The 220,852-nt window shown below is 54.4% G+C and overlaps 88 protein-coding genes across 88 annotated transcripts; 47 read left to right on the top strand and 41 right to left on the bottom strand.

Annotated features, from left to right (window-relative positions):
- The first annotated feature begins 1,566 nt into the window (after positions 1-1,566).
- Positions 1,567-4,048, top strand: EV422DRAFT_539026 (adenylate cyclase associated N terminal-domain-containing protein). Its single transcript, XM_053071022.1, has 8 exons — positions 1,567-2,208; positions 2,377-2,462; positions 2,535-2,665; positions 2,743-2,907; positions 2,981-3,070; positions 3,142-3,218; positions 3,292-3,415; positions 3,490-4,048. The coding sequence occupies exons 1-8, from the start codon at positions 1,741-1,743 to the stop codon at positions 3,813-3,815; spliced, it is 1,467 nt and encodes a 488-aa protein (XP_052923164.1). The 5' UTR covers positions 1,567-1,740; the 3' UTR covers positions 3,816-4,048.
- Positions 4,049-4,116: 68 nt separating this feature from the next.
- On the top strand, positions 4,117-5,478 carry EV422DRAFT_193877 (histone-fold-containing protein). Its single transcript, XM_053065228.1, has 4 exons — positions 4,117-4,573; positions 4,647-4,752; positions 4,834-4,930; positions 5,037-5,478. Exons 1-4 carry the CDS (start codon positions 4,263-4,265, stop codon positions 5,165-5,167), a joined length of 645 nt encoding a protein of 214 aa, XP_052923163.1. The 5' UTR covers positions 4,117-4,262; the 3' UTR covers positions 5,168-5,478.
- Positions 5,479-5,637: 159 nt separating this feature from the next.
- Positions 5,638-7,628, top strand: EV422DRAFT_551311 (Oxoglutarate and iron-dependent oxygenase degradation C-term-domain-containing protein; the record flags this gene model as incomplete). Its single annotated transcript, XM_053071829.1, has 2 exons — positions 5,638-5,916; positions 6,204-7,628. The coding sequence occupies 2 exons, from the start codon at positions 5,638-5,640 to the stop codon at positions 7,626-7,628; spliced, it is 1,704 nt and encodes a 567-aa protein (XP_052923162.1).
- Positions 7,629-7,693: 65 nt separating this feature from the next.
- On the bottom strand, positions 7,694-8,962 carry EV422DRAFT_193901 (B9 domain-containing protein 1). The gene is made up of 5 exons (XM_053065229.1): positions 8,626-8,962; positions 8,348-8,543; positions 8,159-8,258; positions 7,950-8,080; positions 7,694-7,862 (listed from the first exon to the last, which is right to left on the bottom strand). The coding sequence occupies exons 1-5, from the start codon at positions 8,677-8,679 to the stop codon at positions 7,759-7,761; spliced, it is 585 nt and encodes a 194-aa protein (XP_052923161.1). The 5' UTR covers positions 8,680-8,962; the 3' UTR covers positions 7,694-7,758.
- On the top strand, positions 8,951-12,176 carry EV422DRAFT_539010 (uncharacterized protein). Its single transcript, XM_053071021.1, has 2 exons — positions 8,951-9,432; positions 9,843-12,176. Exons 1-2 carry the CDS (start codon positions 9,224-9,226, stop codon positions 11,773-11,775), a joined length of 2,142 nt encoding a protein of 713 aa, XP_052923160.1. The 5' UTR covers positions 8,951-9,223; the 3' UTR covers positions 11,776-12,176.
- A 21-nt stretch (positions 12,177-12,197) lies between these two features.
- On the top strand, positions 12,198-13,320 carry EV422DRAFT_539009 (phosphoribosylglycinamide formyltransferase). Its single transcript, XM_053071020.1, has one exon. The coding sequence runs from the start codon at positions 12,349-12,351 to the stop codon at positions 13,024-13,026; it is 678 nt and encodes a 225-aa protein (XP_052923159.1). The 5' UTR covers positions 12,198-12,348; the 3' UTR covers positions 13,027-13,320.
- Positions 13,321-13,809: 489 nt separating this feature from the next.
- EV422DRAFT_499321 (uncharacterized protein) lies at positions 13,810-15,219 on the top strand (the record flags this gene model as incomplete). The annotated part of the gene is made up of 4 exons (XM_053068073.1): positions 13,810-14,170; positions 14,272-14,486; positions 14,694-14,819; positions 14,947-15,219. The coding sequence occupies 4 exons, from the start codon at positions 13,810-13,812 to the stop codon at positions 15,217-15,219; spliced, it is 975 nt and encodes a 324-aa protein (XP_052923158.1).
- Positions 15,220-16,143: 924 nt separating this feature from the next.
- Positions 16,144-17,860, bottom strand: EV422DRAFT_569971 (uncharacterized protein; the record flags this gene model as incomplete). The annotated part of the gene is made up of 2 exons (XM_053072826.1): positions 16,144-17,600; positions 17,680-17,860. The coding sequence occupies 2 exons, from the start codon at positions 17,858-17,860 to the stop codon at positions 16,144-16,146; spliced, it is 1,638 nt and encodes a 545-aa protein (XP_052923157.1).
- A 1,089-nt stretch (positions 17,861-18,949) lies between these two features.
- Positions 18,950-21,038, bottom strand: EV422DRAFT_193509 (uncharacterized protein). The gene is made up of 3 exons (XM_053065227.1): positions 20,588-21,038; positions 19,838-20,108; positions 18,950-19,753 (listed from the first exon to the last, which is right to left on the bottom strand). The coding sequence occupies exons 1-3, from the start codon at positions 20,941-20,943 to the stop codon at positions 19,283-19,285; spliced, it is 1,098 nt and encodes a 365-aa protein (XP_052923156.1). The 5' UTR covers positions 20,944-21,038; the 3' UTR covers positions 18,950-19,282.
- A 3,669-nt stretch (positions 21,039-24,707) lies between these two features.
- On the bottom strand, positions 24,708-25,447 carry EV422DRAFT_538992 (uncharacterized protein). The gene is made up of 3 exons (XM_053071019.1): positions 25,215-25,447; positions 24,986-25,092; positions 24,708-24,906 (listed from the first exon to the last, which is right to left on the bottom strand). Exons 1-3 carry the CDS (start codon positions 25,352-25,354, stop codon positions 24,809-24,811), a joined length of 345 nt encoding a protein of 114 aa, XP_052923155.1. The 5' UTR covers positions 25,355-25,447; the 3' UTR covers positions 24,708-24,808.
- A 1,722-nt stretch (positions 25,448-27,169) lies between these two features.
- Positions 27,170-28,246, top strand: EV422DRAFT_538988 (uncharacterized protein). The gene is made up of 2 exons (XM_053071018.1): positions 27,170-27,488; positions 27,570-28,246. Exons 1-2 carry the CDS (start codon positions 27,289-27,291, stop codon positions 28,150-28,152), a joined length of 783 nt encoding a protein of 260 aa, XP_052923154.1. The 5' UTR covers positions 27,170-27,288; the 3' UTR covers positions 28,153-28,246.
- A 1,494-nt stretch (positions 28,247-29,740) lies between these two features.
- Positions 29,741-30,793, bottom strand: EV422DRAFT_538986 (uncharacterized protein). The gene has a single exon (XM_053071017.1). It carries the CDS (start codon positions 30,716-30,718, stop codon positions 30,098-30,100), a length of 621 nt encoding a protein of 206 aa, XP_052923153.1. The 5' UTR covers positions 30,719-30,793; the 3' UTR covers positions 29,741-30,097.
- Positions 30,794-31,421: 628 nt separating this feature from the next.
- EV422DRAFT_538984 (uncharacterized protein) lies at positions 31,422-33,540 on the top strand. The gene is made up of 3 exons (XM_053071016.1): positions 31,422-31,868; positions 31,950-32,991; positions 33,072-33,540. Exons 1-3 carry the CDS (start codon positions 31,791-31,793, stop codon positions 33,485-33,487), a joined length of 1,536 nt encoding a protein of 511 aa, XP_052923152.1. The 5' UTR covers positions 31,422-31,790; the 3' UTR covers positions 33,488-33,540.
- A 101-nt stretch (positions 33,541-33,641) lies between these two features.
- On the bottom strand, positions 33,642-34,779 carry EV422DRAFT_193387 (uncharacterized protein). The gene has a single exon (XM_053065226.1). The coding sequence runs from the start codon at positions 34,515-34,517 to the stop codon at positions 33,681-33,683; it is 837 nt and encodes a 278-aa protein (XP_052923151.1). The 5' UTR covers positions 34,518-34,779; the 3' UTR covers positions 33,642-33,680.
- Positions 34,780-34,853: 74 nt separating this feature from the next.
- EV422DRAFT_508395 (uncharacterized protein) lies at positions 34,854-38,365 on the top strand (the record flags this gene model as incomplete). Its single annotated transcript, XM_053068743.1, has 9 exons — positions 34,854-35,025; positions 35,249-35,702; positions 35,794-35,939; positions 36,031-36,056; positions 36,201-36,336; positions 36,357-36,833; positions 37,172-37,315; positions 37,825-37,926; positions 38,178-38,365. The coding sequence occupies 9 exons, from the start codon at positions 34,854-34,856 to the stop codon at positions 38,363-38,365; spliced, it is 1,845 nt and encodes a 614-aa protein (XP_052923150.1).
- Positions 38,366-38,749: 384 nt separating this feature from the next.
- EV422DRAFT_508394 (uncharacterized protein) lies at positions 38,750-41,590 on the bottom strand (the record flags this gene model as incomplete). Its single annotated transcript, XM_053068742.1, has 10 exons — positions 38,750-38,809; positions 38,859-38,952; positions 39,003-39,229; positions 39,401-39,433; positions 39,561-39,675; positions 39,701-39,833; positions 40,178-40,268; positions 40,351-40,441; positions 40,807-40,866; positions 41,247-41,590. The coding sequence occupies 10 exons, from the start codon at positions 41,588-41,590 to the stop codon at positions 38,750-38,752; spliced, it is 1,248 nt and encodes a 415-aa protein (XP_052923149.1).
- Positions 41,591-43,342: 1,752 nt separating this feature from the next.
- Positions 43,343-43,567, top strand: EV422DRAFT_483560 (uncharacterized protein; the record flags this gene model as incomplete). The annotated part of the gene is made up of 1 exon (XM_053067345.1): positions 43,343-43,567. A coding segment is annotated over one exon (225 nt), but the record flags the coding sequence as incomplete, so codon positions are not given.
- A 1,581-nt stretch (positions 43,568-45,148) lies between these two features.
- On the top strand, positions 45,149-49,715 carry EV422DRAFT_538974 (uncharacterized protein). The gene is made up of 5 exons (XM_053071015.1): positions 45,149-45,475; positions 45,542-45,767; positions 45,844-45,950; positions 46,013-46,209; positions 46,282-49,715. Exons 1-5 carry the CDS (start codon positions 45,292-45,294, stop codon positions 49,477-49,479), a joined length of 3,912 nt encoding a protein of 1,303 aa, XP_052923147.1. The 5' UTR covers positions 45,149-45,291; the 3' UTR covers positions 49,480-49,715.
- Positions 49,716-50,881: 1,166 nt separating this feature from the next.
- Positions 50,882-54,431, bottom strand: EV422DRAFT_538970 (uncharacterized protein). Its single transcript, XM_053071014.1, has 5 exons — positions 53,761-54,431; positions 53,157-53,693; positions 52,392-53,094; positions 51,323-52,328; positions 50,882-51,248 (listed from the first exon to the last, which is right to left on the bottom strand). The coding sequence occupies exons 1-5, from the start codon at positions 54,004-54,006 to the stop codon at positions 51,155-51,157; spliced, it is 2,586 nt and encodes an 861-aa protein (XP_052923146.1). The 5' UTR covers positions 54,007-54,431; the 3' UTR covers positions 50,882-51,154.
- Positions 54,106-55,040, bottom strand: EV422DRAFT_193268 (uncharacterized protein). Its single transcript, XM_053065224.1, has 2 exons — positions 54,493-55,040; positions 54,106-54,414 (listed from the first exon to the last, which is right to left on the bottom strand). The coding sequence occupies exons 1-2, from the start codon at positions 54,949-54,951 to the stop codon at positions 54,205-54,207; spliced, it is 669 nt and encodes a 222-aa protein (XP_052923145.1). The 5' UTR covers positions 54,952-55,040; the 3' UTR covers positions 54,106-54,204.
- On the top strand, positions 54,991-56,085 carry EV422DRAFT_193305 (uncharacterized protein). The gene is made up of 3 exons (XM_053065225.1): positions 54,991-55,560; positions 55,629-55,928; positions 56,017-56,085. Exons 1-2 carry the CDS (start codon positions 55,131-55,133, stop codon positions 55,742-55,744), a joined length of 546 nt encoding a protein of 181 aa, XP_052923144.1. The 5' UTR covers positions 54,991-55,130; the 3' UTR covers positions 55,745-55,928; positions 56,017-56,085.
- A 670-nt stretch (positions 56,086-56,755) lies between these two features.
- EV422DRAFT_602847 (kinase-like domain-containing protein) lies at positions 56,756-58,100 on the bottom strand (the record flags this gene model as incomplete). The annotated part of the gene is made up of 2 exons (XM_053073730.1): positions 57,778-58,100; positions 56,756-57,728 (listed from the first exon to the last, which is right to left on the bottom strand). Exons 1-2 carry the CDS (start codon positions 57,807-57,809, stop codon positions 56,756-56,758), a joined length of 1,005 nt encoding a protein of 334 aa, XP_052923143.1. The 5' UTR covers positions 57,810-58,100.
- Positions 58,101-59,150: 1,050 nt separating this feature from the next.
- On the top strand, positions 59,151-61,161 carry EV422DRAFT_538959 (uncharacterized protein). Its single transcript, XM_053071013.1, has 5 exons — positions 59,151-59,673; positions 59,739-60,389; positions 60,466-60,520; positions 60,611-60,625; positions 60,699-61,161. The coding sequence occupies exons 1-5, from the start codon at positions 59,566-59,568 to the stop codon at positions 61,034-61,036; spliced, it is 1,167 nt and encodes a 388-aa protein (XP_052923142.1). The 5' UTR covers positions 59,151-59,565; the 3' UTR covers positions 61,037-61,161.
- Positions 61,162-61,858: 697 nt separating this feature from the next.
- On the bottom strand, positions 61,859-62,938 carry EV422DRAFT_193094 (uncharacterized protein). The gene has a single exon (XM_053065223.1). It carries the CDS (start codon positions 62,582-62,584, stop codon positions 62,060-62,062), a length of 525 nt encoding a protein of 174 aa, XP_052923141.1. The 5' UTR covers positions 62,585-62,938; the 3' UTR covers positions 61,859-62,059.
- Positions 62,931-63,541, top strand: EV422DRAFT_569955 (uncharacterized protein; the record flags this gene model as incomplete). The annotated part of the gene is made up of 3 exons (XM_053072825.1): positions 62,931-62,969; positions 63,029-63,165; positions 63,241-63,541. 3 exons carry the CDS (start codon positions 62,931-62,933, stop codon positions 63,539-63,541), a joined length of 477 nt encoding a protein of 158 aa, XP_052923140.1.
- Positions 63,542-65,084: 1,543 nt separating this feature from the next.
- Positions 65,085-66,368, bottom strand: EV422DRAFT_574419 (uncharacterized protein; the record flags this gene model as incomplete). Its single annotated transcript, XM_053073189.1, has 2 exons — positions 65,946-66,368; positions 65,085-65,699 (listed from the first exon to the last, which is right to left on the bottom strand). Exons 1-2 carry the CDS (start codon positions 66,186-66,188, stop codon positions 65,085-65,087), a joined length of 858 nt encoding a protein of 285 aa, XP_052923139.1. The 5' UTR covers positions 66,189-66,368.
- Positions 66,369-66,455: 87 nt separating this feature from the next.
- On the bottom strand, positions 66,456-68,111 carry EV422DRAFT_538950 (uncharacterized protein). Its single transcript, XM_053071012.1, has 4 exons — positions 67,739-68,111; positions 67,449-67,571; positions 67,084-67,342; positions 66,456-66,985 (listed from the first exon to the last, which is right to left on the bottom strand). Exons 1-4 carry the CDS (start codon positions 67,936-67,938, stop codon positions 66,689-66,691), a joined length of 879 nt encoding a protein of 292 aa, XP_052923138.1. The 5' UTR covers positions 67,939-68,111; the 3' UTR covers positions 66,456-66,688.
- A 186-nt stretch (positions 68,112-68,297) lies between these two features.
- EV422DRAFT_569952 (uncharacterized protein) lies at positions 68,298-69,146 on the top strand (the record flags this gene model as incomplete). Its single annotated transcript, XM_053072824.1, has 1 exon — positions 68,298-69,146. The coding sequence occupies one exon, from the start codon at positions 68,298-68,300 to the stop codon at positions 69,144-69,146; it is 849 nt and encodes a 282-aa protein (XP_052923137.1).
- Positions 69,147-71,983: 2,837 nt separating this feature from the next.
- Positions 71,984-72,430, top strand: EV422DRAFT_508383 (uncharacterized protein; the record flags this gene model as incomplete). Its single annotated transcript, XM_053068741.1, has 1 exon — positions 71,984-72,430. The coding sequence occupies one exon, from the start codon at positions 71,984-71,986 to the stop codon at positions 72,428-72,430; it is 447 nt and encodes a 148-aa protein (XP_052923136.1).
- Positions 72,431-72,646: 216 nt separating this feature from the next.
- On the bottom strand, positions 72,647-73,830 carry EV422DRAFT_538944 (uncharacterized protein). Its single transcript, XM_053071011.1, has 2 exons — positions 73,332-73,830; positions 72,647-73,094 (listed from the first exon to the last, which is right to left on the bottom strand). The coding sequence occupies exons 1-2, from the start codon at positions 73,749-73,751 to the stop codon at positions 72,717-72,719; spliced, it is 798 nt and encodes a 265-aa protein (XP_052923135.1). The 5' UTR covers positions 73,752-73,830; the 3' UTR covers positions 72,647-72,716.
- A 562-nt stretch (positions 73,831-74,392) lies between these two features.
- Positions 74,393-78,084, top strand: EV422DRAFT_192807 (uncharacterized protein). The gene is made up of 12 exons (XM_053065219.1): positions 74,393-74,688; positions 74,756-74,902; positions 74,974-75,048; positions 75,108-75,187; positions 75,264-75,351; positions 75,435-75,575; positions 75,654-76,044; positions 76,114-76,814; positions 76,885-77,265; positions 77,334-77,391; positions 77,449-77,745; positions 77,816-78,084. Exons 1-12 carry the CDS (start codon positions 74,574-74,576, stop codon positions 77,952-77,954), a joined length of 2,613 nt encoding a protein of 870 aa, XP_052923134.1. The 5' UTR covers positions 74,393-74,573; the 3' UTR covers positions 77,955-78,084.
- Positions 78,052-78,827, top strand: EV422DRAFT_192941 (uncharacterized protein). The gene is made up of 3 exons (XM_053065221.1): positions 78,052-78,270; positions 78,359-78,557; positions 78,621-78,827. Exons 1-3 carry the CDS (start codon positions 78,149-78,151, stop codon positions 78,624-78,626), a joined length of 327 nt encoding a protein of 108 aa, XP_052923133.1. The 5' UTR covers positions 78,052-78,148; the 3' UTR covers positions 78,627-78,827.
- A 374-nt stretch (positions 78,828-79,201) lies between these two features.
- Positions 79,202-81,031, bottom strand: EV422DRAFT_508380 (uncharacterized protein; the record flags this gene model as incomplete). Its single annotated transcript, XM_053068740.1, has 3 exons — positions 79,202-79,759; positions 79,906-80,495; positions 80,527-81,031. The coding sequence occupies 3 exons, from the start codon at positions 81,029-81,031 to the stop codon at positions 79,202-79,204; spliced, it is 1,653 nt and encodes a 550-aa protein (XP_052923132.1).
- Positions 81,032-81,367: 336 nt separating this feature from the next.
- On the bottom strand, positions 81,368-82,809 carry EV422DRAFT_192846 (uncharacterized protein). The gene is made up of 4 exons (XM_053065220.1): positions 82,337-82,809; positions 81,971-82,258; positions 81,815-81,905; positions 81,368-81,730 (listed from the first exon to the last, which is right to left on the bottom strand). Exons 1-4 carry the CDS (start codon positions 82,682-82,684, stop codon positions 81,597-81,599), a joined length of 861 nt encoding a protein of 286 aa, XP_052923131.1. The 5' UTR covers positions 82,685-82,809; the 3' UTR covers positions 81,368-81,596.
- Positions 82,810-82,934: 125 nt separating this feature from the next.
- On the top strand, positions 82,935-84,224 carry EV422DRAFT_580231 (uncharacterized protein; the record flags this gene model as incomplete). Its single annotated transcript, XM_053073335.1, has 5 exons — positions 82,935-83,364; positions 83,387-83,517; positions 83,601-83,884; positions 83,952-84,071; positions 84,092-84,224. The coding sequence occupies 5 exons, from the start codon at positions 82,935-82,937 to the stop codon at positions 84,174-84,176; spliced, it is 1,050 nt and encodes a 349-aa protein (XP_052923130.1). The 3' UTR covers positions 84,177-84,224.
- EV422DRAFT_538928 (uncharacterized protein) lies at positions 84,225-87,646 on the bottom strand. Its single transcript, XM_053071010.1, has 12 exons — positions 87,356-87,646; positions 87,018-87,294; positions 86,907-86,949; positions 86,744-86,843; positions 86,556-86,688; positions 86,298-86,481; positions 86,051-86,230; positions 85,822-85,986; positions 85,651-85,759; positions 85,349-85,583; positions 85,152-85,265; positions 84,225-85,052 (listed from the first exon to the last, which is right to left on the bottom strand). The coding sequence occupies exons 1-12, from the start codon at positions 87,568-87,570 to the stop codon at positions 84,570-84,572; spliced, it is 2,238 nt and encodes a 745-aa protein (XP_052923129.1). The 5' UTR covers positions 87,571-87,646; the 3' UTR covers positions 84,225-84,569.
- Positions 87,647-87,824: 178 nt separating this feature from the next.
- Positions 87,825-91,241, top strand: EV422DRAFT_602813 (uncharacterized protein; the record flags this gene model as incomplete). Its single annotated transcript, XM_053073729.1, has 10 exons — positions 87,825-87,944; positions 88,085-88,276; positions 88,381-88,471; positions 88,534-88,641; positions 88,699-89,348; positions 89,416-89,697; positions 89,789-90,091; positions 90,171-90,293; positions 90,351-90,609; positions 90,677-91,241. 10 exons carry the CDS (start codon positions 87,825-87,827, stop codon positions 91,060-91,062), a joined length of 2,514 nt encoding a protein of 837 aa, XP_052923128.1. The 3' UTR covers positions 91,063-91,241.
- A 4,209-nt stretch (positions 91,242-95,450) lies between these two features.
- EV422DRAFT_192614 (histidine phosphatase superfamily) lies at positions 95,451-97,106 on the top strand. Its single transcript, XM_053065218.1, has 3 exons — positions 95,451-95,758; positions 95,824-95,933; positions 96,011-97,106. Exons 1-3 carry the CDS (start codon positions 95,728-95,730, stop codon positions 97,022-97,024), a joined length of 1,155 nt encoding a protein of 384 aa, XP_052923127.1. The 5' UTR covers positions 95,451-95,727; the 3' UTR covers positions 97,025-97,106.
- Positions 97,107-97,140: 34 nt separating this feature from the next.
- On the top strand, positions 97,141-100,219 carry EV422DRAFT_192422 (uncharacterized protein). Its single transcript, XM_053065215.1, has 9 exons — positions 97,141-98,179; positions 98,252-98,349; positions 98,411-98,522; positions 98,584-98,823; positions 98,899-99,035; positions 99,099-99,141; positions 99,204-99,423; positions 99,491-99,588; positions 99,677-100,219. Exons 1-9 carry the CDS (start codon positions 97,265-97,267, stop codon positions 100,013-100,015), a joined length of 2,202 nt encoding a protein of 733 aa, XP_052923126.1. The 5' UTR covers positions 97,141-97,264; the 3' UTR covers positions 100,016-100,219.
- A 1-nt stretch (position 100,220) lies between these two features.
- EV422DRAFT_192377 (uncharacterized protein) lies at positions 100,221-101,849 on the bottom strand. The gene is made up of 7 exons (XM_053065213.1): positions 101,778-101,849; positions 101,577-101,702; positions 101,180-101,512; positions 100,803-101,109; positions 100,667-100,718; positions 100,466-100,588; positions 100,221-100,396 (listed from the first exon to the last, which is right to left on the bottom strand). Exons 2-7 carry the CDS (start codon positions 101,685-101,687, stop codon positions 100,333-100,335), a joined length of 990 nt encoding a protein of 329 aa, XP_052923125.1. The 5' UTR covers positions 101,688-101,702; positions 101,778-101,849; the 3' UTR covers positions 100,221-100,332.
- On the bottom strand, positions 101,810-102,553 carry EV422DRAFT_538906 (uncharacterized protein). The gene has a single exon (XM_053071009.1). The coding sequence runs from the start codon at positions 102,269-102,271 to the stop codon at positions 101,852-101,854; it is 420 nt and encodes a 139-aa protein (XP_052923124.1). The 5' UTR covers positions 102,272-102,553; the 3' UTR covers positions 101,810-101,851.
- A 248-nt stretch (positions 102,554-102,801) lies between these two features.
- Positions 102,802-105,067, top strand: EV422DRAFT_192392 (kinase-like domain-containing protein). The gene is made up of 8 exons (XM_053065214.1): positions 102,802-103,275; positions 103,380-103,503; positions 103,575-103,650; positions 103,722-103,816; positions 103,879-103,975; positions 104,044-104,110; positions 104,188-104,371; positions 104,434-105,067. Exons 1-8 carry the CDS (start codon positions 102,902-102,904, stop codon positions 104,608-104,610), a joined length of 1,194 nt encoding a protein of 397 aa, XP_052923123.1. The 5' UTR covers positions 102,802-102,901; the 3' UTR covers positions 104,611-105,067.
- On the bottom strand, positions 104,769-108,896 carry EV422DRAFT_192449 (uncharacterized protein). Its single transcript, XM_053065217.1, has 7 exons — positions 106,269-108,896; positions 106,083-106,205; positions 105,843-106,019; positions 105,693-105,779; positions 105,423-105,625; positions 105,130-105,353; positions 104,769-105,052 (listed from the first exon to the last, which is right to left on the bottom strand). The coding sequence occupies exons 1-7, from the start codon at positions 108,837-108,839 to the stop codon at positions 104,928-104,930; spliced, it is 3,510 nt and encodes a 1,169-aa protein (XP_052923122.1). The 5' UTR covers positions 108,840-108,896; the 3' UTR covers positions 104,769-104,927.
- A 164-nt stretch (positions 108,897-109,060) lies between these two features.
- Positions 109,061-111,733, bottom strand: EV422DRAFT_538898 (uncharacterized protein). The gene is made up of 7 exons (XM_053071008.1): positions 111,378-111,733; positions 110,923-111,309; positions 110,548-110,853; positions 110,376-110,491; positions 110,155-110,311; positions 109,995-110,099; positions 109,061-109,926 (listed from the first exon to the last, which is right to left on the bottom strand). Exons 1-7 carry the CDS (start codon positions 111,564-111,566, stop codon positions 109,159-109,161), a joined length of 2,028 nt encoding a protein of 675 aa, XP_052923121.1. The 5' UTR covers positions 111,567-111,733; the 3' UTR covers positions 109,061-109,158.
- A 7-nt stretch (positions 111,734-111,740) lies between these two features.
- EV422DRAFT_538894 (CRM1 C terminal-domain-containing protein) lies at positions 111,741-116,941 on the top strand. Its single transcript, XM_053071007.1, has 21 exons — positions 111,741-112,239; positions 112,319-112,420; positions 112,478-112,550; positions 112,614-112,720; positions 112,789-112,904; positions 112,966-113,200; positions 113,280-113,433; positions 113,497-113,594; positions 113,648-113,779; positions 113,845-114,177; positions 114,242-114,527; positions 114,590-114,741; positions 114,806-114,910; positions 114,979-115,192; positions 115,256-115,488; positions 115,554-115,701; positions 115,759-115,989; positions 116,047-116,224; positions 116,313-116,409; positions 116,484-116,608; positions 116,677-116,941. The coding sequence occupies exons 1-21, from the start codon at positions 112,153-112,155 to the stop codon at positions 116,699-116,701; spliced, it is 3,231 nt and encodes a 1,076-aa protein (XP_052923120.1). The 5' UTR covers positions 111,741-112,152; the 3' UTR covers positions 116,702-116,941.
- Positions 116,942-117,641: 700 nt separating this feature from the next.
- EV422DRAFT_192034 (phosphate transporter) lies at positions 117,642-120,091 on the top strand. Its single transcript, XM_053065211.1, has 8 exons — positions 117,642-118,113; positions 118,200-118,507; positions 118,616-118,797; positions 118,875-119,165; positions 119,253-119,397; positions 119,469-119,560; positions 119,634-119,820; positions 119,891-120,091. Exons 1-8 carry the CDS (start codon positions 117,980-117,982, stop codon positions 120,064-120,066), a joined length of 1,515 nt encoding a protein of 504 aa, XP_052923119.1. The 5' UTR covers positions 117,642-117,979; the 3' UTR covers positions 120,067-120,091.
- Positions 120,092-120,593: 502 nt separating this feature from the next.
- Positions 120,594-121,895, top strand: EV422DRAFT_569936 (uncharacterized protein; the record flags this gene model as incomplete). The annotated part of the gene is made up of 3 exons (XM_053072823.1): positions 120,594-120,756; positions 120,828-121,179; positions 121,238-121,895. 3 exons carry the CDS (start codon positions 120,594-120,596, stop codon positions 121,893-121,895), a joined length of 1,173 nt encoding a protein of 390 aa, XP_052923118.1.
- A 3,129-nt stretch (positions 121,896-125,024) lies between these two features.
- On the bottom strand, positions 125,025-126,623 carry EV422DRAFT_192000 (kinase-like domain-containing protein). The gene has a single exon (XM_053065210.1). It carries the CDS (start codon positions 126,293-126,295, stop codon positions 125,219-125,221), a length of 1,077 nt encoding a protein of 358 aa, XP_052923117.1. The 5' UTR covers positions 126,296-126,623; the 3' UTR covers positions 125,025-125,218.
- Positions 126,624-131,992: 5,369 nt separating this feature from the next.
- Positions 131,993-133,521, top strand: EV422DRAFT_191927 (FAD/NAD-P-binding domain-containing protein). Its single transcript, XM_053065209.1, has one exon. The coding sequence runs from the start codon at positions 132,099-132,101 to the stop codon at positions 133,272-133,274; it is 1,176 nt and encodes a 391-aa protein (XP_052923116.1). The 5' UTR covers positions 131,993-132,098; the 3' UTR covers positions 133,275-133,521.
- On the bottom strand, positions 133,522-134,988 carry EV422DRAFT_602764 (inositol phospholipid synthesis and fat-storage-inducing TM-domain-containing protein; the record flags this gene model as incomplete). Its single annotated transcript, XM_053073728.1, has 3 exons — positions 133,522-134,282; positions 134,360-134,610; positions 134,707-134,988. 3 exons carry the CDS (start codon positions 134,986-134,988, stop codon positions 133,769-133,771), a joined length of 1,047 nt encoding a protein of 348 aa, XP_052923115.1. The 3' UTR covers positions 133,522-133,768.
- Positions 134,989-135,230: 242 nt separating this feature from the next.
- EV422DRAFT_191887 (uncharacterized protein) lies at positions 135,231-136,564 on the top strand. Its single transcript, XM_053065208.1, has 3 exons — positions 135,231-135,887; positions 135,954-136,241; positions 136,339-136,564. Exons 1-3 carry the CDS (start codon positions 135,353-135,355, stop codon positions 136,521-136,523), a joined length of 1,008 nt encoding a protein of 335 aa, XP_052923114.1. The 5' UTR covers positions 135,231-135,352; the 3' UTR covers positions 136,524-136,564.
- Positions 136,565-138,554: 1,990 nt separating this feature from the next.
- Positions 138,555-139,496, bottom strand: EV422DRAFT_569930 (Pre-mRNA-splicing factor SPF27; the record flags this gene model as incomplete). The annotated part of the gene is made up of 5 exons (XM_053072822.1): positions 138,555-138,701; positions 138,774-139,100; positions 139,183-139,277; positions 139,347-139,381; positions 139,456-139,496. 5 exons carry the CDS (start codon positions 139,494-139,496, stop codon positions 138,555-138,557), a joined length of 645 nt encoding a protein of 214 aa, XP_052923113.1.
- Positions 139,497-141,102: 1,606 nt separating this feature from the next.
- On the top strand, positions 141,103-141,738 carry EV422DRAFT_499367 (uncharacterized protein; the record flags this gene model as incomplete). The annotated part of the gene is made up of 1 exon (XM_053068078.1): positions 141,103-141,738. One exon carries the CDS (start codon positions 141,103-141,105, stop codon positions 141,736-141,738), a length of 636 nt encoding a protein of 211 aa, XP_052923112.1.
- A 172-nt stretch (positions 141,739-141,910) lies between these two features.
- Positions 141,911-143,741, bottom strand: EV422DRAFT_191710 (uncharacterized protein). The gene is made up of 9 exons (XM_053065207.1): positions 143,551-143,741; positions 143,332-143,487; positions 143,126-143,240; positions 142,935-143,047; positions 142,813-142,867; positions 142,608-142,751; positions 142,394-142,541; positions 142,160-142,329; positions 141,911-142,092 (listed from the first exon to the last, which is right to left on the bottom strand). Exons 1-9 carry the CDS (start codon positions 143,562-143,564, stop codon positions 142,084-142,086), a joined length of 924 nt encoding a protein of 307 aa, XP_052923111.1. The 5' UTR covers positions 143,565-143,741; the 3' UTR covers positions 141,911-142,083.
- Positions 143,742-143,859: 118 nt separating this feature from the next.
- EV422DRAFT_508360 (uncharacterized protein) lies at positions 143,860-144,870 on the top strand (the record flags this gene model as incomplete). Its single annotated transcript, XM_053068739.1, has 1 exon — positions 143,860-144,870. The coding sequence occupies one exon, from the start codon at positions 143,860-143,862 to the stop codon at positions 144,868-144,870; it is 1,011 nt and encodes a 336-aa protein (XP_052923110.1).
- Positions 144,871-145,100: 230 nt separating this feature from the next.
- Positions 145,101-146,018, bottom strand: EV422DRAFT_191497 (uncharacterized protein). Its single transcript, XM_053065205.1, has 3 exons — positions 145,850-146,018; positions 145,486-145,729; positions 145,101-145,396 (listed from the first exon to the last, which is right to left on the bottom strand). Exons 1-3 carry the CDS (start codon positions 145,912-145,914, stop codon positions 145,331-145,333), a joined length of 375 nt encoding a protein of 124 aa, XP_052923109.1. The 5' UTR covers positions 145,915-146,018; the 3' UTR covers positions 145,101-145,330.
- A 1-nt stretch (position 146,019) lies between these two features.
- EV422DRAFT_191671 (uncharacterized protein) lies at positions 146,020-147,937 on the top strand. Its single transcript, XM_053065206.1, has one exon. It carries the CDS (start codon positions 146,243-146,245, stop codon positions 147,710-147,712), a length of 1,470 nt encoding a protein of 489 aa, XP_052923108.1. The 5' UTR covers positions 146,020-146,242; the 3' UTR covers positions 147,713-147,937.
- A 224-nt stretch (positions 147,938-148,161) lies between these two features.
- EV422DRAFT_569924 (uncharacterized protein) lies at positions 148,162-149,899 on the bottom strand (the record flags this gene model as incomplete). Its single annotated transcript, XM_053072821.1, has 2 exons — positions 148,162-149,362; positions 149,490-149,899. 2 exons carry the CDS (start codon positions 149,897-149,899, stop codon positions 148,162-148,164), a joined length of 1,611 nt encoding a protein of 536 aa, XP_052923107.1.
- A 1,330-nt stretch (positions 149,900-151,229) lies between these two features.
- Positions 151,230-154,242, bottom strand: EV422DRAFT_538859 (glutamine synthetase type III N terminal-domain-containing protein). Its single transcript, XM_053071006.1, has 4 exons — positions 153,813-154,242; positions 153,654-153,724; positions 153,230-153,466; positions 151,230-153,154 (listed from the first exon to the last, which is right to left on the bottom strand). The coding sequence occupies exons 1-4, from the start codon at positions 154,233-154,235 to the stop codon at positions 151,405-151,407; spliced, it is 2,481 nt and encodes an 826-aa protein (XP_052923106.1). The 5' UTR covers positions 154,236-154,242; the 3' UTR covers positions 151,230-151,404.
- A 707-nt stretch (positions 154,243-154,949) lies between these two features.
- On the top strand, positions 154,950-156,957 carry EV422DRAFT_190700 (uncharacterized protein). The gene is made up of 4 exons (XM_053065202.1): positions 154,950-156,031; positions 156,092-156,221; positions 156,288-156,379; positions 156,453-156,957. The coding sequence occupies exons 1-4, from the start codon at positions 155,026-155,028 to the stop codon at positions 156,785-156,787; spliced, it is 1,563 nt and encodes a 520-aa protein (XP_052923105.1). The 5' UTR covers positions 154,950-155,025; the 3' UTR covers positions 156,788-156,957.
- Positions 156,958-157,043: 86 nt separating this feature from the next.
- On the bottom strand, positions 157,044-158,112 carry EV422DRAFT_508354 (uncharacterized protein; the record flags this gene model as incomplete). Its single annotated transcript, XM_053068738.1, has 6 exons — positions 157,044-157,140; positions 157,200-157,634; positions 157,690-157,787; positions 157,855-157,885; positions 157,927-157,952; positions 158,041-158,112. 6 exons carry the CDS (start codon positions 158,110-158,112, stop codon positions 157,044-157,046), a joined length of 759 nt encoding a protein of 252 aa, XP_052923104.1.
- A 3,709-nt stretch (positions 158,113-161,821) lies between these two features.
- On the top strand, positions 161,822-162,947 carry EV422DRAFT_190708 (integral membrane protein S linking to the trans Golgi network-domain-containing protein). The gene is made up of 3 exons (XM_053065203.1): positions 161,822-162,117; positions 162,186-162,357; positions 162,438-162,947. Exons 1-3 carry the CDS (start codon positions 162,060-162,062, stop codon positions 162,766-162,768), a joined length of 561 nt encoding a protein of 186 aa, XP_052923103.1. The 5' UTR covers positions 161,822-162,059; the 3' UTR covers positions 162,769-162,947.
- On the bottom strand, positions 162,875-164,625 carry EV422DRAFT_538840 (uncharacterized protein). Its single transcript, XM_053071005.1, has 8 exons — positions 164,514-164,625; positions 164,301-164,448; positions 164,129-164,226; positions 163,970-164,061; positions 163,652-163,896; positions 163,435-163,582; positions 163,211-163,373; positions 162,875-163,137 (listed from the first exon to the last, which is right to left on the bottom strand). The coding sequence occupies exons 1-8, from the start codon at positions 164,574-164,576 to the stop codon at positions 162,958-162,960; spliced, it is 1,137 nt and encodes a 378-aa protein (XP_052923102.1). The 5' UTR covers positions 164,577-164,625; the 3' UTR covers positions 162,875-162,957.
- A 204-nt stretch (positions 164,626-164,829) lies between these two features.
- Positions 164,830-166,052, top strand: EV422DRAFT_538839 (40S ribosomal protein S29). Its single transcript, XM_053071004.1, has 3 exons — positions 164,830-164,897; positions 165,165-165,264; positions 165,569-166,052. Exons 1-3 carry the CDS (start codon positions 164,836-164,838, stop codon positions 165,575-165,577), a joined length of 171 nt encoding a protein of 56 aa, XP_052923101.1. The 5' UTR covers positions 164,830-164,835; the 3' UTR covers positions 165,578-166,052.
- EV422DRAFT_538836 (uncharacterized protein) lies at positions 166,053-167,652 on the bottom strand. The gene is made up of 2 exons (XM_053071003.1): positions 166,434-167,652; positions 166,053-166,355 (listed from the first exon to the last, which is right to left on the bottom strand). Exons 1-2 carry the CDS (start codon positions 167,279-167,281, stop codon positions 166,148-166,150), a joined length of 1,056 nt encoding a protein of 351 aa, XP_052923100.1. The 5' UTR covers positions 167,282-167,652; the 3' UTR covers positions 166,053-166,147.
- A 201-nt stretch (positions 167,653-167,853) lies between these two features.
- On the top strand, positions 167,854-172,302 carry EV422DRAFT_190528 (uncharacterized protein). Its single transcript, XM_053065201.1, has 6 exons — positions 167,854-167,985; positions 168,058-168,573; positions 168,638-168,769; positions 168,836-169,211; positions 169,278-171,823; positions 171,893-172,302. Exons 2-6 carry the CDS (start codon positions 168,076-168,078, stop codon positions 171,977-171,979), a joined length of 3,639 nt encoding a protein of 1,212 aa, XP_052923099.1. The 5' UTR covers positions 167,854-167,985; positions 168,058-168,075; the 3' UTR covers positions 171,980-172,302.
- On the bottom strand, positions 172,101-174,380 carry EV422DRAFT_190501 (uncharacterized protein). Its single transcript, XM_053065200.1, has 4 exons — positions 174,185-174,380; positions 173,730-174,089; positions 173,016-173,434; positions 172,101-172,935 (listed from the first exon to the last, which is right to left on the bottom strand). Exons 2-4 carry the CDS (start codon positions 174,017-174,019, stop codon positions 172,370-172,372), a joined length of 1,275 nt encoding a protein of 424 aa, XP_052923098.1. The 5' UTR covers positions 174,020-174,089; positions 174,185-174,380; the 3' UTR covers positions 172,101-172,369.
- Positions 174,381-175,191: 811 nt separating this feature from the next.
- Positions 175,192-177,502, bottom strand: EV422DRAFT_190499 (Fungalysin metallopeptidase-domain-containing protein). Its single transcript, XM_053065199.1, has 3 exons — positions 176,945-177,502; positions 176,072-176,875; positions 175,192-175,979 (listed from the first exon to the last, which is right to left on the bottom strand). The coding sequence occupies exons 1-3, from the start codon at positions 177,272-177,274 to the stop codon at positions 175,305-175,307; spliced, it is 1,809 nt and encodes a 602-aa protein (XP_052923097.1). The 5' UTR covers positions 177,275-177,502; the 3' UTR covers positions 175,192-175,304.
- Positions 177,503-178,753: 1,251 nt separating this feature from the next.
- Positions 178,754-180,034, top strand: EV422DRAFT_559888 (trypsin-like cysteine/serine peptidase domain-containing protein). The gene is made up of 2 exons (XM_053071941.1): positions 178,754-179,736; positions 179,818-180,034. The coding sequence occupies exons 1-2, from the start codon at positions 178,810-178,812 to the stop codon at positions 179,881-179,883; spliced, it is 993 nt and encodes a 330-aa protein (XP_052923096.1). The 5' UTR covers positions 178,754-178,809; the 3' UTR covers positions 179,884-180,034.
- A 780-nt stretch (positions 180,035-180,814) lies between these two features.
- Positions 180,815-182,462, bottom strand: EV422DRAFT_538820 (uncharacterized protein). Its single transcript, XM_053071002.1, has 2 exons — positions 181,626-182,462; positions 180,815-181,342 (listed from the first exon to the last, which is right to left on the bottom strand). Exons 1-2 carry the CDS (start codon positions 182,364-182,366, stop codon positions 181,010-181,012), a joined length of 1,074 nt encoding a protein of 357 aa, XP_052923095.1. The 5' UTR covers positions 182,367-182,462; the 3' UTR covers positions 180,815-181,009.
- A 290-nt stretch (positions 182,463-182,752) lies between these two features.
- On the bottom strand, positions 182,753-183,511 carry EV422DRAFT_569913 (uncharacterized protein; the record flags this gene model as incomplete). The annotated part of the gene is made up of 2 exons (XM_053072820.1): positions 182,753-183,158; positions 183,261-183,511. 2 exons carry the CDS (start codon positions 183,509-183,511, stop codon positions 182,753-182,755), a joined length of 657 nt encoding a protein of 218 aa, XP_052923094.1.
- Positions 183,512-184,100: 589 nt separating this feature from the next.
- EV422DRAFT_569912 (uncharacterized protein) lies at positions 184,101-184,738 on the top strand (the record flags this gene model as incomplete). The annotated part of the gene is made up of 3 exons (XM_053072819.1): positions 184,101-184,163; positions 184,235-184,481; positions 184,590-184,738. 3 exons carry the CDS (start codon positions 184,101-184,103, stop codon positions 184,736-184,738), a joined length of 459 nt encoding a protein of 152 aa, XP_052923093.1.
- Positions 184,739-185,056: 318 nt separating this feature from the next.
- On the bottom strand, positions 185,057-186,167 carry EV422DRAFT_190464 (uncharacterized protein). The gene is made up of 3 exons (XM_053065198.1): positions 185,513-186,167; positions 185,282-185,444; positions 185,057-185,202 (listed from the first exon to the last, which is right to left on the bottom strand). The coding sequence occupies exons 1-3, from the start codon at positions 185,977-185,979 to the stop codon at positions 185,194-185,196; spliced, it is 639 nt and encodes a 212-aa protein (XP_052923092.1). The 5' UTR covers positions 185,980-186,167; the 3' UTR covers positions 185,057-185,193.
- Positions 186,168-187,149: 982 nt separating this feature from the next.
- Positions 187,150-189,536, top strand: EV422DRAFT_190280 (uncharacterized protein). The gene is made up of 7 exons (XM_053065196.1): positions 187,150-187,281; positions 187,349-187,613; positions 187,720-187,964; positions 188,061-188,183; positions 188,261-188,358; positions 188,441-188,675; positions 188,747-189,536. The coding sequence occupies exons 1-7, from the start codon at positions 187,213-187,215 to the stop codon at positions 189,293-189,295; spliced, it is 1,584 nt and encodes a 527-aa protein (XP_052923091.1). The 5' UTR covers positions 187,150-187,212; the 3' UTR covers positions 189,296-189,536.
- Position 189,537: 1 nt separating this feature from the next.
- Positions 189,538-191,496, top strand: EV422DRAFT_190266 (WD40-repeat-containing domain protein). The gene is made up of 2 exons (XM_053065194.1): positions 189,538-191,010; positions 191,078-191,496. Exons 1-2 carry the CDS (start codon positions 189,709-189,711, stop codon positions 191,342-191,344), a joined length of 1,569 nt encoding a protein of 522 aa, XP_052923090.1. The 5' UTR covers positions 189,538-189,708; the 3' UTR covers positions 191,345-191,496.
- Positions 191,497-192,087: 591 nt separating this feature from the next.
- EV422DRAFT_538804 (uncharacterized protein) lies at positions 192,088-193,620 on the bottom strand. The gene has a single exon (XM_053071001.1). It carries the CDS (start codon positions 193,547-193,549, stop codon positions 192,293-192,295), a length of 1,257 nt encoding a protein of 418 aa, XP_052923089.1. The 5' UTR covers positions 193,550-193,620; the 3' UTR covers positions 192,088-192,292.
- A 41-nt stretch (positions 193,621-193,661) lies between these two features.
- EV422DRAFT_190269 (Sybindin-like protein) lies at positions 193,662-194,694 on the top strand. The gene is made up of 3 exons (XM_053065195.1): positions 193,662-193,779; positions 193,851-194,101; positions 194,324-194,694. The coding sequence occupies exons 1-3, from the start codon at positions 193,774-193,776 to the stop codon at positions 194,598-194,600; spliced, it is 534 nt and encodes a 177-aa protein (XP_052923088.1). The 5' UTR covers positions 193,662-193,773; the 3' UTR covers positions 194,601-194,694.
- On the bottom strand, positions 194,641-198,080 carry EV422DRAFT_538800 (uncharacterized protein). Its single transcript, XM_053071000.1, has 2 exons — positions 196,800-198,080; positions 194,641-196,734 (listed from the first exon to the last, which is right to left on the bottom strand). The coding sequence occupies exons 1-2, from the start codon at positions 197,668-197,670 to the stop codon at positions 194,789-194,791; spliced, it is 2,817 nt and encodes a 938-aa protein (XP_052923087.1). The 5' UTR covers positions 197,671-198,080; the 3' UTR covers positions 194,641-194,788.
- A 296-nt stretch (positions 198,081-198,376) lies between these two features.
- Positions 198,377-198,772, top strand: EV422DRAFT_569905 (uncharacterized protein; the record flags this gene model as incomplete). Its single annotated transcript, XM_053072818.1, has 1 exon — positions 198,377-198,772. The coding sequence occupies one exon, from the start codon at positions 198,377-198,379 to the stop codon at positions 198,770-198,772; it is 396 nt and encodes a 131-aa protein (XP_052923086.1).
- Positions 198,773-199,068: 296 nt separating this feature from the next.
- EV422DRAFT_190298 (uncharacterized protein) lies at positions 199,069-200,608 on the bottom strand. Its single transcript, XM_053065197.1, has 3 exons — positions 200,130-200,608; positions 199,923-200,041; positions 199,069-199,851 (listed from the first exon to the last, which is right to left on the bottom strand). Exons 1-3 carry the CDS (start codon positions 200,356-200,358, stop codon positions 199,366-199,368), a joined length of 834 nt encoding a protein of 277 aa, XP_052923085.1. The 5' UTR covers positions 200,359-200,608; the 3' UTR covers positions 199,069-199,365.
- A 27-nt stretch (positions 200,609-200,635) lies between these two features.
- Positions 200,636-203,255, top strand: EV422DRAFT_538797 (ferric reductase like transmembrane component-domain-containing protein). Its single transcript, XM_053070999.1, has 6 exons — positions 200,636-200,778; positions 200,888-201,045; positions 201,125-201,612; positions 201,694-202,427; positions 202,510-202,683; positions 202,768-203,255. Exons 1-6 carry the CDS (start codon positions 200,700-200,702, stop codon positions 202,920-202,922), a joined length of 1,788 nt encoding a protein of 595 aa, XP_052923084.1. The 5' UTR covers positions 200,636-200,699; the 3' UTR covers positions 202,923-203,255.
- A 13-nt stretch (positions 203,256-203,268) lies between these two features.
- EV422DRAFT_190167 (GPN-loop GTPase) lies at positions 203,269-204,519 on the bottom strand. The gene is made up of 3 exons (XM_053065193.1): positions 204,334-204,519; positions 203,994-204,265; positions 203,269-203,899 (listed from the first exon to the last, which is right to left on the bottom strand). Coding segments are annotated over exons 1-3 (825 nt in total). The 5' UTR covers positions 204,336-204,519; the 3' UTR covers positions 203,269-203,348.
- Positions 204,520-204,898: 379 nt separating this feature from the next.
- On the top strand, positions 204,899-206,847 carry EV422DRAFT_538792 (uncharacterized protein). Its single transcript, XM_053070998.1, has one exon. The coding sequence runs from the start codon at positions 205,177-205,179 to the stop codon at positions 206,665-206,667; it is 1,491 nt and encodes a 496-aa protein (XP_052923082.1). The 5' UTR covers positions 204,899-205,176; the 3' UTR covers positions 206,668-206,847.
- A 151-nt stretch (positions 206,848-206,998) lies between these two features.
- EV422DRAFT_621988 (parkin co-regulated protein-domain-containing protein) lies at positions 206,999-209,039 on the top strand. The gene is made up of 4 exons (XM_053074158.1): positions 206,999-207,813; positions 207,890-208,141; positions 208,225-208,374; positions 208,515-209,039. Exons 1-4 carry the CDS (start codon positions 207,483-207,485, stop codon positions 208,676-208,678), a joined length of 897 nt encoding a protein of 298 aa, XP_052923081.1. The 5' UTR covers positions 206,999-207,482; the 3' UTR covers positions 208,679-209,039.
- A 42-nt stretch (positions 209,040-209,081) lies between these two features.
- EV422DRAFT_538787 (Aspartate/glutamate/uridylate kinase) lies at positions 209,082-211,327 on the top strand. Its single transcript, XM_053070997.1, has 3 exons — positions 209,082-209,443; positions 209,515-209,595; positions 209,863-211,327. Exons 1-3 carry the CDS (start codon positions 209,346-209,348, stop codon positions 211,085-211,087), a joined length of 1,404 nt encoding a protein of 467 aa, XP_052923080.1. The 5' UTR covers positions 209,082-209,345; the 3' UTR covers positions 211,088-211,327.
- A 413-nt stretch (positions 211,328-211,740) lies between these two features.
- On the top strand, positions 211,741-213,834 carry EV422DRAFT_602718 (succinate-semialdehyde dehydrogenase [NADP+] GabD; the record flags this gene model as incomplete). The annotated part of the gene is made up of 6 exons (XM_053073727.1): positions 211,741-211,798; positions 211,915-212,552; positions 212,624-212,717; positions 212,787-213,197; positions 213,266-213,385; positions 213,469-213,834. 6 exons carry the CDS (start codon positions 211,741-211,743, stop codon positions 213,609-213,611), a joined length of 1,464 nt encoding a protein of 487 aa, XP_052923079.1. The 3' UTR covers positions 213,612-213,834.
- On the bottom strand, positions 213,792-215,414 carry EV422DRAFT_190087 (putative aspartate aminotransferase mitochondrial precursor). The gene has a single exon (XM_053065192.1). It carries the CDS (start codon positions 215,358-215,360, stop codon positions 213,972-213,974), a length of 1,389 nt encoding a protein of 462 aa, XP_052923078.1. The 5' UTR covers positions 215,361-215,414; the 3' UTR covers positions 213,792-213,971.
- Positions 215,415-215,840: 426 nt separating this feature from the next.
- Positions 215,841-216,374, top strand: EV422DRAFT_190020 (SPX domain-containing protein). Its single transcript, XM_053065191.1, has 2 exons — positions 215,841-215,987; positions 216,059-216,374. The coding sequence occupies exons 1-2, from the start codon at positions 215,948-215,950 to the stop codon at positions 216,316-216,318; spliced, it is 300 nt and encodes a 99-aa protein (XP_052923077.1). The 5' UTR covers positions 215,841-215,947; the 3' UTR covers positions 216,319-216,374.
- The last annotated feature ends 4,478 nt before the right edge of the window (positions 216,375-220,852 follow it).

Here is a 220,852-nt window from a genome sequence, read left to right as displayed (position 1 = left end):
TCCGTCCATCGGAGCACCTTGTTTCTGACCGCGGCGTCGGCTAGCGGGACTTGATCAGGACGGGATCCGACGATGGCGGCTTGTTGGACTTTGGACTTGGGACAAAATTTCCAGATTCGACAGGATCCCGCTGCCCACACTAATCTGCCTTTGATCGCCACCCCGGAAATTGCGTATATAAAGTTTGATAACTTGATAACGAAGGGCGACTCGGCAGAGCCCTCCGTGAAGCCGCCGCCTAAACACCTTTTTTTTTTCTGACGCTTGAAAAAACAGGGTGCTGTGATCTTGTGTGATGCAAAGATGCCTTTTCATGCCTCCTTGCATGTGCGGAGTTGGGACGCAGTGCTTTGCGCAATAAGCAGCGGCCGTGATTCCGGCTTTCCATGATGGTTGACAAGGCGGGTACTGCGAATCCGCACACCAATGACGGGCCTGGGATGCCAAATTGGTATGCCCGCAGCACAAACGTGGAGGAGAGGCTGGAGACCGACAAAATACATCTTATAAAACGTGCCGACGGATATCGTCCGCCGACGGATATCGTCCCCATCGTTGGGAGTGTACGGTAGATATCATACATAGACGAGCCTTCAAGCTAGTTCGGACGGCCTGAAACCCCCACTGGCAAACGTTTCGGAGTGGCAGTAGGACTGCAAAGGTTGTGAAATTGTCGGCCCCCCGCGGCCTCCGCGGCTCCGCACTCTCGCCGGGTATGCATGCGTTCATACGCCGTCAGAACCCTGGACGGCGCAAAGATCCGCTAAGCCAGTGAAGGATCGAGCAATTGCACATCAAGTCTCGAGAGCACCATAGCTCCCGACAGTTTTGAGTGCGACAGACTGCCTCTGCGAGAGCACCTCCGCCACCGTCGACCGCTCCCAACGCTACATCTTACTCACCTTCTGTTTTCGAAACCAGCGTAACAACAGCCAGAGGACCTGCTTGTTTTGAAGCGGCTGCAGATATACTTACGTCGGTAGCAAAGTGTAAGGCCCAAGCATCTTCGGATCATCGGGAGGCGAAGTAGCAGATGAGCACACATCGTCTCCTCGGGCTGCTTGCAGTGCTCAACTCTCGCAGGTCGGTTTATCATTTGCCGACACTGAGCTTGTCAGAATCCCGAAGGCGATGTGCAATCTCATCTCGCAAGGCCGGCTTCGTACCTCCGATTGGGACCAAAGCGGGAAAGTGGGGAGAGCAGAAGACCAAATCCATTCGCGCAGCCCACACACACAACCAAGGCACAGTCCAGCGATGAGTGATTCCGCCCTTGTGAGCGAATCAATCGGATAATTCTGAACGACTGGACAGACCGTCGAGATAGCAATACAGCTGCCGATACAGAAATGCAGGAGGTTGGTGTATGACATACCCGAGGGATATTGTTCAAGGCCTCCTGATGTGACTATTACAAGCACGTCCATAACATAAACCAGGCGGTTGCTTTCGGTCCGATTGTTAGCCAAGGCCGAGGACTTATTTCTCAGAGTCCAAGACAAGTCCCGAGGGCTGATTTCGCTAGCCAAGCTGTGGTGTGCGATAGGACGCCTTACAGGTTGTTGACGCCGATAGAAGAGCGCGCGCAACCCTAACCGGCCCAACCTTCCAAACCTTCCATGTGGCGGAGGATGGTGTGCGCTTTCCACCTGCAACTTCAACTCGGGCACCATCTTACCCATCAGCAGCGTCTTCCGCCATAACCCCAGAGCCCAGCAACAAACCCTTCATCCCTTCACCATGTCGACAGAAGTTACGCTCGCTTCTCTCATCAAGCGTCTCGAAACTGCCACCCAGCGTCTCGAGGAGGTCGCCGCACGCCCTCCAAAAGCCCATCCAACAACCTCATCTTCCACCGATTCCTCTTCGGGTGCCCCAGCAGGTGGCAGCCATGCCGCCATCACCGCCTTCGACGACCTCGTCTCCGGTCCCTTCGCCGCCTACCTCACCGCCAGCAACGCCCTTGGCGATCTCGTTCAGCAGCAGGCGGGTCATGTGAAGGAAGCACTGGCGGCTCAGCGCGCACTCATCCAGGTCGCGGTGCTGTCGAAGAAGCCGGACTTGCCGACGTTGCAGGACCTGTTGAAGCCGACGCAGGGGGCGATTATGAAGATTACGGAGTTGAGGGAGAAGAATAGAGCTAGTCAGCAGTATAACCATTTGTCGACGGTTAGCGAGGGGATCCCGGCTCTTGGTTGGGTTGTTGTGGTGAGTTAACGCGAGGGATAGTAAAGGGGATAGATAGCTCGAGCGCTGCTTTGCGATGGGAGGCCAAGCGATAGCGAGCGCGGGAGGGGCGCAATACTCTCCCCACCATGGCTCTTAGCGACAGTTCCAAGCGATATCCACTGATATGTCTATTGACTTGCCATCCAGGAACCTACACCCGGCCCCTTCGTCGGAGAGATGAAAGAGTCCTCGCAATTTTGGGGCAACCGGGTCATCAAGGAATTCAAGGACAAGTAAGTTGACGAAGCAAGTCTTCATATTCCCACGACTCCCGTTCTCACTGATTTCGGGATTTCATCATCCAGGGACAAGAACCAGGCAGACTGGGCAAGCACCTTCGTCAACTTTCTTGCCGAACTGCAGGCTTACGTTAAGAAGCACCACACGACCGGTCTGGCCTGGAACCCTCGTGGTGGAGACGCCAAGTCTGCCAATGGTAGGAAACGATGCACAAAACTGATTCCTTCGGCTGTCCATTTCGCGTTCTAATAATTTTCATGCGATCTCTTTTAGGCAGCGCAGCCCCCGCCGCACCCGCAGCAGCGCCATCAGCGGGCGGACCGCCCCCACCACCTCCCGCGCCTGCAGTCGGCATTGAGCCCACCTCGTCGTCTAAGAGCCCCGCGCCTGATGCCTCGGCATTGTTCAGCGCGTTGAACAAGGATGGGTTGACAAGCGGTGAGTTCTAACAAGCAACGCAGTCCGGATGTGCGGTGGACGGCCCATCTGAATCCATCATGTCTCTTTCTAGGCTTGCGGAAGGTGGACAAATCGGAGATGACGCATAAGAATCCGGAACTCAGGGCTGGAAGTGTTGTTAAGGCCCCTACGCCCGCTGCTGGTAAGGGGGTGGTGGCGGTGTTCTCGCCTCGATGACAATCTCTGAATTCGCCTTCCTCTTTTTGGCTATAGGCTCTGCACCTAAGGCGTCCGCAGCAGCACCCAAGGCGCCCCCGAAGACTTCGTTGGAGGGTAGTAAATGGGTCGTTGTACGTACCTCGGTGATCCTTTACGGTACTTGCAACGAAACGAGGGTGCTCATTTTCTTCTGTGAAACCACAGGAAAACCACAACAACAACAACGATATCGTGATTGAGCAAACCGAGCTGCGACACGTTGTCTATATTTACAACTGCCAGAACTCGACTATCCACATCAAGGGCAAGATCAACGCTGTGACTTTGGGTATGTGACGTCTCTCCATTATCGTTATTGCATCGTCATTTCCCGTCTCACACACTTTCTCCTCAATCCCACAGACAACTGCAAAAAAACCGGCCTGGTCCTAGACAGCGCCGTCTCAACCGTGGACATCGTCAACTCCAAATCCGTCCAAGTGCAAGTCACCGGCACCGTCCCGACCGTCGCAATCGACAAAACCGACGGTCTGCAACTGTACCTCTCCGCCGAGTGCGCCGACAGCGTCGAGATCCTCACTGGCAAGAGTGGCGAGGTGAATGTGTGTGTGCAGCAGACCAGTGGGGAGCATAAGGGGGAGTTTAGTGAGCTTCCCGTGTCGGAGCAGTTTAAGACGGTGGTTAGGGAGGGGAAGTTGAATACTACTTGTGTGGAGCATAAGGGGTAGACAAGGGGGGTTGGGAGAGCGAACTTCTTCTGTGGGCCGTTGAGAACTACATACGACTACATGTTTCATGAATGTGAAGAGCACAGTATCATTTTGTGAACCTCGTTGATACCCTTCCAAACCACCTGAAATCACCCATTCCACCCATGAATCACAGCCGATGGTGAGGTTACGATTAAGGCAGCGTACTGAGAAGGAGCTCGTTAGCGTCATTTTTGAATCTGTGCGGACTAGTACTGTTCTGTACGTAGTGTAGGTCTACGTAGGTGGAGATTGGGGAAAACGCGCTTTCTGAGGTTCGCGCGAACTTCTCACTCCGGGGAGGAACTCTCAGAGGACTGCAATCTTCGACTCTTCGCAAATCACACAAACACAGGCCTGTCCAGGTTCAGTAACGAGAGATAAACAGTCGAAAGAACCTCCACCCTCCTCACGTCTCTCCTCAGAATGGACGACCCAACCCCCAAAAAGCGGCGCAAAACAACCGCCACGCCCCGTGCCAAAGCCGGCCGGGGGGTGACACCCATCCCAGACAACGCCAATCCCATTCCCAGCTCCACCTCCGCCGTAGCACCAGCATCGATATCCACAGGGCAAAACGATATAGTAACAGCTAAAGGCGAGGCGACGGGGGTGGCGGAGGGGGAGGGAGAGAAGGGGCAGAAGAAGGATGCAGGGGCGGAGGAAGAGGAGGAGGAAGAGGATTCGTTTGAGGAATTTACGTTCACACGGAGTTTGGTGAATAAGGTTGCTGAGCGGTATGTTCTGGCTTTCACATTCCCTGTGGATGGGAAGGGGGGGACTCTGGGAGAAAGTTGGAATGTTGATTAGGGGGATCTTTTTTTTCAGCGCGCTGTTTGCGACATTCACACCGGAAGAACAAGCACGGTACGAGGTGTTTCGGAGGGCGAAGATCCAGAAGGGGAGTATGCGGAAGGTAAGCCCCACACCCCTCTGATCTCAGTCTGTCCCGTGAATCACATTGGGACTCATGGGACTCGTGTGCGATGATGTTCAGCACATCTCAACCCTCTGCGGCCACACCATCCCCGAATCCTCCGCCACCGTCGTCGCGGGCGTTGCGAAGTTGTTCGTGGGGGAAATGACTGAGCGTGGTAAGCATTCTACCCCATCCCTCTTCCGTCTCCCCTTTGGGGTCTCTGATACTATGTAACCCTCTCGCCTTCATCCCCCACTGATACATACGATGATGGTTGGCAGCACGAGAAGTAATGGAAGACTGGAACGACACGGGTGCGATCCGGCCAGACCATATCCGCGAGGCGTATCGGCGGTATAAACGGGATCCGGCGGCGCTTGGGCCGAAGGGGGTTGCGGGGAGGTTGTTTTGATGTGTGGTGGGTTTGTTAGGTGTGTATAGCATTTTTGGAAACGTGCAAGTTCTGATTGTGGGACGTTGGGGGGTGGGATTAGTTGGGGGCAAGGGGGATGATGACAGGATGAAGGCGTATGGGCTTGCGGGGAGTATGTGGGAAAGCTGCATCTTTGAAAACGGCCGGAATGGATATATACCCGAGTAGAAGCATGCACCTGCAAGAGCCAGTGAGATACGGCGTACATCTTCATACTGGACGTAAACTCATAGCGCCTCCGGCCCCCCCGTCGCTTGTTTGTTGTTGGCGCACTCTGACGAGGGTCCGTGGTTGTTTGGCCGTCCGAGTCTCCTTGACAGCGTTTTCAACACGCGCGTCCGTTCGCCCCGGCTGCCCTTTTTTTTCCCACACGGAAAACCGTCCTCGCAAAAAGGCTCCCCATTTCACAAAAAGCACACCTCGCTAACTACATAGGTCAACTCCCAACCATGGTCCGTCGCTCTCTAGAAGACACCGCCACCTCCTCGCCCTCAAAGCGACCCCGCACCACTCCCACCACCCCCACCACCGCCGACCATGTCGCCGCCTTCCGCCCCGGTCTCCTATCCGAGTCCACCCGCACGACTCTTGCTGAGCAATTCAAGACGTCCACGCCGTATTTGCACTGCGCCATCAATGAGCTGTGTGATGAGGAATTGTTGAGGAGGGTTAGGAAGGAGATTATGGCGAGTTTGCATTTTACGGTTAAGGAGACGGATATTTATAAGGTGAGGAGGTGGGGCGGGGCGGAGCGGGAGGGAAGCGAGGGATGGTGGTGTACTGCGGCGACGTGCGGCAAGACCGAGCGATGCGAGGCAGGCGAGCGGCCCCGCCAGCCGCAATACCGGTGGCGACTGCGAACGGTCGTTCTTATTATGACGTGGGGCCTCCCCTGGCCCCTTTTGGTTAGCGACGGCGAACGGGAGTTCTTATTGCTTTTTCCTTGTTTATCGCTGGTTGATGGTTGATGATCGAAGGTCGATGATGATTAATCGTTGACTGTTGGTGTATGCAGGTCCACCAAACAGGCGATCTCGCCAACCTCGACGGCCTCCCCGCCCACGAACTCCAACAGCTCTCCTCCCTCTTCCAACTCCGCAACGCCCTCTACTCGCCCACCTTCCGCCAATTCATCCGCGACGTCACGGGCTGCGGCCCTCTCTCGGGCACCAAAACAGACATGAGCATTAACAACTACCTCAATGGCTGCCACCTCCTCAACCACGACGACGTCATCGGCACACGCAGGGTGAGCTACATCCTGTACCTACCCAGCCCCGACGAGGCCTGGCTGCCTAGTTACGGCGGCGCCCTGGAACTCTATCCCGTGGTGACGAAGGGGACACCTGATGTCGCGCCGACGGTGTCCATCCCGCCGAAATGGAACCAGTTTGTTATGTTCACGGTGCAGCCGGGCCACTCGTTCCATTCCGTGGAGGAGGTAGTGGTGGATAAGTCGCGGTTGAGCATCTCCGGGTGGTTCCATGTGCCGCAGGAAGGCGAGGAAGGGTACAGCGAGAATGCGGAGGAGGACGCAGCTGCTGCACCGTCGTTGGACCAATTGCAGCAGGGGCTGTCGGAACCGTTTGTGGAGTTTGAGGGCGAGGTAGACCCCGACGCCATGGAGGGGTTGAGCGAGGAGGATATCACGGAACTGGCGAAATGGCTGAACCCGCGCTACCTCAACATGAGCGTCCTCGCGCAGGTGTCGGAACGGTTCCTGGAGGAGTCGAGCATCCAGCTCGCGGAATTCCTAAACGACGAGCTGGCGGAACAAATCAGAGTCGCGACAACTGCCGACGATGCTGCGTGCGGGTTCGATAAACCGGTGATGCCGAAACATGGCACGGGCGTTGCAGGGGATTGGAAAGTCGATGGCCCACCTCACAAACTGCGATACCTCGCCCTTCGCCCTTCCCAACCCTCCTCATCCACCACCACCACCACCCAAACCCAACCAACACCAACAACCGTCTTCCACACCCTAACAACCCACCTCTTCCCCACCCCCGCCTTCCGCCGCTGGCTCGCCCTCCTCACCCAACTCCCGCCCACCCACCACCGCGGCCTCGCCCGCCGCTTCCGCCCGGGGCTCGACTACACCCTCGCCTGGTCCTCCCCCACGCGTCTCCTCGATGCCACCCTCTGCCTCACCCCCTCAAACCCCACCCTCTGGGAATCGGATGAAATGGGCGGGTATGAAGCTTACATGGCCCCTGATGACGGCGATATGGACGCGGCGGTGTACCGCACCGTGCAGGATGAAGGCGCGCTGTTGACGGTCAGTGCGGGGTGGAATGTGTTGACGATTGTGGTGAGGGATGAGGGGTTGATGCGGTTTGTAAAGTATGTGAGTGCCGCGGCGCCCGGCAGTCGGTGGGATGTTAGTTGGGAGTATCAGGTGCCGGTGGATGAGAGTGACGAGGAGGAAGACAAGTGAGCTAGCCCCCGTTGCGAGCGTCTTGTTTGTAGATAGGTAGGAGGATAGACGCCCCCATTCTTTTTCATTCTGTATGTACACACTCTTACAACCCACACGACACGTTACAATCCCCCCGAACAGTATCACTTCACTTCCCGGTCAAACTCCGCACGACATACCCAAACCTTTCCATATCCTTCGTCCCCACATTCAACGTCACCTTCACGATCCCCTGGCTGCGTACCGTCGTCACTACCAAAAAAACACAAGTGCGTTCATCAATAACGTGCGACTCAAAAAAGACCCTCGCATATGATGTTTGCGTTTTTTTTTGCCAACCTTCCCGCCCCTCATTCCCGGCAATAAACCGCACATCCCGAAACTCAGGCAGCCGGCCGCTCGCCCACGACAGGAATCCGTTTAGGGTTGTTGAGGCGAGGGGGACGAACATTGGGACCTCCAATGTATGTCTATCAACCAACGAGAGGGTGTTACTGCAAAAGAGGATTGGGGCTGAATGCGGAGGGGGCGAAGAGTGCAGGACTTACATCCCAGGAACCCTCGGCACCCTCACCACCCCATAGCCCCTAACCACATCCCTCCCCAACAAATCCGGGCCGTATACCGTCATCAGCATCTGCGGCCACCCTAAGCCCGTTCATCACCGATCAGTATCACGCCCCCTTTTTCCATCCCAACTGGCGACATGCGTGGACCATGATGTTGCACAGGCATACCGTAAGCGTTGGTAGATTTGAACGCGAGGTCGATGGGGAAGTTCCACACACAGCCGGCCTTGCGCGGGTCGCCGCGGGAGAAGAAGAGGTTGGAGAGCGATTGTTGGGTGATGCCTTCCTCGACGCCCGCGACGACGGCCCAGTCCGGACCGTGCACGAAGGAGAATTTGAGGTAGATGTTGTCGTACGATGCGAACTAAACGGAGACGAGATGTTCGTGAGAGGCGGATTATGGCGTTCTCTCGGGATATGCAGGTGCAGGGAACAAACACACATACGTGACCGGACTCGATTTGACCGTTGATGAGGACGGAGAAGAAGGATGTTGCCATTTTGAGAGGGGTGGGAGGTGTGGTGCTGCTGAGTAACCTGTGAGTTCGTCCGGGTGTGGTTCGGTCTGCGTTTTCCGTCCAGATCGAGGAAACGAGCGGGACGACGCGTTACGGACGTGTTTTTGCGGCGACGCGTGGAAGAGCCCGCGACGACCGGTTTTGCACTGAAAGGGGAGGATTGGAGGGTGTTCACGCAGACCCCCCTCGGAATTCACAGCCGAGTTTGCAGAGAGGGTAGGGGATGCATGCGAAGTTTGCCGTCGCATGCACTCTAAACAACTCTGCCCTTTTACCAGTTGAGCGCCTGTCCGAAGAAGGAATGAATGCGGCACCGTTCACGTGACCTTCCGAGTAACGCGTGTGGGGAGTTTATCTCACTTGCCCTGTCGCACCCGCAAAACTCGAACAGGCTGCTCACCCCACACCCAGCGCCCGCATAGAGGCCTATCTGCTTATCAGCAACCACGGCGCCTTGGAAACGGCAAAGGTACATCATTCGCAAGGCCAGCACCAGCCGGGGGCCCCTCACTCCAGCTCTTTTGTCATGTACACCGACTCCCGCCGTCCCCGTGGCAGCGGCCCCCACCGACGAGGCGGCCGAGCCCCGCGCACCACCATCGACAAGGAGTTTCTAATCTTCGGCTACGGCTGCCGCCTGTTCCGCGATGACGCGCTCGCGGGCAGCATCGAGCGCGGCGATATGCTGCAGGCGTGGCGCGGGACGGTTGGGGAGGGGAGGGTGATGATTGATAGGTATAGTATTTGAAGGGACTGCACTGAGTGTTCGATATCAAGATTTGTGTAGATATTATGGTTGAGCAGCGCCGGCCCGTCGAGAGTGAACGCAATTTGGAGATAATGCTGTTCGGCGTACGCACCTGCCGCGCACGGTCTGTCGGTCTGAGATGTATGCCAGATTTTCTGTTTCGGGAGACGGGGACCCGAGAGTTCCGCCATCCGCCAATTCCCTTACTTACTGCCGTAGGTAAATGAGCTCGGAGCGCCTTCAGCGCGTGGAACTCCTCTGCTGTCAACCCTCCGATTCATTATTGGCGGTTGGCAGCGGGGCGACATCTGTGCTGCAGGAGATATGTCCCATCCCGGACAGGCGAACGTTATACCTTGCTTGATCGTCCGCTTATCGAGCATCTTCTGCTCCGTAGGTATGATGTACGAAATCTGCTCGATGATCTATCATCGTTTCCAGACGACGACCTTGACATCACGGGCCAGTTCCAAAGTCCTCGGGAACCGAGTCCTCCCATCGTCATCGAGGTTCATGATGACAGTGATGACGAAAACACAGACACCGTCGATCCCCAGACCGGCACCGACAAGGAGCTAGATCACGAGCGATACCAAGACCTCGACTCCGAGGAAGAAACCCTCTTCGACATGTCCGAAGACGAGCGTGACCTCTACGTGCAAAACAAACGCCGAATGCGCCGTATGGAAGCCGATGGGAAACGATGGGCGCATCGATACGGGTCCTCCTCCCCCTCCTCCGAAGAAGGCGTAGGCTACGAAAAACCCCACCCTGATACCCACCCACCCGAGGAAGACACCGTCCAACCCTCCGACCTCCCCTACCCACCACTCGCAGGCATGCGCGCCCCCTCAACACTACGACTCGCGTCGATCATCGAGAAGACGGCGAAATTCATCGCGGAGAGCACCAACCCGCAAACGGAGTTTATGGTGAAAGCGAAGCAGGCGAGCAATCCCGAATTTGATTTTTTGCAAGTGGGGCATGAGCTAAACGCGTATTATGTGCATGTGAGGGGGGTTATGAAGAGTGGGCTCGTGGGGCTGTTTGCTGGGTATGGGAGTGGGAGTGGGAGCGAAAGCGAAGGTGGCGAGGAGGATGTGGCGACGGCGCCCGATCCCATCATACCGGCAGGAGAGGGGCCGGCTAAGGGGTTAGTGCCCACTGGGGAAGTGGGAGATACCGCTCATACCACCGCCACACTAAAATCCTTCCCCACCCCCGCCGCGCCTGAACCACCACCGCCGACACCAATCGACCCAACTTCACCACCCCCCGACCTGCAAACAGTGATCCAAAAGCTCGCCACCTTCGTCGCCCGCGCCGGCCCGGACCTCGAACAAAAAGTCAAAGCCAAACACCGCGGCGACCCGCGGTTCGCGTTCCTGGTGCCTTGGAACCCGTGGCATGCATATTATGTTGCTGTGAGGGATCAGGCGAGGGATAGGGTTGCCGGGAATACGGTTGATGGTGGTGGGGCTGGGGAGATTGGGGGTGGAGTGGGGGCTGCCGCGGTTCTTGGACCACCTGCTGAGACCGCGGATACGTCGGTGACGATACAAATGGCGGACACCGACGCGGGATCGACCGACGAAGAGCGGAAGGCGGCGAAACGTGCGCAGGCGAGGGCGGCGCTGGATAAAGTCCGCGGGCTGAAATTGCAGGGACGCAAAGGCCCTCCTCCGGAGGCGAGAGCTCAACTCAAATCGCCAGGAGGGGAAGTAAAAGGTGTATCTTTGTCGTCGGACGCTGGAGGGGATGTGAGGGGGGCGAGTGGGGGTGAGGACTATGCTGTTGAGGCGGGGACTGAGATACGGATGAAGAGCAGCAAGCCCGACCAGAGTCGCAGTCCTCGCCGCATGCGTGATCGGAGTCAAAGTCCCACCCCAACCGAGAGTTCGAAACCGCGGAAATCTCGTCACCATACCCGGAGCCCCAACCCCACACAATCCTCAAGACCACCCAAATCCCGCCACCGTACCCGAAGCCCCACCCCGACCCAACGCTCGAACTCAAACTCACGCAGATCCCGTCACCCTAACCGGAACCCCAGCCGCGACTCTCGCACATCCCGCCACCATCACCACACTCGGAGTCCCAGCCCAACTCGCCCCGCCAAACGACGACGCCGCAGTCGCAGTCGCAGCCGTAGTCGTGATGCAACTACCACGGACCGTACCCGGCACCGTCACCGTCACCGTCATGCATCTGACCATGGTCGGCACCACCGCGACAAAAGACGGCGCAGCAGGTCTAGATCTTCATCGTCGTCCGCGGCCAAAGACCGGCGACGCTCACAATCACGATCGCGGTCAAGACGGCATGCATGATGCCCACGCGGCGGCCACGCGAACACCGAACGGCGGGGGGAGGAGTGAGGAAGCGGCGAGAACGGCGTGGTGAAGAGCGAGGGTGGGGTTCGGCGTATTCACGGCAGGGCGGGAGACGGAGGATGGGTTGGGATATGACTTTTTAGGTATTTGTAAATGCAATGGGATGGAATGGAAATGTAGACTGGAACGATGATTGTTTAGGTCTTGCGTTGTGAGGAAAAGGGCCGTCACACCAACTCCTGGTGTGGGATGTCTTCTGGTTGAAAGGGTCTCCACACCACCCCGTCGAGTGTGAAGTCGAAGTCCACATGAAGAAGAACGGGCTGTTTAAACCGCATTGCTCCCACGTGACCGCACCCTCCATTTATATTCTGGCCTCTTCTCTTCCAACGAAACCCTCAAGCTCTCCAGCTCAGCATCACCTACCACCCACCACCAAATACTGTCCTTTCAAAGCCGTCCTCTCTCTCCGCAGCAGCGGCGAAAGGAAGAGACCCAGTAAACTACCGAACGAAAGCCAGTCCCCGTGATCTCTCGGTCGCAAAACCGGCCGGCGAAAAGAAAGCAACCATGGGCGACTCAACAACGCCATTACGGAATCTCCGCATCGTCGTCCTGATATCCGGTAATGGCTCAAACCTGCAGGCCATAATAGACGCCACACAGAACGGACAGTTGAACGGCGAAGTTGCCCTCGTCATCTCGAACCGCAAAGCCGCTTTCGGGCTCTCCCGCGCCGAAAAGGCCGGCATACCCACCGCAACCCTCTCCCTCAAAAAGTTCAAAGACGCCGGCAAAACCCGCGTCGATTTTGATCTCGCCCTCGCAGAAACCATCAAAACAAAACTCGCCGAAGGACGGCCAACGGCCGACAACGAGCCCTACCTGATCGTGCTCGCCGGCTTCATGCACATCCTCTCCTCCGACTTCATCAACCAGTTCCCACCACCCCGCCACGCCATCATCAACCTCCACCCAGCGCTCCCCGGCACATTCGACGGCATAGACGCCGTAGAACGCGCGTTCCATGCTTTTCAAGCGAAATCCATCACCCACACGGGCGTCATGATCCATAAAGTCATCCCGGAGGTGGATAGGGGGGATGTCGTCTTGCAGGAGACGGTGAAGATCTTGGACACGGACACGTTGGAGACGCTAGAGGAGAGGATCCATGAGGTTGAACATCGGTTGATTGTGGAGGGTGCTAGGGTAACGCTGAAGAGGCTTGTTGAGGGGAAGGGGCTTTGAGGGGAGGATCGTACAAACCCTGTGCTGCCGATGTCTGCACACGCCAGCCTGCATCCCACATTTAGCCCCTTCTCTAGCCACATAGCAAATGCATCCCACATTTGCAAACATATGCCCCAGCTGCAGGACCATTACCACACCATCCCATGTATGTAGAAAAAGCTCAATATACCCTCACACCTCCATTTAGTATACATACATTCGCTGCCCGTTACATCACCAATGCTACATACACCGTCCGCTAGTCCTTCGTTAAACATAACTCAAAATACATAAAGGACGCTCAATGACGGGACACGAAAAATGTCCGAGTTCACGTTTTAAGCTTACAATTTCTGGTTCGGCTTACAGCATCCATGCCCCTTTGGATCTCCCCTTCCCGACGATTTCTGTGCAGACGCCTCGTCTGACAAGGAAGACTCTCCAAAAATCTCTCATCACCCTTCTCTGTGACTTCTCCTACGTTCGTTTCGCGGCAGAAGGTTGGAGACCCGATAGATACACCTTTGAACAGATAGATATACGATCGCATAGTTGGCTACGTTCGTCACATCGCCCGGTTCCGAACATCCCATCGAGCGTTGACGAGGTGGGTTCTTATTGTGTTGATGGGTGGGTTGCGATGTCTTCGTCGGGGGTTGTGTTGTCGCACTCCCCGTGTTCTGAATCTGCTGATTGCCAGAGAAGTGACGGATAATTCGACAGCGCGGCGCCACGCCCATTCTCCGCCCAAACACCGTAGAATACTCCTGCACAGCACATTTTTCGAATAAAACGGTAAAGATGTCGACAATCGACACCGTCATCGGCGGGACCACCATCATCGCCACCCCCGCTTACGCCGGATTCGTGCCTAACCTCAAGCACCAGTACGGGCAGACGTACGGGAACGCCACGCGGCATATACTGAGGATGGATCCGACGATCAAGGCGGGCGTGTTGCAGAGGGAGGTTGCGAGGAGGAGGGGGGAGGGCAGGGAGACGGCGGGGGTGGGTGGGCACAGGGGTGGGGTGGCGGGGCCTGGGGGAGATGGAGGCAATGGGAGGGGAGGGGAGAGGGGGAAGGAAGGGGAGAGAGCGGTGGGGTTGAAGAGGGCGACGGGCGATGATCGGTTTTCGTTCCCGCCGGTGCCGGGGTACACTGGTGAGTTTCAACTGAGTTTGCCAAATCAGCCCCATGGCATTGGCCAAGAAGCTGTAACATAACACAATGCTCAACATCACATCTCCCACGTTATGGACTAGGCTACATCCCGCGCGCCCAAGAACACTTCGGCCACCCGTACGTCGAAACCACGCAATCCTCGCTCTCCGACTTCCACTCCATGCTGGACGCCAAAAAACAGCTTCCGGTCCGCATCAAGGCCATCGTCGCCGACCGCGCCAACGGGACCTACAAACGCCACCCCACAACCACATCTACATCGCAGAACAATCTAGCAAACTCACCCTACCGCCCCGTCCTGGCCTCCACAAAACGCGGTACACCCGCCCCACCCGGCGGCTTTGCGTGCGGGAACGCTTCGGGGGCCTCCGACTACGCCCCCGTCTCGGGCGTCCGGAAAGTCGCCGCGACAACAGCCCGCGGCGGCCCGCACCCGTCCTTCACGTACTCGGCGGACATGCTGGGCGTGGGCCCGAGGTGCGCGGTCGTCGAGGGCCGCGAGGTGGTGGTGCCGCCGAGCCCGATGGACGACGCGAGTCCGTATAAGATGCCGAGGGGTCATCCCAGTAAGACCTTTGTCGGCGGGTATACCGGGTTTGTGCCGAGGTTGCAGAATCATTTTGGGGAGGTAAATGTCTCTCTTTTACTTCCGGGGGAGGGGGAGCGGGTTCTGTGGATTCCTCCAGTTTGGCATTGCTGATGAAAATCCTTGCGTTTTCTCCCCATCTTCCTCTCTGACATCTACACGCCCACAGACGTACCCCGACAACGTCCGCAAAGCCCTCGACGACTTCACCGCCGACACCTCCCGCGCCGCGTCCGCCTCCAGCCACCCGTACACCCACCAAGCATACACAACAACGACAACAACGCCAACCCCGCACTCCGTCCGCCCCATCCCGGGCTTCACCGGCTTCATCCCCGGCAGCCGCAGCCAGTACGCGCAGACGTTCGGGCAGACCGCCGAGGTCGCCTATGCCGTCTTCAACGCCGATAAGGAGGGGTCAGTAGTCTCAGAGTTCCGGTAACATGTTCGAGAAATGCCTTTTTTTGATTTGTGTTTTTTTTTTCTTTTTCGGAAAAACAAAAAGCAGACGAGGAACCAAGCCCTCGGCCTCGGCAGCGAAACTAGCCCTCGGCACCACGGACCATCTGGCGTTGGTCGAGAGCAGGCCCATCGCGGGGTACCGGGGCCACAGTACGTGCTTCCTCTTCCCCGTCTTCCCCCTTTTCTTCCCGCCGTTAACCACCACCCTCCCTCATATCTCGTTGTCCCCCGTGTGTATCTCACAGTTCCCAGGTAAGGCCGTTTACTCTCATCGCCCCGCACGATCATAGCGACGCCCTTCATTAACCTTTTTCTGCTTTTTTTGGATGCCAGTTACCTCTTCCACGGCGACCGGCCCTACGCGATCGACACGCGCGCCTGTCTGGAAGACTTTGACCGCGTGCAGCGCGGGGGACGCGCTGCGATGGGGTTCATCTAGCCTCATGGTTCTAGTGAAGTGGAATTCAGCTGGAGTAGGGTAGAGTTGCTGACGGGTATTGCAGTTGGGCGGGAGGGGTTTAGAGGTGGGGGGGTAGTGTAGCGAGTGTTGTAGCGTGGACAGTTAGCGAGGGACAGACATGGGGGGGTGGGATATGCGTGCGAGCTGTTTTTTTTTTCCCTAATGAGATACGAATTGAACCGAATTTCGTGTGCGAGACTGTCCAAATCGACAGAACATTCGAACACCGTTTTCAGAGGTCCATCCACGGTATGATTGATAGCGTACGCCGTATCACTTCACATTTCTCAAAAACACAAACAGGAAAAAAAAAAAATGCCTATCTCCTACGCCAAAAGTCGGGACGGGTGTGGTAATCTACAAAAACATCTAAAGAAAAAAGAAAACGTATATATGTGGGATATATATCCACGAGGCCGCTATACGTACTCTACAAAAAAGAATCTAAAAGAACGCCGCAACGGCCGCGATGAGGGCGGCCGCGACACCTGCGGAGCGCACGGTGGTGGCGGAGGAGACGGGCTCGTCGGTTGGGGTTGAGGTTGGGGTTGAGGTGTACGTGTACGTGACGGGGTCGGCGATGGGGATGTCTGTGGTGAAGACGTCGGTGGGTTCCGCGGTGGGTTCGTCCGTGCATGTCTCTGTCTCGGTAGGCTCCGGCTCATCGGTGCACGTCTCGGTCTCGGTAGGAGGGGCCTCAACGGTACTGGTCTCCTCCACGGTGGTCGTGGTCGTCTCCTCGTCATCGCAGGCCTCGGTGGAGGTGGTTTCCGTAGGTTCGGCAACGGGGGTAGTAGGGTTCGAGGGGACGTCGGTAGGCTCGCTGGTGGGCTTCGAAGGGGTGGTGATGGTGGTAGGCGGGTCGAGGGTGACAGTCTCAACGGCTGAGGTAGTGGTTGAGGAAGTGGTGATGGTCGGCGGGTCGCTGGTGACAGTCTCGATGGCTGAGGTGGTCGTCTTGACGGTGGAGGTCGCGCGTGTGGAGGTCGTGCGAGTAGATGAGGTGGTAGCCGCCTTGGTGGAGGAAGTGGTAACCGCCTTGGTCGAGGATGTGCCACCAACAGGCTCCACGCCCTTCTTCCTATAAACCTCCGTCCCCAAACACTGGCCTACGGGCTTCACAGTCAACCCCAACGTTCCCGCCTTCATCCTCTTCCCAATCGTCTCAATCGTCTTCAAATTCGCATTCATGCTCTGCGGGCCATGGTCATGCATCAAGCTAATGAACCCAGCCTGTTTCTTCATCCAGCTCTCCTCGGTCTTGACCAATTTCGCCACCTTCTGATCAAACGTCAAACTGCCATCCCCAACCACTTCCGACTCGTGCGCGTCCATGTCCGGCGTGTCCGTCCACACGATCGCGGTGTATCCCAACGCTTCGGCGATGTAGCGCACACGGTCGTCCATGACACCGTACGGCGGCCGCCAGAACTTGGGGACCAGACCCGTGTGTTTGAAGATGATGGCTTCAGTGTACTTGAGCTCGGCAACGATCTGCTCGTTGCTCAGGGACGTCATGGGGTGGTGGTTGTAGGTATGGATCGCCAACTCGTTTCCGTCTTTCACGGCAGCGTTCAGCGGGTCAGGGTTGAACACCGCCGGTCCACCCTTGATGAAGAACGTAGCTTTGATCCCCGTCTTCTTGAGCGCGTTGTACACGTCGAGGGAGGAGAGGGTGTCCTTGGCGTCGGCGGTGGGGTCCGGCGTGTACGGCCCGTCGTCAAAGGTGAGACCCCAGGTGTTGGCGCCGGGGCACCGGTCGACATCTTTGCTCTGGATGACGTGCGTGGTGGCCCAGAAGTGGGCTTTGACGGGGTCTTCGCGGTATTGCAGGGATGCGGGGTCGTTGCCGATCGAGGGTTTGAGATTGAGGAACTTTGCGGGGACGACTTCGTTGACCCCTGCGAAGCGATATCAATGTACACCAGTTTAGCGCAACGTCCGTAGTATGCGGGTGGGAGGGAAGTTACTACAACTTACAAGCAACAGCCTCAGTAACAAGCTTCTCCTTCAAGAACTTGGCAGGGATAACGTTTGCCTCGTCCCAGTCCGGGAACTCCGCCGGCACAGGCGGCGGGAACGAGGGGGGCGTGGCGGCATCGACGACGACACTGGAGACCGCGAGCAGCGCCGCGAAGGCGAGGGTGGTCTTTCCGTACATAGGAGGGGTAACGAAAAAACGAGTAAGAGGGGGGGGTATGGGGTATGGAAGCGGCGAGCGGGCGGGGTGGTGGTACTGACGAGCCTTTATGAAGATAATCTTACGAGGGGGGCGGGCGGGGCGAGGCATTGCTCTCATATCACCGCCCGTTATGGTTATCACCGCCCACATGTTGTAGCCGGAGTTTGATATGGGAAAAGCAACGATACCACGCGCCCCCTCGACATGGGTGGTGCCCATTCGCTCGGGCAGAGACATGGCCCGCCGCCCGGGGCACAGGAAAGTCTGCGAAAAACGTTCCCAAACGCAACGCCGCCGCTGAACCCTGATGTTGATCAAAAAATTTCCATCTCATTTGACCGCGTGAAGTTTTTCGCCACTTAAACTAAAACGGTGTGCGGCTGGAATGATTGTTGGTACCGCTGGGGACGGGGCGTGCGCAAGTTCGTGGACGGTACAATAGAACCCGGCATAATCGCCACGCCGAAAAGCCGGACAACGTTTCATTTCAAACTCACCACAGGAACGAGTGTTGGCAAGCAGCGCTATTGGTGCATTCCGACTGCTAAAAAAGCCCCTCCGAACAATGAGGGAGTGACGGTCGTTGTTTGTTGTCGCCAACCTGTCAATTTGGCACCTGTCTGAATTCAGCTCGGATGGACGATGAGTGACCCAACGACGCTTTACGTAGTACGTACCAGTCCCGAAAAAGACAACGATTGACAGTCTCCAACAGCCATCATCCCTACACTTCATTGAACCTCACCCCCTCTCAACATGACAATCGGTCGGGTCCGTGATATTATTTTCAAGGACGTACGCGTACACTGATCGAGTCTCGTCAACGAAAGACCGCCCAGTGAATCCCCCGCAAAATGTGCGAATGATAGCATCTGAATCCGCGTAGATGCCGGACGGGTTGGGCAAGGTGATGGATGCCGCCGAGGAAGGGCCTTAGGAATTGTGTGGCCTTGCTTGCCTTCCGGATGCTTGGAAGTGAGTCGACGACAAAAACATATGCGCTCCCTCCCTACGTGCGTCGACTTCATACTTCAACGACATGGATGAAGTGTGAATGTCCATGCCCTCCGGTCCCGATATTCCCCAACCAACCCCGTCGCCCGACACTCAGATATGGCAAGATTTCACATAGCAAAGAGGGATGTGTTTGTTGCCATGACCAATGTTTTATATTTTTGTACGTGAGGCACGGAACGAGAGAGAGTATAAGCGAGAAGAGATCATGTTTTGATCCGAGCGTGCGTTGTTGGGGGATGTTTTGGAATCGGGTGTGACATAGTACAGGGGGATTCGCGGGGGGATAAACAAAAATGGGATACGGGACAGAGACTGCGAGCGGCACACACCACACAGCGGAAAGAGAGATTTGCAAACGGTTCATCAACCTCGCCTGCGCTCGCCCTATTCCTGCTCCGCTTCCTCCTTAACCTCCTCCTCCTTGCTCGGCGGGGTCTGGTACGCCATAGCAACCTTGATAACCAACTCCCTCCCATCCACCACAATATTCTTCAACTCCTGCAACACCTTGTGCTGCTCCGCTTCATTCGCGAGCTCGACGAATCCAAAACCCTTCGAGCGGCCGTTACGGAGCTTGACGACGTGGACGGACGCGACGGAGTAGCCCTTGAAGATCGAGGCCAGGTCTTCGTCGTCGACTTTGAAGGGGAGGTTTGCGACAAAGATTGTCGTCTTGCTGGTTTCGCCTGTGGTGTCGCGGGGGGATCGGGGGGTGCGGCTGGCTCCGCGGCCTCGGCCTCCTCGGCTGCCGCGACCACGGCCCCGGCTGCGTGAGCCAGCTTCGCCGTCGTGGCCTTCGGTACCCTCTGTGTATTCGTGCTCTTCTTGGTCGACCCGAGCACCTCCTTCCTCGCTCTGCGGGGATTGTCATGGAAAATTTAGTGCATATTCCAGGAGCGTGGATCGAGTAAAGATCCCTCTCCAGCGTCCAAAACTTACAAAGCTTCCACGTCCCCTCCCACGGAACGCGCCCCGTCCGCCCCTTCCACGTCCACGTCCAACCCCACGCCCACGACCCCTGAACCCGCCTCTTCGTCGGCGAGGTTCGTTGGGATCCTTGTCCTGAGCCCGTTCCACACTGATCGTTCGGCCACCGATGTCTGTCGCGTTCAAGAGCTGGACAGCCTTGTCAGCGTCTTCGTCCCGCTCAAAGGAGATGAAGCCGAAGCCCATGGAGCGGTCGCCCCGGGTGATGACGTTCACTTCAGCGCTGTAAGGAGGAAACCGTAAAAAGTGGTTAGAGATCCTTTCATGTCAGACGGGCGAAGCGATGGTTGGATGGCTGGTCGATCGTTGACCCGACACCCTGCTCTCTCCGCTCGCGACGAGGATGTTGGGGGCGGTGGGCGGAGCGTAGCTCGCTTCGGCTCGCTAAGAACCGTGGTTGGGGGAAGCATTGCGCCTCTGGCACAAGGTAGGCTCGCTCTGGTCGCGCTCGCTGTCGCTCGCAAAGGCGTTCAGTCTGGGCGACCTCGCTGACGCTCGATCTCGCCTAGGGCTCGCCTGCCTCAAGCATTTCTGCTCTTCGCTTCGCTCGGCCCAGTCCGCATTCGCTCCAGGTCACAGGCTCCTTCCGCGAATCAACCGCTCGCTGACGCCTCGCGTCCCTTGCAAAAATCATCCGCTCGCTGACGCTCGCGTCGCCCAAATCACACTCCTCTGTCAAAATCGTCCCTTTTCAAAACCTACATTGCACCAGCATTACCGAAAGCCACCTCCAACTCCTCCTTCGTAACCTGGAACGGCAAGTTCCCGACAAAAACCTTGGCAGTGTTATCATATTTCGGTGCCGTGGAAGCCGGGGACGTCACATCTCCATCGCCATTCTCATCTCCATTGGTGGTCGCAGTCGCAGTAACACCCTCCTCAGCTTCGGTCTTTACATCGGTGTTTGTTGTCTTTTTCTTGTTGGTCCTCTTTCTGGGCTTCTTTGTCTTTTCGCCACCTTCGGCGCCAGTCGCTGGCGAGTCGTTGACGGAGAGGTTTTGGAGTCCGTCGACGAGATCGTCCTGGGTGGGCTTTTTGACTTCGGTTTCGTTGGCCATTTTTGCGGGGCTGATCTTCTGTAATGAGGGTCGTTGAGAGTCAGTACGGGTATGCGAATCGTGCGTTGCGAGTGGGGATATTTCGTGTGGTGGGAGTAATCTCTACCACAGGTGGATGATCTCCCTACAATGCTTCAAGATCACTGTCAAGATGCACTCCGCGTGCCGGATCGCATTCCGCCGGAAGAAGCCCATAGTCCAACATGTCCCTATAACTGTCTTGCTCCAGGCACTCTCGCTAGCCTCTCCATTTCCAGTATGATGCTCGCCCGTGATCTCCGCGATCTTGCGCCTCGAAATGACCCCAACTTGTCCACCGCTCCATCCATCCATCCATCCATCCATCCATCCATACTCGTGAATCCAAACATTCATCCATCCATCGGTTGCATCCAAACGCACCTCTTCTCAGTGGGCGGGTGGTAGGGGACGGGCGAGAGGGGTCGGTTAATCCTCCTTTGATGGTCGAGGTTGGTCTTGACGTTCTGTTCTGGTCTTTGTTGCTGCTGAGCTGGTGGTGCCTGCGGTCGACTATAGATTGTTTAGACAGAGTGCGGCTAATCAGTGGAGGTTGGCAAGTGCCGTGTTGCTAATCAGAGACGATTAGAGACTTGGAAGTTTTGGTTTGACATAAAGTGACGGGTCCCACAGTCATCATATCATCTGACGAGAACAAGCCCGCGTTCCTGTGAGTACTAATAAAGGGGTTGCGTCATCCAAACGTGGCTGTTTGTTGACGTTCGCAACAGCTTACAAACAAATGAACCTCCCTAGTTAAATAGGTACCTGTTCTTCCGTCTGAATCAGAAACCTCCAAAGGCCCTCATCATCATGCAGCACAACAAGAGCACACTCATCCGCCGCACGTACAGTACCAGGTCAGAGGACCCTCCTCGAGCACGGCAGAAGCCTCTGTTTCTGCTCCAGTTCAAAGCTCGACGTCGAAGCGACCCATTCCCGAAACCCGGTCCACCCATCTTCAAAAGAACACACTTCCGAAAACACGCACAGCGACAACGAAAGAACATAAAGTGAGCAGTAACGCTCTAAACCTCGGGCCTCATACCGCAGCAACTACTGTGCAACTTGTACGAGCCCTCTTCCGTCGTCACCAAACGCAACGCGTCCCCAACCACATCTTGGAAGATGGAACCTACCGCAAACATACAGTAGCTGGTTCACGGAGTGGACCGCCCAACAGCGAAAGCCGGCAATAGCACCATAGATCACGTAGGCATCACAGCTTGTACGGGGGGGCGCTTTTGTCCTCACGCGGACGATGCATGCAACACGAGCGCTTTATCGAATGGTTGAAGCGTCAAGGTGGGCACGTCGACGCATCGAAAGCTGCCCTATAAGCGATTCCACCCCTCTCTTACCGTTGGATTGTGCACCGCCGTCTGCCATGCGGTCGTTTTACTTCACTGCCTGATGGCAGGAAAGGATGCGGAAGCAGTGTTTCCGCTCCCCAAACGGTCAGAGCTCTTACGTCGATTTTTTCGTTGCGCTGATGGTGACCGTTGCGCGGGACGTACATGACGGTGGTGGCTCTGCTCTCTTCGAGACGCCGACGGCTTGAGCAATATTGATGGAACGGGATTCGCAGAGAAAGTCAACCCTTTGGGCAGGGATCTCAAGATCCAAATGCCAGCCTGAGGCTTCCCCTTCCTCGGCTGCCGATGCCCTCGTCCGCTTAAAATCCGAGGCGGACGACGTTACGGAAAGATTAGAGCGAACGTAGGGTATTCCGGAGTGGTCGTCTGAAAAGCATCGAGTCCTGCGAAAGCTTCGGATATCCACATTTTGCAGGACGACCCACACCGCCAGATGCAGCGACAGTTTCATAGATCCATAGGATGAACAGTGAAGCCAACCAAGAGTCCGTTTCCTCTTTAGTCACTCGCAAAGCCGAGCAGCGTGATTAAACTCACGACGCAGAAGGGACCGGTCACGCACGGCTTTGGCTCATCACGCACTTTTGGATTCCTCGCTTAATCTCAATTGTCTGGCTCACGTTTCGTCTCCTCTCGTTGAGTTCGATTGACTAATGCGATTCCGAATGGGCCCGGCGTTGAGGCCAGCGATGCTGGGGTTAGGGCAAACTATGAGAATGGCGGGGAGTTTGCATTTCAGAGTGTTTGACGTTCTGCTACCGAGGTGGCCCCAACGAGCCGTACCCTACTCCGTGACGGTAAGTTTCGGCGAAGTTGGGTCGCGCAGAAATCTGAGCTCGCCAAGCTTGACTCATTGATGCCTGGGGAGTGGAACCTCTGGCGTTTGGGAATTGGTTCATACGGAGAGATTCTTGCTTGCCACCGATGCATGAAGCGCGGCAAGGGGGACGATGTGGTAGGGCCGCGCTCTTTTGTCCGTCATCGGCCTAGGACATGGGCAACAATGTATCACCGAATGAGTGCCGCAACAGCGATTCGTCTCTTCAGATGGATGATCTTTCCGGACACAGCAGCGGAAGCCTAGGGTTAAGACCGAATAGGTAACAAGCGCTGCAATGCGGATGTCATAATCTATTCCATGGGATGCCGCGATATGGGAAGAACTCCCGAGCCAAGAAGCGACACGCGACAGGAAGGGATCTCATATTGGAGGTGGAATGCCACATGGGTGTGGGCTGTCCCAACCTCGAAGCGCCATAAATCTGAAAATCTTCAATCCCCCGCAACGTGCTCACGCCTCCGCAGCCGATGATGGCTACGAGCAGGTCATGGAAGGAAAGCACCAAGCCAATGGCGGGTTATCCTGGAACGAGGAAAAGAAGAACGGGACATCTCACCAACAATTGAGATCGAACAAACTGCAACATCAAGTCTGAACATGAAGAAAGCAGCTAGACAGGATGGCATGTAAAACACCATGTCCCAAGAGGGAGGAAAAACGCCTCCAAAACGGCAAAGAGATTTGGAGTCATTTGGCCATCTTTCGAGTGCTTAACATTGCGCGAACTTGGAACTTGCCACCTGGACGTCGAGACATATCAAAATACACGGCTTGGATGATATTATGAAGCGCTGGAGGGCGGGCACCGACTGCGCGGAGGAACCGGATGTGGTCTATGTGTTTGTGTCCGTACTGGAGGAACACGAACGCGGACGGCCGAGTTCTTCGCGATGTGTGCGATGTTCTTTACACCGCGCGGGTGCGAAAAGCATAGGAAGTCCTCGGCACTGGGTGAAATATGTGGAACGTGTGGTGAAGGGAAAGGAAGCGCTTTTTCAAAGATGATGAAGACATGGGGAATGAACTTGGAAGAGATAATGTTACATCATGGCCATTGCCAGCCGTCGAATCCGAAAAGCACTGAAGCTCGACGCCACTGCGTGTGCGACGTGTCCTGGAAGGACGCCTTGGCTTGGGGTTCGGAATCTCACCGCGCTGGTGTAGGATCGTTGATGAAAAAACCCCTCCTGTGCCAGGACATGCTCTGTTTCGGGTGGAACACATTCGATTCGCTGTGTATCGACTAGGGTCTCCCGGGCAAGCTGACGCTGATATTCGCGGGCGTTCCCAGCGCTTGGTCTCGTTGGCCCCGCGCATGTTCACCACGCTCTCTGTCTCGCCGTCATTTCGAAGACCACGGACGTTTCGCCAAGAATAACAGATGCACCGTCGACATCGCAGCCATATGGAGAGGTGGATATGAATGCAGAGCATCGAGTGCTCGGTTTCTAGAATGCATCGATGACGGTGGCTGCATACGGCCACGAATCGACGAGGCTCATCCCAGAACCCCGTATACCCATTTCATCCCTCAGAATCACTTTCATTCTTCTATTCCATAAATTACACCCCACCTATATATATACATCTACCATCCTCCCCTGCGCCCACATCTCTCGGTATGCTCCTACTACGCCACCGGCTCCCCAACCTCCACCAAGATCCGCTTATACATCGACCCAGCCGACGTGCACTGCCGCAAATCCAGCGTTACGGGGTCCTTGCCCGCTACAAAAAGACCAATTGCATTGGTGAGTCAGACTGAAATCAACGGGGCGGTCCCAACGGGGAAACGAAACCAACGTACAGGACATGAGCTCTATAGAGCAGTGATCAGCTTCCTCCTCGGCGGTCGTGAATGTGATGTGCGGGTTGGCGGCGTGCAGGCGGGGGAGCTCGTTCACGTAGAGCGAACTATTGAGCGAGGGAGCGAGGTCAGTACATGGAGTGAATGACACTCCTAGCTCGCTCCGGTCACCAGTGCACATCCATCCACTGCCACCACATTTCCCCCCAGAAGGCATGTCAAAACGCACCTCAACCCCCCCTTTGCGGGACATGCGTCGTTCCCGAATGTGACGGCGATTGTCTGGAGCGTGGGCAGTTTGGTCTGCGACCCGTTGCCGACAGCGAGGTTGCGGGTTAGCGAGCGGACGGAGAATGACTTTATTAGCATCTTTGGGGTAGGGTGGAAGGATGTGGGTGGGTATGAGATGTGCCGAATGTCAGAATGCTAAGAGTTGGGACTTTTGCTCAGCGTCTGCTGGGACGTCTGGGTTGGGACTCGTCGGGAATCACGCGGGATGAGCGTTTGCTCGCACAGGTGAGGCTCGGGCGCAACAACATACATATATATACAGTCCATCGCACAGATACAGTACGAAGCTCCTCGTTTGGCACCGTCAGCACTCTCTCACACCAGCGATTCCGCCCAGCGGGCCTGCCGAGCGCCTGATTCCGCGTATAAAGGCGGAGTCGGCACTCTAACGACGGTCCCACACCCGCCCCCACGGCACCCGCAACAGGGACGAAAGGGGTTGCGAATGCTCCGAAAGAAACCTTCACTGCGGAACACTTCCCACGCTGTCTGATTGGGACCCCGGTGCAGTTCTCTGGACTCCAGCTGGGGACGATACAGTGAAGTCTCCCGGACGGCAGTCGTCTGGAGTAATTCAAGAGTATTCGGTATGTAGTAATCCCAATGTAAAAGATGGGTAGGTCCTAGCCAAAACCCCAAATAAGCCATAAACAGCTTGAGCATTTACCTCCCTGAACTGGAAGCCTGCAGGCAAGTGACGCTGAGGAGGCCTGCTGTGGGAGGAGGATTGAACACTATTTGTCCCGGGATACGATGGGTCCGGTCTGGGGGTTTGCGCAGGTACGAGACACGTTCGACCCCACAATAGGAAGCGCTTTGCGGGAGTAGGAGAGGGGATCACATCTGTGGTGAGTTATCAGAGGTAACGGTGGCGGTCTTTGGGTGACGATCCATGCATTGCAGTAGATATCAGACGTACACACACGGGTTGATGGACGTTGCGGGCTTCGACAGCGACCCTATCACCCTACGCGGGGGGGGGCGGGGGGGGGGGGGGGGGGGGGCAAGAAGCCGGCGTCAGCATCTCCTCTCGAGACGCAAGCACGTTAAGCGAAAAGGAAGAGGGAGAGTTGAGTGATTAGCACGATACCCTGAAAATTACCAACGAAGGGCGTATCTGTGTGGGATCACTAGCAGATGATGATTTGAGCGACATTGGGGAAAGAACCAAGCAAGCCAGCCTTGGGCACTGCACCATATTCCACTCTTCCTCGTTAGTGAATGGAGTCTCTGCTTTGTTCACGGAAGGAGACTGAGGAGGGATACGGTTTGGCATCAGTACCACTGGGACTGGCGGCAGAAGAAGACCGTGAGGGCATACAGCGGTCCAAACGCTCGGATTGCCGTCGGCGCACGTATCCAGCTGCCGAATTCGAAGGACTGACTGCATACGGAGTGTCACATACTGTCTTTTGATTGCAATCTCTCGAGAAGCGTCCCAAGCGGTCCGCTGGTATGATTCGAGGTCGAAACATCACGCAGCCTTGCCGTTGTAGTAGCCCATTGAATTTCATGGATCGCTCAAGTTGGAGCGTTCGTTTATGAGGTTCCAGTGATGATCGGATTCACCTTGGTGTAAAAGTCGGCTGAGTGGTACAGGCACGTGATCAGTAGGAGGTTTATTAGAGGATTAGATATGTCCTTCCCATCGCCTCTTCTCTTTCCCCTTTTCTTTCATCTTTCACCGTCGTCGTTGTAAGTACATCTATTTGAAACCCACCCACCCACACCTTTAAGGCAGGGGAACGTGAGGTCTTCAACCCAATACACGTCTGATCCAACACATGTGTATTCATTGCAGGGTGGGAGTGCACGAGAACGGAAGCCGGCGTTGGGACACTGGGGAGGGTTGGCACGAACGAGCGCGTCGCTTGTCAAACGCGTTTCCAAATGCTTGCGGCTGACTTACGTACTCAATAATGCCCGCATGAAACGCGTTTCTCCCCCAAGAGAAGCCTCCCACCGTTCATTCCCCTTTCCTCCCGTCAATCTCACATCCATCTACGCACTCTATGCATGTATGCAGGGAATCGCAATGTGGGTTAGGGTCCGGTATAAAACGACTTGGTGGTGGCTACTCCCCCCCTTCACACTCACACACATCTTCCAAATCCACCCACAACGACGATCAAAAAATGCACATCTCCTTCCTCGCATCGCTTCTTTTTGCTACTTCCGCACTCGCGGCTCCCGCTACTCTATGCGGTGCTGGGTATGTAATCAGCGCTCAACAAACCATCATCATATTCAAGTCCGGTACTTGTTACTAAATCACTGTTGATATTTCATCCAGTCTGACACCTTGCGGCCCAGACTGCTTCAAACCATCGGAAGGACTGTACCACTGCGTCAACAACAGGATTCAACAAGGGCCTGGCGCCAATAATGCACCAGCACCTCCGGCAAGTGCACCTCCTGCTGCCCCAGCGCCGGCCCCGCAAGCTCCTCCTCCCGCGACTGGCGGGGCGCCCTCATCTCTCATTCCCGCAACAAACGTCGTTCCCGGCAACCCTGCATGCCAGGGTGACTCCGTCGGCCCAGTCAACGGCGTCCGAATCCCCTGTCGATGCCCAGTCACAGACGCCCAACTCTCCGCCGCCGTCTTCCAACAAAACCCCAATCTCCCCACCGGCCCCGACCTCGACTCGACCCTCATCCGGTTCCAGCAGACCCTCGCCACCCTGCAGACGTTCAAATGTCCCGCGGCTAGTACCCAGATCAAGGGCAAATTGGACAAGCTGGGCGCGTTGAAGGCGAGCGGGAGGGCGGTCTCGGTTGAGGAGGTGAATGCGGCTATCGCCATCACGACGGGCGTGTTCAGACCGGTTCTGGTTGGGGCGGCTGGGCCGGGGTTTGAGGGGCAGCCGAGGCAGTAGGTTGTCATAGTTGTCATAATTGTAGATATTGTACATATCATATATAGCTGGGAATTTCTGCAAGTGGAATAAACTGAATCTTGGGTACTCTTACATTGCTCTGATTACATTGATTGCGTGCTTCTTGCTCTGTTGAATGATGATAGGAGACGGTGGATGTGGAATCGACGGGTTGCGAGCACTGTACCGGGCTTCTCATGTGCGGACAGAAACGCACTCGGCCTTCCTCACCCCAATCCTACTCCTCCTACAGAAGCACCGTCCAGCCTCCTTGAACATGACGGCGTATATGTACGTAGCTGACAGCAAGCAGTGGCCGTTGGGGGTCATGCGGTGCGCCCCCTGTCCTGTGCATGGCCCATGCTCGCCAGCCTCGGATTACGCCGATGGCATTGAACACGTTGGAGGGGAAGATGTTGGGGGTGATCGCGCCGAGCGACAACGCGCTCACGTCGCCACAAGTCCATACGAATGAGTATGCACTCTTCGAGTAGTCGTGGTTGCGGTGGTTGCGACCGGAGCACTCTCCGTGCTGGTGCCCTCCACTTGCTTGTGGTGGGCTCCTTAGAAAGGCCTGGAGACTTTTGATTTGAAGTTCTACTCACCCGTAGTACATCTGAAAGCGCTGGAAAAATGAACTTCACTTAGTCTCGTTCTTACTTGTTGTTTCACTTAAAGGTTGATGGCAAACGGCTGGCTATAAGCCACTAATAAAACGGCTCCGGCTCCAGCCGGGCTCAAGTATGACGGCTCGCGGCTCGGCTCAGTACGCATCGTCTGCACCTAGGTAACCTCTGGAAGCATGTCAAATCCCATGAATCCACGGGCACTATCCAAATCCTGCTGTCTTTCCAAGGACCAAATGTGGGAGGCGTCAATCTTGCACCCGCACAGCTGAAGCAGCTTCAGAAGCTTACTTTGAAGTGGATTGTATCAGACGCATTGCCACTGTCAGCCGTGGAGTCCACTGGCTTTCTGGCCATTTTTCGTTTCCTGAACGCTTCTGTGTCTCTGCCAGTTCGAAATACTGTCAAGAACCAGCTACTGAATGCATTTCAAGCTGGCCGTCAGGGGGTGAAGGCGATTTTTGCACAACACAGTGGGAAGATGTCGATAACACTGGATGGCTGGACATCCTCAGCTAACATCCCTTTCCATGGAGTCACTGCCCACTGCCCTTAGAGACCTAAAATACTCGACGTCGGATCCGTTCTTTGTGAGAACGATCATCTCAGAGCCATCGGCTTCATTTCCAGAACGGAAATGAAGTTCGTTGTCTCTGACGTCTTTGGCGCTAATCAGATCTCGCCTGGCTTTTGGAGCATACATACATTCCGAAATGCGTAGCTTGGTTCCATTAGGGAGCTTAATAGAAGCCTCTCCATACTCAAGGCAGTTGCGCTCGATTGTTCTAGACATTGACCGTCTTTTGCACCCGCACACGGGAGCCAGAATCTGTGATGCAACCGTGCAGACGTTCGAGGATATCGCTCAATGATCGCGAAAGTTAGAGCAATCGTGAAGAAGTCACGCAAGTCAAGCTTGCTATCCAGCATTTACAAGAGATTGGAGCTGCATTGAATGAACCTGTGGGAAGAATTCCTAAGGATGTATCTACGCGCTGGAACAGCACGTACTGTACCTTATGTTGGACAGTTCGAGGGTACCGATCATGAGTTGCACTGCTGACTATCGTAGTGTGTGAAGACCTTGAACGCTACGATGGAGCGTTACCCAACTCACCTACCGTTTGAACAGATCTCTGAACAAGAAAAAGATCAGATGCTCGCGTTCACATTGCTGCTCACATGGCCGCTCATATTGTCATTCATATTGCTGTTCATATTGCACCTCACATTCTCACTATCCTCACATTGCACCTCACAGGGCCACAAACGTTGTTGGCTTTATGGGCTCCTATGCATCACCTCAAGGAATGTCTTCATCATGTCATTCCACCCTTCATCGGCAATATCGTCTTCCGCCCTGTTGCCCGTCTGCACGACCCGCAGATCCTCCTCACGCCCACTGTTGCCAGCTCTCGCTCCACAGCCCTAGCCGTCTCGACGTCATTCGTCGCCCACGTGAACGGCGCGCGAGTCTCCGGGCCGCCCAAGCCGGAATTGAAGCCCTTGAGCAGCATCGGCACGATCACGGCTGCACGAGCGTCCGGATCGAGAGACGAGATAAATGTTGGGGTCGTGGGGCGCTCGATGTGCATGTAGCGGGATGGGGGCGATACGAGTAGCAGTACGTCCGACGCCGGGGGAAGGGTGATGCGTCGAATAGAGAAGTGCCAATGGTTGGGAACCAAACCCGACGGAGCCAGAGGATGTCGTCCAAGAGAGTTGAAGCGGCGGACTGCGGGCGTCAAGGCGGCGACGAAAGGTGGTGGTGGAGGGTGGGTCTGAGTTCGGGCGGCTGCCGGACAGGTGAGTTTATGCGTCTTCCAGTGTTGCCTTTGGTGGTCTTTGGAGCAATAGAGTGTGGGGCAAGCACCGCATTTTGCGGTTGAAGGCACGCCGCAAAGGGCACCCGGAGTGGGACGGGGACGAGGAGATTGCATGGGTGAATGGTGTGTGTGATGAGTGGTGAGTGATTGATTGATTGATGTATTATTCCTTGAGCAACCTAAAGCCGAGACGCAGCTACTTAAAGGCCCCAAGGATCCAACAAACACGTACATATGTAAAGTCTACTCTATTGCGCGCACTGCAAAGCCATGGCGATGGAGAACTTGTCCTTCATCGTCTCCGATCGAAATCCTGTTTCGCGAATTCGGAATTCATGGTAGCCCGATGCTTGGGCTCTCAGAACCCACCCGCCCTGAGCAGGACGATCAGCAATTCGTTTATAAATGAGGGACGTACCTGTTCGTGGGTACGTCCCACTCATGTACCCGCGGAATGATGAGGTAACTCCTCATGCCCACTGCAGTTCGATTATGTACAACGGGAATGGCCTCCCCAAAAAGAAAACTGCTCTCGTTTGCGCCGGCCCCTCCCCCCAGATCAGGCAAAAAAAAAGAAATTACAAAAACGTATATCGTCCCTCACAGCCCATTCTCCTTGACCAGATTTGGCGTCAACGTGCCCTCCGCACCCTTTCTGATCCCCGCCTGCTGATTCTTCTCGGCGTCCCGCTTGGCAGGGTCGTGTTCCGCGTACGCGGCGAGGGTGGCGTCCCAGGCTGCGGCGATGGTTGTGGTGTCGAAGGCGATGGCGGGTGGGGTGGAGGTTATGGGTTGGGTTGCGAGGGGGTTGGTGGGTTGTTGGGTGGTGGTGGGATGGGTGGACAGTTTGGTGGGATGTGGGCGTGCGAGATGCGGGGTGGGTTGTTCTTTTGTGCTTTTGGGTGGTGGCCTTTTGAGGGGAGAGTGGAGTCTGGAAGGGTCCGTCTGTGCATCCATGGCAGTCACGGAGGACGCGTGCATACGAGGGTCAACGAACGCGTCGCCCAGTCTTCCCCAACGCAGACGGCCTCAGCAGCAAACGCATATTCCCACGCACAGATACTCCCGGCGCTATCACAGAACCCTATAGCCAAGTAGCAGGGTCGCCGGCTTCTGTCTGGCTGCGGGCCACCACTACCCACTCCATCACGCACACGCCGCACTCCGCCCAGGCATCTTCGCAAGCATGTTGGGCAAGAAAAAGGACAAACCCGGCTCCCAGCCCTCGGGAAAGGCAGCAAAGGCAAAGAAATCTATCAACGCTGTGGGTTTGCTTCTTCTTTTTCGCCAATATGCAACTCAATTCGTGAATTGACCTCGGAATCGTGTTTCTTCTCCCACACAGCTCATCCTAGCGTCCGGAACGCTAGCAACCCCCTCCTTCCCCTCCTTCTTCCAAACCATCAAAATGCACCTCCGGCCTCGCACCAAAGCCGACAGTCAGCCCGTGGTGTTTAATCCGACCAGTATATCCCAACACCAGCATCAACAGCAACAGCAGCAGCAGCAAAGGGGAACGAATGTACAGCCGCTGGGAGCGAATAGGAGAGCGCATAGCATGAGTGTGCTGGCGACGGAGAAGGCCGTCATGGATGTGGGCAGGAGTGTTCCGGACGGGGCGAGAGGGCTGCCTGCGCCGGGAAGGAGTGGGATTGCAGACGAAATCAAGGCGAAGCCTAACGTCGTGGGGACGGAGACCATATCAAATGCCGAGACAACGCACGCGTCAAATCCATCCATACCCGCTGCTGCGACGTCCAGCGATTCACCGCATAATGCACCACCGTCGCGGATGCTAGCCATCGCCAAATCCGGAGACCCACCCCACCCCACCCCCACAACCTCAGACTCAGACGACCTCGACTTCGACGCCGAATTCGGCTTCACAGACATCTCCACCCCCACCCCTCTCAAATTCGCCGACCCTCCCATGCTCCTCACACCCCCACTTACCCCCCACCCACCCCTCGAGATGCGTACCCCAAAGAATCCCTCACAACCAAAAGCAGCCGACCGCAAAATCTCTCCCCGCCGTCGCATCCAATCCGCCCCAACCGCCTCCTTAGCCTTACAGGACGACTCCCTCCTCCTCGACACGAACGATGAGGACGACGACTGGGACGAGGACAGATGGTTCGTGGCCTCTGTCAAAGCCAAAGCGTCGCGACAACTTGGGTCGGCTGCGGGACGAGGTGGGGGAATGGTCGGCGCGAATGACGAGGAGGATGAGGAGAAACAGGGGAATCTAGAAAGCTGGGACGCGGATTTTGATAACACCGACGCAGACGCAGAAACCGCGTTGAGGATCCCAGACACCGTCCGCGATCTCCAATCCCACCTCAAATCCGACGCCATCAACCTCAAAAAATTCGCCCTACACATCGAAGGTAAACCCATATCCCCCATCGTGTTCCCAATCTTCCCCGCACACATTCACTGTTAACCCCCCCGCCTCACACAAAAATAGACCTAAAACTCCTCCTCAACGACGCCCTCGACATCTCCTCCGCCCTCCCTGCCCGCACCCTCTCCCACCTCCAAAAGCCGTACGCCCCCACCTTCGCCCGCGCGCACCTCCTCATCGCCCTCGGATCCTACGCCGACGACGGGGTGGACAAACTCACGCCCACCGACCACGACATGTCGCTCCTTTGCGAGATGTTGGTCACCGGTCCGGCGGGCGATAAACGGGGCGGTGATGGCCGGTTAAGCGAGGAAGCGGAGAGGGATGTGAAACGGATGATGGTTGGCAATGGGGACGTGTTGCAGTTTGGCGTGGAGCTGATGCCGGCGTTGATGAGGCATATGGGCCCTGTGAAGGAGGGGTTGAGGCGGTTTGTGGACGAGGTCAGGGGGGAGGTTGTGAGGGGTGCCGGGGTCTGATGTGGGAGGTGGACTTTTCGAGCAGTGTTGACGGAAGATGAAAGGAGGGACTGTCCATTTTTTTTTTTTTTGGGGGGGGGGGGGGGGGGGGGGCGGGGGGGGGGGAATTAGAGACTGCACCTGAGCTCAGAGCGGGTTTGGAACTGGGGAATCGGTCCAAAGCAAGAGAATAGATGGGTACTACTGTAGACACTCAACGGCCAAACCACCCCATGTGTTTGATGAATACATGCCCGATTGAGACATCAACACTACGCTGTGAACCATCCGTCGAGGCGCTTTGAGTTGCGGGCATAGAATCTGATGACCCAGCCGGGGGATCAAGATGGATGTCGGGCGTTGATGCCCCACGGCGTGCAACCTTCTCCTGTATTGTGAGCATACCGCCAACAGCTGTAACGCCAGCTAGCCTGAAGCGGATGGACACCCACGACCGCGGACCACATCCAACGTGGTCGAGGGCACAGGAAGAAAACGACAGATCTGGGTGTATGTCTCCCAAATGTGATGTTGGACGGAGATGGCTACATGTTTCCGTCTGTGTGCTGTGGAACACCCGTTCGATATTCCTTGGATGCTTGTAAAACAACGATGGGCATTCGTGTCCGAACCACCTGCATCGGATACGAAGACCTCCGTGTGAAATCCTTCCACCCCTCTCAAAGGGTTTGCCAGGCGAGAACCTTTCTTCAAGGTCGTCCATCCGGCCATGGTGGTGTTCACCCAATGGCTTCGGCTGCCCGGCTAATCGTTCCGTCATCTTCCCCAGGTTCGGAGATTTCGCGGAACATATGGAGAATGCCAGCGATGCCATAATCATAACCCTCCCGCCAACACCCCCATCCCGGAGAGCAACCTGGGTTCTCTGACCTCCGTAAAAAGTGGCACCAAATGTCCTCGTTCCGGAATACAGGTGGGGCGAGCAGAACGGGGCCCTACATCCCTGTCCCACATCCCTGCGCGATGGAAATCTGAAAAAAGCGAAGCGTTTTTCAAACCTTGTATACGTGGACGATGAGTCCCGGCACATCCCGATGGCTCCATGGACGCACCTAATGCCTCCTCGACCTATTCGTTTTCCCGCAGATCATTTTCCGAATCCCAGATGGCGTCGGCGGGTATGAGCCCGTCTTTCCACAGCGTGTATCGCTTCAGATCGATCGTAAACGAAGGGAAATTCGGATCCTGATGAATTGGCTTGTCGCCTGACGTCTTGTCGGTCACTTTTATTGGGCAACTGATGCGCTTGCTCCGGAATACATAGGCTGGTGAGCGGAAGGGGCAGCGTATCTCAACGGAATGGAAAAGCGGATGGAAAGCAGGTTGCGGAGGGTATTGGACCCAACCTTGTGTGTGTTCGATTGTGATGAGAGAAAGAGAAAAAGGATGTGACGATGAGATGGATCCGACATTGAATGCCTTTCCGTTGAGGGTCTCGATGTTCTGTCTCGTCTACCTGACGGTAGCCGCCTTCCATCGATTTTGGGGTGTTCCAACAACTGAAAACGAACAACGATCGAGGAAAAGTGGGGAGAGAGGTGTGCTGGTTCCCCATGTCGCGACTTGTCCTCTGTCGTTGTCGTTTCGTTGTTCAAATACGTGCCCGTATGAGGCCGTTTGGTCCCTTCTTGTCCACCTGCGGTTATCCCGCCTGCTTCCTGTGCGATCCGAGTTGCAGTCATTATGATACGCCAGTGACCTGCGCGTGCAGGTGTTCCCAAGTTGCCGTGTGCGGTAGCTACTGTACGACGGTCACCTCAGCTTCGTCAGTGAAACGCATCGGCTACTTTTGGTCAACGCAAATGGTGTTCCCAACGACCATTTCCCCTGCACACACAAAACCAAGTTCTGCCTCGGGCCATCCTCTGAACATTGAGAGGCAGTCGGTCGGAACGATGCTGATGATCGTGACCGTCTTCTCGATGCCTTCGAACCCAATCAACAGAAACGATGCCTACTGCGCCCCTGGCATTTGGGTGGTCGGGACCACTGCCGCTGTGGGGGTTTTCTGCAGGATTCTCCATCCCAAAAACGAGGTCCTCAAGTTTTTGCGGGATTCTCCATCCCAAAAACGAGTGTCAAACGAACTGCGAATGACACTGGCTTCTTCTTCGAGTTCGCGGGGGAGTTTGGCGAATCGCAACGAACTTCGCCCTGTTCGCGGCGGGCACGGCGGACTTCGACCGGATAATATCGGGTTGTGCTCGATATGGGGGTGATGATGTCAATCTCCCCGGGTGCATACCATCATTAACCCAGCACCCTCGCCCAGCGTGCCGCTACCTTTACTTCTGCGGTCATTGCAGCTCTCGCACCCTTGCTGTGCTGCTTCGCCGCACCTTGATGAAATGGACGGGAACATCGAGTTTCTTCGGTGGTGCTCGACGCCAGGCCCTTGCCCACCAAAAAAAGCGTCGTACAAAGCAGTGGGAGAAGTCTCGACTATCTTTAGGTGTGATTGGTAGTTGTTCGACAGCCGGATCTGTATATCTGTCATCCCGTACCCCGACAATTACAGACACGCCCATCCTTTGCCATTGTAGGCCATAATCTGGATGAAGCTCGCGCGGTACGTCTAGGCATACGCAACGACAATCGCAACAACTTTTGGCGTTCACGTCCTCGGCGAGGCCGTTCAGTAAATCGCGTCAGGGAGAACGACGTTGATCTCTTGGCGCTGTGGGTTGAACTACATCGTGATGGCGATGCACAGTGCAGCCGTGAGACGGGTCTACAACTAGTGTGCGCATATGCGCCTCGTCCACCACGATTGCGGCATATTCGACAGAAGCGGGTCTTCCTGTGCCTCATTTATGAGGACTTGCTCTGTCGCAAAGCAGAGCATGGTGGTAATTGTTGTATTTGGTAGACATCCGCCTACATGCGATCTACGGTGTATCCCTGATCGGTGTGGATAGCGACGTCTCGCGATCGATACTTGAATTCGCACCAACGCCAATTGACAAGCTTCGTGAATCGCAAAGGGGAGAACCAGCCAACGACGTGATCAACCCACGCCGACCGCTCGTGGTTGTCTGCGGTTACCTGCGTTCGTGGCATAAGCTTCTCCCAAGCTTGCCACAGGCTCCCTCGAATCATCTTGTAGAACAAGCGTTCAGGCTCACTGGCATCTGCAGGAACACCGGGTGGCTGAAAAGCAGGTCGTCCCACACGTCCCAATCCTCCTTGCCGCCAAGAAGCTCCACCAGAATTCTTTTGCAGGGGGGAAGACAAGGATCCCACCAGGAAGAGCTTGCGGGGCTTGTGGTGCTGCCGTGTTATCTTCATACCGAACTGCTTTCAAGACATTTGCAAGTACCCGGCCATAATAGGATCTTCAGATCAAGTGAGTGGTCTCAGGTTTCGGATATCGGCTCCCAGCTCGAGCACGCGGGACCCAGCGCTTGTTGCGTTCATAGAAGATGTGAACGATCCCATCCCGACGGACGGCGGGTAGCGACTGTACAGCGTGGGAGATTTCCTTTGACGCAAATTTGCGTTCAGAACACACAAGTCCGGTAAGGTGGTTCCTCGGAAGTTCCTCGATTCTTCTGCAGGTCCTTAGCGTTGATGGGACTTGTCCAAGGTTTTGGAAAGCCGCTTAATCATCATACGCCTCCATAGCTAGTCCAGTCGCGAACGCTGTGCCCAGTTGCGGCGATGCTTCCTAAATCTCCTTCATAGGGTGTTCGGTGATGAACAGCCTTAGTGTAGCTTCCGCGCCGGAAGGAGCGGGGGAGGCACCCAAGCACGGCGAACCATTCTCCACCATAGTTTCGTCGATGGCCGCCCTTTCCGGCAACGGGCTCAACGCGATGCTTCCAAAATGTGCTCGGCGCAGCTTATGCATGTGCATACAGCTCAGACGGCTTGGGAAGCCTGGTCTAAGCTAGCTGCGGTGCACCAACGAAAGGGGCTCGCGCTCTGACGGCATTCTCGCCCAAGGAAGCGCATCGATGGCGCAGTTCAAATGCTCCTCGGAGAGCTCAGTTATCTTCTTGCGATCCTGATGGAACTTGTTCCCCTGTCCGATGGCTTGGAGCCTGAGCACCCGAACCTTTTTTCAAGGTGCTCTCGCATCTTATTGATCATATCAAGGGTCTCACGTGATGCCGCTTTATGTACTCTCGAGGCACCCGGATCTCGTCCATCGCAAGGCTGCGCTGTCGCTTGGCGACCGTTTGAACTGGGTCGTCGATGTTTTGCTTGGCCAATAACCATCGATTGTGGGTTTCCCGCCATACGTCAACCAACCTCACGACTTCAGGCCCTTTAAGTCAACAACCCCACCTCGGCAGTCGGACATCCAACGCTACCGATATGAATGCCTTGTACAGATTGTACTGCGTCCCGGCTCACTATGGGGTCTGTGACACGAAGTCCGTCGGCGCCAGAAGAGAAGGGGGTGAGGTCCGGTAACCGCTCAGTTGCCAGCGAAGGTTAGGCTCCTCAAGGAAGATTTCCGCTGTGTTCTGTAGATAGCTAGTTCGTCATATCTGTGGAGTGTTGTTGTCGCCTTCTTATCCGTAGGAATCGTGGGAATCCTCTGAAACCCCAGAAACGAGTCCGCCCTATATCGAAGGAACCGTCAATCAGTGAAACTCATTCAACGACCCGGCAGTCGCACCCCAGAAGATAATACCCACGTAGTTCCTTTCTGAACCATCGTTGATGCTTACTTTGCGAATAGATCTCGTCTCTTCTGAGATGTGGAGAGCTCATCACGTGATTCGGAATAAAATCAACTGTATAGTCTCCATAAACAGTTGCGTGCGACTCGTTCGTAACTTGCCTGCACCAATGGAACGATTGGAACGTCGGATTTCGGAGCAACAGGCTGAGGAAGCGCAGGTCGACGCCCAGCACTTTGTGAGGTAGTATGGTATGGTGCGACGCATACTGTTCAATGATTCCAGCAACGCGGGATCTTGATCTCAACTGTCCCAGTCGTACTAGAGCGGGCTTTCGTCAGTGTGAGGTGATGCACAAGTTAACTCCAGCCCCCACCAGCATCCCAATCCTCCGACGTGGCATTGCGGTTTCGGGCTCGCGAAATGCTGCACGAAACACATGCAACTTGCACAAGCTCTGTCACATACAGTCAGGCACAATAAAGCTCGTTATCCACGGCTGGGCCGGCGGCGCGACGCGTGTGCACTGACTTAGTACGGGGATAACCAGCTTTATTGTGCCTGACTGTACATTGCGATTTTGAAGTGTGCCTCTGCCACAGAGCCATTGCAGACGGGGTGTTCTGAGAAGTCAGTGATGACCGTCAGCCTCAATCTTCCTCGTCCAACGTTCAGATTCAGGGTGACTTATCTGTCGATGACACATACAGGCCACAGAAATGTAACATGAAGGCTTGTACTATTGAGTCATCCTCCGAGATGTCGCAACGTCGTTCGGGTCCTTTGGATGCTTCACGAATCACCACCACTTGATCAGGAGTTAAATACTTAATCCTGTCATCCAGACGACTCCGACGAGGAGTTTTTGATCCTGCCCTACGTACTGTATACACCAGCCCTGGGCGCAACTCTGCAAGCACCGAGCGGAGTTGGTGACTCGGGCGCTGTCGATCAGAGATTCAGAGGTGACAAAATCCAAGTCGCGCGCTACGCGTCGTAGCTGCTGCATGATCAACAATACCGCAAGCTCCTGACATGCGCATGATGCTATCACATTCGCAGTCACAGCCAAATATGCGAGGGAAAACCGTCGGCCGACGCCCTGTGTAATCTTGATGGATGATCGCAAAGCCCTGTGCTTTGTACAGTACATGTACTACAGTACAGAGGGTCTCGAGTCCTTGGAGGCGGTTGCGTCAGTTGGACGGATGCGCCGGGTGGATTCAACGTCGTCCGGGTCATGGTGGCTGCAACTTGGCAACCTCTCATTTGCTACACGTACCGACAACTTGACAACCATCGATATGAGTTTCCACTAAAAGTAGCGGCCGCATTGCCTCATGTGATAGAACGCCCACCATCGTCGAGGCTTAGCTCTGTTTCCCAGATCGGCGATCAGTCTCTAATCCACGGTCACGGTAATGACATTATATGGCTCCAACCTGCCGCCGTCTCCCATTGTGGCATTGTTTTAATTTCACAGTTTCCCGCGCGCGCGGCTGCAAGGTTACACGACCCTGACGCTTCTGCTTGGTGCATCGCAAATTGTGGAAATTTCTAAAATATCGCATTGTGTCTTAACCTGTTCGTAACAGCAGTGTCCTTTTTGTCCTCGAAGGATGGAGCCCTGCAGTGTCGAGTGGTTTGCAAAGTTTGAATATGATGAGATGCCGTCGAGGTCGCCATGGCAGTCAGTTCTGCGAGGATCTCTTCATCTATAGCACATCCAAGCATGCTCCCTCAACTTTTTAATCACAGCATCGTCGGTAGAACGGCAGAATGCGCGCGCTATGGTATGCGTGTGAACTGCGCCCCGAACAGAATCACGTACTGTACAGTACAGTACATCGTTATCGTATCTCTGCCGTGTCAAATTTGAAGAACGCGAAGAGCGTTGAGTCCTAACATCGTTTCAAGGTTAGCGAACGTCGTGGACGTGTTCAGGGGTGCAGGTCAATATTCGAACGAATGGAGGCTTCGGAGGCATCTCAAATTGATATCAGGGCCATTTGCGCATATTTGCAAGGAACGCGGCGATTGCGTTGCTGCTCGCGCTGACCGTACGTAGCGAAAGCCTCATCTCCTTTGACAACGCCCGCACGAGCCGCACCGCACGCAGCCCCACTTCTCGAGGCCCATACGCGATGCCCCTGGTTGGTTAACATGGTTCCGCCGGTGCACGTTCACATGTCCATGATAATTTAGCCTGCGAGACTTTTGTCCATGACATACCGTTCGTGCCAAGAACCCTGAGTTTTTTCCGAACGTGAATCTCGCATCAATTTGACAGATCCTTTCTTCGTCGCCGTGGATGCTGGGTAATCTACGCGCAGAAAAGCAGCGTAACAGTGGGGTTCGCAGGTCGACCGTTCTGGTCTATCGCTGCAATGGGGTTTGTTGAAATGGAATCTGCAACGCAAATGGTTCAACGCGTTGCTTCCGTGGTTTATGTATTTTCACACCCTCCGTGGATTTTGCCAGGCCGCAAGGCATACAACCCACCCCCGATAGCCCCAAAACGTCCAATAATACGTTCTTTATTTTACATGCACAACCAGCTCCAAAACCAATACGAACTACTATAGAGCGATCTTCGCAGGGATCCGTCGCACCGACGGCGCATGTCGTAATCACACCAACTCGGTCCTAACTTCGTACCTGGAAACCGAGTCGCTGGGTCACACACACCGTCGATTTACGGTTTGGTTCTGTGGTCGCTGATGCTGAGGCAGGGCGTCCCATGAACGACTGTATGTGACGGAGGTGTGCGGTATTGATATCGTATCGCGCTCTCGACAGAGGCTATGCAGAGATCCGCTCTCGCGGAAGCGGGGCCCGGGTATGGGAGTCTCTTAGCGGCGTATGTGCCTGGAACAACCCGGCTTTGCGATGGAATGCGCAAAAAGTGTAGGATTTCCGCGAAAAAACCATCGCTTCACATGGGCCAGTGGGCGATGTCGATAAGCTGGTGAACCAATACCCGGCGCAAGCCTCGGCAGAAGACGTTTAGGCAAACGGAGGATACTTTGGGGCGATGCTCGATAAGCAGACGTGATTTAGGCGACCGGCGCGACAGGTCGTAGGACCACTACTCCGAGGTGTATGGCAACGTACACCGTATTGCTCACTCGTTCATGGGCCATTGCTTTTGGACGCTAGAAGAATCCCCACGATATTCAAAATTTGAAAGAAGCGAAGGATCTTTCAATTTTGGACCAAGGAGGGTGAAGAGCGATATCGGTGCGACCCTCGTCTTTTCCCGTTGCTCTCGTCTCCCGGAGAAGTTTCCATACAACCCCTCGCTATCCCTTTTTTTGCGAGGTAAATTGTGCGTCAATCCGACGACACCCACGGCACCAAGAGTTACAAACCTGCCGTCCTTGCCGATCCAACCGACCGCCGGAAAGTTGAGCTTGAGATCCGGCGTCTGTCCCCCCTCAAACTTGTCCAACCCTTTTGCCGTCTTGTACATATCTACCCTCGTCTCAGCCCGAGCGCCCCGGAAAAGTTTTGGTGTTGAACCTCTTGTACCGCCCCGAAGGAATAAAGTTCATCAAGTTCCTCGTTCCACCAACAACGCATCAACCGATTCTGGTCCTCTGATATCACACTTCTCAGCACAGATCTTGATTCGGAGCTGCTCCTTCGGAAAGGAAAAAAAAAGGTCTTCGCAGCCTACGTTGGCCGGAAAATGCTTGCATCTGAAGCCTTGCGTCGACCTTACAGCATTCTCGTCGACACACCGTTATCTCCTAGCTGCTACATACGGGATTACTCTCGCCAACGAAGGCCCTAGAGCCGAAACCCCTCGCACATTCTTCCATTCAATTTCCACATCAACTTCCTCAACATGTACCGCTCACGCTCACACACTACGCTCTCCCTCTCTAACCTCGACTCCACCACACGATTACCTCCAGAGTTTGCCCCAAGGCCCAAACCGAAGGAGACCACCGCCAAACAACAAGTGAAACAGGCAAGTGGGCATCCAGCACCCCTTTTCCTGCATTTCCCGGTCGTACCGCAGTTCGGCCTACCGCAATTCGGCGCACCTCATCAGTATGGCACGCCAACGATCGAACGCCAGATCAATCCCCTCGTCAAGCACCGAAGCGCTCCGTCGGACCTCCAATCCGCCAGGGCGCCGGTCCCCAACCTGACGCAGACGATCAAACCTAGATTATTCGGCCATGTCGATGCGTCGTTCGTACCCTCCCAGTCTGCCCCTCCGAAGCCTCCCACACCTCGATGTGGCGGCTCACACTCCAATGGACAACACTGTTGGGAATGTGCTTCCCATACTCATTCGCCTCATTCCGCCGAATCAACTCACCTACCTCCCAGACAGTTCTCATCGCATGTGCAGCTCTATGCCCCCGTCAACGCAACCCCACTCCCCCAGCCTCCTCAAGCAGCACAACAACGACAATCGAGTATCATCGCCGCCCCAGAGTGCATTCCGCCGGTACTTCCCTCAATGCCCGCCAACCCAGGTGACGACGCTATTGTCGCCGGCATGTCCAATCCCCAGTACTACGTCGATCTCATGCAAACCCCAGCGTCATTCAGGCCCGGCAACAACGATTCGATGGGCGACCTCATGGACTTCAACGGCCTCGCAGTGGCGGCCGAACCTAACCAGATGGCCGCCAGAGCTCCGAACGCGCACATCAACCCCGCCTACCCCTACAACACGTATACTCAGCTCATCGACATGGCCCTACCGCCGGGAGACGATCTCATGGGAACGGAGACACCGGTGCTTGCCGACACCAACCCCGTCTACGGCAACCCGCTGATGTATTTGGAGAACCCATTCAATAGCTACCAGGAAGCGCTACAGAACCCGTTTGGAGACGAGTTTGTCTCCATGCACGATACAGCAAGTGTTTACAGTGATCGCGGTGCACCTTCAGTCGCCAGCAGCTATTCGTTGGACAACATGTCGACGCATACCGCGGATGGGTATGGCGACTATACCATGGGATATGACTCGCAGGACCCGTTTGCGAGCCCGCGGCTTCCGCCGCACATGACGTATCAGCATCCTGCGATGTCGGAGGATGGGTCGTTAGCGAACTCGCGGGATATGACCCTCGAATGGGACGAGCAGCAGTCATCTACTTGGGAGAACGGCTCCTACAACAGGCTGGAAGGAGAGGAGGAGAGCGGAGGTGTAGGTGGTGGTGGTGGTGGTACTGTAGGGATATCAACACGCCTGACGTGCCCGTTCTCCGGCTGCATCGAGTCCTTCGCCAGCAAAGCCGACCAGGAAGCGCACATCGCCGGCCACAACGCAGGCAAACCACACCCGTGCCCAGACTGCCACCTCTGTTTTCGCCGTAATCACGACCTGAAGCGACACATGCGCCTGCACAACAACGAGCGGCCGTACGTGTGCCCATTATGCGGTAAAGGCTTCGCGAGAAGCGACGCGCTGAAGAGACATACCAGCCACGGAGACGAATGCATCACCGGCGAGCTGCAGGCCCGCGCGAAAGCCAAGGCTGGCATGCGGGTTCTCAACGGGACGCTTCCGCGGAAGCGGAGTAGATTGGCTATGGGGCCGGTGGGAGGGATACCCCCAGGAGAGCCCGGCGGCGGCGGATGCTCCCTCGGTGCAAAGCTGGCGGAAACGGCCCGTCAGAGCGCGAATCTGATCAGCAAGGCGAGGTCGGCTATCCCGCCTGTGCTAGACACTTTCGCGCAGTTTGATATGGCGCAACATCCCCAGTTGGCTCCAGAGCCGGGACAACAGAGAGGCGGGGCATGGGCGCTTTCGTATCACCATTGAAACTCCCGCAACACCCGACATTACGACTCCGATCCGTTTTCGACATTTCCTCTTGTGTACCTACTTTCGTCCACTCTGTCTCCACCATTTCCGCCATCTGTATGGCGATTTAAGACCGCTGCCCAGCACCCGCCAGCACAAGTTGTTTGGGTCTGTAGATCCACCTACCTGCACATAGTTTTTTTGTACACACACCCACTTCGCCCAATCCCCTCCCACCCCCGCACACTGATTCAGCATATCAGTTCTATTTCCCTCCTCTGCTTTTTGTATCACGGCGTATTCGACATGGAGCACTTCTCCCTCCCCTTTTTGTAGGTTTTGATCTCAATCCGCCCTCCCAACATCTTTGTGTTTTTGATGACTTTCGTCCCATCCCTCGAATTCTATTTGAATCGAGGCTCAGCTCTCTTCGTCAATCTTTGCCTCATGCTGCTTGATGTCTTCAAATTGCTTCATATCCCCGCTTGCTCGAACCAGATCTCTCCTTTTTGTATCATCCGCACCCCTCTCCCAAAGTTCTCGAGAATGAACTGTCCGCTCTGTCTATTATGATCACAGCGTGTGCCATGGTAGTCACAGCATCCTGAATTTCTGTTTCTTCGGAGCTAAATAGCGGGTAGTTCTTTGTTCGATCCTTTGCGAGCGGCCGAAGGGATGATGCGGCTAGCATGCAGGACCGCTGCGGAAGAGCGGCAGGAAAGGAGGTGATAGGAAAGCACTGTCATGCCAACTGGCAGGAAAACAATGACGGGTAGGCGCGCTGTCGAAATGTATCCACGTGTGGCTTGAAGAAACCCCGCCTCCGCTCCATTGGCAAAGCACATCACTGAAAGAAGACGAACAAAACCCTTCCCATACCGGATTTAGCAGGTTGCGGAACCACGCGGGTGCGGCCGACATGAACGACGGACACGCCTGCCGAAGGGTAATATGCGATGAACACAATCTACAATCCGATGAAAAAAGTCGTGGCTTTGCACGAACCCAGCAAACAAAGCTCGATCGCATCGGCAAAATGCTACAAGCAACTCCATATTACAATCGAGCTGCGACACTGAGGATAGAGGGACACAATCTGGCGGTTATGTCATTTGTTTACGCTCATCAACCGGACAGGCAGGTCTCTAAATTTGGCACGTTTTCCGGCAAAGGAATGTTGACCAAACGAGTATGGCTCAAACTCTGAGCCAGGGATGCATCCTGCCTGCATTCCGGCTCAACAGGATATATGTTGGAAAACTGTCCAGCGGCGCCCTGGCCTTCACACTATAGACGAAACACTTTGCCCGAAACTTTTCTCCAGAGTAGAGTTCTTTGTCAACTTCCGTTGAGTTCGTCGAAAGTTGTCAATACCCCAGATACCCAAGCAGTTCAGCATGAGGTCCCCGTTGAAATTGGCGATGGCGATGGCCTCGCTGTTGCTCGCACCTGTGTATGCCGCCATTACTCGTACTTTCAATGCCCCGGCGGGATACGATTGGGACACACTGCATAGCTCAATCCATATGGATGTCACCAAGAATAACGTGCCGCAATATACCAATACGCTCAAGGCAGGAGGTAAGTTGGGAGTATTTGGCCCAACGCCTCACTGAGACTACTTGTAATACGACGTTCCATTCGCAGTGACCTATAAGCTTATCGGAACTGGGTTGTACGATCACTACGGAAATTCGGTCGATCCTATTTGCATTTACACCTCATCCACCGCGGACGGCGGGACAGGGTGTGATGCAAACGGATGGGGTCCAAATGCGGGATTCTTCTCCACCGCCCTCGGCGTTACTTGCGCGGCCACCAAGCCTCTGGCTTTCTGGACGAACGGAAATAGCTACTGCCCAACGGGTGGCCTGTAAGTTCCCCGCTTCAAGCACTCCGGAGTTATCGAGCGCCTCCCGGCTAATGGCTTCCTTTCCGTGGCAATGTAGCGCTACACGCGAGTACATCGTTTATATCACCTCCACCGCCGATACCACCGTAGACTTCTACTTGCTGGACTCGAATGTTTCTGGCAATAAAGATATCTCGGGAGGAGGTGAGTTTGTCTTGCTGCGTTTCGATGGCGGATGTATGGGCTAACTCCTCTCCCTCGAAAAGTTTACTTCAAGGTGTACTCTCCCACGCCTGCTGGCGGAACGACTACGACATCCATTTCCACACAGCGCACGACGTCCACGGTTACGACCACGCAGCGCACGACGGCGACAGCCACCGCCACCTCGACCACCACGGCCACCGCTACGAGCGTTTCCACGCAGCGGACGACCGCCACGGCCACTTCCACAACGACTGCAACAGCTACTAGTGTGTCGACCTATCGCACAACGGCCACTGCAACATCGACGACAACGGCGATTTCACTCTCGACAGCTACTAGTGTGTCCACTTACCGCACAACCGCAACCGCCACTTCCACAACAACGGCGATTTCACTTTCAACGGCTACTAGTGTGTCCACTTACCGCACAACCGCAACCGCCACTTCCACAACGACGGCGATTTCACTTTCGACGGCTACGAGTGTGTCCACTTACCGCACTACTGCAACCGCCACTTCCACGACAACGGCGATTTCACTTTCGACGGCTACAACGGTATCCACTTACCGCACAACGGCGACGGCAACATCCACGGCAACAGCCACGGCCACTTCGACCACTACAGCGACGGCGATTTCTACTAAAATTTCTACAGCAACGGCTACTGCGACCTCCCTGAGCACAGTAGTTTCAGTATCAACTTCCCGCATCACAAGCGTCACAACTGCCACGGCTACTTCTACTGCCACTTCGACCACAACGGCGGTTTCTACTACGATCTCCACTGCGACAGCCACAACTACTGCGACGTCGCTTAGTACAGTACTTTCGGTATCAACTTCCCGCATCACGAGCATTTCCACAGCTACCCAAATGTCTACGGTTACCAGTGTCTCCACAGCTCCAGGGACGACTGTGGTTTCCACGCTTGCCGGAACTACTAAAACCACCACAGCGACCGCCACTTCAACATCTACGGCAACGGCGACATCTACTTCTACCGTTACGAGCGTTTCGACTGCGAGTGTGCTAGTAAAAGGTACGGCAACGGTGACTTCCACGCTTGCCGGAACCACGACGACTACTACCGCCACGGCCATTTCTACTGCCACGGCCACGTCCACTGCCACTCAGACGTCCACCGTTGTCTCGACTGCGCCTGGGACGACCGTGGTGTCAACCTCGAGCGTCCTGAGTACTCAGACGGTTGTAACGACGCAACCAGCTTCGACCACGACCACCACGGCAACTCAGCCTGCATCTACGTCTACCGTTACAAGTGTTTCGACTGCGCCCGGGACGACAGTGACATCAACCTCCAGCGTTCTGAGTACTCAGACCACCACGGCCACGGCCACGGCCACGGCCACCAGTACTCTGATCTCGAGCGTTCTTAGTACTAAAACGGTCGTAACAACACAGCCTGCGTTGACCACAACCACTACGACAACACAGCCTGCATCTACTTCTACCGTTACAACTGTTTCGACTGCGCCCGGGACGACAGTTGTGTCAACCACCAGCGTTCTGAGTACCCAGACCACCACGACGACGGCCACGGCGACCAGCACTCTAAGTGTGCTCAGCACCAAGACTGATACGGCCACTGTCACCTCTAGTATCTACAGCACCCGAACGGCCACGGCGACGGCCACACAGACCAACACGGAAACCCAGACCACTACGGCCACGGCCACGGCCACCAGCACTCTGATTTCTAGCGTGCTTAGCACGAAGACCGATACGGCTACCGTGATTTCCAGCGTGCTAAGCACCAAGACGGATACGGCTACCGTCACCTCGAGTGTGGTCAGCACCAAAACCAATACATTGAGTCAAACCGTGACGACAACGGAAGCTGCGGTCACAATTGTCTCCTTGTCGACCACGACGAATACGCAGACGACGACTGCCACTGATACCCAAACAAGAAGTTTCACTGAGACGGCCACGGCAACTCAGACGCAGACGCAGACATCGATTCAAACTCAGACGGCCACCGCGACGGCGACTAGTACGGCTACTCAGACCCAGACGCAGACATCGATACAAACTCAGACGGCCACCGAAACTGAAACAACTACGGCTCTGTCGACCACCACGACTGTCTCGACCGAGGTGGATAACTTCTACTACACAAGCTATTCAACCCTCACGTCCATCAGCGTGCGTCCCGCTAGCACGGTTACGAGCACCACGACCGAGGTCTCGACTGAAGTCGACACGGAGACAGCGACCATCACTGCGGAGGGAAAAACGGTCACCGCTACAGCCACCACCACGGCTGTCTCGACTGAGGTGGATAACGTTTACTACACGAGCTACTCGACGGTCACGTCTGTCAGCGTGCGTCCCGCTAGCACTGTTACGAGCACCACGACCGAGGTCTCAACTGAAATCGACACGGAGACAGCGACCACCACTGCGGAGGGAAAAACGGTCACCGCTACAGCCACCACCACGGCTGTCTCGACTGAAGTGGATAACTTTTACTACACGAGCTACTCGACGGTCACGTCTGTCAGCGTCGGGGCTGCGAGCACGGTTACAAGCACCACAACTGCGATCTCCACCGAGATCGACACGGAGACTGCGACCACTACCGCGACGACAACTCAGACTGGAAGTGTTTCTACCGTGACGGAGACGACTACGGCCTCTGCGGCTACTCAAACCGAGACGGTGACGGTTACTGCATCTGCTAGTACGCAGACTCAGACGGTGACGGTTACGGCCTCTGCGGCGACTCAAACCGAGACGGTAACGGTTACTGCGTCAGCTAGTACGCAGACCCAGACGGTGACTGTAACTCAGTCCACCGCAGCACCCGCTACAACAACGACGGCCACGACCACGGCCACGGAAACCGTAACTGAACATGCCCCGGTTTCTTGGATGACAGTCACCGAATCGGCATCAACTTCGTACATTACCAGCACAGCTACCGAGCGGGAGACCGTAGTTTCCACCACAACTGCCGCCAAGGCCACCGTAACGCAAACTACGACCGAAACAACGACAGTGGTTTCTACGGCAGCGCCAGAGACAGTCACCCAGCATCAGACAGCCTTTGTGACGGAGACGCAGGTGAAGACCACGACGGTCTCGGTATCCCCGGCCACGGTGACCTCGTTCAGCACCACCACGGCCACCACCACCCGCACCAAAACCGACACTAGCACATCCACCACCACCGAAACCACCACTCGCACGAAAACCACCACGGAAACCAGCACGTCCACCACAACGACAACAGTCACCGCTACACCCAGCGGCACTGGCACCGGCTCCTCGTCCACCACCGCCGCAGCTGCTAGCATAGGTGGCGGGATCGCGGCATTAGGAGCCGTTTCGGCCGCGGTTTTCGTCGGCCGCCGTCGTCGCGGAGCCCAATTGCGTGAACGGGCCGCACTGCAGCACCAGACGCGGGACCGGGCGTTCAACTATGTGAATCCACTCTATACCGCCCCGGAAGGCATGCATGAGAACCCGCTGTACGAAGACACTGGGATGATAGAGTATTAGAGACGTGTTGGGGACATGCTTTTGTACTGATACCTTCTTTTGGTAATTGGGTGCGCCCGAAATCGTACTTAGGTAGTTTTTAGGGGTAGCTTGCGCATAGGTAGATTAGGGATAGCGTTTGACATTTTTGGCATCAGAGCGGAGACACTTCTCGTGTTCTTTCATAATTCAGTACACATAGCATACACTTTGCAAATAATACCCACAAAAACGGGCCCATCGGCCCAGCATACTGCTAGCATCCTCGTAAATTTGAAAGGATGGTGAGGCTACATCCTACTAGTCGAAAGATCGATTGTTTCACTCAAAGCTGCAGAGACAGCAAATTCCTCTTCCGGACAGCAGTTATAGTTGGCTGGTTCTGATGTCGATCGACAGCGCGCAAACTGTCAATAGGTAAAAATGTCAGAGAGGTTTCTGACAGGTCGTGAACGGTGGTTGACAGCACGCCGGGATCTTTGTCCAGAGGCAAAAATTCGAGGCTTGACCGCAAGCGGCTGCATGACCGGCACGATCGAACATTTCCAGGGCTACTATACTGGTACTGTACAGTAGTTGATTTCCGGTCACCTCGCTAACTCCGAGTCGGTTGTGTTCTCTCCTCATTTACAGGTTTCAAAACCGATCGTGCTACGACGTCCGTCTTCGTCCGCTCTACTTCAACCGCATTCTGCCTGGAAATCTTCCTCACATCACAATGCCCTACATCCAAATCCTTGAACACCATAACCAAGAACTCGTCTTCATCCGTTGCGCACCACACATGCTCACTTTCCTCCCGCCCGCCTGGACCGTCCAGGAGCCCACCCTGTCCTGCCAGATCCGGACCGGCTGGCACCGCCTGCTCGTTAGAGGCGACAGACCGCAAAGCTACCAACCATACGAGTCCCCCAAGATCATGGATTTGCTCGGATTCTTTGAGCGGAATGGGGCTGTTTTGACTAGCACCTATGCGCTTAAGACAAAGGACTATAAGGGGCCTTGTTATGTGTATTTGGTGGAGGAGCCGGCGAGGGCGAGGGGGGAAGCGAGTGGGGAGGCCTTGCCGCCGTATGTGGGGTGAGCGGAGAGAGCATCGGAGTGCTCACTCGTCTTGCTAGCATTGCACATTTAGCTTTGTACATAGATGGCTCCCGCAGATTAGACTCCGTAAAAATGCGACTCTGCTTTGCTCCATCCTTGCACTCGTTTGACAACGTTGCCGTTCGAACTTGAATGTTCAGAGTTTCACACTTCACCACCAATCAATGCCTTCACATTCTCCAACGGCCGGCCAACAACAGCCTTCCCGTTAGTCCAATCGACCACCAACGGCCTCTGCAGCCTCCAGCGATGAGGCTACTCTCCGAATGCAACTGGATAAAGTCGTAGGTGCATGTAGTGCACAACTCGAGAAACCGTTGTCGTCTGCGGTAGACCGTCCGCAGCAAACGTATGCCGCCATGTTTATTCAACCCACCGGTACGCCGCTGGGAAACAATATAACTTTCCTCCCAAAAAAAGGCCCAAAGACCCAGAACAAGCTTCTAATTATATCCCTACCCAAAATCTAAGGGACTTACAGTCCGGGGACATGATCGGGTACCAGCCCCGAGTACTCTGCACAAAAGAACGTAGGTACAGACAGAAAGTCACGCATTCCGACGAACTTGGTCGATTCGTAGGACTTGGGCTGTTATCGATGTCGCCCGTTGGACCGCTCTCGTTGTTCAAGTACCAGGGCAATTACGACTTTGAGGTCCGATTCGGCGACCGGCTTTGTCAAGACCCTGACAGGAAAGATAAACAAAATGATGGATAAATAACAAATGAAGCAAGCGAAAATGAGCGGAACAATACCAACCGATCAACGCCGGCGTCCTTGAACTCATTCTGATCCTCTTTCATCGCGTTCCCCGTTACCCCACATGCCCACACACTATTCCCTTCTTCCCGTATCCGCTGAATGCACTCGATACCAGTCATCACAGGCATCTGATTGTCCAAAAAAAGCAAATCATACGTGCTCTCCTTCATGAGGGACAGCGCCATGCTCCCGTCCGATGCCGAAGTTACTTTGTGGCCTAGACGGCTCAGTATCCGTGACATGAGGAGACGGGTGATTTTGTCGTCGTCCACGACAAGAATGCTGAGTGTCTGGCGGCTGATTGCTAACGTTGGCGTAACCGAGATTGGCGGGGTTGGGTATAGGAGTTGAATAGAGGCGGGTGGGATTGGGATGGACATTGGCGGGTGCGATCCTGGACAGTCTCGAGAGGTACTGGCGCCTCCTGACAGGGTGCTGTCGCTCGTTTGCAATGGTAATGGCCGTCCTGGTGGCTGATCCTGCGGGACTACTTGTGTTTTCGCCATGTTTTTTGCTTCGGCGACTGCACTGACTCCGGGTCTCGGTCGGTCATGTTGCGCATTTCGTACCCGGCCAGTTGCCTCTTCTGGGGTTCTATCGTCATGTATATCACTGGTATCCGTCTCGACATCCGAGTCCGCACGCCTATTCATCCCAGCCAAGGCAGGTAGATATGGCTCAGGCATCGAATTGGTAGACGATCGCACGCTGACGGGCGTCATCATGTCCTGACGCTCCTTTGAAAAATCCTCTGAGACATCCTCTCTGTTCTGTAATGCGAATGGCAGTTCGATCCAGAATGTGCTACCGACACCCGGTTTGCTGCGCACACCCACTCTCCCGCCAGATAATTGCACAATATGCCGGACAATGGCCAGTCCCAGTCCCGTGCCCTTTCCACCTTGTCGGCGCCCTTCATCGGTTTGTACGTAAGGAGAGAAAAGTCGATTCTCCAGCAGGTCGGAAGGGTGAATTCCAATTCCCGAGTCTTCGACTTCTATGCCTAAACCAAAAAGATGTTGAGGGTGCGACCGAGAAGTGACAAGGTAGAAAACAAGCCACTTACGAATGAGGGCAACATTCGGGTCGTGTGACGGTTCTGGACATTGTATGTCGATGACGTGAATGTCCATACATTGGTCACCGCTTTTTGCCATCGTCCGCGTTTTGCCTTGATCCGAGGGAACAACGAGAAATTCCCCATCGGTAGGACGTATGAGCCGGGTGGACACTTTAATTGTGCCTTCCGAGGTAAACTTGCAAGCGTTCGAAATCAAATTGGACATCACTTGACGCAACCGCATTGGATCGCCTGTCATGATCTTACGCTCAGATACTCTGTCTATCTGTTCATCCAGATCCATCTGAAGCTCGATGCCTTTGTTTGCTGCCAACGCACGAGCCGAGACCAAAAGCGACCGAATCACAGCGTGGAAGTCGAGCGGATCGTTGGCGCATACGAATTTTCCTTCCTCCATGCGATTGAAATCAAGGACATCATTCAAGACTGTCCCCATCATTCCCAAACCCCCCGACAGCGCTTCGACAATTTCCTTTTGGCTGCTGTCGCAGTTATTGAACACACCCTCTCCGGCTAGCGCTTGAACGGCGAGCAATGCAGTGTTCAGTGGGACGCGAACTTCGTGGAAGATATATGCTATAAAGCGTTTTTTGCTGGCCGCGGCTTCGCGTTCGAGATGTTGTGCCCTTTCCGTAGCGCGGATTTGTACTTTCAATTGTTCACCGATAAGAAAAGTTTTCCTGTCAGCCTGAGTAAAAAAGAAGAATGAAATCGACATCTACGACACAAATGTGAATGAGCTCAACGCACCATTTCTTGTGTGTAGCTCAAAAGATTGCTCAACAAGCTGAACGTAGCAAATACGAGAAAGTTCCGTATCCAACTGATTCTTCGTGGGAGAACAAACACTGCGAGAAGCGCGCAGAAGGCCGTAGAAGAGACAAGAGCCCATAATCTCGTTTGCCTCATGACGAAGAGACCGAGAACGGGATATGCGGCTGCATAGAAAAGCAGAGATGCAAAGTCTCTGTTCCCACAAGCGCCGCCTCCAAAACCGCCGAGCGAAGGCCTGGTGTACCAACCACAGTCATACATTTGATACAAAAAGGAGATGGGCGTACTCCATATGGCACCGATCAAGGATATTTGCCACAGAAAGTGATGGCGCATGGGATAATTCAAGGTAGCGAGAATAGGGATGGCGATGGAGAAAGGCCCGATGACGCCAAAGATGGTCCAACTTTCGTAGATGCCCCAGGGACGAGGTAGACAAATAACCACGAGCACCCATGTGATCAACATAAATATAGCGGCCATCTGCATCTGCTTCTTGCGATAGAACCACATCTTTTGACTTTATTCAGAAAAACGTACCCGAAAAACTCGAGAACGACAGTCAAACGGATGGACGCACCTGCTGTAGGTATTTATCCTCTACCTCCTCATCTGCGAAGGAAGGATTGAAGTAATGTTGGATAGACTTCATCGCATTGGGTGTCCGTGCTGTCCTGCTGGTGGAGAATCGAAAGCTCCGACTTGACATGCCGAATCCTGCTTCTCTACCCCGGCTTGCTGAAGTGCCAGAATAGGAGCGAGGCATGCCGTGTCCTACGCAGTTTTCACGGCTCATAGATGACATCTCCGTCTGCCGAAGGAACATGTGAGCGTCGTGCAACAACAGAGGACAACAACAGAGGAACTAACCGAGAGCCAAGGGGCTTCTGCAAGGAAGCCGTCCTTGCCCGACTGCATTATCAGTGTTCCTCGCAAGCTTAGCCGTCTCGGACACGAAAGGAAGCAGTGGCTTTGGATAACTCCGTCCGTAGAAGGGGAATGAATCTACTAACTTCCTGTATACTCATATCTCCTGGTACACACAGTAGGTCTGTGAGTAAAAACGTGGATAATCCCGCTGCGGCCTCCCGTTCGTCTGTCTGTCTGTGTGACTCGAAAATTGGCGCTCTCGACCAGTCTCGACCGCGGCCGCCCGGAAGTCCGTACGAAAAGTGTCTCCCGCACAACATATCCTGCACGACCGGCATCGGGCTGCATCGGGACTCGCGGCGAACTGAAGGATGATAGGGTAAGCGGAATTCTGCAAAGGGACTTCCAAGTTTTGCCAGGAGGTAGCGTGAAGCACGCTTACATAATGGTGGCGGTTTCGACTTGATAAGCTTTTTGGGAAGACGCACTGTGTGCGCACTTGTGGCTCCGACGGTTGCAGAATGCTTTCCAACTGCGGCGACAGCAGAACATGGCACCGGTGTACATGTACAGCACAGGAAAGGGCGCACCGCTTCTCAGCCTCGATCCGCCCTGAATGCAATAGCACGATTGCCAATCCAACAGTCAAAACATAGCTCATTGGCTCCCGCCCGCAAGAGCGCAAAAGTACCGGGATTTCAATTGATGAATTAGCCCTAATAGCATCGGCCCCACGCGTGCTGCCGGAGGTGTTTGGCCGGTCCGTCGGACGGACGGAGAGCGCTCGAGGGCACCGGATTCTAATATCTCTCACTAACGCGATTATGTTGTTGTATTCCGGGCAGATCGAGGCTGAGAGTTCCTTCGCAACCGTTTCGCGGGTGCTCGCAAGTGTAGTCATGGGGGCGAAGCAGTGGGTAGAGACAGACGAGGTTAGCGAGAGGAATTGCTCCCCTCGAAATGTTGGAATAGACGACTGCCGTCGCTTTGTAGTCAATCAGAGACGCATGCCGGATCTCGGGTTGGTCGATATCATCATGGCCTGCTCGCACAGCGGCTGCTACTTGAAGCAAGCGGAAGATGCTCTTCTCAGTGCTTTGGGCCGGCGATGTTTACTGGAGCTTCCCGACGACACTTCATTTGGAACCTCTTTCGCATCTTCGCGCGGTGGAACAAAGGCGTATTCGATTCTCGGCCAAATCACAATCGATTTGGTTAGCGCTCGCCAGGTTCGTCATTGAAAATGTCGTCGTTCAAAGAATTGGTTCAAGAAGTGGGCGAGCGAAACAAACTCCCTTTGCGCGATGGCCTGGATTGCTATCGGCCCACAATGACCACATACTGGCCTTGCAAGACAAGTTTGCCACCGAGAAGTCGGCCAAGATGGATGTTCTCCTGAAGGAAATGGCCGTGCTGAAGCAGCAGCATGATGCGGAGAAGGCTGAATGGCAGACCAAGGCCGCCAGGATGAGATTCAAGCTGGCAATCTCCAGTTGCCGGGCGCTCCTTGGTAAGAATCCCTAAAATCCATTTCACGTTACTTGCGTCCATTCTTTCTCAAATCATTCCCGCATTCAGAGCGCCTAGCGAGGGAGGTTGACGATAGGCACTCAAAGGGCGGGGCCCGTCCCCCATCATGTCTAGGCGTCAACTTGGGAACCACCACCCAAAAGCTGAACCATTTGTTGGCTTGAAACCCTATCTGGCACAATTCACAAGGAGGTGACCATAGAGAACGACATCCTCCACATCCCTGCGACGCTCCTGAAGGCGGAACGCCATTTGGCGATTGCGATTGCCCTTTACTGGGGCCTGAATTTCGACTACGTGGACGAGGACGGAGTCGACGTGGTGGAGCCACAGGAGCCCGGAATGAAGGCACGTTTCTCGCCTAACATTAACGATGGTGTGAACCCGCGGGAACAAGAAGTGAACCTTGACCGTTGAATTCCTACTTTCCCATAAGTACTGACTGCTCTTAAACCTCATTCTGGAAAGCCGTCCCGACAACCACCACCACCATGTGTCTACTAGCGGATTATAATCCGGTCACCAAAGGAAGCATTCGTCTTCCTTTGCACCTCCTCGCCGCAAAGGACACACCGGTTCATAGCACAACACCCTTCCCAAATACGGCCCGACCAACAAGGTCCCACTTTGAGAGTAGAACCTGACGGCGCCTTTCCGGTCGGCCATCAGAACTACACACCCCCTCAGGATCACCCTGCCCACAAACTCGCCAAACCTGCCTCGCGTTGTCACTAGGGTCCTCGGTCGGAGAAACAACAATGTCACTTGATACGCGCAACATCACCGGTCTGCCCTCCAGGCTCATCGCCTACGCCGAGAGATGCACAGTTCTACCCACATTGGACACATACTTGGCGGAACAGCTGATCGATGAGGAAAAGCATTTGTACACGACCTTGATGCAGGCTCGCTTCGTTGAAAGCGACAGCCATCCCGTCGATTTGAAGGATCTCATGGAGGTGCGGGGGGCTCTTGCGCTAATGATTGTGGCGATGTTGGCGAGGATTTGGCGATTCTCAAGGCTATTAAGAAAGTGATTTGCCCTCCTCCGAGCTGCCATCCGCCATAGGGGCTTGCCAAACAGATGCAAACAAGCATACACAGTACCCTGACAAAAGTTTCCGGAACGCAAGCGTTTCAATTATAAACAATTAGAAAATCCGTCTTCCTGCCCTCTACCAAGACTTTGTGTTACTACTTTGCCTCTCCAGCTTAAGCCTTGCCAGCACTGTAGTGGTATCCAGTATATCGTCACCGCCAACGGATCTCTCAGGGGATTCGTGCGAAGTTTTGGGCGTACGCGGCAAAGCAGAACAGTGCGGTCTAAATCCCGACTCTTCCATGATCCCTTTCAACGCCGTCCAAACATTTCTTGCAGTAGGCCTCTCGGAGGGCGTCGACGCAAGCATCTCTTTTACAAGATACCACGCAGATTTGCTATCATCCGACGTTTTCGACACGTCATCGATGTATGGCACTACGAACTCGTCAAGCTTTGCGGCAAACCCCGATGCCGGTATGGTTTCCCCTCGCAATGCTGCAATGATCGTCTCCGTAGTGTTCCCATGTCCTAAAGCCAGCAAGAGCAAGAATATCCCGCCTAACGCAAACACGTCCGCAGCTCGTCCCGCCGGCTCACTCCGCATATGTTCCGGGGCTTGCCAGAAGAAAGTCCCAGACTGTCCTCTACTATCACTGCCCTGCGAGAGGGAGAACTTCTTAGAGATGCCAAAGTCGGTAAGAACGGGTAACGGGTAGTTTTCGTGGTGGCAGTGGTCGCAGTCGATGAGAATATTGTCAGGTTTGATGTCTTTGTGTTTCATTTCCGCATCGTGGAGATAGACTAAAGCTGATGACATGCAAGACATCCAACCAAGGGTCATCTCCCGGCGTTGAGGCGAAGTTTGCGCTACGTACCAAGCGCAGGCGTCGGGGTTCTTCATGAACGATAGCAAGGTGAGTGGGGCGTAGGGCGACATAATGATATAGGCTTTGTGGTTTTGGGTGTAAGAGCATCTGAGCTTGACGAGATGGGGATGGTCTAGACCACCAAGATTCTCCAACTCCGCTGCATAACCCCATGCACCTTCGGTCTGCTCCTTCAAGTCCAAGCGTAGCTCCTTGCACGCATACACGATAGATGGATCTCTGGAAGAGGAGGATTTGGCACCGTCGTCAAAGTACAATTTGTCAGAACGGTGCCAAATCCTCCTCTTCCAAAGGGGCCATCTTTGACGGGTTGATAAGGCACAAACTCCCCTGGACTAAAGTCACGGTGGGTGCCCATACGGATATCGTCCACTAAAAACCGAGTCTGAGCGGCGAGGTATTTGGATTGGTCGAGTGGAAGGGCAAGGATGTCTTTGACAGCGTCAGCAGTGTGGGGAAGGCCCGCATCGCTGCAGTTAATTTCGATAAAGGCGGTAAGGATTCGTCGCAATAGGGTTGGCGGTGGAATCAGTGCGATGATTTGGACGGTTCGGGGGAGGTGTTTATCAGCGTATTGCGCATATGTCAGGGGGGGGGGGGGGGGGGGGGGTCGGAGTCCGGCACCTCTTTCGACGAGTCTCTCGTCTTTAGGTTATGAGCGAGGAAAAGCTCGATATCTAGCTTAACGGACCCCATTATGACTGGAATACCTAATTATGAGCTGGGGTGCAAGAGTATAGTCGAGAAAAACACAGGTGGGTAGAGAATTTGAGAAGGCGAGGAAGGCCGATTCTCTGGAGGTATTTTAAATCTACTGTCTGTGGAAAACAACTGGCGGGCCCCGCAATTAATAATAACCTGCCGCGGAAGCGTACAGTCACCCCGCAAAAAGCTGTGCCCCCCTGTAATTGAATCAATATTGGTCACTCACGTGAATTTGGCGTCGCGGCGGTCGCTGATTTATTTCAGGGGGGACACATCCGCTCCTCCGCTCGATTCCCTTTCATCTCTATAACATACCAGGATAGCTGCACACAGAAGCTCGATGCAGCTTGATCCGAGAGCATCTGCGTTTCCTTTTTAGCCTCGGAGATTATACCTACTTCCTGATGGCGCTGTTGGGGAAAGTTGGCGTATCATGGTTGTGTTGCTTGTAGATTGTTGACGGGAGCACTGGCAGAAACACTCTCCTGGAATGTAAACCATATACCATTGACACATAAGCTGGAATTGCCACTTTCTCGGTTGCAGCCTTCAGAAGCATCCGCCTTGTGTTGTGCTTTCTCCTCGCATGTCACGCTTCGAAGTTGGCTACGAGAATCGAAAGCGTCTTGAAGCTGTTTGTGCCGGTACCGTGGGTCCACCGAAAACCTTGCAACCTTCTTTTCAGAAAATCCATTATAGAACAATGCCTTTCTTTTCATCTGCCAACTCGAAACTCGTAACTCGAACAAACATTCGGCAGCCGCGTTTCCTTTTGTTTACGGCCTCGGTACCCCCGCCCGTATGAGTATAAGCGCCGTCGGTATCGCCTAGAGAATGGGATCCCGGATACAGCCACAGCAATAGCCTTGCGAAACGGGAGGGTGGCGACCGGCCGGGTGGCGCTACTCGAGAACTTATAAATATTTCCGCAGGGGAGAAAAACTACATAAAGCGACCATGGTCGGAGTCGGCACCTCAAGCGTGGTTGGGACAATTCGGCCTTTGTTCTTTGAACAATTTGGTCGTTGTGCACCGACAATCGCCTTTCTTTTTAGGTTCTTGGCTTCTTGGAATACTGATGGGAATACCAGCGAACAACATTTACATTTGACCGTTGTGAAACAGGAGGGGTACTCACGGCGGTTCCTCCAAAAACTTGAAACTCCGCTGGGAAGAAAGTCGCCCGAACGAAATCGACATAAAGGCTAAACATGGCCGACATCGTCGCCCGCCCGCCTGGCAGTTATAACCTTGGTGGTCAGAACTTCAACCTATCCCGCAATCCTGACCTTCACGCTCGCCGCTGGCACGAAAACAACTTCAACTTCATACCCGGACAAGTCAAGTCATCATGAGTGCCCAAACTCCAGTTCCGCCGACATTCGACTCCATAGGCATCACGCCGTTGCAATGTTCGGCCATTGTGAAGACCTTCTTGCCTGTTCAGCTGGCAAAGACGGTGAGGATCTGATCAAATCCTTTCTACATGATTCGTCCGCTCACATTCTGTCTATCCTCATAAAGGCCACAGCGGGAATAGCCGTCCCGCTCATCATGATCGGGCTCACGCAAATCCTCTTCATAGCCATCCCAACGCTATGGGACCACCGTAAACAGTACCGGAAGTTCGTCTGGTCGGCTTGCACGGTCTCCTGCCTCTTCGCCATCGCCTCCATGGTGTACAACCTGCAGATCGGGGTCATGTTCTTCACAGATTTCCGGCAGTCGTTCGCGATTGATCTGACCCAGCTTTATGGGCTGGCTTTCGTACGAAACCCCGCCGTGGCTTCTTTCATTTGGGTGTGTCTGTTCGTTATTGCCCAGTGCGCGTTTGAGGTCGTCGCGGCGGTCAGGGCACGGATCATGCTCCCCCGGCAGAACAAGATGGCGCTGGCGTTCTGTGTCGTTACGGGCCTGGCGTGTTTGTTCCACGTTGTTGCGGAGATCTTGCCTAGCGCATTGTGGTTGGCGGGTGTGCGCATCTCGCCACGGGTGGACAACATCTTCAATGTTATGCTTATGGTGGATGCTGTGGTCGCGTTCTCTGTCGAGAGTGAGTGGACTGTGTGGTTTCCCAGGAAAAAAGAGGAGTTGTTTGATCAACGTTCTTTTTCGTGTAGCGGCCGGAGACGTCCTCTTCATTTGGTACCTCCTTCACAAGATGGATTTCAACCGGTAAGCATGCCAGCATCTCAAAGTACAGAGTCAATGCGGGATGTGTGAGATTGACCCGTGTCGACTGTTTTCCCAGATCCATCGTCGCACGCATGTTCCAGTCCAGCATTGTTCTTCGCTTCATCGTAAACGTGAGTCCTTCCTTTCTCTATCTGTTTCGAAACCGGCGAGTCTAATGAATCCGATTTCTTACCTTTACCTACTTCCGTCGCCCATTTCAGATCCTCTTGGCAATCGTAAGTTATCCCACACGCCGTGCATGATCATTCCGAATCTGGGATTCACTCTCTTTTCTTTCCTCAATCACAGCTGACAGTCGCCCAGATCAACAAGCCAATGTTCTGGACGTCCCTAACCTACACCGGCGCGCGCAGCATGTGGCTCGGATGGCAACTCACCACCTTTGTGCAATTCTCGTTCGTGCACACCAAGGCTATGGTGACGGCCTACTCCTCCCACATCCAGAACGGCACCCGCGACAAGGGTCCGTCGTCGCTCTGGCGACCGACCAGGAGCATCGACGCGCCGACGACGCCATTCGACACCGTGTCGGACCGGACGCTCGCGATGGGCAGCGAGACGGGCACTCCCTTGGGGACGGGCGAACGCCCGGAATCGGACTCGCAAGTGTAAGAGTCCTATTATAGGTAGTGGGGGACGGTCGCACCGTGTATATATCCCGCCGTTATCGGCAAGCGGCCGTCCCCCGTCCTATTACATTGTACATCCAGTATCTTTTGGTGTATATTTGTTTTAAGTTCAATCAGATGTGGTTCCCGATTGGGATTACAGCAGACACTGAGATGCCACTCGTTTTGGTGTTCTTGAGGTGCTGTAATCAACGTGAAGTTACCTTTCCTTACGTACTTCCTTCAGCAGCAAGAGGATTTTTGCGATGCACTATCCCAGCTCGGGTACAGCTCGTTTGCCGAGTTCGCGGAAGCTTGCGGCTCAAAGCCGCCTCCGTCTCGCCCTTTCAATTCGATATTTTGCCGAGGACATGAGATGACAACACGATCACATCTCACGAACGTTGAGCTCATAGGCTATTGATGTGGAACCGGTAAAAGTACAGTACATATGGATTAGGGAGGCAATTTCCTGGCTCCATGTTCTTTGCCACGTCTCGCCCTATGCGGTCGGAATGCTAATCTAAATGCTAAGGTTCTCCTGTCAGACCCGGGCCAAAACAGCATACTTGCCATTGAATGCAACGCCGCACATGCACTCATTACGCTCCCTTGGAACAGCGCTCGTTCTTCTTGCATACATAGATTCTTCCAAACTTCTCGTCTGAAGGGTCAGGCTGGACTGCAAGCAAGCGACTTGGGTCCCGAGTCATTCAAGAGTCTCATCAGAGAAGCTGTTGTTGCTGGGCGAGGGTGGCCAGAGAAATGAGCGCTATCAACCACAGAAGCGCCCGGTTTTCGCGCAGTCCTAAGCGCTGGATTCAAATGACCTAGATGCCCTTGTGCGCATATACAGGCTCCTGCACGGCACTCCAATCATTCCGCTATCAAATCGTTCCGACTTTGAACTATCGTGGCTTGGCTAAGTGCTGCCGGGATTCTATAAAAGGAGGAGGGACGGATGTTAGCTATCGAGCCACAGGATAATGAAGTCCAATGGGGGAGAAGACGCACTTGTACCAACCCCCGTCCTCCAAGCAATCACAGCTTCTTGGAATTCGACCGATCGACCGCCTTGACAGCCAAAGCTGCACCCACAGCACCCACCGTGGAGGTCACAGCAGTCGTGGAAGCTGCCAAGCCCGCCGCCCCAACGGACTGCAACACTGCGCACGCACTCCCAGTGGCGACAGCACCCCCATACGACGCCATAAACCCCGCTGCCCAGCTTCCAGCCACGATCCCGGCGCCACCGAACCCGGCTGCTGCGACTGCACCCGTGACGAGAAACGGCGCACCGACGGCTCCGACAACGGCAACGCCCGTGTACGTTGCATACTTCCAGATTTTATTGGCTGGTCCGTTGCGCTGAGGCGCTTCTGAGGAGTCGGCGGTTCGACTTTTTTGTTCCTCCGCGGGTGTAGCAACCTCTTTCTCCGGACAGGGCGTGTTCGAATCAGTTGATTTCTCTTTCTCCGGCTCGGGTTGCGAAGGTGTCGTTGGGCGTTCCTCATGTTTGAGGTCGGTAGCCTGTGGACGTGGACGTTCGTTGCTTTGGAAGTCCATTGCTTCTCACGAAAAGCGTACACAGAGCGAGAAGGGCTGGCGGTTTCGAAGGCACACCTGCGATAGGCTGTGTTGGAGGGCGAGACCGCCTGCCTGTCCCTGTCCCTGTCCGTGTATATGTGACCCTGCTTCCGAGGACAGGATAGGTTCACAGCGGCTTCTCTCTCTCGTGTGAATTGAGCTCACGAGTGACGGCGGAGAAGCGAGACTGGAAGCGAGAGAAGCTCCGCAGCCGTTCAACACACTTTCAACATTGGAACAAGACGCTGTTGCCGAGCCTGTTGCGCTCACTGTCCCCCCTGCCAGCATCCACCAACCCACCCACCCGCACTCCACATCTCCCAACATGCCGCCCAAACGAGCAGCCCCTTCCGAAGGCTCAGAAGTAAGTCACCTCCACATCCCGTCCTTTCCCACTATGTCACGCTCACCCCCCGCCTCTAGGAAAAATGGAAACAAATGACCTACGGGATAACACTCGCCGCCGACGCCCTCGACTCAGCTGCGGGAGAGCTGGTCGGGAAGAAGCCGAGAGCGTTCCAGAAGGAGCGGGAGGCTATATTGGAGGAATTTCGATTGAGGTGTGACAACCCTCGACTTCGTAAACTGCAGTGGCGAAAGTAGCAGGAAAGCTGATATCTCCATTTTCCGTATAGGAAACAACTCCTTACCCCCGACACTGTGCATGTAGCCGCCCCGGAAGCCATCTCAGAACCTGAAGAAGAAGAAGCGACCCAAGAATTCGAAGAGGAAGAAGAAGTCGCACACGCGCCGGCAGAATACCACTATCCGATGGCCATGACCGAGGAAGAGGCGCTTGATTTTGGGGAGGACGATGAGGAGGACAGTTTGCAGCATGATGTGAACAATGTGGTTGGGGAGGATGAGGATGAGGATGAGGATGCGCATGCGGACTTTGATGAGGATGATGTGGAGAATTTGGTTTCGTATTTGTAGAGATTGGGAGGTTGAGGAGGATTGGCCGGATGGTGGCGGCGACTGGGAAGGAGCTCCCACTGCAGGAATCGGCTGTGAAAACTTGGCCCTATGGGGAAGGGACTTGCGGGATAACAATCGCATACCACCGGGTTGCGTCGACGCATCACCAACGCCCCCGACATCAACACACCCATCAGCTCTTCTCATACAACAAAGTACAAAGTGAGGCAGAAAAGCAACCACCCACTCCCGGCCCACAACCCACAAGAGTCTTTCAGACTCCACCCAGGACATATTGCACACACGACCGCATCTTCCCCGTAAATATATGTAGATGCACCACTTTTTACAATCCGGGACTATTCCGTAATTTATGTATATGATTTTTCTTTTGAACATGATGATTTGTAATGACAACATGAGAATGCAGCTGGCGATGCAGGTTTCGTTTGGCGGTATTTTGGTGCTTTGGTATCCGTCAAAGCGAGGCTCTGGCTTGCGGGTGCCGGAACACGGCGCGCCGTTGGGGAAGTCCTTGTCGTTCATGTTTGGTCGCAAAAGATATGTAGGCCGCGTTGTCCATATCATTGAAACAACAACGACAAGGGCCTCCATACCATGTACCGGTCCTGATCGGTTGGGGGAACTTGTCCGGCCATCTTGACTGTCACCCCTGTTCATGGGTTCACTGCACAAGAAGGCACAGGTTCAATAACCGTGTCCTGTCCCAGTAGCCTCAAGCAAAACGACAGACAATCCACACAACACTCATTCGTCAACACGTCAACTCCCCGCTTGCCGCATGAAAACGCGAGGTTTGGAGCTGCAGTGGACGGTTATTGAAACACGGAAGTCAAAACCGAAGGAAGTGTGGACGTCAACAAAAAAGTCAGCACCAGCAGCCGAGTGACCTTTTCCGAGAGTTTAACAGAACCGAGAGGTCAGAGAAACAGACATCGGACGGGTTGGCCTTGGAGCGGGACCATAGAATCAGAGGTTGCCATAGGGCGGGACCAAAGTCAAGACCGAAGTCAAACCGGACCGTCAAAGACCGCCCAGCCATAGGGCGGAACCTTAGGGTCAGTGCGCCATAGAGCGGGGACCATACGGTCAAGTTGCCATAGGGCGGGCCATAGGTCAAGACCGAAGTCAAAGTGAAACCGAGAGGTCAAAAACAAACTGACATCGGGCACGCCAGAGGGCGGGATATTGGGTCATACAGTCATAGAGCTGGCCATCGGGCAGGACTGGGCAGGACGTTTGTGTGATACAGTATTTGCAGTGTGCCATCGAGCCTTGTCCGAACGTGGCTGGCTTCGAGCGTGGCTGGCTTGTCGAAGTTCGCGGTGATCTGGGTCACAACCGGCTTCGATGGACATTGGACACGGACAGCGCAAGGACGCTCAATGACGGCCGTTCCATCTGCCGTGACAACTGTTACGTGCATGAAGCTGAGAGTGGCAGAACATTCATATTCGAATGCATCGTCTAGCTATACAGCCACATGTGGCACAAGTCCAATACAATAACTACCGCATTTCCTACAATCCAGACCTACTCCCTACTTGAACAAATCCTCCGGCACAGGTGCCGTAAAAGGCAACACCTTCCCATCCTGATACAACCTCCCATTCTCAAACTCATGAAACACCGGCCATGTCACACTCTCCCCTCCCTGCGCCGCCGACCGTGGCCCCGAGAACCCATTCAGCTCCGTCGCGCAGTAGCCGGGGCACACCAACGCCACCTTCAACTCCGGATGCTGCCGTGCGAACGCACGCACCCACGCCGTCTGCAGCATCTTGCTGATGCAGTAGTTGGATACAAACCGGGACGTCGCGGGCCAGTTTTCCTTGGCGGGTTGACTGGTCGCATGAGCCTGAAAATCGTCCGCGAGGTGCTGGATGTAATCCCAGGTGACGCGGGAGGGGTCGTCAAGGGTGTCGGTGATGGGTTTGGCGATTTTGGACACGGCGCCCATCATCCACGTGCCAACCTCGGAGGAGACGACGATGATCTGGCCGGTGGTGGGGATGAGCGGGAGGAAGGCGTCGACGACTGTTTTGGTCCCGGTTACGTTGACGTCAAAGACTCCTTTGGCGTACGCGTCACCACCGACGTTCGCGATTCCACTGTTGTGTAGAAGAACATCGAGTTTGCCATAGTCCGCCTTGACCTGGGGAACGAGAGAGAGGTCCAGTCAGTTTGTGCGAGGGAAGCTATGGTTGGTTTGTTAATAGTTGGATGGTTGATTGATGGTTGAACAATAACCTGCACGCTCCGCTCGCGAGGAGGAGGCCTGGGCTGGTGTGCTATCCGCCATCCGGGGCCTCCGAAAAAGTCCAGTCCGGGGTCGCTATCGCTCGCAATCTTGTCGCTACGCTCGGAACCCTCAAGCAATTGCTCGCTCTCCCTCGCTCACCTTCTTCACCGCGTTCTCCACCGACTCCCTGCTATCAACGTCCAGTTGAATAGATGTAACATTCTCAAACCCCTTCCCTCCGCTCGCCTCCCTCATCTTCCTGATCGCATTCTGACCATTCTCCACCGATCGTGTTCCAAGAAGGATAGTGCTGGTGGGAAGCTTCTGGGACAGCAGGTTGACAGCCTCGTAGCCTATTCCTTTGTTGGCGCCTGTGACGAGGATGGTTTTCGGGGTGGACATTGTGGTGGTGGTGGTGAGTACGAGGACGGAAGTTGTCGAGGATAGTTCGGAAGGCGGGAAGCGGGGGGGAGCTGCGTTGGTTGTAGCAGGGGGCTGGCGGGTGCGTCCTATTTATATGCACGGGGACCCTTTGCAAGCTTGCGATGGGGTGGGGCGGGAGTGTGCTGGATGAGCGGGGAGGGAGTGCAGAGGACGGGAAGGCTGCCACGTCACCCGACAGCACGATCGGGCTCTATTACAAACGCGTCGCCCTTCTCCGTCCTCGGACTCCGATCGCACTCACCACCACTTGTCCACAGCCAAATCCATATCTACTACGTACTGTACAGTACTATCTAACACAGCTTCACAACCTCCGAACGGTGTCCCAATATCCGCATTACTAAGAACCAGTAAATCATGTTATCGAGCATCACCGCATCGATTCCCATCTCCCCCCAAAAAAATGGGTCCTGTATATATACATACATCCACCCTCTACCTAACGCATCTAACCCCTACTACTCGCCATCTTTCGTCGGAGCCGCTGGTGCCGCGCTATACGGCGGCGGCAGCGCACTCGGTCCCTCCCCATAGTCTCTATCGCCGCCTAGAAGAGCTGATGAGGACGTCCCCGGCGTTGGAGATTGAACGACATCGACGACATGAAAGGTTGGCGCCGCGGCGGTGTCGTCGGTGGTCGGATGTACGGCGCGGATGTTGGGTGTGGGCGTAGGGTAGGGCGGATAGAACGGGGGTTGCGATTGCGTGGTCATTGTGGGTACATTTGACGGTTGGACGTGTTCGAGTTCTACCGTCTACATATACAGACAGGTTCCAAAGAATGGCGATGAGGATTTGCGTCGTCATTTTTTTTTTGGGCAAACTCGATTTCCCCGACTCGCCCCCGACTCACCAATCTCATCCTCGTCCCCGTCCGCGTGCTACTCATCCCATTATCACTGCTAGCCGAATACGTGTATTCCTCCTGCACCATCCGCACCATCCAATTCAGTCCTTTTGGGTTATCACTCCGGTTATGCGCCGCAGCGACTCGGCGGCATGATTCTTCCATTTGGAGTGAGAGACGCTCGTGTTTACGGGCGGCGGCGCGTGTGGCCCAGATGACGGCGATGACGAGAGTGACCATGCTCACGACGGCGATTATTACGTGGCTGGGGGGCGGGGATATGACGGTATAGACAGAGTGGGGGTGAGAAGAAGGTTGCTGGTGAATGGAGACGGCATGAGGGGAACATCGATTTGCTGAAAGGAACTCACCTGACAGTCTCCTTATGACCACACTCCCGAAAGTTGTCGAAATCGGAAAAGGGGCTGGATGATCCAGAGTCTTTGCATGTGTCCGGGAGGACGGCTTTCGGGAGAAGGATGTTGACCGGCAACCTATCCGAAACCGAAGAACACTTAATGAGAAATTGATAAGCGAAGCAGCGGATGGTCGAATGGTTCAACTCATAACAAAACCAGCCATCCGCTGCAGCGCAGCATATGTACTGCTCGCGCGTCGTGCTCCCATCACCCCCTCTTAGGACAGTTCTCGCGATACATACCAAGCAGCAATCAAAAGCAAGGGCACCACCCATCTCACCGAACACGTCCTCGCATCCCTCACAGACGGCTCAATCGCCGCATTGAACGCCTTTACACGCTCATCAAACACCTGCCGCGACATTAGATTGTTGAGTTGGAGGGAGTAGGTGGCGTCGAAGCGGCCGGGGGGTTGGAGGGGGAGGGTTGAGAGGATTGGCATTTTTTTTGACGGTGAGGTTGAAGTTTGGGTTGTATGGTCGTGGGTTGGGCGGGTAGGAGGAGTTCCTTGAGCTGATATATATATATATATATAGACAGTACAGTACAGTACGTGGGGAGTTTGGAGAGTCGTTGAGGGGCAGCGGGGTTTGAGCGACCAAGACCACAGGGGACTTGGCACTGTAAAAACTACAAACTGAATACGCGCTGTCGAGTTTCCTGAGCTCTTTAAGTTTGAAGGTTTGACCTGCCCACGGGAGAGAGCTGGAGCCAATGGATAACGGCACACCCCCCCAACAGTCGGTCGGTCGTGGTGTCGACATCTCTCGACATCCCCCCCCCCCCACCAAGCCGAAAATAATGCCCACGAAAACCCCCCTCCTATGGGCTACCCTCGCCCTCCACCTGCTCTGTCTCACACACCACTCCCTCACCGCCACCTCTCTCTCCGGCAACCCGCTCATCGGCGCAATCAACCTCTTCTCCTCGCTCCTCTTCTCCTTCACCCACCACACCCATGCCTCCAGCTCCATCGCGCTGCCCACGCTTTTGCTGGTCATGCAAGCCGTGGGGTGGGGTCTGACGACTTACATGGATGTGGTACTGCAACGCGGCTGGTTCTTCGGCGTGCATGCATTCGGAGACGCGTTAGCGGAACATGCGGTTCTGGGCGTGCCCATGGGAGTACTAATCGGGATGTACCCCGTCATGTATGCCTCGACGGGGGTGACCAACCTCCTCCTCCTCCCCGGGAAACGCACCTCTCGAAAAGCATCACGGGTGATCACCGCCCTCGCATCGGCTGCAATCGACACACTTATCTTCACAGCCTACGACCTGTGCATCGACCCCCTCGGACCGGCGGACGGGATGTGGAAATGGGATCGGTCGGCGTTTGTGCATGGCGCGTATTTCGGCGTTCCTGTGAAGAACTACTACGGGTGGTTGATTGTCAATTTCCCGACGTTTTTCGTCGTGCGGTTGTTGGGTGGGGTGGGACGAGCCCGTGGGGGATGGGTCTTTGAGGCTGCGCCGGTGGTCGCGTATGCGATGAATGCGGTATGGTTGTGCAGGATTGCGCCGTTTGAGGAGTTGCGGTTGGTTACGGTGGGGGTTATGGGGGTTCCTGTTGTGGTAGCGTTGGCCAATTTGGTACTCGCTCGCTGGGAGGAGGATGAGCGTATTGGGCTTGGGAAGAAGAATAGATGATGGTGTTGGAAGGGGGTGCCACTGCGTAGGGCGGGGAAGAGTTTACGCAATCATCGAGGCCGGTGGGATCCATGAATATGCACAATAGGGCGATGCACAGGGGAAAGTTCATCACAACTGATTCCTGATTCGGCGAGGGTTGAATGGGCTTCTTCAAGTTGATAATGAGACTTCTGAATGCAACGTGCATGAGCTTGATGCAAGAGCATTCGAGAGAGTCAAATTTCCTGGGCCTTTCGGGATGCTCGGGCAAAAGGTCATCGAAAGATGAGCGCAAAAACTCATGCATACTGCGGCGGGCGGGGGGCGTTGAGGGCAGCGTGAGATGCATGCAAGTGTTACGCAGGAGGTCAGAGATTCCTCGCAAATGTCTCGCCAATCCCATCCTTTTGCTGGGGTCCACCCTGCGGCCCTAGGCAACCCACGGGCGGATTTAGCGCTGGAGGCAGGAGACCACGCGCATATCCTTGCCTATCGCAGACAGCAGGACAAAGCAGACACCAACGAGCCCACGGCAACACGGACAGCAGCAGTAAGCGTGCACGCATGACGGCAGGAACAGGAATCTTCCATGTGCTGCTCATCCGACAATTGCACAACGTACACCTCAGTGCGGTCCTTTGGGAATTCCACTGTGCGGTAGTTGGAGTTGATGCCCTTACACGCGGTGCATCATACCAACAGCAGAGAGTCCGCGGATTTTGGTCAAGAAGGAGTTGGCAAGGCCGGCAAGGTTGAAAAGTGACATGAGTGGAGCGGCTACCCCGTGAGCCCATGGTCAAGTGTCTTTGATGTAATCAGCAGCGGCAAAGGTTTAGCTCCCAGCGTTTGACTGGGTCTCGTCTTCAGCGTACGTCCACGTGTCCCACCTGCTACGGCATGGCGGCACTCATCAGGGGGAGAAGTTGGAGGAAGCTGGGCAGGGCCCGGATGATGTGTGAGGGGAGGTTGGTGGGCTGGATAGCTGGATGGGATGCTAGGTAGAGATTTAGGACTTTTTGTGTAGGGTTTGTAGTTTCCGGTTAGAGTCGGGGTAGGTTGTCATCCCCAGTGCATGAGCGACCTCGGTTTACACGACTTTCCGTAGCATGTCCGCATAGCAGTAGCAGGGCAGGTAAGACATACTTTCGCACATGCGCATTCAATCATTCTATAGTCACTTTCCAGGTGGGGAAGAGCGCTCAAATGGGACACTTCGCTCATCATATTGGGAAAGTGGGACACACTGAGATTCCGGTCGTTCCGAATGAAGAATGGGGTGCCATCTCGGCAAGGGCATGGATGCGGCTGCGAGGAGTGTTCGGGCAATCAGGCAAGCAGTACAGCTGGGCAAATGCGACCAAATGCGAATTTGATGCATGTTGGATGGTATTATATCATGGCCAATGGATGAGCCCCGTCTGTTTGGAGACCCCATCCAAATAACGCACGGTATATGTACGCTACGACGTAGGCCTGATCAACCTGTCCGATCACGGGCGTCGTGGCGGACCTACCTACCGTAATAAGCTTTCCAAGTTCCAAACCTCTAACCGTCGCAGAGTTTTTCACAGGGTGCATGTTGCATATTGCCCTCCCCGCCCGCGTCAACATACGAATGCTTCAGAATACATAGCCACGGTGTACGGAGGGTGAACCTAACCGACCACGGGCGTCGTCGCGGACCCATGCACTGTACCTCCGTAATGGACTCCTACTGTAGGGGTTCCAGTCCCCGCCAACCTTCACCTCGGTTCAACGGACTCGTCGACGGCACATCGCCTGCGCCAACATACATACAACAGTCCTCGGATCCACAACCGTCACAAACGGCCGTCACTGCAGTCAAACATTTCTGAATTCAGATGTCTTGCACGGAAAACATTCGGGTGACCACCGATCAAATTATTTGTATGGGGCACGCGAATGACTAAGGGCAACTCCGCTTGCAGCCTTGGATCGTTGGGCAGGGCGTTTGTTCTTGGGCAATAGTGTACAGTCAACGGACATAAACCTGTGCACCCCCTCTAATTGAAATCAAAGTCGGTCACTCACGTGAATTTGGCGCTGCGGCAGTCGCTGATTTATTTCAGGGGGATGCACAGCATTTTGTCCGTTCACTGTACACTGACTGTACACACACCAGATCTCTCCAAGAGCTCAGAGACCGTTGACAGACTAGACCGACGTTTGGTGAATGCGTCAAAAACATTGTGGTACGCCTGATCACCCGAGGGCTGTGGGGGCGTTGTGGGGGGATGTTTGTTGTGTTCAAATAGACTCTGCTTGCTCTGTCTCGCGGTCGTTGCCATCCGTTTGTGTTCAGTAGTGCACACCCACCACACAGTACAGTAGGAATCTCTCCGAGGGGCCATTGGGACCCGACCGATATTGGATGTGAATGTCGTTGGTCATGAACTCATGCACCCAAACAGCACCACCCGGTAGTGTACACAGACCAGCCTGATATCTGCGAGAGACCATTGAACGAAGGGGATGTTGGATGAATGACGCCGAGAACCATGTATTGCCACTCTCAATTGCGAGGTTTACAACAGCATCATCCGAACGTCCAAATTGTCTTAACCGAACAGGCGCTTGATCCCATCCTCTGGGCAATGTGCGCCCTCAAAACCCGCCCATTGGACGATGCATAGAGTTGTTTTGATAGGGGTCGACGACGCCCAGAATGGACATTGATGATCGGGCGAAATGGGCTGCGGACGAGCTCTCTGAAGGACGACGCCCGTTGGACGATGCACAGAAGTGTTTCAATAGAGGTCTACGACGCCCAACCTGGTATTGCTGATCGGGCGAAATGGGCTGCGGACGGGTCTTTGAGGACCCGGGCATGATCAATGCGGGCGGAACGGGCATGGTGGGAGAAAGACGAGGACTGTGGGGGATGGACTGTTCTCAGGAAGGTCGGCGAGCGGGGCACCTCGGCCATGGAGTATTTAAGGACCGAGTGCGAGCCCCCATCCGTCTCTCCTCATCCTCCTCTCACCAACCGCACACACATCGCCCCAAAACCCGCATCCGAAACCTGCCACAAAACACCCTCCGCCGCCAAAATGAAGTTCACAGCCATCATCGCCCTCACCGTCCTCGCGACGCTCCAAATGGTCGCGGCCGCTCCCGCCGCCGCTCCCGCCGCCACTCCCGCCAAGGCTAAAGACATGCACGGCGTCCGCGCGCCTGAGGGCGCCACGATCCAAGGCTGCAGGCGATACGGCTATTGCTGGACTTGCTGCCACTGGAATGCAGCGCAGGGAAAACAGGAGTGCGAGTCGGATTGCTTGTGAATGATGTAGACTGCTCTGGGGTATGCACAAAAGCGCCAACGTGTCGTTGTCTCGAGAATGATGACCTGTGTCGGAATCTGACTTCTCTCGTCTTGCCGTTCACAGTCTCCCCCGACCCAAGACTTCATAACAATGTGGCAACGTTGCGTGCACCACCATCGTTCGACCGCATGAAGGATGTAGATGACTAGTAGATCATGAACGATTGTATAGCAGCCTCCCTCTGTATCATTCTGCTTCGAAATATATGGCATATCCCAAAAACCCCGTCACATAATACCGCAGCTCACGAGATTGCAACGTATCTTGCGGAGTCTAGGGAGTGAAACCGTAAACTCCCGCTGCGTACTAATCTAGAACAACACACAGCATAAATGCACGCCGTCAATTCAGTACTTAGGTATCGACATCGCCGGCAATCATGCGGTGGCAGCTTCATTGCAAGAGCGGCGCTTGGAACGGCTTCATACGGAGAAATCCCGAAGATGGACGAAGACGAGGCGGGTATCAGCGATGGCCGCGGTGGGCGGCGGGGATTACTTGCGTGATGGAAGACCCCGTTGTGGCGAGGTAGGCGAGGGGGCTCTTTTCGTGCGATCTGGCGGCGTGTCAGTGTTGGGGAGTGCTGGGGGCTTGATGACCGCTGAGCGGGAAGCGTGAAATGCTGTCAAAACACTGTCAGTGGCGCAGCACTCCATGCCTTTCCTCCGCGCTCGTTGTCGGTCGAGCACAATTCTCTGACACACTTTGTCACTACCAACTGCTCCGAGGGCATGGACGATATGCCGGACCGCTTGTTGAGCTATTCCATCAACACCGGCTATCGCACCATCCCATACAAACCGTCCGCTAAGGGCACCGCTATTCCGCTCGAGCATCACGTCTTCCTCTCGGAACTCACCACTTGAGTGCACACCGAGCATGCGGGACGCCAGCAGGCAGAGGCAGAGCGAGCTCGGCAGACGTGGAAGAGGAAGCGCGAGGAGGAAAGAGTACTACCTGGCAAAACAAGGAGGGCATCGAAGAGGAGAGGAGAATTGCGCGCTAGAAAGCACTCGAGAAAGCAGAGCAAGAGCCCCGCGAGAGGGAGGAAAGGCAGCGTCAAATGCGAAAGCAACAAGAAGAGATACTTCGAGCAAAGATCGAAACAAAGGCCGCTCGACTCGCGGTATGCAGGCGGCCTGTGCCTGGCGTTTCCCGCGAGCGTGTCGGGGCACAGAGCTCGGGTCCAGGTCGGTGGACAGCGTTGGTATGGTAGGGTTAGGGTTAGGGTTAGGGTAACCCAGTCGGGGTAACCGCTCCACACGGCGGCGAGATCCATCCTGGTTAACCGAATAACCAGGAAAGCGATCGCATCCGATGGGGGACTGACGGTGTGTTGTAGTGAGGGTGGCGGGGTGGCGGGCGGGGGGGCGGGGGGGGGGGGGGGGGACTGGCAGCTGCCAGGCTCCAAGAGGAAGTCGGGGGGCGGCGGTTGATTGCCGTCATGTTGAGATACACTGTTAACTCAGATTTGTGGCGTCAAGTTGGAGCATGCCGTAAGCAATCGGAGTTCGGCTTTGAGAGACGCGAATTTACTGTAAATCGAACTTCTTCTGGAAGTTGGGAGACAATCCCGATAACGGATGAGGACGCAATGCCCGGCATTCTGGCCATTGAAAAACACAGCCACCGTCGATATTTGAAGTTATATTTGGCATCGCTCGCGAGCTGAGCAGACAGGAGGGTTCTCGAATGTTGTTTGTCACTCGGAGTCGGACTTTTTGAGTACGGAAAAGCTTCTTGAATGGGGATTGTCCGATCCTCTCAGCTAATAACATAAGGACCCTCCTAGATTCAAAGTTGGAATCGCTGCAGCCTGAGCAGAAAGCGTATCGCCAACGACAGAGCTTCTAGAATGTTTCCGGGCATTCGTCTGCGGAAGCTTCTCATTAGAGTTTGTCCATTTTCAGCTACCACAATTCGCCGATGGTTCGCCTCTTCCATATGGCGCCGCAGGACGGGCTCTGGCCTCTTGTGACAAGCGTTTAAAAGGCGCTGGTGTGGCTTTCACTTCCTTCACTTATTCGTTCAATACCCCCGGTTTTGTCAACACAAAATCGAGTGCTCTGACCTGCGTCATATATCCCTAAGTTCTTGTTTGATGCACAACTGGTCAATGATGAACCGTGTGCGATTCAGCTGGTTGCTTTCAATTGTGTTTTGCTGTGTCAATGCCCATGCATTGCGAATCCTGGTGATAGGAGATGGAGATAAATGTTTGTATCGCCTTGCTTGCATCCACGGGTGTGATCAATTAATACTCACTTCATGAACAATGTATAGCAACGCAGCCGTATGTCGAACTCGCGTGGAGCGGATGTCCATCGGCCATCGCGGCATACGGAAACCCAGCAACCGATAGCTGTACTTACGATTACAAGAGTGCCAGCAGTGATGCTGGCTTTCTCAACAATTTGCGAGGCTACTTGAGTGCGAACGTTTGCGCTTGAGATCTCCACTAAGAACGTTTGCGCTTACGATTATATTGAATAAACAATCAGATGGCACGTACGGCGGTGGTACTTACGATCATTACGTTCTCATCTCGTCAAAGTACGCCAAGCAACTTCCCGGCTGTAAGTGCGGCATTGCTATCTTGCGCGGAGCGGGCACAAGTATAACCTTAATACAATAGGCATCAAGGAGTTCCCGAATGTTAAGATCTCGACCTCGTCAGTCAGCTACCCAGCCACCTCCGACTATGCGAATGTGCAGGTACGCCGGGAAGAGTCTCATGAACTCGTGCATACCCTATACTCAAGGGCTGACTTACGAAACTCGCTTCCTGTAGGGCGCAATCTTCTCCGAAGATGAGTCCGGCTTCTTGGCTGGAGCCCTTGCAGGACTCAGCAGCACATCCAGGATCGTTGGAGTCATTGGTATGGCATGCACTTCTTCCCACTTCACATCATTTAAACCATATTTCGTGCTGACAATGACTCGATTCATTTGGTATCCTAAGGTGGACAGCCCAATACCGCAGTGCTAAAGTATACCAACGGCTATGTGATGGGTGTGGGGATCACATGCCCTAGCTGCCGTGTTCTCCGCAAATATGCCACGTCGTTTACGAGCACCTCTGAGGGACAAGCAATCGCTGCAGGTAGGATTACTCTAATGCATTCAACGATTTGCCAAGCAGTGAAGTGTTCAGCGTATTGATCTCATTGCACCTCTCCAGAGTTCATAGCGTTGGGAGCAGACATCATTTTCGGCGCCGGTGGCAGTACTGGCTCTGCGGGCATCCAGTATGCCGCCCGGAAAGGTGTCTTCGTAATCGGAGTTGACAGTGATGAAGGGCTAGCCTTACCGTTTACCAACACCAGCGACATTGCCAGCCGATACATCCTCAGTTCCGCAATGAAGCGGGTTGACCAGTCGGTATTGCTTAGCCTGAAGGACCGCTTCGCCGGCAACTTTGCTCAGACCAATCGCATCATGGATGCTACTGCCGGCGGCGTGAGCTTAGCTGCATGGAGATCGGCCGAAGCTTCGGCATTGATGGCACGCACTGTCCCTTTGATCATGCGTGGCAGCAATAATTCATGCCCTATCACGACCTATCGAACCTGGTCAGTACTTCGTGTTGTCAATGCTGCCCGTAGTTGACGGATGCTCATGCTTCTTCTCCTTCCTTCCAGTGCGGACCATCTTGCGTCAATCAAACAACAATTGCAAGGGAAAGCAATTTCCACCAAGATCAGCTCGACAGGCCTTTTCACGGCTACATCCTCCGCGACGTTGTCACAAACACCCGGAACCTGGGTTGAATTAAGTGGCGTATTCGGCATGTCCCCGCCGGACCTGGAAGGTGCCACCTTCATCAGGCTTCCCGGAACGAACAAAGCTGTTTTGTACGGCGGAGCGGACGGCACAGGAGCCCTAAACGCTTTCACGTATCTCTTTGACTTTGACTACCGGCAGTGGAGCGTGATTTCAGATGCTACTGTGGCCAGCAGCACCAAACCCGTACCTCGAATCCAACACGTTACCGCTGCGTTGGATTCGAAAACCATTTTCGTACAAGGTGGCAGGGCTGGCTTAGGATCGAACGCTACCCTGGGCGACATGTGGACTCTTGATATAGTCACAAAAACTTGGACCAAATTGTCGATGGATCTCCGTCTCTCCGGCCATGCTGGTGCCCTTGTCGAAAACAAGCTGTACATGTTCGGTGGTGTGACGGCAGATCAGAAGCTGTCCTCCGACCTCTACCAGCACAGCTTCGCCGACGGATCTCTCACTACTGTCTTGCCGGCTTCCGCTAAGGTTTTGTGGCCCGAGGGTCGGCAACAGGCGACATTGACAGCTATCAATAGCACTCACATGGCGCTGTTTGGGGGTATGAAAAGTCTTAGTAATGCGTATCATGTCTTGACTTGCGGCACATCCTGACATTATGTTCGCGCTAGGTGGTATAGCGAGCGGCCTAACCAACAGTTTACACATCTACGCAATCGAAGGGAAGGAGTGGATCCCCGTCAATCCGGCTGGTGTAGCCCCCGCTATCGAAGGACATGCTGCAGTCCTTGTGGATCCCCACCGTATCCTGTACATCGGCGGTCGCACGGCCAACTCGGCGAGTCCCGACACGTTCTTTTACAACACTGTCCAAGGAAAATGGGTCTTCACCGAGTCCGGGAAACTACCGCTGGGCACCAACTCACCAGCCGCTATGACGCTTGTACAAGCCGAAGCGGCAAATGCGTGCGTTGCCAGTGAACTACCCGATGCGTTACTATGCAAGCCAAGCACCAAGCCGTTGGTGTTTGTGTTCGGCGGGTCCCAACAAGGTGAGGGAGGCTGTGTCTCAGCGCCAAGGTTTCGTTGAATGATAGTCTTACTGCGGCTTTGATCGCAGGATACGGTGCCACAAACGCATTCTACTTGTCCCAGCCTTTGGACGAAGTGCCGCCAAGGTAACATTTAAGGAGTTCCCTTGGTACAGCGCGCATAAACTAATCATAGTATACCAGGCCCATTGTCAAACTGAACGTTGCAATGGTTGCCGTTCTGAACCTTTTAGCATCTTTCGGAAGTTTAGCCACGGTTGCGTCGATGATCGGGCTTATCATGTTTAGAAAACATCCAGTCGTTGCCTCGGCGTCGCCTGCCTTTGCTGTCCTTACGACATTGGGTATCCTCTTGGGCCACCTGTCCGTTTTCACTCACGTAAATATCGGCGCAACCAAGACCGGTCTCACCGCAACCATCTGGTTGATGTCCACAGGGTTTATTATGTCTTTCGCGGCCATGTTCGTGAAGACCCACAGGTTCGTTGCATCTTGGGCATCAAAACCCTTCTCAGAGGACTGCAGGCCTCAACTAACGAATGTTACGCAGAATCTACCGGATCTTCAACTCGAAAATCCGCATCAACCTTCCGCAAAGTGTTTTACTTCTTCGCGCGACTGCCATCTGTGCCGTGGTTTGGGTAAGTGCACCGCGCTTTGCCTGGATCATGCAAAGCTCTGCACAATGATCAGGTATCGATAACATCTTGCCCATCATCGTTTGCAGATTTATATCATAGTCTGGACAACGGTGTGGCCCATCCGAGAAGAACTTGTAGCTGACGGGGCCAGCGACTGGATTCGAGGAACGGGCGACCACTTTCAGTCGCTCGGCTTTGGCCTCATCGGCATCATCCTGGTCTTCCTCGTTGCGCTATCGTACATGTCCTTCAAGACTCGCAACGTGTGGCAGAAATACAACGAGACGATCTACATCGGGTACTCCGCTTACGCTGTGACCGTCTCGGCCATTATCATCTTGCCGCTGCTTGCGTTCCTCTCCAGGTATGGATCATGCAGTTCGCATCCAAGGCTTACCATGTGCGGACTTTAGGACGAACTATGAACTCACTGACACCCGTTATCTTCGCAGCCCGCCAGTCGTTGATACGCTATCCTGCCTGGTTGTGGAGATGTCTCTGTACACGATGTTGATAGCTGTTATTGGAACGAAGTTTTGGATGATTCGACATGCCAGCGCGGCAGGGACTGACACCCAGCACACCGAAAGCGTTAGCGGTCCTGGAGGCGAATCTGGGGAGGAGTCTTGCCTGCGGTGCAAGACATGCAAGGTATGTTCGGGGAGGTCGAACGCCGTTATTGGCTTAGCCTTATGCGTTCCAACCTACAGCAAGCTTTGAATTCTAATGCATCGAAGGGAACGGCTTCGAAAATGCTTGAGGGAACCGTGGCTCGCAGGGTAGGCAAAGGTAGTGCGAATGCGCCGGCCGGAACCCCCTCGCCTCTGAAGACCGCCGCAATGCAGCGCGGGGTCTGACACACCGGGAAAGAGCTTGTGGATAACATGTGGACCCGCACGCCAGACAGATTCCTAGAGGCTTGAAGGTAATGCAGCCTTGTCTGATACGCCTGGAACGGGCTTGGGGACAACATGTAGGCCCGCATCGGATGTTCGCGGACTTGCTCTTATAGCGATACGTAGACCATGTCCTGTCTTGGAAAAATTCCACATAGTCTTGCGACGTCTCTTTCTACGTACGCAGTCATCTGGTCATGGATCAGCAATATCTTTGGCCCCGCTCTGCTGCATGAAACCCCCGAGTGTAAGGGCTGTTTTAGCTGCGACACGAGCTCGCGCTCCCGAACCGCCGGTGCCTTGCTATCGGTACGCTTTTTCCCTCATGCCCATCGCAACGTACAGTATGTGAGTAGGGATGTACTGGCTTCTGGATCTTTGTACAGTATATTTTCCCAATTACTCCGCATCAGATGGGTGCGAACTTTCGTAAACTTTGTGCGAACTGCGGATTCCGACGCTGTGTAATCTCGCTGACAACTTGGGGAGAGGTAATGTCCGGAATCTGATTTCCGTATTTCTCAACCGCTCGAATGAAGTTTCTCTCAACAGATGCATCTTGCGGGTCGTAGAATCGCTTGACGTAGGATTGAAGGACGTTATCCATGCAACGGGGACCTTTGCTCCCTTGTCAATCAGAAAGTAGATCAGCTCTTCATTCCCGCGGACGAGAGCTCTGCAAAGAGATTTCAGAACCGCCTGTTGCCATGAAGGTCCTTCCTGCGGTATCTTTGCCAATAGCATTGCCAGAAAGGGATCGTCCATTGATTGGCATGTTGACTCTTGCGATGCGGGTGCCAATACGCCGACGAGCGCTGGAGACACATCACATTTGTTATCGATGAGAAATCGAATGATCCCCGAGTCCCTTCGCTCTCCAGCCAGTTCGGCGAGGCGTTCGATAAAATATTCCTTGTCTTCGTGAACGGTGAGGATACCGCTAAGAAGGGTCAATCTCTCCGGATGTGATATCACTTTACGATGATCGATGAAGGTAATAGTAGCATGCAACACGCGTGAAAAGCGTGAAATCAAAGAGTAAGTTCACCGTCGAGGGGTGGAGGCCGGGGCCACTTCCCACTGCGTGAAATTGCAGCTCATACCTCCTTGACGAGAATGTCAAATATCTTCCAATCATTATCATTCCGCATTTCCAGTACGCTTGGGTTGAAAAAGGTATCCGCCCTTGTTTCCATGCCAGTAGTCAGCACGTACTCAACGGTGGACACGCTGCGAGATCTGAGAGCACAATCCAATGCGTTTCCGGGTGGCCGGTCCATCACCGTACATGCATGACTAAGGTTGACACCTCTGCCCCACAGGTACTGTACAGTGGGCAGAAGACCATGCAAAAGAGCCGAAACGAGGATCCATCTGGCGCTGGAGGAATCGGGGACGAGGTCCGGGTCGGCTTTTTCTCGGAGTTGATTGATGACACACTTAAAATAATGCGAGCCCTTCCCTTCATGCCCATCATCCGCGCCGTTCCCCTCAGAATCCTTATGCAAGTCCAGTGGGAGCACGGGGCGCGGTCGCAAACATGAGAAGCCCGTCAGGGCGTAAATGTAAGCACCGAAATTGACGGTGGGAGGCGTTGGAGTGGGATTGCCAAAGTCTTCAGCAATGATAATCTCCGTTCTGTAGAAGTCGTTGTCCCCTTGCGGGCGGGCGGCGGTGAGGGCTGTGATGCACGCTGTGTAAAAGGATGGGGAGCTTGCAATGACCCTCCGTAGAGTGGGATGCGCGGACCAGAACGCGTGGAAATCGGCGAGCGAGGGCAGGTGCAGCGCAATCGTCTGCAACACGTGCGGGGGCAGGCTGAAGAGCTGCTGGAGTGCCGGCATTGCGTTGTGGGGGGAGAAGGCCACCTGCCCAGTGCTTGCAGACGAGTGGACAGCCCTGGACGGTGTGGACTTGTGGGAATGCAATGGCTGCGACTTCCGACGCCTTGCGCCTCTTCCTACCTGCTTTCCCAACTGCTTTCCCACCATCTGCTGGACGCGGAGGACCTGGAAGTGGAGGGCTGTGGAGGGACCTTGGAACTTCTCGCCCCTTCGCGTGCGACTTCGCCGGCTGCAGGGCAGGAGCAGTCATGACACCCATGCCAACAAAAGACGGCGCACAAAAGGCAGAGTCTTGAAGGGGTAGGCGCCGACACCGCATGAAGAGACGCTTGCATCCTGCTTTGTGAAGGACAGAAGGTCTCTGTCGAGAACCAGAGGTAGACATTCGAAGCTTATTTCAAGCGGCAGAATTCTAACATAGCCTCTAGAAGCACAGAGTAAGCAGCAGACAGGGTTACTCAAAATCTAATCCAAGAGTGGAGGCGGGGCAGGAGGCGGGGTCGAAAAAAGGTTTGAACGTGAAAGAGGAGCGTGATCTGAACGGAGAGCCATGGTTATTTGGATCGTACGCACCGATATGAAACACACCTCAAACAGTGTTTATGTGTTATTTATTATACATAGATATCTATTTCCGATGTCGTTCTCTCGAGCTACTTCGTCTTTCCCTCTCCTTTCCTTCTAGAAGAAAAGGACACTGTGTATATAAAGAGGGTGTCCACGAGGGAGGGAACTATCAATCAATCAACTGAGTTCGCGACATCATATTTGAAGTTGTCTACGCATATTTTGTAATGCTCGTCAAAGCCGGGTAGGACGGCAGGTAGATTTTTGTTGTTCATACTGGGGGAAGCACTACTTCCATAACACAATTGGCTATGTAAGGCCAAATAATAGTAATAGATGCCCCACGACCATTTCGATAGCGCGAGTTGCACAAAGAAACGGATCTAGGTTTTCATGCCAGCCTTGTGATGACCTTCGTCATCCTGATCGTCGACTAATCTCCCTTTCATATAAGCTTCGGTCGCGAGAGACATGGATTCGCCCAGACCCGAGCGGGCAAGGGGCAACACCGAATAGTCTGAGAGTGAGCATTAGATATATCAGCGCATGAACGGTGAATGAAGATTGAAAGGAGCTGAAGATTGACAAGAGAACCACCCACCGAAATTTAGTATCTTCTCAACGACGTCTGCACCCACTCTCCAGTATTTCTTTAACTCTGGGCGTTGAATGTACAACGCGAAGGTTTTCTCCTGTATTGATTGTTAGCCGTCCGGTGTGATATGAAAGGATCCCTTGACCAACACAATACATATACCAGAAGTTTCAAGTGTCCACCCAGCCTGTCTTCTAAAAACCACCCCCTTTCCCCTGTTACGTATCCTTCCGGACTTGTGCCCTGGTATTGCCTTAGGACTCTTTCCTCATGAACAAAGCCAGTCGCTGTTGATGGCGTTGAGGAACTGGTGATCTTTCCGTCGCGCTCCAAAACCGAAACCAGAGCATGAGCCATCTCATGGACTAGAAACCAGACCAGCAACATCACGAACGCTCTTTCTTCGTGTGTCCACTGGTGGATGGCCGTGGTCGGCAGAACTTTTACATCCTGAGTTTAGTGAAAAAGAAACGGTGAGATCTAAGAGTGAGATTACCGGTTGGGTAAAGAGCTCAAATCCCTACATACCAATTCGTTTAGGAAAACGTTGCCGCACGCCACGCCGGGCGGGCAATGCTCGCGGTCAATGTGGAGTCCATGCAGTGTGTTCTTCGCCCACAGACAAACGTATACCTCGATCTCCCCAACGGCTTTGGTGATGTCGTCGTAGGAGATGTCATCTACAAACGAATCGGCAATCGTCTGCATAGCCAGTTCGGTGGAGTAAATTCCGAGGGCAACCTGTAGAGAGTGACGCAATGCTGGGACGTTGGGTTGTAGGTCGACGTCAGGGGAGTCGGTGACCTGCAGGCCGGCGTGATCGTTTTCTCTGTACTTGCTCGCGAGCTTCGCCCACTTGATCGACATAGTGGTCATCGTAGCTATACTCGGTGTGTCCGTGGGCAAAGGTCGGAAGCCTGGGTTTGGAACGACATTAACCCTCTGTGCTTCTCTGTAAAACTCAGTTTTAAGGGGGGTGTGAGAGAAGCACGTCCCGCTACATGTCGGAGCTGTAGCTTCCTTTCTTCCTTCCTTATCCGGGGATAGAGCTTTGATAGACGTTGAATATACACACTATCGAGCATTCTCTTACAAGAGCCCTCTCAGCCTGTCGAGCGTTGCATGTATGAAGGCCCTCGATAAGATCATGCAGTTCAAGGCCGTTGAACAATTTCGGCAGTCCAACAACGTCACCGCCGGGGACAGTCGACCGACTTTCTACTACTTTACCAGCGAGGGGGAGGAGATCGAAACGGACGCTCACCTCGTCAGCCTTCCCGACAACTCTACCATCTACTATGCGACTTTCCCAAGCTTGGACCTATATTTTGCCAAGGAACTTCGCAAGTTTCCCCTCCCGCCGCCCTTCACCGACACTTCGCAAACGAACTGGTTCGTGGAGTTGGAAGAATTGAATTGCCGCTGGCGGGTTCTCTTAGAAAAGTGGGACGGGCCGTTTTGGAAGCTTCCCACCGAAGTTCAGGCGGCAACGGCCATCCTATTGGAAGAGTTATTGAAACCCCTCTCCGGCAGCGTCACTTGCACACATCGAATCTGTAAGCAAATTGACCGGCGCAGTGGAGGCGTTCCATAGCAAGACGCAGAACAAACCCGACATCGGTAGCTGGGTCCCGCAGGACATACTTTGGACGCTGTTGATGATCATGAAAAGTGTAGCTGATCTGGGAACCGTGGACGGGGAGAGTACTGTATGTCAGAAATGTCATATACCCGTCAACTGTACAGTCGATTTGTTGACTCGTTCTTCGGTGGGGATGTAAGGTTCAGGCAGAAATCAAACCAACGCCTTGCCACGGAGAGGTCGTTGCCCGAGGTTGCAACGACCTCTCCGAGGCAAGGCTTTGATTTGATATCTGCCGGAAGGGGTGATCACCTCCGGAGTGGTGATCACCAGGTGTACTTCATCAGTACTGCGTATCTCCGAGCAAACGTAGTCCCCATACTATGCACTGAGAATTCGAAAGTCCCCATGCAAACGCCTACGGACGCGCGTGCGTTTCCTACACACCGACCCGTGGCGGGTGTCGGGGGTCGCCCGTCGGGTGTCGGGGGTCGGTACGGGGGTAGATACCTACACACCGACCCCTCACCCGATGTGATTCTGTGTTGATACCCGTATCAGTGGCGGGTATGGGGACGCCACGACTTTAGTGGAAAATGGGCGGTCCACAAGGTCCCAGGCGAAGGAGGGGATCTGGTCTCGGCGGCGGTCCACTCTGGAAAGGGTCCGGACAGCCGTGATGTGTGTATATATATATATAGCGCAATGAAAAAAGGAGTCCGCAGTGGGCCGGTGTCTCCAACTAGGGATGCCGGCTGTACTGTCCCTAGCGGCGTATTTTCGTGATACGCTTTGTCGATACTGAAGCGGCATCAAAGTATGTTATAGAGAATACAGACACGTTCTTTTTTTGGAAATCATATGTTTTCGTGTATAGCTGGGGAGCCTATATATACCAAAAAAAAGCGCTGCGCCCAGACACTCGCCTAGTAGTAACATGGGATCACATACGCCGAGGATGAACAATCGTGACGTTCTACGCAGTTTCGTCATTCGCTTGTGCTCGTTTGACACTAGACCTTCTGTTATTTGAAGGACTGGTTACGGGCGAAGTTGTTCGCCGGCGCTCTCGTATCGTATTGCTTGCTTGTGCTGGCTCCGCCTTCAGGCAGAACAGCTTCCCCAGCGCCAGAATATATAGTCTTAGCAGCAACTTGCGGGTTACTGATAGCTGCCAAATCACCGCGCATCATCGACAGCAGGCGAACTCGACCAAGACCCAGTTCTCGATCCCATCCTACTCGTCCTCGCACTCTGCGGCCCGCCACCAACAGAGGACGACCCCGACGAACTATTGACTTCCCTCCCCTGTCGCGCCGACGGTAGCGCCGACCCCGGCAAAAGACGACCCGCCGCATTATCCCCCGGTGTCGAATGGATCGACGACTCTTCCGAGGTATACCAAGGCGACGCAATTGGCAGGCGATGCCCAACGAGTGATTCACGTGTGGACCCGAATTGCGAGGGTGTACCCATGATGCCGCTGGACCGCCCGCTGCTCATTTGAGATGTCGTGTCGTGGCCGGTCATCCCGCTGCCTTCCCGCATGGGGGTCGTGTCGGTCCAGGATGGTGGCAGGTATTGGTGCGCTCCGTTCCGATCTGCGTATATTGACTTATGGGTGCGCAAACGTCGGATTTCGCGGAGAAGCGACTTTCCTCGCTGAAAATTATCGTAGGAAAAGGCAGTAGGGAAATATGAGTGTGTCAGATGCACACAGTCCGGGTCACCTACGCGTCGAATATAGAAAGATATGCGTACCTCCGTATGTTGTATCTGGTTTGCAAACAGCTCCGAATTGGCATAGTCGCCTTTCGCGCAGTAGTAGTCCGCCAGATACGTTATCGCATGCTCGTGTCTCTCCTCGTTCGCGCGCTATTTTGAAAGGAAGGCATCAGTCAGATGAATTTGTACGAATCTTTCCCCGGGCGTGCGTTTCCAATAGAACACGGGCATACCTTATCCACAGCACCTTTATGGTACTCCTCTATCCAGCATTTATAGTAGAACGCCGCTTGAGCAGGGTCGTCCATCTCCGGCGCCCTTTCAAATATGTGGGCAATATAGTAAAACAAAGCACTGCCCCTTTCGGGGCATAGTAACGCACGTCGGTAGCATTGAAGGGCTTGGTGGTTCTTGTTGACGCCTTCGTATGCTTGGCCCATGCATGTCCATGTTAGCGCGTGGTCTGGCCTGCAGCATTTAGATATGTGTCAACATGGGAGTTAGGGAGACAGCCGTGAAGGCTAGATTGGCTTACTTGCACGTAGCCGCCTTGCTGAAGTATGTAATGGCATGATCTGGAAGAGCGAGCATATCGAATGCTTTCCCGACCCCAAACCATGTCCGGAAATCGGTTGGCGCCACGTCTGCAAGGTATCCATCAACAATGCGAAAGATTGGAAAAGATGGTATCGCGTGACCAGCTCACCAGCTGCCCGACGATATGCCTCCAAGGCAGCATTTGAGTTCTTGAGCTCCACATATTCGTCTCCCATCATGATTAGAGCCTCCACGTGGCCAGGTTGCAGTTTCAACGCTCTACCAAAATAGTCGATTGCTTGCCCGTGTTCTCGACGGAGACTGAAGAAATTGCCTACAAGCGGGTTTCAGGTCAAACCCCGTCAGATGGGAAGGCTATACGGAATCGCGCAACCTACCTGCAACAATGCAGGTTTCGAGGCGGTATTTGTCGATGCTCAGCGCATTTCGCGTCAAAACAGACAGTTTGACCTCATCATTCATAGTGAACAGGATATGAGAGTGGATGTCTATCTGCTCTACCGAGTAGGGCTCCAGCTCTCGGTATTCCTCGAAATAGTCCAGCGCTCTTCGATACTCTGGGGAAATGATGTCAGCTTTTCCGTGCGTGACGGAAACCGCTGATGATCCTGGCTGGCAACCTACTCCCTTGTTGGTAGTGAGCCAAGGCATCTTGCAGTCTCAGGTAAGAGCTATTGGGAAAGACCACTGAGAGGTCTGCAGAAGCTTGGGAATATAGATCCGCCCCAATGCCATGCTGCGCCACCATGTGAAGAACGAAGAATCGTCGCATGTACCCATCGGGTAACTCGGTGAGCAGCGTATTCAGCTTTACAGATTGCGATGTTGTCAGTCGTCCGTTCACCCACGTCAATATGGAGAGTTTCGAAGCGTTATTCATACCTCCTCTGGATTCGCCACAAGCTCGGCGGCCTCCTCCCAGGCATTCCAGTTGTATGGATTTAAGGTTATCGCTTGTACCAAAGCCTCTTTTGCCAGATCGTAGCGCTTCACTTTCCGGTATACCAAACCACGGCTAATGGGTCCAACGTTAGTGTGTGTTAAAAGGAGTGCAAAGCGGTTTAACGTACAGCCAAAGACAGAAACTATCCAGATGGCCATCATTTCGTTTCAGTTCCAGTTGAATCTCGTGCAGGTAGGGGTTGGGCGCCTTTGTGCTTTCCACGATGACTAAAAAGGGAGCAATGTCAGAGATTGCCTGCGTTTGCCTTTGCTTGCTGATCCATGACGAACTCTCAGTTTCCAGTTGTTGCAACGCTTGACGGTTTTCACCGGCCTACAGGACGGTTTGTGGTCAAACTTCACTTCGTTGAGCGACTTCCTCCCTCAGAGACCCATACTCACGAGGTATTTCGCATACAGCCTCAGGAACAACGCCCTTGGAGCCTGTCGCTTCGTTTCCATGGCCAGACCAGCCACAGTGCTTGGCGGTCGCAAACACCACGCTGTACGTTCGTAGTCTCGCAGGTTGATGAAAGACAAAGCAAGTGAGCAAGCTTCCTCCTCAGTTTCCGAGACGATCGGCTCCTCCTCCGTCGCGATTGCCGCTGAAGCCACAGTCTCGTCCATAGAGTCGGTCGAGGTGGGGTTCGGTACAAGGCATCGTAGCTGATCTGCCGACCTGTTGCGGACGACGCGTTACTTGGGAAGGGCGTCAACGCTGCCGCAGAAGACGGGCATACCATTTGGCTGCGAAGTGCAGTCCGCGCTCTCTGCATTGTTTGACATTATTCCTCAGACCACTCCGGAGTTCTGGGATGTCCTGAGTTGAAGGTTGCAAGGGAATTACTTCCCTAGCTATTGGGCTCACATTTCCTGGAGTTTCTACCGAGGGCGTAGGCTGTTGCCTTGCTCCTGAAGGTGTTTCTGCAGAGGGCGTTGCTGCTGGGCGAGCCATGGGGTTATTTACGTATGGGTTTTCGAGTGAAGAAACCAAGCAATGGGGGCGCCCGGGAGTCTGCCCGGGAGTGGGAAGCAAGTGGGAAGTGAGAGAATCGCAGAGACTTGACTCACGCACGGTCCCCACGCGTCAGGAAGAGGAACATCCTAACGCGTCCTCGAAGTTTTTTTGGTTTTCCGTCCGTGACATACTACGGAGGGATTTGTCCTGTGGTCGGCGATATCCAAAGGCTAGATGCAACGGAAAAAAACATGTCCCGAGTATCACAGGCTTTGCCGGCGGGATTGCCTGCCGCCCCAAAGCCTTTGAACGTCCCTAATGAGTTGAATCAAACCAAAAATCAAATCACAAATGCCAGGACCGGCGTCGAGGTATGTCATCCTCGCTGCTGCTCCAAGTCATCTATGATACATGAAGCGATGCACATGTGTACGTCTCGTCTGCATGTCCTGTGTGTCAGCTATCTAAGCTCGTTACTTATTTGTGGCTTTCCATTCTCCCGAATGTTCAGACGTACGAGAAAGCCTTTCGGGAGAGCTTGACCTTCAAGCGAGCCCAGTTCCAACCGTATGCGATATTCTCCGCAGAAGTGCCCACCACATCCATGACGAGCGACGAGGACTATGCCAATGAAATGATCTTGAGAGCTAAGGATGCATTGTTGCGGCAGAGTGGCCAAAAAAAGAAGCTGGAGGAGGAGCATGTACGCTATCTACAAGGGGAACTCTCGCAAAACGGCCAATGCACCGCAACGATAGGGCCGGTGATGCTAGATACCTATCTGAATTGATGATCTATTGACTGTAGGCCAATCAAAAGCTGGACTCGGAGGAACAGCTCAGGCTCAAGGTCGCCACTACCCGGAGAAAGTTTCAGGCAAAGAAATCGCTGCTCGAAGGTAACATCTGCAAGTGAGATTTCATCCAAGCGTATCAGGAAGAGCTGATGAAACATCTCTAGCGGGCCCAAAGTTTGTCCATCACTTTTGCTGCACATATGGTCCAGTCCTTCACGTGCACGGTCTCACTTCCCGGCTGTATGTGGCCTTCGCATCCAATACATGGCTCGGTACGTAGAGTTTGATTCGGCCTTGATGTCAAATCAAGAGTCTAAACGTCTTTATAGAGTTCTGGGAATTCGCACCCGGCTCCACGCAGCCGACGCTCCGCAACGTCATCCAAGACCTTCCTACGGATGCCATCACCTCCGTCTTGCATCTCTTCACTCACGAGAAATCGGCGCAAACAGCGGAAGAGCTAGACATTTCTGGCTCAAGTAGCGGAGATGCTGATTCAATCGACGTCAACGACGATGAACCCATTCGGCTCTCAGTGTCGTCGCAGAGGGCATCTCGTGTCGTTTCCCCACCTCCGCCACCATTAAAAATGACGATCAAGTCCTTACGTGAGTCACAGAAACCATCTCAACCAGCGCCCACAGGCGGCGCCGTGGCAAAAGAAGATAAGGGAAGCAAAACCCGACTTTGGGGACCCTCAACCGCCGCCTCGCGAGCACCTTCCGCTAGGCGACGAGTGATCGGAAACGTTCTTGAGGAGGATGAAGAAGAAGACGACGAGGAAAACTCCGATGACAAAGCTGAAGACGCAAATCTGGGCTCCGGGACCGAACTCGCACAGGAAGAGCCAGAGACGCTTGAGCCTGCCGAGTCAATGCCGTTCACTTTGTCAAAGCATGTCTTCTTTTTGGGATGTGCAACGGGTGCAGGGGTTTTATTGACCATCGAGGTCGTGTTCGACCGAGCAGCGGATACTCTGGTAAGCTAAGCAATTCCCAACGGCGTTGCGCGATCGTTCATTTCAAAGCTGATCTGGGACAGCGCAGACGTATACCTGCAATGTTCACAATCAACGTCGCCTCTCGAGGGCAGCGATCCGAAGTTGCTGCTTTGTGGATTACGACGATGTTGTCGTCTGCCTCGTGTCGCACACCGGAAGCGATCAGATCCTCGCGGCGTACAACCTTGATCTGGAGGATGAGTGGCAATGCAAAGGCGATGTGCTGAAGTATATCGCTAAAGACAAGCAACTCAAAGTCATTGCGCAGACGCGGTTGGAGTCCGTGAGAGAGAGTCTGGGGCTGGAGGACGACCGGCCGACGGCAAATGTAAGCGCTGGCTTGGGATGTGTGGATGGGGCGAGTCCCATATGTGGTTTATGGTCTCTGGCTTATCCATCATTGTCCCTTGCTTGTACAGCTGGATGATTCCTTCATCACAGCCTTTTGCGCCGACAGCGTGCAACGATACCTGCTGATAGCCATGAAATCCGGAGCACTCCTGCGTCTTAATTGTGAAACAGTCATCGGCGGCGTAACAGGCCGAGACCGGGAAAAAGACACCACTACCTTAGAGCCCGAGAAGCCTCCCATGGGAATAGGGAGTCGGAGGTCAAGCTTCAGCGGTGAACCACCTTCCCTGGCCGGGCGACGAGCGAGTGTGACGATGGAGTACGTGCCTCCGCCAGCGCGGAAGGATCTCTTTGTCGCTTGGTGTTTAGATGTGAGTTGACAACTCCGATCCCTTCCTAACGCTTGCTTCATCGCAAATGTGCAATTTATTGATAGTCCTTGTTCTATAGATTCAACCGCTGCCAACAACATCTCTCAGCCCCGTGCGCCCACCAGGCAAGTCCGACGAGGAAGGCCAGCAGCGTAGCCCGGGAAAAGCATTCTATTCTTTCCGCACCGGCCCAGAGATCTTGGTGATGACAACTCCTGCCTTATTCGCATTTTTATATCACCTTCTCACATTTTTGCAGGCCAAACACATCAGAACCTTCCTCCACACGGAAACCAAGAAGCCATATCTCCTTCTCTGCTGCACCGACGGATCCCTTCGCATGTATGCCATGGAAGGCGGCCTTGCCACGGCCACGCCCGTCGTTTACACCTACGCCGACCAAGACAAGGATTCACATGGCCTCGCCACCGAGCCGGTGTTGGTCTGGGCGGACGTGGCGAATCTGAGGATCGATGGGGCGCCGTTCAGGCAGTATTTGATGGCATATACATCCGATGGTAAACAATTCCCATCGTCATCGATCTTACGTCGGATGATTGCTAATGCATGGATACATTCGCCCAGGCATCTTCCTCGTGTACGCTGTCTCCACACCAATCCCATTAATGGAACACCGTATCCTCTCCAACCGAGTCTCTCAACTCTCGCGAGACACGCCATCAAGTTCATCCAACTCGCACCTCGACAGAGACTCATCCGACCCCGCTGCGAGCGCTGGCGCACGCGGCGCGGTGCAATCGTACGGGGCTCCATTCACCCCAGGTGGCAATGGACTGTCAACCAAACGAAGTTGTAGGATGCTGGATCCCAAGACGGGAACATGTATTATTACGGCGGGGAGGGATTGGGGGTTAGTGGATATGAGGAGGTTGACCAGCTGGGATGCAAACACTCTGTCGTTGGCCGTGGGGAAACCGACGACATCGGGGAGGGGACAGAGTGGGGTATAGATCAGGAAACTGCGTAGATTTGACGATGTTTCGCGGACAGGGAAACCATTTATGCGGTGGGCTCAACGTCCCGGTGTTCACCAGAATGTTCATTGCGGTTCCAAGACACTATTCTACATGTACACTTTACTGTAAGCTAGCTGGCTAGCCATGCGTAAACTGCCCACATCAATAAGTACACCGGAGTCTCTCGTTGTCCTCCCTCAGTCTCCGGTTTTCTTGTAACAGCGTCTCGTTCGGTGAGTAGCGACGGAAGAGGTCCTCCACTTCGGTCTGTAACAAACAAGGGGTGCCAGTTGAGCTTCTTGGTGATATCGGACAAGCTTTGAAATGTGGTGCCGCTCACCTTCTGTATCCAAAACTGTCTCAACAAATCCACATGCATGTTTCGCACATCTGCTCGCAGCTGCTCCCGGAAGTCCTCCAAACAGTCATTGACAATGCTCTGCAGCATCTGATGTTGAAAGCTGGGAGGTGCCGACACCGCCGGCGGTTGCCTAACGGGCGATTTTGTTGTGGGCGTCAGGCTTGAACTTCCCCGTTTCGCTATAGCATCCTCCACTCTATGCGGGTGGTAGTTACCGAGGGGAACGGAGCGATAAGGGACTGCGGCTGGAGGGCTCTTTGAGCGTAGGGCTGCATCTGAGTTGGACAATATTCGTACACTGTCCAGCGCTTCTCGTTGAACCCAACCGCAGAAGTCTGCTGTAGTGGTCGTCCGCGCGTCAGGCAGGTGTTCATCAGATGAGCCAGAATGTGGCCGGCCCTTTGTTGAGCCTGCAAATTTGGCGACCTCAGGGTTGTTTCCTACCGGCGGACTCCCAGTTGCTCGCCTGAGATCCCTATCCTGATGGCGGCCAGTGCTCGGCTCCCCTACCGATGTCGGACGCCTGGGTTGGTCTCGCAAACTGTCTTTGGCTATCCTACCATCCTCAAAGACATCCGACGTCGGGAACCGAGCAGCAGGACCTTCCCGATTCGGTTGATTCCTGCCTAAAGGGACCTGCGGCTCTGGACTTGGTTCGACTCTCTTTGCATTCGACATTTCCCGGAATTCGTCCGGAATCTCCGGGCGGTTATGAACCGGCCGACCCTCATTGTTACTCGGAAACCGTTGCAAGTCATACTGGGAAATCGACGCTGGGTCGACCTTCAGTTCTGCCCATTTCGCCCCAGTCTCTCCTCGGAGTAGCGTCGCGCTTCTCCGCGCTTCTGAAGAACCGTTTGAATCGTGGCCGACTGCAAAGGGGTCTTGTACGTGTCCTGGCTGAGGGACGGTCGTCGATGCCAAGGGCAATCGTTGAGTATCCTTCTCCGCAAGACTGCCTGAGATATGAGAATTTGGATGCAAACTCGACGCTGGTGGCGATCGGCTGGTTGATTCCGGAGTAGCTCTCCGAGATGTAGAATGTTGAGACTTTGCAGCGATAGGAGAGAACATGTTCATGACTACAAGTGAAGTAGGAATCAGTGGACAGCGACCTATCATAAAGCTTCTTACGAAGGTTTACCTTCGTCATTTTGTCCCGGAGTCATACTCGCCTGAAGCCTTGCCAGCTTGCTCTCCAAGTCTTCGTTCTTTGATGAACTAGTCCCAGCAGAGAACCTCGAACCCGTTCCAGTTGATGTCACACGCGGGGGGGATTTCTCCGATGGTGGAGATGGACCTCTGTTACTGTTCGTTTGCGAAGGTGGCGCCCGACGCTGTGGGGACGTGCTTTGCTTATTCTCCAGGTTTCTGCTGTCCTGCAACTGCTCATTCTTCGTGGTCCGAGCGCTTTGAACCTTTGAACGAGCCTCCGCGAGGAGCGCCTCAGCTGTTGCGGAGACCGCCCGCCTTGCAGGTTTTTCCGAGCCCGTGGTGCCTGTGGTGGATCGATTTGTCAAAGCCGATATGGCTCGCGAGGCTTGAAGCTTGTCTGTTGAGTCAACCGGATGTGAACGCGTAGGCTCTGCCGAACGCAGTGGGATTAAGTTTCCCGCCCTATATACTGCCGTTCATAAAGTAGCCCACCCACCATTTCGCGTCACGCTTTTAACAGGACTGAACATGCTCATTAGTTCGTTGGTCTTGAGGTTGCTAACCGGAGGTGGGTTTTCTGCATCTCTTGTAGAGAGGGCCCGCCGAGTCCTATCCGTTGATACTGTGGTCTTCGGATTTCCTCCAGTCGTTGACGCAGCGTCCTTAGAGCGGGAGCCAAAAATGGACTCTTTGGACGGCTTGGATTCTCCGTCCTGGATAGCGGATTCGTTATCATATACCATCCGACAACAAATCAAGGATGCGAACTTACGAGGGACGGCTGAAAGGCCAGGGCTTCTATTGGGCTCTGCTCGGAGGAGCTTTGCAGTGTGTCGATGTGTTTTCGGAGCCTAATATCGTATATCACAATCACCCCTATCCACCCAACTTACATTAGACACGCACTTTGCATAGGCACAACAGTAGATGACTCACCATTCGCCAACCCGAAGGCAAATATATGGCCTCCCAGACTTGTGCAGGACATTACCGGCGCCTTCAAATTGACGGAATGGACAATTCTGGAGTAACGTGTAAGACTGATGTTGCCTCGCGCGTGCGACGATAAGCATCTAAAATACCTCTTTAGGGCGATGTCATAGAACTGCGCCATCTTGTCTAGCCCCACGGTGCACATGATATTCGCTCTCGTCAGCTCAAGCCCACGCACAGGACCTGCATGAGCTGGCTTGTGAATTTGTAACGGCTCCGCCTTCCTGTCAACATCCCACAGGACCACGAATCCTTCGTCGCCGACAGCAAAGAGCATAGATTTTCGAATTGGCGAGAAGGCAACCTTGTTCACACTCTGGAGGCGGTCCAAGTTTAGCCACATATTTAACTAATGGCATTAGAACGTTCCGACGGTTTACCTCCTTGAAAGGGCTCGCAAGAGACGTGTAGACACCATCCTTCATAGAGTACACCCCAACACCGCCCGAAGATGTTCCAACAGCACACCGGCGGTCATCCCCAGATATGTCGATCGAGTTAACAGTCCCGCTGTGACCCTACAAACAACCGGATCCATCAGGGCTCGTGGTTTTGCAACCGGCCTTTGGTTGTCACTGGGGACCAACCTTCAACATCCGAATCGCTTCATCCTTCTTTGCGTCCCAAAATCTGACCGACTTCTCCGTCCCACCAAAAGTCAAGTACCGAGGGCTCGCTTTCAGAAACGCTGCAGTCCGAATTTGATGCTCGTTGCCACTCGGTATCGACTTCAGAATCTCGCCTTTCGCACTGACAAGGAACAGCCCCTTGGAGGTAATCACAGCTAGCAACAATCCCTCTGCACTCCAGCATAAAGACGTTATCTTCGTATCCTTGGAAGGTACAAAAAGTGAGGATTGGTGGTGGGAAATCGTTGTGGCGGCCTTTGCGGAAGCGAGGGTTGTGGGGAGCTCTATGTGCCAGCCACGGGCCAAGGCTCCTCCGGAAACAAGCAGTGGAGGATTTTGAGCCATCTCGTTCCAAGGATGTGCCGACGTCGTCGGCGTTCTCGCGTTCCTTTTTCAAATTCAGCCCGAGATGTACTGTAAGCAAGATGGCTCGCTTTTTCAACGCGACCGAGTGTCCGGAAGCAGTTAGTCTACGTTATCAGAATTGGTACTGCTGTCGTGACTAGTAAGGAGTCCGCAATATTATATTGTACCGGTAGTAGCTATGCGGCAATGCCCTATGTTACAGGTCGACTCTTTGGTGCATAGAGCAGAAAAGGCTCCCAGCATTTTGCGGATATTTCAAGACTTTTGCATGGCTCATGCGCCGAAGCGCCCCTCCGACGAGTAGCGCGATGTGCAGTCCTGGGCACTATATATATATATATATAGAACCAGATATCGGAGAAGCGTATATGCTTCCATTCCCCGAAATTTTAAGAAAGACGCAGAAATGGGGAGATCCAGAAACGAAGAGCTTCGACTGATGTACTGTATGTGAGCGGTGTGTACCGCCTTCCTGTCACCCTCGCCCCCTGACTCTCCCATACTACAACCACTCCGAACTGGCCCATTCCCTTCCCTCCTATCAACTGCCCTAAAAGCTCCTGTCGCTCGCCATGCATCGGATAGATAATGATGTGGCATCCAGACATACTGTAGAATAGGATGGCGGAGGGGGAACCGAGGCCGAACCGGCAGAAGGAAGAAGGAAGGAACGCGTTAGTCACCAAAAAATCCCACTTACCGCCACCTTCGAAGTCGTCGCCCATTTCCACCAGCCAGCACCTCTCCCATCTGCCTGCAAACCAGAGCTCCGTTATAGTCAAGCAGTAGTCCAAGCTAGGCTGGATACAGGAACTTGTCGGCCCGCATATCCTTCCTACAGGTGCCTCTTGCTCGAAGAACTATGTCGCGTCGAAACATTTGTCTGGAAGTGACCGTAGTGCGCCAGTACGTGCAAACAATTGGTATAGCAAGGATGAGAGTCAGGCACGAGGGTTTCCACTGGAAGCTGGGTTTTGGTGGTGGTATATGCAAAAAAAATGCGTCCACCGCGGGTGAACGGAAGGAGAACGACGCATGCAGGAGGCGTGTTTCAGCCAAAAGAAATACTACTCTGATATCCGTGGAGAACGTCGCAGACCCAGGTCACATTGCTGAGCGGTGTTTGTTTGTAGTGCGGAAACGGATCAGAACGCCATGGTGCCTCGTGTACTCCAGGGACAGTCAGGTAAGAGTCTCCGCCTGTTCAACGAGTCGGTGCTCAGAATCTTACTGACTTTCGATGGTTTGCAGAATCCGCCATAAACGTCGTGGGAATGAAGCAGGCAGAATCTTTGTCTTGGAGACTCAAGAAGGAGACCTTCGACCACATATATACCAGCGACTTGCTACGGGCAAAGCAGGTAGGGACACTCGTGGGTCTGTCGCGCATTGTGAATGTGGGAACTGGAAACCAACCTTGACCTCTTGATACCTTCAGACATCCTACGAGGTTGCAAAGCATCATTCCGAAACTCCGCTGAGCAAAGATAAACGCCTGCGAGAGCAAGATCTTGGAGATCTCACAGGGCTCTCGTGGCCCGACGCGAAGCAGATATTGAAGGAAGAAGATCGCTCGTTCGACGATCACATTGCGGAGAAGGGCGAAAGCAATCGTGCATTCAAAGAGCGTGTCATCGACTTTTACACGGATTTGATCGAGACGCATCTTTTGCAACCACACACGCAAATGTTGCGCGCGACGTCAACCGACTCCCTATTGCAAGGCGCCGCCTCCCAGCGAACTGGGCTGGGGTCGATTGATACAGTTGAGGCATCGGGTATCGCCACGCAAGAGCGAAGGCCCGAGCAAACGCAAAGTCAGGGTGATGCATCGAACAGCACGCAACAGCCGTCAGGACAACCGAGCGAAACGAAAGAAGCATCCGCAAATCAAGCAGCAACATCAGGCGCAACGGGCCCCGGAACCGTAGTGACGAAAACGCGACAAACCTTTGCCCCACGACCACCCCGAATGCGACAAATCAATATCCTTGTCATCACACATGGCGGGTGGATTCAACGCCTCATGGAGCATCTTCTCGATGACCTCAACTTCCGTGTAGACTGCGCTTTGCTCCCGGGCTTCCCCAAGAACACAGCCGTGTATCGGTTCGTGATCAGCAAAGTGTTCGCAGTTGATCTCGATTACGAGTGGGAAGGACGATTGAAATTGATGAATTGCGTTGCTCATCTGGCCGGGGCGAGCAGGCGAGATGTTTCGGCAACAGCTGGAGCTCTGAATTCTGCATCTCGAACATCTTCTGGGAGGGGCTCTGCCTCGAATAGCCCTGCGATGTTACGCAGAGGAGTAGGGATGAAGGGATCTAATGCTTCGGGATTGGTGTTCAATCCAACAGCGAAGGAGGGCGGGAGTCAGATACCGGGGTCGAAGGGGATGCAAAACGCTCATCAACCTTCGCCCGCGGCACGGGTGAAGTCGTTGGGATGGTGAATTAGCTACATTTTTGGGACTTTCTTACAATACATTAATCGAAACCTTAGAACGCAAAAGTATCTTGACGGTCCAACGCGGGGCCTGTCACAAATTACATACCTGGTTGTCTCTAACGCGTCTGGGGAATTTCTCAAACAAGTTACATACAGTACCATAGAAACTGCGTCCCTCAGCAGGCCAGGCCAGCGCACATTCCGGCCAGCCGAACCATCCTCAGTTCTACAGTATCAATACGCCATGAAGCCGGTCCTGCTGGAGGAGGCCTTCGGGGACTCCCCTGTTTTCCGTGCATCGCTACAGGAGAGCGAGACCTCTCTTAACTTCGTGGACGGGTCCATTCGCAAGATGGCTACGATTGCTGAGAAAATCACTGACATGACAAAGGACTACTCTGCAAAATATCAAGCGCTTGCGGAGGAGATTCAGAGCCTAGCTGGGTTCGAGGACGACCCTTCCTATGAGCTTATCGGACTGCAGCTCTTGAAGTTCGCGCAGGTTTTCAAAGACATCGAAAGGAGCCGGATGATAGCCGCCAGCCAATACAAAGATGTCTTCATAGAACCGCTGAACAATTTTGGCACCACCGAAATTGCGCCCGCCAAAAGAGCTGGGAAAGACTTCTTGCAATCGCAGGACCACTTCCTCAATGCTATGGGAAAGTACATGGGGAAGCGTCCGCAAGACAAGGGCATCGAGGAGAGCGCACGCGACGCTGCTGAATCGCGGAGACACTTCCACATGAAGACAGTGGAATACGGCATCAAGCTGAATGAAGTCAATGTGAAAAGAAAGTTCGAGCTCGTTGAGAACGTTGTGGCTCTCGTGTATACGAATTTCTCGTTCTTCCACCAAGCTTATGATGCCCTGAAGGATCTTGAGCCGTCTATGCGGGAGCTCACAGGCCTTCTGCAAAAGAGCCGGATGGAGCATGCCCGTCAACCGGCGCCACAGGCGAACTCCCTCCTCCTGCCGCCGGAATACTACGACCCAGCGTCATCCGTGTCGGAAACGAAATCAACGCGGACGTCCTCTACCATTTACAAGGCTGGCTATCTTTACAAGAAGAGCTCAAGCAAGATGCGGACAGTGTGGCATCGGAGGTTCTTCGAGTTGGGGAACTGGTACCTGGGGTACTTTTCGATAGAGGGCAAGGTCGGTAGTGAGCATTGCAGCCGGTGAAATGGAGTGTACAGTACGTACGAAGCTGACATAGAAGAACCGCAGGATGAGGCGAAGACGACCGTTGATCTAAGGATATGCATGGTCAAAGAGACGCCCACACCTGAACGGCGGTTCTGCTTCGACTTGGTGTCTCCCACAAAGTGAGCCTGCAGCCGGGTCTCGCACCCGAAGTCTGATAATCAGCTGATAGGTGCATTCCAGAACTCTCACGCTTCAAGCGCAGAACGAAGCCCAGCTGAAGGATTGGATTAGCGCGTTGCAGGCCGCCATCTCGCGTTCTATCTCCGATGAAGGTGCTGGCAATCCCGGGGTGGTATGTCCGCCTGAAAGCTGAGGGGAGTGTCTTTGCAGCAGCCTAACATTCTCGATCGCAGAAACCGTCCTTCGCGGACCCCACAAACACCACATCACACCTGCAGGGCGGGACCTCTGCATTAAATGCTCCTCAAAAGGCAGCAGACCTACTCGAGCGTGTACGCTCGGTACCCGGCAATGATACCTGTGCTGACTGCGGGTCGGATCAGGACGTGGAATGGGCGAGTTGTAACTTGGGCATCATAGTGTGTATCACTTGCTCTGGAATACATCGGGGTTTAGGGAGGCACGTCTCCAAGGTGAGCTACACGTCGTCTTTGCGGCTGAATATGTACAAACGCGGTACCGAATACTCAATCCTTTCTCTCTTCCAGGTCAAATCACTGTCCCTCGATCGTTGGGATCAGCTGGAGGGAGATATCCTCCTTACTTTGGGGAACAAACGAGTCAACGAGCTATTCGAAGGCAATCTCAAAGATGAAGACGGCAAGCCAAAGCCAGATGACGATAGGCGAGAACTTCCAATACCTCTTCTGTTTACTTGGAACCCCATACTTACTGTTGATGTCAATAGGGCGAAGAAGCAGAAGTACTCGGTACAGAAGTACAATGCGAAGGTACGCTCGGCCAGCCAAACCGCAACCGGTGCAACTCCACTTACGCGTCATTGCTTAACCAGGCATTCCTACGACCCGCCACTACACCCTTCTCTACTCCGCCATTAACACATGATTACCTCCTTGAGCTGCTTGCCAGTATCGCGCATGGCTCTAATGTCAACGAAAAAGATCTCAATGGGCAGACCTTGCTGCATAAAGCGGCGAGCGTTGATGCAAGCGTTGTGGAGTTCCTGCTGCTGTGGAATGCCGACTTTGATGCTGTGGACGAGAAAGGATGGAGTATGTTCAAAGGGTTGAAGACACTCAGGAAGTAGATGGGCTCGGCTAATCAGATCATCATTTGTAGCTCCCTTACACTGCGCCGCAGATGCAGGGAATGCAAAAGCCGTCACGGCCATTCTTCGCAGAACCCCGCGCACAGATGTGACGGACAAGGATGGGAAGGTAAGGCACTGCCGGTTTATGGTTACGGTCGTGTTTCCGTACGTCCATGAATACGAATGTGCTCACTTGGCGTCTTCCCTCACCCCAGTTGCCGATTGACCTAGCCATCGCTAAATCCACTGAATCCTCCGACTACGTGCACATCGTCACAACACTGCGGCTAACACATCTGGACAAACAAGATTCCGCATCCTGGCGATCCACGGGATGGGAAGACGGCGGCACAAACCGATCTCAGGCGTCCGCCGAGCAGCCCAGAAAGCACAGCGGTTTCTCGGCGACGGCTGGCTCTATCCCGACGCCGGATATACTGAGCACGCCCACAAAAGATTTGCCGGTGCTCCCCGGGCAGGGGAGTACGCTCCCTCCGCCGCCAGCTGGCGCCATAAGCGATCCGTGGGCGGAAGAGAAGAATGCATGGGAGTAGATAGACATCTCGAGGGGACATCTTGGATTCGCGGACAATTTTGTGTGTTATTGTTTTGTTTTTTGGATTTTAGGAATTTTCAATGATGGACAGTTTAGGCAAAGTTTGTCGTACCCCCAAGAGTTTGTTGTTTTACGTCTCTCTTCTTGTAACAAAGTTACGGAATACATGGGAACGCCGCTCAGTCACATTATGCAGAGAGGACTCCCGTGGAGCGGTCTTAGATCCAGAAGGCAATCGATTTCACATATGTACATGTCCAACGTACATGCAAATGTTCCATTTCCACTCTAAGTGAACGTACGTACTTCATTCAGCTACGCTGCTTTCTGCCGCCTACGCTTATCCTTGATGCAACACTGAGCGACCGCAGCTACCAATCTATGGGACAACTGAAAGTGTCAGGTCAAGGGCATGTAGGTTGATGCGTCACTGATTGGTGGTACCTACACGACGCCACACATACAGATCCCCACAATCTGGGCAATGCTTAGCGCAGGACTTTCCTTTGTCGGCGCATAGAAGTTAGAGGAACGTGGTTTGGGGGACGTGAAATCTATGAAGCCCAGGATGCTTGCGGGAGGGTCAGGGTCAGGGTCACAAGCGATTGCGTCTGGAGATATCAACATATCAGGGTGATGTCTCCCTTACCTCTTATTTCCGGAGATACCCGGGACGGATGCGTAACCTGGATTGTACAGAGCTGGCGACCGGATTGAGCAGGCATTTTAGCGATCGTCACCTTCAAAAACTCCGAGGGCTGATCCCCTCATCATTGCCAACGTACCACCCTCAAAATACAGCCTTCCTCCAGCAGCGAACTGGCCAGCGCTGGCTGATGCACTGCTAGTGGCACTAGCCTCAGGTGACGAGGCAGTCGTTGCGCGTCCTCCAAGACCTTCCTGACCATCCCGGCCGTCCAGCACCAATGACAAATTGACTCTGATGCTCAAGGTCGTGTTCCCCACGAATGCGTCGGGAATAGGCGTTATGGGCGCATAATAGGATTGCGCTGCGTTGGGGGATAGTCGGAATAAATTGGCGAACTTGAGGCGAAAGAGAAAATTTGACGAAAGGGCTTGCGTGTATGCAAACTGCAAACAGGCATTTAGTCAAGGGTCTAACTCGAGAAAGCGGAGATGCTTTATGAGGGATGGGCATCACCTTATCGCCGTTGCCGATTGTATACATGAACTCCCCATCAGTGTAGGTCGTTGTGCTGGTGCGATTCAACTTCACGTTTAGCGGTGAGTCCTGCTCACACGCTAATGTAAATCTGAAATCCACAACATTCGATACATTGAAGACTTGTGGACAAGGCACGATCGTCGCGGCTGTGCTGCCGTCTGCCTGTGCGACGGAGATGGTTGTGCTCGGCTGTCCATCGCAAGATGCTTTTGTTAGCTTAGGTGACAGGAGGGTGGGCGTACAATGAAATGTGTTCCAAAGAGTGCATGTCGGTCCTATGATGTCGACAGGGCATACGCAGTGATTCCCCTGAGAGCCGCAACATGAGATGGAGGATACTCGTCAGATCCACGCCGAGGCAGCTTGAACTTACGAAGGTAATCTCCGTGCAACATGTCGCAGTGCACTCGAGGTCGGTCGATACGCACGCTGAACAAAGGCTATTTGCAGGTCGGGAGTGGTATTGGGCATTACTCAAAGTCATTTTAGGACAGTTGTACTAGTGATATTGGGAAGTCTCAGTGTGCGTAAGATGGAAGGTCATATGCAAGCAACTTTGAAGTGCATTCTATACCTACCAAAGGCAACGAAGGTGTTGCCATCTTGCTGACACCCCAGTTACAAGTACCTAGAGGCGAACTTCAGTTTTCACATCGCAAATGTACGTCCTGTGAATCGTGTCCGTCCAATTGATCGAACATCATCCATACCATCTCGCTTCTCCAGTTTTGCCAGGTCCATTCTCTTTGCTAGATCCCACTCCTTCGGTTGTTGGATAAACTCCCTTGCGCGTAATGCCGCGATCCAACCACCTCTTGCATTTCTCAAGCTACTTTCGTCTTCCTCCCTCCTTTCATCCTTCTCCCTCCTGCCTGTGAAACCCTGTACGATGCCCTCATAAGCCGCGACCAAATTTTGCAATTGGTCATTTAGACGGGCTGTTGCAGCCATGGCAATCTCCGTTTGATGATCTTGCGTGATATGTGAATCGCATTGTGGCGTTTGCAACGTGAATATGACAAAAGTGAGAAATGTCCGCGCTTTCCCAACGTATTGAAAAATGCGCATAGCTCAGCTGGAACTAATTCGAAAACTGCTCCTCCTGTCCAGCATGAGTAGCCCAAAAGCGTAGGACCGTGTTGTTATGTCCAGCGAACAACACGCGTGAATTTGAAGTTGTGATGACGTTTTTTGTGATGGCGTTTTGAAGGCGTAGGTCCAGATTAACCCTGTGAGAGATGACCCAAGGAATTTGGTTGTACGGAGCCCAGGCGTATTGTTTGGGTTATCTGGATGATAGAAAAACCTGAGCTACCTTAAATACTTCATATCTGAGACACAAGAGTGGAGGGAAGGCGATTTTACCATTTTGCAATGACCTGTAGACTGCCTGTGCTTGTTCTGTGCGCTGAAGAACACGTCCCCCTGATGTCCGGATTGGCACAAAGTGATGACTTCCAGCGCGATGCAAATTGATGTCCGGAAACACCTTAGCATAAAACTCAAACAAAAAGCTCAATTGGTTCCTATCCATCTTGGCCCCCATCTTGCCCCTATCTTGGCTTGCACCATCTGCCGCCTATACACTTCCTTCGCCTTGCGTCGTCCTCTTGGCTGCTGTATAGAATACCATCCATTTCCTTCATATCAGTTTTTCTTTCCTTACCCTCCCCTCTGTTCCTTTGTCATTGAGTAGCCATGTCCGTTTCGCAGAATTCGTATCAAGATATGTTTGAATACAAGTCGAGGTCTGCCGAACCTGCGTACTCAGTATGGGATAGGTACGAGCGACTGGGGCATCTCGGCAGCGGAGCCTATGGCGACGTCTACAAAGCGCAACGTCGAAGCGACGGGTTCCTGGTCGCTATCAAAACCGTCAAGTCCCCGCCCTCAATTCCACCCGGCCTCAAGTCTTATCCCGACGACGACAAGGAAAATCACCGGCCCTTGACGGCTCAGAACAGAATGCTGTCAGCGTACCGAACCATGCCGTCTGTATGTGAAGGCTACGCACTGGATGTTATAAGAGAGCTCACCCTATTGAAAAGTCTGCGACACGTCAATCTTATCAGGTAAGAACACCGCGCATAGTATGGCACTTGGTGCCTCCAACGACAGCAGAATAGCAAGTAGAGGTCTCTTAATACATCCTCCTGTTCATATCATGCGACTGTAGTCTTGTGGATGTGTTTCACGATATGGGAAAGTCGAAAGCATATATGGTTATGGAATATTGTCCGACAACATTACAAAGAGCTCTGAGGGAGGAGCCACAGGGATTCGAGGTCGAAAGGACCAGGGTATGTCTTGCACGTCTGATTGCCGGATCAAGAAATATTGTCTCAACCTACCATGCCGAAACCATCTCTAGAGGTATATCTATCAAATTTTGGAAGGACTGAGATATTGCCATGGGAACAAAGTTGCACATCGGGATCTGAAACCTGGTGAGATGCGGTGTGCATGTCGTCCTCAGACGGTCATCATCCATCTAACCGCTCTGACTCCCGGACTCCAGAAAACATCCTCATCACAGACGACGATACCATCAAGGTAGCCGACTTTGGCCTCGGCCGAGTCATTACCTGTCCCGCCAAAGCTCTGAGTCCGGTGGTTCGTTGGTGCTTGCTTGAGAGCCACGCTACGGTTGGACGAGCTCATAACACTCTCTTCAGACTACAACCATATCATACCGTGCTCCGGAGATCTTCACGAATTATCGGCATTACACAGTGGCAGTCGACATGTGGAGTGCGGGATGCGTGTTTGCAGGTAAAAACCTCACCTTGTTGCGCATATCCTAACGTCTTCGGTGCTGACCTTTGAGATGTACCCAACAGAGATGGTGAGAGGGAGGCCGATGTTCCAAGGAGGAAGTGAAGCGTCGATCATGATGGACATAAGACGGTAACTGCACAGTCACGAAACGTGGGGGCATGGCGAGGCTTGCATTGGTGACCGTCGACTGTTTTTTTGTCTCCCAGAAAACTCGGCGACCCGCGCCCAACAGACTTTCCAGAAAACTTCGCCTTCCCCGGCGTCTACAAAACATCAAAATCCGCAACCAACCTGCCTGCCCCACGCAGATCCCTGGCTCCCTATGTGAGCAATGCCGGAGCGCATCAGTTCCGCAGCCCTTTGCCCGATGACGGGATCAATCTGCTGGAGGTAGGTGAAATCCTCGGATATTGGTTTAGATCTAGTTACTCACCTTTTGAATCTATGACCAGGCAATGCTCTGTTACGACATGCACAAGCGCATCGGAGCCACGACAGCGCTTACACATCCCTTCTTCAAACATCTCCAGCCACCACCTGCCCCACCATCAACTAGATCGGACTCTGACCCTCTGACGCTTGACGACCTCTCGCCGGAGAATGTAGATCTTGAGAGTGTGTCTCGATAGCGGAGGAGTCATAGGGGAACCCTGGACTCCCTTCTGTTCGGCGCCGCGTGTACATACTTCTCGTGTAGCTGCCCCCACGGATATTGTAGATAATGCATGTGGGGCGGAATGAATATCAGCTTTTTGGTCAGACTCCTGCGGGTCGCCTTTCTTCGGGGTTCGTCCTGTTCGCCAAAACTCGGTCAAAGCTTCGCCAAAAATTGCCAAAACTTTTGATTGCAATATTATATTAGACGGTGTTGCAATTGGCAATCGGCGGCATTTAATTGCATACGAAGCTACAGAATGAACCGGCTCGCGTTCCCTACGCAGAGACTTCAGAGATAACCCATCGACTTTTTATACTCCATATCCTCCGACGCAGTAAGCACGTCCTGCCCCGTCCAGGCCGAACTGGCGCGAGCACGAAACGGTTTCCGCTTCATGCCCTCCTTGAAGACATCTGCGACGATGGATAAAGATTAGTGGTCATAACATGGTCTGGGAGCAGTGTACGCTCAATGCGGTGACGGTTCATACCTTCCAAAGGAGGGCGGGCACCTCCAAACACTGCATCCGGATCTGTTCGCTCGTGCGCGTGTATCAGCTTCATTAGCTCCGGGGTGTTCACCCATTCCGGTTCGTCCGCCTTGCGTTTCTTGGGGTTCGGCGTTGAGCTCTCCGGCGTGCCGACAACATTGCCGCTTTTGCTACTGCCACTGTATACTTCGTCATCGCTACTTTGTAGGTCTTCCGAGTCGTAACTTTGGAGGATGGAGGTGGACGATTAATTTCTTTCCTCTTGCAGCAGATGACACGTAATCCGAACTTACTCTGAGGGAGGCTCTGGTAGGTTTCCATTCTCGTCAACGATCGTGGTTGGCCCTGTCTGATATTGTGACACCCTTTGCTGCATAGTCATCCTTTCGGTGTGCGTAACCGTTTCGCGCACAAGCTCGTTGCTTGATGAAGATTGTGCCTGCGTGTGCGAAGACGCTGCGGCCCCTTTTGCGGGAAGCTTCAGCATCACTTTGACCTAGATGCAGCCGTGAATGAGTGGACTGTCATGCAATGGTTACAGGACCGGAATCTGGACGACGTACCTGCTTCTTCTCTTTGCTGTCCATGGCACGTTTTTCGGCAGCAGCTTGTTGGCGCTCGGCTGCTTTTCGTTTTATGGCTTCTTGCTCCTGTCATGGCAGTCCTGGTCAGCTAAAGTAATGACAATCCTTGCAAGCTCTGCGCCGCATTACCCTGAGTTTCTCCAACTTCTTTTCTTCAGCCTTCCGCGTCTTCTCTTCCTCTCGTCGCGCAAGCTCTTCTATCCGCTTCGCCTCCTCCTCTTGAAGTCGCTGCTGCTTCTGTTTAGCGTTTTCCAAGCGGGAGTCTACGGTGGATTGAATGGGGCGGCGGTCCCGGTCCGCTTGCAGCTGTCAAATCAATGCGGCTGAGTGACTGTCATGAGCGACAAAGCGCCCAATTGCAGTGCATACCTTCTTCACGGCAGCAGCAGCGTTCAAGCTTTTCATGTCGGGGTTCGCTTTGTTTGTAGCCGTCCTGATAGCTTGCGGTTGCGGAATAAAGGTCGTTCCAGCAACCTTGTTCAATGATGATCTCTGCAATGTCGTGAAAAGAATCAGTGAATGCGTCAGGCCGATAGTCACAAAAACGGCACTTACGATAGCTCCCAAGATACTGGCGGCAAACCTAGGTCTCGCTGGTGGTGGTGATTCGACAAGCTTTATAATCTCATGCTCAGCGGCTCCAGCAACGCTGTCACGCGCATTGTCCAGAAGTTCCTGCTCCTGACTACCGAAGGAGCGTCTGTCGCTGGGCAACCCCGAACTCCTCTCCGTGTCGATATCCCCATCTACGGAGTTGGCCATGCTTTGCCGCGTATCATCGTCTCTCCGCTCATTGTTTGCGACGGTAACTGTTACGTCTTCAACATCGCTATCCCCTTCCACCATCCTACTCTGGCTTTCCTCATCGCTATCGGATTGCTCCGGAAGCTGGAAAGTGACACTCTTCTCCCCACTAATGCGCCCGTTATCTTCGTCAGCCGAACCCTGAGTGTCCGAGTCCTTTGATTCTCCCGAAATGCTGCGCTGAAAGGCAGTGGGCAGCCGGACATTCTGTGGAGATCGGGATTCGGCGGATTTATCAGCCACATCTTGAGAAGGCCGAGGTTCTTGTGCCTCGAACCACTCTTGTTGACTTCCAAGTTCAGACGGAGCAAGTGAATTGGTCCGAGATGGGAATTTGGTCTGAGAGACCTCCGACGATCGCTTCTTCAATATCGACCGCGGTGTGCTGACTTTGTGAGCGGGTCGCGTGACAGGACTTCGAAGCGTCGAAGTTGAAGTTGCAGCAGTGTCACCAGCCGCCGCACGGGCAGCGGATAACCGACGACGCTTCTCCTCTAGCCCTTGCTTCACTTTCTTGAATTCTTCGGATTGGAATATTGTCTTACCCCAGAGTTGCTCCCTCGAACGGCGATCCTGATCTGCCTGTGTGGCGATGCGGGCATACAGGGAGGCGGGTCTGTCATTGGGAGAGGCTGGATGTGTGCTTTCAGCCACCAGCGCCGGTCGGATGGGACTCGGGTCCGATCTGCGAACCAGCTCTGTTGGCACGGCAAGCGTCGAGGGTGGACGAGGAGTTTCGGAGGCGTCTATTGACATATCCGTTACATCGCCGGTGTCCTCTTCGGTCGGGTTGACGTTCGGAGTATCTAAAAGCATGTCGTCCATGCTTCTTTGCCGAGGCCCAGAACCTTGCGTTTTGTTCCCAGGCTTTGGTGGCCGAGGCGTTTCCTCACACAGCTGCACGGTGACGTCTTCCCAAACGCTTTCCTCCGCGGCAGCGGAATCTGCGCCTGCTTTCGAACCAGCAGGACTTGACATAGCAAAGCCAGACCTGGTCTGTCCCGCGGGGAAAATGGCGGAGAACGACGCATCCTCTTCATCGGAGCTGTCAGCAAATTGGGATGCAGCGACGAGCCTGTTCAGGGTGGGAACGCGAACTTGTCGACCTGCAAGCGATGCTGAGGAGCTGCGGAGTCCCAGGCTCCTTTTGGGAACAGTCGATGCTGTGGCATCCGCATCGCTTTTACGAGACTCAACCTGTTGAATCTCACGGCGACGCATTTCCTCACTTTCAATCTTGCGGATCTGATCAGATACTTTCCCTGGCCTGACAACCTTCAATCGAGTGCTCCCGGATGATTTTTCAGAACCGGCGCTGTTGGTTCGTCGCAACGATCCGGCTCGCTGCGCTCCCGCGCTGCCACCAGCTTCAGTTGACTCCGAAATGTCCTCTACACCGGCCTCGTTGCACTGACTAGCGCTGTTCCCATTGGAGATATTCTTCTCTTTCGCAAATCGAGAATCGTCAACTTCCGCGGCCTCCGGCTTTCTCTGCTCAAGGCGTTTGCTAGCGCGGACCGGGGGAACTTGGGCCTCAGGCACTGCTTCCACCACGCGGGTACGACCAGCAGGTTTTGTAGCCGGCTCGAGAATCGTCGTTACCATCGAAGAATCTGCAATATTCTCCGCATCCCCATTCACACTCTCCTCAATGGCATCGTCAACAGACCGGCTCGTGAAACTCAGATCAAGGTTCTCCCTAGTGTCGTTGCCTGCCTCGGCCAGCGAAGCACCCGCATTCGGCTCTTCCCCGGCTTCGCTTCGATTATTTCCCACATGAACGCCCTTTTCGAACGAACCAACTCCTCTCACGCGCGGTCGCTTTGAGTTGCTATGCCCTCCGTTATCCATCAACTCCGTACTTTGCCTTTCCCCCTTCGTCATTGGAATCTCCACCCGGACTTTGCCGTGCTTCCTCTTCTCCGGTTTGTTAAGCTTCAGTATCGGCCTGTCATCCAGGTCGACTTGCCCAGTCGGCTTATCGCGTCCGCTGATCTTCCTTGCCGTTCCCGATGGCGACGCGGCATAGTTCTTGAACCGTCGTCCTTTGCCAGGTGTCTTCAGCATTTGCTGGGGATTTTCGTGCACATCACCGTGGAGGATATCCTTCCAGTAGTCGAACAGAAACTGGACATGGGTGTTGATATCGGATTGGGAAGCTGCGATGCCTGAGTTGAAGACTTGAGTGAAATGCGATTGGTTGTGCGCGAACAGTGGCAGTAGCTTGGCTTGTGCTAGATCGTCGGAGGAGGCTGAGGCGCCTGCTGACTGGGCGGAGGTCGCTGGCGCTTTCTTCTTTCGGGTCGCTCGTTTTGGTGGCATGATGGTGTGGTAGTGGGCGAGCAAACTTGCGCAAGATTCCGGGAGGGTCTCTTCGTGGAGACTCGAGAGCGCGTCAGAGGGGCATTTCGGACGCGGAAGGGTCTGAAGCCTTCTCGGACGCGCTTTCCCATGTCAACCACATGCTGTACACTACGTATGGTTCAACTTATGAGTACCGACATCGAACCAGGGCCGTTTTATAGCATCGAGCACAGCATGGTGTCAGGCCCAAAATGCCATCGCATGTCCAAGAAATGTGTATGATTCATGTACAAAAATGACCATGGAAACGACCCATAGGCTCTATCTCCCATCTACTTCAATCCCAGATGAACATCAACTTGTTCGACAAGCCCGGTATCCCTCTCGCTTTCCACTCCTTATTCGTAAGCCACAAATCACTGATCATGTCCAACCTCCCAAACACCGCGCCCCCCGTCCACACCAGTACTCGCGAATCAATCTCCCTTGGGTTCTGCATCACTTGTGGCGCGATGGCCAAGGTCGATGCTCCCGGTAACGCTTCTCGGAACCAAGGTTCTTGACACTTCTTGGCAAGGCGCTCCTCAAGAAGTGGGCCGAGCCCAGGTATCAGGCTTCCCCCGCCGATCAGGAGTATAGCGGATGCGACCTTCCGGAGCCGCGTTTCCAGCTCGGTTACTCGAAGATCGGAGCAGGTGCTAGCAAAATGCGCCATTGATTGAGCGATAGCTGTGTCTAGCGGAGACGTGATTTGTGAGATCGTTCCCAATAGCTGGCTCTCTCGTAGTTTTTGTTCCATATTTGACGATGGTGTTGATGTTTCGACAGCATCCGTTGACGGCGGATCGAGGTCCGAGTGACCATCCTCTGTGACATCGCTGCCAACGCCCAAGGGAGCCTTGAACGCCTTGAAGTTTGACTCTTCCTTCGGCACTCCATCCCTTGTCCGTTTGAGACCACCGGTTTGTATCGGCGCTGTGGTTTTGGCGGCACCCCCTTCTTCTTCATGAGTTTCATCTTCAGCATTAACATCCAGATAGTTTTGACCGAGGGCCATGGACTTCAGCTTCTCCTCGAAGTCAATCGCTTGCGGGTTCAGCAGAAGCTAGGACATTCAATATCGTAAGCTTCAGAGCCGTGTAAGCGTACACGTTGAAGCTGTGTCGCGCTTACCAAGGGAGCGACCCCTACTTCATCATACACTTTCATCCTATATGACAGTGTCGGCTGATTCGGGGCCCGGACATAGAAGTCACACAGATTTACAATAAGCTGGGACTAGAAGGCCTTCAGTTTTGGCGAGCATTTGCAACAAAGTATGAGTGCGACTCACTTCTTCGAAGGTGCAAAGCTTTTCCTTTAACTCGTCCGCCAAAACCCAGTCATGGGCATGCTGTCCAGCATCAAAACTCTTGTACGGAAATCCGCTCCCCAATAGGAGCTTCATGAGTAACGCGGATACATCGTCACTTCCATACATCAACTGGAGTCTGAAACATGTCTCGAGTTCAACAAACGAAACTCGTACTCTCCAGTTGATCCCGCTATCCTCACCTCGTTTTGCCGACACACATGCCATCCTCAACGCATGCAATGCTTATCTTTTGTGCCCCAATGTCCACCACGCACGCTGAGGTGATTCCTGCTCCATACGACGCAGCTACGGATTCCTGGGCCATTTCGTTAGCCGACGCTCAGAACCGGCATACGTTTGGGCACGTGTTACCTGTAGAAGGGCAACAGCCATGAAACCCATGTCATTCAACAGCATCTCAATGGTTTCTCGGACATGGACTTTGTTGAACAGATTCGGAACGATCCAAACTACGTTGAAGCTTCCAAATGCATCCCGGGAAATGTCCAGCTCCTTCTCAATGCTCTCTGTCCATATCACTCTCATGTCCGCCAGGCACTGCCTCGCGGATGAGTAATCTGATATATTGAGTATCCCATGCTGGATGGGATACAATCGTCGATAGGACCGGTCTCCATCTTCATGGTTGAGCTTTGGCAGGGTTGCTACATGTAGAGCCTATCCCGCAAAATGGACTCGTTAAGCACCGGCCAACAGCTCAGAGTGAATAGCAACCTAGCTACTGACCTTGAGACCCACGGCGTGGCCGATGCCGTCCGGTACTTGCGACCACTCAATCCTATATGGATCATTATGGTCTGCAATCGCCTGAGGCTCCGCCTGCGCGTTGAATGCAAGCACCTGCGCTCGTGCATTCGTCACAACGCGAACCTTTTTCTCTCGTAACCGCTCGTTCAGATCATCCTGGAGCTGTGAATACGGCTCCGCTTGTTCTTTCAGAGGGCTCCCGAACCGTCCACGGGAGGAGGAAGTTGAAAGTTTTCCCTGCTCAGCATCCACCTTCCGGAGTATGACGTGCGGCACTTCCTTCGGAAATGTATCGGATGCACGGCCGATACGCAGATACCGAGAGCCTGCGTGTATTATGAGGGTATTTGCATATTCCGCTTGCGACTGCGAAAGGGGGGTACTGTGAGCTTCCGGGAAGTTTTCGACTTGAAAGACAGCTCATGGCTTCGTACAGCTGCTTCGTCCTCGTCTGTAGAAACTCTGGCGGCTAGTTGAGCGCCATACCTCTGGAAAGTAGATTGGAGGGTCTTTGGGTTTGTGGGTAGAGCCTGCAGAACAGGGATGGAGCTGAAGCTAAAAGGGCAGAACTGATCTTGTAACGAAGACTGAGCTTCCGAGACGGCTTTCGAGCGAGCAGCCATTTCAGAACTTCGAAAGAGGACCTTTTAGCGCTCGACACACTGCTGTGCCCTCGTTCCCAGGCCTATCAGCAGCTGGAAAAGCCGCTGCTGTGGGGAGTGGAAGGAGTGGATGGAATGGTTGACGCTCGTTAACCCTAACTCGCAGCGCGTCCACATCACGCTTTGCGCTGGCTTTGCGTCGAGTTGATCCCCGCCTTTTGCTTTCGGACAGTGGCTTTTGCATAGATCAGCTGCTTACCCCACCCCCATTTCCCCATCAACTCGACCTTCTTGCCAGCTGGTGTCGTAGGGGAAACGCTTCGCAAGTAAGTCTCCAAGTGGTCGCCGGGCAAGAAGTGCCGATTGGGGCTTGGTCATTCTCACCATGCCATAGCGCTTAACATTTCGCTGCACAACCGTCGAGCAGGAACCTACTCGAACACATTCTGATAAGCCTCGACGGCGTAGGACATCGAATACGCATAGTGCTCGCGAAGCTGTAGGGTCAATACCATAGGAGGATAATAGTTGCTCTCTATAGAGGCTGCATTTCGAAAAGAACTCTTTACGCGCCGTGCGAAATTCGCCATCGTTGCCGAGAGTCACAATGGAGGGCATCCTGGACTTCAGCGGAGACTTGGATATAGGTCTCTTCGACCGCGTGGTCAATGCCATGTTTGTTTATGGGCCTGAGGTTGGATATTTTCGAGTCGCTTCGCACGAGCATTGCGACCTTTGCGCGTTGGCTCACTTTTATTGACCGCCGTATCCAGCAAACTGTCGCCAACACGGTGCTAGAGCAATTTAGGCAGCATCCGGACGCATGGAAGAGAGTTGACGCGATTTTGGAGCGCTCCCAAGTCCTGCAATCGAAGGTTTGTTTGAGCAATGGCGAACATAACCGGAAAACACTGCTGACCGATCTTTCGCAGTACATAGCCTTGTCCATACTTGAGACCTTGATAAAGAGCATGTGGAGGATTCTGCCAGAAGACCAAAGAGCAGGTATGCCAGTCAACTCACTCGGTGAGATCATCATTATCCATCTCTTTACGCGAAGTTTTGCAGGGATAAAGAACTTTGTCGTTGCCTTCATCATCAAAAACTCGTCCGATGATGAAACTCTTGAAAAGAATCGGCTGCTACTTGGAAAGCTCAACATCGTCTTGGTGCAAGTACGTTGCATTTACTCAACCTTCGTATTTCTCAACGAACCACTAGGAAGGTCTAACTGCACCTGCAGATACTGAAACAAGAATGGCCGCACAACTGGCCTACGTTCATCCCGGAACTTGTTAGCTCAAGCAAAACGAACCTTTCTCTGTGCGAGAACAATATGAACATCTTGAAGCTGCTGAGGTGAGACCCTACGCAAACTTGGATGGGATACAGTAAGACTCATCAATCTCTCCCACCTTAGCGAGGAAATTTTCGACTTCTCGGCGGAACAGATGACCTCTACGAAAGCCAAGAACTTGAAGGACACCATGGGAGCAGAGTTTTCGGAGATTTTTCAGATCTGCCTTGAGGTTCTCGAGAAGGCACGAAAGCCCAGCTTGATCAATGCAACATTAGAAACATTGCTGAGGTTTCTCAACTGGATCCCCTTGGGCTACATTTTCGAGACGAACCTAGTCGACATTCTCATGAAGCGCGTAAGCATATTTCGTGTGCGATGTACGGAGCGTATTCCATTTGACGCTGACCCATCTGTGTTGGAATCATCTTCCAAAGTTCTTCATCATGCCCGAATTCCGGAATGTGTCATTGAAGTGCTTGACCGAAGTAGCCTCGTTGACAGTTCAGGAATCCAATTACCAAGCAAAGTTTGTTGAACTTTACACAGTCACAATTGACAGCATACCCGCCATGCTACCTGTTGAGACTGGTGAGTGATAATCTCAAGAACGAAATGAATCGCATTTCGGTGACTGAGTTTCCCTCCATGCAGATTTGAAGGGCACCTGGGACCTGTTAGCGGACAATGACCAGCAGTTCGTGCAAAACCTCGCACTTTTCTTTACAACTTTTTTCAGTATCCATGGCAAGGTAGTGTTCCTTTGATTGTCTCGTCCCCGCACGTCATGCTAACGTATTTGCAGGAAGTTGAGGTTCTGTGCGTAGATCCGAGTCGAAAGGCCCGTCTGTACCTTGGCCATCAATATTTGCTCGCAATCACAGCTGTGGATGACAGAGAGCTTTTCAAAATCTGCCTGGAATATTGGACCAAGCTGGTTGGTGGCTACGTTGTTCTGATATTCACGCCCATTTCCCGTGTTGATCACTTCACGATATGTAGGTGGGAGAACTGTTCCAGGAGTCCCTCAGAACGTACGATCCTCCGCTTCTCAATCTTTCCGGTATTCGCACCCCTTTCGGCAACAACAACCCACTACGCAAGCACTTGTATGCCGATGCCTTGTCTCGCCTGCGTACGATCATGATTGAGCAAATGGTGAAGCCTGAGGAGGTCATCGTGGTGGAAAACGATGAAGGGGAAGTCGTCCGTGAATCCTTGAAAGAGAGCGACACCATCGTGCTGTACAAAAGCATGCGCGAAACACTAGTCTACTCCACTCACCTCGACTGCGAGGATATGGAGAGGATTATGTCAGGGAAATTGCGACGACAGGTAACTTGGTTGTTATGCCTTGGAAACAGAGGGGGACATGCTCTGACCACTCAATCCAACACAGTCCGACGGCTCCGAATGGTCGTGGGGAAACCTGAACAAACTATGCTGGGCTATCGGATCCATCAGTGGGGCGATGGAGGAAGACATGGAAAAGAGGTTCTTAGTGACGGTCATCAAAGAATTGCTCAGTCTTGTCGAACTCAAGAAGGGCAAAGACAACAAGGCGATCGTGGCATCAAACATCATGTACATTGTTGGGCAGTATCCACGCTTCTTGAAAGCGCATTGGAAGTTCCTCAAAACTGTGGTCAACAAACTCTTTGAATTTATGCATGAAAGACATGAAGGTAGGCTTCTTTCTTTGGTCTGTCGCTCATAATCGATCTGTTAAACATCTTTTCGATTACAGGTGTTCAGGAAATGGCGTGTGATACGTTCATCAAGATCGCCCAAAAGTGCAAACGTCTTTTTGTTATCACACAGCATCAAGAGCCTCGCCCATACATCGACGACATCCTGGAAGGGATGGGACAGATAACCATGGATTTGGCAACGCCTCAGGTACGTTTAAATCGGACATGCACAGACGCAAGGCCCATGCCGGAAAGAACTGACTTGCGCTTAGCTCCACACGTTCTACGAAGCCGTTGGTTACATTATTTCCGCGCAAACAAGACGACCAGATCAGGAAAGGCTGATCAATACTTTCATGGATGCGGCAAATAAAGCAGTATGTATTCATGGCAGACACTCTCTTTGCGGCCGGTTATCATCAGTAACCTCGAAAATGTCGTCTAGTGGGACGACTATATCGCGCAAGCACGGCAAAATCCGACATGCCTTGAAACACCAGAGACAGTGAAGCTGCTTTCTAATATTATCAAGACAAATATCTCCGCGTGCACATCGATAGGGCCCTCGTTCTACGTTCAGATTGCACGAAACTACCTTGACCTATTGGCCTTATACGTCGCCGTAGGCGAGTTGATTGGGCAGCATGTGCAGACTAAGGGTATGTTGTACGCAGTCCTGCCTCTGGTTGCATGCTTCAGACTCTAACCTTCCCTCCCTGCAGGATTGATCGCGACGGTTACACCGACTGTTCGAGCCCTGAGAACCATCAAGAAGGATGTCCTGCGACTGATCGAAACGTACATTCACAAAGCAGACGATCCACAGACCGTTGTGCAAACTTTGATACCGCCATTGCTTGACACGGTCCTTGGTGATTATGCGCGCAGCGTTGAGCCCGCCAAGGATGCAGTTGTTTTGCATGTGTTGTCGCGCATCATGGACGATCGAGTTGGGGTACGTCCTGCCGCGTTATCTCCGAAGACGTGGTTTGTTCCTTACATCAGAGCCCCCGTCTGCAGCCCCTGATGAATGACCAAGTGCCCGCTATTCTGGACGCCGTCTTTGAATGCACTCTGAATATGGTCAACAAGAACTTCGAGGACTATCCCGAACATCGTGTGGGATTCTTCAACCTGATGCGAACTATCAACAAGAACTCTTTCCAAGGTATTTTCTACATTTCTGAATGAAAAGCAGATTTATTGGCCTAACCGCTTTGTACAGCTCTCCTGCGTTTGCCACCACCACAGTTCCGATTATTCCTCGACAGCATTGTCTGGGCCTTCAAACACACGATGCGAGATATCAATGACACGGGGCTCTCGATTATCCTCGAGATGCTCACAAACTTCAGCGAGGTGGATCGGGCCATCGCCAATCAATTCTACCAGACATACTTCCTCAGTCTCCTCCAAGATATATTCTTTGTCCTGACAAACCCGTTCCACAAGTCTGGTGAGTGTCACATCAATATGCACATCGAGTCCTGCGCTCATACCTTCGCGTTGCCAGGGTTCAAACTCCAATCCATGATCTTGAGAGATATGTTCACACTCGTACGCACGCCTGGAAAACTTACTGTACCGCTCTTTGACCCGTCGCAAGTACCAGATATGACCATGACGAACGAGGGCTTCGTCAGCCAGTATGTCATGGACTTGTTACAAAGGGCTTTCCCTCATTTGCAAAGGTTTGTGTCCGCGAGCGGTGACTATCTCAGAGGGATCACATTTCTAAACGCTCCTTTTTGCACATTGGTTATTGTTCTCCTATTGTAGTGCGCAAATCCGAAACGTCGTCCTTGCCCTGTTCACGACCTGCGAAGATGAGGCTCAGTTCAAAACCCATTTGCGGGATTTCCTTGTGACTCTGAAGGTACATGCCAGTCGAGTTTGACCTTCCTCGTTAGCGGAGTGCTAAATCCTTCTCTTTGCGCCTTCACATCAAAGGAGTTCACCGGAGACGACAACAGCGAGTTGTACCGTGCAGAGCGCGAGGCAGAAGCTGAAGCGAGAATCAAACAAGAACGGGATAAGGCATTACAAGTACCTGGATTACTGAAACCTAGCGAACTGTAAGTCGACAAGCTGTTTTGGGGCGTAAAGGTGGGATGGCCATGCTTACTACTGCTCGATTCTTCAGCCCCGACAATGCGATGGGAGAATGAAGAAAGCTACATGCTGTTGCGGTGTTATCTATTTATTCATGCATTCTTCTGGTGGCCATTGAGCGGAACGGCGTTGTCTCTTTATTTCCACTCGATGTATCTCATACAACAACTGTACATTGCTTTAATCACAATGATGTGCTTCAAGCGCAAAACGTGGTCCTGTTCCAGCGCTTTTGGACTCCCTTTATTGAAACCGATCGCCGATCTCTCAAACTTTGCTCTTCGGAGGTATGATTGAAACGCGGCTTTCAACACATCCATTTTGTGCTACCGGTGTATGTATGTACATGACTGTATGCCCCATGTCAAGAAAAGAAGGTGAACTACGAAGCTAGGTTTTCTCGCCATCTGCGAGGTCCCAACTCCTTTGCACGTTTTATGCGTCTTCATGTAAACGTTCTCGGTGCGATTCCCATCCCAGCTCGATTCCAGATGCAGGTTGTGCCTTCAGATTTTGTACACATGTACACATTAAAGCTGCCCATTCGTTTACGCACGTGCGAAGGAAGAGGGGCGGATGAAGTTGAGGGGAGACTGATTGGAACAATCCGAGAAAGGAAGGAATGAATGGGTGGAACATGGAAACATTCTTCGTCATCGGACACTCATCACCTCGCTTCGACTACCGCAAATTGAACACAGAGAAGAAGAAAGTCCCGGGACGAAAACAAAGTACTCAGAGAGAGAAAGGACTGCATTCTCTGGCTCCGTCCGACGAGGGAGATTCGGCTCGTTTAGAGTTGTGCGCTACGTATCAATCCGCCCCCCACTGACATCATTCTCCATGCCATCCATACCATCCCCCAGCCCCCCGATATCCAGCCATTCTCCAACGCGCCCCATGTGTTTCTGTGGGGAACTGGGATTGGGGGGATCGACTTTGAGATATGACTAGTCCCTTCAGCGTGATGACCGGGCTGCGGCACAGCCTAAATGCTGATTGTGTCGTGAGATCTGCAGGTGGTAGAAAGAACGTGCATACGGCCCACAGTTTAGAAACACAGATGTCAGAGGTCCTCCGGCACAACCAGTGCTTTAAAAAAGAGCAGCCAGAAAGAAGAATCCCCGTCGTTTTGGAAATCTCGAAATATACGATCTACAGGAAGTACATTGGAGCATTTATTGTCCGTTCTACGACACTTCCCATATCGTCGGCCGACACCTATATACTGCGTCTCGACAAGCATCGTGTTTTGATCTGCCATAATCTCTAGATACCCACTCTGTATCTAACCCTCGTTGGAAAAGCCCATCTCAATCCAACATCCCAACACGATGACAACCACTCCACGCACAAGCAAGCTCGCGGCTTCCAAACTGGACGAGGCCGGGTTCACGAAACACCATGTCAAAGCGGTCGTCGTGGCGGGTGTCGGGTTCTTGGCTGATCAGTATGATCTTTTCATCATGTACGTTATCTCTCCCGAAAAGGGTGTAACGTTTATCGCGCCTTTCAAGAAGGGGAGGTGGTTGATGGCCGTTTTCTCGTCCACAGAAACCTCATCGTCCCAATGATCGGCTACGTCTACTTCTCCTCCAACCACTCCACCATCCCGGACACCCAAAAATCCCTCCTCACCTCCGCCGTCAACTTCGGCGCCGTCATCGGGCAATTCTCATTCGGGTTCCTCGCCGACAAATTCGGCCGGAAACGCATGTATGGGACCGAGTTGATGATCATCATCGTCGGAACGCTTGCCGGAACGATCGCGGGCGAGAGTCCGTATTTGAGCGTTGTCGCGACGTTGGGCATGTGTCGGTTTGTGCAGGGGGTCGGGATCGGGGCTGATTATCCCATGTCGGGTATGTACTGTCCTGTCCCCATACGGTCTTGATGGATGGCCTGGGCTTGTGGGGGCAGGGGATTGACCTGACCTGTTTGGTGGGGGATGTGTGATATCATTTTTGCAGCGACGATCGCGGCGGAGTTTGCCAACATCAAAAACCGCGGGATGATGATGGCCGCCGTCTTCTCGATGCAAGGGTTCGGACTTCTCTTCGGCGTCATCGTCGCCCTGATCGTTCTGCCCGCGTTTCATTCCGCTATCGAGAGTGATGTCAAGGCGCTGGACCACGTCTGGCGCATACTCCTCGTATGTGTGCATCCATCGCATATCATGCCATCCTCACACATCGCATTAACAGCAATCGCTTCGTTCCGGTTGTGTAGGTCGTAGGCCTCCTCCCGGCCTTCCTCGCCCTCTACTCCCGCCTCACCATCCCGGAATCCCCGCGCTACACGACCGACATCTCCGGCGACAAGGCGCAGGCGATGAAAGACGCCAACAAGTTTTTGCAGCATGAGGAGACGGTTGTGGAACTTACCGGCCATGGGGATGATGATGCGGCGACGGAGGTGGTCGAGACCCCGAAGAAGTATGACCACTCCTGGGCGAATCTCAAACGGTTTTTTGGGGTGTGGAGGAATGCGAAGTTGTTATTTGGGACGAGTGCGAGTTGGGTATGCTTTCCCTGTTCTCCGTATGTCCTGGCAGATCTACCTGGATTCCTAACCCGCGCGTGGTGTGTTTTTTTTTCCGCTATACAGTTTTTGATTGATGTGGCCCTCTACGGCCTCGGCCTCAACAACAGCATCATCCTGTCCAAGATCGGGTTCGCGTCCGGGGATAATGTGTATGATTCTATGCTCAAGATCGTGTTGGGGAACCTCATCATCGCCCTCCTGGGGAATCGTACGGTCCCTCTCTTCATACCCCCTACCGGATAGACAAGACACACCTAATCCACGCCTGTTTTTCTACAGTGCCGGGCTACTTCGTCGCGGCGGCTACGATAGATAAAATCGGCCGGAGGAGGTTGCAGTTGATCGGGTTCAGCGCTCTGACCGTCTTCTACGTAAGCGTCGTCCCCTTTTCTCCCCCTCGCTCCCCCTCACCCACCGACTAACACACCACACCCCCCCAAACAGGCGATAATAGCCATCTTCTACCATCAGATCCTCGCCACCTCCACAACCCTCTTCATCGTCCTCTACACACTCGCCCAATTCTTCATCAACTTCGGGCCCAACGTCACGACGTTCATCGTACCCGGGGAATGTTTCCCGACCGAGTGGAGGGCGACTGCCCACGGCATCTCCGCCGCGTGTGGCAAAAGTAACGTCATCCCCTTTTGGTACATCATTTATCGATCATTGATTGATTGGTCTCTTCTTGTTTTGGGCAGTTGGCGCGTTCATCGCGAGTTATGGGTTCACGCCCGTGACGGCTGCGATCGGGGTCAACGGGACGATCGGAGTGCTGGCAGGCGCGATGTTTTTGGGCGCGGTGGTGACGTGGTGGGCGGTGCCGGAGACGAAGGGGACGGAGCTGGGTGGGGGGGAGAGCGGGGGTGTTGTTTGAGGGGGGGTCATATACGGTGTGATGGTGGTGCGGTGCGGGGAGGAGTATTTTAGGCGGGTCCCCGATTGACATGTGATGGCCTGGGTTTCGGCGTTTTGATGCATGTCTTTGTACCCTGCTGTACATTTTGGAAAATCTTGAATGGGTGTGAAGAGTGAATACAAACTTTCGGTCCCGGGATGGATAAAATGGTCCTTTTCTGCTGCAGCGTACTGCGATGTTCCGACAATACCCGGATTGGGGGAGTTTTTGGAAGGGGTTGAATTTGACGGCATACAGTCATACTGTCAGGAGCTGTCAAAACGGCATCCCTCTCCGAGTCGAAGCACATGTGAACGGGCTCTGAAAGTTGCACAGGTGAAGGTCTCTCTCCACATTCTGGTATTAGGGGTGTCAGTCTAAGACAGCTCATAAGAAGTGGCCGTGGCTGGTGAACCTCCTCCCTTGCATCCCTCTATGCTCAAGGTTTCTGGAACCCACCACTACCCAGACAGAAACAAATATACATCTCAAACAACATCTCAATCATGCCTACTAGAACCGCAGAGATGAACGGCGGCCAAGGCGCACTGCTTGACCGGCTCTCGATCCCGGAGCCCCGCCCCGGCCCCGTTCCAAAGATCTCAGGAATGAAGGCTGTCGCGTCGTACAATTGGAAGGAGGGGAAGAATCCCGTAATCATCGTTCCAGGTACGCCGAAAATCCTCCGAGGTGTGAAACAAATACGACGCAGTCTCATTCACACCCCTTCGTTGCCTCAGGCTCGCCTCCCCACTGGAAACCCACCCAGCTCCCCTTCACCGTCGGCGACGACACCGACCCGGAATACATCAACCTCAACGGCGCCAAATCCCCCTCGTCGGCCTTCGAACCCCTCCTCCGCGCCCTCCAGCTCACATCCCCAACCTATCCCCTCCATCAGGTCGACATCGTAACCGACCGCAACAACCTGCGTAAACTCCTCCGCTGGCTCTCGCGCGCGCACGACCTCACACCATTCCGAATAGACGCGGAGCTGGCGGGCAAGGGCACGGTGCTCCTGACGAGGCGTGAGGAGCGGGACGTGGATCTGGAGGCCAGGTTCAGAGGCTTCGGCCACAATTTCGCAAAGAGGTGCACAACCTACCCCCCCCGGATGCAAAGCCTCGGCCGCCCACCACCGCATCGTCAGCTACGACTTTGGGAATCTGGCAATGCTCGTCCGCTCCCACATCGACGCCATGGACGCCCCGCCCGGCCCCGCCGCCGTTGAGGACCTCACGTTGCGGTTCGAAGACCTCTCCGTTAACCTCACCGCCTTTTCCAACCCGCCCTCGCAGTTAAGCTACATCAAAACCGGCCCTCCGGTTGTGGAAGCGTGGAAGTTGATGGAGATCAAGACCCGAGCGGAATGGAAGCGTGACTCGCTGGACTGGGACGAGATCTACCCGCAGCTTCTGCTGAGCGGCACCCCAATGCTTGTGCTCGGTCTACACCAGCGGGGCACGTTTGGTACGATTGAGCAGATCCATGTGACGGAGATTGCTAAGAAGCAGTCCAAGACCGCGGAGGAGGCGATGAAGGGGTTGAAAGCTGTTTTGGCAGAGATGAAGACGGGGAGGAAGTTGGCGTTTGTGTGTGATGAGCAGGGGGAGATGAAGGTTTATGAGCGTACAGTCGTGGATCCGAAGAGGGAATTGGCGAAGGAGTTGTTGGAGAGGTTTTGGGCGCCCGAGGAGGAGGGAGATGGGGAGAGTGAGGAGGAGGAGGGCGAGGAGAGTGAGGACGGGGCGGATACGAGCGAGTTTGAGGAGATGGTGAGGCGGGAAAAGGCTAAGTGTTTTGAGTAGGTGGGTTGAGCATTTTAGTAAGAGCTTTTGGGTATGGGGAGTATTTTGCGGTATATAGTGGAGGGCAAAAAGGAGAAAGAGGGCGAGTGTTGGAAGGAAGTGGGGTAGGAAGGTGACGGAAGCGGGTGATTTGAATTCGAAGAATACGTGGTTGTGCAATAGGGGTGCGAAAAGGGGCGGGTGTGATGGAAGGAATGTATGTATCAGAGAGTTTGTTATCGCCTCGAGTTTCCTTCTCGTCACATTCTCGTTCTTGCGAGCCGACTCGTTGCAAATCCCCTGGTAGCCATCTCCTGGACTAGCGGGGACCACAGTCGGACGGAGTGAAAACGCGCGGGTGACGCGTATTATGTAATCCGTGGCTGGGAATCGCCGAGTCTCGGACACGAGTCTCGGAAGGCGCCGTTGGTGACTGCTCCATGGCACATACATCATATTGCCTTCCAAGGTGCAAGCGTGTAAGCTGCGTAAAATATGGCGTGAGGGCCTCAGTCATCTGCCGTCCTCTCGTGCGAGGATGGCGCCTGCTTTTGGCACGCGCACATCCTCCGGGGCTCCGACTGTGAGCTGGCTGCTCGCACCTGGTATCCAGTCCCAGCTTACTCTGCTTGGGTTGTGCACTTCTTCGCGTACAAAGGTTCAAAACTTGATACCGATGTAACCCTTTTTCTCCATTCCTTCCTCTTTCTTCGAGCGCAATGGTCCGAAGTTGGCACGGTCAAGGGCAGCCTTGAGGCGGACGCCGCGAAAATGTCCGCATCCACGGCCATGGAACTCCTTCGACTGATTGCCGTGAAGAGATCAAGTACATTGTCTTCCTGGAAACGTCACAGACCAGCTGCAAGCGATACCTCGAGAGAACTGGTTGGAGCGGGCTGCGAAACTGGCGACAGAGCCCTGCCCGTTTGGATGGATTCCCGTACTTCACAATGGGAAGCCAACCTCAATCTCCGACACCAGAAATGGCATGGCCCCGCTCCTCTCCGGCGGACAACCGCCCATGCTAGGGTGCGTACAAATTCACCGTCCGCGCACGATGTTATGTCCGGCAAGGGGCACACAGAACTCTAGCTTCTTTGTTACTCTTGTTTTCTCTTTTCCCGAAACGTTCATCCCTTTCCGTTGTTCTCCCTATATGTACATACGTTCTCAATACAAAACATACCTTCTACCATCGCAACAGCATCGGGCTTTTCCAAATTCTCAGTGAGGACGACAGTATTGACATTGTAAAACATCCGCTTTTGACAACTTGAATCGCCCGGCGTTCGAGTGTCAGCTTCACCCGCAGGCTGGCCCAAGATCCGGTCTACCTCCAGTCGGATAATCCAAATCGATTCTCGGGCGTTGACAGTAGCGCGCCGCTCGTAATCATGGAGAAGGGCACTAGCGTCTTTGGTGGACATTATGATGCGATGAAATTGGATGTTAGGGTCAGACGACGATTCCACAAACAAGTCGCCGTACGCTGAATCTGTCGTGTGGCATGGAAGATATGTACGGCCAGTTACGCTGGGCATGACAACTGGGCAAGGTAAGAAAGCAAGCATAGAGGCTGTCCTCACCTCACCACGTCAAACTAGTACTGAAGGTGTGTAGGAACTGTGCGCATTCTGGAGTTCCCGAGTTTTCAGCCAGCTCTTGATCTGTTCGCACATACCGCAAATCTGTACTCCCTGGAATTCGACCCGAAGGGCAGGTATGTGAACGTGATAAGACGATGCAGCCTTCACAGCCAGGCAACCCTCTAACTTCGCAGATGACGGCTCAGATACTTTGCGACCGGCAGCGCCGATGCATTAGTATGCTGATAGGACATCGATGAGGTGATATGCGTACGCTCATTGGCGAACTCGAGTAAGTAACTCTGTTGCGTGGCATCCTCTTTACGCCGTTACTCATTGAGGATTCAGGTGGCCCGTGCGAACAATCAGCTTCAGCCACGATGGCGAGGTCATTGCGTCAGAATCAGAGGACAGGATAGTAGATATCGTAAGGCATCCTTTCTGCCATTCTTGCATTGTCACGAACGCTAATGTTCCTCGTTTTGATCTCGACAGTCTGCCGTGGAGACAGGCCAAACGATGCATACGATACAGACGACCGCCGCAACGAATAGCATAGCATGGCATCCAACGAGACACCTTCTCGCATACGCAGGAGATGACGTGACAGCGTCGCAACCGGAAGGGAACTTGAGGGTTTTTGGGCATCCGCAGGATCCGAAGTAGGCGGATGACGACGTCCAAGGAAAGCGTTTGTGTACGCTTCTCGCGGCACGACCTCCGGCCTCCGTTTCAGCGTCATGTACATGGTGTACGCTCCACCGGTCTACCTCATGGTATCATGAGGTGGGAACCCATGTACAGTATTCTACGCCAGGTTCAAGGGATCGCCGGGCGGATCCGTGTAGATCATGATATCCACATGGTGAGATCTTGCAACAGGTGCTTGCGACGTGGTTGTCGGATAGGTAGTAGATGATGCGGTCGTCGTGCACGTGCTAGTGGGGTCAGGGGACGTGAACGGCGTCGTCGTCGCCGAAGTCGTAGTCGTCGTTGCAGAGGGCTTCCTTCGCAGTGTGTAGGCAAGGCTGGAAGTTCACTTAAACAAACGATCACTATGATCAGCGTCAAAATCCCGAGATTCCTGTTCATTGTGTACATGCAATGTATTCGTCAAGACACGATAAGTTGCATGTCACACGATACGTAGTGGATGCCGCTACCGGAACCTCCGTATGCAGCTTTGAATGTACAGTATATACTGTAAATGACTGTTGTACTTTTATGTGTAGTGACAACGAAGGATGACAAGTCCTACTGCTTAATGGTGTTGTCGACGCCCCCACTAAACAGCTACTTGCCGTCTGATGGAAGGGCAATGGTGTTCACATCTTCAGTATGCCCGGTGATGTTTCCCGAACGGATCTAGCCATTATCTACAACGACCAATCCCCGCTCGCAATGCACCATCCCGCTACGCTCTTCCGCATCTTAAAGAACCAGCTACAAACATCTTGTCCAACGTCCCGCCGGCACAGTTCAAAGAGATCCGCAAACAGATCATCAGGTCTATCTCGTCGGCGACCGATATGGGCAACCACGGTCCCATCCTTGCGCAATTCAGGAAATTCGCAGATGGAGGGCTTGATTACGACAATGCGGAACAAAAGAGTGTTTTGTGACAAATCACTACCAAATGTGCTGATAGTGTTTTGTGACAAATCACTACCAAATGTGCTGATAGTGTTTTGTGACAAATCACTACCAAATGTGCTGATGTTAGCAATGAGATTCGGCCGCCTGACGGCACCCGCGACGTCACTGTTGCAGCCTGCATTGAGCGAGGAACTCTGTTGTGAGTTCATCGGTCGAGGGCGGCGTGGATACGTCGGGAACCTTGTCGTCTTCATAGCCTAACGGTGTCGCGCAGCACCTAAGCTGGAAATTGAGGCGGCCGGCTATGTCCAGAAGCCGACCGTGAACTTCCCAGAGAGTCGGCCGATCGAGGGGTTTGAGGGCAAACATTTCTTCCACTAAGGTTATGAACTCGTCAAGTGATCCGTCTTCTGGCTTGCACCGTTTGAGAAACGTCAGTGTCTTCTTTACAGTGCGCGCATATGGCTGATTTCTACGACAGGCACGGAGCCCAGTGTCGACGTTGTATCCAGCGACGACTGTCAAGATCTCACTGTAAATGCAAGCTAAGGAGACGACCTCTGAAGTGCGACCATAGTGAGAAGCGCGTCCAACTTCAGGGGCCATGTATTCCTCAGTTCCCACATATGTAGAACAGACAGTGTCGTCTTTGCACAAGCGTGCCACCCCGAAATCAACGAAGCACAAATGGCCGGTCCCCGTGATGCAGATATTCGTCGGTTTGAGATCGCGATGGATGATTGGGCTTTGTGCAGCATGGAGTCCGTAAATTGCTGCTGCCATGCATACCATCCACTGCAATCCCAACTGCTTCCTCTTCGAAGGCGTGGATGGGCCGTCAATGTCCGTACTTAGAGGTGCCGCAAGCCAGCGAGCCAGAGTGAATTCGCACCATGGCTGATAAAAAAGGTAAACAGTGTCGTCTGCTTCCGCTTGTGCGGCCCCTAAGAAGTCCGGCATATGCGGCATTCCCGATGCCGCCTTTAACAATTCCATTTCTACAACGATGAGCACCTTCCCGTCATTGGAAGCGGCAACGCTTTGCAAGTGATGATGAAGGTTTTTGCGGGCTGCAAGCTCCCTTTCGGCGCCTTCCACTGTTCGAATCACTTGACACACTGTTCCTTGTGCACCCGAGTATACGCGACGATCGATAAGCCTCCGTGGTTGCTGAAATTCGACGTCGCTCTCAATTCGAGACACCAGGATGCAGTCGCTTCGATTGAGAGGTTGTGGCATGGTTCGTACGTTGGTCCAGTCGCTCTGTCAAATGGGATCTGCAGGTTAGGGGAAGCCAAGGTTCTAGGGGAGGATGTATGTACTGTGAGTCTGTGACTAACTACCCCCGTCTACCCCCGTACAACGTGGTGTAACGCAGGTGTAACGCAATAGCCTGCGGATCGTCACGTGATGAACTTATTTCAGCTATCTCGTGGCGAAGGGGATTCCGTATTGACCAGAGCCTTTTGTTCTGCACCCAGGAGGCCGAACATGAGCCCGTTGCCTTTCATCGGCGAGCAAGCCGCTTGGCCTTGCCGACAAGAACGGTAGCCTTCCTTGCATCCCAATATGAGTCTGACAATACGGCACTTGAACCAGCGCTCTTTCAGACTCTTGGAGACTTTATCGTAAACATCGTACTGGAGCTAGACGTCATCCACGTCGTCCACAGTCTTGGAGACCACCTGCCCGGCACAGTTGACGGTAGCTGAGGGGGGAGCCGTGTTAATTTTGTCGCTTGGAGGTTGACCATGTACATACAAGGAGCGCGTCGTTGGTTCCGGGGCCCCTCCTGCACTGAATAGTTCATATCCATCGAAACAGGTATTTGGGCGTCAGGTTGTCTTTGGTGGGCATTACGATGCGAAGAAGGTGGATGAAGTTGGATGCTAGGGTCAGACGACGATTCCACAGACAAGTCGCCGTACGCTCGATCCGTCGTGTGGCATGGAACTTGATGGAGTTACGGCCTGAATTGGGATTTGGGAAGCTCCCGGCCGTGGGCGCGGAAAGCGAACTGCATTTGACAGCGAACATTCCGGGATTGTAAGAGAAAGCTCTATGATGTATCTATTGTCAACGTTTATCAAGCTCCATTCAGGATGAAGACTAAAAAGAGAAGAACAAGGTCCAGCGTACTCCGACATGTAGGGAAGGAAACAATAAACTGTAGTAGGGTCACGTGGACGCATGGGATGGGGATGGGATGATGGGATGCTTCTCTCACACCCCCCTTAAAACTCGAAGAGTTTTACAGAGAAGCATAGAAGACGGGGATGGGGATGGGATGGGAATGGGGAGGAAGGATTCGGTGGTTGTCGTCGCGGGGTGACGGTGGTGATGCCTAAACTTCCGAGGAAGTGGGGACGGCAGAGGACCGGTGTCTCATTGTTGGTCGCTTGCGGTGGATGGGTCGTCGGCGGTGGGGGTCGGTGGAAGGGGGTCGTGCTGGTGGACAGTAGTACGGGTCGGCCAGTTATTCTGGTATGCAATGAAGGCAACGGATTTGGCGACGGCGTGGAGGGGTACCCAATCTGCGGTGTGTGGGGGTTCTCCTGATCGGCGAGCGAGGTAAAGCATCCTCCCGTATGTCTTGCGTTCCCGTAAGATCTCCGCATATGGGTGGCCGTCCGCGCTGACTGTGTACAGTGGGGGTTTCTCTGCGGTGTAGAGTCGTAGGACATCGCAGTGAAATACCGGATGTTGTCGGGCGAGGATTGGGGGTAGTTTGACCTCGTATGTATTGGGTTGAGGGCCGAGCTTGACAACCGGGTACGGACCGAGAAATTGGGGTAGGATCTTGAGATTGGCGTTCGGCAGGTTGCGATATTCGGGGACGGTGATGGCATTGCGGTGCACTAGTACATGCGTGCCGGGGCCGAGGCGGGAATCCTGGGGAACTCGGCGAGCGTCGGCGTAAGCGGCGAATCGGTCTTGGGCTTCGCGGAGCCGCTCTTTGAGGAGAACAACAATGTCGCCCATCCGGCTGGCCCATACTGTCTGTTCGGTGGGCTGATTGGTCTCTGTGCCTATGCTGCGCGGTGTTTGCGGGTGATAGCCGAGATCTGCCTCGAATGGCGTCATTCCGGTGGAGGCGTTGATGGAGTCATTGTAGGCGAATTCGAGGGCCACGAGGTACCTTGACCAGTTTCGACCGGTTAAATCGGGGGTGGCTGCCAGCATGTCCTTTAGCGTCTGGATCGCCCGCTCTGTCTGTCCGTCGGTCTGTTGATGGGCAGCGGTCGCGATGGCTGTCTCGAAGCCGAGGTATTCGGAGATGGTGCGCCAGACGGTGGCCGTGAACTTGGTATCGCGGTCGGTTACCAGAGTGGATGGGATGCCGTGCAATTTGATGATGTGTTCGCAGAAGAGTTCTCCGATTTCCTCGGCCGTGACCTCGCGATGGGTTGGAATCAAGTGCACCCGTTTCGTGAGGCGGTCCACTACGATCATCAGAAGATCCCGGCCTTTGGCGTCCTTGGGGAGGAAAGCGAAATCGAGTGTGACATCCGACCAACGGGCGTTTGGGACGGGTAGCGGTTGGAGTAGTCCATGGCGACGTCGGCCGGTCTTCGCGCGGAGACAGCTGTCGCATCCGTTGACGTAGGCTTTTACGGCGCGCTCCATTCGTGGCCAGTAGAAATGTCGGACCAGTTTCTCCCAGGTGCGAAACCATCCGGGATGACCGGCGGCGCCCGCGGTATGAGCGTCGTGAAGCAGTTGTAGCCGGAGCGGGATATCTGGTACGTATAGGCGGTGTTCGTAGAAGAGGAGGCCGTCTTCATCGGTGTAGCGTCGCTCCTTCTGACTTTGGGCGGTTATAGGTCGCTGGAGGGCGGCGCGTATGCTGTGCGCGAGAGGGTCTTTGGGTAGCGCCGCACGCACGATGTCGTGTAAGTCGGTGGATGTGGTCACGATGGTCGAGATTGCGGCAATATTTGAACACTTGGAGCACTTAGGTGCGTAGTCGGCGCGTCGGGACAGCAGATCTGCGAGCGTGTTGGCCTCGCCAGGGACATATTGGATCTTGACGTCGTACTCTTGCAGCGTTTCGATCCACGCGGCTTGTTCCTGTCGGGCGTCAAGCGTGCCGCCGATGGCCTTCAGCTTTCGTTGGACGTGGACTAGAGCTTGCGATGTGCTTGGGTCTTTCGCAATGGACAACGGGGAGGGGTCGGTGGCGTCGGTGGGCAGTTTTGAGTGTGGGGTCTGTGTCGAATTGGGTTTGGGGGGTTTCCGGGGGGGTCTGGGATCGCGGGTCACCGTTGCGGCCAACGGGCTGAGTATCTGGGTCACCGTTGGAGACGGGCTCTTAGGTCTGGGGTCACCATCGTGGACGATGGGGCTAGGGTCGTGGTCACCGTGGAGTACGGAAAGAGGTTTTGCCAAGTTCAGCACCATTGGGGTATCAAGGTCACTGTCGGAGACAGGGAGGGACACGGATTGGAGAGGCGCATGTCGGAATGCTGCAGGGTCTACGGAACGTTTCGTGTGCAGGATCGGTTGTACTGGAGCTGGGTCCTTCCTGGGTTTGAGGGGAGTACGATTTGCGGTGGATAGTGTGGTAGGTTTTTGGAATTGTGTTGTGTCGGCGAAGAAATGAACACGGCGTCGTTTCTTAGGTGCGGTTGCTTCGCCGCTTCCCACAGGGATCGAATCAGGGGGTCGACCAAGGTTAGGTCCCGAGAGCGTGGCCGTCGCTCTGGGACGCTTTAAAAACCCGTCGGGATCTGGCGGTCGGGATGGATCATATCGCCCTCGGTCGTGTGGTGGTCTTGGACATCCGAGGTTTCGAGGTTCTGAACAGCGACTGGGCGCGGCGGCATGTTGGGGCAGAGGTATCCGACGTGCCCGTGTTGACGGCACCTTAGGCATAGTCCTTCTCGGAGGCAGCGGGCGCGCTCTTCAGGGGTCAACCGTTCTAGTTTCGCGGCCGGCCAATTGGCGAAGCGGCTCTTCTTTGTTTCGGCCTGGGCAACAGCCGCACCAGGGGGAAAGGCGCGCTTCGCTGGCCAGTTGGAGGTCGGCGTGCCACTTGAAGCGAAGGGGTTGGCTTGGTTCCGGGGATCCTGGTCTTGTTTTGCTTTCTTGGCCAAGAAGGCGCGGTAGCTAGCGCGGTCGAGACGGTCGGCGATGTCGTAGACCTCATCCACGGAAAGTGTCTTGACATTTGATTGGGCGAGAATGTGCTCTGCAATCTTGTCCTTGAGGCCGCGGATAAAGTATCTGGCGGCGTCCGCGTCACTGACCTGGGGGCAGGACAGGTGGAGCTTCTGGAATTCCTTGTAGTAAGCGTCCACTGAGGTTAACTGCTTCAGGGTCTCGAGAGCGTCGCGGGCCTGATCAGTTGCACCGCTGGGGACAAAACGAGTTCGGACCGCCGCTGCGAAATCTTGCCAAGTGACGACTACGCGACAGCCGACCTGATCGAACCATGTGGCGGCGAGGCCGTCTAGACGGCCCGCAGCCATCTCGATCTTGCCGACGTCGGTCATTGGAGGAGCGGCGCGGAAGTAACGTTCGAACGCAGCGAGGAATTGGTTGCATTTAGCGATGTCGCGTGTGCCGTCGTAGCGGTGTAGACTCTTGCGCAGATCCTTAGCTACGGCGGTTTCGGGGATGATAAAGGATTCAGGGGTGACCGGCGAAGGAAGCTGGGTCTGGGGGTCGATGCGCAGGGTGCGGTTCGGATACGGGCGGGGCGGGAGCACTGGCTGCGCGGCGATCTTGGCGTCCGTGGTCTGACGTCGGAGCAAGGCCATGATTTCTTGGTTCTGCTGAAAGAGGCGCTTGGACAGTTGGGCGAGTTCGGCGCGGGTGGGCAGTTCCGGGTCATTATCGTCGGAGTCGTCTGCCTGATCATCCGGCGGGGTGGGAGGGCCCTCGATCTCGACTTCCTCCGGCTGGACTTCCTGGTCCTCTTCCGGGATAGCTTCCTCGTGCGCCTGGTTTGCACGGCTGAGATCTGTTTCCTCGTCGAGGCCAGACCTCTCCGTGCGTTCGACGTCCTCTTCTACACGTTCGAATTGGCGCCCGTCGGAGGCTTCACCACGTACCACAACGGTGCGGGACCTTGTCTTGCCGAGTTTGGTCATTCTGTAGCGTCGGAGAACAGTAGGGAAGGTGATTGGTCGTGCGGAGATGGTTCGATCGTCGTCGGATGGATGGATTGTTGGCGGGACGGGATGGATGGATGGGTTTCCGTGTGTCGCCGGGTTTACTTATGAAATGTGCTAAGTTCTCACGGAATAGCGTGGGAACGTGGTCGACTGATCAACTCAAAGCGCTGGGACAACGATGGGCTCGTACGTAGGTGGTCTGCTCGTTGGTCGGTGTTGTTGCCTTTGGTGGATGCTACCATGTAAGAGAAAGCTCTATGATGTATCTATTGTCAACGTTTATCAAGCTCCATTCAGGATGAAGACTAAAAAGAGAAGAACAAGGTCCAGCGTACTCCGACATGTAGGGAAGGAAACAATAAACTGTAGTAGGGTCACGTGGACGCATGGGATGGGGATGGGATGATGGGATGCTTCTCTCACAGGGATGAACATTCCGATCGGAAGTGTTCCAATCATGGCTGAACAGGCAAGACTCCCGCAAAACACACATATGTACATACAGCAAGAGCGAGAGAAGAAGTCCCACAACAGTACCGTAAGTGTGCGTACGTACGCTGCTAGCGGCGCTCCTCGTTCCGTGTTGGGTCGTTCCGGGAGGGGAAGTCGTTGTCGGAATTCCAAATGGCGGCCATCCCGGAACTCGCCCACATGTCGGCCGGAACGGACTACCACTCGGAAACACATACCTGTAAGGACCACTCCCGGGCATATAGTGGGTGCTTCATACAATACTGGCTGCAGCCCTTGGCAAGGAACTGCAGCGCGTACAGTAGATATGCTTCCGCTTTCAGGCCCGGGGACGGTGTAGGGTTCGACACAGGGCTCATTGCCCGCCGCCTATAAAAGCGTTGGCGGGGAAAGCACCTCCCAGAGTGTTCTTCAACTTCGCCGCTCGCAATCAGTAAAGAATACCATCAACCATGACCAAATCACTTAAAAACATCGTCATCGTCGGCGCCTCCTACCTCGGCAAACGAGCCGCCACAGCCCTCGCCGCCAGTCAAGCCCTCTCCGCCGCGCACCGCATAATCCTCATCGAACGCAACTCCCACTTCTCCCATCTCTTCCAATTCCCTCGCATCAGCATCATCCCCGGCTACGAGCACAAAGCATTGATCCCCTTTGACAATCTCTTCCGTGATGCCGTCTGCCAAAGCGGGATTGTTCGCGCTGCTGTCACAAAGGTCGCGGAGGGGCATGTTGAGTTGGATAGGGAGGTTGCGGAGTTTGGGACCACTGTTCCGTATGAGTTTCTTGTGTATGCGACGGGCTCACGGCTCTCGCCGCCGGGGAATGTACCCGGGGAGGGGAAACAGGAGGGGATCGCCTACTTCCGCGGCATCCAAGTCCAAGCCGCGAAAGCGAAACGCATCGTCTGTATCGGTGGTGGAGCCGTCGGCGTGCAAATCGCCACCGATTTGAAGACATACATGCCCGAAAAAGAAGTCCACATCGTCCATTCCCGGGCAACCCTCCTCAACCGCTTCCATCCCGACCTGCACAAAACCGTCCTTGACACCTGCATCGAATACGGTATCCACACCCACCTCAACTCCCGCGCCACAATCCCACAGGGCGGTTTTCCCAACGGCCAGCACCCTTTCACCATAACCTTATCCGACGGCACATCCATCCCCGACGTCGACCTCGCGCTTACATGCACCGGACAAACCTTCAACTCCGGCCCCATTGCACACCTCGTACCACAGCATATCAATCCCGACGGCACAGTGCACGTCCTCCCGACCCTGCAAGTCCCAACGCACCCCCACATCTTCTGCGTCGGGGACATCAACGACATCCTGCGTATCAAAACTGTGAAAGCCGCCATCCCGCAAATCGACGTCCTCGTCTCCAACATCACCAGTCTCTCGCAGAACGAACTGGCGTCTGCAGTGGTTGCAAAGCCCAGGGCGGGGATTCATCTGACAATTGGGGTGAACAGGGAGGTGTTTTGTAGGATGGAGAGTCAGGTTGAGGGTGCGGCTGGGGAAGTGGAGAGGAGGGATTTCGAGGGGGATGCGCATTTGACGGGGAAGAGGTTGGAGGGCATTTGGGAGCAGTTGGGGGCGGGGACTGGAGATATGTTCAGGTAGCTCGTCCGGCCTGAGCTGCATATGTCCTCGCTTCGCTCGTTGGGAATCAAGAATCTCTCGCTCAACCACCGTAGGGGCCGGCGTGGCGGTCATTGGGTTCGTGGGGCTTGTTGAGGAACGGCGGAGGGAAGTGATTGGAAGGAAGTTGAAGGAGGTGGGCGCGGTGGACATTGTGGAGAGTTGGAGGGATGTTGAGGAGGCGGTGAAGACGGTAGTTGGGAGGGGACCGGCTGGTGAGGATGGTGTTGACGCTATTCTTCGGGCGGTGATGGGGTGATTAAACTGTTGGTGCACGAAATGTTCTTTAAAGCCCGGGGGCATTCGAGCTTGGTCTTCTTGATTTTGGTTATTTCAAACCTTTATGCCACTAGATACAGACGAATCCTTTCTCCAGCGCTCCCACCCTTCGGGTCCGTCTACACAGCGGGGAAAAACGCCCCATTACGTCCTATCATCCTAAATTCTACGATCCACTACGTCCGTGTGCTCATCCCTCACTGCCGCTTAACCCTCATCGCCGCGGCCCTTTTCTTCCCACCTCCAATCCCGCTCCCCCCATAAATCTCCTTTCCCTTGGGCAACCCCGGCGCCATCCCCGGAAACCACTTTGGCCACACCACGACATACATGACCACCCAATACGCCATCCCCGCAACCGTGCCCATCACCTTTTCCTGCCACGAGTGGAAATACAGCGACGTGGCGATCAACATGCAGTACCAGAGCATCAGCAGGAAGATGAGGATCGAGGAGAGGATGGCGGTTGATGTGGGGTGGGGGAGGCGCGAGCGGAGGGTTGTGAGGGGGGTGGTGGAGGGGGTGACGGGGATGGAGGGGAGGGTGGCGCCGTCGGTGGAGGAGACGGAGGTGTCGGTTGAGTAATCTACGGCGTCGGGGGTGGGCTTTTGTTGGGATGATGTCGTGGATGCCGATGCCGATGTCGATGCCGATGGAGCGATGAGGATTTGGAGTTCTTCAAAGATGAAGAGTGACATGTGGATCAGAAGGCTATAGGGAGAAAGAGAGAATGTGAGTAGGGGGTTTGCGGATGCACGCATCCTCCAAGCGAAAAAATCCCAACTCACAAGCAATGCCCGGAAACATCGAACCCAAGCCACTCGCCGCCATTCTTCCTACAAATAGCGGGATGTCCATGTTCCTCGATCGAGCAAGTTCCACTCATGGTCAAAACACGATCAAACACCGAGTGTCCAAATGCCCATTGCGCGAAAATGACCCAGTACAGTGTAGCGAGTGCCCAGCGGATGATGGGTGCCCTTTTTCGATCCGTGGATGAAAGTAGCAGGAACAAAAATAACGTCGTGCCTGTCCAGAACTGCATGATGGGGAAGAAAGTGAGTGTGAGACGGAAATGTATTCTTCCAGCCCTCTCTGGGAAACTCGAAACCCGCCGCTCGTTGTGGTCACGTACCCATCCCCTCTTGGCAAAGACGGTGTTTAGGGGGTTCCTTCTGTCGGCAAAGATGGTATACGGGACTTGGATGGTGGTATGAATAGCGGAGCCTACGGCGACGGTGAGGGGGTATACGAGGGCGAGGTTCCGTTGATACTTTTGCATGTCGCTTTGGTGTGTGCTGAGAGAGAGTGTAGTGTAGTTGGGAGGTGGGAGTTCTCTTCGTCGTGAGCGGAAGTAGGAGTCCTGGAGTAGGAGTAGGAGGGAGAGCAGGAGGGAGAGGGAGGCCGTCGTCGTCATCGCCCCCCACAGACAAACAATGTTCCCAACAGTGTTTTCACATCAAAGTGCCTCGCGAGTCGCGCGAGTCGCAAGGGGGACTCCCTGGACTATGCTCTGGACGAGGAACGTAGTTCATGAGTTCAATGGACAGGCAACGGGATGACGGGATGGAGACAATGGAGACGGGAGACGGAAGTGCGGAAGTCCCACCTCGTTGCTGCAGGCGTCCGTCCGATAATAACGTGAGGGACTGGTGGGAGGGACTGCCGCAGAGAGTGATGGCACGCGCGAGAGGAAAGGCGTAGATGGCAGGACTTGCCCGCATTTGCAGAACACTCTCACTCGCACCTGCTGTTCCCGCTTGGCACATGTTCACGCTTTTATGTCTCTTGTTTTACAGACTAAGCGACGAAACGAATCTGAAGGGGAAACGGAGGGGAAACGGGCAAAGCTTGCGGCACCGGTACACGGATTCAGTCGTTTTAATACACTTCTGAAGCAAGATGAAGTCGGAATCATCTCACGATTCAGCCTCAACGTCGAATCCGCGGAGGAATGTGCCACCACAATTGCACACCCCAACAACCGTCTCCATTGGGTAACCGCCCGACGAAAACATCTATTTGACCAGCTTGGAGCGGGAGAGAAGGATGCGATCGAAGGGATTCCGTTGTCCCCAACTCCTCCAACTCCGGGCGATGCGGCCGATGCCCTCGACGCGTTATTGAGTGCCGCGAAACGTCTGCTCACCTACGCCGACCCCAGTATCGAATTTGGGTTGTTTACCTTTGATCACACTACGGAGCGTGCAACAGCAACAGGGACGTCTCCGATGCTGTCTGCGATGCTTAGTGACGGGTCGGCTAATGCTGATAATGTTTATCAGCGGATCGAGACCCATTTTCGCACACTTGCACGTAAGTTACAAATGGTTCAGTTGCCGTTGTCCTCATGTCGTCGGCCACTAATGTGTGGTATTATAGAAACATGCCCCAAACGCCGCATGTACTTTACCTCCAGGGAGGATGTCGTCGCGTTTGTCAAAGAACGCTACAATCAGGCATTCGTGAAGGAGTGTCAGAGAACACGTTTTAGGGAGATATCAGCCTTCCATGAGCGATACCCTTTTGCGAGCGGGTGTCCACCATATCATCCATATTTTGCCGCGCTGGCAAAAGCAAAAATGGATGAAGGTCAGCGAGACATGTGGGGAATGTACGCACCTTCCCTGGAATTCAAGTGGCGTAAAAAGGGGCAGAAGCTGTCTCTAGGTAAGGCGACCGATCCCTCTGGCATTGACCGCACACTCACCCATGTATTTTAGATGACATTTTTGCTCCGGTTCTCCCGAATGACCCCCTCGCAAAGCGGCCCGGCGCGCGTATCCACCAGTTTGTCGACGGGGCTGCATGGGCACAGAACCGGGAAGGAGGTCACCAGCCCACAACACCCGGCCCAACCCGCACTACCACACCCAGCGCCATCTCAACCCTCAACATTGGTTTTGCTTTCGGGGGAGTGGATGTCATTGCAGAGCGCGGCGGCGGGGTTGATGTCGTGGCAGACAGCGGCGGCGGGGTTGAGATCGTGGCAGAGCGCGGCGGCGGGGTTGAGATCGTGGCAGAGCGCGGCGGGGGAGTTGAGGGAGCTGACGAGGACGCCGGGCGACAGATTGACAAGACGGTTGACGGTGCGAACACTACCTACAACATCAACAACGAAGAGCTCACCCCTGACCTCTCGGCAATAAGCATAGACGTTGAGGTTACTCCTCTGGACATCGGACTCGAGGAAGTCGAACTCGAGGACGCCAACTGCGTGGAAGGAGTAACGGAAGGTGTGGACGACGCGGAGATTGTCGAACTACCAACGACCTCCTCCTCTCCCGGGCCGGCAATGTGGAAAGGCGAGCCGTGGCCAGAGGTGGATGAAAAGCATATCGCCTTCCTTGAGCGCGTAATCAGTAGCACGATTATGCCGGTGGGCCAGTGGGCTCTCGGGTGTGATAAAAAGGAAGGAGAAGGAGACCTGGAGATACCGACAGTGTCGTCGATTATAGCACCCGCTACCATTCGGAAGATTGTCAAACCCGATAAGTGGCTGAACGATCAAGCTGTCAACAGGTGTGTTCTTTCTTCAAATGCGCGCGTGTCGTTGTTGTCTCTCACTGATGCTTATCACACATCACTGCTCTGTTTAGGTGGTGTGCGTTGTTACAGTCCAGGTCGTCACGGCACCCGACCATTTATCCACCACTGCTAGCGGTTGGATCGAGTTGGCTCCAAAATATCAGAAATGAAGGGAAATTAAGGTCCCTCTTCCGTTTGTTCGGGTAAGTAAAGTTCTTGACTTTGTTTTCTTCACTGTCCTGCGCTTGAACTAACTTCTGTTTCTTGGTTTTTGTTAAGCGGTCTGTCAACGTCGCAGAGTACAACATACTGCTATTCCCAACAAACCCAGACAATCTGCACTGGGTCCTGTTTGCAATACTCAAGGCAGTACCCATCCCCAAGTCCGCCAAACCGCTGCGCCCTGGTTCGCCATTAACCAGATGGAAAGATGTCTCCCTCGTTTTATTCGACTCAAAGCCTCACCCGAACGACAAGGGCTACGTTGCTAAGATGGCCAACATCGGATCCATCTTGTGGAAGTGGTACATCACGGCGACTAGCGACCCCCTCAACCCTCCGTCACTGAATATTACTGGCAATGCTTCCGCCCTATTCTCCCCTCGACAGACGGATGACGAGAACTGCGGTACGTTTGTGTGCATGATGGCTGATGCCATTGCCCGTGGTGCTGTGGGTGAGGTCACGGAATCATGGGCCGATGATCCTCAGACCATCATCAATGCCCGCCATAACATTGCGCTAAGCATCGTATTGGCGACGTTTCTTAACGATGGGGATCCTCATCAGTATACGGAGGTGACAAAGTGCTAGATCTATGACTGCAGCAGTAGTCCATTCAATACCATCATTGTAGTCATCAAAATGGCGTACATACAAAATGCCTTCTCTAGTCTTCAGTGAATAACATCAGTCAGCGAATAACGTGGAGGACACGTACTCCTTGAATACTGCGAATATTGTGCTTCAAGCGCAAAATGTCGTCCTGTTCCAGCGCTTTTGGACTCCCTTTATCGAAACCGAATGCCGATCTCTCAAACTTTGCTCTTCGGAGGTATGATTGAAATGCGGCTTTCAACACATCCATTTTGTGCTACCGGTGTATGTATGTACATGACTGTATTCCCCATGTCAAGAAAAGAAGGTGAACTATGAAGCTAGGTTTTCTCGCCATCTGCAAGGTCGCAACTCCTTTGCACGTTTTATGCGTCTTCATGTAAATATTCTCGGTGCGATTCATATCCCAGCTCGATTCCAGATGAAGGTTGTGCCTTCACATCTTGGTGCCTCGGAGGACCGCGGAACGGTTCCTCGGAACCTGGTCAACCTGCTTCATGAATTGCCCTACATACCCGATGTCGTCCACGCCCGCAACTGCGTGTGGTATCGCGGCCCGGGGCTCCAATCGCAGGTACGCCGTTTCCTTTTCGTCCAAGCATCCGGCTCTTCACACATCTAAGCCTGCGAAAGTTGCTCCTTCTGAGCCCGTAACGCTTCCACCTCTCTCTCTAAAGCATTGGTCGCTGCGTCAACTTGCAGCGTCTGATGCAGCATCATCGAATACCGGTACGACAATTGCTGAAGCGTTTGACCGACTTTGAGCTGCGATGAGATATGGGGGTCAGTGTCACATGCTTGCTTCTAACGCAATGGATATGCCTCATGACTAAGTACCTGCTCAACTTTCCTGTCCTTGTTTATATCCACCACCTCTTTCTTGATCTCCTCCACCTCCTTTGCCAAGCTCTTGTTCAACCACTCCAGCTGATGACAATGTACCTTCCACGCATTCGACCCAAATGAATTGACTAGTTCTAGGTTGATCAACCGATTGGATTGGTGTTCCAGCTGTGCCTGCGCGTTCTCGACTGCCTTCTCCCATGTTTCGAGTGACGACTTTTGTGGTGGTGGTTCAAGTCGGAAGCGGGTAGTATTGATGAGGGTTGTTGGTTTGGAGGTGTTGGCTACACGTTCTAGGTCCGCGGCGAGAAGTGGATTGGACTACAGATAGAAAACGTATGAGATGAGCGTCAGCACAGGCATGGAAAAGCCCCTACAATGGTCCGCAGGGTCTCCTATTTACCTCGAACAGTGTGATCTCTGGTGGGAGCAGGATGTCCGTTGGTTTCGGTCCCCGCGCTAGCTCCTCTGCTATCAGATTGTCGACTACCTCCGCAACTAAGATCCGAATGCAAGGACTCGTAAGCGGTTCAGCCTGCTCAGCTGAATATCAAATAACAGACGTACGATCGGGGGGGACAGCTCCGTCGATGTAAGGCAAGCTATATGGAGAGAGTTGGCAAGGGTCAGAGAGAATTTCGCAACAGATTGATAAACGGGACAGCGCTCCGCGAACCTGTCCAGGTGGACATCTAAGTCTTCATTTGTCGACGACATTCTTCTATAGGTAATGGCAGCCTTGCGATATGCTTGTGATGTTTGGTCGCTAAGGGGGCTGTGGAGGACGACGTTGCAATTGCCAGTTTGAGAGCAGGTTTGAGAGGTTCGAGCTGAGTTCCAGCTGCGCGTCGTGTTGGCGGAAATTCACTCAACGCTCCTCTCAATTCTGCTCTCAATTGGCCAACTCGAAAACCACCATAACGACCAAGCTCGTTTGTACTGAAGCAGGAGCCGTTCCTTTCCGCCAACGAACGTTACCAAAGGTTGACCGCAAAAAGACATCGCGAAAAGCGACCTACTGTATTTCCGTTGTCGGCTTCGTTCTGCCAAGTTGTGGCAAAATTCGTCTTGAAAACAGGTCTTCCCCTTAACCTCAGCCGCTATGCCGAAAAGGCGAACCTCAGCCGCTGCTGCCAGAAGAGGATTCGGTGCCGAGGACTCAGACTCTGCCGGGTTGTTCTTCGTCGACAAGCGCGGCGACGCTTCTCTCATCACAACTCTCGAGTCACTGCCAGTTCTAAGCGTCTCACCTCCGCCACCAAACTTGTCACCATCACCAGGCGTGACTGAGTTACAGAGCGACTTTATCAGCTTGCACGTTACAAAGAAAGAGCGACAAAGGAGGAGGAAGGACGGGAAAAAACAAAGCCCGCGGAGTGTAAAACCTGTGGTAAAGGACAAGTGGGTGCAGGAAAAGTACTTTGCAACGCCGCAGGGCAAGGCTTGGCCAGACATGGAAGTCGACGACGACGAGGAGGAGGAGTCAGAAGATGGTGCCGGAGGCGAGGATGTGGACATGAATCCGGAGGAGATGGCGGTCGCTCTCGACTACCTCCAAAACGCGTCGGTGGGCGGGTTAGCCGACCTATCAACCATGATCAACGACATCTCGTCTCTGGGCGCCTTGTCCTACTCGATTGGGAAACCCGACGCATGGATGGACGGCGCGGAGGCGGGGTTGTTTGAAGAGATGCTTACTGGGCTCGATGACGGCGTGGCCGATATGGATATCGATGGCGACTTGATTGAGTATGTGGAGAGTGATGCAGAGGATTCGTCGTCATCGGATGGGGAGGTCATAGACATCCTTAGCGGAAGTGACGAAGACGATGATACTTACTTGAAGCGCGATTTCGAGGGTGGCAAATCGACATGGGGAGACACGGATTCATCTGATGAAGAAGGCGGGGAAGGTCTGCCCGGCTCGCGGTACCCTCGAGCAACGGCGGAAGAAATCCGATTAATGCAGATTCTGAAGGGTGACTTCCAGCCAACTTCTCCTCACACCCCAAATCCTAGTCGAACGCAACTGCGGAAGGCAAGGAATCGGCAGGCCGTCGAAGCTAAAAAACAGCGCAAAGTCGATCGAAAGCAGCTGGGCTCAGATGCTGCTGTACGTGCCCTCCGAGCTCACTTGTCCGGTGGGCTTGCGAAAGGCCACGGAGCTGAAATCAGCGGACAGGTGTCTTCCTATCTCCGTCATGTGGATAGGAAGATTCGGTCATTTGTGTCCGGGGTCGAGGAGGAAGAAGGCTCGATGGAAGAGACATCTCACTTCGACTTCCCCAGGATCCGATCTGCCGACTGCATCGACCTAGCGCCGATGCCCAGCGCCATCCGCCGTCTCGTCGGCCTGCTGGCCTCGCGGTACCAGCTCACAGTCACAAGCAAAGGCAAAGGCGCGACCAAACACAGCGTCCTCGCTCGCACAAAGCAGACCCGAATACCCGTCGCCCCATCCTCTGGGACACACATACCCACCGAAGACCTGATCAGAAGCGTCATTAGCGAGTCTGGGGGCAGATTGAAAGGCAACGCGCGGCCTGCTGATCGGTTTGATAGGGGTTTTCCGGATAAGAGGCATAGGAAACAGAAGCAGAGCAAGGCGGGGACGACTGTTACCACCCGCCTGCAGAACAAAGGTGGCGGCGGTAGGAAGACGCCCGCATCGGGCCGTGGGAAGGGTGGGAAGGGCAACAAGTCGGGCTCTCGCGCACCAGGCACAGGCAATGCTGGGTCGGCGCCGAATCCCGCCCAACCGCGTATTGGGACTACGGTGGGTGAGGGTAGCGCGCCTATTGGGGAAAGCAACGTGGGACACCGGATGTTGAAGGCGCTTGGTTGGGCGCCGGGGCAGGCGCTGGGTGCTAGGGGCGGCACTGAGAGTGGAAACGGTCTGATCAATCCGGTCGATGTGATTGTGAGGGGAAGACGGTCCGGGTTGGGGAATGCCCTGTGAGATGGCGACGGCATCATTGGTGCCGACTCTTCATGGGCATCATGGCGTACATTGTCCGACAGTCTACGCGTTTCTGTAGACGTCCCCGTTGCACGTTTTTTTTTGGTTGAATGATCATCTCTCTAGGAAAGCTTGTTTTGATTTCTTCTGCCGGCCAATGTGCTTGGGTCGAGCTTGTGCGCTTCGTGGTACTATATATCGGTTCAGGAAACCAGCGAGGCCTACACCGTCTCTGGCGAACAGGTAGATATAGGGAGGGCGATGAAGTCTCCCGGTCTGGTTCTACTCTAAAATCTAGTGTACATGCATCCCAAGGCGCTCGCACCAATAGCATGCAAACCGCCTTCAGAATAGCTGTCGAAGAACATAATGAGTTTCCACTGGTTGCATCATCACATCAATGAACTCCATCTTCGCCTACCAGTTTGTAAGGGTACGACCCGTTCTTTGCTCGGAAAAGCCTCAGTGCAAGGGAATAAACAATGACAAAACCCGCCGCGCATGCGTACGCGGCCGACCGTTGGGACGCGGGGTGCGAAATAGTGGGGATTCTGGTTACCAGCGCCACGAAAGATATTGAACATGCTGCGTCTGCAAATCACGCATCCGATTAGTCCTGGCACAACAACGTGCGAACACCCAGAATAGGCCTCACAAAGCACTGCAATGATATGCGTTTCAAGGATGTACTGGTTCTGAAATCCCGGAGAGATAAATTCCGGCTGCTTATCCCGCGTTCCTGTGTACGGCGGCCCACGGATAGAATTCCACATATGGCCAGAACTCATGATCACAACCCACGCCTATTGCAACAGGAGTCTCGTTAGCTCATCCGAACGTGCCCATGACGCATCCGAGTCTATACTCACAATCAACACTGTGGACCAGACTTTGCGGCTCTGTACACCTGCCACAATCGCAGGCCACGCAAGCGCAATGAAGAATGCGAGCAGGATGAACGATCCTACCATGGTTCCGTATATTTCCCAATTCATTGGTCTCTTGATGATGAACTATACAATCGAGTCAGAATTGGTGGTCGATGCTGCCACGTGCGATGCTACGCGACTTCACCTCATGCTTCACTATATCAGAGGCGTATCGAGCAAGTGCTTCTGCTTTGAAGCCCCTGGAATACATGTTCCGCGTGTAAGCTCCACAATCTTAAGAAACAGAGTATATCATCGGTGCCTTACTGTCTATTTAAATTGTAATGTTCAGGCTCATCGCTAGTAGAGCTATCATCAGTTGCTAGCGGCCCTTCAGTCGGTGGATAGTGCAGTACCATGGGCACAGTTTTCACATGGAACTGATGTATTACATGAGGTGAGCTGGATTACCCGTGAAACAACGTCCAGCGCTCATGTACATCCACCCCCCGGCATACCTGATCGAAGATTTCCCGACCAGCAGAAAAGTCTAGTTGCGCAAAGTACAGTGAATGCGGCACACCGGCCTTATGCCATGATTTCGCCACCAAGTTGTACTCCCTTTCGAACTGGCTATTGTGTGCGAGTATATAGTCCAAAGCACGAGCCGCATATCAGAGCACATATCACCAACGCCACAATTCACGCCAATTGCTGAGCTGACCTGCAAGGCAAGCAGCTCATTTCCGGCGCCAAGGCCGTCAAGCAGACGAATAGCGAGTAATTCCTCGGCGCCTCTGTGAATGCCATAAAGTCGGCGGTGTTGAACTTTATGGCGGCTTTGCGATCCAGCTTCCCATCGAGTCCTTCGATTTTCGAACTTAGTGAAGTGGCTAGCGTTGGTATTATGCAGAGCAGTGCTGCGATGAGCACTGCTATGGACCTAAAAACTGACATTCTCGTCGGCTGGGAAAGAGCGGGTGACGCCGTGATGTTCTCCAGATTCACCCTCCAACTAGCCCTCCAATATGCAATTCACCCGAACCCTAACCCTAAGTGCATCGGCAGCGAAACCTTCACCTCTCGCAACTTCGAAATCGCAAGCGGCGTGGCTTCGCTCGCGTCGCCGCCTTCCACCAGCTAGACCAGCTCTCCGAGACTCCGACCCACGGCTTAACTAACTCGATCGCTGGTGGGTTATCCAAAGCATCCCCCAAGTTACCAGATCTTAGACATAGAGATACAGATAGTCATGACTCAAACCGCCAACGCTGATACGCTAACCCCGGCCCAACTGTCCTCCTATCTTGCCCGCATCGGGTTCAAGTCCGCCAGCAATGACGCCTCCGCCGCGCTTCCGACCCTAGAGACCTTGGAGCGTGTGCAGCACCTGCAGTTACATTCTATCCCCTACGAGAACCTTTCGCTGCACTGGCGTATGCCGGAGGCCATTGGCGGCGCTGCGTGTAGCTTGGCGCCTGCCGACTTGGTGGAGAAGATGTGTCTGGGTGGGACTCGGGGTGGCTACTGCTTGGAGCTGAATGGGTTGTTGGCACGTGCGCTCCGGGCGCTGGGTTTCCAGGTCACCGTATGCACCGCCGCTGTAGTCTACGACGCTGCGGTTGAGAGCAACAGCAACACGCAGCGGAGCGAGGCCGAGAACGAGGACGCTGAGGATGACTTATCGAGCGCTTTGGAAGCTCAAGCCTGGCCTACCCACACGCTGCTCCTCGTTTCGTCAACTGCCATGGAAGACTCATATCTCGTCGATATTGGCCTGGCAAAGTACTCGCTCACGGAGCCAATCCTGATCCAAGACAAGGCGCTCGGCGCAGGCATCATGGGCAAACAGTTCCGCCTGCGTCTCGCCACGAACCCATCCGACGCCGACCCGACCTGGATCCTGCAGATCAAGACCCCCAGCGACCCCAGCGTCCCATGGAAGTCTTACTACCGCTTCAGCGCCACCGCGGCTGACCCGGCCGCCGTGGACCAGATTAACACCTGGATGTCTCGCGCCCCCGAATCCCTCACCCCGCAAGTTCCGTTCGCGACCATGCTCATTGCTGGCATTGGGCAGGTCAGCATTATGGGCACAGAGGTGGAGATCCGTAAGGGACCTTCTGACGTTGAGCGGTGGAAGATTGCGGACGTCGATGAGGAGCTTGAGCGGGAGATGAAGCAGTGGTTTGGGGTCGCGGGGTTCAGAGACGGCGGTGTGGTGCGTGTGAGAGTAAGGGAGACCCCTGCTCCGGCTTGGTAAGGGATTCGGACCAAAAGGCGTGCGCTCGTTTCCATTCCCTTCTATGGCATTCCAGTTTCTCGTTCAGAGCGATCCCAATATTTTACTTTTGCAGTCACCATATATTCAGAATGGATTTGCAAGGGGTTTCGGTATCCACAGATAGAAATCAACATAGATGCATAGGAACTAATTTAAACCCATCTCCATGATCCTGTGCTATGCCATCCTATGATTCTGGGACTCTGAATTGCTGTGCCATCCGACCTATTCGAGTGTTTCCCAATGAACCGCTCCTCTCATATCCTTTGAGTCCTCCTGTGGATGTTGCCGCGTCGAGTATGTTGTCGGATATCGTTTCTGATGCGTCGGTCCTTTTGAGTGAAGTTAACGACAATCCTAGTCGTCACCCATCACCCTATATATAAGTTCTCCCAACTCGGTGTTTTCCCAAAACTGCAGCTTGCACGTCCTTCTCGTCTCATCCAGGTCCAACTTTCGGGATATCGTAGTGTTCCGACAAGTTCTCCAAATATCTGTTGAACTCCTGTAGAAATCAGCCGCCATCAGTATCGATGTCCCCTAAATGTGCCCCGTTTCCGTCCCTCCACTCCCCGTGATCCAGGCGTCACTCACCGCCACCCGCTCCTTATGACTCTGCGACGCCGTCTTAGCTATCCGATCCCGCTGCCTTTGTTTCTGAATCTCCTCAAACTTCACTTCGGCGGCTGTTTTGGTACGCGGTGGTGGTAGACTGGAGGTTTGGGAACTGGATGCTGTGGTGGAATCTGATGAGAAGATGGGGTCGGAGGATGATGTAATCGAGGCTGAGAGGGCGGCGGAGAGCTTCTCTTTGTCCTTTTTGGACTTTTTGGATTTCCTAAAGGTGCGAGAGCTGCCATTAGCAATGTCCGACCACGCACATCAGAAAAGGCAATGGTTGCTTGCCAGAGCACATTGTGCTCGAGCGAAGACCCCAAAGCGGCTGAGAAGAACTTACTTTTTTATCTTTCCCGAGTCCAGCCCCTTGAGCTTCAAAGAGCCCCCTGCGAAATCGTAGGACATATTGAACGTCTCTTGGGTGAGAGCTGCGTACAGTATTAGAGTTGGGTGTGAATTTGCGAATCCAAGTCTGATGCAAGTCAAATCCAAGTCTGCCAGACGCGTGCTGGGGATTTGTCACAAACGCCAAGTCTCAACGAGTGCACGCCTATATAAAAGCACCCCCTTGAAAGGCAACCAGCTTCCCCGCATTCACAACTCTAGAGAGCCGGCCACTGTGTCTTCCCAGCAGCGACATATTGAGCATAGGGTGAAGCTAGTGATGCGGATAGAGTGACTCCTAGATTTTGCAAAGCAGTCGCATCCTCACGACGGACCTGCCATCTCCACAATGTCGCTTCGCGTAGCTCTAATGGCCGCCGTAGGCGTTGTCTCGTTGATCACCGTTGCAGTCGCTATCTTTGTCAACAGGCCCGGGAACGCTCATGCGCAGGGACACAGCAGCAGCGGGGGTGGCCAACCTCAGCGGACCTCCAGTCGGGCTCCTCCCAGGCCCGAAGCCCCCACCTCAGGCACAGCAAAACGTGGACAGAAGGAAGACAGTCCGGCAGCAGCAGACGCTGAAGGACTACATAAACGGCGTGGGCGGACTGCGGAAGGAGAGGATGATGTTACCGTTGTTGTAGATGGGAAGCCCGGCGCGAAGGAGAAGGCTGACCAAGGCGTATCGGTGGAGCTGATTGATTTGCGGGTCAGTGGAAAATCGAACGACGGACAGAAGGATGACGGTTCATTCGAGAAGGCTATTGGTGATAGGATCAAGGAATTCTGGGGAGAGGCGCCCGTTGAGAACTCGGGTAGTTCCACTGTCCCCGAAGTTGGGGGCCAGAAAGGCCAAGACGGGGATCTACTCGGCTTGTCAGCAGCCGAGGCGGAGATTCCGAAAGTAGAGGAAGAGGTGGAAAGCGCACAAGAGAAGGCTCCTGTTTCCGTCGCGGATGACACGATCCTTGGGGTAACCGATAACTTACCCGAGATACCCACGCCCACCACCGAAGAACCGCAGGACATTGCTCCTCAACCCTCCGTCCCAACCGACCAACCCTCCAACGTCGCCGACGTGACTGCGCCGATCCCATGCGTCAGTGAAGCCGACGCCGGCACCGACAGCCTGAAAGCCCTCCAGGACGACGTGGAAACCCTCGAAGAGCAACTCCGGGCCCGCAAGACAAAACTGCAGCAAGAGTTGGCAGATGTCGGGTGGACAGAGGAGCAATTCCGCACTTTGGTCGGTTTGCAAGGTGCTACTGCTGCTGGTAGTGACCATCATTTGGCGGCACAGAAGAAACGCGAGGAGGACGGCGAAGCGAGCGTGTTCACTATGGCTCCTCAGAATGTCGGTCCGTTGGCGTCTGTCCATCTGTTGAAGCAGGCTGCTGAGATGCGGAATTCGGAGATCATTTTGGAAGACCTGGACGCATCTCACCGCACCACTGAACACAGGCCGGTAGACGCCGTCGCCGCAGTCTCATATCCGGATCACCCTGCCACCGTACTATCACCCGACCACCCGGCTACCTCACCATCCTCGAACATCATCTACCTCCAATCCCTCTCCGCCTCCTCTCCCTCAATCCCGAGCAGCCACCACCATCGCACCACACTCCCCCCCACGCTTGATATGCACTCTCTCGCAGAAGTGCAGTTCATGGATTTCAGCCACGTGGGCCACGTCGAGGAGCTCGCCGAGGCAAGTGATGAGGACGCCGGGCGTGTCGCGGAGGAGAAAGAGTCGGTGTTCTCGGGGGAGAGTGGGTGGACGGCTGTTTCGCCGCCACCTGGGCATGCGTTGGAGTTTTGAAGGGATTGGTTGACGTTTCAGTGGCTTTTAGAGTGGTTGTGTGACCTCCTTTTTTTTCGATATGTGTATATTTCGATTAGTGGCAGCATAGCAGTTTGTCAATCACCCGCTTTCTTGCTGGCGGCACCTAAGCTTTCCTACAACCCCTTACCCTGAACGTGAATCAAAGTCGTGCCCGTGAATTCTGCACTTCCGTCGGTGAGATGTCGGTATGATTAAGAACTAGTCTGCTACTGTGCCAAAATTTCCCCCGTCCTCTAGCATAACTACGACGAAAGGGCCGGCTAGATCTAGGGGATCTACATAAACTTTCGAGGCATCCCGCAGACATCCCAAGAATGGCTGAGACCCTCCGCGCGATGCAGCAAAACTTCATTACCCCAAGACCCAAAAATTCCTCAAGACTCGGTCTATCGCACGTGTGAACCCCAACATGCATTCGGAACTCTTCAATGAATGTTGTTCGTCCGACGCATAGCAGCCCCAGCTTGCAACGTAATCTTCATGCCGCCCGCGCTTTTCAACGGTGGCAGCTGCCCATCAGCGGGCGACGGCATTTGCGGCTGCCCCGCTCCAACCGCCGCATCCGCCCCAAACGGTCGAGACGTATTTCTGGGAATACTAGAATCCGCGTTCGGTGAATTCCCGCTGCGCGCTCGTTGACCCCCTGGCGCCAAACCCGTGCCCAACCCCGCCGTATAAGGAACACTCGCACGTTTCCGGGATTGTTCGTATTGCGACTGGGACTGTTGGGAAGAGTGCCAGTTGAATTTTCCAATGTTGGAACCGGGTGCGGCGGCGACTACCATCCCACCCGGCGCGCCTCCGATTCGCATTGCTGGCCCTCCACCGAAATTCGTCAAAGGAGAGGCTCCGTTGCCGGGCTGATAGTGAGCGCGGGTGGTAGAGGCGGTCGGGTGTATTCCGCGTAATACATTGGCATCTGCTGGGATCTGACTGATGGCACTCTGGATAGCGTGCGGCACAAAGTTGGCAATCAAGGCATTTCCCGATGGACCGCTGAACGCTGGCTTAGCTGCTGTCTGGCCTGCTTTGAGCCCATCGCCTGGGAGGCCCGCACCAAAACTGCTAAAGTTTAACGCCAGCGTACGAGGAGCCAGAGCTTGCTTCGGTGCCAACTGCTGTCTACTGGCTCCAGCACCAGCCCGGCCACCACGCACAGGACGAACCACAGGAGGCAGCTTCTTCGACGCAGCCTTCGCCGGAGCGGCTGGTGTTGTTGGTTTCTGTTCCGGTTCTTCCTCCGCTACGTTCTTGGCCTCCACCTTGACATCAGCGACCGGCGTCGGCTCCGCTGATACGCTGACGGCTTCCACGGCCGGGGCAGCTGTGTCGGTTGCCACATCCTCAGTCGGCGCAGGTGCTTCCTGGGTTATCGCAGTTCGTCTCTGTTCAGCAGGTCCATTCCCATCCTTCCACACGTCGTGATACGGCAAAGGTTTCTCCTCCACCACCAATTTGACGGCCGGCTCCACGGTTGGCGTCACTTCAGGCGCCGCAGCAGCTTCGGGTTCCTCCTCTTCCTCAGCTCCCGACATTCCCAAAGCAACCATCGCGGCATCGTATTCAGGAGTTCCACTCTGAATGCCGACTTCTCCCAAGTGCGTTTGATACGAAGCTAGAGCGGCGCTGTGCGGGGAAACGATATTGTGTAAGTTGACCGAACGGAGGAAGCCGTCGAACGCGTCCATAGACTTGAGCAGACGATGATGTCCACCAGCATCTGAACACTGCATGAGCGTTGAAGCATGCTTACTTCAGTTTTTCTTCTTCCAGTTGCATGTTGACGGTCTCATCGCCCTCCTGCTGCTCGGCACCGTCTGCATCTTCAGTGTCCATTCCCGCAAAGACATTTTCAAGTCGTTTCATCGCCAAGAGCGCGTATCCATTTTTTATTTCCTCGGCACGGCGATGCAGTTCTACTGCTTGTGCGGGAGTCACCAGAATTCCCAGGTCAGTGCCTTTTGGTGGGCGAGTGTTCTGAGGAACTTCGGCGGGAGCAGGAGCTGCATCTGCGGGAGCCTCGTCGGCCGCTGGGGGCCCATCTCCGGTTTCCTGCGGTGGTGGTTGCTGCGAGCTGGTCTCTGGGGCGGCGTCCACTTGCTCGATCACCACCTGGTCACCGCTTGGAGCTCCCACGGTCGGTGCAGGTGTCGTGTCGCTCATATCAAGGCCGTGGGAAAGTGGATGCGGAATGGGTCTGACGTTGACGGAAAGTTCGACGAGGCTGGAACAAGGAACAGTGCTTGGACGGAGAAGTCGAGTATGGCTTGAATTTGAAACCTGCGGTATGCCGATTAGGCAGGAAGAATTGAGCGTCGAAGGGGGTTTGTGGGGAAGGAACAAACGGAAGGGGGCGTTGCTTTGCACTTGTGCCTATCCAGATGGATGGAGGCAATAAGGCTTACGCGTAATCGTAAGGTAAACAGGGTGCAAACGGCGCCCTCCCCCCGGCGTCTGACGGTGTCTTGACAGTGACAAGCGGTTGGACGGCTCCGTGCTGCCTCCTGCACAGGAATGACATCCATACATCATTCTCCTCGCCGTCTCCTGCAGGGGCATAATAGGAGTGTTGATTCGTAACTACCCCGTACGTGCTCCTGCAGGAGTGGAGACGCGTTGATACCCCTCGCTTGCTCCTGTCGTACGTGCATCCGCTCAGCAGAACCGTACGGCCGTCGGAAACTTCATGCTCCCGCGTTGGAAGACCTATCGCCGGAGCAAATCATTTCGTACCTGTGAACGTTCTGCCAGCATCGTCGCTGCGGAGTGGCGGTCCCCTCGTAAATCGCGGCCTCATCTTTGGCACTACCATCAATCAGCAATCATCACCACTGAGCACCAACCACCATGTTCCTCGATCTTTGAGTCCAGGAGGAGGTGAAAGCCCTCGTGAGTCCTCCGTCGGCCGCCGCTGCCCAAGACAGCCGGGTCCTCAAGCTCACGGGACAGGTGGCAGTGCTCGAGAGCTTGTCGTACATGGAGCTGCGAGCTGCAGCAAGGGAATCGGTAAAGTTTCACCGTTATGCTTTTGGTCGTCTTTTGTTCAATTGCCGTTGTCTGTCCCCTCTGTTATCTTGGCTGACTGCTCCAGGCCTACAAGAGGCACGAGTCGCGGGCGGTCGACCGCTTCGACCTCCTCAGCGGTCGGGTCTGACCGCAACCGCGGCGACCTGTTGATGGAGCGCGGCTCCTCTCTGAGGCCTTCGAGCGGGATCGCCCTAGCGAAGTACCACTGCTACAGCTGGGGACAATAGAAGGAGCTCTATGTCGATGTCACTCCGCAGATCTGCATACTATATATACCTTCACATGAAATAAAATCTGTTCTTGTGTCTCTGTCCACTTGATCGGAAATCTGCGAAGGATCTCCCTCGTCATGCAAGACTTCTGAGGATCCTTATGGTGCTTTGCGCTTGACTTCCAAGTGTGTATGCTCATGCTTCCAAAGCTCCGTGCGACCAATGCAGTGGGACGCACCCCACCGGCCTTAATGTCCACGAATCAGTTCATTGGTTATTTTTTTTGGGCTTTACAGTGTTATAACAGGCTTATCAGAGATCTCCAGAGCTAGTCTAGTGCTTTACTACGACTCCCGCTGACATGGGAGTTTTGGGGAATAATGTTGCAAGATTCAGGAAATGACACCCAGGGGTGGAAGGGGTAGAGCTTTAGAACAACAGTTCGGTGTACTTGGGGTAAGGCCATTGCTTGTCGCTGACGTACAGCTCAAGCTCATCGCTGGCCTTCCTGACCTCCTCGAGGAGGACCGTCAGCTCGTTACCGGCCAGGTCGCCTTGAGCCTCACCTTCGAGAGCGTTGACGCGGTCGATGGTCTCAGAAAGCTTCTCGGTGCTGGCTTGGAGAGCCGTGGTCAAAGCGGTGACCTTCTTGAGCAGACGCATTTCGGGGATGTCGTTGTACTCCAGCGCGAGGTTCTTCGATGCAAGGACGAGATCGCTGAGCTCTTTCTTGAAAGCGAAGGCCGCGGGGAGGACGCCTTGGTTGATCATGTTCTTCAGGGTGTTGGACTCGATGATCAGGTCCTTGGCATACTTCTCCATGAGAATGTGGAAACGAGAGTGGATTTCTCCCTCCGTCATGATGCCAAGAGAAGTGAGGAGGTTGGAGTGCTCGTCCGCAAGGAGCTGGCGGAAAGCAACGGGGCATTGCCTGATGTTGGGAAGACCGCGCTTCTCAGCCTCCTTGACCCAGTCGTCAGAGTAGTTGTTGCCCTCAAAGCGAATCTTCTTGCTGGACGTGATGTAAGCACGAACAACCGCGAGGATGTCATCCACGGAGGGTTCGGGCTTGTTGCCCTTCTGCTTAGTAAGAGCAGCGGTGATTTCGGTGATGGAGGCAGCAACGGCGGCGTTCAAAAGGACGGTGGGGAAGGAAGGCGATTGCTTGGATCCGACGGCACGGAATTCGAACTTGTTACCGGTGAAGGCGAAAGGAGACGTGCGGTTACGGTCCGTCAAATCCCGAGCAATCTGAGGTAATGTCGAGACCTTGAGGTCGAGGACGGTTCCTCCAACCTTGACCGTCTGCAGATGGGGCTGGGAGAAGTTGCGGACTTCCCGCTTCTCCTCGACAGCGTTGAGAACCTCAGTCAAATGCTCTCCCAAGAAAGCAGACACGATTCCTGGTGGGGCCTCATTAGCACCGAGACGGTGCTCGTTAGATGCACTGGCAATCGACGCGCGGAGTAGACCAGCGTGCTTGTAGACAGCGTCCAGAGTGGCGACCAAGAAGAGAAGGAAGCGGTAGTTGACCTCAGGCTTGATGGTGGGCTCGAGCAAATTATCGCCTTGATCGGTCGACAGAGACCAGTTGCAGTGCTTTCCGCTTCCGTTGACACCCTTAAAAGGCTTCTCGTGGAAGAGCACCTTCAACTTGTGACGGTGAGCGACTTGGTGGAGGGTCTCCATGAGGACCAAGTTATGGTCAACCGCAACGCTTGCCTCCTCGAAGATGGGGGCAACTTCGAACTGGTTAGGGGCGACCTCGTTGTGGCGAGTCTTCAAGGGCACACCGAGACGGTATAGCTCCAGTTCCGCCTCGCTGATGGCCGCAAGAACACGGCTGGGGATCTGGCCGAAGTAATGGTCCTCGAGCTGCTGGTGCTTGGGAGGCACAGTTCCGACCAACGTCCTGCCGGTGATTTTCAGATCGGGACGGAGGTTGTACAGCGCACGGTCAATCAAGAAGAACTCCTGTTCTGTTCCGAGGGTGGCGTAGACACGCTTGGTTTCCTTATCACCCAGCAAGTTCAAGAGGTTCACAGCGGCCGTCGAAAGGACTTCTGAAGAACGCAAAAGGATGGTCTTCTCGTCCAGCGCCTCACCGTTGTAGGAGATGAAGACGGATGGGACGTAGAGAATGGAAGTGTCGTGAGGACCTTTCCGCAGGAACATGGGACTAAGAACAGGAAAAACGATTAGGAAAAGGGTCTCGTGTCGAGAAGGACGATCAGGGAACAGAGCTCAAACATACCTTGTAGTGTCCCAAATGGTGTAACCACGGGCCTCGAAGGTGGAACGCATACCACCGTTGGGGAAAGAAGAGGCATCAGGCTCAGACTGAAGCAATTGGGAGCCAGAAAACGCATCAATTGCTGTGGTCTCCTCCATGCCGTTGGAGATGACCGTCCTCAGAGTCAGGAAACTGTCATGCTTCTCGGCGGTGGTACCGGTTTGAGGCTGGAACCAGTGAGTGAAGTGTGTGGCACCACTGTGAATAAGAAAGTACCATGCGTGAGAAAGATTGACATTTGAAGGGTGAAAAAGGGAGCTCGCAAAAACACCGAAGTTCGCAGAATCCCAAGGCAAGAATGGAGGAAAGACGCGAAGATGGTTCGCGAAAGGCTGCTGCGCTTTGCCCCTCGATCTCGACCATTCCCCCGGACGTGAAAGCTTACCGGTCCATAGCCCAGACCTTGACAGCGTGCGCAACGGCATCGGCTGTAGGACGGTCGAGAGATTGACGACCCTACGATTGACAGGTCACGCTCAGTCGAGGTGGTCCACTGGGAACATCGCGAAGTGGGTCGATCTCAAACTGGGCTTGTCGTACGTACCTTAATCTGCTGAACGAAACGAGCAAAGACAGGCTTGGGGAGAGTCTGCTGGAGCGTCTTAAGGTCAAAGACATTCTGACCAAAGATCTCGGAGACGTAAGCGGGGCGGTTGCCGTGCTCAGGCCAGGCGACTGAACGTCCGCTCCTTTGAACGGCATCCTGGACGGCTGAGATGCGGGCAGTTTGGCTCATGATGGAAGGCGGTGGTAGGTTGATGAAGTCCGGGAAGAGTTGAGACGATGATGCGGATAGGAATCGGCTTTGGGGGGGTTTGAGGGCTGATGAGATGGGAAGGATGGGGCAGCTGGGATGGAGGAGTTGGGTACAAATATTCCCACGCGATAAGGGCGTTTTCGGGATGCGCCCCATCTCCTCGCTCCCCCTGGGTGGGGCTTCCAGAACGCACAGTTGTAAAACCGCCATTTACTGTGCTGATTCCGAATGATGTGAGTCAGCATCGATGTGATAATATAATCGGTGCACGCGTCGGTTGTCCCCATATGAAGCCATTGGCCGGAGATACTTCAAGCGCGCTCAAGATCAACCAGGCATGTGCGTTGCTTCATCTCATTTCACTTCAGTCGGCTGTGTGATTGGGAGGTGTGCGGAGATGGATGCCAGGGGCATGCAAGCACCTGGTGGACGGCCGGTTTACGCCGCTAGACATACGGCTCCGGCGTTGTCTATCACCTACGGTTGTACCCTGCGGTATCGGGCTGCGGCATATGCCTGCTGTGGAACTGTCAACGGATTGCAGTGTGGCAGAGGAGCTCTCCAGGGCATTGAAGAACGGCGATGTGAATGAAGACCTGGTCTCCAACTCCTCGAACTTTTCAAATTTTCAGAGACTTGATCTCGACTACCGCTGAGTCTCCCACGCATCAACATGAGAGGTATCGTGAGAGGGGCAAGGTCACATCGAGTGAGGAGGAAGTGACGGCAAGGAGCGTGCGCAAAAGAAAGGATAAAGCAGCGACTGCGTTGCGAAACAAATCGGGAGTATTTATACGTATATGGGTTCGATAGACTTCCCCATGCCAATATTGGCAGTTTTACTGTATGAGGCGGAACGAGAAGTGGAAGCGACAAACCCGCGAGGAGACGGTTTGGAAAATACAATGGAGCACGTGATGCGCGCGTAAATTATAATAGCCGTCAGAAGCTGCCTTTTGCAACTGCAACTTCTTCTGCTGCATACTACCACAAGTGCGCAATGGCTCGCGAACTGTTGGACACCCCTCTCCAAGCTTACAAAAGAAAACGGGCGGACGTAGCGGGCCCGTCATGCGCCGCCTCTCGAGCTGCCGCGACCGTCAAAAAGCGCGTTAAAACGTCGACCCGGCCGTCTACTCAGTTTCTTTTGCCGTCCGGGAAACATCCGCGGGGCATAAAGCCAGCTGGAAACTATCTATTTGACTCGGCGCGAGGTGTGCGGGACTGTCGAAAGGGCGGGCTTGGCTATCTAGCATATCTCCCGGACGAACTTCTCCTTGACTTGCTCGGGCAGTTGGAGGCGGCCGACCTCTCGCGGCTGGCGCGGTGTTCTCAAGCTCTCTACGTTTTCACCTATCACGACGACCTCTGGAGGGCTTTGACTATCAACGAGTTTGGGACCGGAGGATGGGGTGTTTTCCAGAATACGTGGAGGAACACGTATAAATATCGCAATTGCGTCGATGCGGGACGGCCAGCTGCGTATCTTCCGGACGTCCCGATAGTTGTGGAAGGGATTTACTCAGATTTCCTGTTCACAAGCTTTCGCTGCGCCTCCGTTCCTTTGGATGCGCTATGTGGCGCCAGCATCGACAATATCGAGCGTCGCTCCAATCTCAGTTATCGCGAATTCGTCGTCGAGTACGCGAAGCCAAATAAACCGGTGATCCTCACTGATGTCGTCTCCCAGTGGCCGGCATATGAGAAATGGAGCGAAGACTATCTGCTTGAACATTATGGAAATAAGATGTTCACCGCCGAAGCTGTGCGGATACCTTTCCGGGATTACCTCAGTTACTCGCAGAACTGCACACAGGACGAGGCACCCCTATACTTGTTCGACAAGCGGTTCGCGGAAGGGACGAGCTTGTCGGAAGATTACACTGTCCCAGAATACTTCAAGGAAGATTTCTTTGGCGTGCTTGGAGAGCAACGACCGGATTATAGGTGGCTCATCATAGGACCCGCTAGGAGCGGTAGCACGTTTCACGTGGATCCCAACTCCAGTAAGTGAGAGAGAATGCTCTTCATTGTCTTGCGTGAAAGTCCGTCTCACTAGTCAGCAGCTAGTGCTTGGAATGCCGTCATCAGCGGAGCCAAGAAGTGGATAATGTATCCGCCGGAAGTCATTCCTCCGGGAGTGTTTCCCTCGCCGGATGGGAGTGAGGTGACGGCGCCCTTGTCGTTGCCTGAGTGGTGAGTAGCCAGGATTTTTTGAGGATCTACTCGGTTCTCGCTATTCACCAAACACTGTTCCCTCAGGTTTCTGAGTTTTTACGAGCAAACGAAATCCGGTCCATCGGCACCCATCGAAGGAGTCTGCCGAGCGGGAGAGATTCTGTTCGTGCCGCGTGGTATGTCCAAAAGCATTCCCCTCCCCAACGTATGAAACATATATCAATCTTCTCCTCCCCTTCCCAATTCTAGGCTGGTGGCACGCCGTCATGAACCTCGAACCCTCGATCGCCCTAACGCAGAACTTCGTATCATCGGAAAACCTGCGCGAAGTCCTACAGTTCTTGCGTTGTCGCCGGGAGCAAGTGAGCGGATTCTGTGATGGGGAGAGTCTGTATGAGAAGTTCACGGAGGCGTTCGAGGCCGCACATCCTGGCGTGATCGCGGATTTGATGAAGAAAGCTGACATGCGTGATGCACCCAAGGCATCGACGGATGAAATACCTAAACCGTCGTCGCTTTGGAGTATTATGAATGAGCTGGAAGGCGAAAGCGCGCCGCTCTTTAGCTTTGGTGGTGATGATTGAGCTGTTGTCGGGATGGAATATCATGCAGTTCTTATTGTGGGGAAGAACCGTATCTTTAAACTAGACTAGATGGTAGAAGCCATAGACTCTCTAGATACAATACGCCTTGCATAGTATTCAGTAGCAAGCTTTTCGCTCCAACTCTTCAGCCTTTCTTAGGGTGCTAACTTCGAAGTGCGGACGATGCTGCATACATTGCATAAAGCCGCAGGAAGAGACGACACTCAAGGTAACATCTGCCAAATCCAACCAGCTTTCATTTGCAGAGTGCGACGATGGATATATGATCTTCAGCAATCTCCGATTCAACCCACAAAGTGCGAAGGTCACTCACGGGCTTCAGTATTGTGAGACTGTAAAGCAGCCTTTGCTGAAGCAACTTACAGCTAACCCTTTCCATTGCGATACGCACTTGATTATCCTTCGATACCCCTTGTCGCCCTCAGGAACCTGGGTCATGATTTGCAATGATCCTGCAAAGTACGACACGAACATCTTTGCGAATGAAAAGACATGGTATACTTTGACTTGGGTGTCTGGGTAAGAAACCGAGAAATTCATCAATGCCACCATCCTTGGTTGGTCTTTCCGCTTTGTACGCTTACGACGAGTACCTTGAATGCAGATGGCGAGTTTTGGGGCCTCGAGACCATTGTAGCTGTACTCAACCTCGGACCGGTATGATTGCATAACCTTTTCGATGACTCGGGCCGTTTCCTTCTGTTTTTCTGCTTCGGGCGCCGTCTTCGTCTTGATTTCCGCCTGAACTAAAGTTTGTTGCAGATACCTTCTTGTCTGCGAGATGTGCACGTCTGGGCGATGCACGCCGTTCTCAATCAGCACATCCCTGCATCAACATCAGCGAGAAGTCTCATGGAAACTCGACTGAGAGAGTAACCTACAGCTCTATTTGCAAAGCGCCTTTCTTGATCAAGCCCAGCCACGGCCACACGTATCGGGTGGTGAACGTAGCCTCCGATGTTGGAAGCGGCTGGGAAATCTGTCAGGAGTCGCACATCACTCAGCAAGCACGTTCACGTATGACTGGAAGCACCGATGTTACTCACAAGGTATCCAACAACGTAGCTTCGTTGACAGCTTGACGATATTCATCTGGCCCCTCGGCTCGGATTTCGCACCTGAATGCATCTTTTCTTCGCTTCGCCTAGTCGCCACGCAAAGACCGGTCGTTAACACCGGTGCAGCAGTGAACGGATGACACCGAACTGTAAACAGTGGAATGCGCGGCTGACGGACAAACTCCCTGATGGCCGGAGATGCTGCAGCCACCGGATCTCACATCCCCAGTGGCACGACTGAATCATCAACAGCCACAGACGCTCATGCAGTCACAATCATCCACACAACTACCCCTCGGAATTCAATTAGAAGGGGCAGGACCCCCGCCACCTGTGTCGCCGCAGACTGGGATGGGCAACACGCGGAATCCGCATGTTTGGCGCCACATCTAGAAGGACGCCTAATGGAACTTGGAGACGCGTACTGTCGCCAGCTGTTCCCGAAATCCCAGCGGGATTTAAACGACCCGACATCGACCCGAAATCGCTGAGTCAGCAATAGACGCTTACGAGACCCTTGCTCCGATCGGACATCCAATTTGAGTTTTCTCCACCCCTCATCTTGCACTTTTTCTTTTGGTTGGGCTCGTACGTACAGTACGCGTCTCCAAGTTCCATTAGGCGTCCTTCTAGAGCCAGCGCTGCCAAACTTCAGTTAGTCCACGCGAGAGCACAGGATGAAGGTAAGACGCGTGGACCACCGCCTCAGGATGGATCGGGCGACGATACGTGGTTACTGACTCGTGGTCGCCAGCCGTTCCCGAAATCCCAGTGGGATTTGTTAAGTCGCAGATGAAGTCAGGCAACTTCTCTCCGGTGAAATTTGTCCAAAGTGCGACGTTCACGACAGAGGAGTCATGCATCAGACGCATCAAAGCGATATCGAAACGCTTCGAACAGATAGGGGCGGCGGTCGAACGCAACGCGGCGAATTAGAGATATGAAGCCGATCTCGAGTGGGTGTCACATTGGGAGCAATATACTCAAAAGGTTCTCGGAGTGAAGGCCAAAGGAAGCGAAAGCGGCAAGGCCTCGAATGGGTTGAGGTTGGCGCGGAAGAGATCATGGAGGACGCACGCGATGAGATGCGGCGAACCAAGCAAAAGCTACAGCAGCCAAAAGAGACGCCTCTGAAACCCCGAAAATTCGCTCCCTTTGTTCGGGAAGCCGAAAGAGCGGAAAGCGTTTCTTCATCAATCGATGATGAAGTATCGGCCCCGGACGTCGAAAGCGGGCGTAAATTGCCGTCTGCATTGTTGACCAAAAGTATTGCTCAGCTGAGTAACGTTGACGTTGCGGTACGTTTACATTTCGGTGGCTGCAATGTTCGATGAAGCTGCGGCAATCTGAAAGGCTGCCAACGCAAAAAATCTCAACAGGATCATGTCCTCTTCAATGGCGTTGACCCGCACCGAGTCCTCCTTAAGATCCAGCGAGCCATTCTCTCTGAGAAACGTCCTATACCGTCCGGAAACCTGATGCGCAATGCGCCCCTCGTTCTGTAAGTCGGATATCTGATGTCGCTTATCTCTCTCTCTGTCTGTCTGTCTGTCTGTCTGTCTGTCTGTCTGATGAAAAACTCGCTGATTCTGGTGAGTCTAGTGCTACCAGGTCGTGTCTCCTGATAGACGATAGGCTCCCGAACCTCCCGAACGAGTACCGACCCTTCCTCACCGAGGACCAGTATGAAGACGTACGACGAGATTTGGCGTCGTGGTCTTTAGGGGAGGTCAGTCCGTCAAAGCACGTAAAGAAAAGGGCAAAATCCTTTGTTGAGGTGAGACATCTGGTTCTGCGTTTCCGGTCGCGACGTCACCGGCGTCTGTCCAAACCAGTGTCCAAACGGCCTTTGCCGCGGCGGAGTCTGCATTGGCATTCGCTCTGCTGCTGTTGAGGCGACATGAACGATGGCCAAGATGTTCAGATTCCGCAGGAGGGGGTTCGGGGTATGCAGTGCGTCTCCATACCCACGCCCTTGTATGGAGAGAGCATTCGAAAATGCGTATTAGTTGTCCAAATACTCAAACCTTTCTCTCTTCCACTCTCCCTTGCCGAGGGCTACTCGTCAGGATATCCCCGCCAGCACAGACCACTCGCAACCCCAATATCGCCCGAATGAAGCTATCCGCGGGACAACCTCACTATTCATCAACATAACCCTCAAGTCTTAGGACACTTAGAGCTCCGCAGCGCTATGCTCCCAACGTGCGCGACATCCGTCAATCCGATTATTGCGAAACTCGGAAATCGGTTCGTTTTGTCGATGCCTATCAGAGTAAGACACGATAAAGACCTGCAGAACTCCGCAACAAATGTCTCCTCTATTAACACCGCTTCTCGGTTCAAATAGAAGTAGTACGCCGATCATCACATCATTGTGAACTTCTCAACCATGTACGAGTGCGCGGAATACCTTCGCGTCCACCCTCGACCAGCAAGCGAACCGAAAATCACCTCAAATGGTGACACTCAAAGTCAACGGCCGTCGCGTTCGGGTGCCTTCGTGTAGCTGAAGAAGCAACTACGGGCTAAACCAATCTGGATTGCTCTTGTAGTCGGGACGAGTCTGGAAGTTGCGGCGGTGGCGAAACAAATCACACCACGAATTCCTACATCCCGGTTGAGGTCTTCCCATAATCCTGTATATAAGAACAGAATTCTTCATGCTCGGTACTCCTGGTGCTTCAAACGGTCTTTTGTGCATAGATGTCGTAAATTTGGTCGGGCGACCGCAAGTGCGTGTGGCACGTCTTCGGTCCCTGTTCTCGTCCCGCCGTGCCAGTACCACAATTGCTTCTAGGCGGCAGCGTATACCGAGTCACAACTCTCAGTGCATCAAGATCTATTGCGGCGAGATCTATGTTTTAACGGCCGCCTTTGATGTCCACTCAGGGATGAGAGATGTGACGATAGCGTGCTTTTGCACGGCCTAGCTCTAACCTACGCTCAACAAGTGGGTTCACAAAGCTAATCCGGCAAGATACAACTGTATGTTCGATCATTCGTGCGGTGAAAACAATTGACACATGGAATAGGAATTGCGCATGCCGTTTTTGTTCGATGGAGGCCTCTGGGTTATATGAATGAACTCAAGTCCTCGGCACAGAGCTTCTCCTCTCCTTACTTTCTACGTAGCACGATCACGCCTCCTCCCGCAATACTCTGAATTTACGCCATAATTGTACCTAGATGACCTACTCTCATTCGCTCAAGAAAGCGGCGGTTCCCACAGTTGAGGTTCGCGACTTCAAGCCGCTCGTCAACCGGCTGATGCGCGCCGACAGCGTACTGCTGCTTGATGTCCACAAGGCTCTTGGGGGCGGATTAAGGGGAGGATGAAACCTTTGAGACCCGTCGCGTATTGGATTTCGTCGCGGAGGAGTGCGGGTTGGTGGGCTGTGCTTTCTGGGAGGCTTTGGCCGAAACCGGAGAGACACATGATGCCTGCTCGTGGGGGGGTGGCTCGGGAGAAGAGGGCGTTTGCTGTAGCCTAGGATGTAGATGCGGAGTGGGTCGACGAGCGTGGAAGGTGAAGGCGCCGATATGAGATGTAATGCCGAACGGATAGATGACTCGCGGAGTTCAACAACTCACCTGCCCGGAAGAAAGCGTTCGCATCGTGCTTGTTCAACGTGGGACTTCCCACAACCGCGCTGGTCAAAGCATAAGGTAATGAATCCGGAAACGGTGATCAGACTCTCCGCCAATCGGGTTTAGATGCTCAGCGTCTACCCGTAAGCCAGAGCTTGACATTACCGTCGCGGTCGACATTGCGCGAGCCGAAGAGGATGAGGATAGCGGGCAACCGGTCTTTGTGGCCGTTACCATTATGTGGGATTCGAAGAGAGCCGGCGAGTTGAATAGAATGGACGAGCGGACGGCGGTAACACTGATGCTACCGGCGGAGGATGTGGGCGGCGAGGATGATGTACTCGAGGGGAAGCTGACCATAATGGGGTGTGGACGCCATTTCCACGTCGCGTCCTGCCCAGCGTCCTGCCCGCTCTGCCCTTCCGCTAAACCGCCTATCAACGGCAAAGACCTCTCTAACGGGCGTATGAATATTAGCATCAACCCACACCGCATCTTCCACGACACAAGCCTACCGGCATCTTTCCCTTTGGCGGCCGGTCTTCCCGAGAGCTCCGCACCATTGCCACTCGCACCAAATCGCGAAAACGACCCGACCCAGCATGTCATCCGGTTTTCGCACAAATACCTTCGACCCCATCCTCATAGCAGCGCAAATAGGTGAGAGCCGATTATCCCGCCTCCACTCCACCTCTTCTCTTCAAATTGCTCACCCTTCCTGACGGCAGTGGCACTACAGACCTCATATTACCTATCGGCATCACTAGTCATATTCTTCATTGACCTGTTGACGGGGTCGCCAGTGTCGCTGGCCCAGATAATATCGTGGACGGAGCTGCGGACGGACACGGTGGTGGGCTGGAGTTTGTTTTTGGCGTTTGTGATAAATGCGGGGATAGGGTGAGTTTAGGTCGATCTGCTGTATCTGCTGTAGGGAGAGGGGCACATCCGGCTGACGTTGGATATGTGGGTTCCCGCAGATGTTACAGCCAACTCTTCCTAGTCCAACGCGCCAAACTATGTCTGGACTTCTCGACAACGCTGCATTTCCTGCACCTCGTCATCACATCACTCTACACAGGCTCCCTGCCACGGTCATTTCTATGGTGGCTCACCGTCATTTGCACGCTGCTCATCATGGCGATGGGCGGCGAGCACCTGTGCATGCAGAAGGAGATGGAGCCCATTGCGATCGCGGGGACGTTGAAGCGAGCGGGGAGCACGTACCCTGGCGGGCCGGGGCCGAGTGGGAATACGGCGGATAGCATTGAGCTGCAGAGATTGAATGATTTGGAGGAGGGTGTTGCATGACAGGGATAGCAGCACGCATTGGTACCTTAGTGCTTCCGCATGCACACCAACCTGATACCGAACCATGTAAATATACCAAGTTACGGCACCTGCGCATATGAGGCAAAGTTTCCGCTGGTCATTTGTATATATTCAGACTATCAAAAAAGGAGACGAGGGTGTTCGAAACGTGGAGGAGAGACAATGTATTCACAATTTGACATCGTCTGTGGTATATTTGCGCAGAATGGTCTCGTATGGCGCACGCTGGAACTCCGCCGATCGGTACAGGCCAGCGAAACGGATGATCTGGTCTTCGACTGTGAATGGCTTGACGTTGAAGTCGTCAAAGGTCAGGGCGCCGGGGGTGGGTGTGTCGTCAACGAAGAGCTGGACGGGAGAGAGCACAGTGAGCATGCAATCCAAACGGTATGATCAATGGGATGTCCATGGAAAAGCTCACCCTCTCGACTTCATCCGGGGAGATAACCGGGAAAGCCATGACGGCGTTGGAAGCGGCTGCGATGGCCTTGGCAATGACTTTTGGTACGGGAATAGCAGACTTCTCACGGCGTGTAATGTCGAGAAAGAACTCAACCAATGCCGCATAATGGTATTCCTTCGGGCTGTGCAGCGGCGAGGGTAAGAATGGCAGGTGGAGTAAGGAGATCGAAATTCGAAACGTACCCGTAAAGTTCCACAATCTTGCCCACAGCACGATCATCGTACTGGAGCTTGGCGAGAACGTGGGCAACATCACCAACGTACACAGGCCTCACACGAGTCTTGCCGCCGTTGACCATGGGGATGCCGACAGGTAGCCACTTCACATACCCTGATGCCCAAGTCGCGCTGATCAGTCAGAGCCCAGTCCCAATCGTCCATATCGATTCAGACCACTCACATCCCAAGCGGTTGTAAAACCGATCCTCGTGACCGTATAGTATGCCTGGACGGACAATAACGGCGTCGGGGAACTCAGCTTTGACAGCCTGCTCTCCCAACGCCTTTGTCCGCAGGAAATGCGAATTCGAGTTGACATCGGCGTTCAAAGCAGAGACATGAATGAACCTAGAGACGCCTTCCTCTTTCGCAATCCTGGCAAGGCGGGCAGCGCCGTCGATGTGCACTTGCTCGAAAGTGAAGTTCCTGGTGAATGCGAACCCTGTCGTCAATCACCCGCCAAATGAGGTCCAGCTTCTGCTTTCTCTCTCCAACGTACTTGGTAGCCCAGTCCTTCCCGATCAGATTGTAGACGGTATCAGCGTGACGGACAGATTCCCGAATCTGCTCCTCGTTACGAATGTCGAATCGCTTTTAAACGGTGGAGTTCTGTCAGTGAGGAGTCCCCCCGCGAACCATAACCTGTCCAGAACCATACCAGAGGGACAATCTGACCCAGATCACCCATAAGCCTCAAGTGCCTCCTGTCGTCGTCTGTTCCTCGGTATGGAGTGATAACCTGTGTTCCACGCTTCCCTGCATTCGAATCTCATGTTGAGCCCACAATCCACCAACGAACATCGCGTTCCCACCCCTCCAAAGGCGCCCACCTAAGTTGTTGACAACATAACGGCCGAGAAAGCCGGTACATCCCATAACGGTAGCGACATGTCCCGAAACTGACGAGCGTCCTCCGGGACCCCTCTGTGTGAATACTTGGTTGGTGTTGGTGCGCTTCACGATTTCGTGGTATTGCCGCTGGAGGAGCGAAAAAGTCTGAGGAATATTAACAGAATTGACCGGAACCTGAACAGCGGACATACCGATGGGACGGCGCCTGCTGCCAAGGCGGCCTTTGCCAGAGGTTGACAGGACCTGGAGAGCATCTTGCACCGAACGTCTGTGGCAGGGATAGTCTTAAAGGTCTAAACCTGCAGTCCTCGCCGCGTGTAATGGTCTCAATAGTCAGGAGAATACAATAGCCCTGCGAAGCACGTGAGTACTCTATTAAACGCCAAGATGCTAAGCCACATTGCACTCCATGCATATCAATATCGCTGTGGAGCATGGCTTGCTGTTTCTCCCTCTTTCGCCCCTGCAAGCAGCCTCGTCAACGCTCAGCAGCAACCAGCAAACACCGTCGAAATGGCTCACTCCGCTGTTTGGTTCTCCCACCCCCGCAAGTACGGGAAGGGCTCTCGCCAGTGGTATGTTTCTATGGGATTTTGTTGACGAAATTGTCGAAGGGGAACAGTAGACGGTCGAGGTGGTAGAAGGACCGCACATTTGGAGGCGGGAACGATCCTCTGGCGTAGAGGGCGGGGACGAAACTCCGGAGTAGAAGAGGAAAGGAGAGATTTTAAACGGGATTCTTACTTTGGGAAAACTGGAAGTTGAGCGGAGGAAAGGAACCTCAATTGTGTACCCAGGCCAGCACGTTGACATCCCCATTTCCACCTCCTATCCCGAAACAGCCGCGTCTGCGCTCACCAGGCTGGTTTGATCCGCAAGTACAACTTGAACATCTGCCGTCAGTGCTTCCGCGAATACTCCAAGGACATCGGTTTCATCAAGGTGAGAAACGTTTGACCGGGATTTCAGTAGCTAGGAAGGAGAGAGAGCGAGAGAGGGCACCGGACAGCGGACAGGGTGGCAAAAGCCGTCGAGGAGAGCGGGCCGGTTAGGGCCGGCGGAACATGGAAGGAAGGGAGCAGCCCGCGTGGGTTGCATGAGCTGTTGCGAATGCTGGATAGGATGCGTGGAAGAGAGACCTGCGTTTTCAAGATTAGGAAGAAATTGAGGGCGTACGACGGGAAAGGGAAACCGTGTTTCCCAGAAATATCGCGCGTACAACTCACAGCCATCTTTCCTCCACCAGTACCGTTAAATTCCTTGCAGGAGGCAACAATTACACCCAGCTGCAAACGAGGATCGCCACCGTACTCCATTCGATCGACATGCACAGACGAAACAGTTTAGATTTGCCGAGATAGCGAGTTGGAGGGAAAACCAGGAACTCAGTCAATGTGAATCTGGAGGAAGGGTTGTCGTTTCTTTTCTGTAGTTGGGACGATTGTTGCGGAGGATTGGGATCGATGGGCTGTTCTCTTTCAAATACACATTTGGAGGGGAAACCTTTTCATCCGAAAATTTTCTTTTTTGCTGCGTTACTGCTATCGATTTTGGAGGAGCTCAGCTTGATTGTACGTCAATATAGCGTGGAGAGAAGATGTGACTGAGCGTTCAAAGGCTCTGGCGAAGAGGAGGTCACCTCCGAAGCCATCATGTCCAGCAATGAGGCATGTGCGCTTGTCAGACTCAACGATGCAACTTGGAGAAGCTAACAGCAAAAAGATGAGGTGATCCATTTTCTCTTTCAACTGACACCGCCTCAGCCAAAAATTATGCTACATCGATACACTCTATACAATCCCCCGGTCCCCAACTCCTCCCTTCATCAGCGAGAAAACCATCTACTCTTCCTAGCAGGCTTATCCACTTTCGTCATATCCTTCTCCTTCTCCATCTTCCTTGACGCGGCCATGAGATTCGTCATATATTGATGCAGCAGCTGCGTTTCGTTGGTTTGCTTAGCGTGGTCGATGCGGGCTTGGGTGACGCGCGCGATTTTGGGGCGGAGAGTGCGTTGGAGTTCTATTATTTGTCTGCAAGTTGAGATTTTGTTTGTGTGAGATAATCACTTCCTTCGGCATAAAAGATAAACTTCTAGCACTGACGCATACTTCATCAAAGCAGCCTTTTCCGGATCAATGTCAGGAAAGTCATGCCGCGTCTCGGCAGGTTCAGCAGCTTGTGGGACTACGTCCTCCACCATATTCACGGCCACATCAGGCTGGAGATCCACTAGCGGAGATCGTGCGACTTCCTTTATCCGAGGGATCTCCGCGGTCTGTGGTGGTGGGGTTCCTAGGAGGAATGCTTCTAATGCGTCCGTGTTGCCCAGATGGAAGGATTCTGTGGGTTGTTGCTTCTGTTGTGACGATCGGGACGAGGCCGTTGATGATGCAGTGAGGAGAGAATCCCATGGATCTGCTGGTGCAACAGCGCTACCGGAGTTCGTGGATGTTTTTGTAAACGACGCCTGGAAACCGACGGGTAGAATAGGGCTCGCCCTCTCGCTAGACTCGGGTTCAGCAGTCATATTCGCTGCTGTCCATTGTTTCGTCCGTCCCGCGTCTAGCAAATCACTCGCATCAACGTCCTCCCGATCCCCATCCCGCTGTGGTCTAAATTCCGTCACCCCAATATCTCCCTCACCATCATCCTCCACAAACGCATCCTCCGCCCATCTACCCCTTAGCTTTGCGCTTGCCGACACTTCCGCCCTATCCGGACTCCCCGGCGGCGGCGTCGGCAATGAGGATAGTCGTGGCGGGAGTGTTGGTAGGGACTTCTTCCCCCCTTCTACTGTCGCCGGTGCACTGCCGTTGCTGGTAGCGGCCGCTTCGGGCACCCAGGGGTTCTCGAGGTAGGGGTTCCTTTGTTCCCGGTAGGAGTAATGCTCGTCGTCGGAGGAGGCGTCGTCCCAGAGACGAGGTGTCCGGCGTGTAGAGCCACCAGCCACTCTCATGCTGTTTGGAGGTATATGCGCCAGCTAGGCAAACAAGGTCGGACCGACTATCGAAAATAGGTGATACAAAAAGAAGGAGGCGTCTACGCTGTGCTCGAGAGTAATTTGTTTTCGCGCTATCGGAAAGTGTTGCACCGTTCAACTTCCGCCGTTCGTTTGACTCGGGAGGACTTTCTGTCGGTGGATGCGACTGGAGGTCAGAAGTAGTTGCGTTCCAGCTTGATATTGAGCTGCCAGGAGGAGGTTCGGTCCAGGGTCCCTAAGATGAGCTGGGAGTGGTGCTTTATATATATGCTGTCCACACTTTGTCGTATTTCCCTGTTTTGTTGGTGGGTGTGAAAGTGGAAGGCAAGCAGCGAGCGGGCCTCCAAAGTCAAAAGGCATGATGCTATCATAGCACGGCGGGCGAGAAAGGGAAAGACCTGGAACATGCGAATGCCGAGATCCGGTTCCCAGGAGTGCGGTTCCCAGGAGTGCGGTTTCTGGTAACGAGGCCGCGAGCTTTCGGACATCGCCCATTCGCCCTCAAAGCGTGAGAACCACTGTCAATACGCCCTCGAAGTTCTGGCGCTTATTGCTGCCAACGTCCCCTCCAAAAACAAAACGTCCATCTACTCCCAACATACATACGGCGTCCACATACAGGCATAGACACTAGCCTTCTCTAACTTCTTCCTCCTGCAAAAACTACCTCCCTTCGCAAGGTGAATATCTCACTCAAGTGACGTCTTTGAATGTCGTCACTTCGTCCTCTGACCTTTCTGACCGCAATTTAGGACGCATCATCGCTTGATATGGCTGGTTCAACGAAAGGCCCTAGCCTAACAGCATGGCTCGGCGTCAAGCCAGAAGAGCGGCAGAAGAGCGGCGGGGAAGACGGGGAGGCAACGCCGAGGAATGGTCAACCAGGAAAGGCAAGCAAACGAGCTAGTTCGCCAGGTCGCCCTGTGCAGGCAAGGTCACAGCCCACGGTGGTCATCGAGGTGCCATCCTCCAAAGCCGCTTCATCTACATCCAAGAAAAGGAATCATCCAGGTCTGCCATCAGAAAGCTCCTTATTGTCCAAAAAGCCTGCTATCTCCGTCGAACCTCCGGTCAAAGTGCAGACCACCGCGAACGGCTTATCCAAGGGCACAGCGACCTCGAAAGAGAGCTCTGCCAAAAAAGCAAAGCGAGTACCACTGGGACAGACTGCTCAGAAGCGGAAAAGCTTGGATGTTCGCGTCGAGGACAAGAGATACAAGAAACAAATGAGATTGAGCTTCGGGGATCAGAAAACTGAGTCTGCCACGGTGAGCGCCCTGTTGTGAGATTTCGGATCGATCGACGATATTCTCTCAACGGCGTGACTACTAGGATAATGTGGAGCCTATGGACGTGAATGAGCCTGAGACTGGCAAGAAAGAACACAAGGGAAAGTCGAAGAAGAGAGCATCCGCGGGCAAGAGCGCGAAAGCGTCTGCCTCTTCTTCGGTAGCACCTGAACGCGTATGTTTCGTCTTAGCGATGCCGTCTGAACGCTACTTGTGCATATGTCTGACACACCATTCTTAGACTGGGAAAATGGAAGGAAAGGGATTCAAACAGGGACACCTAGCCTTCGCGGTAAAGCCAGTTGACCCCTCGTCTGCGGTGGCAGGCTCATCCTCGTCTGCTTCAAAGTCAATCGAGGTGCATATTCCGACGAAGCCGATGATCCTCGGCAAGAAACCGAAAAAGACCATGGAGGATCTTGCGCCAGAAATGCTGCCGTTTAGTCACGACCTGCCGAAGATGAAGGAATGCCCCGAGTCTTCAGGCGACATCCTCGAGTGGAGACGGTTGAATATCGCTGAGAGCATGTCGTTCGCTGTCGTTGTCAAGTTTATGAAGACGTTTGCGGTCGAATATCTCGAGCTCACCCCCGATACCGGATTGGAATATGAGCTGGGTGAGTTCACTGAGCGCAAACGTATTCACAGAATAGGCTCCGTTGCTAACACTACCACACGTGCAGACGCATTTGAACGCTACATCGGTGAAGGTTCACAGTATATTAAAGAACTGACTATTATCTATACCAGCCTTTACAGCGCCGTTTTGTGGAGCACTTCGGCTTGGGATCTCACGATCGGTTACCGCATAGGACGCTTATTGGCATCCGAACCATCTCAGCAAAGACTAGGCGGCGCCTTTTTGTCAACGCCGCTCTCGCATCTGCCACCCCCTGCTCACGCCGCATGCCTTCACTACCTTGTGGGCAGAGTCCTGAGTAGCGAAGAATTCAGGAACAAAATTCGGGAGAGCCAGGATCGGCTGCAAGAAATGCGAACCTCAAAATGGTCGATTGCATGTGAGAAGAAACAAATGAAAGAGGAGCACGAGAAGCTAGAGGCCACTGCCCAGGCTACTCAAGCGGAAATCGATAAGATTGAGAAGGAGTTGGAGGAGTTGAAAAAGCCAGAGGCCTCGGATAACGCCTCGGAAGACGACAGCGTAACCGACGAGCTGGAGGGAGCGGGGAAGACACGGGCATTGAAGCGCTTGGTTTCGCGAGATCGGCTCGCATACAAGCAGAGAGAAATCAAGTCGTTGAGGGGAAGGCAGATCTTCTTGGTTCGCGAGGCCACGACCATTGGGAATAAGATTACTAAGCTGGAGAAGAAGTATGCTGCTCATGAACAGGAGGAGAAAACCTGGGATGCGCGGTACCATGCATTGGAGGAGCTTGTGCGGGCAAGAAACTGCAAGTTGGGAGAAGACCGGTTTGGCCGGCACTACTGGTTGCTCCCGATTAGATCGGTCCCACCGCCATCTGCTTCCCCACCTCAGGATGGGGAGACAGAGATACCCACGCCCGAAAAGATTTTGGCCACGAGAGCATTACAGGTAGTCGCCGCCGCAAACGAGCCAGGAGGCAACCCGGCCGTCTACGGCATCATCGTCGAGGCGCTCAAGTACACATATTCCGACGCACGTCTCCCACCCCCAGCGCCTTCCAAAGTAGATCGCAAGGGCAAAGGCAAAGCACCAGCCAACGGAGAACAGGCCGACGACTATTATACCCCGCCGAACAACGAAGCCAAACGGGCCATGCGTGTCGAGTCTTCCAGCCGCTTTTGGTACCTGGATAGTTTGGCCTCGATTTCCAAGTTGTTCCGTGCGTGCAACGATCGCGGTGCACGGGAGCGAGAGTTGAGGCATGCGTTGACTGCTTCTTTGGCGGAGATTGGATGTAAACTCCCAGGGTCGTCGCACCAAGCTATCCAGGTAGTCTTTGCCGGATTTGAGAATTGGATGCAGAAACGAGGGGAGGCCCTCATGGAGCTGGCGGCAAATGATGAGATGACGTCGGAGTCGCTGAGCCAACTGCGCGAGAAGGTCAAGGAAGTGGGAACAGCTTTGAAGATCAAAGATTCTGCGGCTTCAATCGACGCAATCAAGCCGACTCGCGAACAAGACGAGCTGGCGGCGTTCAAAACACTGCTTGCCACTTGGGCTGCTCAGCATGAGCAAGCACTGATTCCCGTCGATCAAGACAGCTACGCGGACATAGAGCACGTCGAAAACCTGGGAGGCGTGGTGAGCCTGATAGCCTGGTGTGAGGACGCTCTTATCATACTACGACCCGTACCACCCCCCGAGTCCGACCCGAAGCAAGAGAATGGAAAGTCTCAATCTGACGAAAAAATACGCAAGGGAAAGCATATCAGCCGCGAACTCCGCGCACTGCAACTCTCCACCCGCGCCCACCCCGTCTCCGACTCGGACACAGACGCCCAGCACTCCCGTCGCCGCAACGCAGATGACGACGGGGACGACCACGAGCACGAGAACCGTGATCCGTCCAGTACCCATCGCACGCGATCCGGTCGCTGTGTGCGCGAAACTCCCCATATTACCCAACAGATCTCCGAGGCGGATTTCGATGCGCTGTTGAGAGAGGTGGAGGGTGAGGAGCAGGATTCTGTCAAGACGAAGAAGGCTCGCGGCGCGGAGGGATCGTCAGGTGGGCCCATCGTTACCCGCTCCGGGCGGTTGTCGAAGAAAGGTGGGATGCATCCATCTCCTGCTAGCGATGGACAAGCTGCGCCGGATCGTAGGCGGGGTGGCTCGGATCAGGATGAGGAGGAGGAGGAGGCCGGTGAGGATGATTTGACGCGTGATGAGGGACAGGGAGGTGCGAGGTTGTCTGCGTTGAATAAGAAGGGCGGGACGAAGAATGGCTCGTCGAAGGAGAAGGTTGGCGCGCTGTTTACCCCTGAATTGACTGACGAGGATGAAGACAATGAGGAGGCCGCCAACGATTCGTCTGAGTCCAGCTCACTCTCTGACCCGGAAGTTGATGATCCTAGCGACAGCGTAGTGAGCGGTGATGCGACGGACGAAGAGGAACAGGCATCTGAATCGGAGGTGGAGGAAAACGAGGACGAGGCGGAGTTCACTACCGAAGAGCAGCAGCGGAGCGACGATGATGGTGATGAAGAGGAGGAGGAGCCGGGCAGCGATTATGGCAGTGGGTACGATTCGGAGGGTGGCGAGGCTATCCGTGCTTCGCGTCAGGTAATATGACCATCTTTCCTGTTCCCATATCGGATGTTTTTGCTGATACCTTACGCCTCTGTTACGCAGTCCAAGCGGGTGAAGACGGCAGAGCCAGCAGCAACCCCCTCGCGACCGACCCGCCAGGCGGCGAAAAGCTGGAGCGGTCGGAGATAAAATCTGGACACCCTCTTTGCGAGATCTCGAATGTGCATTGGGAGACCGAAGCGTAGGGATTTTCGGTATGATAAGGGAGGAGACTAGAGTGTACATAGCGTGGGAATTTCTGTATGATAAATGCTTGTGCGTAAGAATGAAGGAATGGGTGAAACGAAGGTCACACTGGACTTGGAGAGTTGCCCCCCTACCACCTGACAAGACACATCTCCGTCTGATCTCGACGTTACGGTCGTAAAGCAGATCGATCAGGTATGAGACTGCTCTCCCAACGCCAAAAAAAAAGCAACCTAGATGCGCAAAATCTGATTCCCGTTGACAAACCAAAAAAACCTAAATTTCAAAAAACTAAAACAAAAAACACACCCCATCGCCTCCCCCTCGAAAATCTCACCACCCAACCCCGCGATACTCCCAATTATCCCTCCCCTCCCTCTCGGGCCCCATCACCATCTCCCTCACCGCCATCGCCGCCAAAAGATACCCCCTTCTCTCCTCCTCATCATCCCCTTTCTCGCTCTTCGTTTCCTCATACCACCTCCACAGCGTCCAAACCGCCTTCGTGGCGTGCTCATCCCCCGTCCCCACCGCACTCACCCTCAAGCCCTTCCAAACACCCTGTGCATCCCCAGGGGGTATCACACCCCTATATCGGTCCGCCACCCGGTCCGGTGTCATCACAGGCCGTCCCTGGGTGATATAAACCACAAGGATGCTCAGATACTGATTGTGAATGAGAGAGGTGGCGAGATTGGGGTGAGAGGTGTGGAGGGACTTGAGGGCAGGGTGCGTGAGGATCTGCAGGACGGCGTGGGTGGATGTGAGGAGGTGGAGGAGGAAAAAGTCGAGTTTCGGTGTAGCTGAATGTGACGAGGTGGTGGAGACCTCTTTGAAGGTGGAGAGGAGGGCTGTTGCTGTTTTCTGGAGGTCGTTCAGTGCTCGTGAAGGGTCGGGGTCTGCGCAGAAGAGAATAATCGTAAAGTGACTTTCGTAAGTTGTCCGCCGACATGTGGAATGTGAGGGTTTGAAAACGCACCTTGCCTCCACATCCCCGCATACTCCCCAAGCACACCCCCGGCCTTCCCAACAACATCCGCCACCTTCTCCTGAAACTGCCCATTCCTTCCCTTCTTCCCAAACAGCTTTTCCTCACCCAACCGTTCATCCGTCCTAACACGTTCCAGCACCTCTTCAATCCCCAAATCCCCCGACGTCCCATTGAGGGTATTGTGATCCCTCTTTTCGACGGGGAGGTAAGAAAACGTGCAATAAGCGAGCGCTTCAGCGAATATGAGTTGTGAATCGAGCTCGCATGCGTAGCCGAGGTGAATGAGTGGGTGGAGGGCCGAGCCGTGCATGCCCGGGATCAGAACGGGGAGGTAGGTTGCTAGGACGTGGTCAAGAGGGTGTCGATCGAGTTCGCGGGTGAAATGCGCGAGAAGGCCTGCATAGTTCCTTCAAAAGACAGATAGAAGTCCAGTGTCAGTCATGCGATTGATGGTTGGCGCGATGATTGGTTGGTTGGTTGGTTGAACGATACCCTGCTCGCTCCGGTCGCGGCGAGGATAGTGGGCGGAGGCGAAGCTCGCTTCGCTCGCTTCAAGATCTGACGCTCGCCGGTGCTCGCAAATACCGTGATGAGGGGAGTATAGCGCCTCCGGCGCAATGTTGCTCACTCCGCTCGCGCTCGCCTCGTGGTTCGCCTGCATCAATCATCCCCGCGCCTCGCTTCGCTCATCTTTACGCTTACCTCCTCAGCCCCAAAAACCGCCTCCAATTCCCCTCCCCCACCTCTTCCTCCTCCCTCGTACATCCCTCCAACTCCGTATGCCAATCATAAACCTCCCTCAACCTCTCACTCGTCGCACCCAAAAAGTACAATGCCGATAGATGATGAACGAGATGGTTTGATAGATATCCTCTGTATTCGATGTGGTGGGATGTATGGTTGAGTGTAAGGAGGGAGTGGAGGGTTTGTTCGGATGTGGCGGAAGATGAGGGGGTGGGAGTGGGAGTGGGAGTGGGAGTGGCGATGGGCATGGCTTGTGATGTTGCGGTTGATGCGAGTCGAAAGGTTGGGAATGATGAAGAAGGCTTGGGTATTGAGCGTCTGATTCGGAACGATGAAGATGATGGTTGCCGGCTTGAGATCGAGTAGAGATATTGAACGTGCGAGGTGAACAGTGCAGGTGGCTTTGGCTTTACCAGCAAACAGCGCCGTGAAGATCGCAACATGGGATATATATATTGTCCGCTCGCTTCAAGACCGATGACGTCTCGAAGTGGGGCGGGGGAACGGTGTGAGGTGCGGGGCTTTTCTAGCCGGGGGATTCAGAAGCGGGGACCGTTTGAGCCTTTGCCGGAGAGAACGTTATTAGTGCTGATTAAAACAGATATCGGAGCCGGAGCGGAGGAGGCAGTCTTTTGTGCTCGGGAGTTGTGGAATGCAAAGTGCTAGATTGATCGTCAGAGTGGAGATTTGTTCAGCGGAGCCGGAGCCGGAGTCCAGGGAGGCAGAGGTAGCTAGCAGGGGGGATTTGAATCTCTGAAGGTTGTCGTTGCTGTTGGGTTGTGAGAAGTGACCCCTGCGGCGGAGGGGCTGGTGGGGGTTGGTTGGTCAAGTGACCAGCTGCCGGAGCCGGAGGGTAACGCAACTCTGTGTTATCCTCAAGAAGGAGACGAGAGTGCAAGTGCTCCGAGCGGAGGAGAGCCTTCACGGGAGCGGGAGCCTGAGACAGCCTGGAAAGGGTGAGCGAGTTGGCGTAGGAGGACAGTGGTTGTTGTTGTTGGAGCGACGGGAGCGACGGCAGCGGAAGGGAAGAGCGGAGGAGAGGGAGCGGCTTTCGGACATGTCACACCAAGAGGGAGGGAGGTGACTTCCCCAATCGCACGCGTCTTTTCCGGGCATACGACTTGTGACTTCCAATGCGTCCCTCCGGAGCTCACAGAGTCCTTCGGCTTTGGAATCCGCAGAAGGAGCTCCGGCGATGAGAAATGAGAGTGCTCCACAACGGGACGGCGTCTCTTGCAATGGCCGAGTTTTTTGAGATCACAACAACGGGGTGTGAGAGTATGAGGGGCATCGACGGACGGCGACATTTAACAGCATTTGTGAGGGGTCGCGAATGCATCGGCAAGATCTCTGAATAGGTTCATCCAGTGAACATTCACGTTAAGAAGTTTAAAGCATTGTATTTGTATTTGTACAGCATCGTACGGTATCTATCTACCCGTGGCATCTAGTGAAGAACGTACGCCGCCCCTCTCATAAGCTCTACGTGTATGGCGTCCAACATCTACGGAAACGTCACCTTCTATCCCACATCTAACACCCCTGAGGCACATCCACCTTATTCACGAAAACGCCCGCCTTCGCGCTAACCCCCAACCCTCTCTTCGCAAACCCCTTCCAAACCGCACATCGATACTTCCCGCCATACCTCGTCATCTCCGCCTGCAGCACCGCATCCCTCGCCGCCACAAACGTCGGATTACACGGCTGCAGCGCCAGTCCATCTATCAAAATATGCATCGCGACAATATTCCCCTTCTCCAGCCCGGCGTTATAGATATCGTCATAGAACCCAGCCTTATCCACGAGATTCCAATAAACCTCATTCCACATGGTGGCCCACACCTCCCCCATCGCATGCGCCTCATTCTTCCCGGGCTCGCCCAACGTCCCATACATCAACGGGTTCCGCCCCTTATCCGTCGAGTACGGGTACGACCGCACCCCCTTCGGGTTATTCGTCGCCCACGCGCCAATGACGAGATCCGTGTTGCGAGTGTGCGACGCTTTACGTTGAATGAACATCGCGAGGCTGTCGGACCACCCTTCGCCCAGGCCCGCACCTTCGCCGGAGGCGAGGCAGTTGGAGTTGGCCGGGCCGCCCGTGAGACGCGTGGAGATCCCGTGGCCGTATTCGTGGATCATGATGTCGGTTTCCATCGCCGGGTCGCGGCCGGGTTGGGTGTCGGTGAAGACGAATGTGGTGAGCTGTACGCGAGGGGGGAGGCGGGGCGAAAGCCACGAGCGGTTAGCGAGGGGAAAACTTGTACGTTGTTGAATCCTCAAAACGAAACACTCACCACAGGCTCCAGCCCATCGGGCGGCGTCCCGAAATTCGCATTAGACGTCATCGCCTTCCCCTGCACAACAACCTTAACCGGATCGCCCCCCTTCCCACCGTCCCTATTCGTGGCCTGAAAGTTCCCGGCCTTCTCATCAAACCCATAGAACCAGAACAGATCATGCATCGCGTTCGCAACATAGAACCCGTTGGTTACCGCCGCTTCCACGTTGTTCTGCGAGTCCGGGGCTTGTTTAGAGCTGTAGGTTTTGGTGTACTCGTTGTTGGCGCCGCCGCTGACGGGCTGTCCCCCCTCCTTCTGGGAATACGCATTGTTCCCCTTCGTGACCGTATAACTGGCCTTCCCGTCGTTATGCCACCCCAACGGACTCGGCCCCTGCCTAGCAGGATCGTTCTTGACCAGAATCTCCGTCTCCGGGTTCCCCGCGCCTCTGATATTGGCAACGGTGTACTTTGCACTCGCGACCCAGGAGGTCACGCTGACGATCTTTCCGGTCGTGGTTGAGACGTCGACCTCAACCCACTCGAGCTTGGGCGCGTCGGGGGCGGAGCGGAGCTGGAAGGTGTGGGTGTACTCGTAGCGGCCCTCGCCTGTCTCCACATACTGGTGGGTGGTGGGTGTGGTGGTCCTCTTGAGACCCAGGGTGCGTTCGGCGGTGGTGATGGCGTCCTCTTCACTGACCCCACCGTTCGCGGGTTCGTCGACCTTGGCGGGAAGCAGAGTCTGCCCGGTGGGCAACGAACTCCCCCACGAAAGCACCTTGCCGTCCTTAATCGACACATTCGCGTCTTGGTTGCCAACCTGCACACATACCAATCCAGAGAATCAGTATCCCCTCTTGCGCAAGAAGGAGACGCAAATGGTACGTACGCGAACACCACCAACAACACCCTTCACATAAACATGCCGAACCCCATTACTCCCCACATACGTCTCCACGACGTCCAGTTGCTCCACAGCCACGCCCGTCTTCTCGGCCAGGTACTTCAATGCCGCAGCAGTGTCATCATCGCCGGCCGAGGTGTCGTTGGCGCGGAGGGAGGCGGTGACGGGATCGCCGAGCCCGAGGGTGGTGAAAGTGGGCTGGCGACGGAAGGCGGTGAGGCCGGCGGAGGAGGGAGGGGTGGGTGCGGCGAGGGAAGAGAGAGTTGTGGCGGAGAGGAGGGTGGCCGCTAGGGCGAGGGAGGAGAGGCGTAACATGTTGGAGCGCAGATGTGGGGGTGATGGATGGGTAACCAGGGAGGGGACGGGGACTGCAGCTCTCTCTTTTTATATGGAGCCATCATCCTATCCGTCCGTTATGTGATGTGTATCGCTACTGCACGACCCCTGTAGCAGAGCAGCAGCGCGAGACATCAGGAAGGCGGACGTTGGGCGAAATTGGGAGATAAGCGGCGCTTTGCATCACACGGGTTTCACCACCCGGCCTTGGCGAAACACCCGTTCATTGCGTTGTCCGACTACCTACCTATCTAGACGCCTTCCCGCTTATGAGACGGCAAGCACACTTCGATCAGATGGGTGGCGTCGTCCCCGAGATCCCCAGGAAACAATAATGGAACGCAGGGCGCCTGGGGGACACTAGGCGCTGGACGAAATGCAATACAGAAGTGGCATACATAGTGCCCGCGGACGACCCTACTGCATACTTTGATTTCACATTTGCTTATTATTGTGAGCTATGAGTTGAAGGCACCGCCGTTTTGGATGTGACGAACTGGGGTCGCACCGGGCGAAATGCAATACTGGGAAAGTGGGGACACCTGTACGCGGGACGTCACATTGCAAACTCCGACGATGATATTTATGATGGCCGCCCAACTTAACATACAGTACTTCCCAATATTTCATAACGCAACTCGCCAATTTGACAACGTTGTGGCCACAGCTGAGGTGGTACGCGTAAGTCAACTCCGAAATGACATTTCGGCAACGCGCACAACGGCGAAGTCAGCAGCGGACATCGGACGCCAAACCCATATAATGTACTTTCCGACGGCGGTATGACATCGACGATCTTGCGGGTGCAGTGGGCTTCGGGAATCACGTATCCTGGTTGTCCCAAGTGCGGTCCAAATTCGGCGTGCGTTCGGTGACGAGTCGGTCGGTCGGAATTCTGCACAATAATGAGATTACCCCACCGTTTATTGCAAGGAACAACCATAAAAGTCACAAAGGTAATCTGGTGTACTGTCGTGCAGGTGCGTCACCAGCCACTTGCACAGGCGCCCTTTAGTGAACGGCAATAGTAGCATCCGCGGATGTACTGTACTGTCCTATTGCGTTGTTGGTACATGTACAGTAGCTATAGTACAGTCCACTATGCATTGCGCGGCAACTTGAAGGTGCAAGCCTGCAACAGACACGCCGCAGACACCGCACCGGTAAGCCTTCCCCGTCGCGCTAACACGTACAGTACACCACATCACGCCGCATTTGGTGGCCGTCGAGATATCCGGAATGCAATGTAACGCAATGATTGACGTACGGCCAACTTCCAAGTGCGATGTAGGACGGGGTGGAGGCATGTGAGACGGGCCGGGGCCGATCGTATTCCGAGTCGAAATGTGACGGGACCCCGTCTCCAATCGACCGAGCGTGCCGTATTGAAGGGGGACGAGGATGGAGGAGATATGATGCAGGCGGAAGGAGTATAAGGGAGAGGGTTACGGCTTCGGCATCACTGTTTCCCGCATCCCACCCCACCTCCTTCCACCCGCCCCCAACCACCCACCATGGTCCGCCTAACACTCCTCGCCACCGCCGGCGCCCTTCTCGCACCGGGCGTCCTCTCCGCGTCCATCCCGCACCCACCCACCGAGTCCGTACCCCCCATCGTCGGCGGCCAAACCTCCTCGCATCACGACTGGATGGGTCTCCTTGAAATCCAAGATGCATCTGGCGCTGGGTGGTGGTGTGGAGGCAGTCTCATCGCCCCCGGGATCGTCCTCACCGCCGCGCACTGCGTCTGGCAGGACAAGCTCGCGACGCCCGCGCAAGTCAAGTTCACCTCGTACCGGTACAATCTCGCCGTTACCCCCGACGCCGAGGGCGCGATCCAGTGGAAGGCGACGGCGGTGGTGGCGCATCCGGGGTACAATAAAGCGGACAGCGCGAACGATGTGGCGATTGTTGCTGTGCAGCAGGCTAGTAACTTCGGGAAGCAGCAGAACACGTTTGCGGATTGGGTGGGGAGTAGGACGGCGGGCAATGTGGCCTGGGATGTTGGGGTGTACTCGGCGACTGGGTGGGGAGCGTTGACGGAGGGTGGGAACACTGCGCAGGTGCTGCAGGAGGTCGATCTCCCGGCCGTAGACGCTGCCACTTGCGCTAGACAAGTGTCCGGTGCAGCTCCCTACATCGCGAATGTGATATGCGCGGGGAAGGAAGGGAAGGATTCTTGCCAGGGCGATTCGGGCGGCCCGTTGTATGTGAAGGGAGCGAAGCCTATGCTGTATGGGATTGTGAGTTGGGGAATTGGGTGTGCGAGGAAGGATAACCCGGGGATTTACACGAGGGTGGGGGCTTACAAAGGGTGGATTCAGGAAAACATTGACAAGTATGGTGGGGGTGGTGGTGGTGGTGGTGGTGGTAGCGGAGGAGCGGGTGATTGGGAGAAGTGCGCGAAGAGCTCGGATTGTAAGAGCAAGTGTTGCACTTCGGTACGTTTATCGCTTTGTCTTTATGTTTGCTCGCCGATGCCCTTTCCTGACGCTAATTTCGTCTGTTCTCCGATCATCCAGGAATACTCGAAGCCCGGCGCTGCTTTCCAATACAAGTGTGCGCCCAACGGCAAGAAGTGCATCTAGGCGGCCCCTGCGAAAGTGTCAGCGTAACCCGAACCATGTCACCGGGACATATAGAGTAGTGTACATCCCTGGCGTAATACAGACATATCGTCTACCTAGACACACGTTCCCATAGACGTTCTGTCCTTTTCACAAATCCAAGGGATGCGAGCAACATCCGGAGCCTCCATTGGGTGCATTTCTTTTGGACTGTCGAGAATGCGAGTGACAGCGTCCATCCTGTCAGTCTGTGGCGCAGGCGGGTGTGGCGCAGGGACTTCCCACTTGCGTTTTCTCTTTCGTCGCCCCGTTTGTTCCCCCAAACGGATTGGACATCTGGCCGACCGCAATCTTGCATCAGGCCATCTGCCACAGCCCACCAACACCCTCATCAACCTCATCATACCCAGCGACCGCATCCCCCTTTCCGCACGAACCCGCCCCTCATCGCCCTTCGTCCCGAAAGCTCGATGCCTCCCCTTTTCCCCGGTCCCAAAACGCATACTCTTTTCACCCACAACCCTCCTTGCCTCCTTCGGATGTGCGGGACCTTCCTACAAGGGTCACCGGGTCGTAAAAGTGTGCAACAGTCATTTTGTTAAAAGCCCTTCCGTCTTATGTCAGCATCGCTTAGTATGGGTTGCCGTATGGAACCTGATAACTGTTACCGGTTATGTGAGGATGTGTGTCTGGATGGGAAGGGACATTTTATGAATGTGTGTTTGAGCGGAGTCATACGCATGTATGTATTTACATGAAGCCAACTCATGCGCCGTTGCACATGCAGATGTGACGAGGTGAGCGAGCAACCCTGCAAGGAGATCTTCAACTCCGCAAAGGTGGTCCTGAGAGAGAGAGACTCGCATAGTTCAAGCGCTGAGCGCTCCACCCTGGTCCTATTGGTGTGATGTGAAGATGAATTTGAGAATGATACGTAGTGATGAAGCGATGAAATGTGATATGTTATGAGATGCCATTAAACGTATTAAACATGAATAAGGATATGAACGTCGGGAATGTGAATGTGTGGTCCGTCGAGAACTGTACCTTCTCCAGTTCCCTCTAAAGCGTCGAACGATGTACAGTACACAACGGCATAAGAAAGTCCAAAAATAAAAGCTTATCGTCTCAACAAATATATCCTTCCTCACTTCCTCCCTCCGTCGGTCGTCCTGCCTTTCGCCCTACTCTTACCCACGCTCTCTGTCGAAGGCACACTCTTCGCAACCAACATCGTGCGCCCCGGCACCCGACTCCGACTACACATATCCCACCTCTCCTCATCCCTCCTCCCCTTCTCATCCACAACCCTCACGAAATGGTAATCGAGCATCCGGATGCAAAAGAACCAACTCTCGCGGATCCAGTGGCCTTCGCCGACCTCTCGGAGAGTGAAGCAGGCGAGGTAGGGCGGGACTACGACGTCTTGGTCGACGAAGGGGATGGTTACTATTGGGTAGATTTGCGCGTATTTCAGGTCCTAAGATTGAGGGAGGGATGGGTTTGATGAGCGGATGTGAAAGTGAGCCATGGTTGATGGTTTATTGATGTTTGATTGATGACATCCTGCTCGCTCCGCTCACAACGAGGAGGTTGGGTTGCGATGGGCGGAGCGTGCTCGCTTCGCTCGCAAAAGATCTGACGCTCGCCAGTGCTCGCTAAATAGCGTGTCAGGGGTATTGCGCCTTCGGCGCAAGGGACTCGCTTCGCATGCACTCACTGCATTCGTCCTCGCTCGCTCGCTATCGCTTCACGTCACTCACCTCACTAAACCTCCCCTCATATCTCAGTCGATTCCTCTTAACCTCATGATAAAGCGCCGTCCCAAAGATATCTCCATGCCAAGTCCAAGTATTCTGCTCATACACCTTCAAGGTATACCTCCTCTGCATCCTCCTCGCCCTCTTCCTTTTCGGTCCCTCATGGATCCCCACGTCATCCTCACCCAACTCGACCACACTCGGCACGCCCCCCGCAAACGTCATCAACGCATCCGGCAACGGGTTGCCACTCATCTGCCAGACTCCGTAGAGACTCGGCGGGAGCCCGGGGGCGTTCTTTGCGTTGGCGGGCGGGAGAACCTTCCACGCCTCGTTCCAGGGGACCGGGTGGAGGGTATGTCCGTAGTGGTTTGCGCGCCAGACGTAGGTGAGGAGGTAATATAGCGGGTACAGGGCGAGTACAATCGGCCATGTGAATGAGAGGATGGGCAGACTGACGATGAGTGTGACAATGAGAAGCGGGATGCCGAGGTGAGGGTAGAGCGGGAACAGGGTTGGCCAAGGGCGGGTGGGTTCGCCGCGTGGGGCGGTAAGGGCGAAGGAGGAGGCGGGGTTGAGGGAGAAGACGGACCAGAGGGGGGTTGTTTGGGAGGCGGAGGTGGGGATGATGTCGTCTGGGTGCTTTGGCGGTGGCCGTTGGCGGACAGCGGAGTTTTGTCGCGATATTTGGGGGAACTGTGGGCGTGGACTGGACGGAGGAGAGGCGGGCGGAGTGAGCGACATGGTGGTGGGGGGGAGAAGCTTCCTTTGGGGGGAGGGTGTTTTGGGGGATAGGGGCTGTTGTTGTGTTGCGTCGCTGAGGCTGCTGCACAGGCTGCTGGGGGTGGTGGGAGAAGTGAGAGCCAAACCCTGGGGGCTGCGACTTCGGCGACGTGCTTCTTCGCGGGCGGGACGCGCATATATACAGTACAGTAACCATGCCTCACTGGAGTCCGCAGACATCCCTCACCTTTCCAGACATCGATTTACTGAAATCATATGTACGTAGCGGATGCATTCAACAACTGCATCAGAAGCCTGCGCGGCAGTATGTATGTACATGGAGAATCATAATCAACCCTCAGCTCTGCTTCCTTCCGCTAATCCAAGCTACATCCCATATCCCACGTCTACCTCCTCCCCACCTCAATATCCGACTCAACCCCCCTCATCTCCTCATAGCACGCCACAACCCTCTGTATCATCCTTCCCCGCACTTCCTTCCCCTCCCCGCCCGCATCAGATACCCATTCAAGCCGATACAGCGCAACCTGCCCAAACTCCCTCCCCAGCCCTAAAATCACTTCTTCCTCACTCGCGTGTGACTGATCCTGAATTGTAGATGTGCTGACATGAACAGCAAACCCATCCTCCCGCCACGCCTCCGTGTCGTCCGTGCCGTATGCTTCTAATATGCGTGGTGATGCCTTTGACGGGAATACCTCCGACAAGCGTGAATGTAGTAGCTCGTTGGCGGCCTGGTTGATGTGAGCGGGTTGGGTGGCGCCCATGGAGTTCCAGGCGGTTATCATGTACCTGGTTGGTTGGTTCCCATTGTGTTGGTTGAAGTGAATGCGATCACACCCATCCTGCCTTGTTAGCGTATCCAAACACACTACACACCAGCAATCAACTCACCAAACACCCTCTCGCAATATCTCCGGCCATTCCTTCATTGCCTCTCTCCTTCCCTGGATATATTCCAAGCCCTGGATGAACACGTCCTCCACCTCCTCCCCACCTCCACAGTCCTGAAGCGGAACGCGAATACACTGCACCGCGCGCTCCCACATTTCTCCTAGCTCTTTTTGGCGGGATGGGGACGGGAAGGATGGCGGTGGCAGCGCTGTTGTTGTTGGTTGCGAGGAGGTGGTGGAGCCGACGGACATGACTGTAGCTGGTGAATTGGACGAAGGCACAAGTGCGAATGCGGAGCGGGAGGCGTGATTCGCGTGGGAGGACTTTTGGGCGAGATGACAGTGGTGGGGTTGGAGCCGGAGGGGGTACGACTGAGAGAGAGGCCCGAAAGGACTGGCAAGGCGGAGTAACGAGGAGTGCGTGTGGGTTGGAAGTGTGCGTAGATGCATCAGACAGGGACGGTGAAGATGCGACGACATCGGGGTCGAAGAGCAGAGTCCTGCGACTAACAGCTTAGTACCTGTTAGGCATGGAATGACAGGTTTCGCGCTGTCGAGTTTCTACCTTGAACACACAACCCTGCACACAACCCTCCAAACGCTCGTTCAAGAACGGCCGGTCTCACAAAAGATGGAGATGGCGTCTTCACCTTGAGCTTACCAACTACGACAACTGACATTCTGGGCAAACACCCCTATAGGTAGATTATCGCAGCCATCCTATCTTCCTGCCGAGTGGTGAGAGTGTGCCATCCATCCTGACATAAGGGAGAAGGACTGGAGACGGGCAGAAGATGTTCTTTGAGATACCTATGACTTCTTCCTCAGCACGACTGACACTATGTACGACTCTTCCCAACTCCATCTAGGCTTCCTCATCACAGCCGTCCTGTCTGCCAGCCGGGTGAGAGCCACCAAGCTTGACAAATCTAGGCCTCCGCTGGTATAGGCAAACTCATCTAACGTGTGCAACAGTGCAAGATGACCACCGACTACTCCCTCTTCTCCGACACCAAAAGTGTGTCCACAGACACACCGGCGGACGCACACGGTCAGATAGCCAACGCCAATCGTGTTGCAACCAAAAGGCACACTTCGTACGATTTCGACGATGCCGACATCGAAATTACGGTCGGAGACACAGTGTTTGCCCTGTCTATTGCAATCTTCGTCCTGCTCGGCAGGTCGAACCTATCACCGATTCAGAGCAAGCGCAGGCAAAGTATGTAGCCGCACAGGCGCGGCATCGCAAACTTCCTAATTTTTTCACACTTCGCCATCACTCTCCTCGACGAGAAACTTTTTCCCGTACCCAACTTCAAGTATGCAGTCCTCGACAATGTGCATGACCTCTATGTGCATGACCTCATTGGGAACTCAGCCGCTGCGAATCGTGCCGGGCGCGCGGGATGGAGTTTCGACGGCGGGGCTGGTATCAGGATTGGTTTTGTCCGAGGAAGTGGTGGCTTCCGGCTCTAGAACTCCGATGGACATGAGAGCAGGGTGTTGCGTTCAGGGTGCGACAGGTCCCTCGTCGCTTGTCTGGCTGAGAACAGCGGTTTCAGGCTCTCCGAGCACGGCTGAAGGGAGCCATGCACGGCAAGAGTTCTGTCATGATCACCCGCCCCCGTTCCCCCTCATTTTCAGTAAAGCACCTTAGGCATGTATGATTTGTTTGTTATGACTCTACCAACGAAGATTGGAAACGGTTACAGAAAAAAGTGTACGAGATGCCCGGCTACGGGAGGACTGATGCAAGTCTATGGGAGTGATTGTATCGCTGGAAAGGATATGCTAATCGAGGATCTCGAGTGGTTTCCATCCTGTTTGACCTCACGAAGGTTCCACATTTGACGTGGGAGATGCATTCCCATCTTTCTTCGGGCGGTGGATCAAGACGGTCCCTGCCGACGTTGGGCGACGGTTAGGGGCGTTCATTTGCACTACAGAACGGTAAATCCGTCTTGGGTCAGCGAACAACATTTCAGCATCGATATCAACGCGATGCACTCAGAACCTTACCTGCTGTCCCTCAGCCGTGAAGCAGTAGTTCCCGCTCGTCTTGCACTTGTCCGACTCGCCGAGCGAGACCCACCTCGGAATGTCATTGGCGTCGGGCCAGCAGAGACGCAGCTTGCCGCCGAGGCAGGAGCCGGATTTTGCTGAGGCCGTGATGTCGTCCCACCTATGAGAGCAAAGGCCCAGAAATCAGCGATGGGATGGCTTTAAGGACGGAAAATGAAGCATACGTACGGGCAGTCAGAGACGGGAGCCTTGCGCGCGTCAAGCGTCACTTCGCGCTTCGTGGGTCCATCTATCTGACAACCCGGAGGACATCTCCACCCAACGGGAGCATCGAGCTTGTTGACGATAGGCTCCTGCTTCCACCTCCATCCGTCCTCGGGCTTGTCGGCGGGGACTTGCACCCATCTCCAGCCATCGGCGGGCTTGTCAGCGGGCACGGTGTCGAACCACCATCCGTCAGTGGGCCCAGCGCGCTTGGAAAGGGCGGGAACCTGGATCCATCTCCAGCCGTCCTCGGGCTTGTCGGCGGGGACTTGGACCCATCGCCAGCCGTCGGTGGGGGCCGTGGCGGGGACGGTGTCCCAGCGCCAGCCGTCGACGGGGGCATTGGCGGCAGCGGCGGGTGCTGCGGCGACGAGGGAGGAAGAGACGAGCGCGGTGCCGAGGAGGGCGAGGAGCGTGGGTTGGAGGTACATTGCTGTGTTTTGCGGGGTGGAAGGGAATATGTGATGCGAGATGTGCTGCTTTGTTGAGGATGAGGTGCCTGCCTAACATCCTCTTTTATAGACCGAGGCCCCTCTGCAACAGCCGCATCGCAGACACCGACGAGCTCGAGCAACCATCACTAGCTCATTCCCTGCGGCACTACCCCACATATCTTGCCCCTAGCGATGTCCGCATGATACGGTTTGCCCACTATGTACGGCATCACAGAAGTGTAGGTCGTCACAATGTACCAAAGTGGCAAGCACAGTACATCGGACATGTATCAAGCTATCCCGGCATACATTGCAATGTGCATGGCGGAGCCACATTTCATTCTCCAGCAGGCAATAGTGATCACGAATGGCGGCTAGAGCGCAATAGACTCTATGGGCGTCGAAGTTCCGCGGTGGAGTACGACCAGCCTCGACGCGTACGTGAGGATGGCTTCGTCGGGAGAGATACTGGAAGATGATCCTTGTGAAACCGGTGACGAAGCACCAAATGAGGCTATGTCTCGCTCTTCCTCAAGCATTCATTAGGGATGCCTCAAGAGTCAATGCCCATAGCAATGAAAAACGAACAGCGGCTATCCATATATTACTTTTGTGCACGGTTCCAATTTCCGCTCTCGTACGCGCGGGTGTTGCCAACTTCGCCAAAATGAAATTCGCGTGTGCGCGCACAGACAGGTGGCCACAGGGTCCCCCGCGCAATACATGAGGCTGGTGGCATCCTCTACATCCTACAGTACTGTACGCAGTTGCACCGCTGCTGGTATCTATGTACTGCTGCTGGCCGAGATCCCCAGAGATGTTTTTGATGATGGCGCCGACATCTCATCAGGCATGCCTTCTCGCGGGAGGTCCACCCACATCGATTTGATGCCAAGATTGGCATCATTCAGAGGTCGAAGTCGGTTCACTTTACTGCCCCATCCGCGAAGAAACCAGCACCTCCCTATCTTGTCAATATGTGTCCGTTGGAAAGAGAACGCTTCGCTCATCCTGGTCATACAAGTCATACAAGTCTTCCTCAAGAAAACTGTCAAACGCGCAAGTCAACGCAATCTCGACAGCGTGGGTGTCACGTGACTCAGCTCGCTTTCCACTTTCCGCTTTTTGACCTCGAAAGTCCGCCTTCTTTTCCTCGTTCTTCAAACGGTCAGTTTGAACCGTTCATACACCACATATCTCGACGACGACCACGACAGGAACGCCGCAAAGATGACCACCGAAGCCATCAAACAGGAGGTCAAGGAGGAGCTTGTCGCCCCCGAGGTGAAAGCCGAAGAGGTATTCGTTGGTTACGCGAGGTGTTCAATGTCACTTGGCCTCCCGAAATAACATGTATGCAACGCAGCTGAAGAGCAAAGTCGCCACCACCGAGGAGGCGGAGGTGAAGGTCGAGGACACCATCAGTGAGATCCCGGTGAAGCAGGAAACGTCTGATACAAAGATCACTCCGGCCGATGATCAGTCAGCGGAACAACCTACGGCCCCAGTAGCTCCCACCTCGGCTCCTATGCAGAGGATTGGCTTGGCGCCATCCCATCCACTGCCTGAGGACCCTGAGAAGAGGGAGCTGTATGCCAAAATTCTCAAGCAGGTCGAATATTACTTCAGTGGTACGGGCTTGTAAGCGTCAAACGGACAAAAACTGTGGAGACGATGGAATCTGGGATCCCCTCATTGATGCACATGTGGGAAGCTCATAGTTGTCATGCTTTCCAGATGTCAACCTCCCCCGGGATAGATTCCTCCTGGAGACCATCAACAACAGCCCCGAAGGCTGGGTCAACATCACAGTCCTCCTCACATTCAACAAGCTGAAGGAGCTCACAACCGACGTGGAACTCGTCGCAAAAGCTCTGAAGCACAGCCCGCAAATGCTACAGGTCTCGCCGGACAGCACGCAAGTGCGCCGGTTGACGCAGATCAGGCCTGTTCACCCTGCAAACAGGAAGTCGATTTACGCTGTACGTTTTGGGAGTGGGATGATTGGAGGAAGAGACAGAGGGGGCGCGGAAGAGTGAAATCCTTATGGAGGAAAGAGCTGACCCTTGGATTTCTAGAAAGGATTCCCTGTGGACATGAAGGATGTGCCCGCCGAGGTTCGGAAGTTCTTCACTGCATATGGTCGAGTTCGCAACGTAAGGGCGCGGCGCGAAAAGGGCGGGTATGCGGCGAAGTTCAAGGTGTGTAATGGATGACTCCCGTTTACGGACGATGCTTTTACCCTTTTGCTTGCCGCTAATACATGTGCATCTGTCAGGGGTCCGTCTTTGTCGAATTTGAAACCGAGGACGAGGCCACGAAGGTCCGCGACATGACAATCTCGTACAAGGAGACCCCACTGCTCATGTATATGAAGTACGACCAGCGATGCAAACTTCAAAGTTCCGTCAAATCTGTTTGGAAGCTGACAGCATGACACACCTCTCACCTAACCCAGGGACGAGTACATCGAAATCAAGCAAAAAGAGTACGGCGAAAAGATGCACCAGCCAGAAGCGGATGGCCTCCCCCAGCTGAACTACCTGAAGCCCTTCGAAGCACGCCGCGGGACGGGGTCTGTGCAGGGCACAGCTCTTGCGCGCGAGCACCAGAACAACACATCACATCGGGTCGAGAACTGCATCATTCACTTTGATGGGGCGGGCCCTCTTGCGCTTTTCGAGGATGTCAAGGTATGTGCTTGTCGCGCCTGCACAAGTGTAGTTCAAAGGTCATTTCACTCACATCAAATGGTCCCCCTCAGCAATTCTTCGCCGGCTTCGAGCGCGTCCGCTTCCTCCGGTACAACTCCGGCGACCCCACCGGCTACGTCGTCTTCGCCAACCCCAACACCGCCCCCGCCTTCCTCACCAAAATCAACGCGTCCCCCGAAGGCGTCGTCGAAGCCCCCAACGGCATCGCCGAATCACGCACCGTCTTCCGCGTGGCGACGCCAGAGGAAGCCGACACGCACTGGGATAACTTCGCTGAGATGACGCGTAAGAAGAACCGCGGCCCGCCTGGTAACAACACCGTCACGAACAACAACCGAGGTGGAGGTCGTAATGGCGGGTTCGGTGGGAACAGGGATGGGAACCGGGGCGGTGGTCGTGGTCGTGGAGGACGGGGCGGGTTCAGGGGTGGACCCCGGGGTGGTGCGCCCGGTGGGTTTGGCGCGGATCGGAACTCGCGGGATAGGAACAAGCCGCCGATGATTTCGTCGGGTGGGGCCGCTGCCCCGGGAGGAGAGAAGCGGAAGGCGGAGGATGGTGCGGCGGGTGCACCGGCTACGAAGGTGCCGAGGGCGGAATGAGCGGACCGCCGATTCTGCCCACCTTACCACCATATTCAGCTCTCCGAAGATCAGATCTAGCAACAACCCTCTGACCATATTTATTCATGTTAGCGCACCCCGCACTCCCATCAGAGCAGATCCCTCCGCAGAGTAGGAGATAGCTGAGGCAGCCATCATCTATCTCACAACCGCACTTGTAAATAAAACTTCAAAACCGCTTACTACGATCGGCCTTAATATGGATTCCACGGTGGGATATCCAATGTGTGTTTGAGGGATTCCGGCGCGCGCAGACTTTCCTGGAACCTCGACTGAAAAACAGCATGCAAACCCCAGGCAATCTCAACAGCCGACAATTCAACAGCCCTTCTCAACCAGAGAATCTAAATACTCCCTCCCTTCAGCAAGCATAGAATACATATCAGAGAGGCATGTCCTTCGACATCGAAGCCGCGGACGTCATCCGCCTCATCCACCAATTCCTCAAGGAAAACAACCTCCCCCGCACCCTCGCCGCCCTCCAATCCGAAACCAGCGTCTCGCTCAACACCGTCGACAGCGTGGACACCTTCACAGCCGATATCCTCGCCGGGCGGTGGGATGTAGTCCTCAAAACCATCTCCCAACTGAAAATCCCACAGCGGAAACTGGTTGACCTCTATGAGCAGATCACTCTGGAGTTGCTGGAGATGCGGGAACTGGGCGCGGCGAGATCGCTGTTGAGGCAGACGGACCCGATGCAGTTCTGTAAAGACCATTACCCGGATCGGTACCTGCACCTTGAGCATCTGCTCAGCATGACGATGTTCGATGAGAAGGAGGCGTACCCGCACGATGGGAGTAAATCCAAACGGCGGCAGGTGATCGCGCAGGCGTTGGCGGGGGAGGTCTCCGTTGTCGCTCCCGCACGGTTGCTGGCATTGCTAGGGCAGGCGCTCAAATGGCAGAACTCGCAGGGATTGTTACCCACCGACACGGCGTACGACATGTTTCGCGGGGCGGCGCCGATGGCGACCGCGGAGGAGGACGCGATACCCGAGGATTGCTATAATACGATCAAGTTTCCGAAGAAGCAGATGGCGGAGTGTGTGGCGTTCTCACCCGGTGGGCATTACCTCGCGACGGGGAGCATGGACGGGTTCATTGAGATTTGGAACTACATGACGGGGAAATTGCGGAAAGACCTACCGTACCAGGCGGCTGATAACCCGATGCTGATGGAATCGGCTGTGCTGTGTCTTGCGTTCAGCAGGGACAGCGAGACGCTTGCGAGTGGCGGGCAGGATGGGCGGATTAAGGTGTGGAAAGTCGCGACGGGGCAATGTACTCGCCGTCTTGTCCCCGCCCACGCACAGGGTGTCACTTCCGTCGCGTTCTCGGCAGACGGGACGCAGCTACTCAGCTCGAGCTTCGACATGACCATCCGCTTACACGGCCTGAAATCAGGCAAACTGGTCAAAGAGTTTCGCGGCCACACGTCGTTCGTCAACCACGCTATATTCCTGATGGACTGGACCAAGGTGATGAGTGGAAGCTCGGACGGGACCTGCAAGATCTGGGACGTCAAGACGACCGAATGTGTGGGTACAGTTACCCTGCATGAGGGGAAAGCGGTCTCGAGCGGTGTGAACACCCCGACGATCAACAATCTTTGCATCTCGCCCCGGAATTTGGACCATATTGTTGTGTGTAACAAGAGCCCGTATGCGTATGTCGTCGATGGGCGCGGGAAGGTATGTTTTGCGTCCATGTATTCCGCCCCACCGTCACACCCTCTAACTCGTACACCCCCCATTGCAGATCCAAAAAACCCTAACCCTCCTGTCGGACACACGCCCAACAGCTCCCTCCTTCATTCACGCAACCACCACACCCAAAGGCGAGTACATCCTCCTCGCGGCCGAAGACGGCCACGTGTACGCGTTCCACTCCGAGAGCGGGAAGCTGGTCAGCGGGTGGAAGGTGTGTGCAGAGGGGGCGGAGGTGATTGGCGCTGTGGGGCATCCGGCGGCGAACGTCGCTGCGGTGTGGTGTGACGATGGGGTGGTTGGGTTGTGGAGGCAGTAGAATCTGATGGAAGGGGTAACCCCCGGTGGAAAGGAAATGGGCGCGTTGGAGGGACAGCACATGGTGCGAAAGGAAACGGAAAACAAACCGCGCAGATGGAACAAAAGCGTTGGATCGGACGACGCAGCCCCTCCACAACACTTGCGAAACCCGAAGCGACACCCTCCCCGGCGAAATCCGGCTGCGAACCCCTGCAAACCTACACCTGACCTGTGAGCTCGCCGACACCCGCTTACATCACCTACGGACCTTGCGATCAATGAACGCGCAACACGCCACGCGTTGCCCCACTACGACTACCTAAATGGAACAGAGTCACCGATCCGCTACGGGTTATGCTCTGGGAGGTTTAGAAATCGGTGTGCTGAAGAATCGACGCCGACACCGTTTGCGTTCGAGCCGCTGGGGCGTTTGGTGCGAAGGGCGTAGAGATGGCGAATGTACTATACCTGCGTGTTTTGGCGTGCTGATGTTTTGCGACGGCGTATGGACACCGCAATGTCCGGAAAGGACCATAACTCGTTGCATCACTACCCGAGGGTCGGGGGGCGTGCTCAGTTGATGGATGATGTATAAATAGGTGGTAGGGGTGGATTGGGTGGTTCTGATGAACAGGGAGCCAGTAGCATAAAATGCAGATACGGCCACGGCCTCGGTGTCTCCGCGCTGAGCTTGGCACTGTAAATGTACAGTAACAACGTGAAAAGACAAATCGATTTAGGCCACGATATCAAATGCGCATTTGAGGTCCATCGTATGGAGTATAGCACACGGGTATATATTGTCCGCCGCCCCAAATCCTCACCAAAGAAAAGTGGGTATCAGTTGTACAGAATACATTCAAGGATTTTGAGGCACGGGGAAATAGGTGTTTCTTTGCAACTTGACTGCGAACGTGATCTCGACACAGGGATGTTGATGGAAGTTCGCGGTAGGCATTATTCTGGACTAGCGAGAGAAAGCCAGCGCGAGTGCAGCGGCGGCGGCGGCAGCAGCAGCGAGCATTGATGGTGATGGTTCTGCGTCCGAGGAAGTAACATCATCGCTCCCTTCATCCAGCCCATCCAACGTATTCGCACCATCATCATCATACCCGCTTTCCCCGTCGACCCCACCCTCAAAGGCCGAATACGCCATAGCAACTGTCTCCCTGACCGCCGTCAAATGCCTCAACCTTTCCACCAAGCCCCAACAGTCCCTCGCCAGCTTCACCAACCGCTCACTTGGGTGTAGGTTCCCCACATGTCGCTGCAGATCGTATTTCCTGCTGAAATCCATGTCGCACTGGGTGCATTTGTACCGTCGGTCTTGGGTGCGTGCGTGGATGGAGGAGAAGTGTTGGCGCAGATTGTAGCGCTTGGAGAAGGTGCGCGGGCAGGTGGGGAAGGGGCAGTGGAAGCGGGTTGTGGTGGGGGAGGGGGGTTGCGTGAGAATGGAGTCGTAGAGGTGGTGAAGGGTGACGGGGGTGGGAGGTGGTGCTGGGGGACCGGATTGGCGGCGGATGGTCGGTGCTGGAGTGGTGGTAGGTATGGATTCGTGAGGTAATGTGATGGATTCTGGTACTTGTCGGCTGATCGATGATGGGAGGATGGGAATATGGACGGGAACACCACCGCCGGGTCCTCCGACGACGCCTTGACCAACGCTTAGATGGCCGTCCAATGTCGAACCAGTATCCGACAATGGAGTTTCTTCCCCATCCGTCGTATCTCCTGCTTCATTGTCGGCGGAATCCAGCACCTCGGCCATCGTGTCGTTCTCACTACCCGTATACGGCCCTCCAAATTCGCTCGGTATCGCCGCCTCCACAAGCGCATTTCCGTCAGCTTGGTGAGTGAGGCCTGTCGCTGCCGTCTCTGTCACTTCCCCACTCTCTCGCGTGGGACGTTTCCGTTTCCGTTTCCGTTTCTGTGCCCCAGTCAGCATGTCATCTCCTCCCTCCTCTCCGACCTTCCGCTTGCCCCGCGGACCCGTTCCCCGGCTTGACGGCTGCTGTTGCTGCATGTCGATCACTATACCATTTCCACCTCCGGCCACGACTTCCGGTACTGGGTCTGTGAGTGGGCGAGCAAGGGAGAGCAGGGCATGTGAAGCGTCGAGGACGTCGGGTGCTATGGGCGTGCTTCCTCCTTCTTTCGCTTGACCTTGTGTTCGTGCTGCTTCCTCTCCCTGTCGCTGTATGTGTTGCTCTTGGGCGGTTGTCATTGCTGTCTGGCCATGCTAATGGAGTGATGCTGAAATTCCCACGCGTTGAAGCAGTTACTTCTCCGGCAAGTGTCGCAGCGGCATCACCGCAACTCTGTCTCGCACACACATCGGCCACCTGAACACTTGACCCTCACGCCTCCCCATACACTCTGAATACCCTTGGGTACTCTCGGCCCTCTCCCTCCTTACCGTTGTCGCTCCGTCCCTCAACTTCGTAAACAATGACGGTAACTCCCAGCGAGTTGTGTTACCCCCCACATCACCGCCATTCATCCCCTCCCCCCTCCCATCCCTACAGATTTACAATCTCTACATCTTCGACCGGCACTGCCGCTGCGTCTTCTTCGCCCCCTGGACAAAAACACCCGTATCACAAAACCCACCATCATCACAATCCCAACCATCGGTAACGCCGTCGGAGACGAAACCACAGTCGATGAAGGATACGTTGGGCGCGACGGGGATGAGTCTAGAGGAGGAGGCGAAACTGGTGTACGGGGTTGTGTTTTCATTGAAGAATTTGGTGAATCGGTTGAGCGCGAAGGCTGGGTATGTATGTGGAGAGAGGGAAGAGAGGGAAGCGGGGGGAGCGGGTCCTTTAATTTGAAGGAGAGTGCCGAGGAGAGATATGAGCTGCGGTCGTGAGCGTGGCACCGCTTGATTTTGCCAGCGAGCGAACCGAGGAATAGTGGGCACCAGAGAGTGTGCACCGAGCATTCGTGTCGAACCGGACGACATCTCGCTCATTTCACCTATCTCCCAACCCTCCAGCTCGGAAGGCTTCCTCTCCTACCGCACCAGCACCTATAAACTGCACTACTTCGAAACCCCCACGGGCCTCAAATTCGTTCTCAACACCGACCCGACGCTCGACTCTGCCGCAATGAAGGAAACCCTCCGCACGATCTATGCCCAGATCTACGTCGAGTATGTTACGCGTAACCCGCTCGCGGAGGCGTTGAGGGCGCAGGGGGTTGAGCCGGTGCAGAGTGAGCTTTTCAAGGGGCATTTGGGACGGTTTATTCGGAGTGTGCCGGGATTTGAGTGATGGGCATCGAGAGAGGGTGTACATACTTTTTGGGACGTGAATATATTACCTCTATGTATGTATGTATTGAATGTATGTATCATTATGTGATATGCGCCGAAACGAGTGGGGGTATAAGAAAGCACAGCTATATAAGCGGGTGGGAATGGAAAGGATTTCGCGCTTTCTCATCGTACGTCTGCAGGTGCTCAAAGGTAATTGATAAACATCTCCTCATCCAACAGATCCCATCCTTCCACCACAGTCTCCTGTGTCTTTTCCTCATGCACTTGTTCATACATTCCCGTCTTCAGGATCTGAGAGATGTCTTTCGAAATGTCCGTGCTAACGCTGGTAGTGCTCATATTCACCTCCCCAACCACAGCCTCCGGAACTTTCACTTCCGTGTGTCGCACAAACCGCCAAGACGTCTCCACGCCGACGCCGACACCGGGGTCTGCTTGTTCGGATGGTGCTGACGGGTCCGGAAGATGCACCGCCGAATCGCCCTTTGCGGGCGCTATGATCGTCATGGGTGTGATCGTGGCGGGGGGTATATCGAAAGGGTGTGATTCCGATGCGGGGCTTGGTGAGGGATGTAGTTGTTCTTCAGCTGCAGGTGCTGGTGGTGTATATTCGGCCGTAAAAGAGGGAGGGGTATATGTATCTACATCCTTCTCTCTGCCTTGTTCCCTTGATGGTGGTGATGATGTGGGTGTGATCTCCGCCGGCTGGGAGATCTCTACCTTAGGGTCATGAAGTCCAGGTTGTGCTTCCGCGGCTGCGGCCGTTAGAGATTGCGGCACATGTGGAATGCTGAAGGTGATGGTTGAGGAGGGTGGTGGTGAGAGGGCGACGATTGGGGTCGGGATGTGGGTTGGTGGTTTTGGGCGGTTGGCGGGTGTGGGCGAGGCAGAGGTTGGAGGTTGTTGGACAGTTGGGGGTGATAGCGGTGTGGTCTGCGATGAGCAATCGCCTCGTCCGTCCGGCGGCTCCGATTGATTTGCCTTCCTAATCGTCCCTGGGCCAGCGTCGCAACTGGCCCCAGACATCACCCCAGACATCACCCCAGACATCAGTGCCTGATTAGTGATAAGTGTGTCTGCCGATCCCACTTTGATATCCGTGTCCCGACCTCCGTCCAACTCAACCCCCGTCGGCGTAACAGGCGACGCCGGCACATACTGCAACGCCGCCTGAAACCTCCCTTTCCTTGCCTTCCCCGCCTCCCCACCCTCCATATAATCCCTACCACCATCCCCATCCGCCACCCCCGGCGACATCCGATACGGAATAACATCATTCCTTCTCCTCAACACATCCTGCGCCGAGTTCGAAAGCCTCGTCAGCGGCGTCGTCGGGGCGGTGCGTACGCGTATCGATCGCTCATCCCGGTCGTCCAAATGTGACCCGCTCATCGATCGCGTCCGCGGGCGTTGGATGTTGAGTGACAGGGGTCGTCGGTGTGTGAGGGGGGTATCGTGCGATTGGGAAGCGGAGGAGGAGATGCTATTACGGGACCGAGCGGCCTGGCGGGTTTTTTCGAGGCCGCCGGCTGCTTCGAGGACGATTTCGCGGAGCCGTTCGTCGAATGCGTTGGCGATGGTTGTGTATTCAGTGGTGCGGCGGCGGATGTGGCGGGAGCGTTGGATGTCGCCTTCTTCGTGCGTGAAGGTGGAGTCTTCGAGGTCCTGGTCTTCGGCAGGGATTTGATTGCCTTGTTGGGTTGTATCGCCGTCCTCGCCAGTTCTGGGGTTTGCGGACACTGTGACATCCGGCGCGGATCTACTGGGAGACCGGCCATGCAATGGCGAATGGCTATGCGAGTTCCTGCGTTGGAACGAGCTTTCATCCTTCGATCTCGTTCTCGAGTACTCCGAGTTATTCCTGCCCATGCTCACCCACGAGCCCGACAGGGCAGAGTAACGCGAGACTACTGAGCTTCTCCGACGGAGTGGATTTGCCGTGAGGTCGTCTGTACTGCCGTCTGCGCTTTTCGAGGGCGTCGGATTTGTGGGGGTGGTGGGAGCTGAGGTGGTGAAGGAACGGACGCGAGTGCTCAGTTTTCCACGCAGTGGTATTGGTGATGGTGGTTCGGAGGCTTCACCATGCTTCGCTTCGCGCATGACGAGTTCACGAAGTCTGATGTCCCAGCCTGAAATGACCAAATTGAGCAAACTACACTCAGGGAAGACAAAAGGCCAGACTGGACAAACGAACCTGATGCGGCGGCAATGACACTGAGAGTTCCCAGTTGACTGGTTTTGTTCTTTGCGTCCATCTCCTCCAAATTCGGCGCAGGCGTCGGTGTCGATGCAGGGGTGGATATATTTGGTGATGGTGGCCCAATCTGCGGCGTGTCAGATCGTCCACCCGTCGATTCACGTTGACTCGCCGTGCTATCCGTACTCGGTCGTTTGCTATGTCCCCTCCCAGGGCTTAAACCACCAATCCAATCCCGGCTGCTGCCACGGTCACCCTGCTGTTGTTGTTGTTGTTGTAATTGCCGTTCCTTTTCCTTCATAGACACCGTCGATACAGCGGCCATGGCGGACCGCAACCTTTCGCGTGCTGCTTTTCGACGTTCCGCACTGAGATTCGTTCCCGGCATGAGGCCTGCGAGCGGAGACGGAGATACGGGTGCGCTGTGGGTATTATGCGAGTGCTGGTTATGAAGGGCATCATTTTCCACGTTGGACGACGATGACGAGGAACAGCGGTCATCGTCGTGGGAATGTCGCGATGGTCGAGCCGAAAGCTCGACATTGTTCTCGAGCCGCAACGACACCGCGCTGCGGGGACGCGAAGGCCCTGGAGAGGAGCGAGCAGAGGAGCATGTGGAACAGTCGCAGGAGGAGGAGGATGCACTTGACGTGCACGTGGTTTCAGACAAAGTCGTGGGAGTGCTCGTATTTGAATCGTGCACAAGGCTTTCAATCAATTTCGGGTGAGCGGTCCCCGGGGTTTCGAGCCGCAAAGGGTCTTCGGTGGCATTCGTTACTATTATCGTCGTAGTCGGCTTATCGTCACCGTTATCGTCGGTGACAATGTCCTCGTCATTTCCTCCTGCCTCCGGGGCTCCACCCGCCATTCCGTCCTCAATGATGGGTACCGACGACGAGCCAACAACCACTCCCGCCCTTTTCTTTGAAGTAGCGAGTTAGCGGTTGATATCCTTTGTAAGCAGCGCCTTCAATGGAGATGATTGCAGAGTGAATGTTCCCACGAGCTCGAGTTGCTGGGAACAAGGGGCGAGTTGTGAGTTCGCAATTTCCAATGGCGTTCCTGACACCGAAGCGAACTCGGAATCTCTCCAGTAAACGGTAAACGGCGGGGGGATATGATGAGCCTTCGAGGAGCCGCTGCGAGGCTTGTTGAGGGTGTTGCTGTTGGGTGGCTCCAATGTCGCATCACTGTTTGAGAATTCCCCACGTTCGGCGGGGCACGAAAAGAGGGCTCGAAGAGGACGTCCAAATGAATCTTATTTCACGCTCCCGTCGGATGGCTCTGAGAATGGCTCCCCTCCCGACATTCTCCAAAGGTTCTCAACGACCAAGAATCCAGCACATTTATCAGTCTCCGAATAACGTCTCGGAACACACTTTTGAAACCCTCCGAGTCCATATAGCCACTGCAGGTTGAGGAACAAAGTATAAAGTTCTGTACAAGTTTCCTCCTCGTGAATGCTGCTCAAACCGTCCGCGCGCACACCTCCATCACCGTTCTTGTCTTACCTCCGCCATCCTCTTACGGCCCGCCTTCTCCTCCTCCGACCAACCGCCCTCACTGTCTGCACAATGTCCTCCACAACAAGCTCTGCTCCTCGCTTCACCCTCTATCACAATCCCTCGTGCTCAAAGTCCAACGCGACGCTCACCTTCCTCAACTCTGTACTCTCGCCATCCACCCTCCACATTGTAGACTACACCTCCACCCTCCCGGCACTCGATGAATTGACAAAAGTTTGCAGTCTCATGCCCGTAGGACACAGGAAAGAAGTCGTGCGATGGGATGAGGTCGATGGAGAAGGCGCTAATGTATCAGACGAGGATGTGGACGCTATCGTACGCGTCGTGATGCAGGACGTGAGGAAGAGGCTGCAGAGGCCATTGGTGGTCGATTGGGCTAACGGGAAGGCTGTTGTTGGCCGGCCGTTGGAGAATGTGAAGGCATTGATTGGTGGTGAAGTGTGAAGCTCTGAACATTCAAGTTCGAACGGCAACGTTGTCAAACGAGTGCAAGGATGGAGCGAAGCAGAGTCGCATTATCAGATGCCCGATGTTATGCACATTGATGGTATTATGAAAAACTTCAAACCTAATAGCATCAAGGGCAAAGGGACAGAGTTTGCGGATGAGACTATACAACGGCGATACATGGCATTAATTGTACGGACATTCACGGAGCTGCAAGCGAGGATTCTTGGACTGATCCCAAGCTGGACTGCCAATGGGCTCGATCTTGAGATCTACAACCGCTTGTGTGAACACATCAAGTGGCACTTTAGAGTTGCACGCGTGTGGGGCACCTGGCAGGAGCCTGTGCTTGATTCTCTCATACCGCTTGAGATGGCCCCTTACTTTCCCGGACCCCGAAAATACTGGAAATCACAACTCGTGTGCAAAAGGATCCCAAAAAGACAAGAGATTGTGGAGTTGATGAAGTCGTCGGACGTGACATTATGCCGCAAGGCTTTTCGGAATCGATCAAACCATGAAGCCGCAGAGAGCGCCGAGCACCAGGGTGGAATCCTACATATATGCCCCCCGAGTGGAAAAAGACCTTATCACCAGATGAAGGGTATCAGCTTGTATGGGACGGTCTGCTTGTGCTCCACCCACTTCTCCTTATGCTTCAAAGCCATGTAATGCTCGAGTACCGGTATTCCCCGCACCGAGAAATCCCACAGATGCATGAGCGGGTTCCATGCAGCGTACAAGTTTGCCGTGGAAACCGCATAGCCGCCCCTCCACAGCACGTATCCCGCATAGTTTATATGCCTCGCTACCCTCCACAGCCCGACATCGACAATCGCATTCCGGTTTTCGGGTTTTCGTCGGAACCATTTCCGTTGCAGCTCGGATAGGGTTTCTATGGCTGACCCGATGGCAAACATAGCTGACCCGATGAGCTGGTAGGTGGACAGATGCCACCCTGGTATTGCTAGAGAGAGTAAGGTGTTAGATGTATCGGCGATGAGGTTGAACACGGTGACGTGGATTGCGTTGAGAGCCGACATGGGTGATTCGCGGATGGAAAGGAACCAGAAGACCTTCGAGATGAAAAATCGGCGTGAGCACGGTCCTCAGGTAAACGGTGCAGAGACACACGCATAGGGCTTACATGTCTAGCAGCGCCCACAGCTGCAAAGCCCACAAAAAGCTTTTGCCGTGGCGATAATATGCCGATATGTGGGGTCGCGGCGGTCAGCCCAAAGAGTCCAAATACAGCGTGGCCCCACCCTGCAATCACAAAATATCGTAATCAGTATCCGTCCTTATCAAACGTCTTCTGTTCTTGAAGCACGATTTCAGTCGCGACGCAACATACCCTGCTTGTAGATGAGGTACTGTATCACTGGGTCAGCAGCTCGCAGCGTGATAAACGTTAGCCCTCCCAGAGAGGACCCCTGTACGGCCCTTGTTCGGCGCGGTGAAGAGACGGATGCTGCTCTTGCCGGACTTTCGCCGACAACGGGAGAAGCGTCGAACGGCGCCGGCGACGCGGGAAGGTTAAAGTCGGTGGGAAGGACGTATGGCTTCGCTTTTGGAGGAGCCATTTATTCAGTCGGCGGGGGAGGTGTAGACACAAGAAGGAGGAGCGTATGTAATACAACGTAGCCTGTGCAGTATTCGTAAGGCCAGCGGTGTGGATGGCTAGTTATGCGAGTGCAGTCCGGATGTGCGATGTTGAGATGGCGACGGGAATGTTTGGGGTGGATGCTCGCATGATGTTTCCGACGGGTCCCAGGACGGGTCGGTTGGTCTGCCGTTCACGTGACCTGGAGAGTCCTTTCGCTCTTCCTTTTCGCAAAGAGGGCAAAACTGTCTCGGTGGGCAAAAATACAGCGTGTCAGTCTCGCGTTGAACTTCACTCCCACCGCACAGGTCGCTACTAGTAATGTTCATGGAGAGAGCACGCCACTATGGCCTCGACTCCCCTGCGGCTGTCGTCGCTTCAGTGGCCGCCATAGCCATAGGTAAGTGACTCGTCTAGCGGTTCGAGGTTTGGGTGGCGCTAGTCGTCAGCTGTCTAAAAAACAGGGAATATCTGACGTCTACTTCCCTTCGCCTACCATCTACATGTAGTCCCCCTGAGCGCCATACTTGGCTATGTCCTCATGGAGATACCCTGCTACGCTGACTTTTGCATTGAACATGTTCAGCCGATGGCCAAGACCCACTCTCAAGTCGCCCTGGGGGTCTTCTACGCGTGGATGGCGACACTGATCTTGATCATGGCTTGTGTAAGTGACGAGTGCAAGTTCCTCCAAGGGGGAAGATTTTGCCCGGTGCTCACATCCGCGATGTTCGTTTTCTGTATAGGCCCGCAAGAAACCGTATTTGCACGCCTTCCTCCGCCGTCCAATAGCAGGCACCAGTGTCGGCGAAGTCCTCACCTTCACGTCCCTCGCCATGCTCCTACTCTTCAACTTTGTCTACTTCTGGTTCAAAGTCGAGGACCTCCTGTCGTCGCCAGCCTACTTGAAACGTAAACTCGTGCCGGCGCGCCGCAAGGCTTTCTTCTCCGCCATGTTTACCGGAAAGCTGACCGATGTCGCCTTGGGTGTCACCATGCTGTTCAGTGCAAAGAACACTGCATTGCAGACCCTGCTGGGAGTATCATATGAGAAGAGCATACGTGTCCATCGGTTCATGGGATACTTCCTCGTGCTCGCAGTGGCTATGCATACTATTCTGTATGTGGTTTATACTGCACAGTATCGCACGCGAGAGGATCTCCTCTCTGTCTTGTTCTACGGGAGTCAGAAATCGGCGACCCACGATCATCCTCTTGGGTGGGGCGAGGGAAAGTACGTTGTTTTTCCGTTTTCAAATACATCTTCTCGCTGGCCGCCCGAACTGACACAATCGCCCGGTACTCCCTCCACCAGCTGGATGACAACAATGGGCACCTATTCCACCCTCATCCTAGCTCCCGTCTTCTTCACCTCCCTCCCCCCCGTCCGCCGCGCCTTTTTCAACCTCTTCTACTACTCTCACTTCCTTGTCTTCCCCTCCATGCTTTTTGCATGGCTCCACGCGGCCTCCGACTTCTACTACATGATCCCCGGTCTAGGCCTCTACTTTGTCGACCTCTTCCTCCGTCTCGGCCGGTTCGTACGTCCCGTCGATATACGGCACGTCACGCGTGAGCCGACCGGTCACGTCCGCGTGGATTTTGCGTGGCCCACAGAAGTCTTTGGTGCCTGCAAACCGGGCCAGTGGGTGTTTGTCAATTGTCCCGCGGTGTCCAAGCTCGAATGGCACCCGTACTCGATGGCTCAGGCGCCCGGATCGGAAACGGCGACTATCATGTTCAGACCAAAGGAAGGGAAAACAAAGGAATTCGAGAACGCGTTGGCGGCTCGGCTCTTCGGCGCTTCGGATGTAGAACACGGCGGAGCCAAAATCGCGTCGCCGAACGTAACTTTTCGCATTGATGGGCCCTTCGGGACACCCCTCGAAGCGATGGAAAGGTGCGCAGCTGTGCTGTGCTTTGTCGGCGGCACCGGTCTCGCACCGGGCATGGGTGTCGCGCGCGGGGCGCTGAAAGCTGGCGTGCCCTCCGTCAAGCTGTTCTGGAGTTCACGAGAGGAAGGGTCTGAGCGTGTCTCGCTCGTGGAAGGTTTGCATTCAGCATTCTATACATACTTTCTCATCCTTGACATAAGATTGAACTCATCTCCATTCTCCAATCCGTTTTATAGAGTTGAACCAGGAAGGCGCAGATGTTCATCTTTACCACACGGGCGCAACAACCATCAACACCGATATGATCCAAACTAACATCGCATCAGCGGAGACAGCTCAAGATGCCAAAGCCGATGTGGTGCACAGCACACCGCTGCCGCTGCCTCACCAAGGTCGGATGGTGTTTTCAGGTAAGCTCGTTCGTCCATCGCGCTTTATTTACGAACTTGTAGGGAAGCTTCACTAACCATCTCGTCACACGCTATATGAAACAGATCTCCTTGAATCTCACGTTGCGCCTTCCGGACGAACCCTCGTGTTCCTATGCGGTTCAGATGTGTTTCGCCGCGACGCTCGGCGCGCGGCTCATGCGTTGCGGACAGCAAAGGGAGGGGACATTATTGTATGTGAGGAAGGGTACGAGCTGTAAGAAGTGCTTATCCTGTTACAGACCATGTCTAGGACGTCGCTAGACTCTATACGTAGTTTGATCACGGATTCGGGCGTAGGAAGAGGACGGTAATTAGCCTTTTCTTCTTGCCATATGAGCGCATGCAGCGAGAGAATTAGGAGATGTAAATAGGATTCATACTTCCGTTTGGGTTGTGAACATGATTTCCCTGAAACTCGAGGCATCGCTCGCCCGAACTCCATACACCATGCCGGATCATTTGTGTCCCTCGGACCTGCGTGCATGGCACGGATCCCAACGCCGACGCCAACCACACCATTTGGAGAATCGAACGTTGCGTAGCAAAGGACACAGTTGATAATAATAATAACGAAATATGTACATTCTATGGTAACAACCCTACATCCCTAGATTAGCGGGACGGGCATCCGTAAGGCCAAGGGCCTAATACTCCTCCGACCCATCCTCCTCCTGCTCCCACTCATCCACCGGTTCCTTGGGTTCCAAATCCTCCCCATACTGCACCGCATTATCAACACAACTCAGCACCAACTCAATACTATCCTCATCCTGAATATTCATCGGAATGAACGAGACCATGTTGTACTCCTCAATCAGCTGCACCAGCGCCTCGTTCAATGCGTGAAACTTCGGGCGGGTCGTGGCGGTGATATCGCCCACAAGCAGCTCCCTGTCAGGGTTGAGGTACTTGTCGAGCGACTTTTTGGCCTGTGGTGGCAGCAGGTCGACTTTGGAGAGCACGTTGATATGCGGGATTTCGAGCTGGACCATGGCGGACATGGCGGAGAGGACGCCGGAGAAGAATTTGGGCGGGGAGTCGATGAAGGTCGAGTCGAGGAGGTAGACGCCGCATACGCGGTAGTCGAGGCGGTGGAGTGTGCTCACGAGGGAGGGGATGATGGGGTGCGCGGTGTAGAGTTCGATTTGGCCGGGGAGATCTAGGAGGAGGTAGTCATCTTCCTGATTCCCTAGCTCTGTTCCAGACAACAGATAGATGACAGAGAGGCTATCAGTTAACCGCACCGAAAAATTGAGGTTGGAGAGGTATACACGCTACATCCCGCCTACCTTCTTCCAGGAAGTCGATATTTTGTATCAAGTACTCCAAACAGTAGATCATAGCCCCATTGGGTCCATATCCCAACTCCTCCTGCACATCATCGACACTGATAAGATCCCGAATGTCCACAGCTGGCTGATACTCAAATTTGTCGGCCGCGGGGTCCAGGTTGACCAGATGTATTGTTCGTTTGGTGGTCTGGGCGTGTGTGATGATCGTAGAGCAGTATGTGGATTTGCCGGATCCGGCCGGTCCCATTACTAGTTGGCAAATCCGTCCCCTTAAAGCACAGCCTGTTAGTCAGGACGGTATGATTAAGTGAATGCAAGACGAGCGGGAAAGACGTACATGGTGGTCGAAAGCCAGGCAGCCTAGTCTCAAGTGTTCAACCTAAAAACAGTCGGTGAAGGATCAGGAGAACTGCGAATCAAGGTTCTGCGACATCCGCTGATCTCCCTCTTCTCGTTGATGACCAGTAGCACCGGAAACCCCCTCCCGTGTCATTCCGAACTCTCGATCTTTCACTTCCTTGCCTCACCCAGGCCTGGCTCTAACCATGTCCATTCCGCTTGGACTACCAGACCTGGAGTGGGGCAGGCCGTGGCCTGGGCAGGTCCCATACGTTTTCAAACGCCCCGGAATGCCCACTCACTATCCTGCCAACCCTCAACAACGTCGAGACTAGTTCTGGGACGACGCTGGAGTGCCTCGCCTCGCAATGTGGGCGATAGTCTTCGTATCTTTTGGAGAATTGACGTCTGAAGGGAACCAGGGCGGTAACGGTCCGTACGCGCTGTGGGTCGGTATTTTTGCCAGCCAGTCTCACCTTGTATATTGGAGACTTGCCTGGTGGGAAGTCCTGGGAAAAGCGTTTGCAAAGTCAAGTGTCAAAAGGAGATGAACGTTTCGGAGGGTTTTGTCCTTCTCCACAACACGCCCTGCAACACGCCATGACGTTGGGCATTGGGGCTTGGCAGCGAAGTTGGCTCGGGCGTCCCAACTCCACTCCGGCCCATCTCCATCCCATCCCAAAATACACCCACCTTGCACTCCCGCTGCATATCAAATAGAGTCTTCGTCGCCTCTACCCAGCTTTTCTCTATCGTGTAGTCCTGTATTGACAACACAATCGCAGGATAAACCGGGTCTCAACCTCCTCATACCGCCGCGCTCAAGGAACTACCAGAAACCATGGACGATGACTCGCAGAACGGCGAGGTCCCTGCGGAGTTCACTTCGGCAGCCCCCAACGAAGAGGGAACCCGCTCCCGCCAGCCTACAACGGAGCCATCCCCCTCTCTCGACCCCGCCAACCTCTTCGGCCGTCAAGAAGAACAGCGAAAGAAAGTTGGCCCCTGCTGCAAATTAGATGGCGCCCTCCACGCACATCCACCGAGTGCGTTCCTACCACTGTTGACTTCCTCTGACGCAGACTCCAACAATCCGATAATCACAATTGTCGAGGCTCGAAAAAGCACGGACCACTCATCTACGCCGTACATCACGTACCACATAGTGACCAACTTCCCCGGTGGTTTGCCGCGGTATCAAGCCAATCACCGTTATTCCGAGTTTGAAGGGTTTCGAAAGTTTCTGACGAAACTCCATCCGACATCCGTTGTGCCGCCCATTCCAGCAAAGCACTCGGTTGCGGATTACGCAACCAAGCCGAACAAGGCAAAGGAAGATCCGCACATCATCGAAGTTCGGAAACGCATGCTTCAGTCGTTCCTGAATCGCGTAGCGGCTCATCCCGTACTACGTGAGGAGCATGTCTTTCATCGGTTCTTGGAAGGGGAGGCGCCGTGGTCTGAGATTCTGGGTGCGTCGGGTTTGAGCCACTACCTGAAGAAGAAGGACACGGCTGTGAAAGTAAGCGATAAAGGTCATCTGAGGAGACCCGACCCGCACTTCACCGCGGCAGAGGACTATACCGCGCGATTCGCATCACAAGTCTCTCACTCACACGCTGTGCATCGGAGTATGCTAAAGACGGAGATTGACATGTCTGCGACGTATGCTGACTTGGGCGCCGCGTACAACGGCTGGTCACTGTCCGAGAACCAGCTAGCCCACGCGATCGAGCAAGTTGGGCAGGCAGTGGATTCGACGGTCAGCGCGACTTCTCAACTAGCGCAAGGCCTTGATGCCACCTTTGGCGCATTGCTGCAGGAATACATACAGTACTCCAAAGCAGTTGACAAGCTTCTCAAATGGCGACGCAAGAAACACGTTGAGTACGAAACCCTTTCAGACAGCTTGATCAGCAAACAAGCCAGTTTACAGAAACTCGAAGCTTCCGAAGCCGAGGCTCAGCGGCTCTCCGCCGTCCTCCGCGCCGAGGGCGCCACGGGCCACGTACGACGGAACAGCACCGGTGGCGGCATCATGGCTACTCTGAATTCCCTCATCGACAACGACCCCGCTCTGACACGCCGGAACAACATCTCGCGAACAAAAGACCAGATTGCGACGATAGCGCAACAACGGGAGATATGCCGCGCCGAGCTGGAGGGCGCGAATGAGGAGATACAGAAGGATCTGGATCGGTTCCAGTTGGACAAGTTGAAGGATCTGAGGAACATGCTGTTGGGCTATGCGCAGGCGCAGCGGGAGTTTTTTCATAGGGGGGCTCGGGCGTGGCAGGAAGCCAAGGCGGAGGTGGATAAAGTGAGCCATTGATGTGCCGATGCGGTTGGTTGAGCAAAAGATGGCGGGGTGGTTCTGATTCTTGCGCATCAGGGGATTGGGCGGTTGTTGCATGGTTTCTATGTCTTTCTGGGTAATCTGCATCCCACTTTTGTTGCGGGTTTTTTTTTTGGCGATTTGTATTGGCGGAAATAGGAATACTATACTAGCAAGTTTCGTTGTCCTAACCACCAGATCCCTTACCGTGGCATTAGACGCGAGTGCCCCAGCCACACTTACGTAACCGAGCCCCCCGCGCTGTTGATTCCCGTCACTCCAAGTCCAAGTCCGACATATGGCCCGTAGAAGGCGTTTCCAGGCACTACTACAGCACCGTTAGTATAGATGTCGCCCTGTACAGTACAGGCCCAGGCCGCCTTTTCCCGCTTACCAAATCCAAATCCAAGGGCATGAACAAAACCATTCAAAGTATCCGTCCACCGTCCAAAAAACACGCGTAAGCAAAATAGAAAACAACGAGCATCTTCCGTTTTCGTATCGCCGAGTTCCCCATCACATCATCATCAGCGAGCGACTCATTACACACACCGCCCCCACAACCAGCGACAGGCGTGGACGAGACGGACGAGGAGTGAGCAGGACAGACGAGACGAGACGACTTTGATACTCGTTCTCTGAACGTATCGTCCCGAAGCATCGAAACAGGAGATATAAATAAAAGCACCATTCACCCGCGCACGACGACTGAACGTTTGAGTTGGGACCTGTTCGGTAGTCCGGGTTACGCAGCGAAGTAGCGAGACCAACTCTCGACACCGGACACACATACACAGTCCACATTCGCTAAAATGCGCCAACCACCTACCCTCCCGACTCCGTACGCCCAAGACTTCTCCCCCAAATCCGCCCACCCCGCGACCCACCCCTCCCACGAACGCGCCCACAAACGCACCACCACATCCACAACGACCACCACCACGTCCCCGGCCGGCGGCTTCTTTGCAGCGCGCGGCACGTCGCCGCCGAAGGCTGGGGCTTTTCATGCGAGGAGCGGGGCGGATGAAGGGGCCGGGGTGAAGAATGGTGGAGGGCATGGAGGGGCAAAGTTGGGAGGAGGAGAGCGCGTGAAGAAGGGGGATCCGTTTTCGGGGGGTGGGAGTGAGAGGCGGGATGTTACCAGTAAGTAGCTGCCTCATCATCACCGTTATGCTATCTCACTGCCCACCATCCTAACCGCGCACAATCTGACATCTAGGCTTCCGCAAACTCTACGACCGCGGCGACTTTCCCATCGCAGTCAACCACTCCCCCAACGGCAATAAAATCAACTGGAAAGTCGACATCGACAAGCTCGACTACCACCACTACCTGCCGCTCTTCTTCTCCGGCCTCTGCGAGACCGAGGAGCCGTATGCATTCTTGGCGAGGCAGGGCATTCATGATCTTTTGGACAAAGGGGGGAATAAGGTGTTGCCGGTTGTGCCGCAGTTGATCATTCCTATCAAGAGTAGGTTCGGGGGCGAACAGACGGGGGAAAGCGGGTGGGATGCATTTGCTTACGGATATTTTTATCTGTGACCTTCTTTTTAGAGGCATTGAACACACGCAACATCCATGTCATTACGACCACGCTGAAAGTGCTGCAGCACCTTGTTGAGTCGGCGGAGATGGTCGGCGAAGCGCTCGTGCCGTATTACAGGCAGATTTTGCCCATCTTCAATCTGTTCAAGAATAAGAATGGTGAGTTTTGGTGAGAGTATTGGGGAGGTGTTCATCCTGCAGTGGGGGGACACTACATGGTGCAGACCGACTGACGGACAACACCACCCGCGCAAATTGACACATCCCACTAACCCCCCTCCCTCTCTATCTCCCATCAGTGAACCTTGGAGACGGAATCTACTACTCGCAACAAAAACGCGAAAACATCGGTGACCTCATCCAGGAAACGCTCGAAAAGTTTGAGGTCACCGGTGGCGAGGATGCGTTCATCAACATCAAGTACATGGTGCCAACTTATGAGAGTGTTGTTTCGCGGATTTAAGATGTGGGTTAGGGATGGTGGGTAATTTTAGGAAGGAGGGAGGTGTTGGGGGAGGGATTAGTTTGGGAAATTTAGAGGAGGTGGGAGAGGATGTGGCGGTCCGCCCAGGAAGGGAGATGATGTGGGATAGATGTCGGCCAAACCAAACATGTCTTAGGGAGGGGTGAGCACTGGGGCCGAGTGGAGCAGCATCTTTCTCTCAAACGCAGTAAGCCGGGTTTCTGCTCTCCGCCGTTGGCTGGCGGCCGTCCGGTGTTTGTGTGTACGTACTGAGTCGGTACGGGTCTTTGATTCCCTTAAATTTATACACGTGAATTGCTGTGGTTGTTTTTGCTTGATAAGTGAGGGGAGATGTCGCGATCTCTGATTCTTGCTTGATAAGTACTGACTCACTGGCATATGCCTCGGGGGCCCCTCCATGGCTGAGCGAGGAGGCCCCAACGCGTCAAACTCCTGCCTGTATTATTCAGAAGGGCCTGGCCACCTTGAATACATATACATATACAGACAGACAGGCTCAGGGCATCGACACCTCCGCTACGAAAAGACGGCATACATATTATAGACCCTGCACTCTCCGCAGGTTATAGAATAACAATAGAGAAGACTCTATCGCATATACCACCGCACTCTCCAAGACCGCCGACAAGTCTGCAAAAGCAAAGCAATGGCAGCCGACGCACTCCTCCCGCTCGTCGTGCAGAAGTATGGCGGGACTAGTGTTGGGAACGCGGAACGCATGCTTCAGGTTGCGAATATCGTCAGGTAGGTGGGAGTGGGAGTAATTGCGATTTTGTCAAACGAATGTGAATGCTCACGCTCATTGTTCTTTTCAGGGGGAGCGTGCTGCAGAATAGGGTCGTTGTTGTATTATCGGCTATGAGCAGTCAGAAAAAGTCTGAGGGGACTACAAGCAGGTGGGTAGGGAACGAGAGAGGCAAGAGGGAATGGTGGCGCAACTACGTGGGGAGAATGCTGGAGGATTGGCGAGCGACTGTCAGCGACTTTGCGTCGAAGCCACGAGCGTCAGCGAGGATTGGAGTTTACGAGAGTTCTCGGTGGAGGAACATCCTTCCCGCTTCTACCGCTTACCAAACGAGGATCAAAGTAGAATGCCGCTCTCTCAACAGTCGGGCAGCAAGGTTCATATTCAACACATCACTCACACACTCCCTTCATTCTAGACTACTGGAAGCAGTGACGGAGGTGCTGAAGCCCAACTCGCAGCGGTATCTGGACATCATCGACATTGTGGAGGAAGGACATCTAGAAACCATCCGCAAGTCTATACAACAGGGCAGCAGCGTCTCATCCGAGAACATTGGCCCCATTCAAGCATCGGCAGAAGCAGACATCCGCGCCGAATGCCAGCGGCTACGCTCCTTCATGGCCGCAGCCGAAGTAATCGACGAAATATCGCCCCGATCCCGCGACGTAATCATTAGCACAGGCGAGAAGCTCTCCGCCCGCATCTTCACCGCCCTCCTCCAATCCCAAGGCCACAACGCCGTCTACGTCGATCTCTCAAAACTCATCGACGCCAAATTTGACGAGAAACGCATCGACCAGTCCTTCTACGACTACCTCGTGCAGCGGCTTTCCACCATTTTTGCCGCCTTCACCCCACAGCAGATCCCTGTCGTCACAGGCTACCTCGGCCCTGTCCCCGGGGGTATCCTCTCCACCATCGGCCGCGGGTACACGGACCTGACCGCGGCCCTCGTCGCAGTCGCCCTCAAAGCGCGCGAATTGCAGATATGGAAAGAGGTGGACGGCATCTTCACCGCCGACCCGCGGAAAGCGCCCCGAGCGAGACTGCTGCCCAGCATATCCCCCGAAGAAGCCGCCGAGCTCACCTACTATGGAAGCGAGGTCATCCACCCTTTCACCATGGAGCAGGTTATCCGCGCCAGCATCCCCATCCGCATCAAGAACGCGTTCAAGCCCGACGGCAACGGCACGGTGATTGTACCGGATGGGTGGCGCCACCCACAACACTCGGACGCGATCGAGGTCGTCACCCCCAACGGCACACGTCTACCCCGGGACGCCCCGCAAAACTCCTCCACCTCCTCATCATCACCATCACCGAAACGCCCGACAGCAGTAACAATTAAAGAAAACGCGATCGTCCTCAACGTCCACTCTAACCGTAAATCGGTCGCGCACGGCTTTTTCGCGCATATCTTCCTCGCGCTTGACCGTCACGGAGTCGTCGTCGATTTGATATCTACGTCGCAGGTGCATGTCTCTATGGCGCTTGGTGGGAATGTGAATGAGGAGCGGTTGGGGAAGGCGTTGGCTGAGTTGAGGACTTATGGGACGGTAAGTTGCCCTCTGCCTGTTTCGTGTGTCTGTCTGTGTTTGTTTGCCCGGCTCACCCACATATCCCTATGTGATTCTTCCTAGGTGGACGTAATCCGCAACATGGCCATTCTCTCCCTCGTCGGGCGCCAAATGCGCAACATGGTCGGCGTCGCGGGCCTCATGTTCCGCACCCTCGCGCGGCACTCGGTCAACATCGAGATGATCTCGCAGGGGGCTAGTGAGATCAATATCAGCTGTGTGATTGAGGAGGAGAGTGCGGATGTGGCGTTGAGGGCTATACATGATGAGTGTGTGTTGGGGGAGGGTGAGGAGGGGGATGGGGTTGTGGTGTGAGTGAGGGTGGGGGCGAGGCTACGAACCTGGACCGCGAGTTGGGGGTTTCTTGTACATATGGGGGATTTCTCTTCTATTTACTATTATATTTGGGAATCCGATGGCTGTTTGGCATACCTGAAAAGAGAAAATATGTACAGTACATACAGTACGTACTGGTGTGGCCCGCCCATGTCTATAGCCGAACGAGGCTTGCGCGTCAAAGGTGGTGACGGGATCATGACGGGATGCAGATACTGTAGGTCGCGCGTCGGCTGTCGCTTCTATTCTCGCTTCAGAGCCCAAGGCTCCATTTGCAGCAGCTGCCTCTACGTCTTTTGACATCCATCTTCCGCAGCCGCTCGCAAGCCGCAAACGATGTCGGGTACATTCACACGTCAGTTACCTCTGGTGTCCGCTCGATGCCTCGCACGCCGTCAATATGCCACCTCATCCAGTGGCCTGAGCAGTCTGAAGCGAGTATGTACTGGATGTCATCTTACAGTCCTCTCAAGCTATACTCTAACCCTCTCCCCAGCCCGACCTCCTCCGGAATAGCGCCGTCATCGGCGGCCGCTGGATCAAAGCTCAATCAGGCGACACCTACTCCGTGATCGACCCGGCACACCTCAAACCCGTCGCGTCGGTCCCGGACATGGACACCCCCGACGTCAAACAAGCCATATCCCTCGCCCACACCGCCCAAAAGCACTGGGCACGCAAAACAGCCCGCGAGCGCGCCACCGTGCTCCATAAATGGTACCAGCTCTGCATGCACAACCAGTCTGACCTCGCCAAGATCATGACGATCGAGTGTGGCAAGCCGCTGGCGGAGTCGATGGGCGAGGTCGCGTATGGGTCATCGTTTCTAAGATGGTTCGCGGAAGAGGCGTCGAGGGCGTACGGGGACGTCATCCCCGAGAACGCGAAGGGGAGGAGGTTGTTGGCGATCAAGCAGCCGGTGGGGGTCGTGGCGGCCATTACGCCGTGGAATTTCCCGAACGCGATGATTGCGAGGAAGGTGGCGCCCGCGATCGCTGCCGGCTGCTCGATTATTGTGAAACCGAGTGCTGAGACGCCGTTGTCGGCGCTGGCGATGGCGTATCTGGGCGAGGAGGCGGGTCTGCCGCCCGGCGTATTCAATGTTGTGACGGCGTCTAAGGGCAGTGCGAAGAGGATTGGGAATGAGATGACGGAGAATGCGCTCGTAAGGAAGATTACCTTCACTGGATCGGTAAGGTGGAGGCTTGTCGCTGATGGTGGTATGCATGTATACAGCACTTACGGAATGTCCACCCCCCGCAGACTGCGGTCGGAAAGCTGCTGTCGAAACAAGCGGCGAGCACCATGAAGAAGGTGTCCATGGAACTCGGAGGGAACGCACCGTTCATCGTTTTTGGTTAGCACAGTATGACCCCCCCCGTACCGCAGATGTGTGCTAAAAATCGACTGACCCAGCTCCCACCAGACGATGCAGACATCGACGCCGCCGTAACAGGCTGCATCGCCTCCAAATTCCGCAACACAGGCCAAACATGCGTCTGTGCCAACCGCGTCTTCGTCCACTCCAAAATCTACGACACCTTCGCCGCCAAGCTCAGCGCCAAGATCCGCGAGATGGAGGTCGGACACGGGTTGGAGCCCGGCAACCAATTCGGACCATTGATCACCTCCGACGCGTTCGATAAGGTCGTGAGGCATGTAGAGGATGCGGTGGGGAAGGGCGCGAAGGTGTTGTTGGGCGGGAAACCGCATGGGCTTGGAGGCAACTTTTATGAGCCGACGGTTTTGACGGGCGTCACGAACGAGATGTTGTTGGCGAGGGAGGAGACGTTTGGGCCGGTTGCGGGGTTGATCCGGTTCGAGACGGAGTCTGAAGGTTGGTTCTATTTGCTGCTAACCCACTGGAACTCTGCTCAACAAATCTAACCCGCGTACGCACGACAGTAACAAAGGCGGCCAACGACACCCCGTTCGGCCTAGCAGCCTACTTCTACACAAAAGACGCCGGCCGGATCTTCCGGCTATCCGAGGCGCTCGAATACGGTATCGTCGGCGTCAACGAGGGTAAGAAGTCACCACCGTCGCGACACTAGCATGAAGTTTGGGCCATCCGTACCCGTACTTCGTTAACCTCTTCGCTTACACAGGCATTGTATCAACGGAAGTTGCTCCGTTCGGAGGCATCAAGGAGTCCGGCTTGGGGCGGGAGGGTTCAAAATATGGGATGGATGACTACATGGAAATCAAGTACATCTGTATTGGGGGGATTAAGGAGACTCTTGACGCGTAGGGGTGGCCGACGGTTATTCGATTACGGCTTGGGGCGTAACGTATGGCTGTATGCCGGTACCACATTCATCGGGCTGGCGGCGTAAAGTTTGGGAGATGTCACCGCGCCTGAATCCGGCGCAAAAGTACTATATATATATAGTTCTGTGCAGTCGATAGATTTAGTGACAGAGATTCCCGAATGCAAGCCCAATATCGCAGTGATCGGGATTCAAAATGTATTGGAAGGGACGCAATGATGAGCAAAGAAAAGGTCGCTAAGAACTCTACGCCCGCTGTGTTCAGTCAAGCCGTAGGCGTAATCCTGCTTGTAGATACACGAACGTACATCTAGACTACCGAACAGGAGGGATAAACTTTCCTATCTACTTTGTAACGTCATGAATCGACTTTGCCAGGTACTCGACATTCTTGCTCGTGATACCAGCAATCGAGATCCGGCCATCATTGTAACGTCATGAATCGACTTTGCCAGGTACTCGACATTCTTGCTCGTGATACCAGCAATCGAGATCCGGCCATCACGCGTAAGGTACACGGAAGCCTGCGACCTTAGCTTGTCCACCTGCTCCGGCGACAAGCCCGAGTAGCAAAACATTCCAATCTGCGACGTAATGTGCTCCCAAGGCAACTGCGATTTGTATGTGTTCTCCAAGTGTCCGCGCAAGCTCGCACGCATGGTGATGATCCGGTCAGCCATGGTCTTGACTTCTGCGAGCCACTCGGTCCTGAGCGTGGGGTCGGCCAGGACCTGTTTCACGATGCGGGGGCCGCTGAGTGGTGGGCTGGAGTACAGGGGGCGGATGAGGATCTTGACTTGGGAGTCGACGCGGCGGGTTTCTTCGGCGGAGGCAGTGACGATGGAGAAGAGGCCGACGCGCTCGCCGTACATGCCCATGTTCTTGGCGAAGGACTGCGCGAGGAGGACTTGGTGGCCTTCTTTGACGAAGTGGCGGAGGGCGAACGCGTCGCGGGATGTGTCGCCGGATGCGAAGCCTTGGTAGGCCATGTCGAAGAAGGGGAGGTGTTTCTTTTGCTTGACGATGTGGCAGATTTCCTTCCATTGCTCTGGCGTGGGGTCCACACCGGTGGGGTTGTGGGCGCAGGCGTGCAGCAGGACGACCGACTCATCAGGGATGCTCTTCAGATCCTTGATCATGCCGTCAAAGTCCAGGCCGTTGGTCTTTTTGTCAAAGTACGTGTACTGCTTGACCTCCAGACCCGCGTCACGGAAGATGGGCGTGTGATTTCCCCAACTTGGCGTGGGCAGGTAGATCTTCTTGCCGCCAGCGCCCTTGTACCACCTCGCCAGGAACTCTCCTCCCAACCGCAAGGCACCCGTTCCAGACAGGGACTGAGCGGTCGCGACCCGTCCTTCCTTCAGAACCGCCGCATCTCCGTAAGCAAGCTCAGCGGCGAGCTTGTTGTACTCGGGCACACCGGTGATTGGAATGTATTCCTTGTCGAGGGCGAGATCGTGGATGCTCCTCTCGGCCTTGCGGACGGAGCTCAACACATAGGGACGACCAGCGTCGTCACGGTAGGCTCCGACGCCCAAGTTCATCTTGTTTGGGTTCTTGTCGGCCTTGAAGGCTTCGGTGACTCCCAGGATCGGGTCGGGAGGACCCATGGTCACGTTCGTCCAGAGAGATCCAAAGCGCGCGCCGACCACCACCTTTGCGGCGGGGATTCGCACAGCGCGGAATCCCACCGACGACACGGCGCGAGTTGCTGCGTTTGCGATGAGCATTGTGTGAGTGAGTTGGCTGTGCCGACTGCGGGGGGGAAAATGGGGAGCGGGGGGGGGGGGGGGGGGGGGGGGGTTGAGCGAGGTTGGCGGAAACCCAAATGCAGCCGGGGACAAAAAGGGAAGCAGCAAGGGCAAGGGCAGCGGGAAGCAGCGGGAAGGCCCGAAATTACAGCATTGTGAGAAAGCGGTTACGAACGCGCGAGATGGCGAGCATGAGCCATGTGACTCTTGTGCCCAACTCACCGATGGACATCCGCCGGTTCTCACTCCCAACCCGGGCGCCGAACCAGCGGGAGCACGACCGTCGTCTCGCCCGTCCACCGGTTTTCCCCACACGTTCCTGATCGAAACTTCCACAATCGAGCTCGTATGAAAAGTCGCTGTGACGGATTCGAGCCTTTTCCTCCAAAGGCGGTACGATCGTATAATAAGACTCCGCAACAGCTAGCTGGACGGCATGTCGCTTGAAAAGTAGCTATCCCGCCTGCCTTGTCTTGTCTTGCTCAATTGCCCCCCACGACCTCTGTTGGCGCCCTTCGAAGGCTAATCATCCTTCGAGGAGCCACCGCCTTTACCCATGAGAAGCTATGAAGTTCGCAAAGTACTTGGAAGAAAACAGCGTCCCTGGTGTGTTCCAGTGCGATACGTCCGCCCGTCAAATATCCGAAACTCATAACCAACTCCGCTTGCAATTGTAGAATGGAGATCACAATATGTGGACTACCGCCAGCTGAAAAAGCTCATAAAGCAGGTCGTAAAGGCCCGTCACCGCGAAAAGCAACCAAAAGTATCGGTTCCTATACTGGAGGACGATGAGAACAAGGAGAAGGAGGAGGAGACAGACGATAACCCGCCTTATGGTATGGAAGGGGGTGCGGAACGCGAGCGGAGAGTACGCAGTGCGAGCGGAGTAAGGCGGAGCGTAGCGAGGAGATGCTTCAGGTCTACGAATGCTTGAGGATCCCGAGCCCTATTGCGCTAAAGGCGCAATACTCCCGTAACCATGGCGCTTAGCGAGCCTCAGCGAGCGAAGCGAGCACCACGTTGCGCGTGAGGGTGCAATACTCCCCTCACATCGTTGTTAGTGTTAGCGACAGCGAACGTCTTCTACACATGCCACGTGCTTGATGATGGTTGATGGTTGATGGAGGGCCCAGCGAACGGTCATTCTCATCGTGATCTGACGATTTGCAAAGATTAACGGAAACTATGGTAATCATCAGGCTCGGATGAAGTCCTCTACCATCAACCCTCGTCGTTGAAGTTGCGTTCCCGTTCATCCCTGTCGACAAAATCCGCGTCCGATGAACGCATAAAAGAAGAACAGGACTTCTTGATGGCGCTGGAAGAGAACCAGCTTACTGGCGAGGAGATGGATTTCTTTAAGCGGCTGGATTTTGAACTGCGGAAGGCTGATAAGTTCTTCAATGGTTTGTGGCGCTGGCTGGGGCCGTCAGCATCTCAGGATGCCAAAGCGACTCGACGATCTCTGATGCGGATTTTCCTAGTCAGGGAAGAGCAAGCATGGAAGCGCTTGGAGGATCTCAGTCGGCAGTGCGATATATTGTCGCATAATAATCAGATCGGAGTTGCATTGGGGGTTAGTTTGCGCCACAGCTCTGATCTTTGCAAAAGTGGCTCCTACTCACAGAAATCACTGCGATTTCAGGAGCAAGGAGTGATACGGCTCGAATCGTCTCCCGTCGATGGTGAAGGGAACTTGATGCAGGACGGGAAGGATCGGAACGAAACCAACGCACGGTATCAGATCACAGAACAAGAGCCTGAAGCGTCCGACGAGGATCCAAATAGTCGGGAAGCTGAAAACTTCACGCCCGTTGCTAAGAACCCTAAACAACGGCTGCAAAAGGCATTCCTAGAGGTGCGACTGGACAATATCGCCGTCGCGCAATGGTCAACCCGCTTATCACCATGTCATTGCCGTATCAGTTCTATAGGTTGCTAGAGCTCTTAAAGAACTTCCGAATCATCAACCAGACGTCTTTAGCCAAGATTCTGAAAAAGTTCGAGAAGACCACCGGGACCAATGGAGATTGGTACTCTGCGCGAGCGAAGGAACTGCACATCTTCAAATCGAGACGGATCGAGGAGATGATCACGCTCAGTGAAACTCTATACACGGCGAACTTCGCTGCGGGCAATCGGTATAGCACCTTGGGCAACTGTACCAATTGCCTCGACAGAAACGTGAGCTGATCGATTACTTCTGCGCTTACAGTCACAAAGCGATGCGAAGTCTTCGCATCCCCGACGTAAAAGCCGACCTCGGGCTGAAGAACTGGCGTACCGGACTCCTGATCGGTCTCTCTATCCCCGCTATCGTATCATCCCTACGACATATTTTCGGCAACGGGTTCCCAGACAAGAACGTTCAGCTGATCTTTCTGGTTTTCGCGGGTTTCAGGTGAATACTGATCGATGTATTGGTTGGTTGAACGCAACCGATGTCTGACGTGATTCCCGGCACAGCATCCCTATCCTGTTTTTGTTCATGTACGCGCTCCTCCTTGTCATTTGGCAAAGATATCATGTAAATTGGGTTCTGGTGTTCGAACTGGATCCGCGTGGTGAGTTTACTCGAGTCGTCTGTTGAGTGACGAAAACAGCATGAATGGGCGGCTAAGTTGACTCGCTTGTGGTGGTTGCCAGACTATATGCCCGCCGAAGCGGTGTCAGACTTTGCCTCTGTCCTCCTGCTATTATTCTCCTACACAATGTATCTCGCCATGACCGAGAACTTACTTAGTTTCATCTCCACCAAATGGTACCCATCGGTAAGTCCACCAAGATGCAAACCAATCTGTCATTTCACCCCGCGAACCGCTTACATACCCTGTCCTCTCCGAAATAGATCCTTCTATTCATCATTCTATTTATTCTTCTGAATCCTTTCGACGTATTCTACCGCTCCTCGCGGGCTTGGTTTGCGAAGACACTGGTACGGGCCGCTGAGATCTGCCCTGTACGTCATCGCATACCGTAGTTCTAACATCCACGCACTCGGCAGTTTCGTATTATCGTGTCCGGAGTGTACACCGTCCAGTTTCGCGATTTCTTCATTACCGATCTTTTGAGCTCTATGGTATGTGCGCGGTAACTAGAGATGGAAGATGCAGTCGATATCTGACCCTAACACCTGCCACTTCATAGACGTATATGTTCGTTTCGATGCAAACGCTCGTTTGTTCGGCCGTTCACGACTTGGATGACCTTGGTAAGATTTGGGGTGCCAAATACGCAGCCACGACGGGAAGGTTAGCTGACGTTTTAACGGGGTGTATTATAGAAAGGGACTGTAGTTTTTCAACGTCATGGGTAGTCCCGTTCATCACAGCCTTGCCTGCGCTCTGGCGCCTGCTGCAATGTATTCGCCGTAAGTCTGCCATCCCACCGCTCCGCTCCACCCTCACCGATATCTTAGCACACGCATCAACCGACATCCCCCAGGTTACTACGACAGCAAACTCCTCCACCCGCACATCAGCAACGCCTTGAAATACTGCCTCTCCCTCTCCGTCATCTTCTTCTCCGCCGCGGCGCGCATCACAGGCAGCGACGCCGCACGCATCTTCTGGATCATATCCGCCATCTTTGCGTCGATGTATGCGTACTCGTGGGATGTCTTGTTTGATTGGGGATTGTTGCAGCGGCATGGCAAGAATAGGTGGTTGAGGAATGTGTTGGTTTATCCGAAGTGGGTTTATGTTTCGGCTATTGGGTACGTTTCGCGTTGCTATTCGCTGTTCGCGGGACTTATGAGTGTTAACCGCCCTCGTGCATCGCTCGACAGCCTGAACTTCGTCCTCCGTCTCTCCTGGGTCTTCCTCCTCTCTCCCAACAACTGGGGTCTGTTCCAAGACGCACGGGTGCTGGTCTATCTGCAAGCTCTCGTGGAGCTGTTCAGACGCTTCGTATGGAGCGTGCTGCGGATGGAGAACGAACATACCAACAACATTGGAAAATTCAGAGCTGTTGCTGAGGTCCCTTTACCGTTCAGGTGAGTTTTGCTCTTTTCAGATTGCACGTTGGAATGAAGCGCAAACCTAACCGCTTCATTACGCTTCCGCAGGGTCGAGTTGATCCCCGTCCCCCGCGAAGAAGACATCGCCCTCCGCCGCATTCCCAGCGCCCCACCACCCTCCCCCAAATCAATGATGTCCGTCCTCCCATCGCTCGAAAGCCGGTCCGCAGCCCATAGCCCGCGTCTCAGCGCGCGTAACGTCGTCCAAGCCCATCACCATAGTCCACGTCTTAGCGAGTTGTGATGTCGTCGTCCAATGACACCTACTCAGGGCATAGGCGGCAGGCGTTTCGACTTCACTGTCGCTTTTTCTTTTTTGGGCGAGCCATGTGTTCCTCTCTGATGTATTTTTCTAGACTATTTTCTTCCCCTACTACATTATTACTACATATCTAGACTGCTACCTGCCTTACGTTTCGTCGTGAATATATCATCGTGTGTTGTATATCCCATCAAGGTAGGAGTTCGATTTTCGAGCGGCCTTGGCGAGAATGTCATGTTTTCGTCGTGGCAGAGGTCGGGAGAGGGAGAGGGGCCGAGATGAAGAAGTCCTGCAGTAAGGACGGGTAAGCATATATCCAAGGGACATGACACTACACCGTATCATTGCTTACGGGACTAAAAATGTGCAAAGCCTTCGCATGTGGTTCCGTTCGCACCACCGGCTGCTGTTTCGCGGGTTCCGTGGGCACGACCTGCGATGGCGTCGTCGGGGCGGCCGGCTCTTCTCCCGCCGCGAGGGATTTCTGTTGAATCCGCCACAGGATCAGGACACCTGATACCACGTTCCATCCCAAAGATCAGGAACCCCGAAAATTCCAACTTGCCAAAAACACCCGCCGCGCACCCGCCATATCCAGCAACTCCGCCTGCCGCGCCGCTTCATCCGCACTCGGCATCTTCGACGGCGGGACCCAGTCGCGCGGGACTAGCGTCGTGATCCACGGTTTGAAGCAGTGCTCGATCTTTACCATTTCCACCTGAAAGTGTGTGAAATGGTTGGCCAAGACGCTAGGCATCGTCTGAGTGAAGCCACAAAGGTACTTACTGCATACACGCCCGGCCCAACTCTAGGATTCTGCGTCAGTTTCGGAAACCTCGGCACAGAGCTGACGTGAACGGCGGGGACGTGGTGATCTCTCGTGCCTCTTCGTTCCAGCGCATAATACCCAGGTCCAATTTTACTCTTGGGGTTCGTGCATGGGATCCGTGCAGAGTCCGGATGAGTCCATCTCCCTCAGCACAGGCTATAGCCAACGCATAATCTGTCAATCAATATACCTTCTTCTTCCTCACAAATCGCTCCGGCATCTTCGTCCAATCATCCTTATCCACATCCACCCGCCCCGCATGCTTCCGTTGCGCCTTGATGTCCGATTTGCTGGGCCATGTCGTCGGGTACGGGTCGTAGAATCCCGGCGCCGGGGTCACGAGCAGGGTTTGGTGGGCG

The sequence above is a fragment of the Fimicolochytrium jonesii genome, assembly GCF_025526975.1.
Source record: "Fimicolochytrium jonesii strain JEL569 chromosome Unknown EV422scaffold_23, whole genome shotgun sequence".
Taxonomy (NCBI): Eukaryota; Fungi; Chytridiomycota; class Chytridiomycetes; order Spizellomycetales; family Powellomycetaceae; genus Fimicolochytrium; species Fimicolochytrium jonesii.
Note: the sequence above shows the minus strand (reverse complement) of the source record. Positions and strands in the feature narration are given on the sequence as shown.

What these genes read in the sequence shown, in the direction of transcription:
- EV422DRAFT_539026 (XM_053071022.1), top strand. Translation starts at nt 1,741, where the DNA reads ATGTCGACAGAAGTTACGCTCGCTTCTCTCATCAAGCGTCTCGAAACT. An exon ending in AGACGCCAAGTCTGCCAATG is followed by an intron (nt 2,666 to 2,742) that starts GTAGGAAACGAT and finishes GATCTCTTTTAG; the next exon opens with GCAGCGCAGCCCCCGCCGCA. An exon ending in GATCAACGCTGTGACTTTGG is followed by an intron (nt 3,416 to 3,489) that starts GTATGTGACGTC and finishes TCAATCCCACAG; the next exon opens with ACAACTGCAAAAAAACCGGC.
- EV422DRAFT_193877 (XM_053065228.1), top strand. Translation starts at nt 4,263, where the DNA reads ATGGACGACCCAACCCCCAAAAAGCGGCGCAAAACAACCGCCACGCCC. An exon ending in GTGAATAAGGTTGCTGAGCG is followed by an intron (nt 4,574 to 4,646) that starts GTATGTTCTGGC and finishes AATGTTGATTAG; the next exon opens with GGGGATCTTTTTTTTCAGCG. An exon ending in GGGGGAAATGACTGAGCGTG is followed by an intron (nt 4,931 to 5,036) that starts GTAAGCATTCTA and finishes GATGGTTGGCAG; the next exon opens with CACGAGAAGTAATGGAAGAC.
- EV422DRAFT_193901 (XM_053065229.1), bottom strand. Translation starts at nt 8,679, where the DNA reads ATGGCAACATCCTTCTTCTCCGTCCTCATCAACGGTCAAATCGAGTCC. An exon ending in CAAATCTACCAACGCTTACG is followed by an intron (nt 8,259 to 8,347) that starts GTATGCCTGTGC and finishes GAACGGGCTTAG; the next exon opens with GGTGGCCGCAGATGCTGATG. An exon ending in GTGCCGAGGGTTCCTGGGAT is followed by an intron (nt 8,081 to 8,158) that starts GTAAGTCCTGCA and finishes GTTGGTTGATAG; the next exon opens with ACATACATTGGAGGTCCCAA.
- EV422DRAFT_539010 (XM_053071021.1), top strand. Translation starts at nt 9,224, where the DNA reads ATGTACACCGACTCCCGCCGTCCCCGTGGCAGCGGCCCCCACCGACGA. An exon ending in GGGAGGGTGATGATTGATAG is followed by an intron (nt 9,433 to 9,842) that starts GTATAGTATTTG and finishes TCTGCTCCGTAG; the next exon opens with GTATGATGTACGAAATCTGC.
- EV422DRAFT_539009 (XM_053071020.1), top strand. Translation starts at nt 12,349, where the DNA reads ATGGGCGACTCAACAACGCCATTACGGAATCTCCGCATCGTCGTCCTG.
- EV422DRAFT_193509 (XM_053065227.1), bottom strand. Translation starts at nt 20,943, where the DNA reads ATGGCCAACGAAACCGAAGTCAAAAAGCCCACCCAGGACGATCTCGTC. An exon ending in TTCGGTAATGCTGGTGCAAT is followed by an intron (nt 20,109 to 20,587) that starts GTAGGTTTTGAA and finishes TCCTCCTTACAG; the next exon opens with CGCTGAAGTGAACGTCATCA. An exon ending in GGAGGGGACGTGGAAGCTTT is followed by an intron (nt 19,754 to 19,837) that starts GTAAGTTTTGGA and finishes CAATCCCCGCAG; the next exon opens with AGCGAGGAAGGAGGTGCTCG.
- EV422DRAFT_538992 (XM_053071019.1), bottom strand. Translation starts at nt 25,354, where the DNA reads ATGCTAATAAAGTCATTCTCCGTCCGCTCGCTAACCCGCAACCTCGCT. An exon ending in CCCGCAAAGGGGGGGTTGAG is followed by an intron (nt 25,093 to 25,214) that starts GTGCGTTTTGAC and finishes CTCGCTCAATAG; the next exon opens with TTCGCTCTACGTGAACGAGC. An exon ending in CTCTATAGAGCTCATGTCCT is followed by an intron (nt 24,907 to 24,985) that starts GTACGTTGGTTT and finishes GTCTTTTTGTAG; the next exon opens with CGGGCAAGGACCCCGTAACG.
- EV422DRAFT_538988 (XM_053071018.1), top strand. Translation starts at nt 27,289, where the DNA reads ATGCATGTATGCAGGGAATCGCAATGTGGGTTAGGGTCCGGTATAAAA. An exon ending in GCTACTCTATGCGGTGCTGG is followed by an intron (nt 27,489 to 27,569) that starts GTATGTAATCAG and finishes TATTTCATCCAG; the next exon opens with TCTGACACCTTGCGGCCCAG.
- EV422DRAFT_538986 (XM_053071017.1), bottom strand. Translation starts at nt 30,718, where the DNA reads ATGCAATCTCCTCGTCCCCGTCCCACTCCGGGTGCCCTTTGCGGCGTG.
- EV422DRAFT_538984 (XM_053071016.1), top strand. Translation starts at nt 31,791, where the DNA reads ATGTTGGGCAAGAAAAAGGACAAACCCGGCTCCCAGCCCTCGGGAAAG. An exon ending in CAAAGAAATCTATCAACGCT is followed by an intron (nt 31,869 to 31,949) that starts GTGGGTTTGCTT and finishes TCTCCCACACAG; the next exon opens with CTCATCCTAGCGTCCGGAAC. An exon ending in ATTCGCCCTACACATCGAAG is followed by an intron (nt 32,992 to 33,071) that starts GTAAACCCATAT and finishes ACACAAAAATAG; the next exon opens with ACCTAAAACTCCTCCTCAAC.
- EV422DRAFT_193387 (XM_053065226.1), bottom strand. Translation starts at nt 34,517, where the DNA reads ATGTGCCGGGACTCATCGTCCACGTATACAAGGTTTGAAAAACGCTTC.
- EV422DRAFT_538974 (XM_053071015.1), top strand. Translation starts at nt 45,292, where the DNA reads ATGAGGTCCCCGTTGAAATTGGCGATGGCGATGGCCTCGCTGTTGCTC. An exon ending in CAATACGCTCAAGGCAGGAG is followed by an intron (nt 45,476 to 45,541) that starts GTAAGTTGGGAG and finishes TTCCATTCGCAG; the next exon opens with TGACCTATAAGCTTATCGGA. An exon ending in TACTGCCCAACGGGTGGCCT is followed by an intron (nt 45,768 to 45,843) that starts GTAAGTTCCCCG and finishes GTGGCAATGTAG; the next exon opens with CGCTACACGCGAGTACATCG.
- EV422DRAFT_538970 (XM_053071014.1), bottom strand. Translation starts at nt 54,006, where the DNA reads ATGTTCCTTCGGCAGACGGAGATGTCATCTATGAGCCGTGAAAACTGC. An exon ending in TGAGCTACACACAAGAAATG is followed by an intron (nt 53,095 to 53,156) that starts GTGCGTTGAGCT and finishes TTTTTTACTCAG; the next exon opens with GCTGACAGGAAAACTTTTCT. An exon ending in AAGGACGCCGGCGTTGATCG is followed by an intron (nt 51,249 to 51,322) that starts GTTGGTATTGTT and finishes CTTTCCTGTCAG; the next exon opens with GGTCTTGACAAAGCCGGTCG.
- EV422DRAFT_193268 (XM_053065224.1), bottom strand. Translation starts at nt 54,951, where the DNA reads ATGACTACACTTGCGAGCACCCGCGAAACGGTTGCGAAGGAACTCTCA. An exon ending in GTCGAAACCGCCACCATTAT is followed by an intron (nt 54,415 to 54,492) that starts GTAAGCGTGCTT and finishes ATCATCCTTCAG; the next exon opens with TTCGCCGCGAGTCCCGATGC.
- EV422DRAFT_193305 (XM_053065225.1), top strand. Translation starts at nt 55,131, where the DNA reads ATGCTCTTCTCAGTGCTTTGGGCCGGCGATGTTTACTGGAGCTTCCCG. An exon ending in CAGTTGCCGGGCGCTCCTTG is followed by an intron (nt 55,561 to 55,628) that starts GTAAGAATCCCT and finishes TCCCGCATTCAG; the next exon opens with AGCGCCTAGCGAGGGAGGTT.
- EV422DRAFT_538959 (XM_053071013.1), top strand. Translation starts at nt 59,566, where the DNA reads ATGAGTGCCCAAACTCCAGTTCCGCCGACATTCGACTCCATAGGCATC. An exon ending in CTGTTCAGCTGGCAAAGACG is followed by an intron (nt 59,674 to 59,738) that starts GTGAGGATCTGA and finishes ATCCTCATAAAG; the next exon opens with GCCACAGCGGGAATAGCCGT. An exon ending in CACAAGATGGATTTCAACCG is followed by an intron (nt 60,390 to 60,465) that starts GTAAGCATGCCA and finishes CTGTTTTCCCAG; the next exon opens with ATCCATCGTCGCACGCATGT.
- EV422DRAFT_193094 (XM_053065223.1), bottom strand. Translation starts at nt 62,584, where the DNA reads ATGGACTTCCAAAGCAACGAACGTCCACGTCCACAGGCTACCGACCTC.
- EV422DRAFT_538950 (XM_053071012.1), bottom strand. Translation starts at nt 67,938, where the DNA reads ATGCCAATCCTCTCAACCCTCCCCCTCCAACCCCCCGGCCGCTTCGAC. An exon ending in GGTCATAAGGAGACTGTCAG is followed by an intron (nt 67,343 to 67,448) that starts GTGAGTTCCTTT and finishes CCCGCCCCCCAG; the next exon opens with CCACGTAATAATCGCCGTCG. An exon ending in CGGGGACGAGGATGAGATTG is followed by an intron (nt 66,986 to 67,083) that starts GTGAGTCGGGGG and finishes CTGTATATGTAG; the next exon opens with ACGGTAGAACTCGAACACGT.
- EV422DRAFT_538944 (XM_053071011.1), bottom strand. Translation starts at nt 73,751, where the DNA reads ATGGATCTCGCCGCCGTGTGGAGCGGTTACCCCGACTGGGTTACCCTA. An exon ending in GCTCGGTGTGCACTCAAGTG is followed by an intron (nt 73,095 to 73,331) that starts GTGAGTTCCGAG and finishes GTGTTTTGACAG; the next exon opens with CATTTCACGCTTCCCGCTCA.
- EV422DRAFT_192807 (XM_053065219.1), top strand. Translation starts at nt 74,574, where the DNA reads ATGCACAACTGGTCAATGATGAACCGTGTGCGATTCAGCTGGTTGCTT. An exon ending in GATAGGAGATGGAGATAAAT is followed by an intron (nt 74,689 to 74,755) that starts GTTTGTATCGCC and finishes AACAATGTATAG; the next exon opens with CAACGCAGCCGTATGTCGAA. An exon ending in TCACATGGCGCTGTTTGGGG is followed by an intron (nt 76,815 to 76,884) that starts GTATGAAAAGTC and finishes TGTTCGCGCTAG; the next exon opens with GTGGTATAGCGAGCGGCCTA.
- EV422DRAFT_192941 (XM_053065221.1), top strand. Translation starts at nt 78,149, where the DNA reads ATGTCCTTCAAGACTCGCAACGTGTGGCAGAAATACAACGAGACGATC. An exon ending in CTGCTTGCGTTCCTCTCCAG is followed by an intron (nt 78,271 to 78,358) that starts GTATGGATCATG and finishes TTATCTTCGCAG; the next exon opens with CCCGCCAGTCGTTGATACGC.
- EV422DRAFT_192846 (XM_053065220.1), bottom strand. Translation starts at nt 82,684, where the DNA reads ATGACCACTATGTCGATCAAGTGGGCGAAGCTCGCGAGCAAGTACAGA. An exon ending in ACGTTTTCCTAAACGAATTG is followed by an intron (nt 82,259 to 82,336) that starts GTATGTAGGGAT and finishes CACTAAACTCAG; the next exon opens with GATGTAAAAGTTCTGCCGAC. An exon ending in TGAGAAGATACTAAATTTCG is followed by an intron (nt 81,731 to 81,814) that starts GTGGGTGGTTCT and finishes GCTCACTCTCAG; the next exon opens with ACTATTCGGTGTTGCCCCTT.
- EV422DRAFT_538928 (XM_053071010.1), bottom strand. Translation starts at nt 87,570, where the DNA reads ATGGCTCGCCCAGCAGCAACGCCCTCTGCAGAAACACCTTCAGGAGCA. An exon ending in TTGTGGCGAATCCAGAGGAG is followed by an intron (nt 86,482 to 86,555) that starts GTATGAATAACG and finishes CAATCTGTAAAG; the next exon opens with CTGAATACGCTGCTCACCGA. An exon ending in ATAAAGGTGCTGTGGATAAG is followed by an intron (nt 85,266 to 85,348) that starts GTATGCCCGTGT and finishes CTTTCAAAATAG; the next exon opens with CGCGCGAACGAGGAGAGACA.
- EV422DRAFT_192614 (XM_053065218.1), top strand. Translation starts at nt 95,728, where the DNA reads ATGGTGCCTCGTGTACTCCAGGGACAGTCAG. An exon ending in TGTACTCCAGGGACAGTCAG is followed by an intron (nt 95,759 to 95,823) that starts GTAAGAGTCTCC and finishes GATGGTTTGCAG; the next exon opens with AATCCGCCATAAACGTCGTG. An exon ending in ACTTGCTACGGGCAAAGCAG is followed by an intron (nt 95,934 to 96,010) that starts GTAGGGACACTC and finishes TGATACCTTCAG; the next exon opens with ACATCCTACGAGGTTGCAAA.
- EV422DRAFT_192422 (XM_053065215.1), top strand. Translation starts at nt 97,265, where the DNA reads ATGAAGCCGGTCCTGCTGGAGGAGGCCTTCGGGGACTCCCCTGTTTTC. An exon ending in ACTTTTCGATAGAGGGCAAG is followed by an intron (nt 98,180 to 98,251) that starts GTCGGTAGTGAG and finishes GAAGAACCGCAG; the next exon opens with GATGAGGCGAAGACGACCGT. An exon ending in CCAAAGCCAGATGACGATAG is followed by an intron (nt 99,036 to 99,098) that starts GCGAGAACTTCC and finishes TGATGTCAATAG; the next exon opens with GGCGAAGAAGCAGAAGTACT.
- EV422DRAFT_192377 (XM_053065213.1), bottom strand. Translation starts at nt 101,687, where the DNA reads ATGACTTTGAGTAATGCCCAATACCACTCCCGACCTGCAAATAGCCTT. An exon ending in GTTGCACGGAGATTACCTTC is followed by an intron (nt 101,513 to 101,576) that starts GTAAGTTCAAGC and finishes TGCGGCTCTCAG; the next exon opens with GGGAATCACTGCGTATGCCC. An exon ending in GGTATCTCCGGAAATAAGAG is followed by an intron (nt 100,589 to 100,666) that starts GTAAGGGAGACA and finishes CCCTCCCGCAAG; the next exon opens with CATCCTGGGCTTCATAGATT.
- EV422DRAFT_538906 (XM_053071009.1), bottom strand. Translation starts at nt 102,271, where the DNA reads ATGCGCATTTTTCAATACGTTGGGAAAGCGCGGACATTTCTCACTTTT.
- EV422DRAFT_192392 (XM_053065214.1), top strand. Translation starts at nt 102,902, where the DNA reads ATGTCCGTTTCGCAGAATTCGTATCAAGATATGTTTGAATACAAGTCG. An exon ending in CGACACGTCAATCTTATCAG is followed by an intron (nt 103,276 to 103,379) that starts GTAAGAACACCG and finishes ATGCGACTGTAG; the next exon opens with TCTTGTGGATGTGTTTCACG. An exon ending in TCGAGGTCGAAAGGACCAGG is followed by an intron (nt 103,504 to 103,574) that starts GTATGTCTTGCA and finishes AACCATCTCTAG; the next exon opens with AGGTATATCTATCAAATTTT.
- EV422DRAFT_192449 (XM_053065217.1), bottom strand. Translation starts at nt 108,839, where the DNA reads ATGCCACCAAAACGAGCGACCCGAAAGAAGAAAGCGCCAGCGACCTCC. An exon ending in CTACCAGAGCCTCCCTCAGA is followed by an intron (nt 105,354 to 105,422) that starts GTAAGTTCGGAT and finishes CATCCTCCAAAG; the next exon opens with TTACGACTCGGAAGACCTAC. An exon ending in TGCCCGCCCTCCTTTGGAAG is followed by an intron (nt 105,053 to 105,129) that starts GTATGAACCGTC and finishes CCATCGTCGCAG; the next exon opens with ATGTCTTCAAGGAGGGCATG.
- EV422DRAFT_538898 (XM_053071008.1), bottom strand. Translation starts at nt 111,566, where the DNA reads ATGGCTGCTCGCTCGAAAGCCGTCTCGGAAGCTCAGTCTTCGTTACAA. An exon ending in GCCACGCCGTGGGTCTCAAG is followed by an intron (nt 110,854 to 110,922) that starts GTCAGTAGCTAG and finishes TTTGCGGGATAG; the next exon opens with GCTCTACATGTAGCAACCCT. An exon ending in AAGTAGGGGTCGCTCCCTTG is followed by an intron (nt 109,927 to 109,994) that starts GTAAGCGCGACA and finishes TGAATGTCCTAG; the next exon opens with CTTCTGCTGAACCCGCAAGC.
- EV422DRAFT_538894 (XM_053071007.1), top strand. Translation starts at nt 112,153, where the DNA reads ATGGAGGGCATCCTGGACTTCAGCGGAGACTTGGATATAGGTCTCTTC. An exon ending in TATGCATGAAAGACATGAAG is followed by an intron (nt 114,528 to 114,589) that starts GTAGGCTTCTTT and finishes TTTCGATTACAG; the next exon opens with GTGTTCAGGAAATGGCGTGT. An exon ending in ATTTCCTTGTGACTCTGAAG is followed by an intron (nt 116,410 to 116,483) that starts GTACATGCCAGT and finishes TTCACATCAAAG; the next exon opens with GAGTTCACCGGAGACGACAA.
- EV422DRAFT_192034 (XM_053065211.1), top strand. Translation starts at nt 117,980, where the DNA reads ATGACAACCACTCCACGCACAAGCAAGCTCGCGGCTTCCAAACTGGAC. An exon ending in CAGTATGATCTTTTCATCAT is followed by an intron (nt 118,114 to 118,199) that starts GTACGTTATCTC and finishes TCTCGTCCACAG; the next exon opens with AAACCTCATCGTCCCAATGA. An exon ending in GGCTGATTATCCCATGTCGG is followed by an intron (nt 118,508 to 118,615) that starts GTATGTACTGTC and finishes TCATTTTTGCAG; the next exon opens with CGACGATCGCGGCGGAGTTT.
- EV422DRAFT_192000 (XM_053065210.1), bottom strand. Translation starts at nt 126,295, where the DNA reads ATGCCACAACCTCTCAATCGAAGCGACTGCATCCTGGTGTCTCGAATT.
- EV422DRAFT_191927 (XM_053065209.1), top strand. Translation starts at nt 132,099, where the DNA reads ATGACCAAATCACTTAAAAACATCGTCATCGTCGGCGCCTCCTACCTC.
- EV422DRAFT_191887 (XM_053065208.1), top strand. Translation starts at nt 135,353, where the DNA reads ATGTCTCTTGTTTTACAGACTAAGCGACGAAACGAATCTGAAGGGGAA. An exon ending in CCATTTTCGCACACTTGCAC is followed by an intron (nt 135,888 to 135,953) that starts GTAAGTTACAAA and finishes GTGGTATTATAG; the next exon opens with AAACATGCCCCAAACGCCGC. An exon ending in GGGGCAGAAGCTGTCTCTAG is followed by an intron (nt 136,242 to 136,338) that starts GTAAGGCGACCG and finishes CCCCTCGCAAAG; the next exon opens with CGGCCCGGCGCGCGTATCCA.
- EV422DRAFT_191710 (XM_053065207.1), bottom strand. An exon ending in GTCGGGAAATCTTCGATCAG is followed by an intron (nt 143,048 to 143,125) that starts GTATGCCGGGGG and finishes GTAATACATCAG; the next exon opens with TTCCATGTGAAAACTGTGCC. An exon ending in CATTACAATTTAAATAGACA is followed by an intron (nt 142,868 to 142,934) that starts GTAAGGCACCGA and finishes CATGTATTCCAG; the next exon opens with GGGCTTCAAAGCAGAAGCAC.
- EV422DRAFT_191497 (XM_053065205.1), bottom strand. Translation starts at nt 145,914, where the DNA reads ATGTCCTACGATTTCGCAGGGGGCTCTTTGAAGCTCAAGGGGCTGGAC. An exon ending in GACTCGGGAAAGATAAAAAA is followed by an intron (nt 145,730 to 145,849) that starts GTAAGTTCTTCT and finishes TCGCACCTTTAG; the next exon opens with GAAATCCAAAAAGTCCAAAA. An exon ending in GTCATAAGGAGCGGGTGGCG is followed by an intron (nt 145,397 to 145,485) that starts GTGAGTGACGCC and finishes TGATTTCTACAG; the next exon opens with GAGTTCAACAGATATTTGGA.
- EV422DRAFT_191671 (XM_053065206.1), top strand. Translation starts at nt 146,243, where the DNA reads ATGTCGCTTCGCGTAGCTCTAATGGCCGCCGTAGGCGTTGTCTCGTTG.
- EV422DRAFT_538859 (XM_053071006.1), bottom strand. Translation starts at nt 154,235, where the DNA reads ATGGCGGTTTTACAACTGTGCGTTCTGGAAGCCCCACCCAGGGGGAGC. An exon ending in GTTTCGTTCAGCAGATTAAG is followed by an intron (nt 153,725 to 153,812) that starts GTACGTACGACA and finishes TGTCAATCGTAG; the next exon opens with GGTCGTCAATCTCTCGACCG. An exon ending in AAGGTCTGGGCTATGGACCG is followed by an intron (nt 153,467 to 153,653) that starts GTAAGCTTTCAC and finishes TCTTATTCACAG; the next exon opens with TGGTGCCACACACTTCACTC.
- EV422DRAFT_190700 (XM_053065202.1), top strand. Translation starts at nt 155,026, where the DNA reads ATGGCTCGCGAACTGTTGGACACCCCTCTCCAAGCTTACAAAAGAAAA. An exon ending in TCACGTGGATCCCAACTCCA is followed by an intron (nt 156,032 to 156,091) that starts GTAAGTGAGAGA and finishes ACTAGTCAGCAG; the next exon opens with CTAGTGCTTGGAATGCCGTC. An exon ending in CCCTTGTCGTTGCCTGAGTG is followed by an intron (nt 156,222 to 156,287) that starts GTGAGTAGCCAG and finishes CTGTTCCCTCAG; the next exon opens with GTTTCTGAGTTTTTACGAGC.
- EV422DRAFT_190708 (XM_053065203.1), top strand. Translation starts at nt 162,060, where the DNA reads ATGTCATCCGGTTTTCGCACAAATACCTTCGACCCCATCCTCATAGCA. An exon ending in CCTCATAGCAGCGCAAATAG is followed by an intron (nt 162,118 to 162,185) that starts GTGAGAGCCGAT and finishes TCCTGACGGCAG; the next exon opens with TGGCACTACAGACCTCATAT. An exon ending in GTGATAAATGCGGGGATAGG is followed by an intron (nt 162,358 to 162,437) that starts GTGAGTTTAGGT and finishes GGGTTCCCGCAG; the next exon opens with ATGTTACAGCCAACTCTTCC.
- EV422DRAFT_538840 (XM_053071005.1), bottom strand. Translation starts at nt 164,576, where the DNA reads ATGCTCTCCAGGTCCTGTCAACCTCTGGCAAAGGCCGCCTTGGCAGCA. An exon ending in AAGATTGTGGAACTTTACGG is followed by an intron (nt 163,374 to 163,434) that starts GTACGTTTCGAA and finishes GCCGCTGCACAG; the next exon opens with CCCGAAGGAATACCATTATG. An exon ending in CCCCGGATGAAGTCGAGAGG is followed by an intron (nt 163,138 to 163,210) that starts GTGAGCTTTTCC and finishes TCTCCCGTCCAG; the next exon opens with CTCTTCGTTGACGACACACC.
- EV422DRAFT_538839 (XM_053071004.1), top strand. Translation starts at nt 164,836, where the DNA reads ATGGCTCACTCCGCTGTTTGGTTCTCCCACCCCCGCAAGTACGGGAAG. An exon ending in GGGAAGGGCTCTCGCCAGTG is followed by an intron (nt 164,898 to 165,164) that starts GTATGTTTCTAT and finishes ATCCCGAAACAG; the next exon opens with CCGCGTCTGCGCTCACCAGG.
- EV422DRAFT_538836 (XM_053071003.1), bottom strand. Translation starts at nt 167,281, where the DNA reads ATGAGAGTGGCTGGTGGCTCTACACGCCGGACACCTCGTCTCTGGGAC. An exon ending in GAAAAGGCTGCTTTGATGAA is followed by an intron (nt 166,356 to 166,433) that starts GTATGCGTCAGT and finishes CTCAACTTGCAG; the next exon opens with ACAAATAATAGAACTCCAAC.
- EV422DRAFT_190528 (XM_053065201.1), top strand. Translation starts at nt 168,076, where the DNA reads ATGGCTGGTTCAACGAAAGGCCCTAGCCTAACAGCATGGCTCGGCGTC. An exon ending in AGAAAACTGAGTCTGCCACG is followed by an intron (nt 168,574 to 168,637) that starts GTGAGCGCCCTG and finishes CGTGACTACTAG; the next exon opens with GATAATGTGGAGCCTATGGA. An exon ending in CGGATTGGAATATGAGCTGG is followed by an intron (nt 169,212 to 169,277) that starts GTGAGTTCACTG and finishes CCACACGTGCAG; the next exon opens with ACGCATTTGAACGCTACATC.
- EV422DRAFT_190501 (XM_053065200.1), bottom strand. Translation starts at nt 174,019, where the DNA reads ATGCCCATCGCCACTCCCACTCCCACTCCCACTCCCACCCCCTCATCT. An exon ending in CGGTTTTTGGGGCTGAGGAG is followed by an intron (nt 173,435 to 173,729) that starts GTAAGCGTAAAG and finishes TGTCTTTTGAAG; the next exon opens with GAACTATGCAGGCCTTCTCG. An exon ending in TGCGGGGATGTGGAGGCAAG is followed by an intron (nt 172,936 to 173,015) that starts GTGCGTTTTCAA and finishes TCTTCTGCGCAG; the next exon opens with ACCCCGACCCTTCACGAGCA.
- EV422DRAFT_190499 (XM_053065199.1), bottom strand. Translation starts at nt 177,274, where the DNA reads ATGTTACGCCTCTCCTCCCTCGCCCTAGCGGCCACCCTCCTCTCCGCC. An exon ending in GTGTTGTTGGTGGTGTTCGC is followed by an intron (nt 176,876 to 176,944) that starts GTACGTACCATT and finishes GTATGTGTGCAG; the next exon opens with GTTGGCAACCAAGACGCGAA. An exon ending in CCGATGGGCTGGAGCCTGTG is followed by an intron (nt 175,980 to 176,071) that starts GTGAGTGTTTCG and finishes CCTCGCGTACAG; the next exon opens with CTCACCACATTCGTCTTCAC.
- EV422DRAFT_559888 (XM_053071941.1), top strand. Translation starts at nt 178,810, where the DNA reads ATGGTCCGCCTAACACTCCTCGCCACCGCCGGCGCCCTTCTCGCACCG. An exon ending in AGAGCAAGTGTTGCACTTCG is followed by an intron (nt 179,737 to 179,817) that starts GTACGTTTATCG and finishes CCGATCATCCAG; the next exon opens with GAATACTCGAAGCCCGGCGC.
- EV422DRAFT_538820 (XM_053071002.1), bottom strand. Translation starts at nt 182,366, where the DNA reads ATGTCGCTCACTCCGCCCGCCTCTCCTCCGTCCAGTCCACGCCCACAG. An exon ending in ATGAGGGGAGGTTTAGTGAG is followed by an intron (nt 181,343 to 181,625) that starts GTGAGTGACGTG and finishes CCTCAATCTTAG; the next exon opens with GACCTGAAATACGCGCAAAT.
- EV422DRAFT_190464 (XM_053065198.1), bottom strand. Translation starts at nt 185,979, where the DNA reads ATGTACCTCCAACCCACGCTCCTCGCCCTCCTCGGCACCGCGCTCGTC. An exon ending in GCTCCCGTCTCTGACTGCCC is followed by an intron (nt 185,445 to 185,512) that starts GTACGTATGCTT and finishes TTGCTCTCATAG; the next exon opens with GTGGGACGACATCACGGCCT.
- EV422DRAFT_190280 (XM_053065196.1), top strand. Translation starts at nt 187,213, where the DNA reads ATGACCACCGAAGCCATCAAACAGGAGGTCAAGGAGGAGCTTGTCGCC. An exon ending in CCGAGGTGAAAGCCGAAGAG is followed by an intron (nt 187,282 to 187,348) that starts GTATTCGTTGGT and finishes TATGCAACGCAG; the next exon opens with CTGAAGAGCAAAGTCGCCAC. An exon ending in GGTCGAATATTACTTCAGTG is followed by an intron (nt 187,614 to 187,719) that starts GTACGGGCTTGT and finishes CATGCTTTCCAG; the next exon opens with ATGTCAACCTCCCCCGGGAT.
- EV422DRAFT_190266 (XM_053065194.1), top strand. Translation starts at nt 189,709, where the DNA reads ATGTCCTTCGACATCGAAGCCGCGGACGTCATCCGCCTCATCCACCAA. An exon ending in TCGTCGATGGGCGCGGGAAG is followed by an intron (nt 191,011 to 191,077) that starts GTATGTTTTGCG and finishes CCCCCATTGCAG; the next exon opens with ATCCAAAAAACCCTAACCCT.
- EV422DRAFT_538804 (XM_053071001.1), bottom strand. Translation starts at nt 193,549, where the DNA reads ATGACAACCGCCCAAGAGCAACACATACAGCGACAGGGAGAGGAAGCA.
- EV422DRAFT_190269 (XM_053065195.1), top strand. An exon ending in CGGTTGAGCGCGAAGGCTGG is followed by an intron (nt 194,102 to 194,323) that starts GTATGTATGTGG and finishes CCAACCCTCCAG; the next exon opens with CTCGGAAGGCTTCCTCTCCT.
- EV422DRAFT_538800 (XM_053071000.1), bottom strand. Translation starts at nt 197,670, where the DNA reads ATGGCGGGTGGAGCCCCGGAGGCAGGAGGAAATGACGAGGACATTGTC. An exon ending in TGTCATTGCCGCCGCATCAG is followed by an intron (nt 196,735 to 196,799) that starts GTTCGTTTGTCC and finishes TGGTCATTTCAG; the next exon opens with GCTGGGACATCAGACTTCGT.
- EV422DRAFT_190298 (XM_053065197.1), bottom strand. Translation starts at nt 200,358, where the DNA reads ATGGCTCCTCCAAAAGCGAAGCCATACGTCCTTCCCACCGACTTTAAC. An exon ending in GTACCTCATCTACAAGCAGG is followed by an intron (nt 200,042 to 200,129) that starts GTATGTTGCGTC and finishes TTGTGATTGCAG; the next exon opens with GGTGGGGCCACGCTGTATTT. An exon ending in CTGTGGGCGCTGCTAGACAT is followed by an intron (nt 199,852 to 199,922) that starts GTAAGCCCTATG and finishes TTCATCTCGAAG; the next exon opens with GTCTTCTGGTTCCTTTCCAT.
- EV422DRAFT_538797 (XM_053070999.1), top strand. Translation starts at nt 200,700, where the DNA reads ATGTTCATGGAGAGAGCACGCCACTATGGCCTCGACTCCCCTGCGGCT. An exon ending in CTTGGGTGGGGCGAGGGAAA is followed by an intron (nt 201,613 to 201,693) that starts GTACGTTGTTTT and finishes TCCCTCCACCAG; the next exon opens with CTGGATGACAACAATGGGCA. An exon ending in GCGTGTCTCGCTCGTGGAAG is followed by an intron (nt 202,428 to 202,509) that starts GTTTGCATTCAG and finishes TCCGTTTTATAG; the next exon opens with AGTTGAACCAGGAAGGCGCA.
- EV422DRAFT_190167 (XM_053065193.1), bottom strand. An exon ending in TATCGACTTCCTGGAAGAAG is followed by an intron (nt 203,900 to 203,993) that starts GTAGGCGGGATG and finishes TGTCTGGAACAG; the next exon opens with AGCTAGGGAATCAGGAAGAT.
- EV422DRAFT_538792 (XM_053070998.1), top strand. Translation starts at nt 205,177, where the DNA reads ATGGACGATGACTCGCAGAACGGCGAGGTCCCTGCGGAGTTCACTTCG.
- EV422DRAFT_621988 (XM_053074158.1), top strand. Translation starts at nt 207,483, where the DNA reads ATGCGCCAACCACCTACCCTCCCGACTCCGTACGCCCAAGACTTCTCC. An exon ending in GTTGATCATTCCTATCAAGA is followed by an intron (nt 208,142 to 208,224) that starts GTAGGTTCGGGG and finishes CCTTCTTTTTAG; the next exon opens with AGGCATTGAACACACGCAAC. An exon ending in TCTGTTCAAGAATAAGAATG is followed by an intron (nt 208,375 to 208,514) that starts GTGAGTTTTGGT and finishes ATCTCCCATCAG; the next exon opens with TGAACCTTGGAGACGGAATC.
- EV422DRAFT_538787 (XM_053070997.1), top strand. Translation starts at nt 209,346, where the DNA reads ATGGCAGCCGACGCACTCCTCCCGCTCGTCGTGCAGAAGTATGGCGGG. An exon ending in CAGGTTGCGAATATCGTCAG is followed by an intron (nt 209,444 to 209,514) that starts GTAGGTGGGAGT and finishes TGTTCTTTTCAG; the next exon opens with GGGGAGCGTGCTGCAGAATA. An exon ending in TCTGAGGGGACTACAAGCAG is followed by an intron (nt 209,596 to 209,862) that starts GTGGGTAGGGAA and finishes CCTTCATTCTAG; the next exon opens with ACTACTGGAAGCAGTGACGG.
- EV422DRAFT_190087 (XM_053065192.1), bottom strand. Translation starts at nt 215,360, where the DNA reads ATGCTCATCGCAAACGCAGCAACTCGCGCCGTGTCGTCGGTGGGATTC.
- EV422DRAFT_190020 (XM_053065191.1), top strand. Translation starts at nt 215,948, where the DNA reads ATGAAGTTCGCAAAGTACTTGGAAGAAAACAGCGTCCCTG. An exon ending in GGAAGAAAACAGCGTCCCTG is followed by an intron (nt 215,988 to 216,058) that starts GTGTGTTCCAGT and finishes TTGCAATTGTAG; the next exon opens with AATGGAGATCACAATATGTG.